The sequence below is a fragment of the Miniopterus schreibersii genome, assembly GCF_964146895.1.
Source record: "Miniopterus schreibersii genome assembly, chromosome: 17".
NCBI lineage: Eukaryota > Metazoa > Chordata > Mammalia > Chiroptera > Miniopteridae > Miniopterus > Miniopterus schreibersii.
Window position 1 is genome coordinate 3880017 of NC_138117.1, and position 286992 is coordinate 4167008.

Here is a 286992-nt window from a genome sequence, read left to right on the forward strand (position 1 = left end):
TTAAACCCTAGGCTCCGAGCCTGCGGGGCTGCAGCCAGGGTCCCGGCGGCCCCGCCCCGCCCCGCCCCGCCCCGCCGGCCGCAGGCTCGCACCGGCCCGGACGCGTCTCCCCTCCGCGAAAGGGGCGGGCCCGGGCCTCGCCCGGAAGGCGGGCCTGACGGGGCTCTTAGCGCCGAGGCCAAGCACAGAAGTCACCGCGAGCACGCTCCGCGCCCGCCGCGTTCAACGCCCACCATGGGCGCGCCTCCAGCCTCGACCCCAACCCCCCGGCGGGGGCGCGGCCCGGGCTCCTCGCCGCGCAGGCGCAGGCGCAGGCGCACCGGCCTAACGCGTCCGCCGCTCTCCGCGCCCGGCGCTCTGGTACCCGGGCGCCAGGGGGGAAGCGATTGGCGGAGACACCGGAGGGGGCGGGCCCGGAAGTGGGGGCGCGGCGGCGTGGAGCGGGCCTCGGGCGGCGGAGGGGCTCGGCGACGCGCGGAGGCCGGGAGAGGCCCAGCCGCGCGGGAGCCGCAGCGGGGGGCGCCCCGGGCCTCCGCGGGAACCATGGCGGAGGACGAAGGTGACGGCCCGGGGGCCCAGGCTCCATCCGTCTCGCCAGGTCGCGGGGAAGAGGGGCAGGGGCGCGAGGGGTGCGGAGGCCTGGGCTGCGGGCGGCGCGCGGGGCGGCGGCGGGAGGCTTGTGTGTGGAGAAGTTTGACGGGGAGCGGAGGGAACGGCCCGAAGCGGGACGCGAAGGTGGCCCTTAAAGCTGGAGACGGAGGCGGTGCAGCCAGAGCCGTGGGGGGCGTGCGCGGGAGGCCGGGCCGTGAGCGGGGGACGCGGGCCCGCGGGCCGAGTTGGCGCTGCGCGGTGTAGGTCGGGCACCGGGCGCCTTTCGCAGGCGGCGCTTCTCGAGCCGGAGGCGCTGTGCCGAGGGCGGCGGGGACGGACCCAGTGCCCGGGACGGACGGGGCCGGGGACGGACGGGGCCGCGGGGTTGGGGGGCCCGCAGCGCTGCGGCGGCGGGAGCGTCCCGTGGCCCCGCAGGGTTGGCGCCACAGCATTTCGCCCCAGAAAACGGGCCGTGATGGGCGTGAGAGACGGGGGAGGACCTCCGCTAGCCATGGCTGTTGTAGGAGACATTCAGGGCCCAGTAACTTCGCGACGCCGAACTAGTTTCAGGAACAGGCATGTAGGATGGTGTCGCCTGGCTGAGCCGTCTTCGTTTTTGGTGGAAAACGTGACTTTTTTACCCTATCGACTGGAGTCTTTATGACGATGATGATGGCGATGGAGGTTTCAGCCCTGGTGAACCGAGCATGCAAGGAGGAAGTTTCCAGAGTTCAGCGGAAAGCTAGTTTTTTTAGACAATTCATTATAAGAAGTGTCCGCTGTCCTGGGACTCGCCGTGCGGTCCCTGCGCTCCCACGGGCTTCGTATTTGCCCCCCTGAAGCTTCAGTTTTCAAAGTGTTAACGCTGATCTAAATTCAAGACGCTGTACCTAAAAGCAGCTTCAAAAACAGAGCTGTCCGCGGTCGGAAAGGAAGAATCTGATTTCATTTGTTGCCTTGGTTTTCTCTTCGGTTGCAGTAGACTTAGAACATTTCTTGCTATTTTTTTCCCCCTTTCCTGACTCATCGCAGATCTCTGGGGGGTAGGTTGATAAGCCAGCTTGTAAGTTTCCTTGAGCACTTGGGTGCTTAAGTTAGAGCAGTGGTTTTCACCCTGAAGCAAGCGGTACCTGACTCAGTCAGGGGCAGTGACCTCCCTGAGATTGTCAAGTAAAAGAAACGACAACAGCCAGCGCAACGAGGGCTGTCCGGTGTGAGTGAATCATAAAATCACCTATTTTTTTGTCAAATCGGCAAAAAATATATTTTTTGGTGTGCTGCAGAATTTTAGTAATTAGTTTATGTGTGCCCCGAGATGAGAAAGGTCAAAAAGAGTTGAGTTAAAGCATAAAAAAGTAGTACTGGGTACTCAGAATCTGTGATATTAAGGAGATGATAAGGAGCCAATTAAAAAGACCGTACATTTTGTGAAATTTACTTATGTGATAGAAAGTGAAAAATGATTTTTGTTTATAGAATTACAGCAATTAAGTATCTTATATGAAACATAATGAATTGCAGTTTATTTAAAATACAGTTTCATTCAACACATTTTAAAGTTCCATAAATATTTGGACCCCTAGTGTGGTAGGTGCTGGGATATAGTGGTCAACAGTGAGTAATTACATTTCATTTATTATAGTAACGCTAGCAGTGGTACTTATAGCAAGCATGTCTGTGCGCCACGCATTCTGAGTGTTTTACATTTATTTAGTACTCAGTACTTTTTTTTCCCCCCCCAAAACACACATTATCTTACATGCACTGTATTAAAGTTAGACTCATTTTACTTGGATCCACATGTTCTCCGTGTCTTTTCTTTGCTTATTCACACTCACTCAGGTCTTTTTCATTGTCCGACTTTTTCTCTATATAAATACTATTTAGGATTCTCATCTTCCAGAAAATGTCTTCCTTGATGCTAGGGTCAGGGTGTTTATGCTTCCTGAACAAATGTCAGAGCAAAGGAAGAATTGACAACCTCGAGTAGAGCAGTATTAACACTTCCTTGGAAATTGCTGTGTATATTCTGGATGGACGTTTGCTGGCTTCTTTGCAAGCCCCTCCTATCCCGTGACCAGAAATAGGTTATTTTTGTGGCTATGTTATCATTTTCACTTAGTTTGATATTTTTCTTTGCAGTGCTAAATATGGAAACAGTGAAAGGAAACTTGAATTCTATCCTAGAGCTTTGCTATCAGAATTAATAATCTGGTTTGTCCACTGCGTTGGCCTTTGTTACTTATCTAGAGATTCTTGGCGTTGTTTATCAATTAAGTTAGGAAATCAATATAAAGAAAACAGGGCGAGCACAGCAGGCTGTGGCTCAGCAGTTGAGCATGGACCTAGGATCTAGGATATAGAGGTTCGATTCCGGGTCAGGGCACTTGCCCAGGTTGCAGGCTCGATCCCCAGTCGGAGGCGTGCAAGAGGCAGCCAATCAATGACAACTGTCTCATCATTGATGTTTCTGTCTCTCTCCCCCTTTTTCTTTCTGAAATCAATAAAGATTTATTTTTTTTTTTAAAAAGGTGAAATTTGTATCTGGTCAGATTTGTTACTTGGTGGTAGTCAAAAACTTAGTTTTAGGGACAAGGTTGAAGACATTGGGTAAAATAAATACTGTATTTCTCAGGTTGTACTTTTTGCTCCCTCAATTGAATGCCACTGAAATTGTCATGTCCTAAAATCAGTGCATGCATTTAATATGGTAATGTTTTTTTCCCCTTGAAAAACTTATTAAGTAATATCTTTAAATGTATTGCATTTTAGAATTAAGAAAATAAAGTATTATAGATCCTTTATAGTGTATTTATTTGTATGGTCTTTATCATTACTAATAAATTCTTGAAAGATGACTGTTAAGATTTGTATGCTTCATAAATTTTTTTGGAAACTGCAAAATTTTTGTACAAATTGTACTTTTATAAATAAAACTCCATTTTTGTGCACAGAGAATACTTTATTAAAGTCCCTGTAAAGTGATTTATTTTACAAAGAATTTTTTTTAAAAAGGAATATAATAGCTTTTTGTAAAGAACTCTCTTTTATGTGAACACCCCCTTCCCAATTTATCTTTATCTTAAATGTGTGCTTTTAGACACTGTCTAATAAAAACACCTACCTAACCCTTGGTCACATACATTTGTTAACTACCTCAATATATTTGTTAACTTGATTTCTGAAATTATCCAATTAAAATTTTTTTTTAATCCAATACTATTAATGTGTTTAACATGCATGTGTAACTACTAAGTAAACTTCTTGTGTTTTTTTTTCTTGTATGCTTTTAAAATAAAATTTAAAATAATAACTTGCATCTGAAGACTTTATTTGGCTTTACATAAATCTTTATTCTTGTTGGCCACTTCTAACTTTTGCTTTAACCCGTAGAAGGGGAAAATTAAAGGGCATCATGAAGAAAGAATATAATATTTATTTGTTGACCCAGATTTGTATGCACAAAAAACTCAAAATTCACAGTATGGCTTTTCTAATAATGTCATTTTCTAATGTAGTCAATGGCTTCACGACTTAATGTGACGATACGTTAATGATAGTATAGAAATGGTTAAAAATTAGGCTAGTCAAACTGAATCCACAAAATATACAGGGGGGCTTTCTCACTGTGCCAGTGTTTAAAGATATTTTAGCAAACATGAATTTAACACTATTTTAAAGTACATTTATTTTATTCATTTTCTACAGTAAAAGTAGAGAACAATCCATCTAATCAGCAACAGTAGCTGATTCATTTCTCCTTTTTTGACTCTTCTCTTTAGGTGTCACTAAAAAAAGAAAAAGCACCTCTGCTCTATAAGGAGGAGATGAATTCTTACACCACCTGATAAACTTGACACACTAACTACACAAGGGCAAAGCTTACCCCTTAAGATGGTTCTAAGGAGGAAAAGTAATTACATTGAATATAGTAAATTCCTGTTTAATTTGGAATTTAGTTTACTGGTTTGAAGGAATTTTCTGTATTTTTTTTTTATTGGATATATAAAGGGTAGGTAATATTGGGAAATTTTCTGAGATTTCCCAAATATAGGGATATTTATAAGTTCAGCCTATTTTCTGATACGTAAATCTATAATACTGTTGAATGATAATGATACCACAGAAGTGTGAAATTCTGCAGAACTTTCAGGATTATTTAAAAAATGAAGTATAACCTTGGCCGAGTGGCTCAACTGATGAAAAATAAGTAAAAAATGAAGTATAGTTTTATGATTAATGTATTTTAGAGTCATTGATCAGCTGCCTCCTGCACGCCCCCTATTGGGGCTCCCTGACCAGGAATTACACCGTGACCTCCAGGTTCATGGGTGGATGCTCAATGGCTGAGCTACACCAGCCAGGCTATATTATCTTATTGTTTGTAGTAAGGACAGTTTTGTGGCGAGTGCTAAGATAATTATGAAAAAAGTAATCCTTGGTACTAACAGGTCTATGTGACTTTTACCTTAATATGATAAAAGTTAATTGGGATACAGACAGAATAATTTGATACACGTTGCAATAACTTTTCAAATATTTTAAGGACCAGCTACAGAACTGCGCCAAAGAAAAAAGCCAAAGTCTTCAGAAAATAAAGAATCTGCCAAAGAAGAGAAAATCGAAGACACTCCAGTTCCTGAAAGAGCTCCAAAACGTAAGTTAGATAGGTTTGGAGTTTTTGTGCCACTGCAAAAATACAGTTATACTAGGTAGTATATTTTACATTAATATTTTAAATGTAGAAACATATTTTGTGACTAAGATGTGTTGATACCAGTCAGCATTCATTAGGTTTTACTATAGAACAACCTCTAAAGCTCACTCATTTACAACACACATTTATTTCTGATCAATAGTACATGCTACGGCTGCAGGTTGACTGACGTGGCTTTACGTTTCATGAAGGAACAGCTCCTACATGGGATGTGTGTTTCTTGTGGCTAGGGAAGAGAGCAGGAGAGCAGGCAGAGTCGTGTAGTGCCTCTTAAAGTTTCTGCTGAGTTGGCACACCGGCACTTGTCTTCATGTCCCATTGGCCCAAGGCAGTCGTATGATGAGTCCAGGAAATGGAATGAAGCATAGCTGCCTGCAGGGAAGCATCTCAGATCACCTGGCAGAGGGCAGGATGAGTGATCTTTTTACAGGAGAAGGCAGAATGATTTGGAATATCAGTCTACCGTATTCCGTCTTACTGATCATAAGTATTTTCTTGTTCAGACAAAATATATTTGCCACCTACCCCAAGAAAGCCACTCAGTCTTTTCCAGTCATAGCTTCAGTCTTGAAGCCTGAGGTCGTCTTATTTATCTACCTCAGGATCTGCTGTGACTCATTCTCATCCAAAGACCCATAAACTAAAAAGACAGGTCATCTCCTTTGTGTCAGGGTCCCCAAGACCCACCCCCATGTTCTGAGATTAGCTGGAAGGACTCACAGGGGTCAGAATAGACATCGATAGCTATGATTTATTACAGTAAACAATACAAAACAAAATCGGCAAAGAGAAAAGGCTTATGGGCTGAAGTCTGCAAGGAACTAAGCTCAAGCTTCCAAGATTCTTCTCCATATTTCACTCAGATTTCTCTGGTTTTTACCCAATGCCCCCTTTCTGTTCCAGGATCCCATCCAGGATACATTGCATTTAGTTGTCATGTCTCCTGAGACTCCTCTTGGCTGTGACAGCTTCTCAGGCTCCCCTTGTTTTTGAGGACATTGACAGCTTTGAGGAGTACTGGCCCAGGTGTATTGTAGGGTGCTCCTCTGTTGGAATTTATTTGCTATTTTCTCAGGATGAGACTGGGGCAATGGGTTTTGGGGAGGAAGACCACAGAGTTAGAAGGCCATTTTCATCTCGTCATATCAAGGGTACATACTAACTTTTGATTACTTTTTCTTAATAGAAGTTCATAAATACAAATATCATCTACATCTGATTACCTTTAATATGCTTTTTCAGATGTATTATTTCAGCGCTTTGCAAAGATTTTCATTGGCTGTCTTGCAGCGGTCACTAGTGGTATGATGTATGCTCTCTATTTGTCAGCATTCCATGAACGGAAATTCTGGTTTTCCAACAGGCAGGTAAGAAGAGAGTTGAGCATATGAGAGTTGTTTTAAAATTTAAGATTAAGTAATATGCTTTTCCAGGGAGCCAAAGTAGTGTGGTAAGTATGACAAGTGTTTTCTTATTTACAGCCATTAAATACAAAATGGTGTAAAAGCTGTTTTTAGAACACTCATAGTATCAACCTTGAAAATTGTAATGTGATGTATTTTAAGGCCATAGAATAACAACTATGAGGATGCTTTCCTTCGTGCAGTTCGTTTGCCAGGTACTTATGGTGACAGTGAAATGGAAAGGAGTTTAGTCAGTATTTTAGTTTTCAGAAACAATCTCTAAATTTCAGCATCAAAATACATTTTTAGATTACACCATTAAAATGTTTTTTGGGGGGGAAATGATTAGCAAGCATAACAGTATTTACTAAGATGTTGCCCCATATTAGTATGTTTCATGTTTGGTTTTAAATCATGTATATTTCCACAGACTGTAGTCACTGTGATTCATAATTCACTTGGCCTTTCATAAGTTTGATTTCAACTTACCTTCATAATCAGATATATCTGTAGTATGTGTTGACAAAGTTCATGGCGTTACCACCTGACTCTAAAGGGTTTTGCTTTTTTGTTTTAGCCCAAACTGTTTTGTTATTTTTTAAAGATTTTTAATTGATTTTCAGAGAGAGGAAGGGAGAGGGAGAGAGAGATAGAAACATCTACATGAGAGGGAAACATTGATCAGCTGCCTCCTGCGCGCCCCCTAACAGGGATCTAGCCCACAACCTGGGCATGTGCCCTGACCCGGAATCAAACTGGCAGCCTTCTCAGTGCAGGGGGTGATGCCCAACCAACTGAGCCTCACAGGCCAGAGCTGTTCTTATTTTTGAGCAAGTAGCCAAGCTAACTAAATGTTTTTAAGCTATTGATTTACCTAGTATCACCAAAACATTTAACTGAAAAATTACCTATATTGGTTTGACAAAAGCTATTACTATAGCATATACTATTGCCTTAAAAGTGTTTTACAGATTAATGATCAGTAGTTCTCAGTACTGGATGTACAATACAGTCATCTGGGAGCTTTCAAAAAAATTAATCCCGTCACAGATTTGTAGGTGGAGGTATTGTCTGAGATCAGTATTGAACAAAGTATTTCCAAGGGATTCCTTGTGTAGGCCGCATTGAGAACAACCAGAGGTGTGAAAATACAGAGGGAGACCCAACTCACTCCTGAGTTAGCCCACCTCTACTCGGACACGTAGTTTTCGATTCTTTCACCCCCTCATTGGAGCCCTGGCCTCTCTCTTTTTTTCTTGCTTTATTTTCCAAGCCCTCTCTTTCTCCTGCTCCCCCAAAACCAAAAGTCAATAAAAACATGTGTAAAAAAAAAGGTTTACTTCTATTTCTGGAAGGTTATTTGAAAAGCACTGATTAAGTATCTGCTTCTCTTGAAAAGTACTAATTAATGGCTTGCTGTTCTGGATACATAGGGAAGTGGCATAACAATGGAAAATACTACTTTCTTCTTAAACTTATCTTTTATTATGGACTTCTCACACCCTATCCATTATTTTTTGTTATTTCCTTTATTAGTTTTGCTGTCCTTAGGGCATTTCTTTGGGTTTTAAGTCTAGACTTTTCTTATATATAATATAAATAACTTAATGAGTTACAATCCATTTTAAACCTTAGATGTTTTATTTAAATGATTGCCAGATTATTAAAAAGTTTAACCTTATTACTATGGCCATTGGTAAATAAAAGGAAAATTCAAACATCTTTGAATAAAAGGATAAATAAAAAGCATTAGTTTAGAAGATGAGAGAAGGTAGAGATAGTTGAAATTTAGGACACCTGTATTTAAATAATTGTTATATTTTCTTTTAGGAGCTTGAACGGGAAATCACATTCCAGGGTGACAGTGCTATTTATTACTCTTATTATAAAGATATGGTAAAAGCACCTTCTTTTGAAAGAGGTATGATAACTACATTTGTATTTTTAATAATAATATTTTTCTAAAATAAAACATCGTTGCCAAGCCAGAGTGGCTTAGTTGGTTGAGCCCCGTCTTGTGCACCGAAGGGTTGCCCGTTCCATTCCCTGTCAGGGCACATACCTGGGTTTCGGGTTTGATCCCCAGTCAGGGAGCGTGTGGAAGGCAACCGCTTGGTGGTCTCTCTCACATCAGTGTCTCTCTCCCTCTCCCCCTTCCTCTCTCTAAGCATGTCCTCGAGTGAGAATTTAAATAAATAATAAATAAAATAAAATAAAATAAAACAAAACATTGCTCTTCTATGTGGGAGCCTCTGAATGTGGAGATTTGTCTTAGGATATAGGTATTGCTCTTTCTTGTACTTAATAAAATAATTGAAAAAATGAGGTACAGAGTATTATTTTGAGATTTTTCTTGACAATAAGTTAAGATATTTAATGACTTCTGAATGCCATGTTTAGTTATTGTAAAAGCAGAATAAATAACATAGAGAAAAATTTTCTTGTCTTTAGGTGTTTACGAACTGACACATAATAACAAAACTGTATCTCTGAAGACTATAAATGCAGTGCAACAAATGTCTTTATATCCAGAACTTATAGCCAGTGTTTTATATCAAGCAACTGGTAGCAATGTATGTATTTTTCTTTTTATTACAATATTTATTATCTCATGTACTTATGAATCCTTAAAATTACTTGATGTAATTCTATTATCTCTTCTCTCTATTTTTTTCATCTAGGAGATTATTGAGCCAGTATATTTCTATATTGGTATTGTTTTTGGACTGCAAGGAATATATGTTACTGCTTTATTTGTTACAAGTTGGCTTATGAGTGGAACCTGGCTAGCAGGAATGCTTACTGTTGCATGGTTCGTTATTAACAGGTAAGAAAGATGTTTTAATTTTTACAGCTTTTTGTGTCTGGGGTAGTCCTAAAAATGCTCTCCCCTGACCCCCATATTCTATATGGTACTGTTGACCTTAAGGTAGGAAGATTACCCAGTGGGCCTGATCAAATGGTATGAGCCCCTAAAAGTAGAGAGCTTTTTCCGACTGGTGCAGAAGGGAAAGCCGCCAGAGATAGTTTAAAGCATGAGAAGGGTTTGCTGTTCTCTTGCTGGGTTGAAGTGAGGAGGAAATGATTTCTCCCAATAACAGTTGAGCTCATAAGGAGACTACAAATACAGATGAGAACTGCAGCCCTAGCTGGTGCTTTGATTTTAGCTTAGGGAGCCTCTGAGCAGAGAACTCAGACAAACTGCTGGATTTGTGACCTAGTAAATATGTGCTAGGTTTTTTGTGTGTGTGTTTTTTTAAGATTTTGATTTTTAGAGATAAAGGAAGGGAGAGGGAGAGAGAGAAACATTGATGTGAGAGTAGAACATCCATTGACTGCCTCCTGCATGCCCCCTACTGGGGATCAAGCCCCACAACCCAGGCACATGTTCTGACTGGGAATTGAACAAGCAGCCTTTTGGTGCACAAGATGACGCTCATCTGACCCACACCGGCCAGGGCAGCATAATTATTTTAAGATTCATGTATCTTGGGTGCATTAATAGTTCATTCCTTTTTATTGCTAAGGAGTATCCTATTGCAGTGATTTTCAGCTGGTGTGCTGCGAGAATTTTTAAAACATATGATACCTGACTGCTTAGTCAGGGGCACTGTGACCTCTTTTTCCTTAGATTGACAAATGAAAGAGTGACAACAGCCAACCACAATAGCCGTCCAGTTGGAATGAATCAAAATTACACCTATTTTTTGTCAGATTGGCAAAAATAATATATTTTTTGGTGTGCTGCAGAATTTTAGTAATTAGCTTATGTACCATAAGATGAAGAAAGTTGAACATGGTGTCCTATTGTATGGCTGTACCAAATTTGATTGAACTAAGTTACATGTGAGCATATCCATCTTAGTTACTTATCAGAGTTATGCAGCAATTTACATAAAGTTTTTAAAGCAATAGCGCCTTTTTTGTGTGTGTGGAAAATAACCATCAAGAGTACAAAATCCAAATTTAATGATTGTTGGAAAGGTAGTTTCATGTGGTGTGTGGATATGCAGAGGAGAAAACAGGCTCTCAATGAAAACTAGAAAAGATTGAAAAGATTATTAAACTAGATACCAGAAGATATGCATTGTAAGTCTGCTTGTGCCATGTGCTAGCCTCATGACTGGATTAAGTCCCTTTACCTCTCTGCACTTCATATTCCTTAGGTAAGGGGTAAGAGCTTTGGGTCTGCCAGGCCTGCTAGTTATGGGTAGTGTACAGTGTGCTCTGGAGAAGGCTAGCCCTGGTGCTAAGGGGGGGAGCTGAAACCCAGGGTACTCTGCAGCGCTCTGTGTGCTGCAGGGGGAGGCTGTATCTGTCAGAGCAGGGGTGGCTTTTTCAGACTCGCAGAGGCCCACCTATTCATCAAGCAGCGCACAGCAGCACCAAGTCTTCCTGGGGCTTCAGGTGAGACTGGATTAGTTTGCTACAAGGTGCTTCACAGGCAGTGGTTGGCTCTGCCTGTGCCTACGTCACAGGATTGTTACATTGAAAAGTATAGTGTCACACAAATACAGTGTCTTGCTATTTTGCTCTTTATCTGTGGTTTATTTTAGGGTAGATACAACAAGAATTGAGTACTCTATTCCTTTAAGAGAAAACTGGGCACTACCATATTTTGCATGCCAAGTTGCTGCACTTACTGGCTATTTAAAAAGCAACTTAAATACTTATGGAGAGGTAAGACACAATTTTTTTTTTTCCAGTCACAAATTGTGATTTATTTTCATTAATTATACGAATAATTTTGGGGGCTAAAATACAAATTTATTTCTCACAATTCTGACGTATTACAAATCTGGTCCATAATTTTAAAGCTAATACTGAGTTAAATTCAATGAAGCCTGTTACTTACATAATAAAGGACATAGGTAGTCTTGTTGTAAATAACACTGTTATTCTGCATTCTGATTGACAATAAGTTATTCTTAGGAAAATAGAGATGTTGTATTGTTTTAGTGCAGCTACTTGACAAATACATGAATAATATCTTATTTTGAAAGTTAATATCTCTCATTGTTCTTTTACCATTTATCTCACTTCTGGAACACTGATGACCTTTAGTCATCACGAGTTAAAGAAATATTAATGAAATATAAAGAGTGACTTCAGATAACAGCAATCTTAACTTTTATGATAGCACTGCACATTTTTCTGTTTACCTTTGTGTTTTCTGTGACTGCGGTGTAGGTAGGTGAGTGAGTTTCATGAGACTGTCCCAGATAGTTTAGATTTTTTGTTTTTTTGTTGTTGCCGTAAACCCTTTTGGCAGTCAGGTGAAGCTTACAGACTCTTTCCCAGAATAAGGACTTTAAATACACAAACTGAAATGTTGTAATCTTTTGACAGTCTGCCTGTCTTGGGTTAAGAATTCCTACCTAGGAAGAGATCATAGGGACCAAGGAAAGGCTTCCATTGAACCTGACTGGCTAGGAAATAAGATGCACTCATGGTTCCTTTTTGAAATCTCAGAAAAACGTAGTACTGTGTTCTCTCCTACTCTCGGTGATGACCGATGTTCTGAGCATAGGAAACCTTTAGTTTCATTTTTTATAACTATAGCATTTCCCTGGTTATGTAAAATAACACTAACACATTTCAGATTTGTGAGTTTCCTTTTGTTGTGTTTGTAGAAATAGCTTTCTGAGCAAGAGTATTTCCTTCAGTAGGCACAGAGTCTGCCAGCCAGTGCTCACCCGTCGGATTGTGCAGCCTTCTGTGGAAGAGCAGGTCTTCAGTTTTTGAATAAAAGTTTATTATAGCAACATGAGCTGCCAAAGCTTCTTTTTTATATACCAGTATTTTGAAATAAAACAAAACTTTCGTTGCCTGAAACAGGTTTAATTATCTTTTGAACAAAATCATTTATTTTAAAAGAAGGAGTTTTGGAAAAGGTAGTGGAATGTATAGTTATTTTCCTCCTTCCATACCATATTTGATATTTTGCTATCTTTTTTCATTGCTGTGTTATGTATTTATTCTTTATAATATTTTTTCATTCTAACCTAATTGTTTTTTTTAAATTTATTGATTTTAGAGAGAGAGGAAGGGGAACAGGTGGTGGGGGTAAACATCAATTTGTTCCACTTATTTATGCATTCATTGGTTGATTCTTATATGTGCCCTGACTGGAAATCGAACCTGCAACCTTGGCATTTCTGGATGACGCTCCAACCAACTGAGCTACACTGTCCAGGGCAGTTACATGAATTTTTATCATGTGTATATTTGAGTAACCATCATCATAATCAAAATACAGAACTGTTTCATCACTACAAAGAAACCCCCTATGTCCTCAGTAGTCACATATTTCCCTCGGTCCTAACCTCTGGCAACGACTGACCTGATCTCTGTCACTATAATTTTGTCATTTAGGAGGTTATATAAATGGAATTATATAGTATGGTATCCTTCAAGATTGGCTTTTTCTCAACCTATTACCCTTACTATCCATCCAAGATGTTGCATGTTTCAGTAGCTTGCTCCTTTTCATTGCTGAGTAGTATTCCAGCAACATGTATCATATATTTCGCACTCTTGAGGCTAGATCTCATGGTCTCAGTTGCATCAGGATATCCATGCTCAGATTGTTTGATCCAGAGACGTCTGGTTGATTACTGAAACCCATTTAATGTGTCACTTAAGTTATATATGAAAAGGTTCCTAATAAAGGCATAGTTGAAAGGGAAGTGAGCAAGGTAAGGGGCAGTAGATAGGAGTGCACAGAATTTTGAAAATGTTCAGAAAAAGGAACAACTTAGCCAATTGTCCAGATTGTGTTTGCTCTGTATTTGTCTTATTTCCACTGCGTGTTCTTACGTAGCTTGAGAATAAACCCTTGTAATCAGCAAGGCCTTCGCTACAGTGCAGCTCTTCTCCAATGTCTCCAAAGTATTCTCCAAATGGCCAGCAGGTGGGCTGGGGCTGGATTGGAGCCTTTACTGGTTTCTGTAACTGGATTCTCTGGGGATGATGGTCAGGCCTGGTTTTACAGCTCTTGTTCCACATTAAAAAGTTTCTAGAGCACTCTCTTCCGTAGCTGCTGTGGCAGGACACACAGAGCCTGTGTGTTCTCAGTGCTGAGTCCTGGGCCCTGCAGCTGGTGTTCTTTGACCAACTGGTGGAAAGTTTTCATCTCTTACATTTTGTCCTTGGACTTCAACTTAATCAAGATGCTGGAAAATTCTTGTATCTGCTGATGGCCCGAGGTATTTCTGGCTGCGGAATTTACCATTGAGTATAGTCAGCTGAGTCCGAATGATTTCATTTTAGAGAACACGATGCTTATCTTAGGTTTCTTGACCTAACCTCCTTCACTGCTCTTATGGGAGTGCAGTCATTTGACACCATTGCTGATGGAAGAATTGGGAATAAAAAAGTAGATCCTTGGAAGTAGAGACTGCTGTTAGAAATACGCTAAGGGACAGTCACTTTCTCACAGACTTGGTTTCTCACTAAGAGATCACTTGGCAGATGACATTTGGAAGGATGGATTGACTAGCCAGGCATATTTCAGGTGAGGTCAGTGAAATCCTTGTGTTTAGTTCTACAGCAAAGGAAAACAGCTAATAGTTGTATAGGGTTGACAGTATATGTGTTGGGGAATGGTCAGGCTATACTTCTGCTGAGAAGAAATTCAAAAAGCAGTGGACTTTTCCCATGAGCTGTGCAATAGGTCAAGTGAGACATACACATACTAATTAAATGGACACTCTTAGGAAAATATGAAGTACCATGGGAGGCAAAATATTTTCTAGAGTGAGAGGAGTTACTGTCACATAACAAAAGCCCACCAGAGCCATGTCTAGTAAAGGCCACAGTTTTCTTATATTTTTTACTTTACCTCTTTGGGGATGAAAGAAAATTGTACTGGATTTTATTTTTTCCATTGTCTTCCTGAAATTCTCAATGTGATGAACTTTGAAGTATGTCCTTGATTTCTCCCTAGAGTGCTTTAAGATCTTACTGTTCATGTAAGGATTTACTAATAATTATGTTATTTAAAAACAAAGTTTCAAGAATGAGCTTAAAGTTGAACCAGTAACAGAGCTTCCACTTGGAGGTAACAGCCTCGTAGATTTTTTACAGTTATAATGCTACTGATACTTAGTTTCTTTTGTTTTCCCTAGAGGTTTTGCTACTTATTGATGAGCGCTTCAACTTACATGTTCATGATGATGTGGGAGTACAGCCACTACCTCTTGTTTCTTCAAGCAATATCTCTGTTCTTGCTAGATAGCTTTTCACTGGAGCAAAGTGACAAGGTATCACTGCATTTTGAAATTGTGATTCTAAATCTAGAGAATAAATGTTTTCATAGTGTTGTCTCTTAAAACCATTTAGCTATTAAGCATTATTTAAAAAATTTTTTTAAAAATATATTTTATTGATTTCAGAGAGAGGAAGGGAGAGGGAGAGAGAGACAGAAACGTAATGATGAGTGAGAGTCATTCATTGGCTGGCTCCTGCATGCCCCCTGCTGGGGTCGAGCCCAAAACCCCAGCATGTGCCCCAACGGGAATCGGCCATGACTTCCTGGATATAGGTCAATGCTCAATCACTGAGCCACGCTGGCCGGGCTTAAAACAAAACTAGTGAAAATATGTACAATAAAGTTCATTTTATTTGTACTCACTTTATTTTTGTCCCAACAGGTTCATGAAGTTTATAAAATCTACATGTTTTCTCTCTCTCTGGGATATTTCCTGCAGTTTGAGAATTCAGCTTTATTGGTATCTCCTTTATTAAGTTTAGTAGCAGCCTTAATGCTTGTTAAGTGCCTTCAGGTAATTAGAACTGCCTTTTTATCATTCTTACAGTGATTTTTAAATTATTAATTTTTTATATCTCACTTCTTTGTTCATTTGCTTCCCCTTCCCCCCACAGCTAAATGTGAAGAAAGGAACTTTTGTAGCTAAAATAATGAAAGTTATTAATTTTTATTTGGTGTGTACCCTGACGGTGACATTGAATATTATAATGAAGGTAAGTAGCTATCTGAGATTCATGCAGCAGAACAAATTAAGTAATGAAATGAGGTGGACTGAACTTTAATGAGATGTGATAAGATAGCAAGATAGTAGCAAAGCTGTGAGTTGAGTAATGATGGTTCCGAGCATATTAAGTGAGAAAATAGGACCATGATTCTTTTCTAGATATACTTTAAAAGTACATCTACTTTATTTTCCATTTAATTTAAAGTGTCATTATTATGCAGTTAACATTAAGTAATGCCTGGAATAAACTGAGACGAGTGAGATGTTTGAAGAGTGGGTGAGCTGCCCAGGCCGGGTGGGGTGAGGTTAAACCACCCGTATAGTTCTGTGCCCGAGTAGAAGGTAATGTGACGGGCTGATGCTGATGGGTCTCCTTGCCCCACAGTCACTCCATGTGTTACTTCATTCGTGTTCTTGTTGTGCAGCTTGGCTGTGTGTAGTAGTGGACACTAGCCTGTTACTGTAAGTATAGCTTGTCGTTCTTTGTTGTAACTAGTGTTTTCCCCTCCAGACGTTTGTCCCACACAAAGAAAATGGGCACATGCTGAAATTCCTTGAAGTGAAATTTGGACTAAACATGACTAAGTAAGTTTTAGATCATTTAAGTTTATCTAACTCTGTACCACTTAGAAGATAAAGAACAAAAACGACCAAGGAGGAAGTGTACACCTAATTAAACACCACTTAGAAAGAAACACTTGGGGATACTATATCTAGAAGACATTGTTTTCTTTCATTAAAAAAAATTTCTCACTTAGGTCCTTTTGAAATTAGATATTCTTAAACCTCAGTAGCACCAAAGGGTTTTGAGGGTTACTTTCTCCCATGATCAGGAGCAGTGACACCATCTAAGGTCAGAATAAACAAAAGATTTAAAATGAGTAAAGAACCACGGTACTTTTAACCATATTATGTCGGCAAAATGCTTACATAATAAGGCTCTGGTACAAAAGGGGTTAGGCAGCAGGTACTTCCTTCATCGTGAAGACTCATCCTGGGCTATAGTTGTGGATTGGAGGAGAAGCGGACTTTTTACAGGACCTCCGCGCTGCCTGCTGCTCTGAGAAGACAGCTAGGAAGCCAACCTTTTCAAAATTCAAGACTAGTTTTTGCCTTTTTTGTTTGTTTAAATGCATTTTTAAAACCTAAAATGAAATATATGATTTTTATGTACTGACAGTCTATTTGCATAATAGGAAATATATTTTTACCTGCGCATTTCTCTAGTTCATATAATATACCTTACAACCTTATTATCATTTGCTGTGATTACATGGGATCTTAGACACTGTGCATGTAATTTCATGTTGTGATATATCACAGTTAACAAAGTGTTTGACATGGTTTAAACACTGGAGAAATCTTCTGACGTGTATTTAAGATCAAATGATCCTTCAGAAGGCCACGTGCTCTATAAGCATAGGGGCCATGTCTTCCAGGGGTATATGTTGGCCTGACACATAGCACGCAGTTAGTAAAAATTGGTTGTAGACCTTCATAATTTTCTGCCCTTTTCACTGACTTTCCCTTTAACTTTGGAAGACTGTAGACTGAGCCTAGGATGAAGGGCTGCTTTTGTTTTTGTTTCGTAGTTGATGTTACGTAGTGCACCTTTTTTCAGCTCATCAGGTTCTAGATTTATTTCACAAGGTAATGTACTGTGTGTTTTAAGAATAAGACATGGTCCCTGTCCTTAGTATTGCCATCTCATTAGCTCGTTTTTGTACAAGTAATGACATGGATGTTATAAACAGTAACTGCCTTATGCTCAGGCGTGCCAGCTGGATATTAGGATTTGGAGTGCACCAGAATTTCAGGAAACATTTCTGTTGAGACACACTTGCAGGAACCACTAAGGAAATGTTAATAGATATTTGTTGGATGTTCAGGATACTAGGCCAGGTACTCTGGGGGTTACAAAAATGGCTACAACCTAACATATGGCTGATTGCATTAAGGACTATGACTGAGGGATGAGTGAAGTGCTGTGGGAATATTGAGAAGGAAATATTGAGAAGGAAAGTTAACATAGTGGATAGTGCAGGTGTAGAGGTTGGACAGCTAAATTTTTTATTGCCTTCCAGATTAAAATATAAAGTGAAACTCCCTTAAAACTATTGGGCTCTAGAGATGGTAGCATTACAGAAAGCAGCAGTTTTACATTTATTAGAGCAGTTTGTTGAGAGCTTACAAATGCTGTTATCTTCATTTGTAAAGCATAGGATCTGGCTGTTATAAGTGAATGGATTTAAGAAATGTGTTTTGTTTTATCTAAGTTTCTATTGAGATTTAAAAAAAACTATACTTTTATGGTCAGTAGTTTAAAACACCTGTTATTTTAATATGCTTTTGTCTTCTATAGGAATTTTACGATGAATTGGCTCCTCTGTCAAGAATCCCTACAGGCACCATCTCAAGAATTTTTTTTGCGATTGACCCAGTCTTCTTTATTACCTTTCTATATTTTAGTGTTAACTATTTGTTTTCTTTCTATGATGCAAGTTATTTTTAGGAGAATTAAGTAAGTGCTTATGAGAATTAATCACATTACTAATATACTATGGAAATACAGTATGTAAAATGCTTACTTTGAATATTCTTCCAATATTTGTGTATTTGTTTTAGAGCTGCTAATTTCATTCTCTCACCATCAGTGTGCAAAAGATAATTATAAGTTAACCAGATTAAATTTAAATTTAAGTTTAAATATTTAAACATGTAATATCCAGATTTAGTGTAGGAATAATATTTAAATCAGTTAAACTTTCACAAACTTGCTAATTTACTCAGATTTTTACTTACCATGAGAATAATTTTTTCTGTTTAACCTCAGTGAAGCTAGTAGTATAAGTGACTTTAAATTATAAAGTTTGACTATTTAAAAATGTTTATCATGTTTGAAAGGAGGTTGTTGTAGCATCATGATTTTGAGAACCTAGTTGTTTAAATTACAATTTAACTATATTGATTTAGCAATCACAATTGAGTGATAATTGATCGTGGAAAGGATCCTAAAACATTTTTAAAATTATATTTCTGAACTTTCATTTTTACTCTTCACTGAGTCAGTTATATTCAGATTTTAAAAGCCATTTTCAAAGTCTTGGAGATAGAAAAGTTAGTATTTGACTAGCAGAATATACTTTCAAATTCTCAAAACTACCTATGTTTCTTTTTATGAGGAAACTTAAGATCTTTGATTTTTCAAATATTTATATTAGTAAACCACACATTTCCTTTCTGTAGTGGTGAGCCCCTGAAAGAAACTGTTACTCTTGAAGATGGACGAATTGGAGAAAGGCCGGAAATAACTTACCACGTGATTCACACTATTTTACTGGGTTCTCTTGCAATGATTATAGAAGGGTAAGTGTACTTTATTTGACCTATTTTTAAAAAAAATATTTTTATTGATTTTTTTAGAGAGGTAGAGGAAGAGAGAGAAGAAACATCAGTCGATGTTAGAGCGAGACATCCATCGGCTGCCTTCTGCACGCCCCCTACTGGGGATGGAGCTGGAAACCCGGGCATGTGCCCTGACTGAGAATCCAGCCCTGACCTCCTGGTTCCTGGCCAACGCTCAACCACTGAGCCACGTACGGGCTGGACCCGCATGTCTTCTTGATTATTTAAGAAATGAAAACTTATCTGCTGCTGAAAGTTGGCGGCTGAGCTTTTCCACCCTTCCTTAACATTGTCCTACTCTCATGGGTAGTAGGAAGGAGCTCAGACAAGAGAAGTCAGGCACTGACGGTCATAGGGTAGCTCATACGTGACTCCGTTTGTCGTTTCCAGCTTGAAATACCTCTGGACTCCTTATATGTGCATGTTAGCCGCATTCGGTGTGTGTTCTCCTGAACTCTGGACGACACTTTTCAAGTGGCTTCGATTACGAACTGTACACCCAGTACTGTTGGTGAGTCAAGGTTAAGTACTTGTTTCTCTTCTAGTTATGCAAATGGAAACCACATTGAATAGCACTAAGTAGTGTAAGTCACATTGTAACCCACAGGTAGAAAAAGAGATCCCGTGGAAAACATTTTTAAATAATTTCTGATTATAAAAGAAATGCACTTTACTGCGGCATAAAAGGTAAAGACAGTGAATTAATAATGTGAGAGGCTATGAAGAATTAATTTTTATGTCTCTCTTGGTTTGATTTAGAACTCTGGTATGTTTTCTGTGCGAGTGGAACATTTGCACTGTGCTTGTTGGGTGCAGTGTGCTTGGAATACAAAGATAGATAAAGCACAATTAATTTCCTCATGTAGCTAGCAGTCTCCTGGTCATATAAACATAATAAAAAGTGTTGACAGTGCTGTCGGAACACAGAGAAGGGATCCTTGATTCAGTTCTTAGGACTTTCCATTGTGACATTTGAAAGATGGGTCAGTTGTTAGTCAAATGAAAGGGAAAGAAAGGGTTGAAGGAATAAACACAGGTAGCGGAGAATGAGGTAACCCAAGGGTGTAAAAGCAGGCGAAGAGAAAGCACAGCGCATTCGGTTTTGTTGGCACATAAATTGTGAGGTAGGGTTGGTCAGGAAATGACCCTGGAGAAGTTGAGGATAAGGTGGGGGAGGCGTTAAGTGTCACACTGGTGCTCAGTCTTATCCTGTAGGCGTAGGAGGGCGTCGAGATGCTCAGGCAGGGGTGAGAGAGTCAGACCTGCAGTTTCTCTCGGTCACCCTTACAGTTCTGTGAATGGTAGACTTCAGGGTGACAGACTGGAGCCAAGAAGGGTGCTGTCACTCAGGCACAGGTGATGGTGGATGAAAGTCACAAAAGCTTTAATTCATTGAGTGCTTACTCTGTGTCAGGTACTTTTCAAAGCATTTCACATGCTGTTCAACCCTTTCAAACACCCTACTGGCCCAGTTTTATCATCAGTATTTTATAGACAAAGAAACCAAAGCTTAAACTCCTTAAATAATTTCCCTGAGATCACAAAGCTTGTAAGTCTGGAAATCATGATTCATGCCCAGGTTTTTATGACTGCAAAGCCCGAAACTGATACTGTGCTGTAGTGGAGTGAAAAAAATAGAGGATTAATAAGACTTGGTGCTTGATTAAGTGTGGGAGGGGAGGCGGAGGGAGGGATCATAATGTTTCCTGTGTTTCTGGTTTACGTGACTGTGGGTCATGGCGTCACCAGTGGACATGGGACAGTAAGGAGAAAGGTTTTGAAGGAAGATGATGAATCTGTTATATTCGTTGTGCTGTATTTTGCCAATCTTTTTCCTGCGGAGTTTATATATTCTTATTTTAGCACACAAGTATATTGATATATATTAGCTATTTTTGTGTGTTATTTCAGTCTTTTTGTTGTTAGTGTTTTAGGTAGCAGTTAATAAACTTTGTGTTCTCTTCATAACTTAAGTTCCTATCAAAATTGTCAAATATTGATTTGTTATTTGAAAGACTGCGTGTGTTACCATTTTTTATGTTCTGCCTTAAATTTATATAGTAAATATATATGTTTCACTTTACCCCCAGTTTAATATGTCTTAAACTTACCATTAGTCTTCTACCATCTTACTTCATGAACTAGGTTTCGTGCCGACTTAAGTATGTCTGCTTGAAATTCGTATGACTGTGTTGATAGGCGCTTGGTCATAGGATCGGTGTCCAGTACTTTAAAGCACATGCTGAACTGTGTTTATTCATGACCCTTTTGCTTTCCTACTTTAGGCTCTTATTCTGAGCATGGCTGTGCCAACTATAATCGGTGTCAGCTTATGGAAAGAGGTAAGAAAATCAGATTTTTGTATTAAAATGTACTTTATTTATAACGTAGATATATATGCGTGGGATACTTATATTGAAATGCTGTTCTAACAGTAAAATTTGGTATTCTTAGTAATGCTTCCTTTTTTTATCATTAGGAACATGATAGTAAAGCTAAAACATTTTTAGAATGCCATCTGGTGCAATTTTCTGTTGTTTGATACTGTCATTAATTCAATTTATAATTGGCAAAGGAAATTGGTAAATAAACCACTTGTAATATTAAAAAGTATTTTTGCAATTCCAAAATATAAATATCTATGAACTAATATAAGTTCTTTGGCTTATAATATGTCATGAAACTAATTGCCAATAAACGTGAATTATTTCACCCAAAATTAATTAATTAAATTATTTATTATATGTGTGCCCAAAAAATACAACTGATGATTGTTTGGTAATTATAAAATTATTTATTGAGGTAGGCAGTAAATTAACCATAAAATAGTTGCTCTGGGTTGAGAAGACTGAGTAGATCACTGAAAGAAAGTAGAGAGGGCAATGGCGTGTTTTCAGTAAGAACAGTGTTGTAAAATTGTTTGTAAAAAAGTCTCTTAGTCTTTTCAAAGACTCTGGAACAGTTTTAAACTTTCTAGATACTTATACTTTGGATGGGTTTTGTTTTTGCATTTTAGTTTTTTCCAAGATTAATGACAGAATTAACTGAACTGCAAGAATTCTATGACCCAGATACAGTGGAACTTATGACCTGGATAAAGTAAGACCTGCCCTGCCCTGCCCGATACTGTTGTGGACCTGTTAGTTAATCACTGCATGCTATCTAACGGATTCATGGGAAATAGTTAATTAATGTTTTTTCAAAAAAATTTATATGTCTTCAGCACTCAGAATCATTCCTGGTAGACAGTAGGTGCTAAGTTCTTTTTTTAATGAATCCATAAATAAAATGAAGAGAACGCTGACATTGAAACTTAAGTATATAATACATTGTAAGTTGCCTGGTATTTCAGAGTTGATATAAATGAGTGATCTAAGTAGTCTATTTACCTTTCCAGTGTCTAAATTTCTGTGGTTCTTTGCAGAAGGCAAGCTCCAGTTGCAGCTGTGTTTGCAGGGAGTCCGCAGTTAATGGGTGCAATTAAATTATGCACTGGATGGATGGTGACAAGCTTGCCTCTTTACGATGATGACCTTCTCAAGAGAAATGAAAATGTAAGGCACTTTAGATTCTACATTTGGATCTTTTCTAACATCACTCTTTATTTTAGTCTAGTTTTGATGCTTATGTTCCTGATTAGCTGGGAAAATCCAAACAATTTTAAAAGGATTGGTTAGCTTCAGTTTTTAAAAAGTTGCATAATACACTTAACCAAGAAGAGAGCCAAAAAAATAAGAATATTAAAGGTTTTATGAATAGTATAGGTATGTTTGTTAGAGAAACATTTAATTTTCCAAGAAGTTTCAAGGGAACTGATGTATAATATTTTGCAAAGAGAAACATAATTTTGAAAATATCATTGTTCTCAAACAAATTAATGTCAATTAATGTCTTGATATACTTTGTATTTCCAAGCTAAAAGTATAGTACACTATGATTTATTTTTCAGTATGGGCTATTATACTTAGTATAACATTAGAATGGTATCTAGTTACTTCATGTTCTGAGACTATATTATTTTGAATGCTTGGATTTAAATGATAACTTTGTATCTGGAGTCAATGACTAACTAACCCTGAAATCCAAATATTCTGGTTTTTGATTTGAGATAACTTTATATAATTGGATTTTTTAAAGTGTACTCTAAGCTAAGGAGGAAATATAGCAGCATAGAAGTTAGACTATCATATGAGGTTAGACTCTAAGAATACAGACTCTAGAATTAGGGTATCTGAAGAATGCATCTCTAGAATATCTCTAGAATTAGAGTATCTGAATGCATCTCTAGGGTATCTCTAGAATTAGAGTATCTGGACTGCCACATACTGGCGTTGTTACCTGGAGCAAGTTTTTTTCTTTAGGGCGGGGGGGGTTTCCACAATGCCTTTTTTCCCTTAATTGAGGCATAATTGGCATATGGCATTATGTTAGTTTCAGGTGTATAACATAATGATTTGATATTTGTATATATTGCAAAATGATCACTACAATAAGTCTAGTTAACACCTGTCACCATACAGAACTACAAATTTTTTTTTATTGTGATGAGCATTTATAAGATCTACTCTCTTAACAGCTTTCAAATATGTAAAACAGTGTTATTAACTGTAGTCACCATTCTGTACGTTATATCCTCATGCCTTATTTATTTTATAACTGGAATTTTACCTTTATTTTTTAAATATATCTTGATTGATTTCAGAGAGAGGAAAGGAGAGAGAGAGAGAGAAACATCAATGATGAGAGTCATTGATCGAGTCCACAAGCTGGGCATGTGCCCTGACCGGGAATCGAACCCCGATCACCTGGATCCCAGGTCAATGCTCAACTGCTGAGCCACGCTCAGCCGGGCTGGAATTTTACCTTTAGACTTCCTTCACCCAGTTGCCCACCAGCCGCCCTCTGTTCTCTATGTTTGTGTGTGCTGCTGTTTGTTTGATTCCACATGTAAGTGAAATCATATGGCATATGTCTTTCCCTGTCTGACTTATTTCACAGAGCATAATGCCTCAAGGTCCATCCATGTTGTTGTAAATGGCAAGGTTTCATTTTTTTTTGTGGCTGAATAACACTCCATTGTATGTATGTACCACCTCTTCTTTACCTGTTTATCTTTTGATTGACATTTAGGTTGTTTCCATGTCTTGGATATTGTAAATAACGTTGTAGTGAACACGGGGTCCATGTGTCTTTTTTAATTAGCGTTTTCATTTTCTTCAGATAAATACTCAGAAGTGCAGTTGCTAGATCATATGGTAGTTCTATTTTTAATTTTTTTAAGGAATCTTTATGCTGTTTTCCATAGTGGCTGCGCCAATTTATAATCCCAACAACAGTGCATGAGGGTCCCTGTTTCTGTACATCTTCACCAACACATTATTTCTTCCGTTTTTGATGATAGCCATTCTGACAGGTGTGGGTGGTTTTGATATGTGTTTCCCTGATGATTAGTGATGTTGGACATCTTTTCATGTCTCTGTTGGCATCTGTATGTCTTTGGAAAAGTATCTATTCAGATCCCCTGCCTATTTTTTAGTCAATTTGTTTTTCGTTGATGTTGAGTTGTATGAGTTCTTTATATATTTTGAATATTAACCCCTTATCTGTTGTATGATTTGCAAATATCTTCTGTCATTCAGTAGTGTCCTTTTGTTTTGTTGATGGTTTTCTTTACTCTGCAGAAGCTTTTTAGTTTGATGCAATCCCATTCGTTTATTTTTGCTTTTGTTTCCCTTGCCTTCAGAGTCAGATCCAAAAAAAACATTGCCAAGAATGAAGTCAAGGAGCTTAGTGAATATCTTTATTTTCCACAAATAGTACGCAGTACTAAGAACATAGTAGAGAAAAGAGCATACTAGGTGCTTAATGTATAGTTTTGCTTAACAAAAGTTTAAATGTCTTTTAAAATAACTTTTAATTATATTCTTTCAGATCTATCAAATCTATTCAAAGCGATCTGCTGAGGATATTTATAAAATACTGACATCATATAAAGCTAACTACCTAATTGTTGAGGATGCTATCTGCAATGAAGTGGGAACCATGAGAGGCTGTAGGGTTAAAGATTTGTTAGACATTGCAAATGGCCATGTAAGTAACCATTTGGAAAATGAAATCTTTTTTGAGAAAAACGACTTTGTTTAAACTTATAATCTTCAAACCCTACTTTTGGAACTTAACAAGTTATATAACAATGGGCAGAACTTACTAAAAGCAGTTTGAATTATTTTGTCATTATACAAATATTGAATATTAAAAAGTTGTATATTCTGGGGAAAATTTTTTTTACCTCTGTGGATTTCTTATGTATTGCCTATACTGATGATGTTCAACATGTATAAGCAAAAGATGGCCAGGGGTGTAAAGTACAGCATAGGGAATATAGCCAGAAATATTGCGATAACTATGTACAGTGCCAGGTAGGTACTGGTGGAAATATCAGGGGGAGCACTTTGTAAAGTATATGATTGTCTAACCACTATGCTGTACACCTGAAACCAATACATAAGAATACTAAAAAAAATGAGCATTAAAAAATAAAAAGATCGCCTGGCCAGGCATGGCTCAGCGGTTGAGCATCGACCTGGGATCCAGGAGATCGGGGTTTGATTCCCAGTCAGGGCACATGCCTGGGTTGCAGGCTAGGCAGCCAATCAGTGACTCTCTCATCATTGATGTTTCTCTCTCTCTCTCTCTCCCCCTCCTTTCCTCTCTCTGAAATCAATAAAGATATGTTTAAAAAAATAAATAAAATAGGTAAATTTGATTTAAATGATGATTTTATTTTAACTCATAATAATCTATATGAACAACTGTAAACCTACTTTTGCCCCACCCTGTATATTTATTTCTCAGCCATGATTAAGTTCTTCAGAGGAATGATCATGGAATATGGAGACATAGGCTTCTAAGTTTTAGTATTAAATCTTCTAAAAATTGGAAACACTTTATACTGGTTTCTCACTCTCAATGGGAAGCTCAAATGTTTAGTGTACATGGTGCCTCTCTTACGAGGAGACTTCTCTTAGCTAAACAACGTGTGATGTTTGCTGAACAATGTAAGATAGTCTTTGTTTAGCATAATATGTTTCCACATAAATGTAGTCATTTGTACATTGATTTTATTTCTCCTATAAGCTTAATAAGCCTTTTAATAACTATGTTTCATGTCTCTTGATAGGTGGTTTGCGAAGAGGGTGACAAGTTAACCTACTCAAAATATGGGCGATTTTGTCACGAGGTCAAAATTAACTATTCTCCGTATGTGAATTATTTCACTAGAGTATATTGGAACAGATCCTACTTTGTATATAAAATCAATACTGTGATATCCTTTCAGTCTTGAAAATAGCAGAGCCTTCATTTCAAAGACTTAAAGCATCGGAAGTAAATTGTTGATTTTCTTCTACCAATGAGGCGTCGTTTTGGAAATCAGAGCACGGACATTTGACGTGTTGCTGCTGCTTCCCTACCCGCCAGCATTAACTGGACCAGAATTCTGTGGGGTGGAGACAATGAAACATTACTGGCCTTGGTAAATGTTAGATCTCACCACTCTGCAATGCTCCGGCCAGGTCTTCTTACTGTTACAAGGCCTCTAAAATGTCACTCTCTAAACTATTATAAAAATTTCCTCATAAATCTTCACTTTATCATAATATGGATTTTGAATTTGAGTATGTTCAAGGTCTGCATATATTTCTCAAACATAACATTTAATATATACTTAATATATAATTATAGAACAGAAGAACTGTTCTTACCCTCAAGGCAGTTTCTAAAGGTGTTTTACGGTTTATAATAGAATTGAAATATTAGAGTGAAAAGCTAATTGAAATGGTAGCTGAAAATATGTGGCATTTAAATTAAAATGGAAATGATATAAAGGAAAGTGATTTTTAAGGATATATATAAAGATATATCCAGATTTTCCAGGATACTGTTCTCACCATCTGCTGCTTATATAAGAGAGCACTTTCTTAGTAATATACACAGTGCATGGCATTGCATTTTATTATTTTATGACTTAAAATTAGGTGGTTAGCTGTTGTCACTTATGCTCATAAATTTGATATGAATTTAATCTTGATAAAACAGTAACTCTTGTTACCTATATATTTTTTAAAACAGGCATTTATAAGAATGTTGTTCAGGTTTTTAAAAAATATGGATATGGGGTATATAATCTATTTACATGTTTTCTAAAAAACTAGTAAAAAATCTTTATCAGAATAGAAATATGTGCACTAAAATGAGCACCAATTTCTGGAGATATGTGCAGATGCTGTTACACTTACCTCTGCATACAGATATATTTATTATAAAACAAAAGTGCTATTATTTATGAAACTGTGATGCAGTCTTCAACATTAAGAACAGCCCTGGCTGGTGTGGTTCAGTGGTTAGAGTGTCAGCCTGAGGACTGAAGGGTCCCAGGTTTGATTCCAGCCAAGGGCATGTACCTCGGTCCCAGGCTCCATCCCCGGCCCTGGTCAGGGTGCGTGTGGGAGGCAGCCAGTTGACGTGTCTCTCACATCCATGTTTCTCTCTCTCTCCCCTTCCCTCTCCCTCTTCCACTCTCTCCAAAAAGCAATGGAAAAACATATCCTCAGGTGAGGATTAAAAAATAAAGAACAAAATGACAATTACAAAATTTACAGCAGTTTCACAGTCTAAATATCCGTTCCTTTACATTAAATATTTTCATATTTTTAATCATTTATTTAAAAAATCTAAAATGATTTATTTGGCTAAGATGGCATGTATGTTTAGTTTTATCTTATGTATCTGCTTAGTGAACAGGTTTTTAAAGTGCTGTAAAAATTGCATTTTGATTATGTTAGAAGGGAGCATCTTTCCACTATATTTTTGTAATATATGTTAAAAGTACAAAAGCACATTCATTCTTAGACTAGCTCTAGGATGCTTTGCTGTTTTGGAGCTTAAGAATTGTTTGATGGCTGTGTCATGTATCTGGTGCATTAGTTTTATTGGTTCTCATTTCATGCTTTTATGTAATTTTTAACAATTATATTAAGATCGCTGTAGGCAAGGTATTTCAGGTTTTATGTACATCTTAGTAGTGAATCACTAATATTTAGCTTCAAGCCTTATGAAAATATTACTCTAGTTAATCTAAGTACATAGAGCATATAAAACATCGTGATTTAAAAGTCAGCTTGCATATTTAGAAAGGGAAATAGAACAGCCTATTTTCTATGTAGCATGAAATATTTAATTGAATTTTTATTGATTTACATTATGATCAACTAAGCTGAATTAGTTTGTTGTATGTTTTTTGTTTTTGTTTTTGACATGGTAAATTGCTTTTGCATCAGTCAACTTATTTCTTAAATAAAATAGATCTGGAGAAACTTTTAATTGAATTTTCTAAATAATGAATTTTTCATTCAGCATCAGTTGTAAAGGAAAATGTGAGCTTTAATATAGAATAAATAATACTGGATATGAGAGATAAGCTCATTTGTTTCTATTTTAACTGTAATTAAAACAGTAGTACTGGAAAACTTTGAGGAGCATTGAATTAATTTTCTTACTTATCTGTAGAGTAACAGATGATTAAGAATTCTGCAAGTTAACTCTGTTTGGGTAACTTACAGTTGTTAGGTTGGACGATAAAGATCTGTGTAAGGAGCAAAGTTTGTGGTTTTTGTGTGGAAAGAATTTCTTCAAGAAATACAAAACATACTTTGCCCTTATCATAAAACCATTTTGAAATAAGTGCCTTAACTTTATTTCAAAGTTTACTTTTTATTTTCCAAAAAATATTATCCGTTTCCTTTTCCGTAAGAAAAATTTGGTAACTTTTTCCTCATTGTTAAGCACAACCTCACTATTCTATTTTCAGTAATAAATAAGCAAATCTTTGTTAAGGGCAGAGATGGGATTTCTAGCTTGCTAAATTAATTTAGGTCCCAAATGCCAAACAATCTAACAAAACTTACTTGATAAGCTATGTGATATTGACTCTCTGCTGTTTTATATTTTTCCTACCTTTTGCATCTGTATCTTGGTGCATTTTGTGAGACTGGTAGGTTTTACAACCTAGGGAGAATGCATTGTACTTCAGAAATGTTTTATTACTTGTGTATGTAGACAGCATGTTTTCTCAGGATAGTGACCCAAATGGCCAGTGGCCTCTGTGTTGTGGCACGCTTCCACCCAGTCCAGACTCTCAAGGAAAAGCAGAATGGAGGTCAAAGTGTGTTGTAAGTTAGGGCTCAAAATATCCTCTAAAAAAATTATGAATTTCTTGCAGGGCACAGTGAATAGCTGACGGTTTGTTTTTGAAAAATTGTTCTTTGGCCCTTTCTATTTCGATCCATTAAAACATTTTGATGCCTTTTGTGGGTAAAACTAGTGCCTCTTTATGAAATTGGTGGGGTTTCTAAAAATTGTATGTCAGTTGATTTTTTGTTTTGGTAAGTTTAATTTATATGCATGAATATTTAAAGGGACATATATTATGAATTCTGTATATTTAAACCTGTAAAGCAAATAACTACTTCCTGATTTACATTTCAGTATATTCTCTATTTGTCCAGTTTTTTAAATAAATGGTTTTTGCTATTTGCCAATAATTTTAGATTCCAGTATGTGTTAAAATTACAGCTCTGAAAAAGTTACAAGTTAAACTCAATTTCTTATTGAAACAATAGAGCTCATTATTAAGTTTTTGAATGTGTAGAGTTAACAGTTTAAATAAAATTAGATGTGCAAATTGCAAAGGAATATATTTGCAATGTTTTGTCCATTAAGGTTTCTAAACAAACTTGTTTTTCATAATAAGAAACATTTTAGAACAAGATTTGCTGGAATTAGCATAAAGACGTCTTTGAATCATTTCTGTTTATAAGTTTCTTAGAATTCACTCATTTAAGGTGTCCAGTTCAACAGTTTTTAGTATAGTCAAAGTCGTGCAGTTATCACTGCGATCAATTTTAGAACATGTTTATCACCCTAAGCAGCAGCTACATGCCTTCTGGCCTCCACGCTCAGCTACTCCATACCGGAGCAGCTTGTATTTTAATCTCGGCATGTATAATCCTATGTGCAGTTCTATGAGAGAGACACTGAACATTGACTGTTGTATTTAGTGGAATAATATCAGAAACATGCATTCCAGACTTATAGTTTGAAATACTTCCTAAATAATCCTTTCATATTTTATGTTAATAGCTTTGTACAGCTGTTTAACAAAGATGAATACGACTAATTTTATGTATGTTGATTTCTGAATTATACCTGTGACAATGACTATTTAGATTAAATGTGTTCCTCTTGTAACTAAGGTTATGTCTTTGCAAAAGAATAAAAGTTGATTTCAGTAAATATAAATCTTTTGAAGGAGTTGGGGTACCTAGTTTACTTCACGTTTATACTGTCTGCCTATTATCAAGAATGAAATCATTTCATGCTTAAACTCCTTGTGTTTCCATAATAAGATTCTTCAAAACTTCTTAGTTATTTTTATATAAACCTTTTTTGGTACATCTTCATTACATCTTTATTGAGATATGACTTGCATATCATACAATTCACTCGTTGAAGGTGTCCGGTTCAGCAGTTCTCGGTGTATTCAAAGTCGCGCAGTTACCACTGCGATCCGTTTCAGAGCACGTTCCTCCCCCGCAGCGGCAGCCACGCGCCTTCCGGCGTCGCCCTCGGCCGCTCCCTCCCGGCCGCGCGCGGACCGCTGCGACTCCAGCTGCGGGTTCTGGAGGGCACCGGGCTGCTGGCGCGCGAGGCCGAGATGACCTCGGTGGGGGGGACCTCGGACACTGAAAGCACCTGCGACAAACTGCCTGGTCCACAATTTTTTATTTAGTAAAGTTTTACTTTTCAAGATGCCCAGCTGGCGGGACCCGTTGTCCACGCACCTTCAGCAACCGGGGCGTCCCCGCCTCGGGCGTTTCCGGTGCTTTGACACTAGTTTCAGGTCCTGACCGAGGCGCGGCCCGAGCCCGAGCCGGGCGCTTCCTTACCGAGCGGTCAGACAAGTCTAGCTCTGGAGTCCGCCCGGGTCCGGCCTCCGGACCCCTTCTTGGCTTTGCCCCAGGGTTGTCCACTGGGCCTTGGTCTTTCTCGAAAGGCCGACTGCGCAGCATCTTTCTCGCAGCCCTTGGGCAGCTTAGCGAAGCACGAGGAGCAGCTGCTGCCACTGCAGCCTCGGTCGCAGGCCTCGGCTCGCGTCGGGACCGTCCTGTGCGGAGTTTCACGAAGACGCTGGGGCTCCTGGCAGCCCGGGGCTGGTTTCTTCCACCAGCGAGAAGCTCGGGGAGAAACGCGAAAGCCCGCAGGGACCCAGCCTGCCCGGTCGTCTCCCATGGCAACGGAGGGGCGTGGCCTGCGGACGGGTCCCGCCTCCTTCCTTCCACCTCGAGCCACGACTGGCTGGGGGCGCGGCGGCGCAGGGAGGCGGGTCCCAGAGCTGCGACGCCGCCGGGGCCGCCGCCATCTTAGATTGTGTGGGTTTCCGGGAGGTTTCGGGCGCAGCCTCGTCGGCGGCGGCTCCGCGGGTCACAGTCCGGGGCCCGCGTCCGAGTGTCAGGTTGGAGCCGGGAAGCGTCCCCGGGGGCGGCGGCGGCGGCGGCAGGATGAGCGCCGAGGCGGCGGACCGGGAGGCGGCCACCTCCAGCCGGCCCTGCACCCCGCCGCAGACCTGCTGGTTCGAGTTCTTGCTGGAGGAGTCGCTGCTGGAGAAGCATCTGCGCAAGCCCTGCCCCGGTGAGCGCGGCGCCCGCGGCCCGCGGCGAGCGGGCCCGGCCCCCGGCGCCGCCCCCGGGCTGCCGGGGCCCCGCGCGCGCGCGAAGCCGCGGCCCCGAGCCGAGCGCAGGCCGCGCCCCTCACTGAGCGTTGGCGTCCCGGGCCCGGCACCCCCGTGCGGGCCGAAGGACAGCGCGAGATAGGCCTTCACCCCCACGTTTCGGTCCTCTCCCGTGTGGGGTCGGGCGGCTGGAGCTCGCCTCGCCCGGGCAAGCCCGGCTGTGGTCGTTCGGGGGCGAATCCCGACGCCGGGGACTTAGGTTCTCGTCGACCTGCTCTGCCCCCCGACGGGGGGCGGTTCCTGAGTCTTAACTGTACGTTTATTACGCGTGACAACGAGAACACCTTTGGAGACGGGAAATGCGGCACCACGGCGGGGTGGTTGCTGTAGGAGGACGATCGTGGTTAGTTAGCGTCGCATTAATGCGAGCGGTACGGAAGGAAGATTTCCTGGCGTTTCTGGGAAGACACTGGCCTGAAAGGCTAAGTTCCTTGCGTAGGATTTTGCTGGTCAAGGTCGAGGCCAGGTGCGGCTTGTCGGGCCTGATAGCCGGGCCTCAGCTGATGGAGACGCCTGTACTTTACCTGGGTGGCTTCACCACCTGGATTCTGTCCTTTTAAATCTCTGCCTTCCACAAACCTCTGTTAGGCGCTTGGTGGGTGCCAGGCACTGTGCTTAATGCTTCACATGTTATCTCATTTAATTCAGACTTCCTAACAGCCTTTTGAGGCAGGTGGTGTTACCTCTCTGTGCAGGTGTAAGAGAGGCAAGTTGATGCAAGCCACGCCGCATCAATTTAAAACAATTTTATTATTTTAAAATTAAGTTTTAAAGCAATAATTCTCATCGTTTCATCGCTTTCCTCTAATGGACATTGGCTGTTTGCTGGAGTAGAAATCCGTGGCCGTCGTGTTCTTACCTCTCGAGTGCTTTCGCCTGCTGGTGAATACGCTTTACGCCTCCCCTTTCCCCCAGGTTCAATTCCCATAAATCATACTCCGTAGTCATTATAACCACACAGTTGTTTGGGTTCCTTTTGTTGCCATAAACAAATACAGTGAATAAGTCCTTTTGCATCTTCATAATTGTAACTTAAATTTAAGAGCCTGTTTTCTTTTAAATCCTAGATCCTGCCCCAGTTCAACTTATAGTTCAGTTTTTGGAACAGGCTTCCAAACCTTCCGTTAATGAACAAAACCAAGTTCAGCCTCCACCTGATAACAAGAGGAATCGTATTTTAAAACTACTTGCTCTTAAAGTTGCCGCACATTTGAAGTGGGACTTGGACATATTAGAGAAAAGGTATACAGGATTTAAATGACACTTGGGGCTTTGGTGGCTCTGAGGCTGGGGAGATTCCAGCCAGGCTGAGCACGTCGGATCTGATTGTCCTCCCAGCCTTTGACCCTCACCCGAAGGCCCTCAATGAAGTGGTGGAATTTAAAAACTAAAAAAAATAAGTAAAAAGGAAGAAATTCATTTTGAAGTACCGTTTAGATATCTTGGCCGGTATGGCTCAGTGGCTTGGGCCATCAGCCAGGTTGTGGGTTTGATTTTTGGTCAGGGCATGTACCTAGGTTGAGGGTTCGATCCCCCATCCTGCAGGGCCAGTGCTCCAACCACTGAGCCACATCGGCCAGGTCTAGTACAAACGTTTTTAAGGCATGTTACATATTGCCAGATTGCATTCCAAGAGAGTTTTATGTATGAGTTTATAACTCTCAGTAGTATTTAAACACTTTTTTCATCACCCATTCTCCAGCATTAAACATTAAAATTAAAAGAAAATTCTATTCTTTAATCTGAAACCTATCTATTAATAGACTCAAGAAGTATAGCAACAGGTAGCAATGTGTACAAAACATATGATGTTTATGGTGCAGTTGGAAAACTGAACATTGGGTTTTTGATGATAAGCAATTGAAAAATTTTTAGAAGTGACATTAATACTGTGAATATGTTGAGTTAATTTTTGGGAGCACTATTCTGAAATACTTGGGGAAGAAATAGTTTAACATTGGAAATTTGCTTTACAATAGTATGGGAAGGAGGGAATAGGGTAAGGGTAGAGATGAAACAAGATTGGTCATCAGTTGTAATTGTTGAAGCTGGATAATGGGCACATGGGGATTCATTATATTATTCTGTCTACTTTTGTATGTTTACATTATTTTCATTAAAAAAATTTCGAGTCTTAAAAACTTGATATTTTCATATAAGTTGAGACAAATCAATAAAATGGCCCTGTAGATTTAGTCCTTTAACAGTGTAATATTTTCAGTGAAGATATTAAATTGTGTATTTTGTGCTTTTTATGCAGCAAACATGCAAACATGTACTTTCTGCTTCTCCCTTTTAAGTTTGTCTGTTCCAGTGTTGAACATGCTACTGAATGAACTGCTGTGCGTCAGTCAAGTTCCTCCTGGGACAAAGCATGTAGACATGGATCTGGCCTCTTTACCTCCGACCACTGCCATGGCTATCCTTCTCTATAATAGATGGTAAGTGAAAAAAAATTTTTTTTGAGAGTACACTTATTAAAGCTGGGGACAGTGAAACAAGAAAGGGCTTAGGATAGAAGAAGCAACAGGAGAGCCTATGCAGGGTTGCTTTGTTTCTCTAAAAAAGTTATAGGAAAGAAACGCGCCTAGGTGGGGCTGCTTTGGCTCACTGAGATGTCAGAGAAAAGGGGGCCTTGGAGACAGGATCAGGGGGTAAGCCCGGCTGAGCTGGTGCTGCCAATTGCTCTCTGGTTGCACGTCTCGTGGGGACCCTTAAACTTCAGGAGATGCATACCTGTAGAGGGGAAGAAAAGGAGAAAGGAAAGGTGCAGGTGTGCTCCCTGGACAGAGCACAATGGTAGATTTTTTTACAAACCTAAAATGTGTTGGGCAGCCTCCATTTAATTGCACTCTGGCTTTTCAGGGCTGTGCTTAAGGGTTCCTTATACTCCAGAGCTCTCTCAGATGATCTTGGGAAATGTGTCTAATGGGAAAAACTTGTGACTGCATAGATGGAAAGCATTCTGATTAAAATAAAATTATGGATGATTTGAAAGTTTTTATTATATGTTAATTCAAACTCCAGGTAACTTATAATGTGAATCTTCTAAGGAATACTTGAAAAAATAATTGAAGTGACCTTTATAATGTATTAAATTTTCTTTTTCTTGTGTTTTCTTCAGGGCAATTAGGACAATTGTTCAAAGTAGTTTTCCTGTCAAACAGGCAAAACCTGGACCTCCTCAGTTAAGTGTGTAAGTTGACAGATAATGACCCTTACCTGGCACTTTTTTCATATGACCCTTACTTGAAACTTTTTTCATCAGATTTTTTAAGAATTTTGCAAATTTTTAATAACCTTGGGTATATAGGAGTAGAGCAAAAATTGGAGGGCAGAAGGCCTTCCTCAGAAGCTGGGTTTGGAGGAGTTAGAGGCTGAGACAATCAGGGTGTTCTGGATATTTAGAGTAGAGACCTCTAAAAAAGAAGGGGAGTGCTTGTGAATTGTGCCATTCATCTTAATTATTAACTGACCTTCAAAGTACTAAGATTTTTTTTCATTTAATTAAATTTACTTGAGGATATATTCTGTATGGAGAAAATTATTTTAATATATGTAAATATTATTTTAGACTACAAAATTTATTACAAAAGTTTGATCATATCTGGAGTTTTAAACCTAATTCTTAAATTCCAGGTAGCAGCTTATTAATATTTGGAGCTAGAGAGCATAGTTTCTAACTTAAAATAATTAAGCTTTTGCTGCCAGTAAGTTTTTTGTTGTTTTTTTAAAATATATCTTTATTGATTTCAGAAAGGAAAGGAGAGAGAGAGAAATATCAGTGATGAGAGTCATTCATTGTCTGCCTCCTGCATGCCCCCTACTGGGGATTGAGCCTGCAACCTGGGCATGTGCCCTAATGGAAATCGAACCTTGATCTCCTGGATCATAGGTTGATGCTCAACTGCTGAGCCATGCTGGCCCGGCAGTAAGTTTTATTCCTAAATTGAGGGGTTTTGTTGTTGTTGTGTATAATGCAAAGTAAATGAGAGAATAATGGTAAATGAATATAATTTTGAGTTTTTGTTTTTTTAAGCATGAAAATAAATAGCATTAAAAACATTTTTATTTAAATATAACCTTGTTTTCAAGAATGATGCTCTTCAGTTTTGAATTTTCTGTCCTTTGAGTAACATTTGATACTCTGCAATCTTTTCTCTTAGTATGAGTCAGATGCAGCAGGAGAAAGAGCTAACAGAAAATATTTTGAAAGTGGTGAGTATCTGCATCAGTTATACTTTAACATTTCTGAGGCACACACTGAGCCGGCTTAGATACTTCTCCTAACTAGGTATATGAGAGTTGGCCTGGTCTGGAAACAGTGACATCGGTTTTCACTGTTAGAGTGTAGCTTGCTAATATTCTAACTTGTACAGATTTTCAGTGTTAACGATACAGTGCTTTACTACCAATTCTGTTGAATATTTTATGATACTTTAGCAGCTATGAGACATCACTCTTGCAAGTGATATCTTTGCATTCTTTTATATTTCCCAAAAACTTTACAATAAACATTACTGAGATATTTTAAAATTACTTTTGTAGTCAGAAAAGTACAAGTTATTTTTAAAATTGATTTAGTAATGTAAAAGTAGAAATGTGGGAGTTGCCATAATTTTCAAATGATCTCTGTAATTCTGTATTTAACACCTACAATGTGCCAGAGATCCCATGTGATGTGCAGGGGCTGGGAGAAGAGAGGGAAGAAACAATCTGCATCTAGTGCCCATTAAAATGGCTGGTACATTGAAGCATAACAAACATTTCTTGAATAAATCAGTGGAACAGTAAATCTTGAAAATATTTTCTTTATTAACTTTTCTATAGAGAAAAGATAGTTTTTTAATTTGTATTTTTTAATTTCACAGGAACTTACTGTATTTTTTAATTTAAAATAACTAGTTCAACAAATTTAATTGCACTCCTGTGTTAAAAATATTTTTTTAATAGCTTAGTACAGTAAGCTACAGAGTATTCTGTAAATATATTTTGGTTAATGTAGTCCATTGTTGCCATTTTTGTATTTTAATAATTTGTTTATTGAATTTTTATAGCTAAAAGAACAAGCTTCTGATTCTATTTTGGTACTAGAGGCAGCCCTTAAATTGAACAAGGATCTTTATGTCCACACAATGAGGACACTAGATTTATTGGCCATGGAGCCAGGCATGGTAAATGGAGAAACTGAGAGTTCTACTGCTGGATTGAAAATCAAAACTGAGGAGATGCAGTGCCAGGTATTCATTTCCATATTTAATCAATGCATAGCAAATTTTTGGAAATCTTATCCTGGTATTTTTAATTAGAATTTATTTCTCCTTTTGTCTCTCTTTTTCTTTCAGTCCTCACCCAAGGACATTTTTTTCAGTGCTTTTCTGAGAGTGTGGCAGGAAGAGAGAGAGAGAAAGAGAGAGAGAGAGATACATACATTGACATGAGAGAGACACATTGATTGGTTGCCTCCTGCATGGATTGAGCCTGCAACCAAGGTACATGCCCTTGGCTGTAATTGAACCCGGGATCCTTCAGTCAGGGGGCCAGTGCTCTAACCCCTGAGCCAGATTGGCCAGGACTTTTTTTTGTTTGTTTCTTTTTAAAGATTTTTTTTTTTTAATTGATAATGAAACACTGGGGATCGAGCCTGCAACCTGAGCATGTGCCCTGGCTGGGAATCGAACCTCGATCTCCTGGATCTTAGGTGGGTGCTCCACTGCTGCGCCAAGCTGGCTGGGCCCCCTCTTCTGTTTTAGAAGAACTCTTTACCATCTGAGACTTGGCAGGAGGCAGAGCTTGCTTCCTGTAATAGAGCTGAAAACTTGAGAAATACTAGCTTTCTCTAGCCTTATCCTGCTTGAGGGCAAGAATGTCACGTAGGTGTGACAGACATATATTTAGTTTAGACTGCATCAGGAGCTCCTAAGTCAGTGAAGTGGGGATGATAGAGAATTGTTGTGATGGTGAGCAGCAGCAACAGTGACAGGAAAATCTAGTTTCCAGGGGCCGTAGTAGTAAGGGTGTATGTAGCTGCTGCTTTCCGTGTCCAGTGATGGTGGCTAAGGGTGCTAGGAGCTGTGGAGTCTAGTGTTGAGACGCTGCTGTAGCCGTGTCTCATTAGACCAGTTGTGTCTCTTGTCCTGACTGCTTGCCTCCCTTGCCCCCTTTTGATTTTCAGCCTGATTCTTTGACCTTACCAATAACTCTGTAGGCCACCTGAAATCTTATCAGTAAATCTATTTTCTGCTTCATCCGAGTTGGTTTCTGTTGCTTGTGACTAAGATCATTGATTGTTTCACTTCTCATTGAAATATGTTTTATTCTTATACATATACCTATGTTTTGCTGAGATGAAAGATAATTTTGGGTTTTGTCAACTTTTATGTACATGAAAAATTACTAACGAGATTGACGTTCATTACCACTTTAGGTGTGTTATGATTTGGGTGCAGCATACTTCCAGCAAGGCTCTACCAATTCAGCTGTCTATGAAAATGCCAGAGAAAAATTTTTTAGAACCAAAGAACTAATTGCAGAGGTAAATACGGTCATAACAGGCACATAATATTCAATCCTTTACAACATCTGTATATTTTTCGCTTTAATTTTTTTGGTAAACGGTGTTTATTGTAGTAACTGCAAAGTTCAAAAAAATACTGGAAACAGTTGTTAAAAATCTATACTACCACTACCTGGAAATAACCCCGTATTTCCTTCTGGTTTTTATTCTTTCTGTATATGTTTTTATACAGTTAAGCTCATTCTGTATATCCTCCCTTAAATTTTTGAATAGACATTTAAAATGTATTCTATTGTGTGATTTGCTTCATTTCCCGCATGTTAGGGCAATTGGGTTGCTTACTGGTTTTATTTTATTATAAAACTTCAGTTCTATATCTGCAAGCATAAATTTTTTTTCGATTTTAGATACTTTCAAGTTAAATTATTGCATGTAGAATTGCCATTTCCATTGGTTATTAATCCCCCCCCCCACCCGAGGACATGCTTAAAGAGGAAGAGGGAGGGGGTGGGACGGAGGGAAACAGACAAACATTGATCTGTTGCCTTTCGTATATGCCTTGACTGGGAATCGAACGAACCTTTCAGTGCACAGGATGACGCTCAACCAGCTGAGCCTCTCTGGTCGGGCTATTAATTTTTTGAAGGCTGTAAACCAAATTGCTCTGCCAGGTACCTTTCTTTGAGGGTACTCTAATCAGCAGTGAGTTGTGTTTGTTTGTTTTTTAATTGCTAATTTGTATCTTTAAAAATTTTGCATTTTCATAATTCTTAATAAGGATAAACTTTTTTCAAGTGTTTATCATTTCCATTTTTCTCTTTATGCTTCAGACAACTGAAGTTTAAAGTGTATAAGTAGGTTTTTGTATGCCTGGTGCCTAGAAAAAGTCCCACTTCAGTCTCCTTACCTTACCAGAAAAAACAAATTTAAATTCACTAGAGATTTACTTTAATTCTAATCTGGACCCATTGGGAATCCCCATTTTATTTTGCCTGAGTAACTCATCAAATTTCTACTTTTATGGCATTCAAGTAGAGTGATTTAAAACTCTAATTTTTAAAATGTGTGTTTTTAAAGTAATTTTTCTGTTTTGGTAGAAGCATTCCTTATTCTCTCCAGTTGATTGAAGATTGAGCTTTCTTGTCCCCCCTCCCCCCCATAAATTTCTCCCAAGTATTATGTATTTTTAAATATTTTAAACTTGTTTTTAACAGTGTTCACTCTGTTAAGTTAAATTCTTAATTGTCATACCTACTTAGAATGATGATAATGTCTACTTTTTGTATGTTAGCCTGAAAACTGAACCAGGAGTCAGTTTTCTGTACCCCAACTTTTTTTTTCAATGTTTCAGTCTTTTTTTCTAAATTTAAAATATTAAAGATGGCCCTTTCCTCCCCACTGACCCCTTCCACCACCCCCCCCCCCCAACATTTTTGTGAAGGGCTAGATAATAGGTAGTTTAGCTTTGTGGCCCTTACACAGTTTTTGTTGCATATTCTCAGTTGTTGTTTTCCCTTTGAGACCCTGAGAATCATTCTTAGCTCAAGGGTTGTACAAAAACAGGCCGCAGGCTAGATTTGGCCCATGAGCATTAATAGTTTGCTGACCCCTAAACCTTTAACCTTTATATTATTTTTTGTTTCCTCCAGCTCTGAATTTTTTTCAGCACTGTCTTGTACTGTTGAGATGCACTAAGGGGGTGTTTAGAGTACTGCTTCTGTTACATGGATGGATAATGATTATACCTCTTACTTTACAGATAGGTTCATTATCTCTCCATTGTACCATAGATGAGAAGCGGTTGGCTGGCTATTGTCAAGCATGTGATGTTCTCGTACCTTCTTCTGATATTACATCTCAACAGTTAACTCCATATAGTCAAGTCCATATTTGTTTGAGATCTGGCAATTATCAGGTAAGACTTATGGTGGGGTTGCAGTAGTGTAGTTGAAAAGTTTTGGAAGCCAGACAGAACTGAATTTGAATACGGGCACTGTCATTTACCAGTTGTTTGATTTGTGGCGAGTCAAACTGTGAGATATTGGCCCATAAAATAGTGGTAATAATTACCCATTTCATAATCTTCTTGTGAGAATTAAGTGAGAGAAGTTACAGCTTATAAACTGTAAGGCAAAGCACTATATAGATGTTGACTCTTTAGTATTGATATTATCCTTTCTTGAAGGTGTACAGTTTGCCAATTTTAAGTAAATTCTGTAAGAAACTTTATAAGCGGAACTTTTAACTTTTAAAATTACAGGTAGAGAATTTTTAGTTTTATTGAACCTAAAGTTGTTTTTTTAATTTTTCAATTACAGTTGACATTGAATATTCATTTCAGCTGTACAGCACAGTGATTATACATTCGTATAAGTTACAAAGTGATTCCCCCAATAAATCTTGCACCACCTGACACCATGTGTAGTTATCACAATGTTATTGAGTGTATTTCGTAAGCTGTACGTTACATCCCCATAACTATTTTGTAACTGTCAGTTTGTACTTAATCCCTTCGTCTTGTCACCTGGTCCCCAGCCCCCTCCCACCTGGCAGCCATTAGTTTGTTTTGTCTGTGAGTTTTCTTCTCTCTTGCTTGTTTGTTCGTTTTTTTAGATTCCACATATAGGTGAAATCATACGGTATTTGTCTTTCTCCGTCTGACTTATTTTCACTTAGCAAATGCCCTCTATATGGAGACTAAAGTTTTGTGTCTGATTTCAAAGTATAACCTTGTAGCCCAGTCTTATTATAGCCACTGCAAATATTAGGACTGAAGAAGAAAGTGAGCAGAGCAGCTTGGGTAGGTTTGGATGGTGTGTTACAGAGCCCACTTGGCCAACAAGCCTGGTCATTATTTTAATTTCACTCATGAAAAGAGCTTAGTCTGTTGAGATTTTCATTGCCCCCTGTGGGTAATATCTTTAGTGTTGTAATGAAAATCACTGGGAATTAGAATTTGTACTTTTAAAATTTCTATTGGAAAGCCTTCATTCTAGAATGTGAACAGTGCCTTCATGTTGTTTAGTTCAGAACAGGAGTCGTGCAATGAAGGAGTCATGCAGTGAAATAGCTGTGGCATACCTTTCGTGTTGTGTCTTCACTTAGCCCGACTTTTTAGTTCATGCTTCCCTACTACAGTTAACTTCCCATGGAGACTAGAACAGAGGGGCTAGTACTTTCTTCTCTCCCTCTGGCTCTTTCTAAAAAAGTTCTGCTTTTCCCTAGGGAAGAAAAGGAAACTTACTTGAGAATGGGTTACAGATCCAGATGCATTTATTAGACTGGAGGTCTTTCCATTGCATATCCCCAGTAAGGCTTATGGAGGGTGGGGATCAATTACTGTTAAGATAGAGAATCTGTAAGAAGCTCCCTAAAGTAGGACCTGTGCAAATAACACCTCACAAATATTACTCATAGGTAGGCACGTGTTACTGTGAATATAACAGAGTGCCAAAATGTGTAAATCAAAAAGCAGCGTAATTGGGAAGCTAGGCAGGAAAACTCTGAACTTGATCACTTTAGCTGTGTATGCAGGAGTATCTTAGAAAAACCCTGCTTAGCCCTTTACTGTGTGAGTAGGGTTCTCTGTATGAACCCCTAGCGTTTGCTTTGTGTGAATCAAGCAGTTGTTGAAGAGCTGTGACAAATGTGTCTTCTCCCATTTGGCAAAGGCTGTTTCACCCTGTGTGACCCTCCCTTGCTCACATTTGACTATGGAGGTGGAACAGCGAGCGGTTGCCCTATAGTTTTGAAACCACTTGTGTCAGTGCTTTTGTGGTAACAGTTGATCAGCTTTAACTGTTTCTAAAATTTTCCCCATTTCCCCACACTGTCGCCCCTTCTTTCTCTCCTCTTCCATTGCTTGATAAAAAGCTGAGAAAGTCAAATTGTTGTAATATTTTTAAAAGTTTGTTGTTGCCCGTCTGGAGTGGCTCAGTCGTTGAGCATCGACCTATGATCCAGGAGATTGAAGTTCAGTTCCCAGTCAGGGCACATGTCCAGGTTGTGGGCTCCACCCCCAGTGGGGGGCATGCAGGAGGCATCTGATCAGTGATGACTCATCATTGATGTTTCTATCTCCCTCCTTCTCTGAAATCAGTAAAGACATATTTTTTAAAAAAGTTTGTTGTATGAATTTGTGTTTAAAGTGAATGAGAAGAAATTTTTAAAACTTTTAATAATGCAGCTGCACTGCCTCTTACTAATGGATTCTTCTCTCACCTCCCATTTTTGGTCCATGATCTTTAATTTTAAAAATGGCAGGTAGGGAGCATCTGAGATCTTGCTCCCAGCATGTGTTGTCCGTTGGTTCAATAACTCTTATACAAATTCTCATTCATAAATAAATAAATAATACTATTTTTGTGATTTTTCTTCAATGTGTATTTTTATTATAGAAAGACTTAAAAATTTATTTTTAAATTTAATTTTTCGGGTGTGGGGGTGAAGACTTTTAAAGTAAAGAAACTTTGCCCTGATTTTTGAAATGGATACAATTTTTTATATGGATGCAATTTTATGTCTGTGTTCTAGGAGGTAATAAAGATTTTCATTGAGGATAACTTAACCTTCAATTTACCCGTCCAGTTCCGACAGTCAGTACTAAGAGAACTCTTTCAGAAAGCTCAACAAGGGTAAGTCAATCAGAGAATTACTTTTTGATTTTTGAATAAGAGAACAAGTGTGCATTTCAGGTTTTATCCAAAATACACCTCCAAATTACCTGTACGCCTGTGACAGTATGTTCAGTCTTGTTAGTATATGGAAATTAACATAGAGGGGCCACTTCAATGTTCTATTAAAAAGCGTTTGGGAGAAAAATCATACATAGCAGAATTTGATTCTGTAACCTGATCTGGAATGAAATTGTCCCTTGATCAATTCAAAACCTTTCTGTTCTGCTTTCGCCCCACTGACTTGGTTATTTACTATTGTGCCTGAGTATCCTAAAATCAACCTCTCCAGAATAAATGGCTCATTCTTGTGAATTTAGTTTTGTAATATATACCTTTTTTTATTTAAAAGATATTAGTGGATCTACTTTTGTATTCTACAGAAATGAAGCTCTAGATGAAATCTGTTTTAAAGTCTGTGCCTGTAACACAGTCCGTGATATATTGGAAGGTAGAACAATTAGTGTTCAATTTAACCAGCTATTTCTTAGACCTAATAAAGAGAAAATAGACTTTCTTCTTGAGGTAAGACATCATTTCCCCTTTGACTTATAATTTTGCTTTAAGTTACCAGTGACCTCTTAGTTGCCAAATCCAGTGCCCTCTTCTCTGCCTTCATCTGACCTGCCTCTGGCTGATGATTGCTATTACTGACAGGAGACACTCTTACCGTGTCTCTTTCCTAGTCCTCCTGCGTTATTGGATTTCCTCCTTCATTGACTTGTTTCACTCTCCTTTTAGTGTTTTTGTTTTACGAAAGTTTTGTCCTTGGCGCCCTCATCTTCTCGGGTCCTTTTTATTCTCATCCAAAGTGTCAGTCACCTTTTCTGTCACCTGCTTACTGAAGACCCTCAGATCACACCTTGAGCCTCTCATGTCAGTTCTAGAGTCTGTGTTTCTACTGGATCTTTCACCTTCTTTCTTTAATAGCTTTAATGTAATGGGCACTGAGAGAAGTACATAAAGCATAATTCGTAACACTTAGTTCCAAAGTGCAGCGTTGCCAACTCTAAAAGTCCTTATGCTCTTTTCCAAATCCTGTCTGCCGCCCTTTGAGGAAACCCCTGTCCTGCCTTTAATGATAATAATTTCCTTGTTTTTCTTTACAGTTGTATCACCTTTGTATGCACCCTTAAAGAATATGCTTTAATTTTCCTGTTTTGAACTTTATATAAATGAAATCATACTAGATGTATTCATTTTCTTTTACTAAACGTATTTGAGACCTTTTTTCAAGTTGTTTAATGCAGATACAGGATTTTTTTCACAGTGTTGTAAGGTGTTTTTTTAAAAGGTGGAATTAGTTTTAATCCTATATCTTATCTATCCAAAATATTATCATTTCAACATAAAATTAGTATAAAAAGTTGAAAGATTTCACAATTTTTTTCATACTAAGTTTTCAAAGTCTGTGTGTTTTCCTTTAGAGCAGATCTCAATCTGGACTGGTATACCAGTATGCATTGGTATAGAGGTAGAGTTGAACCTTGTATAATGATCTTGTTTCTAACTACTTTGCGAAACTCTTAAAAATTCTGTTAACAGTGTTCATATTTCAAAACAATCAATAGCTGTGTGACTACTGTATTGGACAGTGCAGGTCGATAGTGGGCAGATAGCAGGTGTGTTAATAGTGAAAGGTGTTCCACTGCTGCAAGGTGTTTTAACATCATATGATAGCTTATCCATTCTTATGATGATAGATGTTTGTGTTTATAGTATTTTGCTATTGTGCTGCTTGGAACATCCTTACATGTATATCCTGGTGCATACATGTACTGTTTGTCTATACACTTAGAGGAAGTGTGTCTGAAATATTACTTGCATGAGAATTCTTGTTGGTCAGCATCTTTACCAGTACTTGGTATTTTCAGATTTGCCTGTCAGATCGTTGTATAATGGTACCTCTTTGAGTTTGACTTCTCTTTTAACTTTCTTTTTATTGTTTTAAAAGCTCTTAAATTTAATATAAAGTTTTATAAAGGATTCATGATTTCTGTATCTTATTTAAGAAAGCTTTTGCTATGCTGCGGTCATGAGGATTGTCTTAGTTTCTTTCCTAAAAGCTTTATAGCTTAGCTTCCTTTCTCATTTGGGTCTTTAATCCACCAACAATTGATTTTTTGTGTGTCATCTGAAGTAGGGGGTCTGGTGCCATTTTTTTTTTTTTTACCCTCATATGACTGTTTGTTCCCATACCATACTGAATGGTCCATCTTTTTTCTACCAATCCCCAGTGCTACCTTTATAGAATGCCAAGTGTGTATGGCCTATTTCTGGGCTCTGTTCTTTACCACTTCTCTATTTGTCTACCCGTCAGTATTCCTGTGTCCTTGTTTTTCAGAGTTGTATTGGTTTGCTTGTCCTTTGCGTTTTGTTGTAAACAATAGATTCAGATTGTCAGGCTCCACAAATAAGCCTGATGGATTTTTGTTTGGAGTTACATTACATTGAAAAAACAATTTAGAAGAATTAATATCTTTACAATATTGAGTATTCTAATCCATGAACTGGTGCAGCCCTTGATTTATAGAGGCTTTTTTTTAAATGTCCTTCAGAGCTTTGTAATTTTTCTATAGAAGTCTTTTTTGTTTTTTCAAATGTACACTTAAAAATAGTTTATGCATTGGTATAGAGGTAGAGTTGAACTTTGTATAATGATCTTGTTTCTAACTACTTTGCGAAACTCTTAAAAATTCTGTTAACAGTGTTCACCTGTAAAAATGCATTTTGGGTTTTTCCTTTTCTGATCTTTTATTTCAGTTTCTTTTTAATTGTTCATACTTTGCTGACTGTGACCTCTAGTACAGTGTTCAGTATAAGGGGCTCTGGTGCACTTCCTGGTCTCAGTCTCAGTTCAGAGGAAAGCTTGTACTGTTTCACCACTTAGAATGATGTTTATTGTGTTTTTCTTGTAGCTGTTCCTTATCTGATTAAGGATAGATGAAAACTTCCTTATTCACTGAGGGCTCTCTTTTTTTTTTTTTTTAAAGTGCCCATACTCAAATAAAAATACTCAAATTTCTAGGTATGTTCAAGATCAATAACTTTAGAAAAACCTTCAGATTCTTTGAAAGGAAACATGGCTTCTTTTCTAAAGTAAGTACCTTTCTTTTTTTCTTTTCCTTAACTTTGAACTTAGTCCTATGAGGAAAGTACCTTTTATTACTTTTTGTGTTTGAACTGCATGTCTTATAAACAGCCAGTAACTGATATTTGAGAACCAGTTATGGTTGAGATTAGTGCAGCCTCACAAAACTTATGATTGTACCAGTTACTCTTATATTGTCATTGATATCACAATTTTAAATAAGGAACCAAAGTGAAATGGTGATTTATTAAATGGTTTGTTAATAAAAATTGGTTAATACTGTTTTCCCCAAACTAAATTACATATTTTTTGTTTTACAATATTTCTTACTGATCTAGGAATGTATGTCTGGGGTTGGAAGATCTGCAGTATGTTTTCATGATTTCTTCACATGAGCTTTTCATTACGTTGTTGAAAGATGAAGAACGAAAGCTACTTGTTGATCAGATGAGGAAGAGATCCCCTGGAGTGAATCTGTGCATTAAACCTGTGACTTCCTTTTATGACATCCCAGGTCAGCTCTCCAGTCTGCTAGCTGATGTTGACACATTTTGTCCCGCTATTATATTTGCCCCTCAGTATATTTGATGATGCCCTATTAATTGTTTTAATTTACACTTATGTTGGTAATTAATAGAAATCTACCTATTTTCCATAATTATATTTCTATCTAGGCAGTTAAGTGCTGGGACTTGCTAAATCTATGGTTAATGGGGAATTAGGCCCAGATACATAAAAGATTTTTGCTAGGGAAATAGACCAAGGTAACTCTGATGCTAATATGATCTTGGGAAGTAACAAAAGAGGTGGGAGGGGACTGGTTGAATGTGCTAAGACCATAAGAAAGTACAGGCTTTCATGCATTTCAGCCAGTATTGCTGTGATATTGACTAAACATTTAGAAACATTTAGCTTTGGCAATACTACTGCCACTTTTGCCTTATTTATTTGATTTTCTTCCATTTTTGCCCTTATTTCATAAATATAAGTAGAAAATGTAGTGCTCTTAATTAATAAAAAACAAGTTTCCATACTTAATGTAGGTGAGACAGAGAATTCAGTTGGTTAAAGAAAAAGGCAACATTTTAGCTGCTTGGAAGTTCACTGGATTTAAACTGGGTGACTGTTCAGTTCAATTGGGGGCTATCTGAAAGCTGAGTTGTAATTAGGGGTTTTAATGATCATTTCATGCTCCTTTGGAAAGGCAATACCTCTTCCTCTCCCTTCAAAAAACATACATTTTAAGTATTTATTATTCAAAATTAACATTTTATTTATACAAGCTTCTGTTAACACTTTATGTTCACAAAGTAGGAGGTTGCCTGTATAAGCTCATTTTTTCCATATGTACCACATAGTTCTTTTCAGGAACCAGTTACTGATTTTCACCTTGTTTATAGTTCCATCATCTTTCTCTGTTAAATGCAAGCATAATGTAAATCATGTTAGGTTTTCTCTGAGGTTAAAGTTAGTATGTAAATTACATTTTGTTGATGAGTCAGTTCTCAAGATGAGAGCTGTTTTTAACATAGATGTAATACTAAGAATTAAAAACCCATAGATTTAATACAGACATACACAACTTCTCTCAATAAGTTATCACTCATACTTATAGGATTATGTCTACCCGTGAATTAAATCATTATTAAAATAGGAATCTCTTTCTTTCTTAGCCTCAGCAAGTGTCAACATTGGCCAGTTGGAGCATCAGCTGATATTGTCAGTGGATCCCTGGAGAATTCGACAAATTTTAATTGAATTACATGGTATGACATCAGAGCGCCAATTCTGGACGGTGTCAAATAAGGTAAGAAACCCTCTGTCAAGAACAGATAATAAAATTACCCTTGTTTTCTAATGTAATTTAATAGAAGAGTTGTAGCCTGACCTTTTTGAGAATAAGGACACCTTTTGTCAACAATTTAGGACCTTCACACGACAATAATTGTACTTTGAACATTAATTGAGAAGAGAAATAAAAAATGTCAAAAAAGATACTGTTAAATCAGTAACCTCTTACCAGTAAGTTTATATTCCACTTACTGTTATAGCATCTACATACACTTCAGTATATCTGTAAATATATGTATAAGGTATATTATTTATGTAGTTTATAGCTAATACTTGCTATGTGCTTAAGAGAGTATTTTTGTTTGTGCTTAATAGAATATTTTTGTTTGTTAATACCTTCTTGAGGTCTAAAACTTATAGCTTGGAACCAATTCGTTAAAACTTCTTTATAGACATTTTTGGCTCTAGATACTCATTAAAACACTCAGCCAAGCACAGTGAGCCCCTCTGCGGTGCTCGACCCCAGAATTCCCCTGGCTTGCCTACAGAGATGCTGACAAGGAAGTAGCCTTTGATGATGCAGTAGAAGAAAGTGGGATCAACAAAAAGTACAAATACAGGAAAAGAATATGCCTTTTCTTTATGATTTGGTGATGACCCATGCTCTGGAGTGGCCCAGCCTAACTGCACCATGGCTTCCAGATGTAACCAGACCAGAAGGGAAAGATTTCAGCTTTCATTGACTTGTCCTAGGGACACACATGTCAGATAAATAGCACCATCTGTTATAGCCAATGTGCAGCTCTCTAATGCTGACGCTCAGTTTGATGTTTCATGTTACGGCAGTGAGAAAGGAGGATTTGGAAGTTTTGGTTCTGTTAGTAGAAAAGTTGATATAGAAATCAAGATCAGCAACGAAAGAAAAGTGAACAGGTCACGTTATATGCCAGAGAACCCTTGCATGTGATGTTCTTGTTTTTGACTATACAAAATGTCCTTCTAAAGAGTGTGGCACAGACATGTGTCTTCGTGGACATCAAAAGGAATGCTATGGGCTTGCTTGGAGCCCAAATCTCAGTGGGCACTTACTTAGTGCTTCAAATGACCACACCATCTGCCTGTGGGACATCAGTGCTTTTCCAAAGTATGGAAAAGTTGTGGATGTGATGACCATCTTTATAAGACATACAGCAGTAGGAGGAGATGCTTCCTGGCATCTGTTTCATGAGTCTCTGTTTGGGTCATTTGCTGATAATCAAATTACTTGACATCTGTGTGCCTCAGTTTTCTCATCTGTAGAAGGGAGATAACTACCTACATTATGGCATTGTTGCGAGGACTACATAAGTTAATACAGATACTTTTGTTCTTTTTTTTTTTTATTTCCTTCAGAATGTTCCAGTCAGTTTAATTGTTTATTACTGACTCATTATAGTGAATATGTTCATTTTGATTAGTGTTTTATTATGGCTATTATTTTTCATTTTAAAAGATGACCTTTGATTTTTTAAATTTGATTGAAGATTTTCATCTAGATTTGGCTTTCTGTGTATATTTATATATTTTTATATAAGTGTGTATATTTATATATTTTTATTTCTTCCAGTGGGAAGTACCTTCTGTCTATAGTGGTGTTATCCTGGGAATTAAAGACAATTTAACAAGAGATTTGGTATACATTCTCATGGCCAAAGGTTTACACTGCAGTACTGTTATGGTGAGTAAAGGTGTACATTAACTACTGGTTAAGAATATGGTTTAGCATGAAAGCCAGAATCAGAATCTGTTTTTCCCCCCTGATCTTAAAATAATAGTCATAGGCCTAAAAGGATATTTGAAAAAGTGTTTTGGTTCTTTTTTCTTTGCCCTCATAACTACCAAAGTGGTTTGGTCGTATGAATACTGCTCTTCCTTTTTATATATCTAGAGAACATGAAAAGTTATTATTTGTAACCTTTAGGATTCATTTAGTAAAGATTGTGTTCCAAGCTATAAAAATAAAACAAAATCCCTTAAAATTACTTTTGTAGCTTATTTTACATAAGGAGTTTGCAATCCATTTGGAAAGTTGAGACATAAGTGAGATGTTAAATGATATAAGATAGTATAATTTTAAAAGTAATAATACGGTAAGTTCTATAGGAGGTTTGAAGATAGCATTTGGAAGGCAGAAATCCTGTGCTTAACCTGAGGCTTGGCTTAGCTAGATGAAGAGGTGGATGGGATGCCATGAGGAAAAGCTCACATTTAAGAAATAAGACGGTGTATGTGTAGACTGGAAGCAGTATGCAAATACTCATTTGTTCTCTGAGGGTGGGGCAGATGACGAGGCTGGATGGAGGTAAGACCCAGCCTGTAAAGACCCCTGAGGTGGTTGGTTTTTCTAGCTAGAAGTCTAAGATGTGGACACCGTAGTTTTAAGGGAAACAGTTCCCAGCTTTTCAACTTCTCTTTGTACTCTTTCTTAAAACTGATCTGGCTGAAAATACTTCCAGTTCACACGTCATGTTGTTTTTTCATTATCATTCCATTCCCTTTTCACAATTGTCCTTTTCCAGCTTACTTTAAAAAAAGATGGTGGAGGTTAGGGGTGGGAGGGTGGGGTGAAAAGGCATACTCTAGCTTTATAGTAAGTTTTGAAACCAGGGTAGGTCCTCTGGTTTTGTTGTACAGAAAGACCTCAATGTGTCAGTAGGTTCTCAGAAACTGATTTTAAGTGAAATGACCTATAACAAAACCAGTTTTACCGTAGGCTAAGTGATATAAACAAGAGTTAAGTTCCTACATCATATTTCTGCTCACAAAAAATCACCAAATTTCTAAATAGAGACCCAAAACTCTTTTAATATTAAACACTGAAATAAATGTGAACTATATATACATTTAATTAAGATCAATAAAAACAAGTAAGAATTATTTTCAAACCTGCTTATTCCAGTTCAGCTTGACAGCTCAGGGCATAAGGCGGGAACCAAATCTGGACAGGATGCCCTTTCTTCACAGGATGTACTGACACCCACCTACCTACACACTCAGACTGGGACAGTTTAGACCTGCCAATGAACCTAACATTTACATCTTTGGAATATGGGAGGAAACCAAGTACTGGAGAAAGCCCACACAGACACGAAGGGGAGCATGTAAACTCCACACAAGGTGGCCCTGGCCAGGAATCAGTTTTTTTTCTTACCAACATTATAACAAAAAGAAAAAAGACTTTAGTTGAGGACCTGCTATATTTGAAAATCATTTTGGCTATTCTAGGTCCTTTGCTTTTTCATGTAAGTTTTAGAATTATCTTTTCAATGTCTATTAAAAAAAAAAGCCTACTGCAATTTTCATTCAGAGTGCAATGACTCTATAAGTCAATTTGGGAACAATTGATACCTTAACAATATTGAGTCTTTTAATCCATGAACATAGTATATCTCTTTTTTTACTCACGTATTTATCTCATCAGTGTTAATCATTTAAATTAATCTTTCTCTTTGCTCTGTACTCATAAAGTTACATATTTTTGGTTCAAGAGGAAAGGTGATTCAGGCTATTCTGTTATTTCTTTTTATAGGACTTTTCCCATGCTAAGCAGTTATTTGCTGCTTGTTTGGAGTTGGTAACAGAGTTCTCACCAAAACTTCGTCAGGTCATGCTGAATGAGATGCTGCTTTTGGATATTTATACCCATGAGGCTGGAACAGGGCAGTCAGGAGAGAGACCTCCTTCTGATCTTATTAGTCGGGTGCGGGGATATCTGGAAATGAGGCTGCCCGGTAAGACTGTTTCCCAAAGCTACACTTCAGAAACTCATTACTCAAGTAATTATGGGGAAAGTCTAGAACGTTTATTTGACTTTTTGCTATCTCTGAAAAAATTATTTCTCTCCGAAAATAGTTTAGATGTGGACTTCACTTGAGAACATTGGGGAAAATGTAGTAGGAAACTAGTCATTTCCTGAGATTGCTATAACAGAGTACCACAAACTAGATGATTGAAAGCTACAGGAATTTATTCTTAGTTTGGAGACTAGGTGTCTGAAATCAAGGTGTCTGCCTACAGGGCCATGCTTCTTCTGGAGGTTCTAGAGAAGAATCCTTCCTTGTCTCTTAGCTTGTAGCTGTATCACTCCAGTCTTTGCCTCTTTTTTTACTTCCCTCCATTTTCCCTCCTCCTTTACCGGGCATTCTCATGTGCCCATGTGCGCCTGTGCCCCCTCTCTTCTTATAAGGGACCAGTCATTGGCTTTAGGGATTGCCCTAACTCAGTATGACCTCATCTTGGCTAAATACTTCTATTTCTATGTCAGGTCACATCCTGAGGTTTCAGATGGACATGAGTTTGAAGGGACACTACAGCACCTGGGTTGCAATTTGAAGGTGCTCTGTTAAAGTGATCAGTGTCCTTAAAGGTACATCCCGCGGGTTATTTCCCCATCACCACCATAGGAAGCCCTCAGAGTGACCACAGTGAGTCAGGGGCTCGCTGTGGTTGCTTTAGGAGCAGCCCTGGTTTGTTTAGTTCTAAATGTAAATGTACCACAAAAAGGAGCTTATCATACCAGTGTTAACCTATGTTGTATATAGATCTTGCTTAGTTAAAGCAGTTTCTTAATTTTACGTGTTTTAGTACTAGAGTCTTTAGAGCAGTTAAATCATCCTGTGCACATTTAATGTTGCAAACAGTAAAATTAAGTGTAAAGGAAGGTGCTAATTATGTGCACAAACAGAAAGGACCCTGCTGGCCTCAGGGTCTTTTGAATGAATTTAATTGTTACTACATTCTGATTTCTACAGAAATTACAACTTTCTAGCACCCTAGATAGTATACCTTTGAGCTTTAATGTATCAGTGCCCTTCAGTGTCACAAAAATGAATCTAGTTGCTGGCACCAACTGCTGGCTGACATATGCTTCTCTGTGTGTGAGGGTTTTTTAAGGTAGAAGGTTGATTTTTCTGCATGATTTCTCTAAAAGTAAAAGCAAAAAGATTGAAAAACCCTCACATTTATTGAGGGCGAAATATATGTTAGGTAGTGTTCTAAGAGCTTTCAGTGCATAACTAACTCTTAGTCCTCATGGCAGCACTGTGAAGTCGCTACTTAATCATCCCCACTTTGTAGGTCAGGAAGCGGAGGTGTGGAAAGGATATGGAGTTGAGCCCGATTCCTGCAGCAGGAGACAGGCTGCGACTGACTCCATCAGTCCAACTTAAGCCTGTGCTCTTACTCTTTGAAATGGCTGGAAGTGCCTTTAAATAATGATAGTTTATTTGGCACTTAATTGTACCTTAAGGCACGTAAGTAGTTTGGAGTTCGTATCACTTTTTCCACTTTCTGCTTTTTGTCTCAGAGTCATCACTCTGCACATAATTTGTGTAAGTTCCTAGCCACCTGTTCAGCTATGCGCCCATAGCTTGTGCTATAAACAGTTTAAAACGAGGAGGAAAAGATGTACTGTATTGTTAGGAGGAAAAAGAAAACAATTTTTTCCCCACAGGCACAGTTCCTTGTCTTTGACTTTGTCTTTGAGCCTCAATTGCAGACTGAGTCACCTGGTTTATAGACTCCTGGCTCTGATGCTTGATGCTCTTGCACCTCTGCTCCAGTACCCCTGGGAGTGGTGCATTTGGTAGGGTGGTCTTTCCATGGGTTAGAATTGGGTGTAAAATGGTATCTTTTGCCACCTTTCCCTCCTTCCATTTTTTTGCACTTTTTTGTTTGAAGATTTATCTTTTCCTGCCATGTTTTACTTTGATTCTGCTTTTGCAGGAGTAGGTTTAGCCAACAACCTTGCCCATCTCCTCTTGGGCTCCTCCTTCACAGCTCCCTCAGAGGAGCTGGCCTTCCTCTTGGGCATCTTGGCAATGGGGCTGTCATGTGCCAGGTGCCTACTGGCCACAGCACTTACTGAGCACCTTTGCAAAGTTGGGGCTGCCTGGCCACTCCTGCTTCTCCAGAACTCCTCGTCCCTCCCTTTTTAAGGAAAACTGTCCTCTGGTGATATTGGGCCAATTTTGAATGAGTTAGATGCATGCCCTCTGTGGAACATGGACAGAGAAGTTTTCTTTTACATGGGTTGACCTGGCTTTTCTATCAGGAAAGAAGTGATCTTAATTGACAGCAGATCCAACTTTTCAGTTATAATAGAAGTAAGAGCTACGGATTAATTATTCTAGTATCTCTTTGGGAGAGATCCTCCAGCTTATAATACCTTTGTATTAAATGGTAGCTTTCTGTTGAAACGTGTGTCCTTGTTATGTTCCTTGGGCTTCAACAAAATTGAATGTCAGGCTTACTCTAGCTCCCTGTTACAGCATATGACTATACTTTTTTTTTCTTTTAATCTTTATTGATTTCAGAGAGAAGAAGGGAGAGGGGGAGAGAGAGAGAAACATCAATGATGAGACAGTCATTGATCGGCTGCCTCCTGCACGCCCCCGACTGGGGATCGAGCCTGCAGCTGGGGATGTGCCCTGACCAGGAATCAAACTGCGATCTCCTGGAACCTAGGTCGATGCTCAGCCTCTGAGCCACACCCGGCTGGGCTGACTCTGTACTTTTCGATAATGAATAATTGTATTGCAGGTGCTTAAAGGGAAGTTTAATCTCCAGATTACTGCCTCTTAGGTTGTATCGGGACCCCACTCTTGGTTCTGATTCATCTTTAAGGCCATTACCATGTTCCTGATGGGGAGTGCCTGCTAAATAAATGAAATACTGGAGCCAGTTGCTGTGTAGCCTTCCTTGGGCAAACTGTGCAGCACTCAGTGACATGCATGCACTTGGGACATTAATTTCACTTCTGTCTTCATTCCTTTTTTTAGAAGATAATGCAGATAATGTTTTGTTGTTTTTTTTTTGCTGCGTTCCCGTGCTTCCTTCTGTTGTCTCAGATCCTTTTTGGGAGTAAGATGAGACAAACAAATTAAATAGCCACAGACACAATCTTTTTAGAAAGACTGAAAAATATGATTACATAAGTTTAATAGCTCTTTCCATTTAAAGTCTTAACATTGTTTTTTAGCATTCATCGGGGTGTCTTTTTTCTGCAGCACATTGAAACCTGATTATTACATACTTTGAGCTATAAAAATTTACAGCATATTTAATATTAAGGTATATTTAATAATTTTTAAAGGAAATGTTCAAAAAAATTATCTCTGCTACAGTAATTTTTGAAAGAGTGAATGACTTGTCTCAGGAATATTTATTATATTTTAATCAGAAAAAAATATTAAAAATGATACATTAACTCAGATTTGTTACAGTTTCAGTTTCATTACTGGTTTAACTAGTTCCATTCTCTAAAAGTTTGTGCCCTACCGTTTTGTACTTGTTTCATTTGTGTATTTATTCTCTGTTGCTCATTTGAAATGTAAATTCCCACAGTTAGTATGTTGGGCAGCTGAGGTGTCCTTAAGTGCATACTTTTTTTGATTAATAGTGGGGACCATGGCAGTCTGTTGTTGAGAAATCTTAAGCTTTCTAGAGAAAAGTATAAAATGTTAGTATTTTTCTGTTTTTCATCGGTAACTTGTTTTTAATATGTTTAACTGAAATCTGAGCGAATGTTGCTTTGGTCTCATTTTCATGTTATGGTGGTAATTCCAGCTGTATTCTTTGCATTTTAGACATTCCTCTTCGTCAGGTTATTGCTGAGGAGTGTGTGGCTTTTATGTTAAACTGGAAGGAAAATGAATACCTTACACTTCAGGTTCCTGCCTTTCTGCTTCAGAATAATCCATACGTGAAGGTAAGTCATGCTTCATCTAAGTAGAGTCATTAGGATGGAATGACTTGTACCTGTGTGTTTAGATCTTGCTGGTTTATAGTTAAAAGTATCGTTTTTGATAATTCAGGCACTTGAGTTTGCCTTCTCTAGTATTTTCTTCTAATTCCGTGTAGTTCAGTGAGAATGCAAGCCAAAATTATGTAGTTAACAGATAAAATTTTGGTATAATCCCTGACTAATGAGAGGTGAGTCGGCTTTTATTGCTTTGAATGATAAAGTCAAACTGTAGTTTTAAGCTCTGGAATGCACAGGTATGCGTGGGTATAAACTAGTGGAGCCGTAAGGGGTGAGCTTCCACCCATTTTTCATTTGAGCACCTTACCCTTTCTGTTTTTTTAAATCCTTACCTGAGTATATGTTTTTATTGATTTTAGAGAGAGAAAGGGAATGGAGGGGGGGGAGAGAGAAACTTTGATGTGAGAGGAACAACGTTTAGTTGCTTCCTATGCACTCCCCGACAGGATCAAACCTGCAGCCTAGGTGTGCCCTACCCAGGAATGGAACCTGCAGCCTTTGGGTGCGCGGGATAACACCCAGCTGAGCCCCAGCCAGGGTGGGCCTTACCTTCCTTTAGAGTCTGTTTACTTCTCTAGGTTTGATGTGCCTGGTGGTCATTAGCGTACATGTTTGTTGTCAGTGGTCAGACCCATGTGAGAGAGTTCACGCAGTTGACAACAAGTTGGTGGTTCTTTTTTCCTAATTTAATCTCTATTGTATTTTATTTTTACTTTTTCCATTTGTACGCTCCATGCCGTCTTCCACATCCCCCCCAGTATTCTCCTTTCCTAATTCTGTCCCCTGTGCAACTGAAAAGGCTTCCTTCCGGGCAAGGAAACATCAGAAGTAGGGGTCTCGGTGCTTCCCCAGGACTCTCTCCCTCGTGCTCGCCCTGCGTAGGCAGCGGGCTTCTCCCGTCCTGATCTTGGAGTTAACAACCCTTAGCGATGTAGCGCTCCCTGGGGTTCCTGCCTCTGTGTTGTCTGTTACCTGTTGTCCTTACTCATGACCCTCACTTCCCTCATCTCCGAGACAGAGTCTCTTACTGGGTGGGTGTCTGGGGACTCATTCAAGACTGCTCCACTTTTTAAATTTTGTCTTTGGTTGTTTCTTCTTATTTCATGTCCTTTAAAAAACCGACCTCATTTCATTTCAACCCTTTGAACATTTATGGATTTCTTACGTTTTTCCTCCTTTTTGTCTTCTTTACAGTCGTTCATGCTAAAATCATCCTTCTCTTTGGAATTTTAGATATTGTATTATATCTATTTTTCTAGTGAACTTTCTGAGATATTAGTTCCTAATATCCAGGGTTATTCCCAACTTTCTCTTCTTAGTCTTTAGTAAACTCTCCGATGAGAGAGCCATTTTGTTCCAAGAGCATCATCTCGGGTTAGAATTGTGGCCTGTTGCTCAGTGCGAAGGCAGTCCGTGTAGTGTTTCTCTCCGCGCCTCTCTCTGGTGCACTCTGGAGCCGTGTGCCAGGAGCGACGGGCGTGTGCTTGGGGCCTGCAGTGTGCAAGGGCACAGGCTGTTGTGTTGTAGGTTGCCTAACCACTGCTTCCTGGAGTCCCCCCTGATCTGGCCCACAGTTAACATCGTGGTGTATACATTCCTGTACACACCGTTTTTAAGAAAAGCAGGATCGTACCATGTATATCTGGTAACTTATTTTCCTACTTAATCACATTCCTCTTTGTGTCATCTCACTTTGTTCTCATTACACTTGTTTAGAAACAGTTAGGTTTATGATGTGGTAAAATCAGAGGATTCTCTTCCCTGAGCAGACTCAGATCTGTCAGTAGACTGAGCTCTAAATTTGTCAGTTGTTGGATAGAAGGCACAGCATAAAATAACTGTGCTGGGTGTACTTGAGCACTTACCCAGTTTTCTTTAAGTGTGCCTTAATAATAGACCTACCATGCATGATGTTACAGATGATCTCCTGTGTACTTTCTGTTTGTTTTTCATGTTACAGCTTGGACAGCTTTTAGCGGCTACAGTCAAAGAACTCCCGGGCCCTAAAGAAAGTAGACGGACTGCCAAAGACCTTTGGGAAGTCGTCGTTCAGATCTGTAGTGTGTCCAGTCAACACAAACGAGGAAATGATGGCAGAGTCAGTTTAATAAAGCAGAGGGAATCTACACTAGGTATAATGTATCGGTATGTTTCGATCAGTTTATTTTTTGAGTTATTATTTATGCTATTTTGAGTTATTTATTATTTATGTTATTTCAAGAACATCTGCCATTGTCCTTATATGTCATAAAGATGGACAATGTAAGAATTCTCTGGCGCTGATAATCTGAGGGACTTGGTTGACATGACCGTCTTTGGAAATAACTTGTTTATTTCAAGAGACTGTCAATCATTTAATATAATCAGTGAAGTCTTAACAGTTGGATAGTACTAAAGATATTTTATTACATTAGTATGGCAGTAGAATATTATACTTTTTTATACATGCAGAACTGGAGAGTTTGGAATAAATCTTCATTTATAATTTACTTGAGTTTATTTTTAATTTCTGATATTCAATGTATATACAAAAATTTTTTGGTTTTATTTTTTTGTAGGAGTGAACTGCTTTCTTTTATCAGAAAATTACGGGTATGTTTTCTTAAAAGTTAATCTAATTAATTACTATTGCTGATTTTTTTTAGACTAAAAAATAATGAGTGCTTAAATGATTTAGGTGGTCTATTAATGTGCTTCAGTGTTGAGGACGGGATAGTCTGAATGGAAAAGTTCATTTTACATTTACCTAACTGTGTTCTAGTGACTACAAACAGGTATTTTTTAAATTGTAAAGAAGTCTTCATATTAGGGCTAGATGTGTGAAGCCTGGCTTTAATTTTTGTTTGATAGGATTAATGGCATGCTTATTTACTGGACACAACCTAGATTCCATCCTTAATTATTTTAAGGAATAAAAGTTCATTTGTTTAAGGTAGCTGAAAGTATTAGTGGCATGATAGCTATTTCCTTGGTTTCAGAAGTCATGTGAGGATTTGAGCATTATAAACCAGACACCTAAATATGGTTAATTTTTATGTAAATTGTGTGTGCCATGATTTCTTTCATGACATTAAAGCTAAAGCTGATCTTTAGTGTGTTTTAAACTAAAGTAGATGGTAAATTCCAAAGAGTAAAAATCTTTTGGAAGAAAATACTTGGTACCCTTGAGGTTAATGTGAGAAATATTAAAATATATATAATATTTAAGGATTTTGTGTTTTCTTTCTCATAGGAACCATTGGTTTTGACTATTATTTTATCACTCTTTGTGAAACTTCACAATGTTCGGGTCAGTATTTAATAATTTCATCTAAAAAAAAATATTTGAAATAGATTTTCTTTTAAATCATGCTTTTTCTTTTTTTTTACACAGGAAGACATTGTGAATGATATTACAGCTGAACACATTTCTATTTGGCCATCCTCCATCCCCAAGTAAGAAGGATTATAGTTTATAACTTATTAAATCATTTATATATTTAGAGCCATCCTGACTGGTATAGATAACTCTGAGTACTTTGATTAAAGGGTACAGCATTAGGATTCTATAGCCAACTTTGTGTTTCTCTATAACAGGAATTGTCTTTCTAAAAATGATGGGTCAGGCATAACTGAGGTACTCCAGCCCTAGGTAGCCCAGAAGATCTCTGAGTCATACTGATACTTGTCAGTGGGCAGAATTATTAGAAAATCAAGGCTTAAAAGAATGACTTTCTGTCAGATTTCCAGCATTTTATCTCTTACAAGTATCTGTTTGAAAAAAAATCTTTAAGTAATTCTTTGTACGTCTCGTCTAGCACTGTGATTATCAGAGGCTTCAACCCCTTTTAGTTGCCCTGCAAAGCTCTTTAATTACTTGCAGAAATCTTCCCCCGTACTGTCTTCCGCCGAGAATCACAGGGAGATAATGGGCTGTTTTGGGGGAGAAAAGTATTGTTTTTCTGGAAGAGGAACCATTTACATCTTTCTCTTCCCCCACACAGTGGCTTCTCTTCAGGAGAGCCCGTGTTTGCCTCCTTACACAGCTCCTTTCCTTCTCTCCTTCCCTCCAGTCCTCTTACTTGTGCCTGAAGGGTAGGTCCTAGGCCTTATTTCATTGCTCTTAGTGGCATCTGTGAAGAAGAGATTTCAGTAGGTAGGGAAGCAGCCAGTAGGATGAGGAATTCGCTTCCATTTCAGTCTGAGGTTGGAAGTAGTATTATATCTCATATGGAGATGGGAGGGTCAGAAATGGGTTAGTGTGCCCTCCCTCCACTTACTGAGGCTTGTTTCCCAAGGAGCACCATGCTTTCTGAAGTAGATGTGCACACTCCACAGCTTTCCTCACCGCACATTTTTATATATCATCAGTTTATTAGATAGCAACTCAAGAAGCAAGTAGAGATCGTTTTGCCTTTTTAATTGATGGCTGTCACACCTCTTTGGTGTTACTTCGGCCTAATTTTAGAGTGTAAACTAATGAGTGATTTTCAGTGTGTGTTTATTATAAATGAACAAAAAGAGTGGTTTACCATAGAGGCTCTGAGCCAGACTCTTAGGACTGGAGTCCTAGCCACTCCGCTTACCTGGTATATGACCTTGGGTAAGTGCTTCCAGTGTCAGTTTCCGCATCTATAAATGTATATGTGAATAGTACCTTCCTCAGAATTGTGAGGATTAATTTGTTACTGGTAAATAGTGCCTAAAAAGTGGAGCTAGGTATTTATACTACTTCTTTTAAATGCTTTATATTGTAAAATATTTAAAGGTACTTTTTTAGAGTGGTCTAGTCAACCTTTTTTGGCATTTTGGAGAAAAGGAAACAAAAATCAGATTGTTTTCAACTGCTTATAGAAAGTTAGCCTGCCCAGCAGTAAAGCATTGACCTAGGATCCAGGAGATCCTGGTTTGATTCTCGGTCCGGGCACATGCCCAGGTTTCGGGCTCGATCCCCAGCAGGGGGCATGTAGGAGGCAGCTGATCAATGACTCTCATCATTGATGTTTCTATCCCTCCCTCTCCCTTCCTCTCAAATCAGTAATGACATATTTTATTATTTTTTTAAAGTTAGCTTATCACACTTTCTCAGACTTAGATGTTTTGATAGTTTTTATATGTTTACTCCTAGTAATATTTAGCATATTTATGGTCACCTAAATTTTGGCTAAGTCTTTTTGTTTTTAATAATGTGAGTATGGGATTTGAAGTTTCTTAAAATGGAGCTTAATGTTCATTGTCTTTCCTTTAGCCTCCAGTCAGTGGACTTTGAAGCGGTGTCAATCACAGTGAAAGAGCTAGTTCGCTATGCCCGCAGTATAAACCCCAACAACCACTCCTGGTTAATTATTCAGGCAGACATTTATTTTGGTAAGTGAGATGTTATGGTTGCTTTGTGTTTCGTTTTTGTAGTACTTTTAGAAGTGAAAATAAATATGTTTTATTACAGTACTCTATTAAACTTGTCTTGTTTTTGACAGGTATCTCTTCTTCCTAGATAAAGTTAAGAGAGTAAAACTATAATTGTCATATGTATAGTCTCTGGGTTGCAGGCTTGATCCCCAGCCAATCAGTGATTCTCTCATCATTGATGTTTCTCTCTCCTTCTCCCTTCCCTTCTCTGAAGTCAATAAAAACATATTTAAAAAAATAAAGTAGTTTAAAAAAATAAAGGCAATTTTTTTCAGTATTGTCCTGGATAAGTGTTATCTCTAGATCTATGGTTTGAATCTGCTTTTGTCAACTCATGAAGTGATACCTGACTCTTCTGAAAGAGGCCCTGCTTTTCAGCCCACGAGTCTATCAGTAGGTAATTCTTATCTCTGTTTTCTCCTCCAGCAACAAATCAGTATTCGGCAGCTCTCCATTATTACCTCCAGGCCGGAGCCGTGTGTTCTGATTTCTTTAATAAGGCCGTACCCCCTGATGTTTATACGGACCAGGTAAATTGTTTGCATTGACTTTTTCCTTCTTGTTTGCCTTGAAGTGTTCTTTTTGTGCCCCTTTTGAGTGAGTTTTCATTTCCGAGATTGTGGTGATAACTCCCAAATTGATTGCTTTCGATCAGATTGCTCTCATATTTCCAGGGCCCATAGTCCATTGATGCTTTGATTTCCCCAAAAACCTGAAACTCAACCTGTCCAAAAATGATTTCAGCCTTTTACTTTACCGGGGTCTCCTCCTAGTGACTCACCCATCCAAAAAACCCACCAAAATTCACACTTTTGTTTAATTGAGTGGACTAAGTCCAAAACCTGATTATCATGTTTTTTGTATTTTTGTTTTGTTAATCCTCACCTGAGGGTATTTTCTCCATTGACTTTTAGAGAGAGTGGGAGGGTGGGGTGAAGAGGAGGAGGGAGGGAGAGAAGTGGGGAGAGAAGAGAGAAGAGAAACATCAATTTGAGAGAGACACATGGATTAGTTGCCTCCCACTCGCACCCTGACTGGGCCCGGGGATCAAACCTGCAACCCAGGTATGTGTCCTTGACAGGAAATGGAACCCGCAACCCTTCAGTGCACAGGCCGATGCTCTGAGCACTCAGCACACTGGCCAGGGCTCATGGTCTTTCTTTTTCCCCCCCTATTGTTTAAATGACTTTATTTCTTTCAAATCAAAGTAAAAAAGCAGGATAACAAGTTGATATTTTTGGCTGCTGGGCAACAATGTTTGGCACTTCTCAAAAAAATCACAAATTACCAATAAGTATATGAAAACTTCATTAGAAATAACAAATGCAAATTGGAACAATGAGATACTATTTTTCTATTAAAGTGGCAAAATATTTTTTTTGAGAGAGAAACGTGGATTTGTTGTTCCACATACTGGTGCATTCATTGGCTGATTTTTATATGTGCCCACTGGAGGCTGAACCCGCATCCTTCAAGTTCTTTTCTTAACTGACCCTCCCACAAACGTCCAGTCAGTCTTCAAGGCATATTGATTCTATCTGCTAAATCTTGAATTTTGTTGATTTTCTGTTGATATGCATTGCTCTTTTCTCTGGTTTAGTCCACTAGTATCATAATATAATGATGCTTATACTTCTCAATACTTACAATATATGGCTTTTGAAATAAGATTTAAAAATTTTTTAGTAACTATTTTTTAAATTAATAAATTCTATTTTTTAGAGCTGTTTCAGGTTCACAGCAAAATTGAGCAAAAATGAAGAGTTCTCATATACCTGCTTTGTATCAGCTATTGTATATCTTAGTAGATGTTCCACCTGCACTTTAAAAAGCAAATGTGTGTTCTGCTGTGGTTGGGAGGAATTTTGTAAAAATGTACAGCCCCCCACTCATGTACAGCTTCCTCTGCTATTGACATCCCACATCAGAATGGTACATTTGTTACAATTGATGTTAGTTTCTTTAAATAATCCAAATTGTTCTTATAGGTAATAAAAAGAATGATAAAGTGCTGTTCTTTGCTGAATTGCCACACACAGGTTAGTTTATAATATTTTGATGTTGGTTTATTTTCCTGTATATTAGAGTTTATAGTAAAAATAAAACACTGGGAAATAGCTTTTATTTTTCTTATAATTGCTTAAGTTTATGGTATTTAAGAATTTGGCTAATTTTTTATGTTTATAAAAGTAAAATACTTTATAGAATTATAATTAAAGTGGAAGTATGAATTAGAAAACATTGGTCTTTAAACCTAAATGGAAAAGAAGCATTCTCAAGTATGTTTTCTTACATGTAAGAGTCAATATGTACATTAGTTATTAGGGAAATAAGATCAGCACCACAGTGAGGTCCCACTTTGTACTCACCGATATGGCTGTAACTTTCAAAGACAGACAGAAACAATTGTTGGTAAAGATGTGGAGAAATTATGATGCTGAAAGAATATAAAATGGGGCAACCTTTTGGGAAAACAGTTTGGTATTTCCTCAAAAAGTTAAAGATAGAATTACCATATTACCCAGCAGTTCCATTCCTATGTATATAACCAAGAAAATAGAAAACGTTTGTCCAGAAGAATTGTAGATGCCTGTTCACGGCAGCATTATGCACAAATAGCCAGAAACTGGAAACAACCCGGTGCTCATCAGCTGATGAAGGGATAAACAAAATTTGATGTATCTGTACAGTAGACGACTGTTCAGCCATGAAAAGGAATGAGTACTGATACATGCTTAAAACAGGGATGAATCTTACAAGTATTATGTTGAGTGAAAGCCAGCTGTAAAGTGCTCGTGTGATTCCATGAATTTGAAATGTCTGGCACAGGCAGATCTGTAGTCAGAATGGCGAGTCGTGCTTGCCGGAGACTGCGGGGGAGGAGTGGGGGGACGAGGAGAGATGTCAGTGGGTGCGGAGGTTTTGCAGGGGTAGGCGATGGGAAGGGAAGATTTTGGAATTAGTTGTGATGGTTGCACAACTTTGTGAATATACTTAAAACCACTGAACTGTGCCCTCTCAAAGGGCGAATTTTATGGTATGTTTTTAGTAATTAAAAATAACTTTAAAAGAAATAAGCATTATGACCTTCACACCTGATTGACATGGGTCTGCTTTCTTTGTTAAGCAGACTGGCAGCCTAAATTTTGTCAAAATGAGCTGCTGTATTTGCCGGCTGTGAAAGGGTTGAGCATGCTCTGTGTGTCCTTGAGTGCCATGACACTTGCCATGACACTTGGGTTCGGCAGTTTTCCATTCCCTTCATTTTCTGAACTGGCTTTTTGCCACCTCATTCAAATAAACGAAACTTTAAAAACTTTAGATTACTAATGAGGAAAATATTGGGCAGACAGTCATTTGTGTAAAGGTGTTTGCAATAAAAATCTGATGGGATCTATCAAGACGAGCTGATATGCTCAGGGTGATCTGTAAGGCCTCTTAAGTGATATTTTCTTGATATAAGAATTATTAAAAGTTTCTCCTCCACAACCAGCAGAGTCATTGTTCACACTAGGTGCATGAAACTATTTTCAAATCCTTGTTTGTTCACGTAGGTGGCAATTTTATGTCAGTTCCTCAGAGAAATTGACTACAAAACGGCGTTTAAATCACTGCAGGAACAAAACAGGTACGAAGGATTTTTAAAATAAAATAGCGATTTTTCTGCTTGAGAAGAACTAACTGAATTCTGTTTTTCAGTCATGATGCCATGGACTCTTACTATGACTACATATGGGATGTTACCATTTTGGAATACTTGACTTGTATCCTTTCATCTAATACACATGTGATAGAACAGTTCATTTCTGTAAATTAAAGAAGTATTTAATATTGTGTTTTCTAAACCAAACCCAGAGAACAGTTGAGATTCTATTATGACATTTAATAGTATTAAATTTATTCTTCTTCTTAACGGATTCATTTAGATCTGCATCATAAAAGAGGAGAAACAGATAAAAGGCAAATTGCGGTAAGTTATTTTGTGTCTTGCTACAGTAATATGCTTAATTCCCTTAACATTCAAACCATTAAGAATTGTACCTATTTACTTCTGAAATTTGGTATTAGTGTTTTTTATAAAGTCCTTCTGGAAAAAAAATTTTAAAAAATATTTTATTGGTTTCAGAGAGAGAAACATCCATAATGAGTCATTGATCAGTTGCCTCCCACATGCTCCCCAATGGGGATCAAGCCCGCAGCCTGGGCCTGGGCCTGGGCCCTGACCGGGAATCGAACCGCGACCTCCCAGCTCGGGTCGATGCTCAGCAGCTGAGCCACGCCAGCCGGGCTGGAAATTCTTTCTTCCTTCTCTGACATCACTTTTATTATTTTTCCAGGTGTCTTGTCTTTGCTGGTATCTTCCTCTGTCTCCCCCTTACACCTGGTTATTTCCCAGTTGCCCTACAGGCAGTCTAAGCCATCACGGTTTTGCCTCCTTACCCACAAAGCATGTGTCCTTTCTCTTAATTGGCTCCTCTTCCCACTTGTTTCGTATGTCACACTTTGATAGCCAGTCTTCAGGATACTTTGCTTGAAGTAACTAGTTATACCCCACTACCAGGTTCTCCCACGGGTTCCTTCATATTGAACGACGCCATCCAGTTCTTCCTACTCCCTAACCTAACTGAAGATCACTTCTGAATAGTCTTTTCTCCTTTCAAGCTACCTGTCAGAATAGTCTTTGTTATTTAAAGAAGTTATAACTTTTTTAAAATCTAAAGGTAATTCCAAGGTCCTAAAAAATGGTGTCACAAAACACTCCATGGGTTTTTAGTAGGCTGAGTATTTCTAATCATGGAAAAAATGAGTCACTGTATGATACAGCGCCAGGCATCGAGCTATTTTTGCACATTAAAAAGTGAAGTCCTGAAACATGAATTTTGATTTTTTTTCAAACTGTCTTATAGAAGGCTTAATTTAACTGTAAAAATGTCATTGTCAAATTACATGTAAGTTACTGGTATTTTAGTCAAATAAACTTAATGTTACTGAAGATTAATTCCGTAAACTATGGTTCAGCAATTAATCTTTTCTTTAAGAGTGGCTGCAGTCAGTCTTTGTGTTCATTTCTTCCGTCTCTTAGCATGTAAATAGTTTTATAATGCGTATAGATTAGCAAGACTGTATTTTTTACCAGACCTCTAGTAACATCACTTTTCTGTTTTGGAAGATCAAAGCCATCGGCCAGACAGAATTGAACGCGAGCAACCCAGAAGAAGTGTTACAGCTGGCAGCACAGAGAAGGAAGAAAAAGTTTCTACAAGCAATGGCAAAACTTTACTTCTAAGCAGTTAAATTTTTTTAACTTTTATTTTTTAAACAATAGGCAAAATATAAACAGTATTAAAAGATGAAGTTTATATATAATACATATGTACACATTTAGTGGTGTTTTCTTTTCAGACAAAATACTGAAAGTTTAAAAACAAAAACTGTACAGAAGAGTTCATGCCATAATAGCTTAAATTTATAATTTCTTCGAAGACAAGATTCACACATCTAGTAACAGAATAAACTAACAATGTAGTATAATTTGTTTTCTGAGGCAAAAGTTTCATTGAAAACCATTTTGTAGAATTAGTCTATATATACCAAGTTCTTGTGAAGTTTACCTTGTTTTTGTTTTTTAAATAAATAGATTGCTGGGAGCTAGTATACATTTAATACTTTTTTGCCCTAATAGAAGTCTAGGTCAGGTGCTAAGCTTCCACTTGACACTGTCCTTAACTCATGTAGGAATTTAAAAAGGACCTTGACAGTTTTCTAACATAAATAAAGCCTTAGTCACACTAATTAAAAAGTCCTTAGGGATACCTTAGAGTAATAAAGTGACTTTCTCATATAAATAGTTTTAAAGGGTACTTAAGTTTTTTCAAATATAAAGCAACCTGTATGGCAAAGCCCCAAGTAGGAGCCACAGCTTTATGTTGTTTAGAATTTTCTTTGGTATTCCCACTGTTTAGAGCACAGTTTTAAACACCATCTTTTTCTAAGCCTTACTGGTTAAAAGTGTTATGTATGGAAACGCAAACAAACTAGTTAAAAAACATTTTAAAGTTCACCATTTGTAAATATTCAAGTTTTATAACAGCTTGCTACAGCAGCTGTAGATAAATTAGTCACCTTATTACAAAATGAAACCTTTGTAAACAAGTTTAAATTTCATTTTCAAGAACCAAATTGCACTAAGCAATAGTATATGAATTTTTAGAATCTAAGAACTAGATTCCCAGGACTGTATCCCTTACTGTACCCTTTAAGGTAGCACTTATCTAGTCTTGAGACTAATGATAAAATTTCATCAAGATCAACATGGTAACACTGGGTCCAAACATGGATAAATCGTGGCTGCCTTCTATCCAGTCATCTGGGGAATGAATTCATCCTTGTAAACAAGTCCTGCTGTTTCTTCAAACAGCTGACATAGGAATGAAATAAATTTCTTAGTGCCAATTTTAAGTGTTTTTTTAAAATCAAAGAATGGCATTGAAACTTCTGAATTGGCTAGGACAGTCATAGCAATTATTTTCCTGTAAAACTTTAGTAGTTCATTTCAATGAAATTCTACCCAAAACTCAGCACTTGTCTGCTTAGTTAACGTCTTTAGTGTTTTCCTGGTGGTTTTTCAGTGCTCTTTGGTGGTGTCATGATGCCTCCGTTGCACACTGGTGACAGCTGTCCCCCCTTCCTGAAGGCGTTTACGTAATTGACTTCATCCTACACGTGAAGAAATCATGCAGAGATTAACAGCTAAGAGTTAACGCGTTGACAGTAAATAAACCAGACTTTTGGATACTAACTTGAGGCTACTTAGGCCTAGTATAATGGCTGTCACATTCTAGAGGTATTTTTTAAAACTCAACCTAGACTATTGGCATTAACCTTAAAAAACTTCACAAATCTTGCTTTGACTTCAGAGTTATTAACTTTTCTACATTCTGAAATCATTATGCCCATTAGAACTTTCTATCCCCTTACTCTGTAGCATCCTACTATCCATTTCAGTGACTTACTAGACCCAAAAACTCCACAAGGAACATACCAACATAGTCAGGTAATTTGTATGTGTCTGGATATTGTGTCTGTCTTCCATAGGAATCTTCTTAAACATCTTCAGCTTCACTGGACTAGAACTTTTTACTACACTGACAAAAGGCACCATCCAATCTACACATTCAGAAATGCTGTCCCATTCCAAACCTAGGCAGAGAAAAGTTAGCAACATGTAAAGGTTACATCAGAAAATACCTAACATATGCCTGATGAATTTGTTCCTTCCAAATTTAAGAATAGCTATTTTAAAACTCATTTTAAAAAGAACCAAAAAACAAGTTTTAGCAAGTCAAAACAGATTATGACTCGCAAACTATATAATGTGACTGAGGGGGAAAAAAGACTTAGAGCTTCTTAACCAGTACCTTCTACAAGTGAAATTAAAGTTGTCAAACCCAAAGAACTCTTAAAGCAGAACTATAATCATGTTGATTAACTTCAAATGGATTTAATTCCATTTGACCTTATTTTTTGTTGATGGATACACATTGCAGATTAGAGAACTAGCAGAAAGGAAGGTAAGGTAATCACTACACTGCTAAATGTTTTCCATAAAAATTCTAAATTCCTGTTTAGCAGCATGCTCAAGTTCATAAATTAATAGTCTCTTTAAAAGTTGTGAACAGATCAGAAGGTAAAATAGTGCCTTACCTGAGGCTTTCTTAACAACTTCAACAGAGGTAAAATGGCACAAGGCAGCGGCCGCCAGGACTCTGTACTGGAACTCTAACGAGTCAGTGGCTAGAATACACAGATCTAAGAGCTTGACAAGCAAAATGACAAGTATTTAGGAGAAGGAAAGGTACTACATGTCGCTAGTAAATACCAGTCAGCTAACGTTCTGGAGTGTTTGTGATATGGACCACATGCCAAGAACTGCTCAAACTAGAGGGTTCCAAAGGTAGATAAGCCACCACCCTGATGGAAGTGGAGCCTTGGGACTGTAGGTCAGAAGGTGAACAAACAGGACTGTTGCAGTGTGACGGGTATGAGTCGGAAGGACACCTCAACCGGAGTGGGGAAGAGGGAGGACTTCCAAGGTAGCCGGGAAGGTTGGGAGGTAGTGTTTAGGTGTAGAAAACAGCGTTTGCAAAGATAAAGTAGTACTTTCCCTTGGAACTCAACATTTTTTACGATAGGTGGTCTGAATTAAGTAAGGAGTAACTTTATTCCTTTTTTAAGAAAAGGGGTGGGGGTAGCTGCAGAGGCATAACCCAGATTAGATGATAAAGGGTCTTTAAGAGGCCAGAACTTTCAGAGTTCTGATCATTGAAACTACTAGAAGATTTTAAATCGAGGAAGTTACATTTAAGCCTGGCCGGGCGTGGCTCAGTGATTGAGGGTCGACCTAGGATCCAGGCAATTGGGGTTCGATTCCCGGTCAGGGCACATGCCCGGTTTGCGGGCTTGATCAATGACTCTCATCATTTACGTTTCTCTCTCTCTCTCTCTCTCTCCCTCTCCTTTACTCTCTGAAATCAATAAAGATATATTAAAGAAAAAAAAAATTTAAGAACCATCTGTTAGACTGTGGTGAAGCAGATACACAAGAAAACATGTTTCTAAATAGTGAGATTCTTTAAGGGGCAGTATAATCCAATCAATAAAAGATGTAAGGGCTACATTTCAGAGGCCTGAGGTGACACCGGTCCAGGGGAATAAAATTTAGATTATGCTTGCTCCACTGACCCAGCAGGTAGAAAAAATGAGAAAAACTGGAAGTTAATTATATGCCTCTACAAATGGTTTCTATATTGTTTATCAGCTTATCAAAACTGCCCTCTATCAAAAGGGCGTATATGCCGCTTACGATAACCTGGGATGCTGGGAATTCTGTCAAAATATTAAGCCTTACAAAATGAACCAATTCCAATATATTTACTGGTTATCCAGTTTTAGTGTTCACAGTGCATTTGCTAGATTTTCATATCCTACATAGAATAAGAATGTAGATTTTTCTTCACGTATATAGGCAGAGCAGCCTTAAGATACTATGAGAAGCAGACAGGAAAGAACTATACCCACTTTTACTTTCTTAGACCATCTCTTATATGCTGGCCTAGGAACCTTTAGTTTGAACTTAAATTTTTTAAAAATATAAATAACTAAGGTGATTTTCATTCTAAAATGTAAAATAGGTACCCGGTGTATTCAAATATAAGAGTAAGATAATCATATAGAATAATTTCATACCATTATAAAGCCTGGAGAGAACTGGCTTAAAAATCTTTCCCCATTTTATATCAAAAAGAAGTATTTATTTTAAGGCCCTGGTTTTTAAAGAGTGGCTCGGTTGGTGTGTCGTCCCAATGTTCCAGGGTTGTGGGTTCGATCCTGGTTGGGGCACGTGCAGGAGGCAACCAGGGAAAGCATGGATGGGTGGAACAACATATCAATGTTTCTCTCAAATCAATCAATTTAAAAAAGCCAATACTAAACAGAACCTGTAGTTAACAATAATGATGCCAATACCTGAGCTATCTGGATGAACTTTTCCTGAGAATACTGAGGTAGAAGAACTTTAGGAGCATCTTTAAGAGCATCAACTTGGAGGAAGAGATTTAGCCAAGAGATGATTGTTACAGGACAAAGTTCCCATTTTAAAGCCTGTTAAATGAAATTAAGATGCCTCTTAATACATGTAGGTACACAGACACCACACTATATAGCTACTTTCTTAACTAGTCATTTAAGAAACTTTCTGCTTTTAGTCTTGTTTCTTCCTAGGAGTTTTTTTATTCTGACCCCTTTTCTTTTTATTCAATATATTTATAGGTACCTCACAATCTAAAGTTGCTTGTTTTTTACGCTATTATTGACATAGATCCCTTATTCTCTAGTTGTCTTTATTTACAAAGTTCATTCAGCCTGTTACTCATTACTACTTTTTTTGTTTCCTGCAGCCCATGGTCTTCCAAATCTGTTCTCTTCATTAAAACTACTCTTTTAATTGTATTCAGTGACTCCACAACTAATTCCATTCAGATCGTGTAAGAACTGATCCTACACTTTTTCTTTATTTCTGTAATCTCCAATGACATCTTTCCCTCCATGAAGCCCTGGGACTTTACCATTTATAAGAAGTCCAAAATAATTAGTAGAGAACAGAGGGTCTTAACACCCGTAGAACTGCCCAGAGAATGCCATCTCCTTGGACACCCTCCTGTACTACAGGGCTGAACCTGGATAATTTTATTAGAATAATATCAACATGCCAACAAGATACCATTCTAACAGAGCTATCTGCATGTTTACAGTCTGTAAATATAACTCTATACATTTATAATGTATATTATAATGTAGTCTATAATTTATAAATGAAAGTCATATTGATTGGGTTTTCTTGTATGTTCTATTAATAAACCATGAAGTCCAAATTTAATAACATACTTTCTAGTAGCTTACATTCACTCTTTAATCTCTCATTGAAGGCCCGATTAAAGACTTTTATGTCTCTCCTCCACTTTTCTATTAATAGCCCTTTCTCTGCATATAGAAAAAAGCCAGTGAAATCATTCTCATTCTCTGTCTGCTGGAAGATAGGGAAAATGACTAAGATCTGAGAATCATTGGAATTCATTTATATGTTCATTATATGCTAACTACTACCTACCTATATGTTTTGAAAGTGGTGTCCTTAACCACTTTTAAATTAAAGTAGTATATTCGCAATATAGAAACTTGAAAGATACAAATAAGAGTTTATAGGTTAAGTAAATTCCTCTTCTATCCATAACACTGTCAACATTTTGCATTAGTCTCTTAGAACAATCCTAATACTAAAAACCTCAGTTTTGATTTCTTACATTGTAGTCTTTGAGATTCAGTAATAATTACTGCTATTAAATTGCAACTAGAATAGTAAAGATACAATTATTATTTATTACCTTTAATATAATGAGTTCCATCTTTAAGATGTCCTCTTCACTGCAAGCACCATCCGTGACATAGGCAAACTCTTGGATCTTAGGAGCGTAGATTTCCTTTAAAATGGATATTTAAATCAGTATTATACACAATTGAGACTGAGATGAACAAAAGAATTATATACAAACCACCTACAGACTTCATTTTTAAGGACAGCTTCACAAAGTGAAATAAATCTTAGTAAAATAATTCTACAATAGCCAAAGCAAACTTACATTTAAAGGTATTTTTCATATCTCGGTCTAAATTGGCCTATTATATTGACTGAGACTTACTTCCATAGAATTGATCTTGAGTTGTAGCTATAATCAACATCAGTATTTTAACCAGTCATTTCAGTTAAAAGCCAGTCTTGTTTTAAGATTGCCTAACATGTTGGTCAGAACAAAACAAAACACTCAACCAGTAAGTTCTAGAAACTGAAAAATTTTCCTTTATGTTAATACAAAAGTACAGTTTATCACAAAATACTTCTGTGCAGTTTGGCTGATGATGGGTCTGCTTTAACAGTCCCAAGAAGAACTAGGGTGATCAAAGGAGCAGAAGAGATGCCTGCCACAGATGAGAACAGGCTAAGGACCAAGATTTCGGTCAAGAGAGAGCGAGAGCATGGTTTTAGGTAAGAATAGACTGCATACAAACTTATTCACCAAATTTGGCAGAATTTGGGGATCTTAAAGCTCAAAAGGTAAATTTGGAAGAAAAATAATAATATATTTAAGGAAGTCAATGCATGATTCAGTCCTCCTACCCTCCACATGCAGGCTTTAGAAATTTCAGAGGAAGGTACTAATGATATTCATAATGCATTAAGTATATTGAGATTGTGTGAAGGAAAATCTCAAGCAGGAAAGGAGTTGCCTTCTATCCTGGCACAACTGTCAGATACAAAAATATTAGGCTGGCCCAGCCAGTGTTGCTCAGTGGTTGAGCGCTGACCCATGAACCAAGAGGTCACAGGTTCATTTCTCCGTCAGGGCACACGCCCATGTTGCTGCTTGATTCCCCAGCAGGGGGAAGGCGGAGGCAGCGGATCAATGTTTCTATCCCTTTCCCTTCCTCTCTAAAATATTTTTTAAAAGGTATTAGGCTGGATATAGATCATTATTCTAACTCAAAAAAGCATTTATTTCATTTGATTGGTTAATCAGTTTTCAAGGACCACTCTATTGACTCCAAGCACCATAATTATGTATACAGGGACAGCATCAGTATATTCTGTTGGACAGAATGAGCCATGGAACATTTGACCTAGATACTAATTCCAGAATTTAAACCAGAGACTTATAATATAGACTTAGATTCTAAAAGGGAACTATAATATTTATTCTTGTATCCAAATCATAATGTTCAGAGAGTGTAATGGAAAAAACCACTCATCTTTCCTAAGGAGTTAGTATCAAAATAGTAGAATTTCTGGAATTAATGTGTTGATTTTAAAAACTGGGTGGATAAATATGTCTCTGGATAAACTTTGAGCACTTACCTCAAGTTTGGAAGCAATGAAGAGTGAGGTAATTCCAATGAGTTGAAGCATATTTTTATTTATATCCTTTTGTGTCAACATAAATCTATCAAAAAAGTCTTGCGCAAGGTAAAATGTTTCCCTATGGAGTGTGTATACTTCACATACCTAGACAAGAACCCCAAGATTTAAATATTCCATGAATTTCTCCAAATTAAATCTTAGCATAGTAGACTTTACAATACTTTTATAAACCCAACTTTGCTTTTTAGGATACCAAAGTTAAGACTGGGGGAAAACATAATAGGATGCACTAACAGGATAAGCTAGTAGGATGAATCTAATACTTCCTCACTCTTATTTTATGGTTTTTTTCACATGGACTTAATGTTTTGCATATATAATCATATATTTAAGGGAAAATAGGAATAAATTTGACAGCCACTAGATAAAAATTAACATAAATAGGAAAATAAAGTAAAATAAACATAATTGTGCTTAAATTGCTTCCATGATCACTGGACACTTAGAAAAAATCAAAACCCCACTACCTTCTTATAACCACATGATTGAAATACCATCTTCCTTTCTAATCAGAATAAGGAATTAAGATGACCTGACTCAAAAGAACACTTTATAGTCTCGAAGACTTTTCTGAATAGCTCCTGGCAGATCTACTCTCCTGTGTTACTCCACCAAAAAGGCTCTATAGTTTCTCTCCCTTAGAATCTACCATTTTTATCTACCTTAGAGACAGGGAAACTACAGAGCAAAAATCAGTTTGTCTGTCTGCAATGTAAGTAATCACTTCCTCAATAACAGGGAACGGGCTTAAGCAAGAAAGTCTGGAACACATCTGTAGGGACTTCAGGATCACTCCTTCAGACTAATGGTACAGCGTGTTTCTGAAAGGAACAGAGGTATGTAATAAAGGGAAGCTACATGGAGCCTAGAGGGCCAGGGCCTCTGGATATTCAAAGCCCCCTTATTGTTTAGGACATAGAAATCAGGATTACAAACAATAATTTGGTTTTGGTGATACAGAAAAGGACTTTTGAAGGCAATGAAGCCTAGTCCTGGTTCTTTCACTTTGCACATAATTCAAAACCTTGTCAACTATATATTCTACTCATTTTGAGTAGTCGCAGCACTAGAACCATGTCTGGTACACAGCAATACCCCAGCACCAAGAATTCTGAATTGGGGTTGGGATGTGTGAGATGTAGTGTCTGTGTCCTCATGGTTTTTCTCTTATAGACAGTCATTTTCCATTTTGGTACCATCAACTACAGTAAGTAAACCCCCCCTCCGAAAAGATGGCTGCTGGCAATGGATGATATATACCATGAGGGCACATGAAAAGCACATTTATGTCTAAGCATCTTCCACCACACAGAGACGGGAAATCTGCACTGTTGGGACATACCTCTAAAAGCCAGTCTAGAAGTATCGAACGCATCTGTGGTTCCAAGTCAGAATGCAAAACTTCAAAATGTTTGTCATGAACATATCGGGACTCTTTCTTTAACATGTTTAGCCAAACATCGTTTGAACATCCCCAGCTATGGAAAGAGGGTAACAAGAAATAATTTTGTGGTCTACGTAATGTACAAGCTCTCTGTTTTACATAGGAAAAAACTCAACTTTAAGACACTGAAATCCAACTTTCAATCAGAACTTGGGAGAAGCTCTTAAAGTAAGTTAGGACAAAACTACTACCTTAACTTCTAGAGACTGCTTCTTTAGCATGAAAAAGCAGAAGCCTGAAATTATACAGTAAAAACTTGGATTATGATAATCTCATTTGAAAGATTTCAAGTGCTTTTTGTCCCCATTTATTTATAATGTATAAGATTCCTGTTTAAGATAACCATGTTTTCTCAACAGCAACACTAAAGTAAATATTTAAAGCACATGATCCCAGTAGAGACAAGTCTCAATCACCTCCAAATAGGTTACCAATAGTAGAGTCACCTACAGTGGAGATAACGTCGGACAGAGTAGGGGGGAAGAGGAGGATTGGTAAGTTTAAATGTCTGAGTCCATTAATTTGCTTATTAAAGCCAAATATAAGTTACTACACTAGATGTTTTGTATAAGCTTTACTTCCTAGTCCTATTCATTAACTAGAAAAAAGTATAGACCTTACTAAGCTTGGAAAGAAGTAAATGGGATGGGTATGCCAAATGATAATGCTGTACCTGTTAAAATGCTTCCATCTTAACCATTTAGATAACTTATTTAAATGCCATTGAAAAGGTGATTCAGTTCTTCTGATAAGGCTACAGTGCTCAGCAAGCAAATGAAAATAACTTCATAGAATCAATGTTTTAAAGTCCCCTATCATTTGCAAATAACACTAGTCAGATTATATATGCTTAAATATCAGTAAAAAAAAAAAGCATTTTTACAAGTTTATCTTATAATGAAGGCAAAAAATAAAGTAGTGCCATCTATGAAATCAGTACAATTTCGATCTGATATTAAGTTACTGAAATTTTTCTTACCTTAAATCAGGCAGAGGTGAAGGATTAATAAAAAGGTTTTTAAATCTGTAATTTGTAAATCTGGAGAAGTCGCTTGTTCCTATCTCTTTGTGGGGTGTTTCAATGATGATGCAAGGGCTGATCCCCCCAGATAATACAGGTGGCCAGCAATTCTGTCATTTAAGAGAAAATAAAAATATCTATTTGTGCAACAGGAGACCAGCTTTTATCTGGGAATCTTTCATAAATGGAAGCTAATATTTCTAAACAGTCTATAGTTTTCCCCAAACACCATCATTAGCTAACATGCTGACAATGTAGTTTAACAAGAGGGCATTTGTATTTGTATTTTATAAAGTCATATAGCTCATATCAATCTTCATAAAGAGTAACTGGTAGGATGTTTTAGACAAAATGCAATTGTGGAAAGTAGGTATTGGGGGCGGGGAGGAATAACAATGCATCTGTAGTCGATACCAGTAACTTTCAGAATTAGAAAACTGAAGCTCCCCTCCCTGTTTATCAGTCGTGGAAAGGGCACCTTGTTTTATAAAAAGCCTCCCCCTCCCCCAGTTAATCCCGCCCTGATAAAAACGGAAGCAAGTGGAATCAGTTACTTAAACACTAAAGGACACGTCTCCCCAGTCAATGCTGGCTTCAAAGGGAGCCACGGTGTCTAGAGGGTGTTCTTCACAGCACAGGAGGAACTAGGTGGCCACGGGCTGGGTGCCGTCCCCGCGACCTCCCACCCGTTTATGCCCCGGAGCGGCCGGGACCCCGCACCGCAGTGGGGAACAAAGAGCCCGCCCGGCCACCGGGCGCGCAGAGGGAACCAGCCGCCTCGGGAAACGTGCCCCGCAGCCGTCCCGGCGCAGCACCCACGAGCCGCCCTCAGGAGGGGCGCCTCGCTGCTGGCCCCTGGCGGCGGCTGGGGGGTGTCAGGACCTCCCGCAAGGCGCGCCCCCGCCTCCCGCGCGGCGCCGCATTACCCGGATCTCGTACTGCTGCTTCCTCGTGGCCGCCTCCTTCCTTCTCTTGACGTCCTGACGGACAGAAGGGGCCACGGTTACACCCAGCCCCCGGGAGCGGCGTCCCCTGCCCTGCCCCCGCGCCCCCGCTCACCGGGGCGGTCCTCCTCCTCTTGGCCAGGGCGGCCGGCGCGTCCCGCGGGGCGTCGGCCGGGCCGGGCCGGGGCTGCTGCTTCGCTCGCAAACGGCTGCTGCGGCGGGTGTGGGGGAGAACGTTTGGTTAGAAAGGCTGCGCCCGGGCAGCAGCGGCCCCGGGGCACCTCGAGGGGAGTGTTACCTGCGTCGGGACATCCTCGGGCGCGGAGGCGTCTGCAGGGGAGAGACAGCGGGTCAGGCACCGCGCGCGGCTGCTCGGGGCCCCGGGCGCTGCCCGAGCCGCCCGCGCCCCGAGTTCCCGCGCGGAGTCGACGCCGGCACCGCCCGCGCTTCCTCAACTTGCGTACAGCCGGGGCGCGTCTCCAGAAGCTCACAAAGCGCACCCCGGCACCCCGAAAGCGCAAGAGGCTCCCCAATCGGGCCCCGTCTGCACCCTGCACCCCTCCCCTGCTCCGCGAGCCGGGCTCCGACGGCCCCTCACTGCCGCCGCCCGGGCGCGCCGCGGGGAGAGGGGCTGCGGGCGAGGCGGCGGCGGAGCCGGTTCCGCGCCAATTTGGAGGCGGCGGGAAGCCGAGGCCTGTCACGCCCGCCAGCCGCGCTCCCCCAGCGCCGCCGGGCCTGCTCCTCGCCGCGGCACCGGGACCGGCCCCCGGCGGGGCGGCAGCGGGAGGAAGGGGGTTCAGTTCCAGGCGGGGAAACCGCTGCCGCGGAGCTTTCCCCCGCGAAGAGGCCCCGGACACCCGGCCTCTCCGGGGACAGCGCCCGCCCGCGGGAGGCACGGAGAGGCCCGCGGGAGGGGGGTTCCCTGGGCTGGCACCTGGGGCAGCCCTCGCCCCGGGGCTCCCCGACCCCGCCTCAGGTCCTGACAGGAACGGAGCGCGGGGACCCATCGCCGCCGCCGCCCGCCTCGCAGCCCTCCCGCTCCCCCTCCCTCGGGCTCCCGCCCGCGGCGCAGCGCGGCCCGGCCCGGCCCGGGGGCGCTTCCTTCCCCCCGCATCCCGCCCGCATCCGGCTCCTCAGGGCGCGCACACGCGCCTCCTCACCGCCGGACCCGCCACCGCTCGGCTCAGCTGGCGCCGGCGCCAACCCCATATATAGGCCGGGCGGGCCCGCCCGCGCGCATGCGCCGCGGCTGACACCTCCGCCCGCGCCCCGCCTCCCGCCCCGCGCGCCCGCGCCGCTCCCCGCAGGCCCGCGCGCCCGCCTCGCCGCGCCCGCCGCCCCGGGGGGCGCGGGACGTCTCCGGGCCTGGGGCTGCGGCACCTGCGCGGCCTTCACCTGCCCGGGGGCCGCCGGCGGGAGCGAGGGTCAGAGGCCCCTCCTCCGCGAGCCCGCGCCCCGCCGCTCGGCTTCCGCACCGCCCTCCGGTGGGCGCCGGCTCCCTCTCGCCCTCCGCCCGGGCGCGGCGGGCGTCAGGCTCGGCGCGACGTGGACCGAGTGGCAGCGGCTCCGGCGGGCCCAGGGCGGCGGGGGGGAGGCCGTCCCGCCGAGGCCGGAGGAGCCCGGGTCGTCCCCGCGCGGGGAGCGGGCGGCCCGCCCCTGCGGGAGGAGCGCGGCGCGGGCCCGCCAGCCGGCCAATGGGAGGCGAGGACGGCGGCGCAACGTGGAGCGGCTGCGGAATGTAAACACAGCCGGCGCGGCCCGCCGCGTGCGTCTGGGTCCCCGCGCCGCGCGCCCGCCCGGAGCCCGCCAGCGGCCGCCGATGCCACCCGGGGACGCCGCGCCCGGGGATGCCCGCCTCGCTCGCCCTCTGCTCCAGCCGGCGGACCGAGGTACGGACCAGCCCTCTTCCCCCCGCTGCCCGCTCAGCCGACCGGCTGCCCCCGCCCCCCGTGGGTCTCTGCACCCGCCGCCGGCGCCGGCTCGGCCGCTTCCCACGCTGTCGTCCCCGCGCAGGAAGCGTTCGCGCCCGCCCGCCCTCTCCTTCCAGCCTCCAGTCCCCGGGCCCCCAGGGTCAGACACCCTCCCGAGCGGGGCCGCGGTGGCATTGTCCTACCCCACGAGCGCCGTGCCCCTCCCGGGCCGGACGGGGCGGGCGGGGAGAGCCGGCCCACCACGTGCAGGCCCCGGGCCCGCCCGCCGCGCCCGCCCCGCCCCGTCCCGCCAGCGCGCCCTGCGGAGCCCGCGCGAGCCGCCAGCGCGGGAGGCAGCGGCCCGCCTCTGAGCCCTAATGGGAGGAGGCGGGTTCGGCGCATTTCCTTCTCTTTGCCCCCAAATCTAAACTTCGGGTCCCCTCGGGGCCTCTGTTACCGCCCCCGCCCCAGCGCGCCCCTAGACGGGACGTCTCCAAGGAGGTCGTGCGGAGGATAGTTCGAGAGCAGGTTCTGCGGCGGCGTGGGTGGGGCAGGGGCTGCCCACGGGAACAAAGCCCCCTGGGGTGCAGAGCTGAGCGAGGGCCCCGAGAGCCCCGGCAGCTGCGGCCGGGAGCGGGCCCGCGGGGTCGTCTCCGCCCTGGCGGCGAGTGAGCGCGGGAGACGCCGGGGAGGCCGCCGCGGGGCCGGGGCCGGGGCCGGGGCCGGGGCCGGGGCCGGGGCCGGGGCCGGGGCCGGGGCCGGGCCCAGGCGGAGCCCTTCCCGAGATGCACCAGGAGGCGGCGGCCGACCCACCCGGGTCCCCTCCCCGCTCCTTTTGTGCCGCGGGGTCCGTGCGGGCCTCCGAGCCTACAAGCAATGGGTGCCCTTGGGCTTTCGGGCCAGCAGAGCCCTTTCCCCACTTTTACGTTCGTGCCTTGCTAGAGCGTCGTGACGCCTGAAAGGGATTGTATTTGCCCCAAATGTACACATGAGGAAATAGGAAGAGTCTTGCCCAAGGTGACAGAATCAAGAGGGACCCAGAAACTTCGTACCATTTGCCACGCCTGCGGTGGCGCTCTCGTTAGGGGAGGAGCTGCCTCCCTCTTCCAGTCACCTCAATACGCTGTTGGGGGGTGAGGCCTAGAGATCTAACAGCCTGATGTAAGCAGAGGGGGTCTTCACCCGAGCCTGAGCAGAACTGGTGACCGGAATGAGTGAGCTGGATCATCAGAATATGCCTGACCACCACGGTTGTCACTGACATTTGTAGGATTAACCTTGGAGTCCTGTGTGCTCAGCACTGGGCCAACTGGGCAATTACTTGAAAACGGGACACGGAGTAGAAGTGTACTTTGGTCAGTGCCCTTGACTGAGGTGGAGAGGGTGCAACTATAGTAAAGGAGAAATTAGAAGCACCCCAACAGGCTGCCTTCCGCCCTAGTACACGTACCTGGTCCGTGGTCAAGGGAGACTAAACAGAGCGTGGGCTTCACCTGTCACTGCACTTACAGCCCTGCCCTGCTGCAAGTGACCGGATTTCTCCGAGCTTGGGTTTCCTCTGGAAAAGTTGAAACAATACACTCATTTCAAGGGTTCTTTTAAAGTTTACACTTGATCGTGTATATAGATCGTGTATATAGAGACACTCTTGTGCAAGATGCTCGGTGCTACCTCTTGGCGCTCTTGTCCTGCCTGTTCCTAATTTACACCCATAGAAATGAAGTAGTAATTTGAAGGGTCCTGAGTAGAACAGAAAGCTGAGCTATAAAACTGCTGTTTCTCAGAATTTTATTCATGTAGTGATCCTTTGGGGTATCTATTTTAGGCATCATCTTTCAATGTTATCTTTGTTTCATATTTTTGTATGTTCATTTTTAGCTCCTTTTCCCACTCATCCCAGTTTTAAAAATTCACTTTGAAATTCCTGTATACTTGTAATAATTTTAGAAATTTTGGGATTTTTCTAAACTATATTTTCCCCCACTGCACATGCAAAGTCAAAACACCATGGTGAATAAACTATTGGCCTTTACAGTGCTTTCATTTTCAGAATAAAAGGGGGGAAAACTCCAGATCATTCTTAGGGGCACCACTTTTTTAAAAATTAGGACCAAGCCACTTATTTCTTGCTTCTGTGCATTTTTTACCTCCTTGATGAAGCCTTCCCAGACCCCTTCCTCTGCACTTATGCTCACCTCACAGGACAAGAATTACCCATTAAAATGTCTTTTATTTCTAAGTAGGCCTTGAATCTCATTGTGTTCATCTTTTTGTAGCCAGGACCCAGCAGCTCAGAGGTACACGTAGTAGGATGTGAGTTGAATGATGCATTGTCTATCCCACTATGAAACTTCATTCTCTCTGGTTAGAAGGATGGATGGTAGAATTGTTTCCAATTAATATCAGTTTTTTTTAATTAATAAACTATTTTTTAGAAAAGTTTTAGATTTACAGAAAAATTGAGCATGTAGAACAGAGCTTCCATATACTCCTCCACCCGCCCTGCCACTTCCATTTCCCCGGTTGTTGACATCTTACATTGATGTGCTACATTTATTATCATGTGAGCCACTGTCGATGCGTTATTAAACAAAGTCCATACTTTATTCAGATTTCCTTAGTTTTACCCTGTGTCTTTTTAAAAAATACATGTTTTTATTGGTTTCAGGGAGAGGAAAGGAGAGGAGAAACATCAGTCTTGAGAGTCACTGATTGGCTGCCTCCTGCATGCCCCCTACTGGGGATCCACCGGGCAACCTGGGCATGTTACCTGACTGGGAATGGAACCGTGACCACAGGTCAACCACTGACCCATTCTGGCCAGGCTACCCTCATGTCTTTTTACTGCTACATGATCCAGACATCACCCTTAGAAGTTATGTTTCCTTCAGGTTCCTCTTGGCTGTGGCAGTTCTCAGACTTCCCTGGTTGCTTATGTCCCTGACAGTTTTGAGGAGTGCTGGTCAAGTATTTTGTAGGATGCCGTTCTACTGGAATGTGTCTAATGTTTTTCTCATGGTTGTACTGTGAGGCTGTGGGTTTGGAGGAAGACGATTGCAGAGGTAAAGTGCCATTTTCATCACTTCATATCAAGGTTACATACTGTCAACATGGTTTATGGCTGCTGATGTTGACCTTGAGCACCTGGTGGTGTTTGCCAGGTTTCCGTTGGAAAAGTTGTTCCCTCCTCTTTCCATACTGTGCTCTCTGGAAAGAAGTCACTGTGCAGCCCACACCCCAGGAGGGGGGGTTATGCTTCTCCTCCAGGGTGAAATAGCTACATGATTTATTTGGAATTCTGCATGGGAGATTTTTATCCAGCCTAGCCGAAATATATCATAGAAGAAATTCTTCCCTTTTTTTTTTTTTTAAATATATCTTTATTGATTTCAGAGAGAGGAAGGGAGAGAGAGTTGAAACATCAATGATGAGAGAGTCGTCGTTGATCGGCTGCCTCCTCCTACTGGGGATCAAGCCTGAAACCCGGGCATGTGCCCTGACAGGGAATCAAACCCTGATATCCTGGATCCTAGGTCGACGCTCAGCTGCTGAGCCACGCCAGGCCAGGCCCAATTTTAATACTGGATTGATCACCCATTAGATTATTCCTTTTATTGCCTCATCAGAAACATTTTCCGGTAAACTGGCTTTTTTTGGTAATGGTGAGTGGTGGTACACTGACTAGTATAATTTGGAGCCACCACCTTGATTTAAGCTAGGGCACTGATGGTTTTAACCACCATTGTATCTGCCTTATCACAGCCACATTAGCACAGTGAGAAAAACAAATGTCTAAATTTTATTGTGAGAATAGTTTTGACCTTGTGGTCCCCCTGAAAGAGTCTTTGGGACCCCCAGAGGTCCACACTTTGAGAACTTCAGATCTGGTTTCCAAACTGGAGTATAAGTCCTCACCCGAGGATATATATTCCATTGATTTTTAGAGAGAGTGGAAGGGAGGGGGAGAGACAGAGAGAAACATCAAAGTGAGACACCCATTGATTGGTTGCCCCTCCCACACTACCTGAGCAGTGATTGAACCCGCACCTCCGGTCTGGTCCGTGGGCCAACGCTCTAACCACTGAGCCAAACTGGCCAGGGCCTTTCTTTTTTCTGAGCTCCATAATTACAGTTAGCACTTCCTGAGTAAGATGATGTGCTAAGCTCTACTTTAAGCTTTTCTGCTGTATGAACTCCTATAACCCTCCACCAACACTGTGAAACAGATGCTATTACTGTCATCCCCACTTTACAGATGAGGAAGCTGAGGCACAAATATAAATTGCCCAAGACCCATAGTGGACTCTGGCTCTGGCACCCCCATGCTGCGCTGCCTCCCTTTACCATATTATTTCCAGGTGAATCCCCTTTTCCCTCTGCCTTAGTTCAGGACTCCAATCTTTCTTCAGTTACTGCAGTAATTTCCTGACTGGTTTTCCTGACACGTGTTGCCAAAGCTCTAGAATTTCTAAAGCACAGAGCTGCCAAGGGCCACTGCCCTGCTGTGGATCACCTTGGGTTAAAGGCCAAACCCCCTAACACACAAAGCCTCTTGCACCCAGGAAGACCAACCGCATGCAGTTTCCCGCACACCCGCCCTTCTCTCTTGAACCTTTGCACCTGCACCTCTCATTCACCCCCCAGCTAACTCCCATATATCCATTAACACTCAGATAAACACCACCTCCCCTAGAAGGCTGTCCTGCCTGCCCTGCCCTGCGATAGGGCTCCTTTATATCCTTCTTCCTCCTCTGCTCCCCTCCGTCCACCATTCGGGCCTCTACCACTGCCCTTTCCAGGTTTCAGGGAGCTTCGGGGAGGGGGGGTCTCATTTATCACTGGGACCCTGATGCCTGGCTGGGGCCTGGCTGACCACAGTCTCCTTTGTGGGTTGAACGGAGGTTTTGCACAGGTGTGTTCATTGGGGGAACACTTCCTTGAAAGAGCTTTGCAGCTGGCACCTTGGAGGGCTCAGCAGGGTTACAGCTGAGCGCTTCCCTCTAGAGTGAGAGCAGTTCCTGGCCTCTGGGACTCTAGTGCCTGGCTCTGCCAGAGCAGCTCTTGGCCACCATCACAAGAGGTGGGGGCTTCGGAAGGCAGGCATCTTAGGGTGTGAGAGCTAGAGCACACCCCAGACACGGTCGGTCCAGCTCCCCCAGGGTTCGTGATACTGCGCGGTGTGGAGGAAGAACAGACAAATGGCAGTTCTGGGAATCCCTAAGCTCTGGGTAGAGGGTGAACCAGGCAGGAGGGTACGTGGCAGATCAGCCCGCTCTGGGCCAGGCACTGTGCTTATTAACTGGGGGATAACTATCATTGGGCACTATGGAAAAGATAAAATACAGTAGCCCCGCTGCCATGGCTCAGTGGTTGAGCATCGACCCATGAACCAGGCAGACATGGTTCGATTCCCAGTCAGGGCACATGCCCCGGTTGCAGGCTCGATTCCCCAGTAGGGGGCGTGCAGGAGGCAGCCGATCAATGCCTCTCATTATTGGTTTCTCTCTCTCTCCCTCTCCCTTCCTTTCTCTGAAATCAATAAAAACATTTTTTTAAAAAGATAAAATCAGGTAATATGATGGAGGGGACTACTTTAGCTGTAGTGGGTAGGGAGGGGCCTGGGAAGGACTCGGGAGGTGACATTTTTGCACCTAGTAATGTAGCACACATCAGAGCACAGTAGTGAAGCAAACAAAAATTCCTGCCCCCTCAGAGCTTAATTCTAGTGGGAGGAGCATGGAAAACAAATACACGTATGTCAGATAGTAATAAGAAGAAAGAGGAAAAATAAAAGCAGCCTGGGGATGGGATGGGAAGCTCTGTATGAGGTAGGTGTTCAGGGAGGACCTCTCTGGTGTGACTTCTGAGCAGAGAACTGTGCAGTGAGAGAAAGAGCCATGCAGGTAAAGAGGAACGTTCCAGGCAAGGGAACAGTGAGTCCAGAGCACTTGGCATATTTAATGATCCACAAAGAGGTCAGGATGGCTGGGATGTAGGGAACGGGAGAGAGTGGGAGAGGCAGTGGGAGGAAGCGTTTTAGGTGATCGTGTGGGCTGTGGGGAGAGCAGATGGCAGCAGCGAGAGCAGTTAGGAGAGCAGCCGATCCAGCCAGAAGGTGGTGCTAGCCAGGAACAGGATGGGAGTGAGGGCTGATGAGGAGTGGCTGCATTCGGGATGTGTGTTGAGGGGAGAGCCGAAAGCATGTGCTGATGGATTAGGTGTGTGAGACAGAGACAACCCAAAGGTGAGCAACTAGAGGAACGGTGGTCACTTACTGGGATAGGGAAGATGAATGGAGGAGTGGCTTTTAGACAGGTCAAATGTTAGAATTTCCCCCCTACATTTTACTATGAAAACTTAAAATGTTCAGTGAAATAGACAGGACTTATAATGAACATGCATATAGCCACCACCTAAATTCCAGCGACATTTTGTTCTGATTATTTTATCACAGATCTCTCCATAAACCCACCCCTCTTCCACCCATCATTCCATCTTATTTTTTGATGCATTTCCAAAAATATTGAAATATTAGTACACTTCCCCCTAAATACTTTAGCATGCATAGCCTTAAGAGACTTCAATATTTACTTTCAATGAAAAATGCATCTTAAATATACATTATTAATGGTTATACTGTGTGACACAAACTCCTGTCAAATTGTAGAGCATTACTGTCACTCCCAGAAAGTTCTCTTTCCCTAGTAACCCCCACCTCCACCTTCCTGGAGGCAGCCACTGTGTTGATTTTTTCCGCCCACTATAGATTGGTTTCACTAGTTCTATACTAGAGAATAGATAAAATAGATAGGTGATAGATCCTGTACATACATATGGGTATATGGAATCGTACATTCATATATATACACACACATACACAGGCTCTTGTGTCTGGCTTCTTTCACTTAATGCAATGGTTTTGACTTTCATCCATGCTGTTGCATGTAGCAGTATTTTGTTCTTTTTTATTTCTGAGTATTCCATTGTATGGATATGACATGGTTTGTTATTTTTTTGTTTTTAACTTTTATGAATAAAGGTGCTGTGAATATTTTTGTATGTCCACAAAAAAGTCTTTTTGTGGACAAAACATATTTCTTTTGGGTATATGCCTAAGAGTGGAATTGCTGGACCATAGAGTATGTACAGGATCACCAACAAAAGAATAGGTAGATACATTGTGGCATAGTCATGCTGCAGGATACTGTGCCATAGGTGAAATGAGGTGGAGCCGTGTATGTCAACATGGATAAATTTCAAAGACAATATTTAGAGGAAGAGAAACAAATTTTATACCAAACCATTCAGTATGATACCATTTATATAAAGTTTGAAAGCATGTGAAGCAAATATTACATAGTTATGGATACTTATGTAGTCACAGCATGAAAGCATGCTTTGCAAATAATCGTCTTAGGGTGGGGGTGGGGGTGGGGGAGATGGATGGGATTTGAGGGATTCATAACAGGCTTCAACTATATCAGTAAAGTTGTATTTCCTTAAAAGCATCTGAAACAAATATGGTAAAATGTTAAGAATCTATAAAGTTGGTTGATGGATACATGCTCATTATATTAATCTCTGAAGTTTTTGGTTCTCTGATTGCAAACTTGTCTAAGGAGCTTCTAATGTATTTCACTTATTCACTTTGCCCCTGCCCCCCACTTTTGTAGGTAATTGAGACTGGGCTGAAACCTCACTTCTGAGTCTCCCTCTCTTGACTACCACAGTTCAGAAACTCTACTTAGACACCCCAGGGAGGAGGTTCAGGCAGATAGCACCTCTGACCTGCTCTCGGTTATTACAGCTCAGCCTTCCTTCCCCACCTATTCCCTAAACTTAGGTCTGTGATCTAGGCCAAGTTCTTCCTTCAGGATAGGTTTTGGTGGTTCTTTGAATGTTTGGTAAAATTCACCTGTGAAGTTGTCCGGCCCAGGACTTTTATTTATTGGTAGTTTTTTGATAACTGCTTCAATTTCACTAGTTGTAATCCATCTATTCAGAATCTCTGATTCTTTCTGATTCAGTTTTGGAAGATTGTACGTTTCTAGGAATTTATCCGTTTCTTCCAGATTGTCCAATTTGTTTGCATATAGTTATTCATTATATTTTCTTAGAATCCTTTGTATTTCTTTGGTGTCAGTTGTTACTTCTCCTCTCTCATTTCTGATTTTACTTATTTGGGTCCTCTCTTTTTTTCTTGATGAGTCTAGTTAAAGGTTTGTCAATCTTGTTTATATTTTCAAAGAGCCAGCTCTTGATTTTATAGATCTTTTGTATTGTTTTTTTAGACTCTCTTTTGTTTATTTCTGCTCTGATCTTTATTATTTCTGTTCTTCTACTCACTTTGGGCTTTGTTTATTGTTCTTTTTCCAGTTCCCTTAAGTGTAATGTCAGATTGTTTGAGTTTTCTCTCGTTTCCTGAGGAAGGCTTGTAATGCTATGAATTTCCCTCTTAGGACTGTTTTCACTGTATCCCATACATTTGGGGTTATTGTGTTCTCATTTACATTTGTTTCAAAGTAATTTTTTTAAAAATTGATCTTAGAGAGAGGGAGGGAGAGAGAGAGAGAGACATCAGTGTGAGAGAAAACAATGATTGGTTGCTTCCCACATGCACCCTGACTGGGGATTGACCCCACGACCTGGGTATGTGCCCTGACTGGGAACCGAACCTGCCACCTTTTGGTCTATGGGACAATGCCCCAACCAAGTGAGCAACACCAGCCAGGGCTCAAGGTAACTTTTGATTTCTTCCTTGATGTCATTGTTGGCCTATCATTGTCTAGTAATATGTTATTTAGCCTTTATGACTTAGTGTGTTTTTTCAGTTTCCTTGTGGTTGATTTATAATTTCATACCATTATGGTCACTGAAGATGCTTGATATGGATTTCAGTCTTCTTAAATCTATGGTCTATCCTATAAAACGTTCCATGTGCACTTGAAAAGAATGTATATTCTGCTGCTCTGGGGTGAAATACTCTGAAGATATCAATAAAATCCATCTGATCTAGTGTGTCATCTAACGCCACTGTTTCCTTGTTTTTCTGTCTGGAAGATCTATCCATTGATGTCAATAAGGTGTTAAAATCCCCTCCTATGACTGTATTACTGTCAGTCTCTCCCTTCATGTCCATAAAGATTTGCTTTATGTATTTAGGTGCTCCTGTGTTGGGTGTATAAATTTTTACCAGAGCTATATCCTCTTGTTGGATTGCTCCTTTTATCATTATGCTGCGTCCTTCTTTGTCTCGTACTATAGCCTTTGTTTTAAAGTCTATTTTGTCAGATATAAGGATTGTTACCCCAGCTTTTTAAAAATTTCCATTTGTATGAAATATCCTTTTCCATCCCTTTACTTTTAGTTTGTGTGTATCTTTTGTTCTGAGGTGGGTCTCTTGTAGACAGCATATATATGAGTCTTGCTTTCTTATCCATTCAGCTATCCTGTCTTTTGGTTGGAGCATTTAAGCCACTTACATTAAAAGTAATTATTGGTAGGTACGTATTTATTCTTTTACCTCTGTTCCTTCTCCTCTTCCCCTCCCTGCCCTTTCTTTTTCTGAAAACAGGCCCTTTAACATTTCTTGTAATATTGGTTTGGTGGTAACAAACTCCTTTAGCTTTTTCCTGTCTGAGAAGCTCTTTAGTTCTTCAATTTGAAATGATAGCCTTGCTGGGTAATCTTGGTTGTAGGTCCTTGCTTTTCATCACTTTGAATATTTTATGCCCATCCCTTCTAGCCTGAAATCTTTCTGTTGAGAAATCTGCTGACAGTCTTATGGGAGCTCCCTTGTAGGTAACTAACTGCTTTTCTCTTACTGCTTTTAAGATTTTCTTTATCTTTAACCTTTGTCATTTTAATTATGATGTGTCTTGGTGTGGGCCTCTTTGGGTCCATCTTGCTTGGGACTGTCTGCACTTACTGGACTTGTGTGTTTTTTCCTTTACCAGGTTAGGGAATTTTTCAGTTATTATTTGTTCACATAGGTTCTCAACCCCTTGCTCTCTCTCTTCTCCTTCTGCTACCAGTATGATGCAGATGTTGTTACATCTCATGTTGTCCCAAAGTTCCCTTAAACTATCCTCATTTTAATTCTTTTTTCTTTTGGCTGCTCTGATTGGGTGTGGGTTTTTTTCTACCTTGTCTTCCAAATTGTTGATTGATCCTCTGCTTCATCCATCTTACTTTTTATCCCTTCCAGTGTATTCTTGATGTCAGATATGGTATTGTTCATTTCTGACTGGTTCTTTTCATGGTTTCTATGTTCTTTTTCATGCTGTAGTAGTTCTCACTATGTTTCTTGAGCATCCCTATAACCATTACTTTGAACTCTTGTATCTGATAAGTTGCTTGCCTCCATTTCATTTAGCCCTTTTTCTGGAGATTCCTCCTGGTCTTTAATTTGGGGCCTGTTTCTTTGTCTCCCCATTTTGGCTGTCTCTTTGTGTTTGTTTCTATGTATCAGAACTGCCACCTCACTCCCAGTCTTCGTGGGGAGGCCTTAGTAGTAGGTGTCCTATGGGACCCAGTAATGCAATCGCCTTGGTCTCCTGAGCTGGATGCTCTAGGAATGTCTCTTGTGTGAGTTATGTGGGCCCTCCTGTTGTCATTGGGTCTTGATCACTGTTGGCTATTCGTGGGTGGGATTGACCCTCAGGCTGGCTGACTGAGGTTCAACCCTGACCAGGGTGTGCAAGTTACTGTACAAGTGCTGTCAATTATAATTTGCTTTGATTATACATCGGATTTTCTGAAAACACCATCCCAGGTTTCTGCTGGCAATTTCTCTGGGCTTCTGAGTTCATCAGAATCTTAATACACAAAATAAATACTCAGTCTGGTACCAATTCAGATGAGAAATGAGTCTGATTAATTTGTCAGCATCCTCTACCTTGTACAGGGGCAATCTGCTTTAGCTGTCTAGAGAGGAACCAGCCATGCAGATACCAACTCAACTTTTATGACCTTATTTTCATCTTTGGGGTGACCCCTCCTCACCTCTGTCCCATATAGTGTTGTCATCTCAACTGAGAGTCTGAGATAAAAATCTCTCCTGAAATAGGTTATAGTTCTAGAATGCTGATCTTCTCCAAGGATTAACACAAGACTTATTCTTTGAGCTTCCTATTCAAGCATTCTGAATGTTTACTGGCCTATTTAAACTAGAGCTGCACACAGGGGGCATTAATGGACATGGTGTTTGTCCATACTGCCCTAAAATGTTTTTAAAGAGGTGTCTGCATTTATGTGGGGAAACAGCCATTGAGAATTAACTAAGCTAGCTTAGAAAAGTCTAAGAACCAATGCATTAAGTTATATATATAAAATACAAATATTTTAACACAGACTCACTGCAGGGAAAAAGTACTGGCTAAGTGCTTAAAGTGTATATTAAACACATCTTTTGGGTAGTAAAACTAAACAGCAAACATTTTAAGATACACCTAGTTTTAAGACTAATGACCATAAAGAAAAAATAAGAGAATCTGACAAATGTGAAGTTAAAGGACATTTTATTTACTGACAGATTAATAACCATAACTCCAGGTGGTGCAAAATGCACCACTGAAGCCGATTACAAAGAACTGGTGTTAATACACAATTTTTAAGCAATGCTACACTTATTTTTGGCAAAGTGCTGTATTGTTTAGTCTGTGTATAAAACTGACCAGCTATGAACTAATCAGTATAAAAAATTTCTATAAAAACAGAAAAAATTTAGACAGTGGCTCAAGAAAACAAGCTGCCATTTATGCATAGATTGATGTACAGTATATAACCTAACCAAATGTCCCTTTTTTAGTTTTCAAGTTGTTGAAAAAATTTTGTGTCCAGAAACACATCAAGAAGGCACATAGTACAACCTACAATACTCTTCAGTCTCTATAAATGACGCCCTGCCCTTGTAAAGCAAATGTATTCACAATTTTACTTGAGAGAAAAAAACAACAAAGCCCCTTTTTTTCTTTAAATAACACACAGAATTATTAAAGTTCCACGCTTCTGGAGGAAAATACAACCAAAAAGCAAGCAAAACCACTCAAACACACCAAGCCTGGAAACATACACATCTAACCTCCCCAAGTACTGGTTTTCAGAAATCCATCTAGAAAACGAATACTAAAACTTAAGGCAAATACAGAGCAAAACTGGGCATTTAACAATTATACAATTTTTAAAAAGTGTTTTAAGGAAAATTCTCAATGATATACAAAACATTATCCACTTAAGCTGCCTTCCTTTGAATAGTAACTTCTCCCATATAAAAGATACTGTTGCAAATAGAAAAATATATCCTATCCATATGCTGTCCAGGACCACCTCCTCCACTCCAAACCACTGTAATTGGTGTCAATTTCAAGTGAACTGGTACATGGCAAGGCTGACACCAAACATCGTGTTGGTTTTCTAAATAAAGCATTTTAAATAAAATTTTAAGCATTAAAGTAGACAAGGATGCCATTTATAATGCATCAACATGGCTGATGGCAGTGAAACATCCATGATAGTAGCCCCACTTTTAAAAGAATTTAATCTATGTATGGGCCTTATAAAATAATTTTAAGGTAACATTACAAACATATGCTAGTATCTCCAGTACAAGGAGCAGTCTCTAAACTGATGCTAAAAACAAAAATTAATACTTGAAACTCTTAAACTTTCTCCATTAATCTATTTAAGTTTAAATATATATCTTCTAGTTGGAGTCCTTCATTTTTTTCCCCAACTCAAAGAAAGTGAGGATAAGAAAGACAGATATTCTTCTTTGCTCTTTTCTCTTTAAAAAAGGCAATATATTTCCTTGAGGAGGAAGAGAAATAGCAAAGACAGATTCAACGAAGAATTAAGGACTACCAACCAGTGCTACACAGATCTGAGAAGTAAAAACAACAGGCAATGCTGAATGGCCCTCTCAAGTTTTAAGTAAACTGCCTTCTCACTAGAATCAAAGTACTGACACAACAGAGAAGGTATGTGAAAAGGAGCTATTTGCATGGAAACTGGAAAAGTGAACAGAAAATTAATGTAAAGGAAGCTCCCTGGAATAGGAAGTAAAAAATCCAAACACTCTGCACCTTCTGTAAAAATTCCCCCCTCAGCCACCTATTTAAATGCATTGCTACAGAAGATAAATAATGGATGGTGAATCTTCAACTTACATTGCAGTACATAATTCAATTAGTTGAGGAGGAAGTAATAAACATAGGATATACATTATAAAATGTTTTATTAACAAAAACAAAAACTCTGAGAAACGTGATGCGTTATAAAAACTAAGAAACTCATTCATAAGCACTGCTTGTGGGTACCACATATTCCAGACTTTTTCCAAGTAACATTCTATATTATCAGTTTAGAAACAGAGCACTAAATTGAAAGGTGTCTTATTTCTCACTGCATTAATTTTTAAGAAATATGAACTTAAGCATACTGTAAACCACTAATATTTACAACAGCAAAAATAATAATTTATAATAAATTGTATTTTGGCCGTGTTTCAAAGAATACTTAACTTGTTAACATCTTACTCGTCTTGTGTCTTGCACATAGTAGATGCCTACCAAACATCTAATGACTGAGAACCTCAACTGAATTATGCAACTACTTTCTTCAGTTCTTATATGTGCCACTTTTAGACAGAAACCACAATATGATATCACAGATGGTGTGATAGCCTTTACCCTGAAAAAACATCCCAAAGACTGAAATCATTTGTCTTCCAGGAACAAAGCATAAAAAACTAGGCCCCGATAAGGAAAACAAAAAGGCAGTAACTGATAGAGATGTGTTTAAGGTATCAGGAAATCTGAAAAAGAAACAGTAAAAAAGGACCACTGCAGGTTTACATAGAAATTTGTTTATGCTGCCAAACAAATTCTCATGCTGAACTTCTACAGCTCGTGAGGTACTGACAGTTTGCATGTAATATGTGAAAAGAGACGCCCATGTATTCAGAGGCTACATCAAGAAAACATTTAGCTGGTCTATCTTCAAGTTACCAGTATATGGCCCTATAACAGGCATGATGTAACATACACACCCTCATGAAAACTCGACCTTATCTCCCAACTCAGGTAAACACAATAGTAACAAAATAACTTCTAGCTCAGTTTGAGGAAACTTGACAGACTTGGCCCCTAATTAGAAAACAAATAAATAAAGGGGTAGATGAAATGGAAAGGGAATGAGGAGAGAAGGGGATATAGACTCTTGTTCTAGAGACATTCCTGGCACTTCATCAACACCAGGGGAAGAACCACCGAACGCCACCACCTAACTACACTATTGACCGATTCAGACTCCAGACATCCCAGTCTAGTCAGGAAAGAGCAAAGCTCTCCAATGGAAAAAAGTCTCCCATGGTTCCCCGCATTGAGCACTATAGGGTTACTAAGAAATAGAATAATACTTCACATAACTATATGCTGCCTTTTCCCTTGAAATATTGTAGAGATGTGTACTTATTTAATTAGGTTTGCAGAAGAGACAGGAAAATATGCTCTGTCAGCAGAATGTGCTTTGGATTGTAAATGTACTTAACTTAATTTCAGAAGAAATCGGTGAGAGTGTGGATGGCTCAGCAAAACCCATACAACTGCTGAAAACTAAAGTGACTGGCTAGAGGTAAGAAACAGATCTCCATGTCAAGTTAACTGGCTTCCCTGGGCATCGAACCCTGCACTCTAGCCTCGTTAGCACCAACACTCTGAAGAACAGCTGTGGCAGAAAAACTGCCACAGGCCCCACCCCCATCACCAGATTTGATAGAGAGGCCCTTGGAATTTCCCACCAGGTACGGTTCTGCACAGCCCCACTTCAAATCAGGATACAGTCCTCACAACAGCAGTGAGGGAGGTAACTATTACTGCTCCCCTGTTGGTGGAGGAAACAGGCCATAGTGGTTCAAGATTCTGCCTGAAGCCAGACTTAAAAACTGAAAACTCAAGGAAGCTGACCTGTCACCCTTCGTATAGACGCCATGAAAAGACACCCCCAGGAATTCCTTCACCCCTGCTTGCCACTGGGCAGGACAGGTTCCCTGGCAAAGGATTTATTGCTGTATCGGAAATACAGAGCCTATCACTTTCCCTTGGGAAGATATAAATATGAAGTCATTCAAGTGCCTGGACAAGTACTTCTGAATTTACAGCTGAAGTGAGGTGGTGAGTGGGCAGAGCTGGCAGGAAAGAATCCAAACAGTGGAAAATGGGTTAGTTATGGACATACATTTTTCTAAATGCAATTTCACAGGTCTAATTTAATCCCTCTGCACGTGAGACAAGTGCTTTCATCCCACGATACCAGTAATGTCTGTACCATGTCACACAGTCCTATCAGATTACTGATGCACTGCTCACTAACACTTAATGTACCTGAATTCCAAAATGAACTGCATGACTAATCTGGAAAAAAAACCCATACACACAGAAATATATCAAGTTTTCTTTCAAAAGAAAATTCAACCATAATTCCATTATAACCATGGCAACTATAACCTGTTAATGCTCATGTTAGTGTATAAAAATGTATTCATTATATACAGAAGAGATTATCAAGTACTGGTCAATAAAGTGTATGGCTGACCCTGAGAATAAATTTTTGCTTACTCAAAAGACTGATTAAGTAATACAAAATAAGATGAAACTGAAAGATGCCTACTCTCAGACTTGAGAAGAAATCTCTTTAAAATGCTAACTCATGTACACTTTAACAGATTTAAAGACATCTGCAAACACCAAACACTGTAATTGTATTGATATGTTTCCAAAAATATTCTGAAAAAATTTACAAAAAAGTAAATGTTAAGAGCAAGGCATTATGTGATACACAGCATGTGAATCTGGTTTTCAAGATAGTGTCTAAACACACTGATAAAACTACTATGTGATTGGTCATCAAGTGGCTGTAAAGAGACTTCACATCCAAACACAGACATCCACATATACATGTACAAACCAAGGGAAACCAACCAACCAAACTTGAAATTCTTAGTAATTGTACTGACGTGGGCAGGGCTGATGGACAGCCCAACCATTGTGCTTGACTTGCCGAGAGTGGCAATCCCTGGTAAGATTTTGGCGACGAAGGCTATTTCTGTTCAGAGACTGTCTTTCACTGTGTTCTTTTATCCACTGGGAAGGGCGAAAGCTCTTGGGTTGCTCCAGAAAAGCTGTATGAGCAGCAACAGCTGCAACATAGCAGTGAATGTGTGGCGCCACTTCACCCTGAGCTTCCTCTCTGAAACAGAAAAGACGGGGTGTGTTATGTAACAGAGTGGGCTATTCATACAATTGAAAAGTTACTTAGAAACTCAAGTTGCCACACTAATTTATGGATGAATGAGAGCTTAGTGTCTTATGGCTGACAGACAAGTTTATATTTTGTGATCATTGTGACTGATACTGGTAGAAAGAAGCAGCCAATTTTAATAGAATTATGCCATGTAAGTGATACAGGTGGTTAATTAAGTAGACCTTTTTTTTTAAATAAAGATGCTTTACACTTTGAGTAAATTTTAGTTACAAAGCAAACACATTTACAAAGTTCTTCTGGGAGAGAAACTAACATTTACTGAATATCTGCATTTGCCAACTATTTTGCAAATATTATTAATTTTAATTCTTGCCATGATCTTAAGAGGACAATATTTTAATTTCCAAGTTTTACTGAACAGAAATCCAAGGCTCAGAGATGTGTTAAGGTCATGATTATTAACTGACTCAACCAGGATTCTAACACAGATCTTACTCCAAAGGACCATGGTTATGAAGCAGGGTGAACACTGATGCATGTGGCAAAGCACATTCACAGACACTTTCTACTTTCTGCCTGTAAGTAAAATGTTCTAGGAAACAAGGTTTACATCTGTATTTAATAGAAATATGCATAAGGAAAATCTCATTTAACACCTTTCTAGTAAGAAGCTACCTGCTTATTTATATCACAACAGGGCACATTTCAGAATGGTATTTGCATAACAATGTTATAAAGACCCTTGGCTACAAACCACATGATTATTATGTTTTCTATGTTGAAAGCTAATGAAATAGGATAACTATAAACTATATTATTAAACTATATTAACACATAACGTTAAGAGTTTTAAGATTTTTAAGGGTTATTTTACACAGGAAGGGCAGTTACACTGTGTAATCACTAGAGGAAAACACTATTCTTTTTTAATATATTGTTCTTTTTAAAAAATAGTAGAATTGAAGCAGGTCCCATTACGAACTAATGAGGAGAAGTTAAAATAAAGACTGGTTTTTAAAAGGTGGCACCCTGAGTCCTCAACCTCCCTGCTCAGACTGATAACACATATCACACAGTCTCAAAGCGAATATACTTACTTTGTGCCAGTGAGTCTTATAAGCAGCTTTTCCTGGCCCTACAAATGTTAAATGGTGAACTATTAAATCACTAGTAAGATTAAAAATGCTATTTAATTTTACTGTTAGGACGCAGTCAACTTTAACTGGTTTACTATGGGTCATTAAAGGCACATATACTACTTAATTCAAGATTACAGTATTTATAAAGGTTAAAACACAAAACACACACTTCTGAAACTCATCTGTAATTATAAAGCACCTTACTTCTATGTGCTTTGTGGTAATATCTCCAAGGACAGATAAGATGGAGATGATCTAACTTTTGAAAGACATGATTTATTTCCTTCTCAGAAAATACAGATAATTACTGCATAGCCATTCTCCTAATTTTGGTAACACCTAATTTCTATCTTGATTTAGTGGGCCTTACTTATAAGCATTTCAAATCTAAAACTAAGGATATTAAAAAAAGATTTTAGTTATTATAATTTACAGTACTTTCTTATGCCCAAAAAGAATTCACATAAAGATAAATGTGTTGTTTTGAACTGTTATATATGGAAAAGTACGTATTTAACTTTCCTATGTCATGTCAAAACATAATAAGAGACAAAAATAAGATATAAGAAATGACATTCTCACTGCATCAAAACTATAAACACATAACCACAGATGCAGTGCAAGGTCCTGGTCTGGATGCTGTTTTGTACACGGTAGAAGAGATATTCTGGGCCCCAGTGAGGAAATCTGAGCATGGTTTGTGTAGCAGATGAAGTGAAATTTTACTTTAAAAAAAAGTGGGGATCACTACCTAAAGAGGCAGATTATAAAACAGCATATGGAGCTTGATCCCATTTAGGTTAAAAATGGTTTGTGTGCACAGGAACATACAGGAAAAACAATGTGGGAGGATATGCCCTAGGATCTCAACAGTATTCATCTTTGGGAAGTAAGAATGTCATTTTAAATTTTTGTGTACTTGCATTTTCTAATTTTGTGTGATGCATATTCACTACTTCTGTAATAATGTTATTTGCAAAGCTGCTGAATATACATACATACACACATAACACACACACACACACATACAGACACACATCCTTTAAATACTAAAAAGTATATGTACAAATGCCAGTAAGTTTAAAGTGACTATTAATCATGCTAAATTCTCGAATGGAATTCCTTCATAGGTGAGATCAGAATCAGGAAGAATTTTTAAGAACTGAAGAAATTAATTTGAATCAAGTATAAAGCAATTAAATCAGTACCACCTCCAAAAAATTATATTGTAAATTTTTGTTGGAATGCCTGAAACACTGACCTCTTGATAAATTTAGAGTGCTGAGTAAAGTGCCAGCTAAAGTAACATTTCCCATCAAACATCTTACCTAGAAGAAAGCCTGGGTAACTATATAAGCAAATTGTTTTTCAGTTTGGTACAAGCATGTGTTTATCTTCATTCAAGATAATCTACAATATTGAGACTTGAGAGTACAGTAAAGCTAACAAATTAACGAGCTGCCTCAGCTTTGTTTATATTTGGCAAACAGGAAATAGGAGATATATACAGTGGTCTAGTTTGCAGAGTCAGAGGCTGGACAATCCAAAAAGAGTCCCTTTGGATGACAGCACTAACTACAGGAATATTCTGAACTGCTCCAAAGAATCAAACTCACCCTACCCTTGACAGTATTAGGGAATTAAGACATACTATTCTTGTCAAATTTGATATCCTCAGATAATCCAGTCTGTACAGTGCCAGAGTTATATTCTAAGATAACTTAGCAGAAAGGCCAGTCTTTTCTTTCCATTCATTAGCTGAGTACTATAAATGGATGGCTCTCCATTATATAACGAGCATGCTACAATTTGTTTCTTTTCCCACAGTATCTTATATTTGAATGTCATTTGTTTCCTACAAAATCATCCTATTCCCTTAAGTGTTTACCACTGAAAATTACTCAGCACATCAACTACCTGCTTTCTGCAAAACAATAACAGATGCGTGTGTATATATACATGTATACATGTAGAGAATAAATGCAATGAATGTTAACAAGTGCTTTGAAGACAAAAACAGCTCAAGAGGATAGAGAACTTTCCTAAAATCTAGACTGAACAAGTTTTTTATACCATCAACTGCTTTGTGCACTATGCACGTACTTTCATAAATCTCTAACAAAATTACTCTCGCATATTCTAGAAACTTAGCTTTGAATTGTAGTAAAAATAAATAAAATGCATACTGAACAGAATGCCTGTGGAGAGAGGCAAATATGACGTACCTGGGACCACTTGGGTTATGAAATTCGTCAGCCCCACAGCTGGTCTCGTTGAGACCAGGGCAGGTGTTATGCACGGCGTAGACAGACATGCTGGGATGCTCGATCAGAAGGTTTTCCATAGGACTGGTTTCCACCTTGATAGTGGTTAATCCTCCTGCAGTGAAACACGGTGGAGGGGTGATAAACCAGCTCTCTTCCATCGGACAGGATTCAAACTGGAGGAAGCAGGAATCACTTGTATCAGCCAAGCACTCAAGAGATGCAGGTAAACAGGAGAAGACGGAAGGGTGTTCGGCATGTGACTCTTCACTGATGTCTTCTTCCTCATCTTCAGCTGCTGACAAACCAGTGCAAGTGTCTAGATCGGGGTCCATGGGTGTTGGAAGTCCCACAGGAGGATGTGTCACAGTGACATCACATCAGAGCACAGAAAAGGGAGAGAAGCTGCTATTAGCTGATGCTCACATTCCTTCACTTTATTTTTTATTTTATAGAGAGGAAGGGGAAAGAGAGAAATGTCGATTTGTGGTTCCACTTATTTATGCATCATTGGCTGATTCTTGCATGTGCCCTGAAGCAGGGATCGAACCCACAATCTTGGCGTATTGGGACGACACTCTAACCAACTGAGCTACCCAGCCAGGGCACATTCCTTTCTTTATTTAGGTCCAAAACAAAATCATTTATATTCACTCAATGAGTATAAAATAAATTCTGAGCAGTGTGTGTGTGTGTGGTGTATCACTGTAGGGAAGGATTGTGTTGGCTTTGCGGGAAGGCTTTCAGACTGTTTCTGGTTGTCTAGTCTGAGGGCTTTCTAAAAGTGCCCCTGATGTGATCCGGGTGTAAGAGTTGCAAAACGGAAGTCTGGACAGGATGTTTCTGCAATTTTTTAATACAAATTTTTATTTACTTTTAAGTCTTAAAAAACCTTCAAAGTTATTGATTTGCTTATGCAAAAACTGAGATGCAAGTGTTTCCACTTTTGCTGCAATGATTAACAGCAGAGGACACCTTACCTATGAAGTCAACCAGAATCCATTCATCATCTTCTTTCTCACTGAATTCTGGTGCTTGGTTGGAAGAAGCATTGCCTTCACCCACAAACATTTTATTCAGTCTCTGGAACATTGTTAAGGCAAGATTGAGACTTTGGCTGGAGTCTTTATAGCTGAGATTTCAAAGCCCTGTCTTCAGTCGGCCTGATGGCGCTGACAGAAGATTAAAGTGCACGAGGTGCTTATTCAACTTAGGCGAGAAGAAGAGTCATTATCCCTAAAACAAAACAGAAAAGAGGTTGTTTCAGTCAGCAAGTCTTTACACAATGTGTGCATGTGACTTTGGAAGTGCACACGGCCCTGGCCGGGTGGCTCCGTTGGTGGGAGCACTGTCCCATGCACCAAAGGGTTACAGGTTCAGTTCCTGGTCAGGGCACATACCCAGGTTGTGGGTTCGATGCCCAGTCAGGGAGGGTACGGGAGGCAACTGGTCAATGTCTCTCTAAAAATCAATTAAAAAAACCAACATATCCCTGGGTGAGGATTAAAAAAATAAAAGCACACACGCACAGCCTTAGGAGAAAGCACACGCCTCAGCCTTCAGCTACAGCTGTTCCTTTCCTGCAGGAGCTAAACATAAGAACTACAACATCTGTTATTTACAAAACATAAATGAATATCAGACACAACCTGTAAATATCTTAAAATGTGAAATAAAAAGGAAGGAGCTGGCATAGGTACAGAGAACAGACTAAAGGTTGCTAGAGGGGAAGGAGGGTTGGAGGACTGGGTGAAAAAGTTGAAGGGATTTAGAAGTACAACTTGGTAGTTACAAAATAGTCATGGGGATGTGAAGTACAGCATAGGGAATATAGTCAGTAATAGTAATAACTATGTATGTGTCAGGTGGGTACTTGAAATATCTGGGGGAACACTTTGTAAAGTACATGACTAACCAGTATGCTGTACACCTGAAACTAATCAACTGAAAAATAAAATTGAGGCTGGTTGGCGTGGCTCAGCGGTTGAGCATTGGCCTATGATCCAGGAGATCGGGGTTTGATTCCTGGTCAGGGCACAGGCCCGGGTTGTGGGCTCGATCCCCAGCAGGGGGCGTGCAGGAGGCAGCCAATCAGTGACTGCCATCATTGATGTTTCTATCTCTCCCTCTCTCCCTTCCTCTCTGAAAACCAATGAAGATATATATATTTTTTAAAAAGAATAATAAAATTGAATGTGGATTCAGTGATTGTAGAATTTACTTTCACAGCTCAATTTAGGCTGTAGCTCTGGGCTGGAAAGTTTCAATGTTGCCTCTCACTCCAGACCCATCCTGACACAGAAGAGCCCTTTATCACACATCAGAACCACCTGCATCTCTGACTAGAGTGACTACTTCTTGAGGGCAGGGATGGTGCCACTCATTGTAGCTGCCTCAGCACTTAGTGCAGCATCAAATCCAAAACAGACATCAGCTGTTTAGCATATGAATTAGGAACAATTTCTTTTGTAATTCATTCTAGAATTCATCTTTTTAAAAAGATAAAGCATTATGAATTAAAACATTGTGGAGAATTGCAAAAAAGGGGGGGGTCTTTTTCACATCTTTGCTTTTACAATAAGGGATAAGTTGGAATTTATCTCAAATTTATAAAATTAGTTAATTTCAAACTGCAGTACTGCTTTTCTGTAAGTAGAGGAACAAAAACTAGATATTAACAATCTTGCAATATGTTAGCCAATTGCCCAGAAGCTGCCAAATGAACCCAGCAATAGTGCCCGGTGACCACCCTATGCATGCATCCCCCCCCCCAATCTTTCCCTGGCTCATTTTTTCTTGTGCTCTGTACTTCTTGTATGTGACCATGAGATACTTAATTTAAAACCTGCAAGTACAGCATACTTTGACCTTCAAAACAATTCCTACAGCTGACATGGAAAAATTTACACTGCAGAAAACTAAGGTGGAAACAGCCGTTCCCTGTGCAGTGGCAAGTAGCAGCTGGTGTGCCTGGGCCAGTGCTGCTCTGCTGAGTTAGGACGTTAGTTTCAGCTGGCAGCAGCTCCACCTCAGGGAGTTCTGTGGAGTTCTAAATGCGGACCTCCAGCCTTGTCTAATCTTACTCCAGAGTTCCAGATTTATTTCTTCACGCCTCCCTGATTACCTGAAGGGCATATCAAACCTAACATACCCAAGAGAACTTTCCATTTTTTCCCCACAAACATGCACTGTCCTTCATCCCATTCTCAGTACAGAAAGCAGCAGCATCCAGCAGTTTATTCAGGCACAAGACCTAGCAGTTACCCTTGCTTCTTTTAAGCCCAGCCATCCTCCTCCCTGCTCCCCACCCCACCCCTCCCCAACTAGCAGCAAGTCCTCTTGACTTGAGCTGCGTGGGTGGCTCAGTCGCCCACTTCCCTCCACCACTCCCATCCCAGTTGAAGCCAACCTTCCTGGTGTCTCCAGACTCTGCCAATCACACCTCCTAGATGGTCTCCCTGATCCTACTCCCCCTGTAAAATAAGGTAATGCAGGCAACCTACTTGGCAAGGTATTTGGCACAAAGTTCTTGGTCAATGACTACTTTTCTACAAATAGTGAGCACTATTACGCATCAGGGGTAGTGGTAAATGCAGGGGAGACAGCAGTAAATAAAGCCCTCTGGTGGTGAGTTTAACAGCTGGCGTGATATATGCCAGGGAAGACGTCAGGGAAAGAGCTCCTTCAATCGATGACTTTAATCGTGAGTGGTTGAGAAGAATAAGCATTGGGGGGGGGGGGCGGGGGGAAAGAGAAGGAACCTGGAAACCTGCCACTGAGTGAGAAAGGCACCTTTGGTGCAGCTCAAGGGTCAGATGGACAGTGGTGAGAGACAGCAGGCTGGGGTAGGCGAGTCCGAAGTTAAAGGGAGGAAAACGTTGAGAATGGCCGGGGCTCACAGCCTGGCTACTGGGATGGTGTGACCATTTAATGGAGCAGGACTACTGCAGAAGGTGCAGGCTGGGCACTCTGGACAGCCTGAATTTGGGAAATCTGCAAGCCATGCACCTGGAGATGAGTAGTAGGCAGCTGAATATAGGACTTTGGAGTTCAAGAGCATGGCCTCCTCTGAGGGCACAGACTTAGAGCTGCCAACAGAGTGGGTGACAGAAACTGTAAGAGCAGATGAGACCATCCCAAATGATGAGGGGCCGCACTAAATGACTTTTTTCTCACCAGTATGAGCCTTGAATCTGTAACTTCAGACTTTTGACATTTCACTTTTTTATTTTTTCTAACCCTCACCCGAGGATACATTTTTCATTGATTTGAGAGAAAAACACTGATTGGTTGCTTCACACACAGGCCCGGACCCGGGTTCTACCCACTGACCCTCACTGGCCAGGGCTGACATTTCCCTTTCAAAGCAATCATCTTCAGCTGTGAATGTAGTTCGAATCTGTCTCTGACGAGATTCCTGGTTCAATTTTTTACGTCCAAATTGGACTGTTAGTTGTTTAGCCTGCCAATGACGACACTGTAGTGCTATGAATGTGTCTTCAAATCAATGATATTTGAATACTTTTGGGGTCACAATCCATCACCCTCAGCCATTAAATATTAAAAGCAGGTAAACAGGAAGTGTCACTTGCATAACAGTGTTCCTGAAACCCTTCTGGAAGGCAACATGGCCAAACCACGGGAACTGGAGCTCTAGCATGAGAATTCAAATTCAGCTTTATGTTCCATGTACAAAAAGTTAGAAGACAAGTGGACTATGTAGTTTGTTTCATCTATTGTGGTGTGATACATAACCCAAAAGATGAACTATTACAAGGTTTGATGTAAATAAAGCTTTTGAATGTATAAACTGGAAGGGGGAAAAGTTTTCAAAATCTTTTCCCCATTTCTCTTCAATTATGCAGGCAGATACTGGCGACAAGTATATTTCTGTCTGCTGAACCAGTTGAGACTAAGCCCAGTTCCCCAGAGCACTGGGATGGATGCAGGCCCTGCACCAGACAGGAAGCTGGAGGTGCAGGGGTGGTGGGGGGAGGGGGAAGGACACACCCACAGGGGAACCCTTGCTCATCCTGAATGAACACCTTGTCCCCCAACTGTGATGCCATGTGGGACCCAGGGCAGATATGTGGCAGCTGAGCAGGCTCACCCCAGTGGAGAAAAGAAACAAAATATCTGTTTGGGCCCCAGCATTTCAAGAAGGCAGCTTTGTCCCTGTAACCCTGGCTCAAAATACCTCCCTTTAAAAAAATGTCCTTTTCATTATAAAATGAATGAAATCACATTATAGAAAGTTTAGAAAAATAGTGATTATTCCATGTCTTGCTGCAATCACTATTAGTACTGTACATTTTTCTCTAGCTTTTTCTTCACGTTTCTTTTTATCATTAGTTGTAGACAAGTGAATGCACAATTTTGTATCCTGCTTTGTTACTTAACGTTTCATCATCAGTGTGTTGCATATTATTACCTGAGTAGAAATGCTAGAAATGCTCTGTGAGCAGAGAGAGGTGGCTGAGTTGATACTTACGGGGAAGAGCATTACAGTTTGAGAACTCAGAAAAGGAGGTGCTAGTCTGGAAGAGCTTGTTAGCAACAACCTAGAGGCAGTGTGGAGTCAGCCTGCTGTGTTTGATATCTTGGCTCTGCTACTTGCATCTTGTGTGAACTTAGGATATTTAGTAACTTCTTTGTGCCTCAGTTTTCTCACCCCTAAAATGGGGATTAATGAGGATTAAGTGTGTATTACTTAAAAGAGCACCTGGCACATAGCAGGTACCCCATAAATATTAAGTTCATTCCAAGCTAGCTGTTGACTGTGAGCAAGTAATTTAGCATCTTTGGATCTGAGTGTCTTTATATTATATAAACATTATGTTTATATAATAATTAGAGCTACAATTTACTGAATGCTTATTGTATGTGACAGGGACCTGAGGCTCAGAAATTAAGTAACTTGCTCAAAAGTGACAGAGTGGCTGAGGGGTGGAGCCTAAGTCTGTCTGGTTCCCAGTACAATGCTTTTCACTGCACATGATCTCTCAGGCTCCTTCCAGCGTCAACTCTGGCTCTATGAACTTCAGAGAACAGCACTTTTCAGTTGGTTTTGGCTGCCAGTAGGCGGCTCCAAAAACAACATTAAAAAATAAAAATCCCACAACTTTGATGATCTAACTTCTCTATGTACAGATGTGGCTTCTTGACAGTTTCTAAATACCAGGTGGCTAAACTAACACATCTCCATTGAAAATGGGCCTCAAAATTACCTTTCTCTTTATCTCCTGCCCTCCTCTCTAGTTTAGAAAAATAAACATGCTGACTTAAGTAATCTAAAACCCATTTTAAACCTCAGGAAAGTCAAGCAAGAACGCTGTCGCTGCTTGTTCCCCTCTGACCCTTACTCAACTAGCTGCAAGTGGGCTATTCTCCCAGGGACGCACCAGTGTGGCCCCAAGGCGGAGTAACTGTGGACAAAGACAGTAATAGGGGGTAATTCACGGCCTGTTAACCTTGAGTTTTGAAACCAGGGCCATTCCCAAGAGAAATATGAGGGAGCACTCACAGAAAAAAAACAAAAGCAGAATGAAAAAACAAGAGACCTTGGTCACAGAAATTAGTAAGACCCTGGCTCCAGGCAGGGGCCTTTGAAAATGATGCTGTCAGCTCCGAATGACCCCCCCCACAGGCCACCACCCCTCCTTTTCCCAAAACTACTCTGTAGTCAGAAAAGGCTTCCTTTTAGCAACATGCACCCAAGTCCTTGGAAGTTACAGATAAAAAGGGGCTCCTCCTTAATCTGCTTTAAACTGCAATTAACATAGAAAATGAGCAGACATAATTGGGAAACACAATAAAAACGAGGAACCCCTCCCCCCCCTTGAAGTTCATCTCCGCCTTTGAAAGAGAAAACACCTTGTCCTTTTAACTGGCTGTGCGGCCTCGTGTGAGTTACCCAATCTCTCTGGGCCTCGGGTTTCCCGACCCTACCAGGGAGGCAGAGCCCTGGGCGTGCTGAACCGCACACCGTCGGCCCCGCACCCGCGGGGATTAAAGTGATGAGGGTTTTGATTACGACGGGCAAGCGGAGGGCGCTCTGCACAGGTGCAACCCGCAGGGTCGGGGACGCGCCACGGATAGGCGGGCACTTGGGACACTTCGGCGACGGTCGCCGGTTCCAGGAGCCGCACGGCCCACGGTGCTGCCGAGAGCGACCCAGGGCCAGCGGTGCGGGCGGAGGGGGCGCGGGCGCGGCCTGGGAGGGGCCGGCCCAGGGCGGCGGCCGCGAGCCCCCCGCGGGCGGTCCCGGCCCAACGGCCGAGCCGGAGGAGGGTGGAGGCCGGAGGGGGGGGAGGAGGAGGTCCCGCGGCGGCCAGGAAAACAGGGCGCCCGGGGGAGGAGGCAGAAACCAAACACCCAACCGCCACCCAGCGCCCGGGCTCGGCCGGCCCAGGTCGGCGAGGCCGCCTCCGCCCGCACCGGGTCGCGGGGCCAGGAGGGAGCGGGCGGCCCGGGGGTGTCGGGGGCGAGCGCCGGAGGCCGGAGTCGGGGAGCGCGCGGGTCGGGGCCGCGCCACCCGGGCGGCCGGACGAGCGGCCGCGGCCCCAGCCCCACCCGCACTTACGTGGGCCCGACCTGCGGCGCGGGCGGCGGCGGGGCAGCGACGCGCGGCGCGCGGGGCCCGGCGGGGCTGCTGAGGTAGCTGCGACTCGGTGGGGCCGGCGGGCGGGCGGGGCCGGGCGGCCTCCTGCTGCTGCGCCGCTGGCCGCCGCCGGCCGTCTCGCTCCTTTTGTTGTTGTGCGGCGCTGGGAACAGCTGATCGGCGGCTCCGCCCGCCGCCGGCCCCGCCCCCGCCGCCCCGGGCGCCGCTCCTCCAATCGGCGGCGCGCGGGCCCCGGGGCCGCCCTGCGAGAGGTTGTCACTAACGCACGTGACCTGGCGCGGAGCCGGGCGACACTCGAGTTAGAAACAAGCCCGGGCAACAAAAGCCCGGCGCCGGGAGGCGGCTGGAGGGGCGAGCGGAAGAGGGGGCGCGGCGGGGGCGGGGGGGCAGGCGCCGCGCGACTCGGGGCGCAGGGGCGGGCTCCGGTACGGAGCCGGGGCCCGCAGGAGCGTGGGGGCGAGGCGACCCCAGCCGCTCCCTGGGCCAGGGGCTGTGGCACGAAGGGATTCGAAACGTTCGTTTCTGCTCTGAGAGGGAAATGAAGGGCGTCGAGAGCGGTGGCGCCGGGAGGCCCCAAAGGCCCGTTCAGGCCAGTGCGGGGCGACCGCAGGCGCGGCGCCGTGGGCAGGCCCGCTTCTCGGCCCCTCGGGAGGAAAGTCGGGGCTCCGGGTATAGAGGGCGCGGGCCACCCACCCTGCTTTTGAAGGCGGGGCCAGGCCCCAGCCCGCTGAGGTCGCCGAGACCAGGCGCTGAGGGGCCTGGCGCCCAGGCCCCCGATTCGGCCTCGGGGAGGGCGAGGCAGCAGCGGCCCGACCAGGCCGCCGCCGGGAACCCGGGAGACCCGGCGGACGAGTTGGGAGGCCGGCGCCTTCCCCGGGGAGGGTCTGACCGCTGTCCCGCTGTCGCACTGTCGCAGCGGCAGCCTGGGCGCTCACCCCCGGCCGCGGCCCGCGCAGGCCGGAGCCCGCCCGAGCGTCCCTGCGGCTCGGATCCTGCTGGGGCTGCGGCGCGGACCCCGGCCCGCGGCCGACCCGCAGCCTCCTCCCGCGGGCGTAGCCTCGGTTCCAGCTGCCCGGAGACTCTCCTCCTCGCGCTCGCAAGACTCGCGTGGCCAGTCCACGCCCGGCAGCAGTGCAGGGGGTCACCCGACGCCCAGAGATAAGAACCGGACTACGGCGGTCACCTGAGTTCTCCCCGGAGGCCAGCCGAGCGCGTGCCTTCGCGCCTGCAGCCCTGGCGTCGCCCGGTTCTTCGGAGTCCGTGCCGAGACCATCTTGCCGGTGTAGAGCCCAGGCCTGCTGATAACGATAAGGGTCTCATTTTTAAAAGGCGAATCTAGACTGGCCCTCCAGCGTGGTGAGCTTTGTCAGCATTCAGGCGAGACGGGAAGCACGCAGGACCGCGTCGCGGCCGAGACGACAGCCTGAGGCAGGCGTGCTTCCCAGAGGCGGCGCAGGAATATCGCCGCGCGGGGTTCCGGCTGTTTCTCCTCCGCTTGGACCTGCGCCGGCCCTGTGGCGGGTTTGCCCAGCGGACTGCGGCAGGGAAAGCGTGGGACTTGCGGGGCCAGGAACTCAGGAAGCCCAGCCACTGCGGCGCTGCGGGAAAAGCAAGGGGCCGCCATGCTGTGAGGAAGCCCAGCCACTGCGGCGCTGCGGGAAAAGCAAGGGGCCGCCATGCTGTGAGGAAGCCCAGCCACTGCGGCGCTGCGGGAAAAGCAAGGGGCCGCCATGCTGTGAGGAAGCCCAGCCACTGCGGCGCTGCGGGAAAAGCAAGAGGCCGCCATGCTGTGAGGAAGCCCAGCCACTGCAGCGCTGCAGGAAAAGCAAGGGGCCGCCATGCTGTGAGGAAGCCCAGCCACTGCAGCGCTGCAGGAAAAGCAAGAGGCCGCCATGCTGTGAGGAAGCCCAGCCACTGCGGCGCTGCGGGAAAAGCAAGGGGCCGCCATGCTGTGAGGAAGCCCAGCCACTGCGGCGCTGCGGGAAAAGCAAGGGGCCGCCATGCTGTGAGGAAGCCCAGCCACTGCGGCGCTGCGGGAAAAGCAAGGGGCCGCCATGCTGTGAGGAAGCCCAGCCACTGCGGCGCTGCGGGAAAAGCAAGGGGCCGCCATGCTGTGAGGAAGCCCAGCCACTGCGGCGCTGCGGGAAAAGCAAGGGGCCGCCATGCTGTGAGGAAGCCCAGCCACTGCAGCGCTGCGGGAAAAGCAAGAGGCCGCCATGCTGTGAGGAAGCCCAGCCACTGCAGCGCTGCAGGAAAAGCAAGGGGCCGCCATGCTGTGAGGAAGCCCAGCCACTGCAGCGCTGCAGGAAAAGCAAGAGGCCGCCATGCTGTGAGGAAGCCCAGCCACTGCGGCGCTGCGGGAAAAGCAAGGGGCCGCCATGCTGTGAGGAAGCCCAGCCACTGCGGCGCTGCGGGAAAAGCAAGGGGCCGCCATGCTGTGAGGAAGCCCAGCCACTGCGGCGCTGCGGGAAAAGCAAGGGGCCGCCGTGCTGTGAGGAAGCCCAGCCACTGCGGCGCTGCGGGAAAAGCAAGGGGCCGCCGTGCTGTGAGGAAGCCCAGCCACTGCGGCGCTGCGGGAAAAGCAAGGGGCCGCCGTGCTGTGAGGAAGCCCAGCCACTGCGGCGCTGTGGGAAAAGCAAGGGGCCGCCATTCTGTGAGGAAGCCCAGCCACTGCGGCGCTGTGGGAAAAGCAAGGGGCCGCCATTCTGTGAGGAAGCCCAGCCACTGCAGCGCTGTGGGAAAAGCAAGAGGCCGCCATGCTGTGAGGAAGCCCAAGCTCTGCGGAAAGGCCAGGGGAAGGCGCGCCTATGCCCGGCCAGCCCCCTAAATTTTTAGCCCACCCCAGCCGAGGCTCCAGGCCTGTGAGGGGAAAAGCCCACCAGCAGGTGCCCAGCCTGGCGTGGAAAAGAGGTAAGGCATCCTCGTTAAGGCCTGCTGCCGTGGCAGGAGTGTCAGCATATAAATGATTGTTGCTGCGAGGCACTAAATGTGGGGGTGCTTTTAAAAGTAGCAACAGGTAACCAAAACACAGGGCTAAGACAGAAAGGCTCATAGCGCCAAGTGGGATTTTGGGGGATAAAAACATTTTTTATCTTATCTTAGGTGTCATTTGCTTTCTGTTGACTCTCTTGCTGATTTATAATTTTCCCACCTGGTGCTTGTTTAGCCCAGCGGTGTATGAAGATAGTGGTGGGAGTGTGTGGGGGAGAAGTCTGCCCCTGTGAGGGATGAGTATTTTATCACTGACGATTTTTTGGAACTGTTTGAGCATGAAAATAATAAAAAACTGACTTTTAGTCCATTTTAAAGTTCTCTGTAGACACAGAAATTCACTGCTTGCTGCCAGTACCTGGTTGACACACACATATGCAGCGAGACTCACGAGCGATGCCATCTCCACAGCAGAGAGCTGTCTGAACACAACCCAACTGTCAAATCACACAGCTGCAAACCAGCCTCTCATCTGTTGGTTGACAAAGACCCAGCCAGGTTCCCTGCCCGGGCAGACCCAGTGAATCCAACCACCCTTTAATTCGAAGGCTAATTCTCGGTGGGTTGCTATAGTACCCACTTCCAGGCCGACCCCCTGCGGTGGGGGTGACCCTTCTCCCATCTGTCAGTCCTCTTGTCTATTTTCCATGGAGCTCAATACACTCCCTTATCTAACCCAACAAAAGGGATTCAACCTCAAGTTTTTTGTTCTGAAGGACCACATGAGACTACCACATTTATGCCAATGTCCAGAAACAATACAGGCAGTGCCCCTGCCTCCTGCTAATAAAGACCGGCTGTGGCCATTGCCCTGCCAGTGGCAAGAAGGCGGCTAAAGAATGTTGTTTCCTACCAAACTGCAGATGGGGTCCCCATGGGGTGGCTGCTCAGGACAACCTTGGGACAACAAACAAGTCATTCAGTCTGTATTGAGAAGAACCCACAAGTGAAGTCTGCCCAGGTTATTTTGAATCTATCCATCAATAAATGTGGTCTTCTGAGCTTCTACCATCTATCCAGCATGATGTCAAGAGTCTGGAAAAGATAGAATAGTTTTTTATTAAAAATGCATTTTAGAACAATCACTTGGAATTCCAGTGAAACTTATTGTCCTAAGGAAGGGAAGAGAGGGCCTATCTTTGTCCCCAGAAAGCCTGGAGTGGAAGGAAGCAAGAGGATTGGCGACCTCCACTTTCTGAAATAAAACAGGAATCTAACTGGGCTGCCAGTTACCATCTCTGGAAGAAGTTCGAAATAATACCAGGGCCATAAGTATAATTGCTTTCGAAGATCCTGGAACCTTTGTAGGCCAGCATATTAGTTTTTTTAGCCCTATGTCCACATGGTGACTAGAAATAAAATCCTGAAAGTGAAAAGGGTCTATGTGCTGGCTGGGGCACCAGAAAGGAGAAGGGACCACCTCATGCTGCAGCCAGTGTGTGGGAACGGGCCCTCAAGAGCTGTGGTAGCAGATGCTCGCTTATGAGTGACCCACGAGTTCTTCAGACCTACAGTACTTTCTCCAGTTTCTGTAAAGTCCTGACTGTAAAGGCTGTTTAGTTTCCACATGAATGCGCAAGATGTAGCCAATTATTTAAAATTATGTTAAAACCTATCCTTACAGTAGAGCGGAGAGCAAGTCCCCCCTAAGTGGATGTGGCCCAGATACCTGACGTAAGATGTGCCTCCATAAGCAGGCCCAGCCCCAGGGAGCCATGAAGCATGAAGGGACCCGCTGTGTGGGGCGGGCCACCTGGTTCTAGGGCAGTTGCAGCATTATCTCAAGTGTGTGAGCAAAGGTCTTTTTCTTTTTTAAAAATATATCTTTATTGATTTTAGAGGGAGGAAGGGAGAGAGACAGAGAAACATCAATGATGAGAGTCATTGGGGATCGAGCCCACAACCTGGGCATGTGCCCTGACTGGGAATCAAACTGCAATCTCCTGGATCTTAGGTCTATGCTCAACCACTGAGCCACTCCCGGCTGGGCTGAGCAAAGGTCTTTAATAGCTCCTGCTGCCAGAGCTACCTCTTCACTACACAGCCACTTCTGGTTCACTGCTCAGCAGTCTCCAGGTGCCGGAAGCAGCCCCAGCTGGGGTCTGTGCCCCTGAATTGCTCTGTTATGGGGACAGCTTGAGCAGAACGTGTTTTTCTGCCATTCTCAAAAGGATGTCACTGACAGTATGTGGTTGCTACTTACATGAGCTACACAGTACTGAAATAGTCCTCTCGTTTAATGAAAGCTTGTTTATTGGGTTATTCTTTTCTCTGGAATTAACCACCTTAAATGTCCATTACATTTTGCAGGATTAATTTGTGTTCTTAAATGTCCAGGTTTTTTCATGGCTTTGGCAGAGCCAGACCGAACCATGTTGATGATCTGAAGTAGGAGGGCTTTGGTTTCTATTCTTTCATGGCCTTTTCTCCTGCTCTACACTCCTTTTTGGTAGTAGTTAGTCATTTCTTTACCTCTGTAGATCAGACGGAGGGAGGATTCGCATCATAGCCCCATAGAGGCTGAACATCATCCCCTCATTCATTTGGGCCTACTGTGTTCACAGCATCCATCCATCCATTCATTCAGTAATTATTTAGTGAGCACTTACTCTAATCCAGGCACTGGAGATACAGCAGGGAGCAAAACAGACAAAGTCTCAGCCCTCAGGAAGCTACTATCTAGTGGAGGAGATATAAGCAAATAAATATATGATGCAAGAAGTGCTGTGAAGAAAAACAAAGCTGGGTAATGGGTCAGAGAAGGCTGGTGGGGAGGAAGGATGGTCAGGAGGACTTCTCTGAGGAGGTGGCCCTTGCGCAAGAATGGAAGGGCATGAGGGAAGAGGCAGCCCAGGCAGCCAGAGAGCCAGTGCAAAAGCCAGAGGCAGAAGAGTCCTTGTGCTCAAGGATTAGCACTGTGCTCGTGCTAAACAGTGTTGCCGAGTGATTGCTGTGATTTGGTATCTGTTGGTTACCTGAGCAGACCCATAGGTCTACAGGCTGAAGAAGACTGGCCACAGAACTTTGAAGTCCTTTGCATTCTTTTGGGTTTTGAAGCATTTCCAGAAAGGCATATAGGTCCCTGAGAAGTAACTTTTCATGTTTATCGTTATATCATGGAACTAAATTTTGGAGCCCTGAGAATAGGTATCATGACTGATGAACAAAAACACCCCCAGGTAATCAATTGTGTTGCATGATGGGAAGGCAAAACCACTCTGGAGTATATGCTGCCTGGTCAGGAAGAAACAGGACATTACAGAGTTCCTGCTCTGTAACAGAGGCAGTCATTTATCTCCTGAGTGCCTCAGTTTCCTTGACTGTAAAAGTGGGAGACTAATACCAAGTCAGACGATACAAGCAGAAGAGTGCCTGGGACATGTAGATGTTCAATAAATGCCTGTTCTTACCAGCACATAGAACTTTTTTTAAGGATTTTATTTCTAATCACCTTGTGGACATAGGATATTTTTCAAGGAAAAACAACACACTAAAGCTTAAAAGCTTTAATAACTTATGAGAACTTGAACCCCCCCAAAACACAAAATTAAGATATCCCATCTTTAATAAGTCTATAAGCAAGACCCACAGAGGTAGTCTAGACCCATGTTTAAATTTGTCCTTAGCTCATTTACATTTTTTGTTATTCTTGTTAATCCTCAGTCGAGGATATTTCTTCCATTGCCTTTTCAGAGAGAGAGGGAGGAAAGAAGGGGGGCAGAGAGAGAGAGAGAAACATCAATGTGAGAGAGAGACATCAACTGGTTGCCTGCCCAAGTACATGCCCTTGACCGGGAATCAAACCCAAGACCCTTTGGTGTGAGGGCCTTCCCTCTAGCCACTGAACCACACTGGCCAGGGCTCATTTGCATTTTGTATTATCTAAATGTTTAAAGCCAGAGTTTGGAAAATGAGCCCTTCCCTAGCACACACTGATACACCTGAGTTACTTTACCTGCTCAAACACAAGTGCAGTTGAAACTAATCAATCCTGAAAAGCAGACTCCTGGAAGCTGTATCGTTCACACTTGAGAACAGCATTCAAAGTGAGAAGGAGCTGAACCTAATGGTTAAGAGTACTAGTTCTGGAATCAGAACTATCTTCAAAGACAGTCACATTCTGAGGTTCTAGGGATTAGGGCTTCAATATATGAATTTGGGGGGGACACAATTCAGCCCAAAACACTAAGCAATTCTGTGTTAGGAGTTTTGCTGTGAAGGCAAGCAAAGGATTGGGATGGAACTCTAGGTGAATGGGGGAGACAGGGAGGTTTTGTCTTGATTTTGAATATTTACTGGGCAAGAAATTTCAGCTGCTGATATTACTGGTGAGAATGGCAGGGTAGAGAAGCTAGAACTGTGGCTGCAGGAAGAGAGGGGTCATCACAGTAGCAAAGTCCTCAAATACACAGGAGAGGATGACATCAAGAGGTGTTAAGTGACTTACAGGGGTCACTGACTTGTGAGTGGTGGGGCTTGCCCTTGATCCCCAAAATTCTCACTGTGAGACTCTGTCCCGCCAACTACATTTCAGTACCCATCCTTGGGAGCAGTAATAACCGTAACAATTCCCCAGGGAAGAAGCAGAGGGAACCCATTCACATAGGGGGTTATAGCTGCCCTCCTGCCTGCCACCACCGCACTCGGGGTTCGGGAGGGAGGTCTGGGTCCTTGGAAGGGGACAAGAGAGAAATAGATGAGGCTCTATGTGACTGACTGATGAACAAAAACACCCCCAGGAAGTCCAGCTCCAGAAGTGGTTAATATTTTGACTCTGTAACCCAGCCTTGGCCTATTTATCTGAACTGTGCTTGGCTCTAGGTCACCGCCAGTTTTCAGGCTTTCCCATGTGGGTTGCTACCCTTTTTCACCAGCCCCAAGGACCACGTGTCTTCATGGCTTCATGATTTGGCTTCTACAAACTCTCTTATCATAGCACTTGCGTGTCAGAGCCCAGATGTTAAACAAACCAATCAATAAATAAACCTTGGCTTCACATTTTGTACAGACGAATTTAACGGACGTGCACACAATCCCTTAGCTGCTGCACGGCCTGAGTCATGGGGTCTCTGCCTGAAACCCTCCCCCCTTCTTCTCCTTCCTTTTTGTGTTGGTGGCAGCTTTATTGAGATATAATTCACATGTCACACAATCCACCCATTTAAAGTGGACAGTTCACTGGTTTTCAGTGTATTTGTAGAGTTGGGAACACTTCCTCAACACTGTGCTTTTCACCCGAGTAGACAGGTCCGCCTCCCGGTGTCAGTCAGGGCAACTTCCAGACCTGAGAAGGCTGTCTGAAGGCTCATGCAGACCTGACCGTGAGTTCCCCGGTGCCAGTGAGCGGCTGATGAGCTGACAAGTTCACTGGTGAAGCCTCTCTGTGCTTGTTATGGAGTAAATAAACACAGAATTGAGAGAGCAGCTTTTACTACAGCGAGGGATGGACACTCTGCTTGGTGCTCAGACAGTGGCGTCTCAGTATCTTTAACCCGAGTGGCAGGACACCAGAGCCCTTCCATTTGCTGTTTCATGTCTTCTTACCAACGCTTCCCCTAAATGCTCCACTTCCTTATCCTCTGAAGGGTTTGTTTTGAAACCACGCATGTCCTTCCTCTCATGGAAGCCACCTGTAGCAGCAACCACTGGGGCTGCTACAAACATTTGTTTTTGATAACTGTATTTTGAAAGTCTGTGGTTTCAATTTCTATTTTTGTGCCTTACTGCCGTAACTTTTTAATCTCTTTATACCTTTTACGGGTAGTTTTGCTTTTCCCAGGCGTTTTACTCTCTGCCGAATGCTTCAGCTATTTAACTGTAACAAGACTATTGCAAGATTCCTTTATTATTATTACCCCCAGAAAATGTCTTATGAAAGATGTCAAGATCCTAAGAGGCCAACACGTGGACATTTTTAGTCTTGTGTTGATTATATACAATCATCCCCAAACGCTAGAAACTATGCCAAGAGAATATCTTTTCTGAAATGTTGACCTACAATATAGAGGAGCACAATAAAATAAAGCACTCAGTCCCAATTAGAAAATTTCCTCTCTGTATTAGTCAGGGTTCTCCATCCACACATGAAATTAATCATCACACTGTCTTAGGTTTTATTTTGTCTCTGAACTCCAGGAGTCACCTCATACAGAATTTCTCCATCCTTGGCACCAGCCAACTTTTCATTTATTCAACTTTATTATCCTTACTATATGTTATAAACTGGACCTTTTCTCCTAAAAATTATGTTGAAATCCTAATCCCCAATGTGATGGTATTTGAAGGTGGGGCCTTTGGGGGTGATTAGGTTATGATGATGGAGCCCTCATGAGTGGGATCGTTGTCCTTATAATAAAAGAGACCCCAGAGACCTCCCTTGCCCTCTTCTGCCATCTGAGGACACAGTGAGAAGGTGGCCATCTATGAACCTGGACCAGACACCAAACCTGCCAGTGCCTTGATCTTAGACGTACCAGCCTCCAGAACTATGAGAAATAAGTTCCAGTTTATAAGCCATGCAGTCTATGGTATTTTGTTATAGCACCCTGAACAGATCTTCACTGTCCTGTGATTAGTGCATCCAGGTTGTCCTCCTAGTGTCTCCAGGTTAGAACCTGTGGATTGTTTCATTTGCATATAGATCAGTTTCCATAACATTATCGATTGGCTGTTTACAGAAGACTTGCTACCAGGATAAAAGTTGCTCTGTGTTACAGTAGAGCTATCTGGAGAGAACATAAAAGTGACTGGGGCATACCATGAGAGAAACCACCTATAAGATTCAAATGACAACATAAAGCATATCAAGGAGCCTAGGTTGTTTTTGGTTTAGGCCTTATGGGATGGAGAAAACAGAAATGTCAATAGAGCTCATTAAGCATGCTCTTGCCAGCTGCTGAAAAATGGAAGTTGGCGACTCTTAGAATGCACTCTTTTCACTCAGGAGCTTAATCTCCCTCAGCTCTAACAGGCCCATTCTGATAACCTATGGCTTGTACACAGAAAACAACAGAGAAGAGAGGGATAGAATCAGAGAAAGGGTGAGAGTTATGTTCTACAAAGAATCATTTTTTATTGACTTGTTTCACCCTCAAAATTATTTTTGCCCTAAAACATGGGGAAAACCCATAAATAATAGCAAATAATGAGGAGACAGTTTTAGAAGTTATGTTGCATTTCTTAGCTTCATTCCCTATCACAGAATTTCTTAGGTATGTGTTTTGAAAGTGGAAATGAACATGTACTTTTAAGTTATGGGACCTAATGGATTTAATGGAATGAGCACTTGAGCCCTGGCTATGAATGGTCTCGACGCAGCCATTTATTTGCCTTAGTTTCTTCATATACAAATTGAAATATACCATCGACTAATACATGGGTAATTAAGACCTGAAATATCCACATAATAGAATATTATTCAGCCATAAAAAGGAATGAAGTACTGACACATGCTACAACATGGATAAACCATAAAAACATTGTGCTAAGTGAAAGAAGCCCGACACAAAAGATCATGCATTATATTATTTCATTTATGTGAAATGTACAGATTAGCTAAATCTACAAGGACAGAAAGTAAATTACTATATTAGCTAATGGGTGTGGATGGGGTTTCTTTATGGGGTGAAGAACATGTTCTAAAATTATGGTGTGATTACATTCACAACCTATGAATATACTAAAAATCACTGACTTGTACACTTTAAATGATAAGTTGTATGGTGAGTGAATTATATCTCAATAAAGCTGTTTTTAAAAAAATTAAAAATAAACTAACATCTTCCCAGCTCAGATATGTTGGGACTTTCAAATAAGAGAAGTATTTCAAACCATACAGTGATGATTAGTTTTAGATTTCATTACTTCCTTACATTGGAAGCTGATACACTAAGAGTTCTTCAGTGGTAACTGGCATTTGTATAGACCAGAGAAGCAAAGCTGCTTACAGCTGTAGGCAAGAAGGTCAGATAAGAGGGAGCGTTTAAAAGTTCATGAGAATGACGAGGGGAGGGAAAATAGCTGGACTGTCATCAGCTCCTTGAGGTCAGGGATTGTTTCTGTCTTGCTCTCTTTTGTAACTCCAGTGCTTAGTACGACATCTGCCTCAGTATGTGTGAATAAATAATGAATGGATAAGTGGTGAAACTAATGAACTGAGGGTCAACCAATGAAAATGGTGAGACACCTTCTCCCAGCCAATAAGCCATTTTACCAGCCAGCAGAGTCAGGTATTGCTTGGATGCTGACAGTGGCTGGGGGATTTGGGTGTTATACTTATTTATTCCACTATTGAGGGGGTACTAATTCTTTTTTAAGTGTTGCAGATTCCAATGTTTCTTATTTCTCCTTAAAAGTGCAAAGAGGAAAAGGTTTCCTCTACATTGACTTTTCCAGTGTCATGGCGAAGATTTGTTTCATTTTCTGTAAATTGTGATAAGCTGAGGAGAGGGTTGGTCTCGTAAGGTCTGGTCTGCTCATGCCGGGAGCACGGAGGGCCCGTGGGACAAACTGGGAGGTCAGCTTCGCTGCAAGACAAAGGCAAAGCATTCACAAGGTGGTTTGAAATTAGGGCGACAATTTTGTGTCCATTGTAAGTTACTGTGATGGGGAAAGGCATCACCAGCCTCAGGAAGAAGCAACTACTCTCTATTTTTCTTTCTTTTCTTTTTATTACTTTTTAAAATCTTTAATGTTTTTATTGATTTCAGAGAGAGGGATAGAAACATCGATTGAGAGAGTAACATCATTGATTGGCTGCCTCCTGCACGCTCCCTACTGGGGATCGAGCCCGGGTATATGCCCTGACCTGGAATCGATCCTGTGACCTTTTGGTTTCTGGGTGGACGTTCAACCACTGAACCACGCCGGCCGGGCTGCTCTATTTTTCCATTTGGAAAAAGGCCTGGGAAAGGACTTGTGAATTTGACCCAAGTTGACATCATGGCAAACCAGGGCCACTGCAGCTGGAATGAAAGGGGAGAGTCATCCAAGGAGAAGACTCTTTACTTTCTACTCTGGGTTCCTGAGACTCCCCTCTCTTTCACTAAACTTAAAAAAAAAAAAAAAAAAAAATCCTTGCCATCCACAGAGCTCTAATGAGAACCCCTCTGAAGGACACATGAGTAACAGCCATGAATATGTAGCCGATGGATTTTAGGATCTGGACTGCTCAGAGCAAGAGCTACTTGTTCATTCAAGGCCTGGATATTTCCATTAGAAAAATAAATCTGGCTTAAAAGAGATTTCCTCGTGACAGGGGAAAACACGATTAGTTAAGAAAAGATCTAGAACACACAGTGTCATTTAACCGGCTGCCAAAGCCGTCTCTCGGTGGATGAGCTCCAGATTTTTCTGCTTGTGCTCAGACAGTAAGTCCTTCCCATCCCGGAGCCTTGGCAGCAGTGAGAGCAGAAGCCTCGTCCAGGAAGGGACTTTGCCTCACCTTTCATTTCCCTTCCTCTACCTCTAGTCACTTTCTTGGACGACATGTCTTGGAGCTAAACAGCACACACTCTACACTTCAAAAGCCTCAATAAAATAATTACTTGCCTAAGGGAACGGTATGTACCTCATAAAGTAGATCAGCCTTCCATCCCCTCCTCCACTTATTTCTTCCAAAGCAGACGTCTGAAAAGCCAGGAGGTCAACAAAGGAGCAAATAAACAAACCACCCGTAAAACCAGCCCAAGTAACAAAAGATACCCCCCAGTCTCTAGCCCCTTGTATTTGTAGAAACGCCTTAAAATATATTTGGCTACGACTTTTGATTATTCTGCCTTTGATGTTATTTATTTTAGATGATAAATCTGAAGACCAGGGGCCCATATTTATTCCGGGGACAGTTTGAATGATGTTACAGTGTAGGCTTTGGAGTTAGGCAGAGCTAGGCTGGGATGTGGCTCCATATTTACCAGCCATGTAAGTTGGTGAACTGGGCAAGTAAGTGACTTAATCTTTCTAATATTCATCTGTAAAATGGGGAAAAGAATACTTGCCTCAGAATTGCTATAGGATCTAATGACACTGTGCATATAAATTTTAAAAATCTGGACAAATCCCACTGTATCTACACCCCCCTCTCCAGATAACCAGTTCTATTGGTTTCTTATCCCTCCAGTTTCCTTAAGCAAATATAAACAAATTAAAAATATATATGCATTATACATACATGTGTAAATATATTCTTTTGCCTCCTTGTTTACGTAAACGGAGCATACAACCGCTCTATACCTTGTTTGTTTCACTTAATCTACCTTGGAAATCGTTCCATATCAGTACGAGGAGAGCTCCCTCATTCTTTTATTTTTAAAAACAGCAGAACAAGATTCCATTGTGTGGCTGTAGCCGTTTCTTTAACCACCCCTGATTATGAGACACTTGGATTATTTCCAGGTTTTTTCCATAACAAACAAAGCTGCAGCAAATATCCTTGTATATGGTGTCCTTGTGCGTGTGTGTGAGTACATCGAAAGGGTTTATGCTTTGGTAATACTTTTTTAAACTTTATTGAGATTTAATTTACTGCATTTGTAGTTTTGATGGTTGTTGTGGGTTTTTTTTGCCAAATTGCCCTCTAATGGGGTTGCGCCATTTTGCATGTGTGAGGATGTACACTGAACTCCTAGAAGTGGGTGTTTCCAAAAGGTAGGAGTGGAGAACCCAGACAGGATTTAGACTTTATTGCTTTAAAAATTACTATATGTTAACAAAATTTTTTTTTAAATTTTTTTTTATGTATTGATTTGAGAGAGAGAGTGGGAGAAACATCAATCTGGTGTTCCACTTATTGATGCAGTCATTGGTTGATCTTTGTATGTGCCCTGACCGGGGATCGACCCGGTAACCTTGGCATATCAGGATGACGCTCTAACGACTGAGCTACCCAGCCAGGGCATGCTAACAAAATTTTTATATGTGGATATATTCTTACAGTAAAATATTTCAAGCAGTGGAAGGGTATGGTAAGAATGTAAAGATCTCCTTGATCACCATGACATAAGCATTCGTCAGGCTCTCTCACCTTTCTCTGATCCTTCACCATCTTCTCGGCATCTCTTGCCTTGAAAAACAGGTCTAATAATGGGCAGTATTTATTTACTTTTTATTTTATTTATTAAAAAACTACCTTAAAGAAAAGAATTTTTAAAATCCTCACCCAAGGATATGTTTTAATTGATTTTTAGAGAGAGGAAAGGAGAGGGAGAGAAACATTGATTGGTTGTCTCCCACATGCGCCCGACCGGGGATCAAACCCACCACCTCAGTATGTGCCCTGACCTGGAATTGAAACCGCAACCTTTCTGTGTTTGGGAAGACGTGCCAACCCACTGAGCTGCCCAGCCAGGGCGGACAGCATTTACTGGATGCTGATGATAGACAAAGACGACAAAATCCCAAACCACCAGGAGCTTCAGGTCTTAGGGACGTGGCAGGTTGTTTAAAAAAGTAGCTGCAGCAGTTTCTCCCATCTCTCTAAGTGTATTAGTCCGCTTGGGCAGCCATCACAAAATACCACAGACTGAGTGGCATAAACAACAGGAATCTTTTTCTCACGATTCTGGAGGCTGTGAAGTCCAAGAGCAAAGTGTTGGAAAGACTGGTGTCTTCTCAGGCCCTTCCCCTCTCCTCAGCTTGCAGACAGGGGCTTTCATGGTCACATGGTGCACTTGTCCCTGCGCGTCTGAATCCTAACCCCACCTCCTCTTATAAAGACACCATCATACTGGGCGGTGCTCCCCTTGGTGGGAATGACAACAAAGTCCTATTGTAAAGGAGCCTAGTGACTGTCGTGAGCTGAGTTGGGCTCCACCCTCCTGATTCAGTGCTGAAGTCCTAACCCCTAGCACCTCAGAAGGCAACTCTACGTGGAGACTGGGTCTTTGGAGAGGCAGTTTAGTTAAATGAAGTCGTTAGAGTGGGTCCTAACCTAACAAGATTTGGGTCTTCATAAGAAGAGATTAGGACACTGAGGGACACAGAGGTAAGATAAAGTGAAGACACAGGGGGGAGAAGGTGATGTGGGGGCTCAGAATGAGTCACCCCAAGAGGCGTGGATTGTTTTGAGTTTAAAGTCACTTTAGAAAATCCAGTGGGAAAAAGGTAACTTTAGCAGCCGGCTCAGGAGAAACTTCTGCCCTCCCTTAAATGCCTAGAACTTGAATTAGGGGCCTTGTCCATAATAAGAGATGTTCAAAAATAACCTTTTTGACCTGTCTATAGGGCAGAGCAAACTATTAATTATGAACCTGTGCTCTCCTTGCAGTACCTTCTGAAGCCCATGGTACATGACCTCAGTTCCTAGCTCAGAATGTTTCTATACCCATGTCCCCTTCCTGCCTCCCAACCTCTCATGCGTGGGGGGGTCTTTGACTCTCATGTATGCAGGGTTTCCATACATATGTACGTAATTTAACTTGGTTATTTTCTCTTACTCATCTGTTTCATGTCTATCTGATGATCAGGCCAGCAGGAAAAAAACTTGAGGGTAGAGGAAAGTTTCCCCCTCCCCCACAGTGGCCATTAACAAGCCAAGAGAGAGGCTTTGGGAGAAACCAACCCTGCCAGCAACCTGACCTTGGATTTTAGCCTTCAGAATTTTGAGAAAATAAATGTCTGTTGTCTAAGCCACCAGCTTGTGGTTCTTTGTCACGGCAGCCCTAGCAAACTAATGTTGTAGGTGGTAGGAACCACACTGGGTGTTAGACCCATGGCGTCAGACTGGACCTGCGTTCAGCACCCTCGGTACTTGAGTTCTGGCTAAGAAAGAATTCAGAGCCAAGACTCCAGCTATAAGAGAACATTTATTTATAAAATCACAGAGATGTAGGAAGTAAGTCGTGGAAGAAATGGGTGTAGGAAACAAGCTATAGAAGTAAAGGAAGGGCCCTTGGAGCTTGGGAGTGAGGAAGATAATGGTATCGAACCTGGGGGTAGCGGGGGGAGGAAGAGAAAGGCGTGGGCGTGATCCCTGGGCCCTCTGTCCTAAGGGTTTTAAGAGTGGAGATTTTAGAGGCGGTCCCAGGGGAAGATCTCAATAGAATATTCAGTAGTTTTCCAGGTGTGTCCTTTCAGGGTCTAAGTCTCCACTGATTGATTGGTCAGCACCAGGGCAGGGGGTCATTATCCAATGCAGCTGGTCCTGAGGTCAGCTGTAGCTGGTTTTGTTGCTTTTCTGGGCCTGGAACTGAAACACATCTGAGGCCTAAATGTTATTTCTAGGGAGGAAAGGTTGGGGGGTTCCAAACCACATGTCCAGAGAAACGCCAGGGGAGGAAAGGCCACCCTGAGGGCAAGGTCCCAGCTCACAATTGTCCTTTGCTAGGCACTAGAGCTTTCTGTCCTGGTGACCTTCTGTACCTGGCCCACCATCCTTGCTCTCTCATGTCTGTCTAACTGCCTACCACACTAATCCAAAGGATTGTGCCATTTGCTTTACAATAAGTCAAGAACTTATTTCAGAAAAGAACTGTTTGAAAACATGAATCAGAGACCAGCTAGCATGGCTCAGCAGTTGCATATCGACTTATGATCCAGGAAATCGGGGTTTGATTCCTGGTCAAGGCACATGCCCAGGTTGTGGGCTGGATCCCCAGTAGGGGTCGTGCAGGAGGCAGCTGATCAATGACTGTCTCTCATTATTGACATATGTATCTTTCTCCCTCTCCCTTCCTCTCTGTGAAATAAAGACATATATATTTTTTAAGTTATTAAAACAAACAAACAAAAGCATGAATCAGAAAGGGCCCATCTTAGGGCCCCCTGTTTAGAGTTCACCCTCTGTTTTGAGGAGAGTGCTGGGGGAGGTAGGCTGCAAGGGGGGCTTCGGGGGCGAGATCCCCAGGGTAAACGGGCGCAGAGCCGACATCGGGAGAAACGATTCCACCTTTATTTCATACAGTGCTGGTTCTAGACTATAGCAAGCAGTGCGCTAATGTCACATGTGCAGTTGCACCATGGCCAGAATAGCCACTCTCGTCTCATACCAGAAATTTTCCCTCTACAGGTGCAAGGCCACTGCAGTCCGTGTTGGGGGAATTCCCCGACAGGACACATCTGTGTACTAAGACTCCCGGGGGGGTGTCTTTGTCCCCTCCAGGTACAGGCTCACTCTCTCCGGTTCCATCAAGGGAAACGGAGGGGCCTTGTTGCCCAGGACAAATTGGATAGGCCCCAGAGCCTTCCGTAGCTCCTGGGCAAGGGGGCTAGCCACAAAGCTCGCCCTCTGCTCTAAACAGGTTGGGGTTTGGGCTACCCCTGTCCTGGGTGGCCCGTCCAGGTCCATAGTCAGCCCTCTGTCGGGAAAGCGGTCTGGACCTGGCCGCCTGTTGGCCTGCGATGGCCTCGGCTGCAGGCAGGGCCACGGGTCCTCGGCCACCTGCACCCCGAGGCAGGGCCACGGGTTCTCGCCACCTGCACCCCGAGGCAGGGCCACGGGTCCTCGGCCACCTGCACCCCGAGGCAGGGCCACGTGTCCTCGGCCGCCCGCACCCCGAGGCAGGGCCGCGTGTCCTCGGCCGCCCGCACCCCGAGGCAGGGCCACGTGTCCTCGCCACCTGCACCCCGAGGCAGGGCCACGTGTCCTCGGCCGCCTGCACCCCGAGGCAGGGCCACGTGTCCTCGCCACCTGCACCCCGAGGCAGGGCCGCGTGTCCTCGCCACCTGCACCCCGAGGCAGGGCCGCGTGTCCTCGGCCGCCCGCACCCCGAGGCAGGGCCGCGTGTCCTCGGCCGCCCGCACCCCGAGGCAGGGCCGCGTGTCCTCGGCCGCCCGCACCCCGAGGCAGGGCCGCGTGTCCTCGGCCGCCCGCACCCCGAGGCAGGGCCGCGTGTCCTCGGCCGCCCGCACCCCGAGGCAGGGCCGCGTGTCCTCCCCCGGGGGCCTTCTCAGTAGGAGCCGAGGGGATAGTCACCTCCTCCTGCAGACTGCGCCGAGCGCCGGCGGAGGGAGGCGGCAAGGGGCGCTTTGAGGCGAGATCCGCGGCGTGCGGGCGCGGAGCCCACGCCGGGAGCACCGATGCGCCTTCGCCGCGCGCAGCGCCGGCTCGCGGGCCACAGCGGGCAGCGCTGGAGCGTCGCTGCGCTGGGCTGAGCCGCGGGCGCCGTCCACGGCCGCGCTCCCCAGGGTCGCCGTCGTGCGCGTGCGGGATGGTCGGCCGTGGCCCCGACGCCCAGACCTAAAGCCGGCGCCCGCACCCTGGCGGAGAGGAGCGCGGCGGCTGTGGCGGAAGGGAGCGGCCCCTGTGCTCTCGGAGGCGCCCAGGCAGGTCCCGGCCTGCGGCCCCGTCACCGCTGCCAAGAGAGGCTTCGATACAATGTAGAAGAGGAAACCATCTTTCCTTCTACTAACAGATGTGATGACATCCTGAGGCTGTTCCTAAAGGAGCCATGAATACATATATTTTTTGACCCAGAATTGTTTCAGCAACTTTAACAGGAGACATTTTGCTGGGTTTTTAAAAGTTCGCAGATTTCCTCAGCCATTCTTGTTATAACACGTAGAGTAGCTGACTCTCACTGGGTTGTTTTATTAAAGGAGTCACAGGGCTACCTATTATTAGTGTGTATTATTTTTCTCAATGCTTCAGACACTTTGGCATTTATTTTACTGCTGCCATAGAAACCCAGCTCTGTAATAAGCAGCTCTTTTAATTCCGACAATTAGGCTTATATAAAAGAATATTTTAACGCAGTGAAGTATTTGGAGAGCCCAGCCAGAGGACTGGCCTGAGGAGAGGCTTGTTCTACAAACGGTTACAAAATTAGCTCATCTTTGTTACAGTTGCCTTCTTCGACAACTGCCAAGTGTCCGTTAGTCAGGCCTTCCTAACGATCTGTGGTTTTCCATAAAGACTGGAGGTTTGCTTGTTTCTTAGAAACTGCAATTCCACACCCCCCCAAGCCCCCACCCCATCTCCTCACACCCCGGCTGCTCTCCTGGCTAGAGGGAGATGCCACTTCTCCTTTTTGCTGTAAATCAGAAAAAGTCTATGTTTCCCTTTTAAGTTTCACGGACAACAATAAAGGCTCTTTCTAAAAAAATCAGTCAATAGGCCCCAGCCAGGTAGTTCAGTTGGTTAGAGTGTCATCCTGATAGGCTTAGGTTGTGGGTTAGATCCCAGGTCAGGGCACATACAAGAATCAACCAATGAATGCACAAGTAACTGGAACAACAAATCCATCTCTTTCTCTCCCTCGCTCCCTCCCTGCTTTCCTCTCTAATTTTTAAAAAATTAAAAAATCAATTAATAGAAAAAAACCTATGTCTTTCTTCTACATTTAGAAGCCATAAATCTTGTCTTTCTTATGTTCATTGCCTATGAAAATATTTTGGAGAAATATTTTCTAATTGATCTCAGTGATAGGTGACCCACGCACATAGCACAGAAATCAAGGGGCAGATAGTGAAATATTAGTCCCCCTTCTATGCGTGTCCCTGGGTGGCAACCACTGTGAACAGTGTCCTTTGTGGTCTTCCAAAGCGATTCCCCGGGCTGGAATGCGGTGTGCGCATCACGCGGGGTCTGGCAGCCCCGAGGGGAGGACCGGAGTCCCTGCTCTCAGGAGCCACGCTAGTAGAAGGGGCAGCCCCTGTCCAGAGCACAGCACCGTGACGAGTCAGGGGAAGGGGAGGTGGAAGCACACGGGAGGGGGTCTGGTTTTGCTCAGGAGGGTCGCAGAGGGTTCATGGGCCGGGTGCTTGAGCAGCGTCTTGGAGTAAGCTAGCCCCTGCCCTCCCGGCCCACGAGGAGGGCAAGCACATGTCAGGGGAAGGGGACAGCAAGTGCCAAGTCCCCTGCCGGAGAAAACGGCCGGTGCCCTACGGAACTGAAAGTGGTTTGTTATCTGGCTGGAGAGCCGAGGGTGTGTGTGTGTGTGTGTGTGTGTGTGTGTGTGTGTGAGACAAGATTGGTGGCTCTCAAACTTTTTTTTTTTTTTTTAACCACAACCCAGAGTTAAGAAACACATCTTACATCACCACACAGTGTATGCAAAACAGAAACAAAATTTCATGAAACAATACCCTTATTAAATGTACTCTGGCTTTTTCCTACTGAATTCTATTTTTGTTCTTGTTAACCCTCACCCAAGGATATTTTTTCCATTGATTTTCAGAGAGAGTGGAAGGGCAGAAAGGGGGGGGAGGGAGGGAGAGAGAGGGGTGAGAGAGACACATCGATGGGTTGCCTCCTGCACACACCCCAACAGAGGCCAGGGATCGAGCCTGAAACCCTCTGATGTGGAGGCCAACGTTCTAACAGCAACACCAACCAGGGCTGAATTCTGTTTTTTAAAAGGCCGGTCATGACTCACTACCTTGATTTCACAAACCACTAATAGGCACTATTTGCAAGTTGGGAAATAATGCACGATACACTAAAGACTGATCATCTATGAACTGGCCGGCCTTTCCCTGATTAACATGAAGGTGACCACTTTTTCGATCAGAATAGATTGACAAGTGAAGCTGATCTTGATATTTATTCAGCACCTACAACAGCTTAGAGGTTGAGCTCCACGCTAGAGGCAAAACAAAACATGGTCTCTACCTTCATAGAACCAAAAATTGGTCTCACAGATGAATTATTCGATGCAATAATTAAAAATGCATGTTTTAATATAAAAATAAATTATACCTACTGTAAAAAACCTCAAACTAAGGGTATAGCTAACTAATCCCCTCTTCTTATAAGCACGCACAAGAAAAATCTCCTTACCTTTTTGTGCATAAAGTTTCTGTATTTATTTCACTACGCTGGAAGGACTGAATTTCAAGTTGGTTGAGTCTCTGACCCCTGGGGAAGTGTTTTTAAGGGGAGTGCAACTCAGTTTCCCAGAGTCCGATCACCCCTACTGTAATGGTTACTGCGATCGTTAATTTTATGTATCAATGTGATTGGGGTAAGGGATGCCCAGATGCCTGGTTTAAAAGAACACATTGTTTCTGGGTGTGCCTGTGAGGGAGTCTTGGGAAGAGATCAGCAGTGGCATTAGTAGACGCGTAAAGAAGATGCCTCATCTATGTGGTGGGCATCATTTAATCAGTTGAGAGCCTGACTGGAATAAAAGAGGCGGAGGAAGAGTGAATTTGCTGTCTCAACTTTAAACATGTCTTTATTGACTTGGGGGGGGGGATAGAAACATCAATGATGAGAGAAAATCACCGACCAGCTGCCCCCTGCACACCCCGACTGGGGATCGAGCCCGCAACCCGGGCAGGTGCCCTGGCTGGGAGTGGAACAGTGACCCCCTGGTTCGTGGGTTGACGCTCAACCGCTGAGCCACGCTGGCTGGACTCTCCCGCCACACTTAGCATAGAGCGCAAATAGCTTCACTGCACGTTCTCTGGAGAAACAGGGCATTTTATAGCCGCTGCGTTTATCCGGGTTACACACATGCAGGCGATCAAGTTAACCTACCCTTATTTAGTTGGAAAGAAATTTGGAGACAACAAAAAAGGGATTTAGTGACTCCCATGTTGCTAAACTATGTTCAGGCAAATGTGTCTGACATTACTTAGGAGGGGTTTTGTATTTCCAGTATATTGGCTCCTGATCTATTTATAAAGCATTTCTGAGCTCGTTCCGCATTCTTCTGAAACTTCCTGATAAAAATATCTTCTGCTCTCAGTCTAGAGCTTTTTTTCCCTGACAGGGATGTATGTTATTTCTTCCCCCTTTATTTCTATCCAGGCCAAGGCAGTTTACAACATTATTTGTTGAGCACGTGCAGAAAACACCTCAAGAGTAAAAACTCAGCGTCGCCTATCTTTTCCCCCTTTCTACTCTTACATTTGGGAGCTTCTCTTTACAAAAATCAACTCCTGCCCCGCTGGCGTGGCTCGGCGGCTGAGCACTGACCTGGGAACTAGGAGGTCAGAGTTCGGCTCCCCTGCAGGGCACATGCCCGGGTTTCGGGCTCCATGCCCAGCAGGGGGCGTGCAGGAGGCAGCTCACCAATGACTCTCTCAGCATTGATGTTTCTCTCTCTCTCCCCCCTCCCTTCCTCTCTCTGAAATCAATAAAAACACATTTAAAAATAATAATAATAATAAAATTAAAATAAAATAAATAAAAAAGCTCCCCTGACAAGTGTGTGACGCACAGCAATGCTCTTTACCTCCGAGCTCCTGACCTACCGGCCACTCCTCCCACACTTTCAGATCCCTGGGCCCCCTTGAACTTCCCTGTGGCCTCTGCCTCGTCAGCTTTAAACTCTGCTGTGCCTCCAATTTTGTGCTGTCTGGGAAAACTCAAACCCAGGGAGAGGCCCTCTTTCTGTGCTTTCTCCAAATCTGACTCGAGTAGCTGAGCCGTGCTGAGAAAGTCACACTCCAGGGCCAAGCGGTGCAAGAGAAACTCAAGATGGGCAACCTTCAGCACGTCCTCAGCAGGCTCGGCAATCCACCTGGGCGCCCCCGCTCACTTTTCCACGTGATTATTTCAAATCTTTTCACTCTTTAAACCTCCTTCCTCCCCTCTCGCTCCCCTGCAACATCCAGCTGGGGGCCCTCACCTTCCACCTCACAGAGAACCGAATCCCCTCAGCTTCCCGGCATCCTCACCTCTCCTCTTCCCCTTTCTTTAGGGGTGAGTCCCAAGTCCCCCACACCTTCACCAACACTTAGTATTGTCTGTTCTTTAAATTATAGCCATTGTGTTCGTTTGCTGGGGCAGCCATGACAGAATAACACAGGCCGGGTGGCTTAAACAACGGAAATTCATTCTCTCCCAGTTCTAGAGGCTGGAAGTCCGAGACGGAGATGCCAGCAGGGCTGGTTTGTGATCAGGTCTCTTCCTGGCTTGCAGACAGCACCTTCTTGCCATGTCCTCACATGGCCTTTTCTCTGTGCGTGGAAGTAGAGAGCGATCTCTGGCATCTCTTCCTTTTCTTATAAGAACATTAGTATTATTGGATTAGAGCCCACCCCTGTTACTTTATCTAACTTTGATCACCCCCTTAAAGGCCCTATCTCCAAATACAGTCACACTAGGGGTTAGGGGTTCAACATATGAATTTGGGGAGGTGGGTACATAAGTCAGGGCCTAACAGCCATCCTAGTAGGTGTGAGATGGTATCTCACTGTGGTTTTCTCTAGCCGTTTTCGCTCTCTCCTTGGATGGTTCAGCTTCCTCTGCCTCGCCATTAAATATTGGAGGTGTCAACACCAGGCCAGAAGCCCTCTTCTCATCTCCCTCTTTCTAGGCCATGGTTTCTTCCCTACAGTATTAGTTGCATGCCAGTGACTCCCAATTCTTTAAAAATATTTTTATTGACTTTTAAAGAGAGAAGAAGGGAGAGGGAGAGAGAGAAACATCGATGAGAGAGTAACATCATCGATTGGTTGCCTCCTGCATGCCCCTCACTGAGGATTGAGCCCTCAACCCTGGGCATGTGCCCTGACTGGGAATCGAACTGGCCACCTCTCAGTACACTGGACGACACTCAACCAACTGAGCCACACCGGCGAGGGCTGTGACTCCCAATTTTAAAATACAGAACTCTTTTCTGAATTCCAGACTCTCATATCCAACTCTGTTCAATACTTGGGTACCTTATGTATTTATCTATGTTTAAATAAACTCTTCTATAGTGCTTACTGTGTGCCAGGCACTGTTTTAAAATCTTTACAGTCAGCTCATTTGCTCCTCAAGAAAGGTAATATTATTCTTAGTTACAGATGAGGAGTCCGAGGCTAAAAGATTTATGTTAACTTGCGTGTGCTCCCCAGCTGGTAAGGAGCCGAGCCTGGGTTCACACTCAGGTAGATGGCCCCATAGTTTATGCTCTTAAGCACTTTGCTATGCTGCTTCTCAAATAGACCCTTAAACTCAGTTTGTACAGGGCCTGTTGTCTGATTTTCATCCCTGAATTTGTTTACTAGGGCTGGTGTAACAAAGTGCTACAAACTGGGTGGCTTAGACAACAGAAATGTATTGTCTCAGTTTTGTTTAGAAGAACAAAATCAAGGCGTGGGCAGTGTTGGTTCCTTCTTGGGGTGATGAGGAACTATCTGTTCCATGCCTCTCTTAGCTTCTGGTAGCCTCAGGCTTTGCTTGACTTGTACATTGTGTTCTCTCGGTGTCTTTACATGGTCCTCCCTCTCCTCTTGCCTCTGGGGCTAGACTTCCCCCTTTTCAAAGGGTATCAGTCATTTTGGATTAGGGCTCCCCCTAATGACCTCATTTTAACTTGGTTACCTCTGTAAAGACTCTATTTCCAAATACAGTCACATTTGGAGGTAGTGGGGGTTAGGACTTTAACATATGTTTTTCTAGGGGACACTAAATGTACCCCATAACAATCCCAAACCTGGCCTACCATGTTTTCCTAGCTCAGTGAATACCTTAATCATTTGTTCAAGCCAGAAACCTAGGAGCCATCCTGACACTTCACCCCCATGTTCAATGCCAAATCCCATTGTGGCTCCTAAATCACTCCTAATGTCTTTACTGCTCTCCAGCTCCATCAGTGACCATCAGAGGGTAACTCCCATTTAAACCATTTATTTTCAGATTTAAATAGGAAAACAATTTTTCTATTTATGTCGTGGGATACACTATTTACACACATATATTTATAGATGTAGAAATGTCCTGAACTCCATGCTTGTGCACACAGACACTATGTTAGTCAACACATACCTCATACATGCTCACACATATAGAAGTCAATGTCATTCACTTAAATGGTTGCCTTTGATTTGGAAACCCCTGTCTTGATTTTAGTAGCACAAAAGATGCTCAGCCATCTGCTGGTAATTTGTAGCTGAAACCACCCTTTTGTGTAGACAAGTTGGCTGTCCCATGGTGTTGATGAAACCAGATATAGTTGGACTTAGATCATCGGTCATCTTGCTTTGGGAACTGCCGGGTCAGTGGGTCATGGGAGAGAGAGGGTGGATGGTGCAGCAGAGATCCTCAAAGCAGCAACAGAAAATGGTGTAGGGACAGGGTCTTCATAGAAGGCTGAGGAATCTCACTATAACCTCACCTGCCCCAGGCCAGCCTGGGCAGAAAGTGGACCAGTGAAGGAAGGCTGGGCGGCCTGGGTCCGAAGTTGAGCTTCTGCTCTTTATAAAGGAGAAAGAGCCAAGTGGAGATGTAATTTCAGCAGAGATCAAAAAAGAGGGCAGAGAAAGGAGTGTTTCGAGAAGAAGGGCAATTGGCCACTTTATTTCCTATTAAACACAGAGGAACAATTGTGAAGGTCAACCTCCACTTATATATATGTAAAAGCTTATTAAACAGGTAATAATTATTTATTAACATTTCTTTTAAAAGTTAGACATTTTAAAGTCGTTTTCTTCTTCTTAACAAAACACAGAATGCCCCTCCCCTCCAAAAATGCTGCACTGAATTAATATGCTGTAAATTCCCAGCACACGGACCTACAGGCCCTGTGTTGCTTTCCTGAACAAGTGAACGGAATTGTCCTTTAAAAAATACAGTTGGTAAGTCGAAAACAATGAAAACAAAAATATATCCAATGCGGGGGGAGAGATCCTAAAGACTGAACTTTATCTTCTACCTAATAACTTCCCTGCCAGTTCATTGGGGTGGGCATTACCACCTGGTGCTGCAGTCATTCTGAACAGCACAAGCAGTCATCAGGACTCAGAACATTAACTGTCTTTACGAAGACAGTTGCAGAGTGTTTGTCATTTGTTTGCTTTTATAGCTGGAGATCTAGATTACAGTTTTCAAGGGCTCTAATGCAAAATGAGGGTCTCAAATGAAAATTAACTCCAAGATCCTTTCTTATCCTAAAATTAAGACTATTGCTCATAAAAATTATTGCTATTGTTTTATAGCAATATTTTCTGGTCCTCCCTGCCCCAAATTTATTTCATTTTTCTTTAAAGACAAAAAAAGGAGTGTGTTCCTGAGGGGATTTGTGGTTGTTCACTCAGACAGAGCCAGTCATCAGCATAAAGTTAAACTGGACTATGTGGCAGAGAGCTAACTGGCAATTATTTGGCTTTTACTCCCAAACTTGAAATTGAAATGAGAAATAGTTCCTTTTGGAATCTTTTTAGCCCTGGCCAGTTTCGCTCAATGATTAGAGAACAGCGGCCCTCGGACTGAAGGGTCCCGGGTTCAATTCCAGCCAAGGGCACGTACCTCAGTCGCAGGCTCGATCCCTGGCCCCGGGGCACGTGTGGGAGGCAGCCAGTCAATGTGTCTCTCCCACATCCATGTTTCTCTCTCGCTCCCCTCCACTCTCTCTGAAAAGGAATAGAAAAAATATCCTCGAGCGAGGATTTAATAAGTAAATAAATAAAAATACTTTTTAACAGGTAATGAAAACAACATAACTCCACTGAAGGCCGCTGGCATACTTTTATCATAAAGTCAGACAACGAGATCACTACTTGTAGATTTTGCCAGAGCTTGACCACTCTTAACCTCACTCAACTTTTACCACTTCTCACATGTCCCCTTCTCAACCTACAACTCCCAAATTCCATTCTTCTTCAGAGAGTTTCTACCCACCCTTCTATTTGCAAAGGAATGGAGGAATGGTGTTTGGCAGTGTTATAGAAATTCTGGATAGGTCTCCAGTGAGTCTTGAGACTCTGAATATACACACTGAAGACACGTGAGAAATCTTAGTTCCTTCAAGTAGCTGATTATGCAAAAAGAAGTTTCAGACTTTAGTCTGAAGTAGCAGAGCCTAGTTTCCTGTTTAGCATTCAGCTCATTTAACACGTATTTGAACATTGTGTCCACATGTTCATGGAACTTACATCCTAATTGGGAGAGACATTAAGTTGGTAGAAACATAAGTTGATATGTCAGATGATGATACACACTACAAAGAAAAACAAGGCAGCATAAGAGGAGTGTTATGGGTTAAACTGTGTACCTCAAAAGATGTTGGAAGTCTCAGTACCCGTGACTGTCACCTTATTTGAGAAAATAGGATCTTTGAAGATGACCAAGTCAAGATGAGGTCATTAGGGTGGGTCCTAATCCAATATGACTGGCGTCTTTATGAAAAGAAAAAAAAAGATGAAATTTGGACACAGAGACAAACACACACACACGGGGACAAGGCCATAGGAAAATAAAGGCAGAGGTCTGGGTGATGCTTCTACAAGCCAAGGAACACCAAAGATGACCAGGAAACTAACCAGAAGCTGGTGAGAGGCGTGGAACAGACTCTCCCTCACAGCCTTGAGAACAAGCCAACTCTGCCAGCACCTTGACCTCAGACTTCTAGCCTCTAGAACTGTGAGACAATACATTTCTGTTGTGTAAGCCACCCAGAAGTCTTTCATCTATTTTGAATTTATTCTTGTATATGGTATTAAAAAGTGATCCAGTTTCTTTCTTTCTCTCTCTTTTTTGTTTTGCACGTCTCTCTAGTTTCCCAACACCATTTATTGGAGATTGTCTTTATCCCATAGTAAATTCTTGCCTCTCCTGTCATAGATTGATTGACCATGTAGACGTGGGTTCTCTATTCTGTTCCATTATCTATGTGTCTGTTGTTGTGCCACTACTATGCCTTTTTGATTACTGTGGCCTTGTAGTCTAGTTTGATATCAGGTAGCGTGATACCTCCAGCTCTGTTCTTCTTTTTCAAGATTGCTGTGGCTATTTGAGGTCTTTTGTGGTTCCATATAAATTTTAGGATTATTTGTTCTAGTTCTGTGAAAATACCATTGGTATTTTGATAGGGATTGCATTGAATCTGGAGATTGCTTTGGGTAGTATGGACATTTTAATAATGTTAATTCTTCCTATCCATGAGCACGGTATATCTTTCCATTTACTTGTATATTCTTCAGTTTCTTTCTCTCTCTTTCTTTTTAATCCTCACCTGAGGATATGTTTATTGATTTTCGAGGGTGAGGAAGAGAGAGAGAGAGAGAGAGACATAGATATGTGAGAGACACACTGATCGGTTGCCTCTCATACACACCCTGACCAAGGATTGAACTTGATCTGCACCCTAGGTATGTACCCTGACTGGGAATTGAACCTGCAACCTTTTGGTGTAAGGGACAATACTCCAACCAACTGAGCCACCCAGCCAGGGCCAGTTTCTTTCCTCAATGTCTTACAGTTTTCTGAGTATAGGTCTTTTACCTCCTTCAGTGAATTCTTAATGCCCAGAGATGAGGAAAGAAGATGGTTATTGGACCCGGGAGACAGCGAGAGACAGAGAGGTAGAGAGTCAAACAGAGTCATGTCGAGGTGCATGATTGTGTGCAAGTCTATGGAACACTTAGTAGTGACATCCCAGAATGGTTCATGGTCTGTTTTTAGTAGGTGGGTGGGAACCTATGAAGAAAAAAATACACTAAAGAAATGATAGCTTCAGCCTTGAAAAATTGGCAATATAAGACCACAGTGGAAGCCAAAGAGACACAGATAAAACTGAAATTGCACTAACGTAGAGACCGCTTTGCCTCTTCTTGTTTCTCATAGAATTGTACGGTCAGCACCCTCTTAACAAATGAAGCCCTGCCGCTTCATAGCTATTTGACCCTGGCCAAGTTCATTACGGTTTCCAGTGCCTAGTCCATATAAGCACACAGTATTCAATGCTCCAAGAAATCAACAGATAACTTTTCGGTCTAAAAATGTCTAATTGTGTGTATTTTTAAAAAATTAGTAGCCCTGGCCAGTGTGGCTCAGTTGGCTGGAGCGTCAGCCACACCAGAAGGTTGTAGGTTCAATTCCCGGTCAGGGCATATACCCAGGTTGCGGGTTTGATCCCCAGGAGGGGTGCGTGCAGGAGGCGCAACCGATCGACATTTCTCTCTCGCATCAATGTTTCTCTCCCTCTCTCTCTAAAATCTCCAAAAAAAAAAAAAAAAGTTAAAAAAACAGTAATTGAGGATAAGTACACTTGAAAAGCATGATGCATTCAAGGTCCTCTTACTCGTAATTGACAACAAGTTCTCTAAAATCAGGTAACTCTAAGGCCTGACTACGAGAAGAGTGGTGGAAGCCTCTTACAAGGGTAACTACTCCTTTCAAGCTTAAGTTTCTTCCCATTCTGCTGGGCCTGGTTTGCTCTTCCAATCAGGAAGATTGAAAACCTACGTCGAGTCTTGCTGCCAATTAGGAGGTGCCCCTTCTGGGCTCCTGCAACCTTGCGAGCTCCTGCCTCTCCGCGCAGAGAAAGGCTCTCCCTCCTCAGACACAGCTCCAAACCTGCCACACCAGCCTCACTTGTTCCCCTGGCAGGGCACATCTGCGCAGCGCTTACCCTACACAACCAGGTGTCCTGTTTGTGGTGCCAAAAAACATAGCTTTCAGAACAATACACCGAACACTTTCCAACATGGGGCACTCGGCCAGGCACTGAAAAGAGGAGTCATGCACAGTCTACCTTTGGAGTCTGGAAAGAGGGCCATGCAAACAGATTATCACAGTAAGACCTAGCAAAGGGATCAAAGAGAAACACACAAATTGCTCTAAGATCACAAGTGAAGGAGCTATTCATTCCTCTTGGATGGGGCAGTGGTCAAGGAAAATTCAGAAGGGAGGAGGCATCTGAATTGGGGTTCACAGAGCTAAAAAGTAATGAGGTGGGAAAAGGGCATTAGGACTTTTGTTGACAGGGACAAGCTCAGGAGTCTCTCCCCATCCCCCCGATCCTAGGAAAGCCTTGGATCGAAGCTTCACCATTGGGTCCGTCCCACCATTTTGACTGGAGTTGTCTTTTTATGTCCCTTTTTGCTTTTGAAGTCACCCAGACAAGCTCGGCAGTGGGGTTTGTGTAAACAGTGTAATCAACAGTGTTCACTTGCCAGGACTGGCCCCCTGCGTAGCTCTCCTGGGAGTCTGTGGAGGCAGTAGGTGGCCGGGCAAAGGCCAGGGATTTGGGAGTGCGTCCAAATGGTTTCCTTGAAGATACAGCACACAGGACATTCCAGGACGTGAGAGCAGCTTAATCCTACAGTATTTTGTTTGCCTGGTGAAAATACCCTTAGTGACAAACATGTTTAATTTGTTGTAGGTGTGACTTTGGATTATGCAATAGAATTGTGACTCAGAATGTAATTTTTGAAAGACCTCGACTGCTCATTTCCCTGGAAGGATCAGTTAGCTTTGCCCAGAAAAGCTGTTCCAAGACCACAGAGTACATTCCTAACTCAAGTGAACCTTTTCCCTCATTGGCATGTGCTACTGGCTGCCAAGAGCAGAAGGGAGCATGTGTATAGCATAGCTCCACGCAAGCCACCGTAACTCTCAGAAAAACAACTCAGTGTGTGTCCTGTTGGCAGGGAATCAGAGAGGGAGGACTGTCAATACTCAGGCTTCAGACTTGGGGGGGGGTGGAGGGTGGCGAGGTGATGACTTTTATTTCTTCCCCTCTGGCAGGGACTGTGCCCTTGCTGTGACATTCTGGAATGACAGTGTCCTCCGAAGCTGTTTATGGCGTTTGAGGACTAGAAGCTTCACTGAGCACTGTTCTGCACACTACCAACAACAACAAACCTGCTGACTATTTTTACTGATTAGTTCCAAACTAGCTTCTCTAGGCCACAGACTCCTAAACCAGGTTCTCCTCTGATGACCCCTATGTTGAAATCAAAGGTAGTGGCGAGTTATGCAGCACCAGCCCTCAGAAACTGCCTGAGGGCCTTCATTGCAACAATCTGATAACCACAGAAAGCACTGAGGAGCTACCTCCCTGCCCTTGTTTGTGATCTACCAGTGCCTGGAACACCCCTTCTAAGCTCCCAGGGACTGGGGAATGGAAAACCCTGGCCCACGTCAGTACCCAGGAAGAAGTCAACAGAGAGAGCGTGAGGCAAACCCAGGAACACTTTGTAAACATGAAAAGAACATTCCTACAAAGTAGGCAGGCACATTAAGACATGTCAGGTCAAAGAATAAAGACCAAGGGCAGCCAAAGGGAGTCGAGGGATGTGTAAGCCTGTATTTAAGGATGCTGCCAAAGGGGGATTACATGTCAATCCTCGGGAAAGTATCATACACCGAAATATCCTCATTCCACCATAAAGGCTTCATATTCCTAGCATCTGGTTTTTGTTTTTTTAAAAAATATGTTTTTATTGATTTCAGAGAGAAGAAGGGAGATGGAGAGAGAGAGATAGAAACATCAATGAAGAGAGAGTCATTGATCAGCTGCCTCCTGCATGCCCCCTACTGAGGATCGAGCCCAAAACCTGGGCATGTGCCCTGAGTGGGAATCGAACCGTGACCTCCTGGTTCATAGGGCGATGCTCAACCACTGAGCCACGCCAGCTGGGCCATCTGGTTCTTGTTTTTTGTCAGTGATTTCCCAAAATGCATTCTCCTTATTTTTGATAATAATAGGACCCCTGATCTAAGTGGGCACATGGCTGCCTGGAATAAAGACTATTTCCCAACTTCCCTTATAGAAGAGTAAGTTTTTACCAATGGGATATGAGCCAACACATTATATATAAATTCTGGATTGTACACTTAAAGCAGCAGGCTCTTAAGCCAAGGAAGCTGTGGATAGAATTAAGGGGGTGTGCCCTAGCCAGCTTGGGTCAGTGGTTAGAGCATTGGCCTACAGACTGAAGGGTCCCAGGTTCAATTCTGGCTAACTGCTAACTAAAATTCAGCATTCACTTCAACTATGAATGTAGTCAACAAAGCATAAAGTATTAGCAGTAACTGTGATCTCGTCACTAAATGAAATCACAGGCATTTTCATATCACCTAATAGTTTTACAGGTATCTAATATATTGTTTATGGCCATCATCACTATGAAATATGAAGTTAGACTTACTGCTAGATCTTATTATTTAATGTATTGCTATATGCCATGGCTCAAAAATGGTTAAGGACTCCTTCCTGTCTTAAAGAGAAGGGCATCTTGCCCCTTACCCTTTTTTCACTCTTGCTGCTGCCTGGCATATGGAACTAGTAGTAGGTCATCTTGAACAGGCAGGTGAGGAAGAGGCAGTGATGACTCCAAAGTGTTTCCCCTGGTTGTGAGAAGGGGGACTCTGCCCAGATAAATAAAGTTATTAAGAAGAAGAGTTTTAGTTTGATTTGGTTTCTAGATATGTGGACTTTGAAGTAATGGCAAGATGTCCAGATGGAAAAGTCCAGCTGGGCAGGAGATCAGAATTGGAGATGAAGATGAGTGATTTTTTTTTTTTAAAGGAACAGGTTTAAACGGGTATGAAAACACTAGTGTGTGTCTGCCAGAGCTAAAGAACAGAAGCCCAGAGGGAAAAGAGAACACCGTGCAGGAAGGATTGAGGGCCTGCAGAGGCTGGAGAGAGGCAGTCTCAGGGAGCAAAACCAAAGCAGGATGAATTGGCTGGAGTTCTCAGGCCCAGACAACAGAGTACTCTCCTTTGGGTTTCAGGAGAAACATTAAGCTGGAGTCACAACTGCAAATGGCCAGAGTTGAGGCTGAAAGGTAAATCGAGGTCATATCATGGAGGGGCTTCATCCATTGCACAGTAAAGATCATCAGACAGGGAAAGGTCATGATCAGATGTACATTTTAGAAAGAACCAGTCTGGCTGCAGCATGAACAGTTTAGGCAAATCTGGAGGCAAGAGGTGTCAATGGGATCCAGGAGGCTTTAAGGCAGCTGCTGGCCAGCACCGGGTCAGGTCCAGCAACAAGACCCAACTCTAATATTTGAGGGGCCTGAGGATAAGAGTACCAAAGGAGGCTCACATGCTGTGTAAATAAGTATTTAAGGTATGCCCTAGCCTGTAGCTCAGTGGTTAGAGCATGGGCCTGCAGACTGAAGGCTCTGGGTTCGATTCTGCCCAAGGTCCCCTTAAGTGTGGGAGGCAACCACATGCGCCTCATCGATGTTTCTCTCTCTCTCTCTCTCCCCCTTCCACTCTCTCTGAAAAGCAATGGGAAAGATACCTCGCGTGGGTATTAAAAAATAAATAAATAAAATTAAATAAATAAAAATAAAAGTTATAAATAAAGCTATTAAACTGTAAAAATATCCTCTCTTCGCCCATCTGAATAAAGTATAAATACCTGAAAGGGAGGAGGGAGGGTGGCGGGACCGGATGCATTTACGCGGAGCTCTCCCGCAACCGAACATGCAGACACCCACAGCGACCCCTGGCGGTTCCCCGAGCCACGTCCCAGGGCCGCCTTCCCGCCGCGGAGAAGCGCGCGGGGGGCCCGGCGGGGGAGTGGGCGTGGCCTAGCCTGGCCAGGGGCGTGGCCCGGCCTGGCGGCGGGCGGACGGCGCGGGGTCGAAGGTCACGTGACGTCGCTGTCATGGCGGCCTGCACGCTGGGCTCCGCCTGGGGCCCGCTGCGGCTCGGCGCCCCGGGCCTGTGGGCGCGCGCGCGGCGGCCCCCGGGGCCCGCGGGGTCCGGGCGGAGCGTGGCCGCAGCCAGCGGCCCGGGCGCCTCGGGCACTGACCGCTACTGTCTGGAGCTGCTGCGGTGAGCGCGCCCCGGCGGAAGGTCGGGGGGCGGCCGAGGGGCGCGGGGGGCGGCGAGCGGACGCGCTCCTGGCCTGTGGCCCCGGGGCTCCGCGGGAGGGCGCGTGGGGTGAGGCAGCGGGGCTTTTACACGGGTCGCGAAACTAGAAAGTATTATGCTAAGTGAAATAAGCCAGTCAGAGAAAGAGAAATACCACGTGATCTCACTTATATGTGGACTCTAATAAACAAAATAAACTGATGAACAAAATGGATCCAGAGACATTGAAGCAGGAACAGACTGAGGGATCTCAGAGGGAAGGCGGGGAGGGAGAGATTAATCAAAGAACTTGTATGTTTGTAAGCATAACCCATGGACACAGACATTGCTATGGGGAAAGCCTAGGGGTGGGATGGATGAGGGGATAAAAAGGGGACATCTGTAATGTTTTCAACAATAAAGAAACTTAAATAATTAATTTTTTTAAAAGTAACTCTTTTTTTTGCCTATTTGTTATAGGAAACGAGATTATGAAGGCTATTTATGCTCCCTGCTGCTTCCTACAGAATCCAGAAGCTCTGCTTTCGCACTGAGAGCGTTCAATGTGGAACTGGCTCAGGCTGGTATTAAAATTCCTTAAAAATTATTTGCAGAAACAGTGATATACTGTGTTTAATGCTGAACAATAAAGAAATAACAATTGTAATTTACATGTCAGATGTGTTTAAGGACTCTGTTGGTGATTTTTTTTTTCTATTCAAGCTTAATTCAATTTCAAAAATAAAACTAGCTAATGAACTTACTGTTTCTGGAAATACCATTTGGAATTTTTTTCTTTTTCTAAGGATATTATAAAACTATGCAGTTAACATCACACATTTGTCTGTTAATTGGATAGGTTAATCTGAGTATTACTGTTAAACTTCTCCAACATTTGCATATAGCAGTTTTTTAAAAATAATTTTTAATTTTTTAAATTATAGTTGGCATACAATATTATATTAATTTCAGGTGTACAACATAGTGATGAGACATTTATATAACTTACAAAATGATCACCTCGATAAATCTAGTACCCATCTGACACCATACAGAGTTATTGCAATATTACTGACTGTATTCCCTAAGCAGTGGGAGGAGTTGACCCTCAGGCTGATTGGTTGTGAAGACAGATCTTGACTACTGGGGAGGAACTGTGGTGCAGGGGCTGACCCTAAGGAGTACAGTTTGCTTTAGCAGGGCTCTGGTGCCTGCCAAGTCTGCTCTTTGAATGTGTCATTTGTGGAGGTTGTTGGGTGGTGCTCTGATGTGGCCTAAAGTTGGCCACTGCAATGTGCTCATTCTGGGGCCTCTTGGGAGGTTCAGGCTAAGGTCAGCCACTGCCTGTGCCCTGGCTGGGGCCACTTGTGATCTGCAGATAGTTGCCACTTGTGTTGGGCATTGAGGTGCCTGGGGGAGGCTAAGCTGCAAACTGAGGCCGGCTGCCACTATTGCTGGGCTAGGGGCTGCTCAACAAGAGGTATGGGGTGTGCTGAGGCCAGATGCTGCTTGTTTGGGGTTTGTGAACCCTTGAGAGATTTTAAGACGGTCTGCAGCACAAGCCAAAACGGCCATTTGAATGGAAAAGCCACTGGAAGCTGCCTGAGTGGGCTGAAAAGTTCGCCAGGTCTCAGGGAATCACCAGGACAGGGCAAATAGTGTTAGATTGATGGAGACTCAGATATTGTGCCTGCAGTCGTTGGGCTCAGCAAAGAAACAATCACTTCTGCCAGCACTTCAGTGTGGGAGAAAGCTGCCCTTCTAGCCCTCATCCTAAAGCCAGACAGTTCAGTTCCTCCCCATATGCCTCTGGTGCTTTTCCAACTTTGTCCCAGAGCTGGAGCTCAGCGATAGTATGTGGGTTAAAAGGAGTGCTTAGAACTCCAGCCACCCTTCATCTCACTCAGCTACAATCCCTGCTGGGTTTTACAGCCAGAAGTTATGGGGACTTTTCCAGTATTGTAAAACACCCAATAATGTCCTTTATGGCATTTTTCAATAGTCAAGACATGGAAACAATCTAAGTATCCATTGGTGGAAAAATGGATAAAGAAAAAAAATTCTATGTGATACACATGCACACACACACACACATACACATACTCTGGAATATTATTCAGCCATAAAAAAAGGAAATCCTGCCATTTACAACAACATGGATCACCCTTGAGGGCATTATGCTAAGTCAAATAAGTTAGACAGAGAAAGTCAAATACTGTACGATCTCACTTATATATGGAATCTAAGACAAAACAGAACAAAGTCTCCAAACTCATAGATACAGAGACCAGGTTGGTGGTTCTAAGCGGCCAGGATGGGACATGGGTGAAATGTGCTCAAATGGTACAAACTTTGTTATGAATGAGTAAGTCCTGGGGATGTACAGCATGGTGACTATAGTTAATAATACTGTACTGTATACTTGAAAGTTATTAAGAGAGTAGATCTTAAAAGTTCTCATCACAAGAAAAGAAAGTTTGTAACTATATGTGATATGGATGTTAACTACACTTATTGTGGTGATTATTTCACAATATATACATATATCAAATCATGAATACCTGAAGCTAAGGTACTGTTAAATATTCACCCCCTAGATTTAGCATGCATTGGTGCTTCTGCCTGAAGCTGACAAGGCGATTCTTAATTAGTAGTGAGTGAAGGAGACTGTCTAATAATCTTTTTAAATACTTAGTGAATGAATGAGTTTATTTAAAATGGACATACAGTACTACTTACTTTTTGTGGTGTACAGTTCTATAGGTTTTGAAAAATGCATAGAGTCATGTACTCACCACCATAGTCATGAGACAGAACAATTCCAGCAACCAAAAAATTCTCATGTGCCCCTTTGTAGTCAACCTCACCCCTCACCCATACTTTTTTGCATATCCTTCCGATTCCAGGTTATTTTTATGTACATCTCATTTTTAAGTACACTTTGCCATCTGTAAACATTTCAGCATGTATTTCTAAAAGATAACTCACTTAAAATAACCATAAAGCCATTATCATACATTAAAAATTTAGTAGTAATTTCTTAATGTCATTATACATCCGGTGTTCGGATTTTCCAGTTGTCCCTTTTCAAATCAGGATTAAAATAAGGTTCACATGTAAAGACTGGTTTATTGGCACTTAAATTACTTTAAACCAAACATTCCCATCCTTCTTGTCTTTTCTTAATTTGTTTTCTAGAGTCTCTCCTATATTCGAAAATATTTTTGAATAAGCACCAAGTAATTTGCAGCTTTGACTTAGGAAACTCATAATGACAACAGTTTAACTTCAACGAAAAATTTAAACAAATGTTTAGAATTAAACTTAGTTTTTGGCTGAATTATGTGATTATGCAGTCACAAATAATTGATTTTTGAGACTGTAAACAGTGTGTTTATTAAAGCTTTTAAATCCTATTTGTAGATTAAGGATTCAGTTTCTGAGAAAACAATTGGACTCATGCGAATGCAGTTTTGGAAAAAGACCGTAGATGACATATACAGTGACAATCCACCACATCAGCCTGTGGCCATCGAACTATGGAAGGTAAAAAAAATGGCTACTTTAATTTGTAAGAATTTTATTTGAGCACACTTTTTGATGCATACAATTTGGATAATATTCTTGGGCTCATGTAATGTTCAGATATATGTTCGTTTGGACCAAGGAATTTAAAGTTATCCACTAATAATTGGCACAGATCTTCAATGTATTTATTAAAGGAAAGAGGAGGGACCTACACTCTTTTTATTATAAATTATTTCCCACATGATTGGTTGCAGAATTTAAAGCAGCAGGTAATTTTCCTGTTCTACCTGTGACAGGAGATGCGCACTCAGTATTGTCCAAACACAAATCTAAAACCGCCTTTCTAGTTTCATAGACTTGCCTATTCGTTGGTGAATTTTAGGCATTAGAGAATAGAAACCTACGAGCAAGAGTATTATTTGTACAGCTACATGTATGTAGTAGTTAGTTTTACATTAAAGCAGCTACATGGAACCCTCATTCATAAACAGCTATGCACAGTTTAGAAATATGCTGAATATGCTGCTAAGTTATGAACAGAGGAAGGGAATTAGTTGCCTTTTGTCACTGATCTGTGTCCCCGCCGTAATATGATGAGCTCCAAAAGACAGTTTCTGTAACAGAAGCCACTCAGACCTGACAGTGGTACACCTCTTCTCAGGGCTGTGCACCAGCAGAGGCAGACCCCGTTTCTGGCCCCAGATTGACTTCACAGAGCCCCAGTAAGGATGGAAAGCCAGGCCCCTCCACCGGGGACTGAGAAGAAAAAGTGGATGGGAAGCTGTGAGTATTAGATTAGTTATTTACCTCTGTTCATCCCACTTCAATAACTTCAACCTAGGTGACTCAGTTTAGAGAAAATCTCTCTAAAACCCAGAAACACTCTCTGTTTATTATCTTACACACCAGCCTGACTGCAGTAGAGGTTTATGCTAAGACTTGCACTGCAAGTTCTGGCCTTTGTCAGGAAATAGCATCAAGATCCAAGAGTCTTTTAACACAAGTTCATCTTGCTTTGGACTTTCTTAAAAAAAACAGAAGAAATATTTGAGTTACAGAATGTTTATATGTGTGCCAGTTTGTTCAGTTTTATAATAGCTGCTTAAATTCTGATGATTAGTGTTGGCCAGCTTTTTGACATGACCGGTGCTGAAGGTTAATACGAATATTTGAAAGAAGCAGGTAGAGTTCAGAGTATTTGCCCTTGTTGGATGTTTTTTACCCCTCCTCATTCTCAGGCGCATGTGCTTATTTTACCACTGCCCAGTAAAACTTTCCATGGGTTCTGTGAAGAGTGTCAGGTTCTTTAGAAGATCAGTAGGGAAACAGTGACTGTGGTGTCCAGAGAGCATGTTCCTGCTGCATTCTTTCATGGGTGCTTTAGTGTACAAAATAGTGGAGTATCTATAATTCCTCAGACATTTCATATAGGTTTCCCCATTTCTCTGTTTATTAATTTTACAGTTTAAATTTATGTTTCTAGCCAAGATTTTTATTTTTTGATTTCTGTTTTCAAAGTTTTAATGCATTTATTCAGCTGGTTTTCAGCTTCTTACAAATCCTCATTTTTTACCTTGATCTCTGATTTCCGTCAGAATGAGACAGCTGTATTTTGTGGTCCTGGAATTGCAGCCGTTACAACTTCATCCTTGAGTTAATAGAAGCATGACTTCTCCATGGTTAAATGTTTGTTGAGTACTTATAAAAGTATTCAACAAGCATAAGCTCCAGGAACAGTGTTTAATGATATGGTTACAAAGACCAAACGTACCTTGCCCCACTCAGACATGTACAAAGTAAGACAAGAGCAGGACTCTGTAAGGACTGAGGAATCCCCGGCTGCTTCCTGGGGCTGGGGAGAGGCTTGTAGGGAGTTCTGCTGTGTAACAGGAGTGGTGCTGAGGGAACTTGGGAGCCAACTTTGTGTAGCCCTTTTACCTTCCTTGAGGTTTCTGCCAGGCAGGGTGGGCTCTGGTCTCCACCCTGTCACCCCTCCTCACATAAATGTGTGCTGATGAGCATGCTAGCTGGCCTTTACATTTATCGTCAATGGCATCTTAGAGTTTTAGTTGAAGTAGAGGATATTCCTAAGACTTTATGTTTTACTACTATTACTATTGTGAAAATACATCATACTTAGTGTTGATCTGGCAAGAAAACAATGTTTTTAAAACTTATAAAACTTTCAGAAAGATTTCAAAATTAAAAATAGTATAATAAAAACACCTCTAGGGTGGGGGTGGGGAGAGATTAACCAAAGAATTTCTGTGCATATATGCATAACTCATGGACACAGACAAGAGTGTGGTGAAGGCCTGGGGGCGGCCAGAGGGGTGGAGGGGATCAATGGGGGGGCAAAAGGGAGACATTATACTTTCAACAATAAAGATAAATTTAAAAAAACAAAACACCTCTATACCCTTTACCCAGACTAACCTATTGTTAACATATTATTCCATTTGTTAATCATTTGTACTGCTTACTCCTGTGGGTGCCTAGGCTTGTTCTCTCTCTTTCTCTCTCTCTCTCTCTCTCTCTCTCTCTCTCTCTCTCTCTGTATTTTCATACTCTTAATTTTTTTCTGAATCATTTTTGAGTGTAAGTTATATACATCATAGCCCTTTATCCCTAAATCCTGTAGTGAGTATTTCCTAAGAATAGGGATATTCTGTTATATAACCAGAACAGTTATTGACTTTAGCAAATTTAACTTTGATATAACACTTTTTATCTAATTTTCTATTTATATTCCAGTTTTGTCAGTTGACCCAGTAATGTCCACTGTAGTGTTTTTTACCCCCTCCAGTATAGGATCCAGTCGAGGGCCAGGTAGTATTTGTCATATCTCCTAGCCTACTTTAATCTGTAGCATTTCCATGGCCTTTCTTTGTCTTCTGTGGCATTGACATTTCTGAGGAGTATAGCCCTTCCAGTTTTGGGGTTTTTTTATAGAACATTTCCTACTTTGGGTTCATCTGATGTTTTCTCATGATCACATTCAGGTTGTGCATTCCTGGCCGTAATACTGCATAGACAGTGTCTTCTTCTTAGGTACCGTCCTGGAGGCACGTTCTGTGCATCTGCTCTCCATTGGCATTGTTAACTTTCACCATCCAGTTAGTGTGCTGCCTGGTTTTCCCACTGTATAATCATAACTCCCCTGGCAACTGTAAGACAGTGCAGATACCCTACTCCTCATTAATGTCCCCTGAAACTTAGCATTCACTAATGGTTCTTGCCTGATTCTGTGTTTACTGTTACGATTGCAAAATGCTCACTTTCCAGTTCTGATACTCTCCACATTTACCACTTGGCAGCAGACACGACCTCCCACTCTCCTAGATTTATTTATTTGTCCATTAATTATTGTTATGCACTCATGAATTCCTATTTTTCCCCAGTAGTGTATAGTTGATTACTATACTTAATTATTTTGGTGTTCATATAGTCCAAGATTTGGACAATGGGAGCCCTTTCAAACTGACTCCTGTGTCCTTATGACATGTCTCCCATAATTTTTTGAGTGCTTTTTATTTTCTGGCACAATAAAATATTATAGGGCCATATTAAATCTCCCTTGCTCCAACTCTAGAGATCACTCATTTCTCTAGAGCCCTGTTTCTTTGGGAGAAATGCTTTTAGACACTAAGATCTGGGCACCAGGTGTGCTCTTTCCTACTAGAGTGTCTTTACTTGCTAAAATAATACTGTGCCTTGCAGATTATTTTCTTTGGAGTTTTAGTTACTCTTTTCTTTTTGGATAGTGATTGTTTTCATTAATTAGAATCTTTATCCTATGGAAAGAAGTTTGTGTGTAATTAAGCATAGAAGTCAGGGTGCATCATATAACAGAAGCTTGGTATTTCATTCTTGTTTTGAATGTCGAGTCATTAAATTACTAATAATATAAGAAAAAAGACAGAGTAGTGGAAAAATGTGAGATATACTATCTTTACTTGGAAATGTTTTATAGGTACATTTCCTTTTCCCTGGCGTTTCTTTAACAGCTGTCCATCTGGTGATGAGTTATTACAAACGTTTCCTTACCTAGTTTATATTTGGTTTGTTTATTTTTATTTAGGTCTGCAGAAGTAATTTTTTGTACTTTATAAAAATGTATAATACTCTTGCTTTTTTTTAGGCTGTCAAAAGACATCATCTGACTAAAAGGTGGCTTATGAAAATCATTGATGAAAGAGTAAGTTGAAATTGCTCAAGTCTTAAGTTTTCCTTCGTTGTTAATCTTTAAACTAATTTTTCATCAAATTGAGTTGTCGTACACATACCTTTATGTACACCCAGTACTTGGGTCTCTGTCCAGATAGTAGTGGGAATGAGGAAAGCCTGGTGGTTCTAGTGAGTGGAATCCTGTACTGAGTTCTTAGAACTGAGTTCTGTTCCAGTTCTAGCCAAGCATGCAGGCTGCTCAGTGACTGGGGCTAACCCGTGTCATCTTCCTGACATTGCTGGCTCAGTGTCCTCCTTGGCCGGATATTTATAATGCACTGTTGTCATGAAAATGTAAGTTTACTTAACTCTATGTGGATAAAATCTATTAATAACTATAAGCTGTAGTAATAATAATATAAGCAAAATGAGACTATGGCTTCAATCTTAAGAAAAATTGCTTAGTTAACATATAAAGTTATTTAGCACTAAGAAAATCTATTTTTGAGATGTCTCCTGGTTTTATGACGTAAAGAAAATTGGAGAACTTCAGACAGATAACTTTTCTGTTTAATGGAAAATAACACTTGGCATTTGTAGGGAGGGCTATTTAAAAGTAAAGGACTGGGATCAATCTCCCCTCATTGATCTATAGATTCAATGCAATGCCTGTAAAAATTCCAACTGCCTTTTTTCAGAAATTGACAAGCTGCTCCTAAAATTCTAATGGAAATGCAAGGGACCCAGAATCACCAAAACAATCTTAGAACAAAGTTGGAGGGCTCATATTTCTTGAGCCCTCATAAAACTTAACTACAAAGTTACAGGAATCAAACTGTGTGGTATTGACATAGCATAGACATATAGATCAATAGAACAGAATTGAGAGTCCAACAATAAACCCATATATTTATAGTCAATTGATTTTTGACAAGGGTGTGAAGATAATTCAATGGGGAAAGAATAGCCCTTTCAATAAATGTTGCTGGGACAACTGGATAGCCACATGTAAAAGAATGAATTTGGACTCCTACCTCACACCATATACAAAAACTTCAAAAACCTAAACGTAAGACTTAAAATTGTAAAACACTTAGGAGAATGCATAGGCATGAATTTTTGTGACTTTAGGATGAGCAATGATTTCTCAGATATGATGACAAAAGCACAAATAATAAGAAATATATAATTGGACTTCATCAAAATTTAAAAATTTAAGAAAGTTAAAAGACAACCCATAGAATGGGAAAAAGTATTTGCCAGTTATATATTTGATAAGGGACTAGTACCTAGAATATGTAAAGAACTCTAAAGAATTCTATCTCCACCATTTATTAGCTGTGTGACCTTAGGAATATTACTTAATGTGTCTGTGACTCAGTTTTTTCATCTGCAAAATTTTAATCTTACTGTGTACTAAACAATATATACTTAATATTTTTATTCAGTTCTTTTGGGCAAAAAATTGTGTCTTTTCTTTATAAATTTTTATAATTCAGCCAACTTTATTTACCTTTTGTTTGACTATAGGAAAAAAATTTGGATGACAAAGCGTATCGTAATATCCAGGAACTGGAAAATTATGCCGAAAACACACAGAGTTCTCTTCTTTATTTAACACTAGAAATATTGGGTAAGGTTTTTTTTTCCCCCCTATTTCATACTTCTCTATTTTTGATAAAACGCCTTTTAAAAATGTTTTATTTTTATTTTTTTGAGCAAGAAGGGAAATATATGTCTTCTTTGGAGTGCGGACTAATTACAATACTTAGGCTCTAATATAAGTACTTTAGCTGCTTCATGGGAATGTTTTAGTTAATAATCTGGTAATTGCTGATGATTTTATTTTTTAAGTGTCTCCTACAAATTGGAAGGCTTGTAGCTTTACTCTTCCTTCCCTGTCAGTAGTACTTCCCACGTTAAAAAAATAGAAGAAATAAATCTGCATTTCTAAGTTTTTATGAAAATTTAAAAAAACCACAAAAAACACAAAGAACTAGTTTAGATAGTACTTTTCCTCCTCCCACTTTATTCTGAGTTGGGGAAGTCTTACTGCACTGAGGGAATTACTCCGGAAGAGGACAGTACCGTCCGCCTGAAGGAGGTAATATGTCTTTATGTCGCCCTGAAAGAGTAACACATCCCTATTGAATTTCCCAGGCCTGTTCTACCTGCTCATTCAGTGACATGTTTTCAACCCAGTGAAGGAGGGGAGCAAAGAGCAGAGTGTTTGCTAAGCATATACTTAAAATGAGGTTGGATGGAAATTGTACTGAGGAGGAGAAATGAAAGGCTTGTAATGTTTTTTCAGGATAGCTGGTTAAAATTCCAAATGTGTTCTTAGTGTGCTCTAGTCTGAGGGAAACACTTTTATTTGAAAGTTGAAATTCGGAAACCTGCTAGTGGTCAGCTTGTTTTGTGCTCAGTTTTACTCATAGATCCTGTTTTGGAGATATGAATGCATTAGGGTAAACTATGCATTAGGGTAGTTTTACATGTTTAGGTGATTTCTCTTTGCTACTTCTATTGACTTATGCATTTATAGAGAAAAGAGCAGCCCTACTGTTTAATTTCTAAAACCATAGGTATAAAGGATCTTCATGCAGATCATGCTGCAAGTCACATTGGAAAGGCACAAGGCATCGTCACTTGCTTGAGAGCAACGCCATATCATGGTAGCAGAAGGAGGGTGTTCCTCCCCCTGGATATTTGTATGCTGGTAAGGCCGTTGTTTATATGCTTTGTTAATTGACCTCAGGAATATGGGAAGGATGTTATCTCTTGGTTCTCTGCTTAGTCTATTCAAGTAACTGCTTTGAAATGAATGCATATTTCTTTTTGGCTCCATGGTTATCAAGTGAGAATTTTCACCAGTCAGGCATTTTAGGTCTCTGGTGGAGCTATGACTAAAGAAGTCTGGAGCATCTCACGTGGTGTAGCTTCAGGTTGACACCTTACTCCCTTCCAAGCAGTTACATAATTATTCCTAATGTTCAGCTTAGCCTGCTCTTTTTTATTTTATTTTTTTATTGATTTGAGAGAGAGAGAGAGAGAGAAAGGAAGGAAGGGAAAGGGAAAGGGAAAGGGAAGGAAAAATGATTATTTGTTCTGCTTATTTATGCACTTGGTTGATTCTTATACATGCCCTCACTAGGGGTCAAACCCGCAACCGTATCATGACGGGGCTCCAACCAACTGAGCTACTCGGCCAGGACCAGCCTGTTTGTTATTTTAAAGGAGAAAGTAATCCTTAAGAAAAGAATATTGTTTATGAGAACTTTTATTTTCTGTATGAGATTCGTTATTGTCTGTACTTTTAAACTTCTTACATGTTTGTTTTCTTGCTCGTGTATTTTTGTCCTACCTGCAATTGTTGTTAATAATTGTCTTGTTGCATGTTCTTCAGAGAGAGAGAGAGAGAATGTATGTGTGTCTTTATATACACATAGACACAAAGACACATTTTAAAAAACAAAATAAGCATTATATTGTGCACACTGTTCTCTCACCTGTTTTCTTGAGCTAAGTTAGTTTTAAATATGCTTTTTGATTGCTAATATAATGTGTTTTTCAACACAGCATGGTGTTTCACAAGAGGATTTTCTTCGGAGGAACCAAGATAAAAATGTAAGAGATGTGATATATGACATTGCCAGCCAGGCACACTTGCACCTAAAGCATGTAAGTAGCTTTTCCCCCCAAAAATCATTTAGGAAACTATCATTTCTAGGTGTGGCTATTCCTCGAGCATGGTTATATTCTTCCCTACCTGGCTTCTCTCTGATCATCCACTCTCCATTTCTCTGTCTCAGGAGCAGTGTGTCTTTCTGCTTTGCAAGGCCGATGCCTCTCCTGCCTTCCTAGGACCTTGCATCCTCAGCAGTCCCAGCTGGGGTTTTCAGTTGGCTTCTCTGATAACTTGTCTCTTATCTTCTGCTTTGTTCCTGCTGCTTTGCTTTATTTTCTTATTTTTCCCTCACAGTTAACCTTTTCTGAATAAGTGGTCTGCATTCATTGTTTCCTCAAGGCCCTCACCACCCTGACACTGGTCATCATGCTGTAATCTGGCCTCCATCCTGCCTACTCTAATAGTAATCACTAGTAAATTATCTCCTTTTGCCACATATAAAGAGTGTCTGATTTAAAGAGAGTAGATGTTTGTGTATGTACACACACACACACACACACACAGAGTGTCTGATTTAGAGAGGGTAGATGTTTGTGTATGTATAAACACACACACACTCAGAGGTAGAATCAACTAGACCTGATAACTGATTGGATTGTGGCAGGATCAGGAAGAAGAGAAGTTGAAGGCTGTACAGAGTTCAAGTAGAGATGGTGATGGTGCCACTCAGAGACTATAATTAAAAAGCAGTGGTACAGAAGGAGCTGATCTGTAGGCTTGAGACTAGCGGCTGGACGTCATTGAATATAAGGGGATTAGAAGACGTAGGGAGATGGGCTATTGAAGAGTGCAGAATTGTGACTTTGAAAGATCAGAACTGGAGAGAGATTTGGGAGTCATCCACATGGAAGGCTATGGTTCAAGCTGTAGGTTTGGATGGTGTTGTCCAAGGAGAATGTCCATTTGGATAAGGACCTAGGGTGGAACCTTGAGGCCCACCTCCATTCCTCAGATAGAAGGAGAAAGGGCCGTTTATTAGGAAGATGACAAAGGAAAGTGATGACACAAGTAGGAAAACAGAGTCAGTGTTAGAAACCTGGAGGGGAGCAAATTCCAAGTAGGGGCAGAAGTGAAACTGGGCATGCTGCAGGGAGATGAAGAGAAAGGGGAGGGTGAGTAATTCGTGGATGAGTTTGAAGAGAGCAATTTTAGGAGACTGGTAGAGCGGAGGGTAGGGGGTTAAGAGGTGAGTCAGGAAGTGGAGGCGGGATCTGACAATAGAAATGAAGATTGGAAACAGGAGTGGGTTTGGTGAGTTCAGGATGATGGGCATCGGCCTGAGTACATCAGGGCTTCACAGTCCAGAGCAGTAGGGAGGTGAATTAGGTGAGGTCAGTTGCGATGTGGAGGCCTCTGAATTCCAAGATGAATAGTTGAGACTTGATCCATTGGGAACATAAGTTAAAGAAAGCAAAAATAAAACAATGACTTAACAATTTGGCTGGCTGTGTGGAATGAATTAAAGGCTGTGTGGAATGAATTAAAGGCTGAAAGATCAGCTTGGAGGGTCTTATATTCATCTGAACAGGAGATGATGACCATCTAGGCTGGGAGGTGCTGGGACTTGTTAACTCAAGTGTTCCTCCATTTACCCTAACCATGGGACTAGAGGGTCAAAGTTACACGATGTTATAAGGCAGCCGGAAAATGCCAAAGCCAATTTGTGAGAAAGGATAGAAATCTTAATATAGTACTTTTTCCTGGGTCCTTTAGGCTTAAGAAATTAACCATAATCTGCAGGAGATGAGAGCTATTTTTTTTTGCGTTTGAGAGAGGCCCTACGTTTGTTGTTGCTTTGTGTTCACTTTCTGAGGGAGTGTTTATTTCCAGAAATATTTATATTTCAAGCTCGTTTCCCTTTGTCTTCCTTTTTAGGCTCGGTCCTTCCGCAAAAGTGTTCCCGTGAAAGCGTTTCCTGCTTTTCTTCAGACGGTAAGTAGATTAACAGAGAGGCCGTTTAATTGATGAAGCAGATGCGTAAGTCTCTATTGTGTGAGGCTCCCAATGCGGTTCTTTAGTTTGGAGGCGTTATGTTTGTTTCTCTCTCGCGCAGTGTGTTTTGTTGGTTGCATTCCGCTTTTGGTGGTAGCCATACCTGTTTTCCAGAGGCAGGTGAGTGCAGTTGGCAGTAGCACTGACTGCATCGTTTTGAATCGGCTTTGCCGGTTACCAGCTGTGGGAGTTTGAGGTCCTTAATCGCCATGGTTCTCAGTATATTCAGAGGTAAAATGGGAATCATGTGAGGCACTATCTTGTAGGGTTTTCAGGCTGCTTACAGCTATAAGAGTGTTACTTATTCTCATAACATTTTCACACAGGTTGTGCTGAAGAACTCTGGGGTTCTGTGCACATGGACTGAGAGCCATGTCTTTAAAATTGTGCAGTGCAAAACTAAGTGGCTTCTCTACTTAATAAGAAAGTTACTGAAATAAAATAATTTATAAATTAGTAAAAGTAAGTGAGAACTATAAAATAAAGAACACTGCCATTGTCAGTGTTTTCTAACCTTGCTCCCCCATCGCAGTGAAAGCTTTGTCAAGTTTCGTGTGATGGGGAACCATGGGTTACAGTTGTAGGGACCTGTGAGTGTTCTCCTTGAGTGCAAATCATTTTCTAGCAGAGCATGGAGACCTATTAAACTTTTTGACGATATAATTTTGAAACAAACAGCTTGAGCTCCTCCTTGTGACACAGTGCATTTTGTGGTGGTGGTCATTCCCCTTGACCGAAGCACCCCTTTTGTATTCTACAGTCTAGTAATGAAACCTGGCAAGCAATAATTTCTCTGATCTTTTACATTTTGACCAGAACGGTATAAATTATGATCAGAATTTACTTGATATTTCTAGTACTAACTCTATGATCCTGTTTTACTGGCCTAATAGAAACTTCTTAGAAGATGTCTTTATTTTCTCTCTCCCTTTTAAAATTCTCATTTAAATTCTTAATATGTAGAAGGCCATCTCAGGGAAACTAAAATAGCCTTGATACTTGTAATTTCTCTTTAGTTTCTGTTGAGGACTTAATTGTTCTGTGATCCAGTGCCCATTTTTCCATTTTCCAGGTTGCTCTGGAGGACTATCTAAAGAAAATTCAGCGAGTGAATTTCGATGTATTCCACCCATCTTTACAGCAGAAGAATACATTACTTCCATTATCTTTGTACATTCAGTCATGGAGAAGAAGATATTAAAAATAACTTCATGGCACTGATATTATTTTACTTTTATTACTTTTACAAAGTGTACTAGTTAGGGTCCCTGTTGACAAACAGCAGATACTGTTTACTTAAGGAAAAAATGAACTTGTTGGATGGGTGTGAGTAGCTTACAGAATTGATGAGAAATTACTGTAGGGCTAGGGTGCCAAAACACTGCTGAGATTCTGCCACAGGCACTGTCATTGTCACCACCAGCCCAGACAGTGTCTGCTCTACCATCCCTGTGAAGTCATAGCCTGGGGAGGGAGCATAGCCTTAGCGCTTAGGCTGCAAGCCATGCTTCACCGCCAGAGGGCAGAGAAGAAAGGTCTCCTCCCTTCCTCACCCTTGGAGAAGGGGGCAGGACTCAAGTAGTACTGGCTTTGCAGTTGGAGAGAGCCAGAGCTCAGGGTCCAGTACAGCTGTGAAATGAGTTTATTTAGGGGTTCCAAAGAGTGAAGTTAATACTTGAGGGGTGTCAGTCACTGTGTTGATGGTTTTTTTGGTGTTTTTTAAAAATATTTTTTAATTGATTTCAGAGAGAGAGAAACATGAAAGATGATAGAGTCATTGATCGGCTGCTTCCTGCACACCCCCTGCTGGGGATTGAGCCCACAACCCAGGCATGTGCCCTGACCAGGAATCAACCAAGATCTCCTGGATTCTAGGTTGATTCTCAACTGCTGAGCCATGCTGGCTGGGCTGTTGAGGGTATTTTATTCCTAACATTTCACCTTTACAACCCTGTGAAAATTTATCCGTGATGATAAAAAATAACTTCTTTAAGGTAAGACAGTTGGCTCTCAAGAGCCAGACCCCTAATTTGACTTTAGGTCTGGCTGATTTGAAAGCTTTTACTTTTTTGCTAACCCCACTGCTTCACTCTGTCATTCCACATTATCGTGATCATGAACTAAGTTGTATTCACAAAATGTATTAATGTAAACTATATGGACAGAATTATATTGAACATTCATTAAGGGATACTGCATTTTTTAAAACTTGTATACTAGTTGATCTTCCCTCTGATAAACTCTGGGCTATATACTTTCATCAATGTTCTCATTTGATCTTTAAAACTATATTAAAATATAAAGTGCGTACTAATTGCAAAAACAAAATTGTTTGCATTGCTGGTGATGGCAGATCTGGACTCTGAATGATCCTCTGACTCCCAAGACCAGGATTATGCCAGTTTCCTTTTCCTGTCTTTTCAGTGATCTGTCTCCTGCCCACTCACACCTCTGCTGTACTGTTCCACTCTCCCATCTTGCAAGCCACACAACCCCATTTTCCCTGTATGTCTCTGGCGTCCCGAGCCCAGGGGAGTGCCTGCTAACACGAGTGTGGAGTAGACCCTTTAGAGGGTGCCTTTGTTGAAGCCACCCACTGAGTTCTAAACCTTAGTTACTATTTCCATTGGTTTCTTTATATCTTCTATTTCTGTGGTGCTAAGACTTTCTAATTCTTTGCTGAGAGTTTCATGTTTTTCATGTTTCCCACATATTTGTGATTGCTTGTTGAAACATCTTTAAGATGGTTTCTTTAGGATCTTTGACTGTTCTAACATTTCAGTCATGTTAGTGTTGGTGTTGATGATCTTTTCTCTTTCAAGTTGAGATTTTCCTGATTCTTGGTGTGATGAGTGGTTTTTAGTTGGAACTGGGACATTTTGGATATTATGTTATGAGGCTCCGGATCTCACTTAAACCTTCTGCTCTAACTGACTCTTCTGATAGCAGTCTGGCAAGGGAAGGGAGGAGTGCTGCAGGGGGGGTGGACGTCCAGTTGGCCTCTGTTGACTGGAGAGGGAAGAGGCTCCTAGTTACTTCTGGACAGGGGTGGAAATTCTGATCCCACTGGGCATCCACTAACACCCCCAGCTGGGAAGGGCAGGAATGCTTTGTGACTGTTGCCCATGTGGCCTCCACTGACTCCACAGGGAGGGGGCCTTACTGCCTCCGGGTAGTGGGCGAAAGTTCAGACTCCCGTGTGCTCTCCGCCAACACCAAGGGGGCGGGAGCCTTGTTACTGACAGGTTCAGATGACAGTCCAGCTCTGTGGCCTTCTCTGATGCCACCTCAGTGTGTGTGTGCGTGCGCACGCGGTGTGGGCTGCAGTTGGGCCCTTTGATACAGCCTAGTGAGACAGGAAGTCCAGGCTCCCACTTCTCTTTTGCTGGCTGGGTGGGAGTAGGACTTTTTCCTGTGGTTTCCAGCTGAAGTAAGTGGTTACTGTATAAAAGTTTTCAGTCATGTTAGGCTGCTCCCTTGGATAGAGAGGATAGGCTTTTGTTAGGAATTTTTCCCTCTGCTTCTCTTGGCATTTCCAGGTTGTCGGCTTCTTCAGTTCCAAGTCTGGGATAGATGAGACTCAAAGAAAACCCAGGGACTCATCGACAGGTTGTGCCTTGGATCCCAAAGTCCCTAGCTTGTCTGCCTTCTCATGTCTTATGTGTATTGTCCAGAGTTTTTAGTTGCACTTAGTGGGAGCTTAGTAGAAGAGCACATCTTGTTGGCTTCGTGCTTTTGGAATTGCAGAGATCTGTTCACCACCGGTATGCCAAGTCACCCCTAGAACAGTGTCTGGCACATGGTAGGCACTGAAGAATATTTGGTGACCAACTGAATCCTCACTTACCAATGATAAAATTTAGGAAGTTAAGTAATTTCTCCCCGAGTCACACAGCTAGTAACGGGAAGAACTGGGACTTGAACTGGGATCTGATTCCCAAGCTTGAGCTCTCGGAAGCATCACTGGAGCACAGGTGAAATTCAAGGCTGCTTTTGTTTTCTTAGAGCAAAGGAGAGAGGGAGCCCTCACTTGAGACATTGACAAAGTGACAACATGACACTTAACTGGATTAACAATGACCTTGCATTCTGCAATGTTGTCATCTCTCTTTCCTTCCATTTACTGCAAAACCTCCTGCCTGGTGTCCTAATTACTCCTTGATTCCTGTGCAAATGGGACTCTACTCTAGCTTCTGTTCTACAGCAACCTTTTTCAGCCCCGAAGACCAAATGCAGCAGCGTCTTTACAGTTCTCATCCTTCTAAAGTTTTCGGCATAGCTTCCCAATGTTGCTCACCGCTTCCTAAACTCCTCCCAGCTCTTGACCTTCATGATCCCCCAGTTTCTGGGTTTGCCCTTCATCCCACGATGGCTTTCTGTTTCCTCCTCCTATTCGTGCCCTCTGAATGACACAATTCCTCAAGATTCTTCTTTTCTCTCTGTTGTCCACAGTCTCGTTCTTGCCTAAGCTCACAGCTCAACAAGGCTGGTAAATCCATCCATCCATCCATCCATCCATCCATCCATCCATCCATCCATCCATCCATCCATTTATTCTTTCACTCACTGTTCATTTGTTGAGTACCTGCTGTGTAACGGGCCCTGTTCTATAGCAAGGAGCAAGGTAAACAGGTGGCTCTTCTCATGGAGCTTATATTCTGGTGGAAGGGACAGAGCAAACCAACAAGCAACAAATCAGTTCATTATGGAGCCACAGAGCATCTCAACAAGATCAATCAAACTTATAAACTTTCATGTGCGTAATCTCAAGTACCTATTAGATTCTAAAATCTAATCCCCCTGCAGGCCCAGAAGCCCTGGAGACAGCCCTTGGTGGTGTGTGAGTCTGCAAGGCCGGCTGACTGGTGGGGGCTGTGCTGGTTAAGTCTGCCTTCAACTGCCACACGATACTAATGCTACCACCTTATATTTATTTGTATGATGGTTTACTTTAAAAATACACTTTCGGCCCTACCTGGTTTAGCTCAGTGGTTAGAGAGTCGGCCTGAGGACTGAAGGGTCCCGAGTTCGATTCCAGCCAAGGGCACGTAGCTCGGTTGCAGGCTTGATCCCTCGCCCCGGTGGGGGTGTGTGTGGGAGGCAACCAGTCGATGTCTCTCTCTCACATGTATGTTTCTCTCTCTCTGTCCCTTCCCCTCTCTCTGAAAAGCAATGGAAAAAATATCCTCAGATGAAGATTAGTAAATAATAGAAATAAAAACGCACTTTCGCATAGTTGGACATCTTCTTCTAAGAACTTTATTTACAAATACCCCAAAGCAGTTTAATATGTTCTTGATGTTACACAATAACTTTGAAACCTGTCCAGCCACATACCAGCTGCAGCGTGGGGCAAGTTACTTTACTTCTATCCCTTCGTTAGCCTTGTCTCCATGGGCTCCTTGAGTCATCAGCCACCTACCACAGTGGGGACTCAACCAGGGCCAGCACCTTGAGGGACCTCTGTCGTAAGGGAAGGGCCTCTGGATCCAGGCAGCTTGGATCTACGTGCTGGCTCTGGTGCTTTCTAGTGTTTGACCCTTAGCAAGTTATTTAACCTCTCTGTGCCTCAATTTTTCACCCATCAAATGGGCTGCTCCCTAAAATTGTCATGAAGATAAAGCAAGTTAATACCTGTAAAGCGCTTGGAAGAGCACCTGGCATTTAATAAATGCTACATGTGGGAAAAAAAATGCTACATGTGTTTGCTGTTGTAATCTATTTATATACATACTCTGTCACTTCCAGAGAAAATTTTTAAAATTCTCCATTATATAAAGTTAGCAAAAAATAAAAGAAAGGGAAAGGAAAGAAAAAAATGAATACATTCCAGCTGATTCGTCTTCACATTGTCAAGGCTGCGTGCAAGTAAATGAAGACAGCCAACCGGGCGAGCCAGACTCCAAAGGCTGAATCCCGGGGCAGTCCCTACTCTTCTTGGCTCCTAATCGGTTCCTGCCTTCCCTCACTCTGTGTAAGGATTAAAGAAGCAATCACAAAACATCCCTGGGATGAGGATTTCCCTAAGAATTAGGTTTAAAAAAAGAGTTCCCCTTCAGGATGCAGTCTGCATACAAAATAGAACTATAGCAAATAGAAGGACAAGGCAAGTGATTAAACATGAAAGCAAGTTTTGCTCCACAGAAGCTGTGATGGAGCTGTGGTGGGTATTTCCCTCTTACAGAAAAGGAAGAAATTATTGGTAGTGAGAAGGAAATGATGTGATTTGCTGAAATGTTTGGGCCAGAGGACTACTCCATGTACTGTCAGGTGTAAAGTTGCCTCTGACTTCCTGAGTATATTATGCCTTTGAATTTCTATAGGTTTTTGTTTCACTTGCTATGTTTTTTTTGGTATATGTTAATCCAACTGATCCTGTAAGAACTAACTAGTTTTTAATTGGATACCTTTAAAAGTTATATTAATTCTGCCTGGCCGGCATGGCTTAGTGGTTGAGCACCCACCTAGGATCCAGGAGATTGCAGTTTGATTCCCGGTCAGGGCACATGCCCGGGTTGCGGGCTCGATCCCCAGGCTGTGGCGTGCAGGAGGCAGCCCATCAATGATGACTCTCTCATCGATGTTTCTATCTCTCCCTCTCCCTTCCTCTCTCTGAAATCAATAAAGGTATTTTTTTAATATAAGTTATATTAATTCAGAGGTTGTTGGGGAAGATGCAGCTTTCAGTATAATTTATGCCCCAAAACTTTTGCATTGAAAGATTCTGACTAAAAATACCTATTATATTCATGACGAATACATTGTTTTCTATTTCTGTAGGCATTTCCTGTTTAACTTTCACAAACTCTGTGATGTAGGCGTGACTATTGTTTTCTTGATTCTCCTACTGGATAAGCCAAAGCTCAGCAAAATCAAGTTCTTTTTCTACTTCCCCTCCACCCCACCCCGTCCCCTTGTCCCAAGGTCACTATAAAAAGCAGGAACAGAATCAATGTTGGCTGCCTTCCAGATTAATGCTCCATACCTTGGGTGAAGTCCGTATCTCAGCACTTTTGACTTACCTACTCATTTGAGCAATCTAATTCTGAGTCAGGTAAATATGCTTGAACCAAATTAAAATTCAGTGTTTAATATGCTTATTTTCAGAATGATTTTTATTGACAGGAATTGCTTTCCTGTTTTTCATGCTGTGCATTGTGTTCTTAGCAGGGCAGAGACGTCTGTTTGAACACCCCTATCTGGTGACTTAGTCCATTTTCTTTGCATCTAATGATAACATCTGGCAGCACCCAAAGGTTCAATCCCGAGTGATTCACATGACGCACAATGTAGCCCTTGTCTGGTTTTCTCTTAACTGGGACTGTCTTGTGGGATTGGGGTTAAGGAATTTCCACAAACCTAATAGTAGAATTTTAGATGTGGGAGGAACTTAATAGGTCATTATTTTTAATATGTTTTTATTGATATCAGGAAGAGGAAAGGTGAGGGGGAGAGAAAGAGAAACATCAATGATAAGTGAGTCATTGATCGGCTGCCTCCTGCACACCCCCTACTGGGGATCGAGCTCAAAACCCGGGCATGTGCTCTGACTGGGAATCGAACATCGATCGTGCTGGGCTTAATAGGTCATTTAGTTGCATTTCCTACCTAATGCAATAATTTCTTCCATAGCATACCTGAGTGTGACTGTCACCTCTTGTTTTCCAACACTACCAGGGACAGGGTCCTCACTGGACAGGGCAGTTTGTTCCACTGAATTGCTGGAAAGTTCTTCCTCACGTTCCCATGATGAAGAGATTTTTATCTCTCACCCGTCGGTTCTGTTTGGTATCAGATGACATTATATTAATGTCCTGCAATTCCAATTGACCATGACATTCAAATTCTTCTTTCACACAATGAAAATGTAAATAGTTCTCATACTGCCTTCTAAGAAGATGACGTTTTTATGGGCAAACATTTATTGTTCCTTCTCTTTTTGTGGTTTATGTAACTGAGATTCTGCCAGAGGCAGACGTCGAACTCAAAATGGCTTAAGTATAGAAAAAAAATAGTATCAACTTAACTGAAAAGCCCAGAGGAAGAGGTGGCTTCTGGCCCAGTCAATGCCATCAGGGCCTGGTCTCACTTGCCATCTGTGTCCTTCAGGGTCCCATCAGGAAGGGAGAAGCCACATTATCGTTAAACATTCCACCAAAGTTTAACCTAAAGAATTATTAACTAATGGGATTGGAATTAAAAGGGCTTGGCTAGCAAGAAGTGAAAAGAGTTCTAAAGAATGCAGGAACAGCAGATATAAGGAGCCAGGCAGCCCGCCTTGCATGGCTCAGTAGTTGAGCATCAACCTAGGATCCAGGAGATCGCAGTTTGGTTCCGGGTCAGGGCACATGCCCGGGTTGCGGGCTCGATCCCCAGTAGGGGGCGTGCAGGAGGCAACCGATCGATGACTCTCATAATTGATGTTTCTATCTTCCTCTCCCTTCCTCCCTCTGAAATCAATAAAGACATATTTTTTAAAATTTTTTTAAATAAAAAATAAAGAGCCAAGCATTCCCATACCCCCACCCCGAGCTGAGATGCGGACCTGTTGGAGAGGGCATAGCTGGGGCTTACTGATTGACAAACCAGTCACTGTCACAGCATTGCAGTGAAATTTGCTGAAGACCTGCCCCCTGGAACGTGTTGGGAATCCATCCTCTAGGACGCTTACCTGAGGGAGGTGCCAGGATGAGCTGCTGGCTGCTAGGTGCTGCTGGCACTGAAGGAGCCAGACACTGGAAGAGTGGCGGGCATTCCCATTGAACAGGCTAGAACCAGGGAGTGAGACCCTTTTCTTGGGCCACGTGTCTCCAGTGCTCTCTACTGACAAAGTATAACATCATGGCGTCTAATAAAGAAAAAAGTACTTAAGGGCCTACTGCATTTTTACAGAGTAGACAATAGAGGGCAATCAATTGAAAGTTTTGAGCTGAGAGGCAATCAATTGAAAATGGACACAAACCTTTACATTCCCTTTCCCGCTTTAGGCTCCATGCACCTTCCTTATGGTGGGAAGGTGGCTGTCAGCAGTCCCAGGCTTTTATCCCTTCCTTTTGGTGACTTCACTGGGAAGAGAGTACTTCTCTCCCTTAATATTGTACCAGATTAAGTTTAACTGACTCTAGTTTGTCCAGCTTGTTCCGCATGTTTATTTCTGGACTAATCACAGTATCCAGGTGGCTCTGTTGCTCTGATCAACTAGCCCTGAGTTATCCTACCCCTGGAGGTAGGGGCGAGTCAACTACATGCCTCCCTGTCAAACGTGCCCAAGGTCACACAGGTCAAGCAAGTGCCAGAGAGAGGTGAGCTCCATGCTCATGATACAATCCAGTACTGAGAACTCAGAGTATGCAGAGGCCCGGGGTCTTCCAGGAGTCAGGGGTTTTAGCTGAAAGGGGACCTGGCCCTGAGTAGGTCTGCCTAGGGCCAGCTGGTAGTGTGTGGGTTCTCGACTTAATGCAGGAAAAATTTCACAGCACGAGTCCAGGTGAATTTTAGAGGATGTTTATTAAAGCTGGAGACGTGAAACAAGAAAGGCCTGGGGAAATGAGCCTGGGATGGGCTGCTCTGGCTCACAAAGAAGTCAGAGAAAAGGGGGCCTTGGGGACAAGCTCAGGCGGTTTGCCTGGGACTAACTGCCGCGGCCCGTTGCTGCCCTGGTTGTAAGCATCGTGGAGTCCCTCAGAGTTTAGGAGGTGCATGCCTGGGGGCGCGGGAAGAAAGGTAGGGAAGGCTTAGGCATGCTCCTGGGAGGGAGAGTGCATGCTGGACCTTCGTTTTGAGTAGTTTTAAAGGCTGGGTGTTTAGGGGAGGTCTTAGGGCTGGATCAATAGAATATCATCAACTTTAAGCTGGTGCCAAAATGAGGCTTATCCTCTTAACTTCATCTGTCTTTGGGTGTGGTTGGCAAATGGCACTAGTTGGATTTCTGCTGTTTCCCTGAGTAGGGTGATTTAAGCCATTTACCCTCTGGTTGGGGAGAAGTGCAAACCACTTACTCTTAAGTGTCCCTGGTTTAGGGAAAGTAGGATTTACCAGGTGGCTGCAAACTGCCTGGCATCTAGATTTCCTGGATGGCGGCAAACTGCTGTTTAACTGTCTCAGTTTCCCTATTCCACTGGCCCTGGCTTACTAGCCTGTCTCATAGCCAGGACCCAGAAAGGTCCTTCTTGAGCCCTGAGGCTTCCCCACACTTGCTGATCTTTCCCTGCCCGCTTACCTGAACTGACCGGCAGTGAAGTCTTGGCATGGAGAGGACGTGTGCTGTGTGAGGCAGGAGCAGAGACCAGGTAAAACAAGCGAACCTGTATCTCTAGCCTGGGAAGGGAGAAGCCAGGTGGTATTGGCTTGAAAGAGGGAAGAGCCCTCAGCAGCCTGAGGCCAGAAGAAGAAAGGGGAATCAGAGACCTACCTCAGCCAGAGGCCCGGCCCCTGGGGCTTAAGCACTGAATACCTGTGCTCCCCAGACAGGCAGGGGGAAGATAAAGTTAGGGGGCTGGTGCCATGGAGCTTACCAGTAGCTGACCTCCTTGCCTGTCCCCTGTATGCTGACAGCCATGCTTGCTGAAAGGAAGTGGCATTTCTGGGACCACAAATGTCGGTGTGCTTTACTGGAACTTTTAAATAAATCTAGTCCCAAGTGATTCATTGTTCTACCCCATTGGTCGTTGGCAGATCTCTCACACACATGCAAAGCTGAGCTATTTCAGCGCCTGTACTTATGAGTCATTTGCTGACTTTATATTCTCTACCACTGTTCTACAAGTGCCTTCTTTCACGCAGTGTACACAGGTGATAGTTATGTTTTTACCTACTTTTTTTTCTTCCTGTGAGATCAAACAAAAAAGGCATACATGGTTTTCTTTAATATCGTGGAGATTTATAAAACTTAACTTTGACACTAGTGCTTCAACTTACACCTGAAATTACAAATAAGCTAATACAAATGTTCTTCTGAGATTTGCAATAAGTAAAAGTGTATAACAAGAAAGGCTTGCATGCCCTTAGCTGGTTTGGCTCAGTGGTTAGAGTGTTGGCCTGTGGACTGAAGGGTCCCAGGTTTGACTCCAGCCAAGGGCACATACGTTGGTTGCAGGCTCGATCAATCGATGTGTTTCATATTGATGTTTCTCTCTCTGTCTTTCTCCCACTCTCTCTGAAAAGCAATGGAAAAATATCCTCAGGTGGGGATTAAAAAAAAGAGATAGCCTTGCATTTGAGGGGCTTATCAAATTGTGTGCCCATTTTGCCAAATGGCCAAGTCTTCAGCTTGTTTGTTTTTTATGTCTGATAGATCTACTTCATCCATCCTTGCTACTGAAGTCTAAAAAATTCGTCTTGAACACCTACCTCAGTTTTTCTCAATGCCAAGAGGGATGAAGGAGAAAAGAAAAATATATATATGAAAGAAAAGATGAATTGGTATGACTGAGACGACCAATTTTCATTCACTACACTGTTTCTGGAAGGTCTCCCTTGGCTACTTTTAAATGTTATGTCACTTTTCTTGGAGGCTTCTCTAGTGGTTTAGATATGGTGAGAGAATTATAAGACGAAGGGAAGGGAGAGCCTGGCTCCCCTGATTGAAAATGTTTGTCCATTTCCCCCTTTTATGTTCGCTTGCAACCCTTTCCAGTTGACTTAGCCACACTGTTTGGAGCTGTGTTGCATGTGCTCAGAGGGGAACACACTTCCCCATTCTTATGACCACATCAGGAAGTTAGAAGCATAACTTTGACTCAACAGGAGTTTCTCTATCCACATGCTTTCCATACAGGAGTTGTTAGGCTTCAGTTGAGGGTCTTGACACTGTGCCAAGGTTTCTTCTCAGTGGCACCCAACCTGATTGTTCAGCAGATAGTTTTGAGATGAGAGCTTGGACCTCAGAGAGCTGATCCATTTATCCAGGCAGATGCCCTAAAATGACCGATATCTACAAGTTAACACATAAGGAACGGCACTCCTCAACAGCTGCTGTGTTCTCAGTTTTTAAAAGCTTTCCTGGATGCTGCAGTTGGTAATTTTGCTCTTCAGCCATGACAACAAAGGCCTGGATCATGCCTTTTTTATGGGGACTTTGCTCAATACATTTTGGGATGAGTTTCAGCTTATTTTGAAATAAAAATAAATGTATTTTAGAGAAACAAAAGTGACTCAAGGTGGCTGGATCCGAGTGTTAGTATTATGAATTAGGAGTCTCTGTTGAAATCAACAGAAAACCCAACTTACACTGACTTAAGCAATAAAGGGAGTTCATCATTTCACCTAAAAAGACCAGAGATGGTTCAGGCTATAGATAAGGCTGGATGATGTCAAGGTCTCGTTTCTCTTCCTCTCTCTGTTCTGGATTCCACTATGTAAGCTGCATCTGAGGGCAGACTTCCTTCATGGTCCTGACATGGCTGCCAGCAGTCCCGGGGTTCTATGATTCCAATATTTCACAACTGAAAAGTGAAACTAACATAAGGCCATGGTAGACTTTGTCAGTTTTCACCAGGACATCATTTTCTCCTTTCCAGATGCACAAAAGACTACGCTTCCTAGCTTGCCTGGTGCTGACCAGTGGGCTGTGGGCAAAAATGAGTGTCTCTCTGCTGGACTGAGGCACTGAAAAGTCCTGTGCAGACGGGACAGGGGACAGGAGGAGTGTTTTGTAGGTTGACCCTACAATATTTTGGAGGCAAAGGGGTTGAATGAGGAGATGGGACAGAGGATGAGATGGTGACAACTCATCAGGTTTGTGGATGGCAGTGCCATCTCACGGGGATGGGCATGAATCAAAAGTTAACCACACTCTTGTCTTTTCCAGAACCAGCATCCCTGATAAACTTACCCATTAGAATCAAGGACAGTAACAAGATCTTTGCCTTTCAGACTTTTCAAATTCAGTTAATTTAAACTGAAATTGTACTAACATTTGCAAGTTCCTCTATTTTTTAGGCACTGTGCCAGAGACTTGCACATGTTTTCTCATTTCCTTCCCTCAGCCATCCAGGAGGTATTTCCTATGTTATCTTCATTTTACAGAGGAGATGTGAGGTCCAGAGAGAGATCTTATTTCTTGATTTGAACACCGCACCTGGGGAGCTCCGAGTCCCTTGTTTCGTTGTTTCTTTCAGCGATGTCAGTGCTGTACAACAGAACTTCCTGCCGTGATGCAAGGGTTTTATATCTGCACTGTCCACTAATCACGTGGCTATTGAGTACTTGAAATGTGGTCAGTGTGACTGAGGATCTGAGTTTTTAATTTAAAAAACTACAGTGGCTATCGTATGTGCAGCACGGCTCTACATCAGTGGTCCCCAAATAGGCGTCCAGACAGCCCAGTGGCCGGCGGCTCTGATTTAAGTGCAGTCGAACAAAGGTAAGAGATCCCTGAAAGAGATGGATGGGGAAGATGAATTTACCCAAATCTAATTTCCACCTACACACTTCGTTTGGAGTATGACGTCCTCCCACCCCCAACTCCCCGTCTTGTCTCTCCACGCACCCACCAGCGCACCCAGCAAACCGCTGCTGTTGTGCAAACGCACAAGGGCTGGTTTCGCCTTACGCGTCACCCTCGCCGTTCCCAGGTTCGCGCGGCAGCGGCTCCGGTTTTGCGTCGTCAGAAGTTTTGGAAGGACCGGGGATGCAAGGCAGGGAATCAAGCCATGCACTTCAAAACAGAAAAACACAAGAAGGCGAGGCGGGCTGTGCACGGCACCCGGGTAGCGATTCTCTCGGTTTCAACCCGAGAGTTCTAGGGGAAGTTTGGGGGAAGACGCGGGGACCGCCCCGCTAAGTGGGGAGCAGCACGCCGGTGTCCACGCAGCCGCGCTGGGGCACCGGGATCCAAAGCCTTTCCTTCCGGCTGCAGAGCCCCCGAGTTCCTGGGGGGCCCGCTCGGTGGCGGGGAGAGGCGGCCCGGGCGGCCCCCCGGGGACGCGACCCGCCGAGCGGAGGGGCCCGCGCGGGGCGGGCCAGGCGGGGCGCCGCACGTGCAGCCAACCGCCCCGCAGCGCGGCCCGCACCGGGCGGGGGAGCCAATCCCAGGCCAGGCGGCGGGGGCGTGGCCTCCGAGCTGGCCCCGCCCCTCGAGCGCGGCGCCGCGCAGAGCCCCGCGGGCGGGGCGGGGGAGCCGGCAGGAAAGGGCGGGGAGCGCGCGGGGGGGGCTCGCGCCCGCGCGCGCGCGCCCGGCGTGTGGAGGTGGCGCGCCGGTGCGCGCGCAGCGGGGAGGCCAGCGGGCGGCCGCGCGGGGTTCGCGCCGAGGGCGGGGGAGTCACCTGAGAGCGGCTACGCCCGTCGCCCGCCCGTCGCCCGCCCTTCGCGTCCGGATCGCGCCGGCTGCGCGGGCCGCCGGCCGCACACGCCCTGGAGGCCGGGCCGGGGAGCGGCAGAGTCCGCGCCCGGCGCTCGGGACGAGGAGGAGTCGGACCTCGGCTGCCGCCGCCGCCCGCGCCCGGCCGGGTAGGTGAAGCCCGGGGGGTCGGCCGCCGGCGCCTGGCGGGCCGGGGGAGGAGAAGCGAAACTTTCCGGCGCCTCGCCCCGGGCCCCGGGCCGCCCGCCGCGCGGGGAGCTGTCGTCGTCGCGGGCGGCGGCGGCCGACGCCATGTTGGGGTCTGTGAGAAACGGGGCGCTCCCGGGCCGCTCGCGGCCGCTCCCCTCGCCCGGGGCCGCCCCGCGGCGCCCACGCCGGTCGCGCAGCCCGCGGGACGCCGCCGCCCGGCTCGGGAGCTGCCCCGCGGAGGGTCCGCGGCCGGGCTGTGGGTCCGCGGGGCGGGCGGGCGGGCGCGCTCGGGGCGCCCCGAGGTCGGGCCAGAAGTTGTGGGGCTTGAGGACGAGGGTCCCCGGCGTGGCCAGGGCGTCCCGCGGCCCCCACATCTTTCTGTCCGAAAGTTTGCAGAGTCTGGGCATCGGGGCCGTGACAACTTGAACAGCGCATTTTAAGTGACTTGGGGCGAAAAATGGCCCCGCGGGGTGAGCGCTGGTAGAAGCGAAGGCGCTTTCCCGGCACTTACGTGGACTCTCGGAGTCCCGTGGTCTTGGCCGACTTTATCGCCCCTGAAAACCTGCGGGGCCGCCCGCGCCGCCCGAAGCCCTGTCCCCGGGCACCTGACAGCGGCGCGGCGAGGGCGTCGGGACGGGCGGCGCCGGGCTGCAGGTGACAGCGCGTCCCTAGCCCGTGGGCGCCCGCCGTGCGTGGGCCGGTGCCTGCCGCCCGCGGAGCCTGGGCCCGGGGCTGCCGAGGCTCGTCGGGGAAGGGCACAGGCGCGTGTGGGTCCCCGGGCAGGGGCGACGCTGGCCTGGCCGGGGGTTTCCTCTCTGGGTCCGCACAGGTGCCCGCCCTGTCTGAGCATTCACCTTTCCCCGCCCCCGGGAGCTTAGGGGGGCCTCGGGTTGATTCAGTATCGACGAAGGCTTCTATTTTTAATCCCTTCGGGTCCTGACAGCGCTGGAGGTGAAAGGGATTAGGTTACTTATTTGGAAAGCACGTATAATCGCCTCCAAAAAGAAAACTGGTGTCCTGACCGAGGCATCAAGAGAGTCAGCTTGAATTACCCTAGTAGATGAATATAAAGCGCTGTTTCTAAATAAAAGCATCTTGGCTTTAGAATTCTGTTAAATTAACTGACAGGACAAGTAACCCCATACAGGATAAACCTTAAAACGTGTCTTGAAGAAACTCTCTTCTTACTCTATAGGTAAAACTAGAGCTTATGCTCAGATTTGATGGCTAGTTTCCTTATTTCTTAAAAAGAATTCCTTTTTGTTTTGCTTCACTGTTAAGTAAATGCCATTGTACATACTTGTTTTTCTGGATGAAGAATTATCTAGCAATGAGGTGACTTCACTAACTTTACAAATCTAGCAGCCAAACTGGTATTGCACTCAGGTCTTGGGGCCCTGAAACGCCTCGTATTCCCTGTAGCATAATTCTGTAGAATGCCAAACTCATTCCTGCGGGGCAGTCTCTGTCCACCCTGTTTCCTGGGTCTCGCTGCTCTTCATGAGTTTAATTTAGTTTCTCAGTGTAAATACTTGTTTTCTAGAGAGCCAATTTACCGAAAAATTTCCTCTTAAAAATATTCACTTGGCACCTGTATGTTTTTTGAAGCCTTTTCTGCCCGCTTCTCGTTTACCCCAACCCCTTTCTCTCCCCAACAGTAATTCACTTATCCCAGGGCATCCCAGTGGGTACTGCATTGCCCTGTCATGGCATCGCGTTGCCCACCTGCTTCTCTCCAACCCCAGTGTGCAGAGAACATAGCAGATGCTCAGGAAAGGTTTGGGTGGATGAGTACACGTATGTTCCTTGTAAATATAGTTCATGAATTTCTTATTAAAGTTCACTTGCCATGGGCACAGTAGTTAAACATTCTCTAATTCCTTTTTTTTTTGAGAATTTACCTTGGTAACTCAAATTTTGGCCTAGGGATACAGGACTTGAATGTTTATGAAATTTCCAAGTAGATGATGGACTGAAATGTAATAAGCAAAGAAGCCGTGGGTCAACAAAAGCATAATAATCAGAATTTTAAAGTACAGTTGAATTTATTTGCACTGGATGGAAATAGAGTTAATGCCTAAACATTTTGAGTTGTGTTTATACATTTAAGTTCTTTGACAGAGCAGATCTCATTTTTCGACCAGTTATTGTTTTGTCAGAGTTGTCTGAGGATCTTGCCTTGCTTAATGAAAAGCATATAAAAATTGCTTTTCTGTTGATAAATTTATCTTTGACAACCAGCTTTTACACCAGCTGTGTGCTTAATAGCAGTGTGCATGTGGGCTTAACTGAATAAAACGTGCTTCAGTGCTTCAGAGATACGTTTTCGGAGCGCTGTTTTGTAAGTTGCCAGACCCCTGTAGGTGAAGGTATTCTGTAATTCTGTAATGAAATTACTGTAGAATTCGAGGTTAATTCTGTGCCCCACCCATGGTGACTTTCTCTTCTGTGAATCCATAAGCCACAAACTGGTGGCCTCAAGCTGGTGGGTCCTGGGAATGAACAAGTCCCTTCCCTTATCTAAGCTTTACTGCACACATTTGTGAAATGGACACAAATATTTGCCTCACAGTGTTGTGAGGATTTACTAAGATGTTTGTGGAAGTGCCTGGTGTATGATATTCAGTAAGTTATATTAACAGAGTGACAGTGAATTATTTAGAAGCATAGAATTTGAAAATTTTGAAAGGGAGGTAACCTTTAGAGATGCTTAGTTCAGTTCTCCAGCTTGGCTGCACATTAGAATTCCCTGAGTAGCTTCTTAACAATACTGATGCCTGAACTCCACCCCAGAGCAAATAAATCAGCATTCCTGGGTTTGGGTAATAGGTAGTTTTACCCTTTTTTTTTCCCCACCCATGATTTTAATGTGCAGTTGGGGTTGAGGACCATTGATTTAATTCAGTCTCATCTCCTTATTCTCTTCATTTTGTGGTAGAATGAAGTGCAGAGAGAGGTTACGTGCCAGCCAAATGCCTATCGTTCAGGCTAGAAAAGACGTATTTGTAGTGGAGGGAAGTGCGGTGCACACGTGCTAAAGCAACAGTGACAGTCACGTCAGGCCTCCACTCTGCACTGTCCTGTGGGATGACCCTGTCATTTAGCCTTGTCTCACTCAGAACTACCTCTCGTCCTCAGCTCTGTGGCTCGAGGGTGATTCAGGGCGGTTTCTGTGTATTTCTGTTTTCCATCACACTGGATGAACAAGCTTTTTGTCTTCATCGTCACCTCCGTCCCTCCCAGGTTGTTCGTTTCCTTCCTTCTTTGGGATCCTGAACTCTGGTTTTCGTTCTGTGAACTCACTCGCACTGTGCAGCCCTCCTCTCCTTGACCTTTGCTGTTTATAGCCAGTCAATTCTCAACTCATAAGTGTCACCATTTACTTTGTCCCTGCCTAGCACCCCTGAAAAAGGTCACAGCTGCGGTGACTGTTCGGGACTTGTTTTTCTAGCTACCTGTGTGTTGGTTGCTTTCTACACCTTTTTCATCCCAAAGTTGACTCATGCCCTCTGTTGCTTTTGCACCGTAATTCAGGTTGCTGACTCCAGTCTTCCAGCTCTTGACTCTTAGTAGATGACCTTACTTGCTTCTGAAATGATTAAGATTTTATGATGTGAGTTTTCTCTTTTTTGCATCAACTTTTTCTTTTTTTCCTATCCATTTTTATAAGTGGATCTAACCTTAAGTCTTTATACTTATTTCTTTTAAGCATTAAATAGTTGGGGAAAAATAGGAATAATTTTTGACATTTTTATTCATGTTTTTATTAATTGTGCCTGTAACTTTGTATTTGCTTATTACACTTATATTTTTCTATGCATTCTTCTTTGCATTTTGTGACGTAATTTAAAAGCTTTTTTCTTTGTTTATGAGAGAATATGTGTTCATTATAAAATAATTAGGTAGTATCAAAATATTTCACCCTAGTACATAGAAATAACCAGTACTAAATTTTTGGTGTGTATCTTTCTAGAGTTAAAAAAAAAAAAAAAAAAGCTTTCTATTATATGTGCTGTTTAAAAACCTTTATTTAATATATTTCCTTATTTAACATTTTTTCACATTAAATATTAACCTGTGTTCTCTCAAAAGCTGTCTAAAAACCCATTCTATGAATATGACATGATTTACTTAACCTGTCTTCTGTTGTTGAATGGTTAGGTTGTTTCTGGCTTTTTAGCATTATAGACAAAGCTACAGTGAACTTTTTATGTGAACAACTTTGTACAGTGGTTTAATTATTTTTTGCATGTATTCTTGGAAATAGAATTGTTGTGTGAACTTTGCAGAGTGCTTATATTACCAAAAATGGTATTTAGAAAAGTTGTTCCAGCGTATACTCTTAAGACTGAGTGTCCCCTTTCCCCACATTTTAGGTGAATAATACATCATTTTAATTTTTATTTCTTTGATTAGCATGGGGAGCCAGCATTGTCCTACTTTACTAGTCATTTTCACTTGTTCTTTTGAAATTGCCATTTGTATCTTACCCATTTGGGGGGGGGGGGATATTTTCCTTTTTTCTTATTGATTTATAGGAACCCTTTATGTATTTAAAGTGTTGACCTTCTGTCATATGTTGCAAATGTTTTTCTTTAATGCTTCTTCCCTCTCAGTGTTGAAGTTTTAAAGTTTTATGTGGTAAACTGTTTTCTGTTACGATATGTTGCGTTTTTGTGTTATATCACCCATTCCTCTCTGGCTAGAAATTTAGGTTCTGGTTTTCACTCTTGGAGTCAGTGCCCCCCACCCCCACCCCACCCCCGGTTTATTAGGACAAATCTCTGTGGTTAAAAATTGAAAGGTCAAAGGGCAGTGCTTTCTGAAATATTTTATCATGTATTACCATTACTTTTAGATTTTCCCAGGTGTTTCACCGCTTATTGTGACCTTTTGGCACAATAAGGTTGTTTAGGCTCTGAGACGTGTGAAGCATGTGGAAGCATGAGAATGTACTGTGTGCGCTGCTCTGCTGTCCCCCCTTCTCTCCTACTTTCTAAACTAGGTGCTCCCCAAGTTGGCTCTCTTCTCTCTTCCCTAGCGTCAACCAGCTGCGTGGATGACACTGAATCTCTTTCTGTCCTGGAGCTCCCTGCTCATCCTGTGTCACAGATGTTTGTCTTGTGGATACCCTAAAGGTACATCAAGATAAATATGTCTCAAACTGATTTCTTCTCCCTCCTAAAACAAAACTAGCTTCTGTCCAGTGGCTTATGCTTCAACCTTTGAAGGCATCTTACACTCACTTGTCAGCCACATATTCGGTTGGTTCCTAAATCCTAAATGCTGTACCTCAGTAATCTCTTACTCTTACTTATGCCGTCCCCTTTTATTTCTGCTGTCAGTTAGTGTGGCTCAGGCTTGCATTACCTTCCACTTAGAGACTGCTGTAATACCGTTTTTTTTCCTTCTGTTTTGCTGCTTCCATAGTCTGTGCAGTCTGTCCCGTGTACTGATTAATATTTTCCCATTTAAAAACCTTTGTGTTTCTGTTGTCTGTATAATAAAGTCTAAACTCCTCAGCCTGGTGCTTGCTTTCCTTTGCAGTTTGGCTTTTCCCCATCTTACCATATTTCTGTTCTACCGCTATACTTTCTCCTGGCCCTGCCTCCTCCAGCCTGGGCTCAACTGTTTCCTCTCTGGGAATGTATTTATATGTGATCATCCCCTACCAGCTACTTTTGCTTTAAGGCCCAGCTTGAGTTCCTAGTCACTTAGGAGGTCTTCCTAGATTCTCCCCCTGATCAAAATAACCTCCCAACTAAACCTTTTGGCCCTAGGCTTCATCGCTTTTTATTTCTTTAAATTTAAAAAAAGTTAAGTTTTTGGTTTGTTTCTCCTCTCCTTCAGACTTTGAGGTCATGCATTTGAGTTAATTACATTCCTCCATCCACAGCACACTACAGGGATGCCCCACCAGAACCCCTTTCTCGTTTCATTTTTTTCCTTCCTTGTCAATCAGTTACTTCCAGATCCTTTCCTACAGAAACACACGCTAATGTATAAATAGGTGAATTATGTATACCTGTGTATATAAACTTGGGAATATGGCTGTCTTTCTCCTTCGCAAAAATTAAGTTTTGAATGCTTCTGTCTTTTAATACTACTTTGTTGAGAGTAAGTGGCTAGTAAATGTGTTCTACTTGAAAGTCATTGAACATTATTACTGTTTTTACTAACTTCCGTATTGCTGAGACTGAAAACCTGGGGATTTAATTTCAGCTTTATTCTATATTTAGTCAGGGCAATTCTGAATTTAACCTAGTCTTCTGTTGTAAACCTCAGACTCTCATCAACTTTCCCTTTACTTTTGCAATAATTTTTCAACTGGGTTCTGCTTTCAGACTCTCCCTTTCATTAAAAAAATCCAGATCAAATCAGGCCACTCCTTCCAAAAGCTTCAGGAAGAACTCTCAGGAACAAGCCAGATCTCTTGTCTTATTTTTTTCTTTCAGGTTTTTCTACTAAATAATTTCCTCCAGCCTCTACTGCAGCTGTACATGTGACTTTTTTTTTTTAATAGCACATTTTTACCTGCAGAGCTTTGTGCCTTTACTTGCATTTTTTTGCCTTTTAAAGTCCCAGTTATTGTTCACAAGCTTTTTCAAGTGTTCAGATACTATGTTCTCCAAGCCATGCCTTGACTCTTTCCTTTTTAGCTTGCTTACCACTTTATTAATGCTTTTATTGTCATATTTACCTCGTTGTGCTTTGTATTAAAACCTTGTGGTATATGTCTTAATTCCCAGGGCCTGGTTCATTCTCTTTTCTTTCTAACACAAAGCATAAAGCCTTAAAAATGTAGTGAGCAGATTGTGTAACTGCCTTGAGAAAATACTAAAGAAAGTTTGTTAGGGATTTGATGGGATAACTGGTTCCACAGTAGTATTTTAGTTGAGCTTTGCCAGCTTTATTTTTCAAATATTATACAGTGGTTTCTAACAGCTGTCACCACTGACAGCTGCCCCTATACAATTCTTTTTGAAATGATGCATTTTTTTATCTGAATTTTGTTGATGAAAATATGCGCACATTTTTTATTTGCCGGCTAAACAGCTGTGCTTTTTGGCAAGCGAAAAACTCATTTTTATATATTACCAAGAGATTGAGATTTTCTTAAAAGCAAGATCTGTTGTGCTCAATACTTAGAATTCATAATTAGATACTATAGTTAAATGGGCCAGAACCTTGCTTGTAAATTTAAAATCTCTAGGTCTGGTGAAGCAATTGAAGTTTGGGGTGTGGTTCCTGTTTCCTGTGAAAATTAGTATAGATCTCAAAAATAAAGTATATGTTTTTTGTGAAACTCCAGTTGGAGAAGTTGCGGCTGTATACAGCTCAGTGCACCTTGCTGGCGTGTACATGCAGATATTTTTGTAGGTGCTGTTGGGAATACAAAGTTGTTGGAAATAATCTTGTTTTCAGGAAACTTCAGATCTGTTGGGAATAAGCAGGTACACGTGTCTTTGTAAAACGTAATAGAATGTAAATGCCATAAAGTGGTGCGGATAAAATGGTTTGAGGGTTTAAAGACGAAACTATCTGGCCGTAAGGCTACTGAACTGCCTGCATGTTGAAGGACAGGTAAGATTTCAGAATAGCAGAAGAGGGGGGACATACTCACCCAGAGGTAGGGGAGGAGGAAGGCTAGAGCATATTCTGGGGAATCACTAGTAGTCTGGTCTGACTGTAACAAAGAGAACATAGAGAAAGAGGTAAAACTGGAACGAGAGACCGGGGCAGGCTGGGGCTTGGCTGTGAAGGGCGTTGAATACCAGGTTAAGGATTTTGGATTTGGTTGGATTAGCCAGGGAACCTTTGGATTTTGAATAGAGAGTTACCTGGTCATAGTTGTAGTTGAAGAATATTTATTTTGCCTCGTGTGGTATGATTTCAATGCTAAGACTAGAGAGAGGACTTGTTAAAACTTGAGGGCCATATTCTTAACCTCTCTTCTACCTTTCTAAAGATAGACCATTTGTAACTCCCAATGGGCTGTTCTGGTTTTCCAAATTAATTTTCTAAAATCCTCAGCTGTGATTTGTTGTTCTTATACCATAGTGAGTTTCTCTATCAAGTCTAACCTGTTTGAAACTGCCTGTACTGACACCCTAAATTAATCAGTTTTACTTCTCACTTCTTTTAGCATTTGAAGAATTATTTTGGGCATATTTTATACTTATTACCATATGCTTTTAAATTTTTTCTCTTATTTATCAGTGGCTCTCCCCATATACATAATAAAGTCCACATGAGTGAAGTATTCCTAGAATATTTATTTCTGAAGGTAGCAAAATATAATGGAAAGAACATGCATTCTTACAAAAACTAGCTATGAAACCATGGGAAAATAGCTTACTTTTTCCTTTTATGGCTAAGACTGTAGAACAACGCATTTGAGTCTACTTTTCAGTAATAAGCATATTTGATGCCTAGGAGAGATTTAAAAATTACTCTCGCTTCTCACTAAATGTGATTCAAAGTTTTGATGTTTCAGTTCTCCTCAGTCCACCTTTACATGAGTTTAAAATTAAAATGTAAAAGCTTGGGGGTTTCCCCTCCAAGAAATGAACCTGTTTCCTTTATCACTGTTAATTTATACAATATATATTATGTAGTTGGTTTGCCACAGTGGCAGAAATCCTAGTGGAAAGAGCAGGAAAAATCTTTGTCTTATTGATGGAATAAGTAAAATTTGCTAACATTCTAAATTTAATTTGCTAAACTTTCAAGTATTTTTTCTGTATCAGCATAATATTTTATTGAAAGTCTTACCTAGAATTTCTCAATTATCGTACTTACTGAACTATAGAATTTTAAAGATTAAGAACTGTCTTGTTCTTTGCATATGGTAGGCACTCGGAATAATTGTTCATTTTGACTTAGCTGCATTGGGAGGGCATGTAGTTTGCTCTAATGCTTACTCCTGTGCTCAGGGAGGGTGTACCTCTTGGATAGTTTTTGTTGTTACCTCTTCTTTCCCTACTTTCCTGTGTGTTTCTCCCTTTACTTTTACATTTTCTGTAAAGTCTCAGTTTAGCAGGAACACAGATTTTAAAATCCTGATTCTTATTAAGACAGTCAAAAGTTTGATTAAAAATTAATTTGTAGGCAAGTAAGGCTTGCTGCTGTTGCTGCACTGCAGCCAAAGCCGCTGCCTCCTTCCTATCCCCGCCCCCTTCCTTCATCTGTCATTTGTGTGAAACCTTTACTCAGTGCCTGAGCTAAGATTAGAATCCAGGTCTTTTGGTTCATAGATCGTTGGTTTTTTCGTTATAATACACAGTTGAATACTGAAGCTCACTGATATCAGATGTCATGGGTACATGTAAGAAAATAAGTAGATGATTTTTTAGTTTTAACTCACCTTCAGGGATGAGATAAGTAAGTAGTGCAGTATTGATTTTCAGTAAGAAGAACTGGGCCATAGTATTTTGTGACAGTTGGGCTCTCTTCTCAGTTGTAAATAGTATTCTTTTTCTTTTTTAAAAGTTTTTAGCTCTTCTAGTATTACATTTTTATCAAGTGGTAGACACTCCACTGAAGAATACACTACTTTAGAAACAAGATGTTACCAAAAGACTAGGGTGGAAGTTGGACAATTCAAATGCAATTCTTGTCTACATTTGTAAAGGAGATAGCTTGAAACTTTAATTTTTTAAAATTGGTATATAAAGCTGGCTTTATGAAAGTTAAGAGATTTGGGGGGTTGACATGCTTTTGCTATGGTTCTTATGTTTTTAACTACGAATAAAGACTTTTGCTGGAAAAGAAGAGAAAGGAAGTTAATTGGAAAACTTGGAATTTATAGTTCTCTGAAGTGGCTAGATGTGAGGACCCCCACCCCAAAATGTCCAGTTTTCTTATTGATAGTAGTAGTGAATTAAAAAACATAACGTAGAAACGAGATTAGATTCAAAATAGCAACAAAAACCATAAAATACCCAGGAACCTACTTAAGAAATGTAACAATCTTGTGAGAAGAAACCTACAAAAACTACTGGGCAACAAAAAAGAAATTTTTACCTAATCGAGAGTAAAATAAAACTGCCTCGTGTGAAACACCTTAAACAAAATTTTAGATTAATATATGAGGAAAAGCCAAGAAATAAATGGCTTAATAGCCTTTATGTGTAAAATGATCATACAGATTAATAACCCCTGTGGTTGTCAGCATATTAGAAAGTGGTAGCTATGAAATAAAACACTCAGATAAGTTAAAAGTACTGTTTTTTCCTGTCTTAGGACCATAATATTCATTCCTTTGCATGGCTGGCTCCTATCCTGTAAGGCCCAGTGTATAGAACCACCTCATGAGGCCTTTTTCAACTGCAGCCGGTGCTTGAATAATCTTTCATGATAAGGTTGATGAGATGCCATAGGAACTAAACTTGTTGATATCAGTTAGGCTATGGTAAAATTGGTTAGATACATGTCGTTTTGCTTACAGTCACAGAACCTAATGGCATTAGGTGAGGACTTAACTGTACTCAATAAATGACTTATTCCCTGTGTCTTGGCACCCTGGTGATTTCCTCCTTTGCACTTAACCTTTCAGAATTACGTATTTGTTTACTTTCTTTACTGTCTTTCTCCTTTACTGGACTCTGAGCTCTCAGGGGAAAAAGAATAGTATTTGGCATCTGGAAAGTGTTCAATAAATAATTGTTGAATGAATAGACAGAATGAATAAAAGAGAAGTGAGTGACATGAATAAAATGAGATACCATTTTTGAAATCCTGATTGCTGAAATTTTTGAAGAAATACTCTCAAAAACAATCCCATATACCATTGCAACCAAAAAAATAAGATACCTGGGAATAAACTTAAACAAGGAGGTAAAAGACCTGTACTTGGAAAACTATAGGACACTGAAAAAGGAAATAGAGGAAGACACAAAAAAGTGGAAGCATATACTGTGTTCATGGATTGGAAGAATTAACATCATTAAAATGCCCATTCTACCCAGAGCAATCAGCACAATCCCTATTAAAATACCAATGGCTTATTTCACAGATCTACATCAAACATCCCCCAAATTTATGTAGAACCATAAAAGACCCTGAGTAGACACAGCAATCTTGAGAAAGAAGAACAAAGTTGGAGAGATCACAAAACTGGATATCAAACTATACTACAAAGCCATTGTAATCAAAACAGCCTGGTACTGACATGAGAACAGGCATATAGACCTAAAGAACAGAGCAGAAACCCCAAAAATTGACCCATGCCAATCATTATGGCCAGTATTTGGCAAAGGTGATAAGAGCATGAAATAGAGTAAAGACAGTCTCTTCGATAAATGGTGCTGGGAAAATTGGACAGGTACATGCAAAAAAAATGAACCTAGATCACCAACTTACACCATACACAAGAATAAAAAAATGGATAAAAGACTTAAATGTAAGTTGCAAAACCATAAAAATCCTAGAAGAAAACATAGGCAGTAAAATCTCAGACATCTCATGTAGCATTATCTTCATCATTACATGGCCTATGGCAAGGGAAACGAAGGAAAAAATTTATGAATGGGACTACACCAAACTAAAAAGGTTCTGCACAGCAGAGGACCTTGCCTTGGGTCATGGAGTAGTAAACCAGCTGAAAGTGGTCGGATGTCCTTTTGATAACCTTCACCGATTCAGCCCCTCCCTGCCTCGCTGTCCTCCTCACCCCCACTGTGCAGCCTTGCTTGCAGTAGGAGGTGTATTTATTTATTTATTACTTTCTTATCCTCACCCTAGGATATGCTTTTATTTCTTTTTAGAGAGGAAGAGAGAGGGAGAGAGACCAACATCGATGTGAGAGAGAAACATGGGTTGGTTGCCTCTCATATGTGCCCCGACCCAGGATCAAACCTGCAACCTGGATATGTGCCCTGACTGGGAAGCGAACCTGTACCCTTCAGTGCACAGGACAACGCTCCAACCGAGTCACACCACCTAGGGCTCCTTTTCTTTTTTTAAAATTGATTTTAGAGAGCAGAAGAGAGGGAAAGAAACATTAATTTGTTGTTCCACTAATTCATATATTCATATGTTCCCTGCCTGGGGATCAAACCCACAACCTGGGCATATGGGAGGACATTAACCAGCTGAGCTCCCTGGTCAGGGCAAGGTGTATTTATGTGGGTCACTATCAAACTTTGAAAGCTATTTGTTCCAGCCAAATACCAGTTAATAGTGCCTCAGACTTCTCTTACGTTGCATCATTCTTAAATGGGGGAAAGATTTATGAACAGAGATTTAGGTTTAATATATTGCAAAATTTGAACCATGAGACATCAGGAGAGTGGCTAAATAAATCACGATGTCCTATTCTTTCAGGTTATTTTTCCAAGATAGTATCCTCTTATCTTTTTTCAGTATAATTAGGGTTTGCAGTGAAGGTCCAGAGGTTAGCAGTAGCTTCCTTAGTTCTTTGTAGAGTCAGTGGAGCCTTAAGGAATAATTAGTGTACCATAATATGCTGGTAACAGCACAGAGGAGTCAGATTCAAGCTCCAGTTCTATGACAGCCTTGGGCAGGGTACTTACTCCTTTGTCTCTGTTTGCTCATCTATAAAATGGAGCTAATAGAGCATAATTATAGTAAGGTTACCCTGAGTAGAAAATACGATAATGAATGCAAAGTACTCAACTGCTTGCTTGGCTCCCAGTAAGTAAATTCAAGGCTGTTTTGTCTTTTACATTGTTGATTCTCTCTGTGTCTTAGTTCTTCCTCCAGCTCACATTTCAGTTAATGTCAGATACGTCTTCAGGAGATAACAAAAACTTCTAGTTCAAGAGTTTGAGACAGTTAAGTGAGAAAACAGTAATTGTGCAAAGTACTGCACACATTCGTGGTGGTATTAATTCCAGTAGTGGCGATAATAGGAAACCTGTTTGCATTGCACATGATCTGATTAATAACTGTGTCCAAATGAGATTCAGCAGTTGATTGTGATGGGAATAAATGGATACTTTCAGTTCTCTAAAAGTGCCAACCAACCTCTTTTCTGCCTTTGGACCTTTGCAGTTATTCCTTTTACCTGGAATGTTCTCCCTGTCCCCACCCCACATGCCTACCTACCTAGTTTTTTCCTTATCAGCTAAAATAATGCCACTTTAGAAAGGCCTTCCCTGACCATCTGGTCTAAGTAGCTTCTAGTTGATTGTTTAAAAATCACTTTTAAAAATCACATTAATTTCTACGTGCATCTTGATTTTGTTTTCTGTTTTCCCCCTCTCCAACTAGGATGTAAGCCTTGAAGAGCAGGGACCTTGCCTGTGTCGTTTATTATTATTTTTTCTGAATGTTTGAATATAATGTAAAGTATGAAAACTTATCCATAATTGTACTTCCCAGAGATAAATAACTATTGTTGATATTCTGTTATATGGTTTTCTAATTTTATTTTGTCTATACGTGATTACATATTTAAAGATGTCTGTGATTATGCATTTATACTACATTGAGTCTAAAGATGAACATTGTTTTACTATATTTTATGTCTGAAATTGGGATGTCATATAACCCAGGGCATGCCATCATTGAATTGGCAGGATCTTTCTTTCTCGGTGGCACATAAAATGAGGGTGTGTCTTAAAAATCTATAGCATCTTTCCCGGCCGGGCGTGGCTCAGCGGTTGAGCGTCGACCTAGGATCCAGGCGATCAGGGTTTGATTCCCGGTCAGGGCACATGCCCGGTTTGTGGGCTGCAGCCGATCAATGACTCTCTCATCATTGATGTTTCTATCTCTCTCTCCCCCTCTCCCTTCCTCTCTCTGAAATTAATAAAGATATATTAAAATATATATATATATATATAGCATCTTAGATTTGGTATATATTTGAAACAAAAATGAGATTATGGCGTTCAGTTCTTTCCCCACCTAAATACCTTAAGCATTTCCCCATATCACTATATTTAGATCCCATTCTTAACCCTAGCATGTTAACTAAGGGTGTATCATAAATTGTTCACCAGTTCCTCTTGGACATTAGGAGCTTTTCCAATTTCTTTGTTGTTGTTAAAATAGTACTGTGTTGAATATCTTTGTCTATATATCTTTATGCACTTTAGTGAAATTTCTTGTGATTAAATTTCTAGGTCAGTGGGTACGCATACATGTTTTCTAGTGTACGAGGGTGCATTTTGCTTTTTGGGTAAAAGTAATGATTCATTAGACTAAATTTAGGTTATATAATTTTTTTTTTTTTAATATATCTTTATTGATTTCAGAGAGAGGGAAGGAGAGAGAGAGGTAGGAACATCAATGATGAGACAGTCGTTGATCGGCTGCCTCCTGCACGCCCCTGACTGGAGATCGAGCCCGCAACCCAGGCATGTACCCTGACCAGGAATTGAACCCCGATCGCCCGGATCCTAGGTCGACACTCAACTGCTGAGCCACGCCCAGCAGGCTAGGTTATATAATTTTTTAACTTGCATGAATTTATAACGTCTATGTGCTAATTTCTTTTTCTTTCTTTTTTTTTAAGGCTGTTAGCAAAAGATGGTGGATCGCTTGGCAAACAGTGAAGCAAACACTAGACGTATAAATATAGTAGAAAACTGTTTTGGAGCAGCTGGTCAGCCCTTAACTATACCCGGGCGGGTTCTCATTGGAGAAGGAGTATTGACTAAGTTGTGCAGAAAAAAGCCCAAAGCGAGGCAGTTTTTCCTGTTTAATGATATTCTTGTGTATGGCAATATTGTCATCCAGAAGAAAAAATATAACAAACAACATATTATTCCCCTGGAAAATGTCACCATTGATTCCATCAAAGATGAGGGAGACTTGAGGAATGGATGGCTTATCAAGACACCAACTAAATCATTTGCAGTTTATGCTGCCACTGCCACTGAGAAATCAGAATGGATGAATCACATAAATAAATGTGTTACTGATTTACTCTCCAAAAGTGGGAAGACACCCAGTAATGAACATGCTGCTGTCTGGGTTCCTGACTCTGAGGCTACTGTATGTATGCGTTGTCAGAAAGCAAAATTCACACCAGTTAATCGTCGTCACCATTGCCGTAAATGTGGTTTTGTTGTCTGTGGGCCCTGCTCTGAAAAGAGATTTCTTCTTCCCAGCCAGTCCTCTAAGCCTGTGCGGATTTGTGACTTCTGCTATGACCTGCTTTCTACTGGGGACATGGCCACATGCCAGCCTACTAGATCGGACTCGTACAGTCAGTCATTGAAGTCTCCTTTAAATGATGTATCTGATGATGATGACGATGATGATAGCAGTGACTAAGGACATATTTTGAAGTATTTAATTGGGTGTGACTATCTGAGAAGTCAGCTTTGGGGAGAATGTAAAATTCTGGGCTCTCTCTCAATTTTGCTCTAGCCATGAATTTGCCTGAGAAACTTCTAACCTATGTGCCTCAATATATCCTATAGAAAATAGGTCCTGTTGTCAACCCTACCACCGCCATCCCAAGTACCCACTCTCCTGTAGAGATAGCCTGTTGCACACATAGGAGATAAAGTTTTGGTTTCTTATTGTTTAATTTTAGCTTGTTTTCTTAGAAGGTTGGGAAAAGTGTTTCTTTAACAGATCATATACTGCATTGTTGTTTATTATATGTTCTGTTATATAGAAAAACTTAAGCAAAGAATGATGGGAAAAGGAGTATAACGTGGTTAGTTAATAATATAAGCTCTTTTTTCTAACCATTCTATCTAATGGTTAAGACACCAGTAACAAAAATACATGATTTGGAAATACTTTGGCTTTTTCATATACCAAGTGGTGCCTTATCATAATAGCACTGTTACATGAAATAAGCCCCTGCCCCTCTCACTTTTTAGTTTGTTTTAAAAATACACTGGTGCTCTTTGAGGTGATAAAATGCATGTTTATGAATGGGTATAATTAGAAAATACTTGTCATCTGACAGCCACAAATAACTAAATTTAGAAGTTCTTCATTCTCTATGATTATATTTTTATGTTTTATAGGTACCAAATTATAATTGTCAAATATAAATTTTAAATTAATAGGAAGTCATTCTTAGGAATTTGGTTTGAAATTTATCCAATATAGAATTGTCATATTGTATTAGGTTCTATTTTTAGTAAGACATTTGTAGGTATAAATTCATTTGATTTAACATTATTTCTAGAATGAAAAATCTTATAAATCCTTGTCATAGATTAAAATCTTGTGATAGAGCACAGATCTACTTAGGCTAAGATTTGGAAGAAATAATATGTAAGAATGGTCAAGACAGACCAGTTAGGTTTGACTAGACTTCTGTGGAAGTATTGTCTATTTCAGTGTGAAACTATCTTGAATTTACAAATATAGTGTTATATTTTATAAAGTTTTGTAAAGTCCCAAACAATATTTCTATTTTTGTAAAACAATTGTATGTTTAATCTGTTTCTGAAATCATTTTGCAATGTATGGAACTAGACAGCAGCTGATCTTTCTAAATTGTGAACTCGACCGGGTCAGCCAAGATTGCTTTTGAGTGGGGTCATTTCTCACTCTGCTTCGAGGCAGCCATTAGGTTGAGAGTATATTTGTCATATAAAACTTGATGCATTTTGCACTACTCTCTCCATTTGTATGCTGCAATTAACTACTCTTTCAAATATGAAAAATCAGCCTAAAGATTGTTTTAAACCCTAAATTTTTAAACCTTTCAATCTGAATATATTGCATATGTTGAGAGGTTTGGTTCAGTAACTTGTGTTGGAGGAGTCTTTGGCTTGGTTAAGGCGCTAACTTTACTGTTAATTGTGAAAGCCTCTGAGATATGTAGACCTCCCTGTAGGAAATGTGAAAGAAAGGCACAATAAGTTTGTTTTAGTATCAGATGGACTTTTGTTTCCAAGCAGTATATCGTATAATCAGCATATCTGAAAAGGACTATGAAACCTGAGAAGTACTAATGGAGACTTACTGTACATAGGAGCTGAGCAGTCAGGAACCAAGGGGGAATGTTCTGCGGTAGTTTGCATTTTCATTCTCTTGACTTTTTGTACAATAAAAAATCCTTTACAACTTAACCTTCTGTTCTGTGCATGTTGTGACTTGGAAGACTTTTCCCCTCTTACTAAGGTGAGGGAAATGCGCATTTTTTTGCCTCACTTAACAGCTGTGAGGCCTTCGTGTGCCAGGCATTGTTCTAGGGCCTCCGAGTAGAGCAGAGAACAAAAATTCCCTCCTTTGCCTGGAGTTTACATGCAAATAGAACTCATGTGTTTTCTCCCAGGTTTTTCCCCCTGTAGTTTTTAAAGCTTTTGTAAATCTTAGTTGTATATAAACCTGAAATGATTTTGATGCCACTTTTTCATGCCGTTTCTCCTGAATGAAATTTACTTGGACTGTACTGGACCCCCAGTGCTTTATCCAAATTGGTAACCAATGGTGTAAAGGAAGCAAGATTCTGCCGGTGCCATGGAAAAGTGTTAAGTTGAGGACATCTTGAGTACAGGAATTTATGCATAAAATGGCCATAGTTAACATAAAGTCATTTGTTTATATACCTTTATCATCTTTATGCTGAAATTCTAGAAATAGGTAGTATTAAGTTGTATACCTTATGATTCTTGAAGGGTTGTCGCACTTGAGTTGCAGTCCCCTTTCTCTTAGGGTAATTTTCTCCTCAACTACCAGACAGGGGACCTGGCCCTGAGCGGGTCTGCCTAGGCTGCCTCGGGCCGGCTGGTAGTGTGTGGGTTCTTGACTTCTTGCAGGAGAGATTTCACAGCAGGAGTCCAGGTGACTATGAGGACATGTTTATTAAAGCTGGGGACAGTGAACCAAGGAAGGGCTTAGCAGAGAAGCAGCAGGAGAGCCTGGGCTGGGCTGCTTGGGCTCACTGGGAAGTCAGAGAAAAGGAGGCCTTGGAGACAGGCTCAGGGGGTTAGCCTGGGATGACTTGCCACTGCCCATTGCTCCCCTGGTTGCAAGTCTCCTGGGTTCCCTTAGAGTTTAGGAGATGTGTGCCTCTGGGGGAAGGAGAGGGAGAAGGGAATGGCATGGGCATGCTCCCTGGAAAGAGAGCATGCTTCTGAGACCTTTGTGTTGAGGGTTTTAACTCTGCACCCATAGAAATTCCTTCCTTCTGTTCCCCTTTCTCAAAAGTACCCCTTCATCTTCTGCCTGACTCGGTGCTTCCTGAATTGGTTTGGACCTCAAATGCTTGTTGAGCATTTTAGCCTTTCGTTTTTAGGTGGGTCCATCGGCCGAAATCCAGCAGTCTTTACTTCTGTCACCTTCCAAGACAGGGCAGCCTCACAGACCTATTTCACCTGGGGATTCTGGGAGTGTTAGCATAGGCACTAGGTAGGTAGTAACAAGTGAGAAGGGAGAAAACTGGCAGAGCCTGATTAAGTTAGGAAACTACATTTCGCAGACTCCAGGGAATAGCAAGAATCACTCTGCCTTATGGATTAACGTCCGAGTGGGCAGGAAAGACCAGCTTTGCAATCTCCCCAGAGAACAGCCGGCCAGTTCCCCCGGCTTAATGTTGGGGGGGGGGGGAGGGAGAAACGGTTAAGGGGGAAGTCCTTTTCCTGAGTGCATGCCCAAAAGTAAGAATGGAGACCTTAAAGGGGAGGAGGGCCCGGCTGGTGTTGCTCAGTGGTTGTGCGTTGACCCATGAACCAGGAGATCACAGTTCGATTCCCAGTCAGGGCACATGCCCCAGTTTCAGGCTCGATCCCCGAGGCAGCCAATCGATGATTCTCATCATTGATGTTTCTATCTCTCCCTCTCCTTCTCTCTGAAATCAATAAAAACATATTTAAAAAAGTAAAGGGGAGGAAACAAAGAGAAGAGACAAACCCAGGAAAATCTGGGGGGAAAAATCAGAATAAAGCTGCCTGCCCAGGAAAAGCCAGGAAAGAGACTGGATACTTTGAAAGAGAGCCTGCTCTCTCCCAAGCCCAAGGAAATACAGAAATATAGGGAAGCTTAACAGGGGCCCCAGTCTCTTTTTGGCAGCTGTGTGGGCCTGAGCTCAGCTGGGAGCAGAGGCTGAGCAGGACTCCTGGAGCCTCGGCTGGGTAATGGCACGGCAGCTCCGGGCCCTGGCCTTCCTTCTGGGCTTGGTGGGGATGAGTGCAGGCCCGGGGCCCCGGGAGCCGGACTTGTCCAGCAACACAGAGCTGAACCACCTGGTCGTGGGTGAGGCATCGGGCGTGGTGTACCTGGGGGCAGACGGGCAAGGTCAACCAGCTTCTGCTGCCGGGGCCACTGGGGAAGTGCTGCGTGGAGTGCGGCAGCCTTTTCAAGGGCACCGAGTGATGCGAATATAAAATACCCTCCAGAGTCCAAGGTCTACCTGAAAGAGGCTGTTGATTCTCTGCAGGCACCATGCCTGAGACGTGACCAGCTGCCGCTTGCAGCCCAGCAAAATTCCTGTTTGGCGTTGAGAGAAGAGTGATGCGAGTTTGGGGTGGTGGCTGTGGCTGCAGGCTCCTGCACAAACGCCAAGCACCAGGTTCTGTCTGATGTTTGACCTCTGCTAGGCTCCTCTCCCCACTGTTGGAAACCATGCTCTCACCCCCAAATCCAGCCCGCCCCACCCGAGCCCTCTGCCCAGGTATCATCCTGGGCGGGTGGAGGTGAGAAGTGAGGGTGGGGTTGGGGGGACTCAGGTCCGCTCCAGTGTGTCCTCAGCAAGAATTCCTGGTTGTTCATTGACTCAACCCCTTGTTAAGCTCCTTTAACCAGCCTCTGGACTTCGTTCTGCGTCTGCTCTCTGGGCCTCGTTAAGGTTCTGCCCAGGATGTCAGGAATGCTGATCCTTCCTCAGCGTGGCCCCTGCGTTTCCCTCGGGGAGGGACAAGGCCCTCTTCAGCCTCCAATCCCTGTAGCTGCCCCTTTGGAATTACAGTCCCTGGTTCCTGTCCCTCAGTCTATCTAGTTTGGGGCTGGTTTCCCTTGGAGTCCTGGCAGGCTGCTTCTCGCGAAATTGTTGCCTTAAAGATCCACAACCTAGATTTGCAACCCTGCAAATCTAAGGGCCTGCTCTTTAAAATAGAGATGTGCGGTCGAGTCCTCGGAAGTTGATATGGAAATTAGGTTAGAAACATGCCGTTAAAAGCAAGTGGGAAACCCCGAGCCTGAGAGTACGATGTCCCACCCTCGGGCCCTCTCGGTGGTAGGCTGCCCCCCTTCCTGGGGGTGCTGGGGTGGCGCTGCCTGGCCCCCCAACCTCCCGCTGGCTTCCTCGCCTCAGGAGGCAGCTGCAGGAAAGAACCGGAGTCTCCCCAAATTTGACAAGCTCAGCAGGAAATTGGCTAAAGTCCACTGAAAAATGTGAGCTGGCTAGATCCTTGGCTCTCATTGTTGACCTGTCTCAAGATGGACCGCTCTGTGCTGGCCATATAGTGCTCTGGGCTCACGGCTCCCGACTCATCTCACTGCTGAGCGCCTTGCCCAGCCCTTCAGTTTTGCCTTTTAGAGACTGTTCGTTGACAACGCCTTCTTCCTGGCCACCTGCTCCTTGCAGAGCCCCCTCTGCCTTCTCACTTGTGCTAAGGACCACACTGCCTAGAGCCCTTGTGAGTGGAGGCTGTTTGTTCTCACACCCCCAATTTACCTGACCTGGACCCAGAGTTGACATTCTTGTAGCTGCTGCTGCTGCTTTTTTAAAAAATATATGTTTTTATTGATTTCAGAGAGAGGAAGGGAGAGGGAGAGAGAGACAGAAACATCAATGATGAGAGAGTCACCGATCAGCTGCCTCCTGCACACCCCTGCTGGGGATCCAGCCGGCAACCCAGGCTGGTGCCCTGACAGCAAATTGAACCCGTGACCTCCTGGATCCTAGGTTGACACTCAACCACAGAGCCACACTAGCCAGGCTCTTAGAGCTTCTTCTTGCTGTTTCTAGACAGTAGGTGTCCACCCTCTGAGCTCTGTGCCGTCCTCCTACACCATCTGCAATGTCTAGATTAGTTCCTCTGCTGACAGAGAACCTAAAATAGCAATTTCACACAAGATTTTAGTTAAGTTAAAGATGTCTCAGAATTAGACAGTCAAAAGCAAGTAAGTTGCTTTCACCAAGTCCTCAGGGACCTGGGCCGCTTCCCACTCACTGCTCGGCCATTCTCAGGATGGGACCCTCCTGGTGATCCAAGACGCAGCTCAAGCTTCAGTCGTAACGTGGCCTTGCAGGTCGCTGAGCTGTGAGAACAGCAGGGAGGAGTAGCTTCAACTCACAGTTTGAACTGAGAGGCCAACAATCTTGGGGTTTAATTACCAGATGCTTCTCATAAATGGTGGAAGGCACAGCAAAGAAAAAGAGAGGCCCTTTTCCTGTCCTTACAATTCGGTTTGGACCCCCTAACCTTTCCCCCACCCAGGTCTCAGTTGTATTTCATCTCCAAGCCCAGAAAAGCAGCAAAACCAGACAAGCGACCCAAAGGACCAGCTGCATCGGATAATGACCTCCTGCCCTGGTGCTGACCAATCAATCAGTGGAGACCACAACCCTGAAAGGACACACCTGGAAAGCTGCTGAATCTTATAAAGAGATCTTTCCCTGGGACCTCCCCTAAGATCTCCACCCTTAAAACCCTTAAGCTGAGGACCCAGCGCTCCCAGGTGAGTTCCAGTTTGGGTTCCCACTACGCAGGATTTTGCTTGGGGCTTTGTTTTAGGCACAGCCCAAAGCAGAGAATCCCTGCCTCGCTGGCAGGCTTAGAGGTCAAGCGGACCCCAGGTGAACTCCTAGCTCTTGAGGTTTGTGACTTTGGGCAAGCAGTCTACCCTCCGTAAGCTAGTCCTTCACCTTTGCAAAGGAAGCACAGTACCCGCCTCTCAGGGCTGTGACCAGAATCAGGTAAGAAAAGGTGTGTTTTCGTACTTTGCACAGTGAAGGCCTTCAGACCTGGCCTGGGCGGTTACAGGCACCACCGGGAGATTCTATGCTGCTCAAACTCTCACAACCTTGGGGGGCTGTAAAATGCAGATTCTGATCCTGCAGGCCTGGGGTGCGAGCTGTGAGCCTTCCAACAGGCTCCCCGCTGGTGCCCGCTGCCCTGCCGGGACCACACCGGAGCAGCAGGCTGTAGGCACCCCCTCTGCCCTGCTCCATGGCACAGGCTCCTCACCGTTGCCCTGCTCTCCTAGCTGGTCTGGCCGCCGTCCCCAACTCCCTGCACGCTGCTCGCGGTCGCCGGAGGGATCTTCTGAAGTGGGAGACGGTTGCTGGTGAACAGCCTAGAGCCACAGCAGGAGCCGCTGCTTTTGCTGGGAGAGGGCGGGAGGGCAGCGCTGTCCAGGAGTGGATGTGGATGGCCTTTTATCTAGCAAAATACTCGGAGGAGGCTTGGCTTGTGGGACGTGAGCTACCCAGGGCTGTGGGTTTTTTTATTTTTTAAATCCTCGCCCAAGGTTGTTTTTTATAGTTGTTTTGTTTTTTGTTAATTTTCACCCGAGGATATTTTTTCCGTTGATTTTTAGAAGGGGTGCAGGGGAGGGGGAGAGAGAAAAACCGATGTGAGAGAGACACTGACTGGTTGCCTCCCGCATGCGCCCTGACTGGGCCAAGGATAGAACCTGTAACCCAGGAATGTGCCCTTGCCCTTTGGGGCGTGGGCTGAGGAGGATATGTTTTTATTGGCTTTAGAGAGAGGGAGGGAGAGGGGAGAGAGGAAAACACTGATCAGTTGCCTCCTGTACACACCCCCAACCAGGAATTGAACCTGCAACCTGGGTATGTGCCCTGACCAGGGATCGAACCCACGACCTCTTGGTGTGCAGGATGATGCTCCAACCAACCGAGCCACCCTGGCCAGGGCTAGGGTCGGGCTTGATTTTAAAGGGACCTCAAGTGGTGTGAGGCCTAGCAAGAAAGATGGCTGTTTCAGACCTGACCTCCCGCTGCGTGGGGGCCGGTTCTGTTAGGCCCCCTGCTGGGCTCAGTCTCTGCTGGGAAAGGGCTTCGCAGGTGCCGGGAAGCCGGGCGATGCGCAGGGAGTGAGAGGCAGCTGCTCTGGGGCCGAGGCCAGGTGAAGGCCCTCGGCCCGCTCTCTGCCGCCCTGCTCAGCTCCTGGGGGGCGGGGGGGAAGGGGTGTTCAGCTCCTTGGCCTTGTGGAAATGATGGTCGCACCCACGTTCAGACAGATTAAGCCCCACTTTAAAGAGCTCGAAGCCATCTCTGTAATGTGCCTGGAGATATTCTGGAGAAACGAGGAAAGTGGGCAGCTGGTTGCTGAGGAATAGGGTTGATGTCCTGGCTGAGTGGCCCCGGGCATTGCCAGGATCTGGATCCTGGACGGCCTTCCTGGGTGGGAGGGCTTCCCACCGCTTTCTGGTAGCCGTGGCTCCGGCCAGCAAGGAGCTCTGCGCTGGTTTCCCATAGTTCTAATGTCCAGAAACATAAAACTGAGATTCAATGAATTGTGCAAGGCTGAACGAAGAGGGGTGCGCTTGGAGAGTCTGGGACTGTAGCTGGAGATTCCGCCCCCAGGGGGTCCAGGGGTGATTTCTAAGTCAGGTGCTAAGAGTAGACCTGGAGGAGTGTAATTTCCTAGCTGACAAATGAGAAAATGCAGATGGCAAGTCCTGCACATAAACCACATTCAGGAGAACACTGGAGCCCCTGTGAGGCATTTTGCACTTTTTGTCTTTTTGCATAAAAGAGATGATTGGCATGAGCCTCGCTGCTCTGTTAGTGAAACACAGATGTGCACTTGCAGCTGTAGTCACACTTGGCTGGCAGGAGGAAATTGTATATTGTCCATTAATGAGCAACTAATTAAAGAGGAAGCTGACTGTCCACGGGTGGTGGCTGTTTCCACTCTGGCAGCCCAGGGTGATAAGGAAATGTCACAACACGGGGGGGACCTGGAGTGGATCTCTAGCAAATTATTTTACACCTACAGCAGCTCTGTGGAATTGCAAAAAGCAACCCCATTTTCATAATATTCTTCTTTCATTTGTCTATTTCCAGATAGTAATGGAGACAACTTATAATTAAAAACACATATGTAGCCCAGGTGGCATGGCTCAGTGGTTGAGTGTCAAACCCATGAACCAGGAGGTCACGGTTCAGTTCCCGGTCAGGGCACATGACCGGGTTTGGGGCTCCATCCCCAGTAGGGGGCGTGCAGGAGGCAGCTGATCAATGCCTCTCTCTCATCATTGATGTTTATGTCTCTCCCTCTCCCTTCCTCTCTCTGAAATATTAAAAACACAACACACACACACACACACAGCCCCACCCACCCCCAACTACCATTCTGTTACATCTCTCAATTTTATGGGTCATGAATTCAGACAGGGCTTGCCTGGAACAATCCTCCCTCAGTTGGACAGCTGATGGGCTGACCTGGAGGGTCCGAGACGGCCTCGCTGAGTTGGAAGGGCTGGGTTCTAAAGGCACCGTCGCCTAGAGTGCCTCCGTGTGGCCTCTTCTGCCTGTGGCTCAGACTCAGATGAGACGGGATTGACTATTTACATGCCCTGGTGGCTCAAAGTACGGTCCATAGACCAGCTATATAGGCATCACCTGGAAGCTTCTTAGAAATGCCTAATCTGGCCAGCAATCCCATTTTTAATAATACTGGCTGTAGGAATATATACACGAAGATATTCCCTAGGCATTGTTTATAACAGAAAAATATGAAACAGAAATTTCCATAAAAATAATAGTTAAATCATGGAACATCTGGCCTGGAAAGGTGTCTATGATATACAATTTAGTAAAAAAAAAAAAGCAAATGGTAGGATAATAGATGTACCCAGGACTCCACTTTTGTTTTAAAAAAGCAGTAAATATCTCTAACATCCATCCATCCACCCACCCACCCTTCCATCCAGTCCAGAAGGATGGGCATCAAATGAACACTGGGATAGTGAAGGGATTTTTGCGGCTTTATATGTTGTATTTCAACACACAGAATGTGACAATATAAAATCATTGATTTTCTTGTTTTTCTGTACATTTAAATAAAAGAAAAACACTGTAAAAATAACACCAAATCACTGTATTCTGGGAGTATTCGTGAACAGTCACGCACGAAGGTCATGAAGATACGGTTTTCCGGTCTCTGAGAGGCTGTCAGCAGACTCACCCTTGCGATTTCCTCCGTCACCTCTGCCCAGCCTGTCGCCTGCCCTCATTTCCCATCTTCGTGGTGGGTGAGGAACGATTTCGTTGCTCCTTTCACTTTAGAGCCGTGAAGGGCTGAAGGAGTCGATTTTTGAAGTGAATCGGTTGAAGTGTTTCTGTTTCCTTCCAGAAGCTCGAGGTGACAAGTGCTTCTGCGTGAACTTCCTGGGTCGGCCGCTTCCGGGCTGGGCCTGCCCTTGAGGCCGGTGGCTCAGACCTGGGAAGGCTTCTGTTTCCAGTCAGGTGAAAACACCGATTCCCCCGCCGCAGGATACAGTTAGCAGCGGGCAGATCTGGATGAGAAACAGAACAGAGGATGTTTTAGAAAAGTGTTCCGGGTGCTTCTCCAAGAGCCCAGAGCCCAGGAAGGAAATGAGATGGGGTCCCCAGTACACGCCTGCCCCCTAGGGGCCGGGTTCTCAATTTGTCAGTCTCACCAAACCTGTGGGGCTCAGAATGCCGGGTCTTTTTAGGCCCTCAAGTCCCTGGAGCCAAGTCTGCCCCTTTCTCCTTCACTGCACCTAGCTTAGCCTGCAGGGGCTCCTCCGGGAAGCCCTTCCTTCGGGGTCCCCCAGGCCTCAGTGATGGCCGACGCTGGGCTCAGAATGGGAGTTGGGACGACTCAACTGCTCACCAGAATCTGCAGTAAGAATTTTAGGCTATAAAAGGGGAAGCTTAGGCTTTCCCCTCTCCCCTCTGGGAGCCATTACGTTTCTGGCACACGTATCAGCACCCAGGCAGCGGTTCCGTTGGGTCACGTTATAATCAGTGCTGAGCGAATGGGGGATGGCCAGTGTCCATTTCACTAGGCTGTGACTTAGCCAAATGTGGCGGCCCTGCCTGTGGACGTCTGTGTTTCGATGTTTGGTTTTGACCAGAATCAAAGACACTTAAAAGACCGATAGTTACAGCTCCTTAGGAAACAGTGAATTCTCCTGTCTGGTGACCAGCGCCTTCGGGCCCTGTTGCCACAAACCAGCACAGGGCAGCAGGCACTTTAAGTGAAACGCACCTGTGCTTCGAAGCTCCCTTTAAATGGACCGTAAGATGAAGCCTGGAGGTACGAAGAGATGTTTAAATCCAGCTAGAAAGCCCAGCCCCCGGGGCTCAGGGGTTGAGCTTCGACCCATGAACCTGGAGGTCACGGTTCGGTTCCCGGGCAGGGCACAGCCCGGGTTGCGGGCTCCATCCCCGGTAGGGGGCGTGCAGGAGGCGGCCGATCAATGATTCTGTCTCATCATTGATGTTCCTCTCCCTCTCCCTTCCTCTCTCTGAAATCAATTAAAAAAATAGAAGAAGAAAGCTGAAGGGGAAGCCTATTTGAATCATGGCAGAAAGTTGTCCTTAAGGTGCGCTTTTTAATAGACAGAAACCTTAGCAAAGAAGTCACACTCACAGCACTTACCACGCCCAGGCGCCCGCTGAACGCTCTGCAGAAGTCACTTTAGGGGCCTCCTCCCACGAGCCGCGCGGTAAGCACTGTCATCTCTGCTCCACAGGTCGGGAGAAGAGGCTGGGGGAGATGCGACACGTAGAGCACCATGTCCCCGGTAAGCCGTCCGGCCAGCCTTTCAGCCCAGGCAGCCGGACCCCTAACTCGCCCGCCACGGCGGCCTCCGGGCAGGGCTGCTGCTGGACGGGCAGGGCCAGGGCCGGAGCCGGTGCTGAGCTGCTCGGGCACGGCCCGTCCCGTGCCCCTCAGGTGGGCTGCACGGAGCCTCTGCGCCCGGGGCTCATCACCGGACTCGGGGAGCAAATTCAACACCCGAAGGTCTCCCAGAGAAGCTGGGTGGGAAGGAGCCAGTGGTCTTCAGGCCAGTCAGCCGGGGGGGCCTGGGGCGGCATTTTCCAGGGTGTGCCCCAACCCACGGGGAAAATCCTGTTCAATCCCCACCCTTCAAGAAAAATGTAAAAAGAAAGCCTTATATCGAGAGTGAATCTTCCATAATTTTCCTCACACACCTTCTAGACATGAGTTTTTAAGAATCTTGACTGTAAGAACCTGTGTTACATACTTGCTGGAGGCCAGCTTCCTGCTGGTATTAGTAAGTGCTGCTCTTTGCGGCGGCCGATGGTGCCACCGGCTCATTTTCCGAAGGCCACACGCTCTGAAGCGCTTCTCCCACCGGGAGCCATCCGCGGCCCCCAGATGCGGAGGGTGGTGCTCTCCCCGTGAGGTGACGGGTCACGACGAGACTCGCGTCGGACCTTGGCACTGATACCACGCTGTTTCCAGGGGCTGAGGGAAACGCTCACGACAATACAATCTCAGCCCAAAAGGAGGAAATTATTTTAGAATAATTACATCATGATGAGATTCATGAAAGTTTAATCCTAAAAGGGACGTTAAAAATAACTCAGTATTAAACCTCACATTTTTATATGGTAGCGGGAGCTCTTAGCAAGTTTTTTGTTTTTGTTTTTTAAAGGTGAGGATACTAAAGAGCAATGGGACATGCTCAAGTCATGGAGCTACTGGTGGATCTCAACCCCGGCTTTGCACTGGAATACCTGGAAGAGTTGTTGTTGTTGCTGAGAGTATTACAAATGCCCCCATTTCCCCCGGTGTGCTCCACCCCACCCCAGGCCTGCAGGGCGCTGTGGCCTGTCCATGGGCTGTGCACATATGCGTGCAACTTGATCTCTTCGGTTAATCTCTTCCCACCCACCCCCTCCTCCGCTCTGAGTTCTGTCAGTTTGTTCCCTGTGTCCAAGTCTCTGGACCTATTTTGTTCATCAGTTTAGTCTGTTCATTAGACTCCACATATAAGTGAGGTCATGTGGTATTTGCCTTTCTCTGACTGGCTTATTTCGCTCAGCATAATACTCTCCAGCCCGGCCGGCGTGGCTCAGTGGCTAAGCATCGCCCTAGGATCCAGGCGATCGCGGTTGATTCCCGGGCAGGGCACAGGCCCGGGCTGCGAGCTCGATCCCCAGTCTGGGGCGTGCAGGAGGCAGCAGATGTATGACTCTCTTATCGTTGATGTTTCTCTCTCTCCCTCTCCCTTCCTCTCTCTGAAATCAATATATATTTAAAAAAAACCGAAACTCTGCAGGTCCCTCCATTTTGTCGCAAAGGGTACGAGATCCTTCTTCACAGCCGCATAGTACTCCACGCTGTAAACGTCCCCCAGCTTTTGAACCCACTCCTCTGCCGCTGGGCCCTGGGCTGTTCCGGATCTTGGCTCTGTAACTGCGCGGCTGTGAACACGGGCGCAGATGCCCACTGGCGTTTCTGGTCTCTCAGGACATACCCCCGGAAGCGGAACTGCTGGGTCAGTGGCAGCTCCTTTTTTAATTTTCTGAGGAAACTTCAGTTTCCCACGGTGGCCGCGCCAGCCTGCACTCCCGCCAGCAGGCACGAGGTGCCCTTTTTCCTGCACCCTCGCCAGCACTCCTTGTTGTTGACTTATTGACGGTGCCATTCTGGCAGGTGTGAGGTGAAGCTTCACTGTGGTTTTAATTTGCATCTCTCTGCCCTGACCGGTTTGGCTCAGTGGTTGGCCCATGGCCCAAAGGGTCCTGGGATCGATTCCCGGTCAAGGGTACCCACCTTGGTTGCAGGCTTGATCCCTGGTGCTGATCAGGGGACGTGTCTCTGCCACATCGATGTTTCTCTCTCTCTACCCCCCTCCACTCTCTCTAAAAAATCAATGGAAAAATATCCTCAGGTGAGGATTGAAAGAAATAAAAATAATTTGCATCTCTCTGATTGGTGACGCTGAGCATTTTTTCATGTCTCTTGGCACCTGTGTGTCCTCTTTGAAGTGTCTGTTCGTGTCTTTAGCTCATTTTTAAACTGGGTTGTCTTCCTGGTGTTGAGTTGTATAAGCTCTTTACATATTGCGGAAATTAACCCCTTATCAGATGCATCCTTGGCAAATTCGTTCTCCCGGACAGCAGGCTCCCTTTTCACTTTGAGGATGGGTTCTTTTGCTGTGCAGAAGCTTTTTATTTTGACGTAGTCCCATTAGCTTATTTTTTTTTCTTTGTTTCTCTTGCTTTAGGAGATGTATCGGTGAAAATACTGCTATGTGAGATGCCTGAGATTTTACTGCCAGTTTTCTTCTAGGATTTTTATGGTTTCATGACTTACGTTTAAGTATTTTATTTGAGTTTATTCTAATGTATGGTGTAAGTTGGTGAAAAAGGAAATTGTCTTCACGTTATGAGAACAGGTTTGACCATGAGGCCCCCTGAAAGGCTCCTGGGGACTCTCGAGAGTGGACGACACTCTGAGAACCACCGGTGCTCAAGATACAGGCTTTGGAAAGTGAGTGGAGCTTTGGTAGGATGAGATCCGAGGAAGAGCAGGAACAGCAGGAACAGCAGGAACAGCAAAGCGAGGGGGCTGCCGCGGGGCCCCGGGAGGACACGGGCCCGGCTGAAGGGGGGACGCGGGGCTGACATAGCTGAGAAGGATCTGGAAGGAACGTGCCTTCATGCTGGGCAGCGAGGCTTAAAGCAGGCGGGGGGGGGGGGGGCGCTTGTTTTGTTTCGTGTTTGAAAGGTCGTTTCAACTTACATAAAGATAAGCTGGCCATATTTACACTGACTAGTTATAAAATAAAAACAACAGCACAGCTGCTTTGTTATAAGGAGTGTTCAGGGAATGAAAACTAAACGGGCCTGGTGCTTTGCTGTAGGAGCAGGCCCGCTCTCTTCAGCTTAGGCGGCATCGCCTCCAGGAGGGAAGGGCGCACGTGAGCAGGCAGTCGGACCGAGCGCCTTTCTAGTCACACTTCCTATTATATAGCTTAATACTTAGCTTACAAGAGAGATGTCACCATTCATGTCCAGGTCACCATTTTATTTGGGCAAGTGAAACCCAGAAAGTTAAGTAACTTCCCAAGGGATGTGACTTTCAGCTCTGATTTTGTAACACTTCATGTTGCCGCCCATTGTCAAGGCTTCGGGGAAAGTCTGGAAGTGAATTGATCAACCGCGTGTGCAGCTCTCTCTACCCCACGCAGTCGGAAAGGGCGCAGAATGGTGTCCCATACACAGATGCACGTGAGATGTTAACTCTAAAGAGACTGTATCTTTTGAATTTTTTCTTCCCTTCAAGAACTATTTTTTTGTAATCCTCAACTGATGATATTTTTTCCCATTGATTTTTCAGAAAGAGTGGAAGGGAGGGAGTGCAGGAAGAGAGAGGAGGGACACAGGGACACATTGCGGGGATCGACCTGCAACCCTGTGGCGAGAGGGCCGGCTCTCTAACCGCTGAGCCACACCGGCCAGGGCTCAAGAACGATTTTAAACAACAGGTAAAGTGATTACTAGGGGTAGTATGTTGGCCGATAATTTTGTTAAAACATAACAACTGAGGAAAATCAGCATTTGGAAGTGACTGCTAAGCTTCATCAGAGTACTTACTGGATACAAAGCCCTTTTTAGTTCTTACTTTTAAATATCAGATCAGTGAACAGAGGAAGGGCAATTAAAAACCACAGTCTGACAACACCCCCTTCCACCCGAGAGGGGCGGCGACACCACAGCAACATGGCTTCTCCCAGCACTTGGACCTGGCGCCTTTAACACCCCCAGTTTGTTACACACGCACGTACACACACATGCGCACACACACACGGTACACTGCTGCTCTCCAATGTAAATAAATAAATTCTCTGTTCAACTGGATGGCTGGGCACTTTTTTGTCGACATTTTAAAAGAAATTATAAAAATTATTTCAAATTAATCCCAATATGAATGTTTTACTATACAATAAAAATGTTACTAAATACAGAATAAAACTGTTTATTCAGTTCTTGGTAGGACAGAGGTCAGAGAGTATAATACAGTTCAAATAAATAAAGTAGCTACTTGAATCGACAAAAAATCAATACCTGCTAAAGGGAGAAAATTACTAATAAACATTGAAAAGAAATGGGCAAAACATCTTGTAAATTTTATAGATTTTGCATTTTAAAATTATAGTTCATCAGAAACTATGCTTTTTGTTTACATTGACACTGAAGTAATTCCATTTTGGCTTAAACTATGGTAATTTATCCCTATGTATATAAATATAATATTCTTTCTATATTTTAGAATAAAAGTTGTACAATATTAAAAAACTTATAAAGTAAATTGCAAATAAAAATGTGAAGTTATATGCACATTTCTGACAATTGTAATAATTTCTGAATTATTACAATTACTATGTTATAAAATGCCAAACAGCCCGGCCAGAGTGGCTCAGCTCGTTGAGTGTTGTCCTTGCACCAAAAGGTTGCGGGTTCGACCCTGGGTTGAGGTGCACATGGAAGGGCCAATCGATGTTTCTCTCCCTCTAAGCATGTCCTCAGGTGAGGATTACATAAATAAATAAACAAGGAGAAGGCCAAACATGGGCAATGTGTCCAAGTTATGGGATAGTTACGGTGAAACAATAAAAGTGTATCTTTAATAATTTAGTAAACTTGTTCACTTGAAGACAAAGCAAACCTCACCGTTCCGACTAACGTGCCAAATTCCACGGGGCTCTGCATGTGTGACTCTTGTTGCTGTGCTGTTTTTTGGAAATAGGTGATATCTACACAAACTGAAGGAGGGAGAAGCTAAAGCCTGGCACACGCCCTGTCATCGCTGTGCACACCGCGCTAGGCCCAGGCGCGGCGCCCACTCGCCACAGGCCAGTGCTCCGGGACGGCTTCGGCCGCATCCAAGCTCCGACCCTTCCCCGCAGCAGCTCTGTCTGGGCGAGGCGGTGTCTACACCCCTCGGTGACCTCTCTGTACTGGCCGGTTTTATCCCATTTAAATGCTGTGAAGGAGGAATATTTACGCTAAGTGTACTAGCAGTTGCTAATAAATGGCTATAGATTAGTAAAAAAACTCTTTAATTACACTTCCGTTAAATAGGAGAGAGGCTGGCAAAGAAGAATCTGGATAACTTGTTACCTTACTTACAAAGTGAAATGTCCATATATCAAAAAAGAGTAATTCCAAAATGTTAAATGTTATTTTCTTAAGTCCATTTGGTCTTCGAAAATCTGTGTAGTCATTAAATGAAATTTCTTGTCTTTTCCCAAAGGGCATGGCGCTGCTATGTGCCTTTCCTTAACTATTGTGACGACCAGTGGAGACTGCTCACGGATGTATCTGTCTGACTGAAAGCTCCACGTTCTTTCTTATTTAATCCCCACCTGAGGATACTGTTTTTAAAACTGATTTTTAGGGGGGGAAAGACAAAGAAAGAGAGATCAATGTGAGAGAAACCGATCCGCTGCCTCCTGTACATGCCCCCCGGGGATCGAACCCGCAGCCCTGCGGTGCTCGGGACGCTCCCAGCCAGCGGGCCGGCGGCGCTCAGTGTTTCCCGCACACCCAGCGCAGCCGGGGCTCGGCGCCCAGCTCGGCCAGGCCCTCGGCGGTCCTCCAGCTGCACTGGCAGGCGTAGGCCCGCGCTCCTTTCTTCTCCACCAGCTTTGTTTTTAACTTGTGGGACTCGGGCATGTTGTTCCTGTTAGAAAAGCGTGAATGTTTCAGAACAGGGGCTGTGCCAGTGCCGAAGACGTGAAGGTCTAGTGGCTTTCTTTTCCCATCTTGACAGCATCTGAACACAACAAACCTCAGTTCCCTTCACACAAGTACCAGGAGATGTGCTCCAGTGTTCTTTCTGGTGGCATCTCCTCGGGAACTAATACTTTTTCATGGCAATTCTCTAGGCCCGTCTATTAAGGCTGTTTAGAACACAAGGACCTAAAAAGCTGAACTATTGGCCTTATCAGAGATGAGATGAGAATGGGGCGACTCGCTTCCTGGACTGTTGGCTAAGGTCAAGTGAGAGCAGAGTGAAAGGCCCGCGGCTCCCCTCCTGCCTCACGCACTCCCCGGACCACGCCCCAAAAGCCCACTACGGGGACCAGGCACAGACGCTCGGAGGGAACAGGCTTCCGACGGGTTAAGTACAGAAGTGATTCATTACTAGAGAGAAAGTGTGGGTTATTTCTGTGTGTTGAACTGACATTCTTTCATTTTTTAATGGTATGTTATTTACTTATAGTATTAGCAACAAAATAACTGCCTAACCTACATTACATGACAATGTTAAAATAACTAAATCAATTGGCAGGACCATCATGAAAATGATAACTGCCTGATTTGATGCAGTTATGAAAAGACTAGATAATTTAACTAATTGAAAGTCAATTATGATTTTCATGATAACCCATGTACTGAATTTATGTAACTATTCTGTGGCAGAAGAAAAATAGAAAAATTCAAAAGAAAATGATAAAAAATACAAATTAAAATGATGAAATATAAATATTAAAAAAGATATAGTCCCATCTTTGCTTTTTGTGTCCCTGCAGTAGAAGGCAGGCTACAAAGTGCCCTCTGGTGGCCGATGGATGCCACACTCAGGACTGTATGGTACAAAATCCAGGCACAATTTTGAAGGTTAGAACCTCACAAAACCTGAGAGATTTTCCAGGTAAACTGTCTGATTCAGGAAACTGAGACTCTGATCAGCTAAGTGACTTAACTAAGGGGATAGTGAGCCAGGGGAAGAGATGAATCATCCAAATTTTATCAGAAAGAAAAAAAATCCACAAAACTAAATGTGTTTAATGAAAACTAAATAGTTAAATGAAGAAAAAATGTTCATTATTCAACCTGCAATATATTTTGACAAATTTAACACCTGATTGACTTCTTTTTTAAAATATGATTTTTAAATTGATTTTAGAGATAGAGGAAAAGAGAGGGAGGAGGAAGGGAGAGAGAAACATCAATGCGAGAAGAGACACATCAATCGGTTGCCTCTCACACGCAACCTCACCAGGGATTAAGCCTGCAACCTGGGTATGTGCCCTGACCAAGAATGGAACCGGCAGCCTTTCGGTGCACAAGCTGATGCTCCAATCAACTGAGCCACACAGGCCAGGGTGTGGCTGAATCTTTAATTAGAGATTTTAGGAGCAGGAGCCATGAATAGCCGGGGAACTAATTAATACATTTCAAATGCTTTTTAAGAAACACATAGCTCAAAAGTTCAGAAAGAAAATTTCATTATTTCCCATAGAGAAAATGATTTAATAGAAAAACAAAGCATTTTGTTCAGCCACCATGGCATGATAATCAAGTACAATTTATACTTCTTTCAGAAAGTTCTAGAACTTGTCAAAGCTGGAATATTTATTCCCCTCATTTATAAAATAAGGACAATAAAATAAACAGCATGACGTCCTGAGCATAACAGTGTTCAGACAAACACCACTAGAAACAAATGGCTCCCCACGTTCTGCTGCGCATCCAGTGGCATCTGCAAACCTTTTACCTCGCTTCAGTCACCACCTCTTCTGAATTCCCTCAGCAATTCCTCCCTCCCCCCAAGTGTCGCATCCTCTCCCTGAAGCCTCCGCCTCCGCCTCCTCGCCTTCCCCGTGATGCATGAGTGTCTCACCTCCTCCCACCCACAGAGGTGAGCTCCTTTTCCTACCCAAGGCTCCCTTTCCATCAGCGCTCCAGACCCAAGGTCTCCAGGACCTTGTTACTCACATGCCCTTACCTCCCACATCTCCCCCACCCCAGACAGAGGTGGATGGCAGGTGGGGCTGGATCGTGGAGGGTCTCGGGTGCCATACTAAGGAGTTTGGACATGATTCTGTAAACAGAGGGTTTTGGGCTGGGGAATGGCATACTCTTAGTTCTGCTTTACTTCTCAGCCAGGAAAAGGTGGTCTGAAAAAAGAGACTGGGGGCAGAAAAGTCAGCGAGGAGGCTCTATCTATAGTCTTGCCCAGGAGTAACATGTTCTTCCTGGGCTGACAGCAGGCAGATGTTAAAAAGGAGATGGAGGAGAGAAACACTGAAGAGGCAGAGGCCACACAATCTGGCCATGTCCACCAGGAGACATTACAGCAAAATAAGGAATATAAAGTTATACTTGGTAAATTTTTCACAGTGGAATTCTTTGGAAACATACCTGAAAAAGAGATAATCGCATGACTTGTCCCACATGCAGTCATCGTAGCTTACTACCCTGAAATCGCACGCTGTACAGCGCAGATGGTCACACGCTCTGTTCGGAGAGAAAGGACAACACATTAAAGATTATTAAAAATATGGTGATTTATTCATAGGCTATACCACATATTACAAATTACTAAGTAAACAAAAAAAGGAAAGATTAAACTGATTATACATTTTTATACTAAAGGACTAATTATATATTTAAACTTTCAGGTTAAATTTCTACGCATACCCATTTTACTAAGATCTCATACTCTGGACACCTGTGCACACATGTATATTGTACACATATAAAAGAAACAGAGGATGTGTAGATCTTTTAGTTCAGTGGTTTTCAAACTGTGTCTGAGGGAGGTCTTCACTTCTGTAAGTTGCTAACTTTCCTATTGATGTTTTCAAGGGTGACTTTATACAACTTTCAAGTTTGTTTTTATTTTTTCAATAAGGACATAATCCTTCTGCAATTAACAAAAAATAAAACCCACCATCAGATATTTTTCACTTATTTCTCTTAAAATTCAAATATGGTAACTTCCAAATTGCAAATTCCTTTTGGCCTAACGGTTCCTTTGAGAATAATGCTGTTTCTAAAATTATGCTTAATCATAACAGTAACTAAACATTCAAAATCTATACAAGTTTCATAAGCAATCCCAAATTTTCTTTTAAACTGTTAGCAACTTATGAAGTTGTACTTGTACATATGGAAATCAGACACAATTATGTTCGTACACATTTGAACTTGGTTTTGAATGTACAGTCAGGAAATGCAAAATGATGGTCCCAGTGCTGCTATACCTTGCTGTCTGATGCATACGCAGTTTATTACATGACGGCACAGAGTGTTAACTTTAATGCCTTAATACATATGTGCAATTTGGCTGAATTACTGCTGTTGTGGGAACTATAATTTTGAATTTCCTGACATTTTGTATGTGTAAAATCTCAACCATAATGTTACATACAGCTTTTTAATTTAATTTAAAATTTAGTGGTTTATTCAAATCTATTCACACTACCACAGTTTCCTACAAACACTGTCCTTTGAGAAAAATAAAACTAACTTGCAGCTAAGAAATCATTCGGCTGCTACGACTCACTTTGTTAGATCATAATTAGTACCAGTCTATGGAACGACCCAGTCTTGCAAGTAGTTTAAAACATAATTAGAGGAGTAAAATTCCATTTGGCTTGAAAACAACGCTTTCGTTTTATCTATATCTTATTAATGCCACTGTGGTTCCTGCTACTATTCTTTCTCCTTTCCACCCAAAAGGGTAAAAACTCAAATCTTTATGCTCTGCAATCACTGAGTATTAGTCCTAAACCAGAAGTCTACCCAGAATCCAAACAAACAAAACACATGGAAAATAGGCAGCACAGACTCAGTTTCATTTATGCCCTGGGCGTGTAAACCAGTGCTTATATTCAGGGCTTAAAACTATTTCTCTTCCATAGCTGGGTACAACTAGAGCACACCTAAAATAAAGTAATGATTCCGATGAAAGACAGACTGTCAGGTTTCTTTCTCTAAAATGTGGAGGCAAAGGAATACAAATGTGTCATCAACAGTTTTGTCCCTTTGTCCAACCAACCAATAGAAAGCTTATTATTTTAAAGACGTTTATGGTGGGAATGCCCCAAATACAGCCCAAAATGGTCTTTTGCCCGTGGTTCTTTGTTAAATCCTGTCAGATCTACACAGTGGACTACGGAGTCGTGGTGTTTGGACAGTTGGAAAGGAACAGCAGCTGCAGTAGCAAAAACATCAAAGATTCTCCCCTTACACACATCACATGGCCTTCTACAAACTGGTTTACTAGAAAGCACAGTGGAGCTTTCAGGAATCAAGTCACACGTTCGAGTCCTTGCTTTGTAATACTTCATGTGACCTTGGGCAAGGCATGTTACCTGGGAGCCATTCTTAACAGTGTTCTCTCTTAGCCATTAAATTCACCGAATCTTGCCAACTCTAGATTCTAAGCAGCTTGAATGTGACATCTTTTCCCTACAGTACTGCCACCACTCAGATCACAGCCACCACTATCATCTCTTCCCTGGACGACTGTCACCACTGCCCGCCGACTGGTCTCCCCCGGTCCTCTCCCGTCTTGTCCCTCTACCTCCCAACCCATTTTCTATTCAGCAGCCAAAATAACTCTCTTTAGAAACACAAATATGATAAATATGATTAGGTGACCCCATCTGCTAAAAACCAACCAGCCAGCCAGCCAACCACCAATGGCTTTCACTGCATATATGCCAAACTTTTCTAAAATCTAGAGGACTATAGGAGCGCGAGCAAACCAGATGTCCCTCAGCTACCTGCCCAGCCCCCCGGAGCCGTTCCTTCCCCCACTCCCTGCGCCAGCTCTCCCGGCTCCCAGGCATCAACAGGCCCCTCTCTGGCCCCCGGTCCCCTCTGCTCAGCTTCTCACTTCCTATCAGCCTGCCTCAGCGATGCTTGCTCAGGGAAGGATTTTCTACCCTTCCTGTAGCCGGGGGCCAATCATCTATGTTGTAGTACTCTCTGCTTCCCTTCACAGCATGCGCTATGTGAAAACTAAAGACTTCTTTTTGGGGTTAGTTATTAGAGCCTCTCCTCGAGACCGAAAGCTCAGAGCGCAGCTCCTCGGGCTGTGTGGCCGTCGGGGAAGCCCTCGGAGCCGCACAGCCGCCTGCTCTGCTTCCCACCCACTGGCTCCCGCTGCCCCGAAGGAAACCGGCCAAAGCAGCTCCTCTCCTGGGTCCCGTGGAAACCAGGCCGCGGCCGGAGTGGCCCAGGCACGTCAAGTGGGGCTCAGAAAAAGGCGTCAACACAACGAACGGCATAAGCCCAACGCCACAGCTCTCAACAGCTCTCCCAAGACGAACTAGGATTCCAGTCAAGAGCTCTTGGATTGGCTAATCAAATATGCTTCTCACCATGAAACGATTGATGCCAAGATAGCAACTATGTTTTAACAACAGGGTATCAATTTGGAAAACCTAGTAAGAGAGTCTGTTTTTGACGTCCCACCTCTGTGAAGTAGTCGTTCCGATGCCACATGGAGCAGAGCTTCCCCCCAGGTACACAGGGCTGCAACTAGACATGTTCAACAAACGGGAAAAAAGAAAGTTACCAGAAAGAAATACGAGAAGTTAGTTTCATTCTGTTGACTCTATAGTCTTATAATCAAACTGTATATTTTCCTGAGCAAGCCAACTACTTTAAAGAGGTATTTACTCTGGGATCACTGCTCTACGGGATATAACTTGTATGTTCAGGAACACGCAGAGTTAAAATGAGTCACAGAAAAATGTGTTTGCCAAATAGTGTAAGGGACAAAGTAAATACTGAAAACTATAACAGAACATTAATTCTGAGAAACTATTCACACTTTTTTTTTTCACATGGCAGAAAATTATTTACAATAGCAATAATCCCCGATTCAAGTTCCTTTACACCACAGGGTCGCAGACAGTAGGAACACTACAGGTATTGCTATTGGTCTTTCTCCGAAAGCCAACCAGTGCTTTGTTGCTCAATGTCACTGTTGTGCGACTGGTAATAAGATACACGAGACTGTGCTCACAGTGTTTGCTCACCAGTGTGTATAATCTACCAAAGCGATCTCAGCTTACCTTTTACCAAGGCCTTGAATGGATGCTCTGACAGATGTGGTATCTGAAGATTTAGACTTTAATTTCTGTTAAAAAAACAAAACAATAAAAGGCCAAGAGTAACTTAGATAATTGTAACATGAAAACTAATATTCTTTATTTTATAACAAGAATATTTTTTAAATGGCTTAAATAAAAAAGAATTGTATCATTTTAAAGTTTCGGAAATAAAAACAATGATCATCAAAACCTTTTCCTTCAAGGCAAAAGGGAAGTAGACCTCCCCGAGGAATCGGCAAATTACTCTGCTAACTTTTCGTCTAGGAAGTTGATATACTGCCATTATTAGCATGCTAAGATTTAGAGTCACTTTATAACTCTTCAGTTAATACTAGAGTTCAGTGATTTAATATGAAGGACCTTCTATTTAAAACCTCATCCTGGAAAAATTCAATTGATGAGGGAAAAAACCTCAGGCTCATTTTTAAAGGCTGTGAATGGTACTCACCTGAACTAAAAATAAACTAACCAAACTCCTGGGTAGCTTCAGGAATATTAATTTTGATCAAATGCAAAGGTATCAACCAATAGGCATTTGAGGAGAATGTAGAACTACCTGGCCGCAGCCACACAGTAGTTCCTATATGGTTACATAGCAGCAGCAGCAGCAGGCATTTATTAAGTGTTAACTGGCACGTGGTACCAAACAGCATAAACCAACCTGCATACTCGGACCACCGCCAAGCAGAGGAAGTGAGACGGAGAAAAGGCGATTCAAACTATGCAGAGACATGCCTTCATTTTACCTGGTAGGTGAGGAAACTTAATGGAGGCAAAAATATTTCATTTTACTATTTCTCTTAACTTTTTATTTGATGTTAAACAGAGCTGGAAAAATCCGGGGTGCATGTCTCAAAAATAACATGCATGAGTCTCCTGTTTTCCGGAATGTTTCGTGTACCATCCGGGCTCGGCTGACTTGAGGCTGGCCTGCTGTTGGTTCTGGGCTTTTCTGTGTGGGGCTGAGAGCAGTTCAGAAACACAACAGGATGGGCGCGCCTGGGGGAAGGAGCAGCACTCTCGGAGCACAGTCTGGCCTGGGGGGGGGGGGGACAGACACGGAGGGCCCGGGCTGGCCCCTTAGGCGCTTCTGTCTCCAGCCCGTGTTCCATAGACCTGCGCTCCTTTGGTTTATTTGGGTTGCTTCCTCCCTTGCAGGCTGGAAAACTGCATATAACTAAAAGGAGGAGCCTATAGAAGTACACAGAAGTTTTTTTCTTCACGATTGTAAGTTGCTTTGATTTAAAATTTGTATGTTTTTCCGTTAATCCGCACCTCCTCGCCCGAGGGTATTTTTTCCATTGGTTTTGAGAGAGTGGGAGGGAGGGAGGGAGAGAAGCGCTGATGTGAGACACATTGATTGGCTGCCTCCCACTGGGCCAGGATCGAACCCGCAACCCTTCAGTGCTCGGGCCGGTGCTCTAACCACCGGGCCACACCGGCCAGGGCTCAAATTTGTGAATCTTCAAGCCAGGCCAGAGCAGTATTCCCTTCTGCTTCGGAAATGCCCCGAACTGAAGAAGTGCCTCACATATGGATACACAGCCTGGAGGCGCTTAATAGACAACTGCTCGGGAGATCCTGTCACAAGAACATCATGGCGCTCAACACCCCTGCTGCTGGGCTGACATGTTAATCACCTAGGCCAGCAGCGTATTAACTTACCTCGGGTTAACTGAAAATGTTAAATTTAGAGAACTAAAGATCTGACAATCTACTCTAGTCATTTTACTCTTCGTATGGTTGACAAAAATGGAAGTGGCCCATGTCCATATCCTTACCAGCACCTCTGCCTAGTGATTTTCAGCCCAGTTTTGCTTTAATCTTCCCTACGTTTTAAAAAAACCTCGTTGGTATCATATGTATTTTTTAGATGTTTTTTACTTTGTAGTCCTTGTAACTTAAGACTTTCATTTGGTCCCTTTCTTTAAAATCTAACAAATATATTTTGCAACCACCAAAATGGTAATTCTCATACACAACTGGCAAGAATATAAATGATATAGCAGTTTGGAAACACGTTGGCAGCGAGTAAAAAAACTGAAAACGAGCGCCCCTTATAACCCAGCAGTTCCTCTTCAAGGTCCACACATCCTAGAGAAGCTCCTGTGCACAGTAAAAGGACGCAGGATGGCTGAGGCGCTGTTCGCAGGAGCAACAACCAGGCCTAATTTAAACGCCTGTCACAGGGATGTGGGTAAGCTGGAGGAACTACGTAACAAGCTACCACATGTCAGCAAAAACTTCATGGCTATACACCCATGTGATACAAGGACAAAAGTACGCAGAGAGGATAATGGTTACCTCTGGAGGAAGGCAGTAAGTAGGATCTGGACAGTTCTTAAACTAGTTCTATCATTTTTATTTTTAAAAAATCAAGAAAAGCAAGTATGGCAAAACATTAACATATGTTCAGGATGAGCAGTATCTTACGAGCTTTATTTTCAGTCTTTTAGAAAAGTGTTCTTACAGAGTCTACAAATAAATTTTCCAACTTCAGGTAACCAACTTCAACTAGGAGTTGACTTTTGTTCTACCAATTTTTCTAATTTCATATTCTTGCTGAGAAATCAGTATCAAAACACATACTGAGAGTTTCTAATATTTTATCTCTTTTACAACTCTACATGGTGCCAGCTCTTTGGGGCAGGCCCGGGGGTGGAGTCAGGCCCTGGCAAGGGCTGCCAGAAACCTTGTGGACACACGGACACAGAGTTGGGAACTGAGAATCTTGGCCTAACAGGGAGAAGAGCTGGATGATAGTATTTCTCAGAATGCAAAGAACTACAGATGCTTGTGCACTCTGTAAGTTTTCAGACTATTCTAAACATGTCTTAAATAATGAAAAAAAAAATTACTGCATATTTATAACACTTGACTTACAAAGGATTTTTTATCAAAGTTGGGATCTTCAAATATTTCATTAATAAGACTGTCAAGATCATCTTCTCTTTTAAATCTTTCTGTTGATCTGAAAAACAACAAAACACCTGAAGCTTAAGAGCATATAGTCAGGCAGAACAGGAGAGTCAGCTTACATAAGATTCTGACCTATAATTAGGTCACAGTTTCATGATGCCTCATCTGTGTATGCTTTGCTACAGAAATGAAAAAAAAATTGCGATCATTTCATTGAGAACTCATACAAATTTTAAAGGACAGTGTAACATATTTTATTTTTTTTGGTCTTTTGCTACTATAATATTAACTGAAGGTTAATAAACATTTATTGCTTTTCCCCTAACTTTGCTTCTTATAGTCTAGTCATTTTTAAAAAAAATATCTTTATTGATTTCAGAGAGAGGAAGGGAGAGGGAGAGAGAGAAACATCGATGATGAGAGAGTCGTGATTAATCAACTGCCTCTTGCACGCCCCCTGCTGGGGATGGAGCCCGCAACCCAGGCATGTGCCCTGACCAGGAATTGAACCTGGATCGCCTGGATCCAGAATTTTAATGCTTGACCCTTATATACCGGGTAGGGATTGTATTTGGCGTTAGGGTTAGGGCCTCTGCTTCTTTTGCATAATTAACCTTCACCACTACATTGTCAAATGAAAAGTTTTAACACACGAAAACCGTCCTGGTTTGCTGCGGCTTTTATAAACGTGCTATTGAGAAACCTGGCGTAGCAGGGCGAGATGCAGCTCTGGAAGCTCTGCGGATGGATTTTAGCAGGACAGTGAGAGGCTACGGGGACAGGCATAAGGGGCCCTGGTCGGGAGAGCACCCCTGGGCGCCCTTTCCACTCTCAGCAGCCTGATGCGGGCCGTCCTACCCCTCTGCGCCTACTTCCAAGACAACCAGGCTCTGGGAGGCTGTCTGATCATCAAATTCCATGCATTCCCCAAAGGCACGGAAAAAAAGAATAAAGGGACTAGCAAGGTAGCGCCATCGCCGTGGGGCAGGGATGCTGGGCGTGCGGGGAGGAGCGCAGAGGACCCCAGCACCGAGGTCACGCACGAATTAGAGTGGCTCCTGCGGCCACAGCTAACGGAAGGGCCGCCAGCCGCTCAAAGCAGTCGTTTCAGCTGGCTGCACAATTGCTTTTCAGACCACCGACCGGCACGCAAACTAAGTTTTACAACTGGCTTCGGAACGTCAGCATCTTTTCAACGTGCGTCTCTTCCGAGCGTGAGCTTTTGTCAATAAATAAACGTCGTTAGAGGGAAGCCTGGTGGGTTCGGCCACAGCCCGGCTGAGCAGCACCCGCGGGAAATCGGCGCCGCCGCGGGCGGGAGACAGCGCCCCCTGGTGGGCCGCCCCGGAGCCGCGTCCTCCCGCCGGCGCTCCCCGCGGGGCCCACGAGCTACAGCGGCGGGCGCCCGGGGCGGGTCCGGGTGGGACCCGGGGCTGCGCTTCTTGTCGTGGGGGCTGCGGGGGGCGATGAGACGAAGAGGAAGTCCTCCTATTTTATGGTTCCACAGAAGGAAACGACGGGCAAGTGCGAACGGTAGTTTTCCGGATCAAACCCCAAAAGACTTAAAAAAAAAATTTCCCCGAATTCTCCGAGCCAAAGAAAAACAAAAATCAGCAAAAGAACGGGATGATTTTCCCCCCACACCTGGTCTGGGGACTTCTGCGCTTGGGGAAGGGGCAGCGAGCAGGGGCTGAGGTCGTCGAGCGGGGCCGCGGCCGCCCCGCCCCCGCCGCCGGGAAGGCCCCGGGGTTCCGCCCGCCGGAGGCCGGGGCGCGCGGGGCGGGGCCCGCTGGCGGGGGCGGGGCGGGGCGGAGTCGGGGCCCGGTCGGAGACGCCCGAGCGCTCGTGGAGGCGGCGCTGGGGTGTGCGCGGGCCCAGGGGCGGGAGCTGAGGCCCGAGGCCCGGCAGGGCGGCTCGGGGCCCCGGAGCAGGCGCTACCCGCGGAGCCCGCCCGTCCCGCCCGGTAACCTGAGCTTTTCTTTCGCCTCCGCTCGGCTCCGGTCGTTGCTGAGGACGCCGCGGCCGCCCGGGGGCCGCTCCGCCGCGCCCAGGGCCAGGGGGTCTGACCCGCAGAACTTGGACTCCACCTCGTCCAAGAGCTCGTCCAGGTCCTGCGCCATCTTGAAGGGCTGCGTCTCCCCCGCTCTCGGCGCGGCGGCGCCGGGTGGTCTCCAGGGCAACGCGAGACCCCGCCGCGCCGCCTCCACGCATGCGCGCGCCCCCCCCCCCCGCGGCCCCTGCGCCGGCGCGGACGCTGACGCTCGCGCGGGGGGAGGCGCTGGCCGCGAGGTCGGGCCGCGCGGGGCTCCGGCGGGCGGGAGGTCGGAGCGCACCCTCCCGGCGCGACCTCGCTGCGCGGCGCCCTGGCTCGGGCCGGGCTGGCTGCCGCGTGTCGGGCCCATCGCCCCCTCCTGGGTCCGGTTGTCACTACGTGCACACGACTGCCCCGCTCCTCCGCCCACTCCGCCGGGGTGGCAGGGGGTCCCCGTTGCGCTCCATCTGTCCTTAAAGCCGGAGCACTATCCGCGGAGGAAAAAAAATGGAGAGTTCTCCGATAGGAGAACGGGCGTTGGATGCAAAAATAGCCTGGCTTCCCGTAGTCGGCAGGATTCGAACCTGCGCGGGGAGACCCCAATGGATTTCTAGTCCATCGCCTTAACCACTCGGCCACGACTACCTCTGCTCTTAGCTTCCGCAGTGAGGTCTATATGGAAACTTTGCACAATGTCTGCTGCAGTAACGTAGTTGGATCAAGAGGAAAAACATTGTAAGGGAACGTCTGAGTGTTAGGCGCTAGTGGTTTCAGCTCTTTGGAGAGGGGAGGAGATCCTAGTACTGCTGTGCACCTGCTTGCACGGGGATGGAGCCGTTTCCAGGAGGGAGCCTGGGCCCTGGACCCTGGACCTGGGCCCTGGACCCTGGACCCTGGACCCTGGACGCCGGGCCCCGGACCCCGGGCCCTGCGGGGGCTGACCAGCCTTTGGGCGTCCTGGCGTCGCTCCAGCTCCATGCCCCAGCCTCGCTCTCAGGCGAGCAGCCCCCTTTTCATTCACTAGGCACTGAAATGCTGTTTCCCGCGATCTGAATTCATTACGTCCCGCCGTCCCCTAAAAGCCCTCCTTTGAAAAGAGCAACGGGCGGTGACAAATGTCAGGTGTTGCCACTTAATGGTATTCCTGCAACTACTACACACCTGTAACCCGAACTGGGAGTGTTTCTGAAGCGGGGCAGCGAAGGGATGCGCGCCCTTGGACACTGGAGATCGTTTGATCCAGCTGATTTAGTCGCGTCCTTGATTTGGTTTGTTTTTTTTGTTCAAAATAACTTTCATGTCCCTGAAAAGCAAGCTGCAGTGGTGTGCTGGGGGCAAGGTACCTGCGCATTCCATTTTTGCCAAATTTGGGTGCCAGTTGTTAAATGCAAACATTATTAAAAATTAAATTACATAAACTTAGAGTAAAATTAACCACGAAAACAAAAATAATGCTCAAAAGTCACCATGGTCTGGTGACTTCCTTACATCTACTGTGACTTTCGCTGTTGGGGTGATTTGCATCTGTGTGTCTGACATGCTATGCAATGGCTTGCTATTGTGACTCTCTTCTTAACTTTCCATTCAGTGATGTACTTGGGGAACTTGAAATCAGCCTTCATGGGTGTATTTTGTAGCATTTACATCTTGCGAATGCTACAAAATATGGCATTTCCCCCCCTAAAAGCTGGTTATGAAACATTTACCAGCTCACCACCAATATTGCCATCAGACGGCCCCAAATGTTCCCAGCAAGGCAAAGCTCTGCTCACCCGCAGAGCTGCGCTGGTTATTTTCCCAGCAGCTTTGTTTTAGCCGCTAGAATCCTGGCACATTGTATGATCTCCCACTCAGTTTTTCAAAGGGTTCCCTCCCCCTTTTTTTTTCTCTCAAGTTGCCTTGCAGGGTGATTGCATTTGGAGTTGTCCTCCAGCAGAAAGACAGGAATAAGCCACTTGATATTGAAGTTGCCCTTGCCACGTGGTTCCAGGGGGAGTAATGCATAGTTGCCATTCAGTTTAATGGGCTTAAGTTAATGATTTGACTTTTCTCTAGGAAAGATGCATTCGAGGTGGTAGATGTCAGTATAGGTGACTGTTGAACAACATGGGGGTTAGGGGTGCAGACCTCTATGCGGGGGAAAACCCTCTATATTTTTTAAAATTCTCATCTGAGGATATTTTTTCCATTGCTTTTCAGAGAGAGTGGAAGGGAGAGAGAGAGAGAGAAACGTCATCGATGCGAGAGAGGCACATCGATTGGTTTGATGGAATCAAACCCGAGACCCTTCAGTCCGCAGGCCGGTGCTCTAACCACTGAGCCAAACCAGCTAGGGCTCCTCCTTTGTAATTTTTGGTGGCTTCTGGTCAAGATGGCAGAGAAGGTAAATGTGGTACTTGCACCTTCCCAGGACAACATAAAAATTACAGCTGAACTACAGAACAACCACCACTGAGAACCACCTGAAGTCCAGCTGAACAGAAGTCCTGACCTAAGGATATACGTAGTAAGAAGCCACATTGACACTGGTAGAAAGGCAGAGACGTGGAATGAGCAGGTGCCAACGGCTGTGGAGGTGGCCCCTGAGTGAGCCGTGCCAGCCCAGGGGTCAGTGCCAGGAAGAGCAGCCCCCATGACTTCTGGCGTGAAAGCCAGAGTAGACTGTCGCTGAGCGGACGGCTGCTGGATTCCCAGGTGTTCTTAGAGGGCCTGTGCACAGACTGACTGGCTGACAAACTGGGGCAGCAGCTCAAGGAGCGCGGGGACAGACGGGGAGGAACTGAGTTGTCTGGCTGCAGGGAGAGGGCTGGGGGCAGCTTTCTCCCGGGCAGAAGTGCTGGCAGAAGCCATTGTTCCTTTGCTAAGCCTCCCCCTATAGGCTAACACCGTTTGCCCCACCTTGGCCGGTGTTGCTCGGTGGTTAGAGCGCCGACCCACGAACCAAGGGTTGTGGGTTCGATTTTCAGTCAAGGGCATGTACCTGAGTTACAGGTTTGATCCCCAGCCCTGGTCCGGGCAGGTGCGGAAGGTAATCAACCGATGTGTCTCTCTCACATCGATGTTTCTCTCTCTCTCTCTCTCTCCCTCTCTCTCTCTCTCTCTCTCTCTCTCTCTCTCTCTCTCTCTCTCCCCCTCCCTTCTACTCTCCCTAAAAATAAATGTGAAAAAATATCCTTGGGTGAGGATTGCCAAAAAAAAATAAAAGGGCAGGCTCCGTGGGCACCAGAGCCTTGCTGAAGTGAGTTCTGCTCCATCGGGTCAGCCCTGTTGGTTTTTCCAAGCAACTGAAGAATGCTCTGAGCTGCCTTCCTGCTAGCACCCCAACGAGTTGGAGGAGGTGACACAGCTGGTTCTATTGTCCCACACAGCTTCAGGCCAACCCCTTCAGTTAGAAGGTGTTTTATAATCCTCCTGGCTCTTCACATAATAAATTGCAAGGCCTCTTTGAATTCCCATGTACTCAGGTTTAATTGTCCCAGCCCTGCTTTTCTCCCCACACATCGCAGACCTTCTAGATAAACACCCACTACTGAGCAGCAACAGCGGAGTGAGGGGAGGCCCCCCCCCCCCAAGAACAGCTGCCAGCCTCCCGGCAGCTGATGCTGGGGAAGAAACGGAGTAGCACTGAGGCAGCTCCGGCTCTTTTAAGTGGTCCCAGAGTTAGGCCTCGATGTCATGTAGGTGAATTCAGGCCAGAACACGCAGAATCTTTATTGGAATTTGTACGCTCATCTTTCACAGCTGTGGAGAGTTTAGACTAATCACAACTCTCCCTGGGATACTATCGTCTTCATAATTTGAAAAAGGCTCAGGAGCCTGCAGGCTTGGAACATCTTGAGAAAACCCTGGCCCTGAAATACATCATCACACGTGGGGGACACCACTTGCGGCAGCAGCGCAGAGCTGAAGGATGCTGAAGTCGAGCATTTCTCTGGCGTGATTTCAAGCGGCCTGAGAAATCTGAGAAAGGTTTTTTGTGTGTTTTTTTAAAACTGCAAAACAGATTCTTTCCTCTTCCATCAACCCCGTTGCTGTCAATGTGTCCAGTGTTAGGTGCCAGAAATGAGCATAGCCTCTTAATGATAACATGGCCACCAGGGGCTCTCCCAAGAATTTGTGAGGGTGTATTTTGATCCACAGACACGTTCCAAAGGCATGCAACTCCTTAGTCTCTCTATCCTCAGTACATTTCTCTTCGGCAGCCCGCATAAAACCTGTCACTTTCTGCCAGAACCTCCTCATGCTTTGGGGCCCCTCGGACAGGATTTTTCATTGACCCCATGTGTCCGTAGGGTAGGGCTAGGTTCAGAGTTGGTGTCTGGGAGGCAGCCTCTGACAGCAGAGGCCTAGTGAGCTACAGCCATTAGTTCAAAAGGCCAGTATTTACAGATGTGCTATCAGAGTATGATACGATTTTGACCCCACCCAAAAGGATATTTTATGACCATCCACCCAGCAACAGCAACTGCTCATGTACGTTGCTCCAGCCAGTCGACTCTCTGAGGAGTTAGTAATCCAGCCTTTGTTTTGAGGCTTTAACATTAAAATGTTCCTTTCAACTCTACAGTTTGTATGATACAGCTCCCTTTTTCCTGCCTTTTGTTTCATATTATTTTTTGTGTTATGATTTTCAACCTTCAGAAGGTTAAACCTGATTCAAGAAGAAAAAAAAAATCAGTTGGGAGGTTATGGGGGGTGTGTGTAGGAATTTCTAGGTGTTGTAATGATTGCAAAGCAAGGACCAAATCGCAGAGGCAACTAGAAATGTCCCCCAGCTCTGGGGGCAGGCTATTGCATACGAGTCTTCCATTTCCCCCGATTGGCCATATTGCCTCTTAGGGAGGAATCTAGGTTTTAAGCAGATGAGTTTGCTCTATTTCCTCAGTCACTTTTCCACAAGTCATCCGATCTTCATGGCCTGTAGGTTACTGAAATCTAAAAGCTCTCCACTGCCTGGCCAGTGTGGTTCAGTAGTTAAGCGTTGACCCATGAACCAGGAGGTCAATGGTTTGATTCCTGGTCAGGGTGCATGCCCGGTTGTGGGCTCCATCCCCAGTAGGGGGTGTGTGGGAGGCAGCCGATCGATGATGTTTGTCATGGATGTTTCTATGCCTCTCCCCTTCCTCTCTCTCTAAAAATCAATAAAAACATATTAAAAAAATCCTTACATTAATCACATCTTCAAGGGCCCTTTACCTAAATAATGTAACATTCCAGAGATTTGACATGGATATCCTTTTGGGGGGTCATTTTTTAGCTCATTACAAGGGCCCTGACAAACTCCTGGCCCATACTGACCCCTCTTCCTGGGAGATTGCCCCCTTGTCTCTCTTGGTTCTGGCTAAGGATATGTTTGAACATGAACGAGTCTGTCTGGAATCATTCTGACGTCCACTTGACTGTGAGTATATCCATAGCTCACACCATCTTACTGCCTTCTCAAGCCTCCAGTTCCAGCCTCTTGGGTATAAGTGTCAGGCTGGATCAAATCCAAGCTTGCCTTTAAATACTGTTATTTTGCTTGATGGACTCCTTTCCCACATATAAAGCCAAGGTCAGGTCAGTTCTCTTAGGCTAAGCCGTACTGGACTGGTTTCCACCCTCTTGTCAGCCTGGCATTGAGGTCTCAGCATGCCTCATGGCAATGATTGTGCCGGTGGGTGTAGTGTTCTCATGTCTATAATATAATTTATTGGACACTTACCATATTCTGAGCTCTTCATGTAACTGATTTTATTTAATGTCACAACCGAAGAAACAGGGACAGAGGTAAAGTTACTTGCGTAAGGTCATACAATGTGGGTTTTGAAACTGGGTCTAAGTGTGAAACCCATGTTCATTTTACTGTGCCATACTACGTTTTACACGTCTGTGTTATTTATCTTAAAGTTGTCTTCTCTCCTTCTCTTCACTGAAAAACCAAAAACCAAAAAACTGAGGTGAGGGTAAGAATCTGCTTTAATTTGATTTTCTAATTACTTAGAAGGACGTGGCAGACAAATTTACTCAACCAGACAACTTAATTCTTGTCTGTGGGGGATCTTTCCAGATCAGTGTGCATGAGTTTATACTACTCTTGCCAGTTCGCATTACTCTACAGTCATTGCAATTCCCCACCGTGTGTAGAATCTGTCTGGACTCTCTTAACATTCTCCAGCCATCATCCTGTGTTCACAGAGATGATGAGATGCGAGTGTGAAGGAAAACTCCAGGCTCGTTCAGCCAGGACGAGCGGAAAAGTCCATGTTCCAAGGAAAAAGTCGTGTGATGAATTTACACGCTGGCCTCTCACTGTGACCCAGACCAGTATCCACACTCCTAAGTGCAGTTAGACTGAAACGCTTGGAACCAACAGATACGTGTCACTTGACCTTGCCAGCCCGGGTTTTAGTTCCAGCTCAATTACTGTGTTATGTCTTGGATGAGACATTGATCAGTCTTGTTTTTCTCCTTATTTGTAAACTGTGGTTTGTAAATACTTGTGCTTTCCATATTTTCCATGGAAAGTATGTTCAACAAACTACAGTAGTATGTTCAATGATTAAGTATATAAAATTGCCACTTGCTGTAGGAAGCTGGGAGGAGTCCGGCTCCAAGTTTTCCAGTTAAAATAGAATGTCTGATACTGTGTATCTGAGACGATCTTGCCTAGCATGTATTTTTAATTTCACCAGAAATAAAATAAAAATCCTCGGTTGATCTGAGCCTTTCAGATTTACACAAACTGCCCATGTAAGTAACCAGCTTGTAACTGGTTTTATATCAATATCAATGCTGTTAGCGATTGTCATTCCCAGAAGTATCTTGTGAGTTTGTGCACGTGCGCATGGGTGTGTGTGTGTGTGTGTGCACGCACGTGAGCAGGTACTTTAATTCTTGTTTCAACGCATGGCAGGGGAAAACGAGTTAGCAAAATAATTGAATGCTATTGTTCTAGAATGAATCCAGGCTTAAGAGCGGTGGCTATGGGCACAGGCTGTGGACCCAAACCTCTTGAAGTTAAATATATTTAAATAGAATTTATTTATTTACTGGTTGCGCTATTAAATCTCTCTGTGCCTCTGTTTCCTCATATGTAAAAATAAGGGCTAACGATGGTACCTACATTATTAGGACTATTATGAAGATTACATGGATTAATACATGTGTATCGCTTCAGTAGTATGTGGTGAGCACCTACCAGTGGACCGTTCCGCATACCCTATGTCCTGGCAGTTCCACTTCTAAGTATATACCCAATAGATATGAGCACACGTATTTACCAAAAGACATGGACCGGAATGTTTATGGTGGTAGCATTTGTAATAAACGAGAAGCTACCCAAATGCCCATCAACGGTAGAATGGGTGCAGATCGATTAAGAGCAGCCTCATTTGAAGCGGGGTTGGAGGGCCTGTAGGGGGCGCTCTCACCCACCGTCGCTCACCACCAACTACCCCAAGCAGGAGGAAGTGTACTTTCCACCCCCAAGGGGAAGATGTCATTCTGCCCCAGCAAGGCAGCGGGGAGGAGGCGGGTCTTTTCCTTGCCTGGCAACCACTTAGCCAATGAAAGACTGTTACAACTCAGCCAATGAAAAGCCACTATGCTTTGACCTCCCAGGTTCCTCCAATGAACTCTTTGATTTCGAGGGGAATCAGCTGGCAGCCGCGTTGCCCGTTGACATCACTGAGTCTGGCCCTGCCAAGGCCTCACCAAAGAGAAGTTGTTCCAGCCCTCACATTCAGGGTGAGTTAATTAAATGTTTGACCAAATAGAGGAGGCTAATTTTTTAAGCTGATAGTTTTGCCTGAGAATGGTGTTATAAATATCCGAATGGCCCTTGGCAGAAAAAAGGTTCCTCACGCCTCTGAACTTGGCCTTTCCTTTATCAAAAGACATTCTCTCTTTCCTTCTCTGGACTTGCAGGTGGTTTGTCATTAGACAGCATAGCCCTAGCTGCAATTCTTTGTTGTTCCAGAATAAACCCATTTTTGCTGGAGAAATAAATATCTGGTTATTTGTTTAAGGTCAACGAGTGGGTAAATTGCAGTATATTTTCATAATGGGATATTATACAGCAATAAAAATGAATAAACTCTGTACATGCAACAACATGGGTGAATCTCACAGACATAATGTAGAGTGAAAGAAGCCAGATACAAAGAGTAAATACTGTATAATTCCATGATCCACAGTTCAAAAACCTGCAGAACCGGAGAATACAATAGTACCTTTCTGGCTGAGGAGAATGGCTTGGAAGTAGCAAGTAGCATAAGTGTGTCTGAGGGGCGGGAGATGGTGTGTTCTGTGGGTGTACTCAGGTTGTGAAAATTCACCAAGCTGTGTACTTGTGATTTGTGAACTTTTCTTTATGTAAATTATTTTAAAAAGCTTGTTTTAAGTACATGGTGAATGAAAAGTGTTTAATAAAAATTAGACATTATATTATCATTAGCCTGAAAGACCAGATTTTGAATCCTGGCTCTGTGGTCACTGAGACTAAGGAGTCTCTTAAACTCTGCATTTCTAGAATGATAAACAGATAATAATATTTGCATTGAAGAGATGTGAGGTGTTATTAAGAACTGGTGAGATGAGATTTTTTTAATATTCTTTTTTATTTTATTTATTTATTTATTTATTTATTTATTTATTTATTTATTTATTATTTTTGTTTAAAGTATTACAGATGTCCCTTTTTCTCCCCAATGACCCGTTCCACCCCGTCCCATCCTCCTCCCCAGTCCCTCTCCCCACCATTGTCCGTGTCCTTGGGTTGTGCATATATGCATATAAATTCTTTGGTTACTTTCTCTCCCTCCACCCCCCGCCCTCCTCCATCCCTCTGACATTCGTCAGTCTCATCTATGCTTCCATGTCAGAGATGAGATTTTTAAAAAGGTGTCAGCCTATTTAATATCCAGCAGACAGGTCTGGAGCAGATTTTCATTATAATAGGAAAACTCACTTGAGTGCACCTGTTAGTTGTAAAAATGTAAGGCCAGTAGATACCTCTTACCCTTGAAGTAATATTATTAAGATATTTTGTTTATGATCTGACAATGGTATTCCCCTCACCATAGTTCTTGGTATGTAGAACTGGTCCTGAATAGGAATTGGTAATTTTGCCAAGGGGCCAAGGAGCCTCCTGAGGGGAAAGGATGAAAGTCCTTGGCCCTTCGCTTTTGAGGGTTAATATTATTAGACACTGATGTACTGAGATGCACTAGACTGAAATTTATTGGAAAGAAAGAACACCAAGGGTCCTAGGATGGGATTCCCCATGGTCATGTCTGGTCTGGTGATCCAGGTCAAGGTCTCATGGTGAAGGGTAGTTTCTTCATAGCCGATGGCTGAGGCAGGACCTTTCTACACTCAGCTAGCCTGTCCCAGTTTCATGCTTAGGGATGGTGACTGAGCAGATGCATTTGACATGAAAATCTGAGTGGAGGCTCACCTGTGGACCATGAGAAACAAGGCCTTCTCCATGGCCGGAATAAATTAGTCATTGGATTGGGTGAGACCAGTGTTTGGTGTGTCCATAGGTAGCCACCAAAGCAGTGGTGCTGGTCAGCTAATAGAACTTTCTACTTATTTTCATCATCTCACATTTGAAAGTGTGACTGACATTTAGAAATGAGAAAGGACGTAGATGTTGGACCGTATTGGAATGAAAGAGTAGGAAATGCCTCATGGAAGGAATTTCAGACTTCCTGCTGGTGTTTGGGCTTCAAGCAATTCACTAGAAGAGTAAAACAAAGGAAACACTGTTTGTATTCTAAGCTAGTGAAGTATACATCTAGTTAACAGCTCGAGTAATAGCGATCCTTTCTTGGGCACTTACTGTGTGCCTGGCATGGAGACTGATCCTTGTTCACCAAAATTTATTCTCCTCTTCTTCCTAGACATGTGATGAGACTAGCTTTCCCAACATCCTTTTAGTTAGCTGTGGCTCTGTGACTAAATTTAAAGCAGAAACATCATGTAGCTCTTCTAGTTTTAGGCCTTAGGACAATAGGAGGTTCTCCTTTAACACTCCCTGCTGCTGATTGAACCCATAGCAATTCAGCTTCGGCCAGGTACATGTTAGCAATATCCTAGTCGTGACCCAGCAACATAAAGGAAGGCACCCACAAATGACTGTGGAGTAGGGCTTCCCTGCTACCCTGGATTTCCCCCAGGTAACGTTTATGTGAGGAAAACTAAGCTTCTTTGTTCTTTGACCTTGCATTTCTCAAACTTTAATGGGCACACAAATCACCTGAAGAGCCTGTTAAAATGCAAATCCTGATTGAGTAGGTCTTGAGTGGGTATCTTGAGTGGTGCTTGAGATTCTGCATTTCTAACCAGTTTCTAAGTGATGTTAATGGTGTTGGTCTACACATTCAGTCCCTCCCATCCCCCAGGAATTCAAATTTAATTGGGACAAGGTACTGAAAAAAACAAATAAACTAAAACAAAACCTCCCCAGGTGATTACAATCTAAAGCCTGGGTTGGGACCCATTGGATGGGAGGAACACTTTCTGAGGATGCAGAATTCCAGTTCCCTTCCTGGTGCCCTTCAGAGGAGGAGACAAGTCCTTCTAGCTCTTCTAAACAGTCTTGTCATTCTATCTTCTAACTGACCACTTATGGATAATGTTTCTGGTTGCTTGTTTGCAACTGCTGGGAGTACTTGTCTTCCTAAACTTCACGTCAGCCAGAAACTTCATTGTTGACCTTCTTTTGTTTGACATCTTGTTTTGAATGCTGAGCTTTGAACAAAATAATTCAAGATGGTGACGTAGAGAGAAGCTGATGGTTGGCGCTTCCCAAAATCTGCCTTTAAGGACCACAGCTTGATCATTTAACTTATAAACACTGCAACAGCAGCCTGATTTGAGTTTTCAGCCCTAAGACGGTCAGATGCTCTCCATTTTTGAGGTGGGCGATGTAATAATTAAACTACTATTTTGTGCAGTCAGTTTTACCTGAAGGTTCGAAAGCCTTAAGAACAGTTGGTGGCACCCAGCCTGGCGTGGCTCAGCGGTCGAGCATTGACCTAGGACCAGGTGATCAGGGTTCAGTTCCCGGTCAGGGCACATGCCTGGGTTGCGGGCTGCAGCTGATCAATGACTCTCATCATTGATGTTTCTATCTCTCTCTCTCCCCCTCTCTGAAATCAATAAAGATATATTTAAAAAAAACACCAAAACATCTGGTGGCAATTTGTAGTTAACACAATATTATTTTGCATTTATTAAGTGTTGATAATGTACTAGGTGTTGTAGAGACTACAATCCCCGTTCAGAGGTCAAGGGAGGGGACAAATATGTCCCCAAAAAGAGAAGGTGAGGCTTAAAATAGTTAAGAATTTTTCCTAAAAATCCCTTTTATTTTCGTTGAAACTTTAGGCTTTTGTAGAAACTCATTTTTACAAAACTTCTGCAGTTTACACAATGTTTTTACATAGATCACCTAATTTCATCTTCACCAGCCTTGCTGCATTGCGACTTAGTCAGCAGCAAGCAGCAGAAAACCCTGCTCAAACTGCATTCAACAATGAGGCAAGTTATAATGGTCTTAACTCTAAATCCTGAAGTACAGTGGTCTTATCCAGCAGTTGGTGGGGACTCGGGTAGTTCTCTCTCCATCCATCGTCTAGGGCATCAGCTCCAGCCACGGCTACTTTCCCTCGGGGGCAGTGAGGATTCTGTCGGTAGCAACTGGCGCCACTCATCTTCTTATTCATGTCTAGCTCAAAAGAAGAACAATTTCTCACCCAACCGTGGAAGAAAAGTCCTTCTCTTCTCCTGATTAGTCATTTTAGGTAATGTGTCCATGTCACAGGGTGGGGTGGGGTGGTGACCTACAGTAACTGACTTGGGTTCTTGAAACAATTACTGGCAAGGAAGGCTGGGAGGACTGTGGCTGGCATAGAGGTAGACCAGTCAAGACCCATGCCTGGAGCTGGGCATGGAGCTGGATCCTCCTGGCCACATGGAGGGGGTGGATGAAAGAACAGTCTGTTCTGTTAGGAAATAAAAAGAGGGGAATGGATGCTGGTGGCCCTCAACAGGGCTTACTCCAAGCATTTGGTGCTCATTTACAGATGAAAAACCAGGGCTTATGGAAATTGAATGACTGCCCAAAATCTCAGTTAGGTGGGTGGCCAGATGGAGACTTCTAACTGCAAGTCTGCTGTCCACTTTAGCAGAAGAACCAACCCAAGGTAACACTCAAAGCAAAGGTTTGTCTGCAGAGCCTCTTCCCCTGTTACTACTCCTCCCTCTTCCACTCTCCCTTATAATTTACAAGAAAAAAAAAAAAGCACTCATGGGTGTTGTGTGTCCTCCCAGAGTATCGATAGTGATGCTCTTGACTAGGAATGTCTAAAGTGCTTTTCAGGCCCCATCAGTATCACTCATAGGGAGCCCCACAGACATTTACCAAGCTGGGCCAATTGTGGCTGAATGGGTTCTTGTTATGATCACAGGATGCACTTCAGCAAAATCATCAGGGAACTTTACGGATCAAGTCCTATTACTCATGAGTCCTAGAGGGTACATGGCACACTCAAAGGCCACACAACGAGGTTAAGGGGGAAGCAAGAGAGTGAGGGACAGAGAAAGAGAGAGAGAAAGAGAGAGAGAGGAGACATGGGGCTCTACCTTTGTTAGGATTCAAGGGTGGCATGTATGTCTAGGGTTTTGCAGGTTCACTCTTTATTGGCTAATTTAAAGCATTCGAGTGGGAATTAGGGTGTGGAAAGGGAGAAGTGGGGTCACGCAAGAGGTCAGTTATTAGGTTATCCAGAGCTTTCTGAAAGAGGGAACTTCATGGGTGGGCGCAACCTAATTTTTTATCTGATTGTTTTGCTAGGAGCTGTGTTTAGCAATATGTTTATTCAAGGTGGATGCCTCGACTATCAGAAAGCTTAATGTTAGGCGCTTACGCTACAGGCATGAAGATACCAGTCTCTGAATCCTAGAACCTTTGCTCATTATTATTATTATCATTTGGTTTTCATTCTTCAAGGAGGGCTTTAGAACTGTTGCATTTGCTAACTCTAATTTTCATGAATTTTACAAGTATTTCTTCTTTTCCCTCTTGCCCTTAAACCTCTGCTTATCAATGGTTTCAGACTTTTTTGGTAAATACACATTGTAAGATGTATATTTTATATAATGACCCAGTGCACACATGTGCACACACATCCCTGAATTAAAAGTTTCATTGAACAATATTTATCCTTAGTACAGAATGTAATGCACTCTTCTAGGATAGTCTACTGTAGTCTCTTTTATATCTCATCCTATCTCAATTTACCCTATCCCATCTTATTTTATTTTTAAAAATTCTGGAAGAGAACGGACTATATTGATTTCCTGATCCTTCCATGGATCTCAACCCTTAGTAGAGCTTTCAGGGTCAACCTCAACTGACATTTTGGGCCTTAGACTCTGCATCCTCCCAACCTCCCCATCCATACCTGATGCCTGGTAAAATTTCTCAGCCTTACATCTCATCTCCTTGGGATCCTGGCTTCTGCTTTCCCTTGTGACAATTCATCAGTCAGATACCCTGCCGTATGGCTCCCCAGTGTGCTAATGTCTTTATTCAGCCCAACCCTCTCTGGCTCAAGCTGTTATGAAACCCACCGGTTAGACCTGATCGGGTCCTCGCAGGGTCTTTAGTTACAGTTGGGTCTCTTGTCACTTCTAATACCCATAAGCCATCAATAGAGAAACTATGATTTTCTAGAATAGAGATAAAAGACTAGACTAGGGCATTAAAACGAGAGAGGCATTTCTCCCCTCGGATTTCTGTACAATCTGATGTTTTTGTTCCCTTCCCGCCGCCCCCCTTGCCCTCTCATCCATCTTTCCCTCTCCTCAGGGTGAGGTGCACACGCCTGAGACGCAGCAATGGGTTGTCCTCTTAAATACTAACCCTCATCACCACGAGCGCTGGACGTGAGCGCTGCCCGACGGCTGTAGCTCTGCCCAGAGTCCCGCAGAGATGCGGGATCGTGCAGGTTCACCACCGGCGCTCGCCCCCAGACATGCGGCCCGGGCCAGCCGTTCCTAAGCACATCAATCATTCTAGGGGAGGTGAAAGTTCATCTGGCCCAAACGTCTCCTCTGTTTTTGGTTTATCTTAATTAGGTTTTGCTATTTTTTCACCACACCCTCAATCTTCTCTGTCTCCAAAAGAAGCATAACTGCCCCTCCTCGACTTTTATAAACTCTGTTAGAGCCACTTTCTCCAATAACTTGTTCCATATGTTGCGTACGTGAGCTCACCAGGATCCTCGCCGCCCCCACCCCTGCTTTCCCATTTCTGCGGGGCATCCACCCCCCCCCCCCCAGGGTTGAATCATTACAAGGAAAAGGGGAAAACACCCCCCCAACCCCACACCAGCGGGGCCTTCACTTTGGCGTGTTCCCCGAGCTCCATCCTTGCAAAGGTTTTGTGGAAGCTTTTCTCACCCAGTGAGAAGCAGCAGGCCTGCCTTCCGTGTCCCGCTCCTGTCCCCGAAAGCCCCAGGTGACTTGGGGGGTGCTGCCCTGCCCTGCTCAGGACACTGCCCTTCCTGGGACAAAGGACAGAAAAGGCCCTGTCTTCCTTAGAGGGGTCCCATAAGAACTCAGCAGAAAGATGGAACCTCTCTGGTTTTCTAGTCAATTCCTTCTGCAAAAATATGCTCAGATTTCAGTTGTTTTTAAAAACAGCTGGTGATTTTAAAAAAATAGATGTTTTTCTTTTCTAAGCAACTCCTCTTATCTCCATTCTTGTTCTTTTCTGACCTGTGGCCAGATTGGACTGTTCCATGAGAGAGATACTTCGTTGTTTGGTTCTCTGCTCCCAGACTAATGACTCCATTTCTCACTAATAATAATAACTTTAATTTTCAGGTAGACATAGTTTTTTCTTGTGATGAGATCTTTTCTGTTCTGTGCACCAACAGGTTTTATCGCTCTTTACCTTCTTCCACATGTCTCTGAAACAGGAGAGGGGGCCTCGTTCGCTTTGCCCTGGGCCAGGGCTCCACAGGTGCTCGCCTGGCAGGGCTGTGTGAATTTGAGGAATTAAAAGCCAATCAATTCATTCAATGGAAATTGATTGATTTACTGAGAGAAAGAAAGACCAAATCATGATCAGTTGTTGTTAGATGAGCACAATCCAGAACAAAGACTTTAAAAATAATTCATTAGATTGGATGGGTAGGGAACCAGGGAGCATCATTGGTCCCTCTGAGCTCCAGCCTTCTTTTTCAGAGACACATTAGTTTTTGGAGCTCAGAGATGATGCCTAAGTCTTTTCCCACAAAGTCTTAAGTCAGTGCCAAGAGTCTGGGGCACCATAACCAGCTCCACTCTGAGAAGCAAGCAGAGAGGGAGCCAAGGCGAGGAGCCAAGAAACCGAGAACCGTGTGCGATGTGTGAGAGGGCTCCAAGCAGGCTACGGGGAGGCATTGTGGGAGAGTTTCCTGAGCCAGAGTCCAGTGTTGGCCATGGCTTTTTATGTGTGCCTCTGGTGTGGGCATCCTGGGAAGAGTTAAAGGAGTTGCCAAGGAGGAGATTTGATTTCTAGGACTCGGAGGAAGCTGCATGGATCACCTGTCCTTCTTCTAGGGATGTGCTTAGAATTCTGACAGTGGTCTCAGAATCAGATCATCTCTCTCTTGGGTGGATCAAAGTCACCGTAACACTCCTTCCTCTCAAATTCTTTTAAAAAATACCTTTTATTTTAAAACAATTACGACATAAGTAAATGCAGGACTCGCATCCTCCCACAACCACAATCAAAATTACAGTGAAACTACAGAACAACCATCATTCAGAACTGCGTGAAATCTAGCGGAACCTTCCAATCCCTGTGGACTTGGAGTTGGGGCTCATAGTTGGAGGGCAGAGCCAGGGTTCAGACCCTGAAGCTGAGGGGAAAAAAACCAAGGTCTGTCAGGATGAAGGTGGAGGTTGGGAAGGTGTGTGGGGAAGACTAGGAAATGAGCTAGTTTGGAATTTACCCTTTGGGGCCAACAGGAGGGAAATGCCTAGGTCCAGGTTTAAGGACCCCTGATGTGGCAGACAAACCCACCAGCCCAAACTCTGGCCCTTCTGAGGATTATTTGGTGCCAGAGCTGCTCCAAGGTCCCAGGCAAACCCAGGACTGGAAGTCGTGTCTGTTTTCCTGGGGTCAGTGGTGGGAGGTCAGGGGTGGAGGCAAGATCAGTGAACCCTGCCTCTCCACTTGCTGCCTCCACTCCACCCTCACTCCCTGGCATTTTAAAAGTTCCAAACAGATTTCTGGGCTCCCATCTTGGGCCAAAAAGTACCTTGGCCATAGCACATTGAATCTTTAGTTCCCTGTAAAGAACTCAAGAGGTTGGTATAACTAAGAACGCTGTGTCTGCGGTGGTTGCCATCATATAGGAATAGATAGGGTTAAGGTCTCTGGCTGCCAAGGGGCTGCCAAGAAATTAAGATTAGTCTCTCTTGGAACATGAGAGGTGCAAGGAAAAAAGCTACTATTCTAATCTCAAGGGATTGGTACCACAGGAGAATGGATGTGAGTTAAACATCCTTTCTATCTTTTATTTTTTTTAATTTTTCTATCTTCTCCCTATATTTGGAAGTGCCTCTCCCTCCTATTGACACTGGTTGTCACCAGTGTGACTCAGGATACTCCGTAAACTTGTGACCAGCTGGCATATGTACCGAAATGATACCTGATTTGAAGGGTATGTGGAAAAACCCCTCAACCCTGCCCGGTGATTAGTTCTCAGCACCATTTAGAAAGTCACTGCCATTCCTTCCATTCTCAACCTCTTCTTAAAGTGACCAGTAGGGGGCACTGCAGGGTGGGATTCCCCACACGACTCCACCTCCATGCCCACAAAAAGTTATTGGAACATGAAGTATGGAACATAATACACCTATTCCAGGGACAATAGTACACTTTTACCTACAATAATACATGCCGAGAGACTGATTGTCTATCCATTTAAGATCTCAGTTGCCCTTGGGCTATGATTAGCTAAAGAAGGGAGTTTAGGCTTGAAGGTTATGGGATTGGTTCTGACCCAGTATTAGGACCCGAAGTGCACTGGGCCCTCGGGTTGTGCCTGGGAGAAGAGTTCACACACCACTGTGGGGTCAGGGAGCCTTTGGCTGGGGCACTGAAAGAAGGACCTGGCAGCCTGGGACTGGAGGATGGGAGGGAGCCAGAGACGTGGGAGCTGCGTTTTAAAACCTTAGGAAGCAGCCATCCTCTGTGTCTGACTTTATTGATACTGTAAACTCGGGCAATTGAACCTAAAGCCAGCAACAAGTTTATCATAAAATCAAAGGAAGGGACACGTAGTTCTTTTTGTCAAGAAAGGGAAATTGAAGTACCCATGGAAAGTAAAGAGAAAACAAATCGTAGGTTTTCAAAGAGTCACAGATACTAAAACTAAAATCCAAGGCAGATTTTGAAATTGAGACTTTTAAAATTTAAAACGAAATTATTTATTTCTCAAGTGGGAATATGTTTAGGTTATTTGAACTAAAGAGGTACAAAGAAGTTGAAGATAGGAAGCCTCCCACTCCTTTCTACCAGACGCCAGTGTCCCTTCCCCATGGATTTCTGGAGATACTTTGGGCATGTGTACGAATTATGTGTCATCCTGCTTCAATATGACTCAAACTGGGGGACAATTCTTTTTCAGTCTTAAAGTGCCTCCCTTTTCTTTTTGCTGCTGTGAAATACTCCATTGTCCACAGACAGCCACCGGGGTTGTTTTCAGCCATTCCCTACTACAGGGGAGGGTTTGTCGGGACACCCTTAGCCAGGAGGCTGAGCTCTGAGGCCTCCAGCAGCCAATTTAGTATCAGGCTGCCTTGAGGGGGCTGCCGCGAAGAGGGCGCATTCCCAGGGGACACGAGGACCCCAGAAGATCTTTGCATGTCCACCAACCCATGGCTGTAAAAGTCTATGAATGTAGGACCTCAGCTCTAATCCGAGACCACTGAGAATCTTCTAAAAGTTTCACTTCTGTGGCCTTGCTGTACAGGCCCCAGTGAAATCTGTGACTTTCATCTTATCCCTTTTTCTTCTCTAGGACTCAGTTTATTTGCCTGTAAAATCAGAAAACTGGGCTATACATGTTTTCAAACTTTTTCTTAAGCCACAGTACTTTCATTTTATTTTTTGCTTGATGACTTCCAGGGGCCTAGGGAGCACATTCGCTGAACTAGAGGAAGGGCAAGACCGTGGGTGGAAATTGGCGGGCGCAGTTTTGCGCCTGTCACAGAGAGGCATTGGGGAACATGCTATCTTGCTGGATGGTGGCCGAGGTATGGATCCGGAATCTGGGAAAGGAACCTCCATTAGAGGTAACGATGAGAGACTGCGGTTTGGTACCTGTAGCCGCAGGTGCGGTTGAAAATGCCCAGGTAGAGTATGTGGAAGAATGAGAGGAGCCCAGGACAAAGCTCAGGCCCGTTAGGGTTAAGCAGGGGTGGCCCAGAGGAGCCGGAGAGGAGCCTGCGAGGCACGGAGAGAACCCGGGAGGAGCGTCTTGGGGACATCGGGAGGAAGAGACTTGAAGAAAGGCACACTGGTCGGCAGCGCAAAGGCCACAGAAGAAGCAACTATGCTGAGTCCTGAACTGAGCTCCAGGAGTTGGATTCGGCCTCTAGACAGGCCTAGGAGACTCCATTGATCTTGTGTCATCAAATCTGTGGAGGGCCTTAGAAGCACAGGCTGAAAATGGACCCTTTTCAGGAGACTGTCGCTGCCCGGCCTGCGTGGCTCGGCTGTGGAACATCGGCCTACGATCCAGGATACCGCAGGCTGCGTGGCTTAAACGACAGAAAGGCGTTTCCTCGCAGGCTTGGAGGCTGGCAAGTTCCAAGGTTCTGGAAGGGGACGGTTCCGGCGTGGACTTCCTTCCTGTCCTGAGGACAGTTGCTTTGGCCTCACACTGTCCTTCTTCCGCCCATGGGTGCAGAGAGGGAGTGGGCTTGATCTCGGGTGTCTCTTACGGGGACACTAATCCTGTTGGATCAGAGCCCCACCCTTACGACCTCATTTAACCTTAGTTGCTTTCTTCAAATACAGCTACACTAGGGTTAGCACTTTGACATAGGAATTTTAGAGGGGAACAAACGCTCAGTCCACAACACCGGGGAAAGCCAGTTTGTTTTGTTTGCAAATTAGAAACTTTAGCTGATACACATGAGCCAGTCTTATTTTCCCTTTTGAACTCCAAATCGAAAAGGCTTTTTTTTTTGTGTGCATTTTGTTCTGTAAGACTGGCTTCATTCAGGTGGCTGAAATAGTGAGAGCCTTTGAACGCCAGTTCCTTCTCCTTACTCTTTTCTTGCCTCTCTGTCTTCCCTGCCATTTCGTGAGCAAATTTGCTAGTTAAGCAGGTGATTGGAGACTCTCTGATGTCATCTCCACCCTGATGTCAGGTGCCAACCTCGGTGTTGGCTGGATGGAAAAATGACCAGGTTGGCTCTCACAGTTACGGCTCCATGTTGCAAGGAGTTGGCAGCCCTCTTCCTGCCTTTTTCTTTTTATTGCTTGTTCCACAGTCTGGGTAACACACACAGCTGCCTGGCACTTGTGCTCTTGAGCTGTGGCACTCACCATCAAAGACTCTCACTCTGCCTGCTGCTTCAGACGGAAGGACAAAGACAAATAATATTAAGCTGGTCCTTCCCACAAGGGTCTCTGAGCTGGAAGTCTGTATGGAGCTTGTCAGAGGGAAATCTGCCTAAAACAGTCCCCGGGACAAGGCTCTTCTCAAACACGCAGTACGTAGTGCTGTGTGCTGCCTTTATTTGTAAAGAGTCACCAACCAGAAAGTTGTATATAAATATACAAACTAAAAAACTCTTGTTTCATGCTCATCTCATTTTTTTGTCCTGCTCCAGGATTCCCCTTCACACCTGGAAACTGCTCAGTATGAAGTAAACTATAGCACTTTCCAGAACTGTTTTTGTGGGTTTTAAAATTTTTTATTTTTCAACTGCAGATGTCTGGGAAACAGTAAACTCTTGTTTTGAAGTTTTTAAAAATTGAGCTCTCGATTCCAGGCAAATGAAAATTGTTTCTGTTTGAACTTCTTATTGGTGATAGTTTAACTAGCTGGATTTTGTTTTTTCTGGATTATGGATTTTTTTTTTTTTTTTATGGTTTCCCTTTAGGAGTTTAACATTCCCTGGAGCTCACTGGTAGCAGAGGAAAAAAGTAACCAGAGGAATTGAATTTCTTTCATGTCCACTGAAAAAGTAGCCAGTTTCCATTATAGCTAAACCTAGGGCTTTCTACCCAGGAGTGCATGGTGAAGTGTGATACCTTGCGAGTGGGATAGTGAAGGCACCTTTTTATCTCATGGGAAAGAGTTTGAAGCTCCTGTAGATCCTTGAGCGGGGGAGGAAGGTAAAGGGAACTGGAGTAGGGTCGTACTGGCTGGGGACCGCGTGCCTTCTGCACGGTAACCGGTAACCGAGAACAGTTAGTGCAAAGCCTCAGTACCCTTGCCTTGCAAACTTCTCAGCTCGCTTGCAGCTCTCTCCAGCCTAATTCTCCTGCACTCAGCAGTGAGAACTGGCTTTCCCAGGCCTAGCTGGGGCCCATTCATTTCGTCTTAGAATAATACTGAGGACCCCAGTGGCGCGCCTTTCTAATTGCAAGGCCCCTGCCTCTTATTACCTAACTGCCTATTGTTTGCATCTTACCTTGTAATTTCCTTTCCAGCCTAGCACCCATCCACTCTCCTGATGGCAAAACTCTTGCATTCTGCCAACCTGCTTTCTCTCTTCCGTTCAAGGAATTTGACCTTGCCTATCAAGTCTTTCTAGATGGAATCGATTTGGCTTTAAGGTTCATTCTAACAGGCCTCTTAGTTTTTGTGATTAAAAATGTAGATAAACGGATTATCTTTTATGTTCTTTCATCAGCTGCATTTATATAGTCTGATTTGTAAACTTCATGCGCCTACTTTCAGGTTGCAGACTCAAGGAGGGTTGTGAAGGAGCTGTATTGTTTTGAGACTTATTGTGTCCCCAGGATGTCTGGTTAAATATTTTGCCTTTGATAGTCACTAAATTGTTGCCCAGATGAGTACAGCATACTTCTCACCGGACTTTCCCCTTTAGGTGAACATTTTTACCTCATTTTCTTTAGGCTTGGGTTATTTTTGGTTCCTGGACCGTCTTAACTCTTCTTTGCTTGTCTGCTTAATCCTACAAGAAGGTTGAGAGAAGCCTGCTTGAAATCAGATGAATGTTTCCGCCTTAGGGTGGAACAGGAAAGAATAAGAAAAGTCAAACCTCATATTTCCCTTTCCACATGCACCCCCCTTTGTGACTGCAGCTCTTCTGGAGGGGCTTCTCACTGCCCTGCCCTCTGGAAGCGCCGTGGGAACGTGCAGAGCTCAGTGTGTGCCTTTGATGGGACCCAGCCCAGTACCTGGACAGCTGCCTGGTGGGGCCAGAGAGGAACCGTTTGCTTGTCTGCTAGCACCTGCCTTGCTGCCACGCTGTATGTGAGAGTCTAGTGAGGACACGCTTCCCTGTGAAAGCCAGTTGCTCCTTGTTGACCTCAGCCCCACATAGTGTTTCTCACTTGACATTAGTGTGACCATCTCCAGTCGACACAAGAACTGGGTTCCTTATGCACACCTGGATTTGTGTTTTTTAAGCACAGTGTAGGAGACTAATTTCTTGATTAGTTTATGCCATTTACTATTTTTTGGTTAAGAAAACATTTAATCCTACTTGGCTGAACCATACTACAAATGCCTTATTTACTGATATCTGTGTTTCTGAGACCTTATAACAGCTTCCTGTTTCTCTCTGATGGAAACGAATGGAAAACAGCTCTTTGGATGTCTTTCTAATGGTCTCTTCTCATTTTTGTCTAATAGACCTGGTTGACAGGATTTCAGTAAAAAACCCAAAACAGGACAGCCCAAGGATCAAGTTGTATGTCTTGCATATACCCAGGTCTGTGCCTGAGGTTCTCTGAGGTTAGTGCCCTCGGATGTTGGCGGTTCTACATTGTAAGGTCTTAGGAGGTTCAGGATTGTATTGGTTTCGGCTTATGCAGCGACAAATACCACACATAGATAAACCGTAGTCATAGGTGCCACTAAAGAAAGTCTGGAACTCATTAGGAGTTTCCAGAGTTGGGTCAAAATGGCTTGGGGCCAGTTTACAAGAGCCAAAAAATGTTTCTCAAAGTGTGGCCACCTTTTTTTTTTTTTAAAAAAAACAAACACACAAAAAACAAGTAGGAGATATGCATGTTAAAAATGCAGAGTTTCAGATTCCACCCCAGTTAGACTCATCAAATCAGAAAACCGGGAGCCTGGAAATCAGCATTTTGCTGCCTCTGCCCCCAGGACTGGTTCAGAACTTGTAGATTTTCAAGCCTTCCGTATTCACTGAGTCTGGGTTTCCAAGGAGGGATCCAAGACTGGGACCAATGAATAGTGTAGTTCAGCGGTGTGTGAAAATTAAGCCATCGGGAATGTTTCTGCCAGTCTAAATAGTACCTATTCTTGTAGACATAGCTCACGTTTACCTTTCAGGTGGAGGCCTCCGAGTCCCACCCGGGCCACAGAGTGCCCTCACCATCATTTGTATTCCCAGAGTTTATTTGTACAATATTCGTGGCAATTTATCTTACTCTGCCTTCTGATATACCGTAGCTAAATCCTACAAGTTACTGGACTTCATTTTTTAAACTGCAGTATAACTTACATATAGTAATACATATGCATATATCACTTAAATTTCACATCAGTTAAATCATTTAATTTTCACATGTGTATATGAAACGATGTAATAACCACCTGGATCGTTTCCAACACTCCAGAAAAATTCCCTTGTGCTTGCTGGTAATATCTCTCTAAAGATAGCTACTATTTAGACTTTCATTATGACAGATTCATTTAAGCTGCTTTTAAACTTCATATATGTGGAATCATACAGTATGTAGTATTTTATGTATAGCTTCTTCCACTCAACGTTATATCTGCGATACTCTTCCGTGTTGAGAGTACTTGTAGTTTTTTGTTTTTCATTTGTGTCGTGTCCTATTGTATACAATACCCTAATTTATAGACTCATTCTAGTGTTGATGAATATTTTGGTTGTTTCCAGTACTGGGCTACTATAATAAAGCTCCTAGCAACATTCTTATATGTCAGTAAATGTTCAAAACCACCCATTTTTGTTGGAGATGTTCTCAGGAGTGGGGCTGCTGGGTCATACGCGTACATGTGCTTGGCTTTAGTAGATTCTGCTAAGCAAACATTTCCAAGGGGGTTGTACCCACTTCCATTCCCACCAGCTGTGGAGTAGGTTCCAGTCTGTTTAACTTTCATATCTTTTCTCCCTGACCTGAATTTGGAAAGGAAATCATGCAAGCAGGCTCATGTATTTTGTATTAGCCGTAAGGCCTACACAGGTAAGGGTGTGGTAAACTCCAAAGGACTTCATCAGAAGCCCACCGAGAATTAGATTCTCCACACTGCAAAAAGACTACAAGAAATTGCTGGAAAGTCAAGAGGATCCAAATCCCGAGAAAGGGAACATTATGACTCAAACTTTCCATGCGCTGTTTGAAAATCTTGCTCCATTCCTTACCATTTAACATCAGGATATTACTCAAAGGTGAACCAAATGACTGTAGACCACCGAGCCAAAAAGCCTGTTTAAATAATAGAGTCTTGTGCAAACAGTGATCTTTTTATTTGAGAATAATAAAGTGATTTTGTCATCTTAGATGATCTAACAGATTTTTAAAGAAATAACTGTAGCCCTTTGTTCTAAACTCTCCCACAGGTTCAGGGGAGGGCCTGAAAGCAACTTCTAGCTGTTTGTTGACCGTAGATGTGACACTCCCCCTTTCTTGAAAGACAGCAGCAAGATGTGGTTAAAAGCACATGATTTGGGTTTAAATCTCACCTTTGATAGACCCTTGCTATGTGACCCTGATAAGTGTTCATCTCTCTGGGCTTGTTGGCTCACCGTGGTGATGACAGTGCCTACCTATCTGAGAGGTGGGAGGATGACTGTGAAAAACCATATTCAGAGGTGGCATATGGATGGGATATAAAAAAAGGCAGCCTTTCTAACTTTTGATTTCTTTTAAAATTAATTCCCCCCCAGCTTCGAGATATAATTGACATGTAACATTATCATAAGTTTAAGGTGCACAACGTGCTGATTAGAAACACTGACATATTGCAAGTGACTATGAGTAGCATTAGCTAACCACCTGCATCATGTCATGTAATACTATTTCTTTTTTTTTTGTGTATGGCAAGAACATTTAAGATCTACTCTTTTAGCAACTTTCAAGTATATAACACAGTATTATTAACTATAATCACTGTGCTGTACATTAGATACCCAGAACTTATTCATTTTTATAGCTGGAAGTTTGTAATCGTTGGCCGACACCTCCCCCTTCCCCCCACCACCTGTTCTCTCCGAGCCGGGTAACCACCACTCTGGCCCGTTTCTATGAGTTCAGCTCTTTCAGGTCTCACACATTAGCGAGCTAACACAGTATTTGTCTTTCTGTGCCTGGCTTATTTCACTTAGCATAATGCCCTCAGGACCCATCCACGTTGCTGCAAATATCAGGATTTCCTTCTTTCCCTTGGCTGTATAGACTGCCACCCATTTCTGTTGGCGATGTGGGGCTGCTGGGCCATACGCATACATGTGCAAATATAACTCATATTCGTTACCCATTCATCCGGTGATGGACCCACTTAGGTTGTTTCCGTACCCTGGCTGTTATGAATGATGCTGTAATGAACTAAGGGGTACAGATAGCTCTTTGAGATCCTGTTTTCATTTCCCAGAAGTGGGATAGTATAGTTCTAGTTTTAAGTTTTTGAAGAACCTCCATACTGTTTTCCACAGTGGCTTCCTTTCGATTTCTTGGTGGCAGCGTGATGTTTGCTATTGGCAGTGGATTTGGAGTCTGACCTAGATGGGAACCTGAACCCAGCTCGGTCATAAACTAGCTGATTGACTTAGACAAATTAGCCTTATTAAGGCTCAGGCTCTTCATTTGTAAATGACAATGATTGTATTGCCCACCTCATAGGGTTGTAGTAGGATTAACCCATTTAATTATATGTAAAGCAACCTACTTATAGACTGGTGTACAATTAGTAGCTCAATAACTTTGTTTTTTTCCCCCCATCCTAAGATTTCTCCCACATGACAATTCTGACTTTTAAGATCTAAACTTCCCAGAATCTTAGCATTATAAAGATCCAAGTTGCCAGGTTTCTAATGATGCAAAAGATTTGCAGTTACTTATTTGAAGCAGGATATGAAAATCTTGAAATTTTGGGATCAGAAACTCTCTTTTATGACCTAATAAAAAAAATGGTACTATTTACCCAGGTGTTTCAATTTTAGGAATGATCATGCAGTGTCTAATGTATAATCACCAGCGTTTCAGTTTTTATTTGTTGTGTAGTCTTAGTTGTACCCTTTCTCCAAAAGAGAATTCAAAAATCTTGCTTGTAAATCTAGCTTCCACGAAGGTCAAAGTGGATATTCCCTGAATTCAAGAGGATAGTCTGTTCCTGGGTGAAGAGTTTGAGATCAGTGGTTCTCATTAGGTGCGTTTTTGAAATCTGTGGGGGCATCACTGTGAAGCACCACCAGCGTGTAGTGGGCAGAGGGCAAGGATCCAGTATATCATATATTCCTGTAATGCATAGAATTGCCCATTTGTAATCACTTTAAAAAGCATATTTTTTTTATTGATTTTAGAGAGACGGGTAGAGAGATAGAAACATCGATGATGAGAAAGAAACATTGATCGGCTGCCTCCTGCACGCCCCCTATTGGGATCGAACAGGCGGCCTCCTGGTGCATGGACGACGCTCCACCACTGAGCCACACGGGCTGGGCTCCTGCGCACCTTTCGAGTGCCTCGATCTTCAAGGTAAGGCCCGTTTTCCTTACTATTGCCGGGAGATGTGACGCTGCTGGAGGTAAGCGTGCGTTGCGGTAAATTCAGTGTGCAGCCGCACCTCCCCCTCTTCATGTCCCCTGCTTCCCATTCAGGGCGGCCTCGGTTCTTTTCTCGGATGCACACATGCAGAGCGAACGCACGCATCACTCTGACTGCTTTGTACTACGTTAGTCTTGCACAAGCACTTACACATTTAAACACAAGTAATTTTATTATTAACTACTTTTTTATTGTGATGAAATTGGTATCCATTGTATATACGTCAGGTGTGCAGCATTATAATTTCATATTTGTATACACAGCACAGATCACCATCGTAAGTCTAGTTACCAGCGTCACCATACAACTGACCCCCTTTCACCTCTTTTGTCCTACCCCCAACTCCCTTGCCTTCTGGTAGCCTTTAATTCTTATTTATGGTTTTGTTTTCGCTTTGTTTGCTTGTTTTTTTCAATTTCACATATGTGATATCATGTTATTTGTCTTTCTCCGTCCGACTTATTTCACTTAGCACAATGCCCTCAAGGTCTACTCATGCCGTCGCAAATGATGGATGGGGGTGCACGTATCTTTCCGAATTAGTGTGTTGGGTTTCTTTGGATAAATACCCAGAAGTGGGATAGCTGGATCATATGGTAGTTCTATTCTCAATTTTTGTGAGGAATCTCCCTCATACTGTTTTCCATAGTGGCGGCATCAGCGTATATCCCCACCAACAGTGTACAAGGGTTCCCTTTTCGCGACATGCTCTCCAACATTTGCTATCTATCTTTTTGATAATCGCCATTCTGACAGGTGTAAGGTGATGTCTCATTGTGGTTTTAATGTGCATTCCCCTGGTAATTAGTGATGTTGGACATCTTTTCAGGTTCTCGTTGTCCATCTGTATGTCTTCTTTGGTAAAATTGCTGTTCAGATCCTCTGCCCATTTAAAAAAATGTTTTTATTGATTCCAAAGAGAGGAAGGGAGAGGGAGAGAGAGAGAGAAACGTTGACGAGAGAGAAACACCGATAGGCTCCCTCCTGCACGCCCCCTGCTGGGGAGTGAGTGTGCTGCCCGGGCATGTGCCCTGACTGAGAATTGAACCGGCGACCTCCTGGTGCACTGGCCGATGCTCAGCCAACTGAGCCACACTGGCTGGGCTCCTCTGCCCACTTTTAAATCAGGTTGTTTGTTTTTATATTGTTGAAATGTGTGAGTTCTTTTTGATATATTTTGGATATTAGCCTCTTATCAGATGTACGGTTTGCAAATATCGTCTTCCATTGCCTTTTTGTTTTGCTGATGGTTTCCTTCACTGTGTAGAAGCTTTTTAGTTTAATATATTCCCATTTGTTTATTTTTGCTTTTGTTTCCCTTGTCTTTAGAGTCAGATACAGAAAACCATGGTTAAGGTTGATGTCAAGGAGCTTACCATTTTAGTTTTCTTCCAGGAATTTTATGGGTTCGGGTCTTATTGGCAGTTATAGAACAGTCATGGGGATGTAAAGTACAGCATAGGGAATGTAGCCAATATATTGTAATAACTGTGTATGGTGTCAGATGGGTACTAGATTTACTAGGGTAATCACTTTGTAAGTTCTCTAAATGTCTAATCCCGAGGTTGTGCACCTGAAACTAATATAATACTGTATGTCAACTCTAATTTAAAAATAAAAAAAAATTAAAAAGAAGAAAAAAATTCATTCATATTGCCTTCTTCAATTCCAATCAAACACTGTAAGGTTTATTCCAACTTTCCAAATTTGTACCTCCCTTCTCAAGTAGTAAGACATCAGATTCCCATTATCTTTAATGCATTTATTTACTTAATCAATCTCTCTGAATGTAGTTAATCTTCTGGCCGCTGCAGAGCCACCAGCCTCCTTGGATATCCTCATGTAGGCCCCAGTCGCCACCCTGCTCAGACTCCTCCCCAAAGCAGGAAGGCTTGAGGGCAATCTTAAAACTTAGTTATAATCTGGGTTTTCTCAGTAGCTATTTTTGGCTTGGTCATTTATACATTTTTCCAAATCCTTTGGGGCTTAATTGACATTTTCCATTTCTCCCACTTTCTTGGTGTAATGAGTTCCACAAGTCCAGTCTTTATGAAATGGTACTTCCTCTTATTTCCTATATTTAAGTTTCTCAAATTTTAAAAAGTGGTCTTGAGTGCTTACATTTCAGTATTTAGTGAACACATTTCCAGTAGTTCAAGTTCAGCCCTACATTCAACAGCCAAAGGACTCAGCAGTACTTTTTCACCTCTTATCCATATGGTTCATGGTTTTTAAAAAAATAATATTTTGGTCATGGCCTCTTTCAGTTTGTCAGCAGTCAGATCTTCATGGACAGTATTATTTTTTTACCCATTTATTTATGGCTTTTCAAAAAATTTCCTGGTTCCATTACATGATCTTTGGTATCTGATTTTGAGAATTTTATACGTTGTTCCAGCTGTTTTACATGGTTTTCATTAGGGCAGAACCAATGTTTCTGTTTTGTTTGACTAGTCTTGTTTCTCCTTGGGTCACTGCGCATTGTTTCTTGTTGAGGGGAACCTAGAATACAGGGAGCTAGAACTTAATCAGAAGAGGTAATTGTCCCAAGTGACTAGTAAGAGGTAAACCAGAGGGTAGCCATTGTCTTAGGAACAAGGGAGGCCAAATATGATGTAGGGTGAGGGGGAGAGGCCTGGAAGAAACTGGCCACAACTGGGGCTGTGGGATGTGATTTATTTAATCCTCACACAAGGATGTTTTTATTGATTTGAGAGAGAGAGAGGGAAACATCGATGAGAGACAAATATTGATTGGCCACCTCCTGAACACCCCTTACTGGGGATCGAGCCAGCAACCCTGGGCACATTCCCTGACCAGGAATTAAACTGGGGACCTCTCGGTGCATGGGATGACGCTGAACCAACTGAGCTGCAGGGTATCTATACCATGACTGATAGAATTAAAAAAATGAATTTTTTTCATCTTCAAGAGTATCTGAATAGTTTCCATTCTGTTTGAATTATTGTAACAATATCATTTAAGCCACAGTAGTAACTAGTTTAAACAGTGCTACATTAATTTTCCTATAACCAATGAGTAAATATATATATTATAACAAATAAGTAAATACTATAGTATCAAATAACAAATACTATAATATCAGTGTTAAAGATTGTATAAAACCATTATAATTAACTAGAATTTATAGGAGAATTTCTTATAACTACTTCATTTTATAATTACAAGATATGAAACAAATATAAATTTGAAATGAGAAGACCTTCAACCCATTATATTATATCTGGGAGACTGAATATTCAAATGGGAAATGGCCAGACTATATGTAAAAACAGAGATTTGACCCACAACCTGCAGCAACCTGCCCAGGAAACTAACCCGTTTTTTATAACAACCAGCCCAGGAAGCCAGCCTGTGATTAGTCATAGTTGGAGGAAGTCAGACCGCTATCTTTAGTAACAATCCAGGAAGCCAACCAATCACCCCTGTACCAGTCGGGCCCAGATGGCCAGGACTTGATTAACAACTGACAGCTTCCCTAATTTTTGCCCCTACTTCTAACGTAGACTAATGGCAGAAATCAAAATATGCACCCCTAACCAAACATATGGGAGGCCCCACTTCTGATTAATCCACCTAGAGCTGCCCCAGGCCACAGACCTGCGAGCAGCGGCCCTGGAGCCTCCGACCCTCCCCACCGCCCCGCCCGCCTTTGAGTTTCTGCCTGACGCAGGTTGTGGCCACTGACTCCGGCTCTGCAGCCAGCTCTGAATAAGCAGCCTTCGCTTCTTCTCACTTGGCAGGTCTCGCTTTATTTCTGCAAATCCATAGTGGAGTCCTGCCTGGTAAAGATGCCCATCTTTCCCCTGCTCCCGTAAGGGCGCTGATATTCTCCAAGTCCCAAGTCAGTAATTTAAAGTTTCTCAATCTTTCCACCTTCCTGCTGTGAAACACCGGTGTCCTCGGATATGAACTTTTACGTAAGGCTGAGTTTGAAAACTTGGTTTCTAATTTAAAATTCAACATTCTTTATCCATAATAAAATAGTTTTCTTCAATTGTAGGTTACATTATAACGAAGATTTAACAACCTTTGGTGCAAAATTGATGGAACCCATTTTGAATGTTAACTGTAGTACATCTATGAATTTACTTTTATGTTTATTATGTTTCTCCTCTGAGAAATGCAAATAATTAAACAGATATTCAGAAACCGCAGGGCATGGTTTTTCCTTGAGTGTTTCATAATCTTCCTTTGTTTGATTCTGCAGCATCTTCTCTTCGTTATTAGTTGTCATTTTATTACGATCGTTATTACATTTTATTATCGCTCCTTCCCTATTACCATAAGTCATTGGTTTTCAGCATCTGGCCCTCAGGCCACCTGTATTACCCAAGAAGCTTGTCAAAATGCAGATTCTTGGGCCTTGTCCCAGATCTCCTGAGCTGACTTTTGGAGTGTGTCCAAGAATTTGCATTTCAAATATGTCCCTCAGATGATTTCTTTATATACATCATTTTTATTCTATGTATCAGTGAACCTGTGTATTTTCATCATGCTATTCATCTACTTGTCTGACTGTCTAAAGACTAAAATTTAGGACCTACTGGCATACTATATCTCAGGCACCTGACAGACATCATCTCTTTAATCCTTAAAATGGTCATAAATTATAATTTCTATCTTATAGTTAAGGGAACTGTGTTTCAAGACAGTAGTGACTAGCCCAGGGTCATACAGCTAGTAAACTATAGAGCTGGGAGTAGAAGCCAGATTGTCAATACAAAAATAAGCCTATATGTTCACAACAACAACAAAACTTCAGTTTCTCAGTGGGACTGATCTTAATGCTTTACTGGATCAACCGTCCAATTCAACTGAAGGAGCATCTCTGGTAGCTGAGTGTAGACACAGGCTGAATTGTGAAATAATGTATTTGGCAATAAGACTTAACCATTCTCCCATATATGAGATAAGAACATCTCAGTGGGGGCCCCGAGCGAAGGTATAAGTGATAAGCTACACCCTGGGCAGCTGTGCGTGATCAGCTGCGAGCAGCAGGCCGTCTAGTTTCAGCTGAGTCCTGTGATTGTTGAGACTGGGAATGAACTTGAACTGGGGGGGATCTAAGTTCATTTTCTGTTGGCAAAACATCTCTAAGGGAAGGTCTTAAAAAGGCTTATAAAAACTTAAAAGGCCCTTGGACATCAAATGACTCTTACAAATTAATCAGAAACATACGGATTAGATTTCTCAAAAAATACATTTAGGTTTAAAATTATGGGAAAAAGCAACAGGGAAAGATCTCTTTTAGGTTTGTCCAAACCAAACGCTAAATGCTTGGGAACCTTGGGAACAGCTTGACATCAGCAGGATGACACTGAGCGCAGATGTGGCATCTTCAGGTGACACAGGGAAACAGAGTCGCACTCTCCTGCAGTGGGGTGGGGCTGTGCGCACACGGAAATGTGGAAGGGGCTCCGCTGGCAGGCTTCCTGGGTGCTGGGTGGGATGAGGAAGGTGGCGGGGAGAGGGGGAGGGAGGAGGGGTTTTGGGGGGTGAAGGGATGGCCTCATGCTCTTCTCAGGGAAGGTCGGCTAACGGCATTCTTTTCATTCCCAAGTGCTGGTCCACTCCCACCCTCCGGGAGTTTTCTAGCAGCAGCCTCGGTGTAAAGCAGGGATGTCTGGCTGGGTGGCAGAAGACCTGCATTTTAATCCTAGCTTCCCAGCTGACTGATATTCAAGGCACTGCAATCCTAAAATAAAGAAATGCCCTCCGTGATCCATAAGGCTTCCTAAGCCTCAGTTTCCCACCCGTTAAATGGGAGATGGCATGGGCCTTGGAGTGGTGTTGGGAAGACTTAGGTGAGGTGATGACCTAATCTACTCGAGCAAAATGCCTGTCGCCTTCTCAGTGCTCTAAATGACTATGATTGTGATACTTTGGCATAATCCTAATGTACTTGATGTAAAGTTTCTAAGGAAAATGAAGTCAGTTGCCACCCACGATGCATGAGGGGAGAGACATGGAGGAGGGGGCGTGGGAAGGAAGGGTTTTCCTTGCATCAAGGGAGGAGATATGTTTTAGAATTGAATTTAAAACTAAGCTTGGGAGTAAATGCTCCCTTGCATGGAGGGATGCAGCTGGTTTTCGACTTCCTCCTTTGGATGCAGACCACTTTTTGGCTCTTCCTATAAAAAATAAGTACCAGTCGTGGACACACAAATGGCTGTTTAGTCTTCGAAATTTGTTTTGTTTGGAAATGATCTGGTTTTTGAATAATATTATTAAAAAAGTCTTTCCATGGACTCAGTGCCTTTTCAATACCAAAAGAGAACGTTATTGGAAATGTACAACTGAGTGTCATGAAAACCACCAATTTGTTTCAGTTTCTTTCCTCCCCTCTGATCTGTGTGTCCACCCTTGCTCCCCACCTGCCTGGAGGGCTCGGCCCTCCATGGGGCCAACGCAAAGCGATGTAAAGTTGGCCAGAGCTTCAGAAGCGACGATCTTCCTGTTATACTTTTCCCAGGGCTTCCCCTTTAACGCAACCTCAGGGCTGACTCAAAGCTCAGAGACATTGAATGCTTGGCTAAATCTGTCCATTTGGGGAGGGGCTTGACCACAAAAACGTTTTCTTGCCCTTGAAATATTTTGGTTGCTGTTTTCTAGTTAGTTCAAAACAGAACTTGAGTCAAAATGCATGGGTATAGCCGTCATATAGTTGAGTATATACGTGGGACATTCTATAATAAGCGTTCAATTAGACACTTGAAAAATATATAAGCATCTGAGTATATGTTCTGTCTAATAATTTGTGTCCTTAGACTCTTTACATTCCTTTTGTGTTCATGTTTATTTATGTGACCTTGTAGCACTATGTATATCAAACAAAACACACCTGTCGTGTCTGGGAAACTACATGCGAATCTCTTCTGTTACTGGTTGCATGACCATTTGTTCATTTGTGTGACCCCATACGTATTTTATTTAATTACAGATTTCAAATGAAAGAGAGAGAGCTAAAATGTAATAATTTAATGTTACCGCGAGAATTCAATTCATTTTATGATACTTAAATTTATGGTTAACTGTAGTTTTGCTCATACATTACCCTGGTTACACATTTTAGGGCATATCTACAATGGAAAAAAGCCACCGACTGCTGAGAGCCTCTTGTAAAATCTGGAGTGCATAAGCTCCGAGCAGTGTGTTACATAACAGGACAATTTACAATCGTCATGATAACAGAGGCTGTTTTCTGGAAAGAAAAGATAGCAATATCTGCAAAACTGCACCTGCATGGAAGCTATAACTCCTGTGTGGCTGTGACAGACAATGTGAATCATGGATTATTACCGTTCTTTAAGGGCTCCGTGTATCCCCCGTTATTTATTACAGCTCCTATAGGACTTACCCAGTAGACTCACATGGACCGAGATAGATATATATTCAGACCCACAGATGTGTATGTAGTTATATATTTATACACATATATTATACACACATTATGCTTGTAATTTATGGCAAAGAAAATAAATAAGCCCAATGGCTAGGACCTTGCAAAACGCCCAAACCCAGACCAAAGGAACCTTTACATCTGCCTTTGAAACTTAGAACTAAGTCCCTGGAAGGATTCTCAAAGCTGCTGCCCAGATTTTCAAGGAGAAACCTCAGTCTCGCTAATGAACTCCAGCCAAAGGCCAGCGCTCCCTCCGGTGTACATGCACCCAGAGGCCTCATTTGTCATTTTGCTCCGGGCTCCGCTGAGCTGCATCCAGCCCCAAGTGCCATGGATGTGACTAATTCCAGCAAAACCAAATGGAGCTCTTTCTTTGCACTTTCCTGTTGTCATCACAAGCTGTTTAGAAGCCCCGTTCTCTTGATGCCAAATGATTCCCTGCTGCAAATGAATCACTTCTGTGAAATATTTATAGTTTGATCTATTAGATATTTAATAATTGTACATGGCAACAGTCAGGGCAAAAATTAAAAGCGTGTCAAGTTTGACTTCTGTCTCCTTTTTCTCTTCTGTGATAACCTTGACTGTTTCCAGACACCTCCAGTTCCAACACACTTTCTGTAACGGTTACCTAGTGCCAAAACAGTGCTGAGTAACAAGCAACTGTACCACCTCAGCGCCATAATTCGTGTTTATTGCTTACTCTGGTCTGGAGTGAGCTGGGAATTAGCTAGAATTCTGCTGATCTTGGTTGGGCTTGCTCACCCGTCTGGGCGGGGGCAGGGCAGCTAGCTGTTCGGTGATCTCAGGTGGCCTCAGCTGGGCCTGTGGGCTGTGCCAGTGTGTCTCATCTCCTGGCAGGTGAGTCTAGACATGTTGTTATGGTGCTGGCAGAGGTGTAAGAGGGAGGGCAAGCTCGATTGTGAAGTACAAAGGTTCCCTTTTCTCCACATCTTTACCAACATTTGTTATCTCTTATCTTTTTAATTTTTATTTTATTTAAAAAAATTTTAACTGATCTTTATTGAAAGTATTACAGATGCCCCCCCCCCCATTGACGCCCTCCACCCTGCTCCTGCCCCTCCCCAGGCCTTCCCTGCACCGTTGTCTGTCCATGGGCTATGCACGGATGCATGTAAGTTCATTGGTTAATCTCTTATCATTTTGATAGTAGCCTCCTAACAGGTGTGAGGCGATAGCTTTCTGTGACTCTTCCAAACCACCGAAGGACCAGGGACTACAGGCTGACTGCCAGCCTGGTGTGTGGAGCTGGCTCTGGGCTCAGGCTTAAGAGGCATGTAACCACCCAACGGTCTCTTTAGCTTCTCTGGGTCTCAGTTTCTTCATCTGTGAAGTGGGGGGAGATTAGAGACAACAGTCCTTAGAGGCCCCTTCTAGCTCTATAATCCTCAGATTGCACAGAGCACCTGGAGACACTGACCTTGACTTTTGGAAACTTCTTTGAGGGTTCCTTCCATGACGCAGGCAGTGTGGGGCGCCATAAGAAACATGCCCCTTAGGAGAGTGAGCACGTCTATCAGGCTTGAGATCCTCACCCCTAGCTTTTCTTGCTTCCTTTCCATGTTTAATTTGAAAGTGAGATCCATGGTCTTACAGTACTTCTTGGATTCACAGCCAGTATTCGCTGAAGCAAACCAAAGAGAGAGTTTAGGCTAGCGTACAGTAAAGGGACAAATGACAAAACTAGTCCTTTCACTTCAACCAATGCATTAAAACCCAATTACTATTTTTATGGTGGAGAGGAGTCTCCCAAAATACCTCCTGGGTGTGGAGGGCTGAGACCTTCATTCCTTCCCCCCCCAAACAGCTCTCCATTTTCCGAGCTGGCTCCTAGGATAGTTCTGTGACGAGGACATCCTGGCTTAGCCCCATTCCCTCAGACGGTGCTGGTGGGCCTCGGCTCCAGGTACAAGCAGAGGGGAGCACAGCAGATGGCCGGATGGAGGTCACATTGGCACTTGTTTCTGTGGCAAAGCTGTGGGGTGATGAATGGTGCACTAAAACGATGGGCATTACATTAGAAACTTGGAAAAGGTATATTCACTTACTGATGGCAAAGCAGCAATGACTCGGACACACCCAACCACTTTTCAAGTGCTATGGGGTCAGCAAAAAAAGCATAAAAGCTAGTTTTGCCAAGAATTTTCCCCTCATAATTTTTAAACTCATGTGCATTTGAATGGAAATTTAATCGTATGTCTCAGATTTATTTACAGTTAACTCATCAAAACGTTGTTTTGCAAGAAGGATTCAAGATCCAAGAAGCCTTTTGAGTTTTTTTATAAGCTTTTTAAGGACTTTTCTTTTTTCTTATAAACAGGAAACCATGTATCACTGAGAGAAAACACACTTGAACCCCAAAAGATTCAAGTTTGATTGGAAACTCAGAAGCCTTGAACACCAGGGATACTCTGAAGTAAAATGGATTTCCCCGTGGTTTTCTCTTAAAAATTTATAGGCAAACAGCTGAGGATTCCAGCAGAATACTATCTGTTTTTCTGAAATTAGTGAATATCCTGGAACGTAGCACACAAATTAGAAATGTTAATGCTCTTTCTTTTTTACATCATCACTTGCTTTTGACACGTGTTTTTCAATGCTTTCTTTTTTAAAAATATGTTTTTATTGATTTCAGAGAGAGGAAGGGAGCGGGAGAGAGAAACATCAATGCTCAGAGAGTCATTGATCGGCTGCCTCCTGTACCCCCCTGCTGGGGATCGAGCCTGCAATCCGGGCCTGTGCCCTGACTGGGGATCGAACCCCGACCTCCTGGATCCCAAGTTGATGTGCAACCATTGAGCCACGCCGGCCGGGCTCAATGCTTAATTTCTGCATAAATGTTGGCTGAAGTGCAAAACCACATCACAAGTGGAAATTTCATTACATGCCAAATTTCTTAGCAACATTAATGTTATACCAAGTAAATAAATAAACATTGTCCAAAGAAGAGCGATCATTTACAAGGAAAACTGTCTGTGGTCTAACCTTTTCCAGTTATTTTGTCCAGTAGTCTGTCTGTACAGGTAACGTGAAGGGGACAGGGACCAGTTCATTTGTAGACGTCTGTAATAGTTTGTTTTTCTCTCTCAAGGGGTTGAAGCAGTTCTCAGAAAACATCTAACTATTGAAGAAATCATTGTTTTGATAGTCTGAATTAGTATTTCTATGCTCTTATTTAATCACATACTTTAGGCTTATATGCTTTACTTATATCCTCTATTTACTTGATGCTTATTACTTATATAAGTGTATGTGCTTACATATTTCTAAGCTCTAACTATTTTACTTATATATTCTTTACTTCATTTACTTTATACTTATTACTTTACTTTATATTCATAGACTTGACTTTAATATTCTGATGGAGTCTGGGTTAGTACTTATATTAGAATTCATTTTTACTTTGTGTAGTCTGCACCTGTGTGTGTGTGTGTGTGTGTGTGTGTGCATAATCCCCTCACCCAAGAATATTTTTTCCATTGCTTTTCAGAGAGAGAAAGGGAGAGAGAGAGAGAGAGAGAAACATCGATTGGTTGCCTCCCGCAAGTGCCCCAACCGGGGCTGGGGCTGGAGCCTGCAACTGAGGTCCATGCCCTTGACTGGAATCAAACCCAGGACCCTTCAGTGGGCCGGCCAACACCCAAACGACTGGGCCAAACAGGCTGGGGCTATACCTACCTATTTTGTCATCATTTTGACATCAATTTATTTGCCCTTAGAAATATAGATCAATTGATTGATTGCAAAAAAGTCTATCCAACTGTAGCGCTAGAAGAGTTGAAATGAGCCACATGGATGGGCCTTCAGTCAGGAACTGCTCGCTCAGTCCTTGGTCTTTGCAGTGGTTGGAGGGGCAGGGACTGACCGAGGGCATCCGTGAGTGCCCGCGGGAGAGGTACATCTGTAGACCAAGGCTGTGCCCAGAGGGCCAACTGCAGAATGAGTTTTCCCATGCCCAGCCTTCTGAAATACGGGAATATGTGATATAAATGGTGTTTTCGTGAACCCATCATTCCCTCTCTCGAAATTAGTGTGTGTGTGTTTGGTGGGAAGAAGAGATCTAATTTCCACCACCTGCCTAAGCTTTATGCTTCTCCTAGTACGAATCTAGCGCTGTAATTTCAATATGGGTCGAGGTTAGGTTAGTTTTACAACTAATCTTAATACGGAGGCAACTCGTCATTTGAATTTTTCTCACTACCTACGTGTAAAAAGTTGAAAGGGCCTGAAAAGCGTCTTCAACAATATCTTACACATTAAGGATTCTTGTTGATTACTAATATTTTATTGCAGGTAAAAAAATAACGTATTACCGGCAGAAACACATTTTGAAGCAATGAGTAAATTAAAAAAAAATGAACCACAAGATAAAACTCATCAGTGCCATAAGCACAGCAAATGAGGTAACCGACTAGAAACGTCCCCAGGTTCACATCCTCTGCAGCTGTTCGGAGGACCTCGATCAGATCCGCCCGGGAGAGCAACACAGAAACTCGGTGGCAGAACACAACAAAAATAATTGCTCATCCTGTGTGAAATGCCTTCCATCCGCTTCGGCAAAACCTCCTTGTGGCAGGAAGGGGCCCGGCCGCATGGAGTACAAGGGTCAGTAGTTTCTGCCAAGCAGGTCCCCAAGAGCCAGCTGGCTACCCCGGACTCAAGGGGGGGGGACCCAGATTTGAGTGGCAAGAGCCAGAGGAAAACAAGGATTGCACCAGCTTCAGAAATGAGCGCTTAACGGCCTCCTGGAGGAGGCCGTGGGGGCATTCAGCACATAAATAAAGATAAACAAACTTAAAAACCAGGCTTTGTGGGCCCGGCGTAGTGCGTTAGCTGTTGTGGGGCTCCCGCTGGCCCCCGAGGATGTGTCGTTGCGGGTGGCTGTGCTCGTGGAAAAGCCCAGGGCCCAGCTGGCCGTGGCTGGGGTGGCAGGTCAGCTGCTGGACCCTTACGGGAGGTCGCGCTCTTCTCAAACTGCGATGATCCCTTCGCAAGCTGGGCCACATTGTGCCTCCCGACGCCGGTCAAGGCCACCGTCACCTTCATTCTGAAATTGACTTAGTTAATCTGCAACATCCGGTGTTGCCACTTAATAATGATATAGCATCTCTTCTGTGGGATAATTCAGAGAACAGAGGGCACTTAATTACCAGCTCTGCATCCAAGTGGCTCTTCAAAAGGTGTGAGCCACTCATCTACGCACAGATAAGTGAAATTCACCTTTAAACGTTCATGTTATCTTATTTCTCTCTTCTTTTTTTCAACATTTAAAATTAAAATATTTTGAATAAAAAAATGGTATGGATTTCACGGGAGCAGAAGGCCTCTAGATAGGTTTGCAGGAAGTGAGTCTTCCTGGCCAATTTTTGTTTGGAGTTTTTGTGTCATACAAATCTTTATTTAGATTTAGTGTAGGTTCATGATTACAGTAAAAAAAAAAAAAGGAATTATTCTGTTTTTTCCTTTGTTTTTGAATTAGACAAATAGAAGTCCACAAACTGCTTTTTCCCTCTGCCCACAATCTAAACAAAATTCGAATACCTATCATGATTTTGTTTCATATTTAAAGGGCCTTTACTCAAAGGAGCCGGAGAACGTGGACTCCTCTGTTCCTTCCCCTGGAAAACATTTGCCTTTGTTCCCTGCAGCGCAGGCAACCGCTGCTAAAGAGACTTCAGCGTAATGTGTAATTAATAGTGTGGCATTTCCCAAGGGCTTTCCTAGGGACCTTTCTATATCTGTTTTATATTACAGAGCTCCCTTGCTAAATATTTCCAGATCATATAGATTTAGATAAGACAAGTTCCAGAACTTAGAGTATTTTTTATTTTGACATGTACAGAATTTATTAGTGTAATGAAAATAATACTTTGACAAGTCCCCAAGTAATAAATGGCAATATTCTCAACCCCTGAGTAGTTTAGGGTAACTTTCAATGGCTAGTGACCACCTGATGTCCAACTGTCCTCCTTCCAGAGGTGTTAGCAAATTTGAAATGCCCTGGGATCAGTCCTTTTCAACTGTGTTCCCTTGATAGTAATTGTTCCCCCCACCCCACCCCCCAAGTCCCCCTGGGTGGTCGGTGGGCCTGACGTATCTCGTTCCTTTATCTGTAAGAATTAAAGAGCTAGGGAAGGATGGATACAGCTCTGGGAAAATCACATTCTTTGCGCCTGGGCTGAGCAGGGGGGCATGGTGGGGATCATGGTGCATCCCGGGAGCAGCCATCACCCCTAAACCAAGTGTGTTAACCAGAGGGCAGAAGGGGTCACCCTGAGTATCAGGAGTCATGACTCAACGGAAACATAACTTCAGCTCAATCTGGGAGCCAACTGTGGCCACAGGGCTGTTTTCCAGAGCAGACTTCGGGGGCAACTAGGGGGCTTTGCCCGTTCACTCTTTCTCCCTTTTCAAAATGTCTTGGCTTTTCCTATAGAATTTACCTCCTTTTGCCTCGGAACATAGTAAGACGTTACGCTCTGCTAGGAATAGATGTCTCTCTGCCCTACCGGGTTTGAGCCTGGGGAGGGGCTGTATTTTCCTCATTGTTTAATCTCCCGGCTCTTAGCATTGTGTTTCCCATAAATATTTCCCAAGTTAAACTAAAGGCCTAAATCTCACAGGACTCTGTGCTTCTTGTGGTAGCCAAGATAATGCCACCTGCTTGTATCAAGTAAACCACCAAATTTCAGTGGCTTTGTACCCAAGAGAAGTGTACATCTCGTTCACGTAATAGGCCAGCATGAGCGTGCGGTCAGGGGCAGCTTCCTCCAGGTGGTGACTCAAGGACTCAGGCTCCTCTGCCATGTGGCTGGATCTGCTCCCTCTAGGTCAACCGAGTCCAGCCGGAGATAGGGGGAGAGAGTGTGGAAAAGGGACACCTGCGTCTTAATTGCCTTGCCTGGAAGCGACATGCATCACTTTCACTCATCTTCTGGGGAGAGCTAGGCACATGGTCTCACCTAGATGCAAGGGCTTTTGGGGGGCTGCCCTTCCCAGTGAAGGGGGGTATAGGAGGAGCACACATTTTTGGAGGCCAGATGTCTCTCCCATCTTTGTCAGAGGGTAAGCCCCTTAAAGAATGACAGAATCATACAAAATTAGATCTGAAGGGACTTTAGCACAGTTATAACCCCTCCTTCCATTTTGCAGTTGAGGAGACATGGACTTAAAGAGGTAAAGAGGACTCTGCAATCCATACAGCTAGTTAACGGCAGCGCCGGGACTGGGCTCCGGGTCTTGTGGCTGCCAGTTATTCCTGCAGCACCTCATCCGATCAGCGTGCGTGGGATTTCGGTGCTGCTCAGGAAGAGCCACATGTCAGGTGCCTGCGAGCAGTGGGTGGGGAGTGTGCTCACGGAAGGTTGGAGTTGTGTCAGCTTTCCTTTAAGTATATTTAACTCAGCTCCCACTTTTTAAAGAAAATGTTTTTATTGATTTCAGAGAGAGGAAGGGAGAGGGAGAGATAGAAACATCAATGATGAGAATCATTGATTGGCTGCCTCCTGCACGCCCCCCACTGGGGATCAAGCCCGAAACCCGGGCATGTGCCCTGACTAGAAATAGAACCATGACCTCCTGGTTCATAGGTCAATGCTCAACCACTGAGCCACACCAGCCAGGCGAGCTCCCACATTTTCCTTCTATTTCACCTTTGACTTAGAGAAGTCCCCTCTCCTTATTACCAACAAATTGGCCAGGTTTGGAGGTGAGTGAGAAACGGGAGCATGGTCTAGGTCAGAAGTATGGCCAAAGTGACTGCTGTCGCTGGTAGAGTGATCCCAGTACTGTAAGTTCGAGAGGCCTGGTGGGATTTGAAAAAAAGCATATGTCTAGCATCTCTTAGTGGTCAATGTGGGTCTCCTCTTAGAATGTTCTTTAAATGGTTACTAGAAGGCTCTTGTTAAAACATACTTATAGAAATTATTTGGGTAATATACAAGCATCATACTGACTGGTTTGTTAGCATGATCTAGGTAATGTGAAGGGTCTCGAGGGAACACGAGAGGGCACAGAGAACCTCTGAGAGGGGAGAAGAGACTGAAAACGTTTGGAGGATGGGATACTTTTGGAGTGCAGAGCAGAGTGAGTGCTATATTCATGGTAAAGGGAGAATACTTGTCAGTGAAAGATTTGCATGAGGGTGGTGGGTAACTGGGAGATAATGGGGGAGAAGGGCATGAGCTGGGAAGATGGGGGAGCATCCAAGACAAATTTATTCTCTTTCCCTCTTTACACTGTCATTGGACTGACCATCATCACGATGTAGCAGAGTATTGGGTTCTAGACTTGGCTCTCTACTCAGTCCTTGAGTTTGGGGGGTCACTTCACCTTTCTGGGCTTCAGTTTCTCCACTTATAAGATGGGAGGGAGGGCGTACTAGACCATTTGTTTTCTAACCATGTTATTAGGGCACTTGGGAGTCTTGTGGTTGTGCTTCAAGGGTGTCGATACAGGGATGGTTGCGAGTAGCACGTAAGTGGTTTCTGCTGGGCCCTGCCACCCCCACTCCAACCAAATTAGTTCTGCTGTCTCTGTTTTGCATTGAATTCCTGCAGAAACTTTTTGTTTGAAGGACAGGTTCTGTGTCTGAAGGAAAATGTTGGAAATTACTCAGCCTAGACAATTCCTCAGGTTTCTTTTAGTTCTGCCATTTTGGGGATCTGTGATCACTATGCAAAGCCTTCAGGTCCTGGGGGCTGTATACAGACCAGATCATAAGCTCCCATGATGCCTGCCTTCGGGAGACTGTAACTGAAGACCACCAGGCACCTAGTAGGGATTTGGACACCTGCATAGGACACGCCATCAAATGCACAAGAAAGACTCATTTATTGAGGTCTACTGAGTACCTGGCTCTGTTCTAGGTGTTATACATAGTCGAATATTTCAGTACCCCAACAATTTAAGTAGATAGATACTGTTATTACAATTACCACTTTAAAAATGAAGAGACAAGGCTCAGGGAGATAAAGCAACCAGCTCGAAAGAACAGGGTTAGGATTCAAAATCAGCTCTGACTCCAGAGTCCACACTGTTCTTGGTTCCTGTTCTCTGATCCGGGCGACTCTTTCGCAAATTTCCTCTGCCCTGTTGGTTCCCAAGAGCCTCTTCCACAGTGGGGAGAAGTCCTCTCCTAAGTAGGTATAAGAGTGCTGTGGCTGTCAAGGTGACTTAAGTTCTCACCTGGGCTGCAAATCCTTCACTAGGAACAGTGCTGGGCCCACGGCAGCCTGCCTGGCGAATGACCTACAAGCTCATCAAGGTTGCAGCGTTCCTGAGGGACAGAGGACACAGTTCATGTGGCATGAGGCAAGGAGATGGGCTGTCCTAAGAACACCACCCTGGTCGTTCCATGGCAAAGTGTGGTAAGATTCTGTGTGTAGGCAAGGAGAAGCCACTTAAAAAACCCCAAACAAAATAAAACCTTTAAGTCTCAACAGCCATATGTTGAGAGGTAGCTGGATTTTTCTCAAAGACTTTCAACCTCCCCCAGCCTTTTCTTCTAATTCCATGTGTTTTTAACAGCTTTGTCAACATCTGTCCTATTAGTAAGTGCCACTCAACCTGCAAACTAATTGTCCAGGAGCAAAGCGAAGTCAAAGATGGGTTGGTAATCAATCCTGCCTCAGCCCACTTCTGTGTCTGTGTAAGTTTTAAGGCTTAGCCTATCTCCCTTGGCTCCTTGACTAGCATAACCTGGTGATGAATTCCAGATGTTGGACTGCAGAGTGCTTCAGAGGCTTATAGGCTGCAGTTCTGAGTGAATAAATATATATTTTTTCTTTGTGATTAAAAGGCTAAGTGGCAGGTCGTGCGTACCTAGGCATGCGAAAAGGTATTTATATTTTTGATCAGGTGAAATGCACCTGGGGACTGTAAATATCACAGGTTGGTGTAATGTGATTGGCTCTAAAAGTCTGAGTGTGCTCAAAAGACCAACCCGAGGCTCGCTCTTTTTTCTCTTTTCCCACTCACTTCTCAATTGTCTGCCCCCTTCCTGTCCCTCTCTGCCTCCCCCACTCTCCCTCTCTCCTGTTTCTCCCTCACTTTCTTCTTAAATATTCCTTTGAAAGCAAAAGCCTTAGTGGATTTTTCTTTATTTTTAAGTTTTTATTTATTTATTAATTTGAGAGAGAGAGAGAGAGAAAGAAACATCAATTTGTTGTTCCACTTATTTATTCATTCATTGGCTGATTCTTGTATGTGCCCTGACGGGGAATTGAACCGGCAAACATGGCGTATCTGGACGATACTCTAACCAACTGAGCTATCCAGCCAGGGCATCAGTGGGTCATTCTTTCTGTTATCAGCTACGAACCTAAATCACCAGGGTGATGTGAGGATTGCTTTCCCATCTCAGAAGAGAACCTGAACTATTAGAGTTTATTGAAAGGTCTTGTGGGGAAAGTTTCAGTAGGGATCACAATCTAAATTCCTTTGGAGGTCTGGAGCCCACAACTTGGAGCATGGGCTTTCCTTACTAATGCTTTTCTGACCACTGTTTTTGGAATGTGATTGTGATGGGAGGACTTGTCCCATGGCTTCTTATTTCTGAGAGAATGAGGCTCCACTAGATGGATACTCCTGGCTTCCTGCACCACAGGTTGAAGAGCTTTGGAAAAGAGACAGGGCAGAGTGGCCCAGCCAAGTGGCCTTCTCTCTGGAAGGTGTTGGATATGTCTATTACCTTCCATGGGATGATGGTATCATGGGTGTTTGGATATGTCCAAACTTATCAAATTGCCCATTAAGTATGTGCAGTTCTTTGTGGGGAAAAGAAGCTGGAATAAAGGAGAAATTTATTGGGAGAAAAATCCTACGGGAAGGGCACGTTCATCTTGCCTATCTTCGTTTACAATTTTCAACCTCATGCCTCATTTCTTTGATTTTGGTTTTCTCAGCTCCCAGAAGACAGATTTTTTATTATTCCACTTTATTCATTTAATCAGAAACCTTCAGTACTGTCTGTCTGAATGAACTGGGGACACAAATGACACCTGGGTGGCCCTTACCTCACTCACGTCTAGTGGAGAAGGGAGACGTGTAAGGTAAGGATTGCCACGGAGAGTGTTAAGCATCCTCGTAGGGGAATGTTGTGTGCGCGGAGAAGGGAGAGACGGGCCTGAGAACAGGAGGGCTGTGGAATAGAATGTGGCTTAGCCAGATGAAGGGGTGTGGCAGGAGGAAAGGCCAAGCGTTGGCAACAGCGTGGGCAAAAGCCTGATGAGAAGAAACGGCACTCACAGCAGGTGGAGTGAAGGAGCCACGGCTAGTTGGGCAGGGCTGGAGTCGAATGGTGTAGGGTGTTAGCAGGGGAGACGAGCACTACTACACTTACCCCCACTGAAGCGCTATCACACCCATCACAACCTGCTATTAACTTGTCTAGACAGCTAGTCCCCGCCAGACAGCTAGTCCTCTGTCTCTGCTAGCACAGGATGAACCCAGCATTGGGCACAGTGCCTGGCACGTCGGGGGAGGCTCGATAGCTACTTATCGAATGCCTGGATGAAGGACGGGGTGAGAATAGCTCGTAGCAGGCATCGTTATTGGATGGTTTCCGCAACAGGGAGTCGTACCTTAGCCGCCTGACGCAATCTGGGAAGCCAGGCACCTCTGGGACTCAGACCCAGCCTGCTTTGCTGGTGGCTGCTGCCCCTCTCTAAGGTCAGCTTGCTCAGTTGAGCTGGTTCCTGCCAGAACCACTCCGGCCCTCGAGAGGAGGCCTCTGTCTGACCAAGGCTTCCTTCCTTATATAATCACCCTCCCTGGAGTCCACCTGAGTTATGACAATGCTAACTGTCTCTCTTTTTTTTTTAACTTAAAGCAATAAACATTATTAATGTTTACGTTAATAATGGCATCATGCTCAATGGTTTTATTGCTCTCATTCTATTTCAGAGAGTTTACCAAATTCATTCTCAAATGATGTCACCAGAAGTTTTACATCTGCTAGAACATGAGCTTCATGAGGGCAGGGAGAGCTGACTTTTTCCCTCCTGGGTTTCTAGTGCCTAGCACGGTGCCTGATGGGTTCAAACAGGTTCACACTGGGTGTCAAGACTCCCAGAGAGTTTATTATCTGTTGCACATACTGTGGGAGTTACTTACACAGTGTGCTCTTTTTGTCTGTCTCTATGGATGGATTTTTAGCTTTTTGAGGGTACAGCTTTCTTTGTGCTCAGGAACAGGGGATAAGACTGGATTCTCTTCGACTTGGTATTGAGGGACTTTGAATTTTATTTCTACGGCCTGTGTGATATGTCTGAGTCTCTCTCCAAGCAGTCCCCATGTTCTCTCAACACTAGATTGCTGTGCTGTGATCCTGCATCCCCCAAGGCTGACAGCCCTCTAGGCTACACCCTCTTTTTCGGAGGGGGCTGATGTCAGTCCCAGCATGAGGCAATCTCTTAGTTCCAGCTGCTGACCACTGAGGTTTTCCTTTGGCTCTAAGTGCCAGCTCTCCTGGTCGAGTGCCCTCTAATATATAATTAATGACGACTCTCAGCAGCTCACATTTTTAGAAGTCTTCCTAGGCATGATCTCACTACCAAGCTGTGATGCCTCACTGCCGAGGGGCTCCACGTGGCCCCAGGGGAGGTTTCTCAGTCCAGCCCGCCTGCAGATCTGGTGTGCAGTAATGTTTCATGCTTGGGGGGAGGGGGGCTGCCTACTGGAATCCAGCCACTGATTCCCACCCTGCCCCCCACCCCAAGGTTTTGACCCTCAGTAGCCAGGCAAGTCTGGAGAGGAAGGGTGGGTGTGTGGAGCAGTCTAAGGAAGGTTTAGCAAGGCAGCCAGGGAGCTTTGGAGCCAATGCTGGCCACCGGAGGGTACGTATGTCTCCCCAGATCGGGCCTGCCTCAGTCTCCCTGACACACTCAGCCACTGGCTGGGAGCCAGTGGAATCATGGTGGGAATCATGGCCTCAGCATGAATGCACAGGTGGGTTTCAGAGCTAAGGTCCTAGGTCACTTTCTGTGATTGGTGGTCTGCAAGGTAGGTGCATTCTCACGGCCACCCCGTGGCTCTGCTTAGGAAAGGGGCTATTAATGGTCTTCATCTGGCCGGGGCCATTACTCTTGCGTATTCATCAGCCAGATGAAGCTCCAAGGTTTGGAATGACAACCATGACAAGCCAATCAACTGTCCTCCAGGTGGTCAGGTGGTCAGAAGGATCCTGACTACGTCAGACTGTGGTTCACCTCCCACCGCAAGCAGAAGAGAAGTACCCAGAGAAGCCAAGAGCCACCATGTGGCAGAAGTGCTCTCACGTTTTGGTCAGTAATAATTCTCTGCAGACCTGGCTCTCTGAAGGCACTCCCAGCGTTACCCAGCTCTTTCTCATTTCTTCTCTTAAAGATATTTCCCCGATAAAATCCTTGCACATATAATTGCACCTCGGTGTCCGTATAAGTTACGGATGACCATGTAATGTCGTATACTTCAAACTGAGATACTTTTGGAATGAAAGAAAAAATTATGCTGAAAATAACTGTAGCTATCCAGGGCTGGCCTAGAGGAACCTAACCAAATGTTTTTGAAGACATCTTTATTATTTTGATTGAGATTCTTAAAGATAGGAGAGAAGCTGATGGCTGGGGCTTTGCTTGGTGAACATAAAAAGTGAGAACTCAGCCCATTTAATTACATAAAATACCAATTTAGCTCAGCTGACACCAGTAGAGTGGTCCTTGTATGCCAAGAAAGCAGCCGGGCCTAGCAAAATGAACGAAATAGTCTCTGCCCTCAGGTCGCTTGCCATCTAGAAGGGGAGACCAACATGATTTGATAGTTGTACTGAAATGTGATTCTTGCAAAGAGTTGGCAATGGGACTAACTCAGCTGTAAGAAGGCAGGAACCAGCTCCACTTGATAATTCCCAGCACCCTCCGAGGAGGCAGTGCTGGTGCCCACGAGAGGCCTGGGCAAGCTTGGGAGGCCTGGTTGTGCAGGTGGGGGTGTGAGAGGGAGAGCCAGTGGTAAAAACAAGGCGAGTGCGACTTCCTTCCAGCTCCAGGTAAAGTGCTATGTATCCCCAGCACTTTTGTTTTCTTTTCAATTAGCAAGAAAGCAGGTGCCCCCCCCCACCATACATGGGTGGAAAAAACAGCTTTGCAATGCGCACAGTGATTAGACTCAGGATGTGTTTTCTGAGGAATTCCGGTCATATGTCCATGTGCGTCAACTCAAACTGACTGAGTGATCGCGCACCCTCCCAGGCAGCTTGCAGTTAGCAAGCACCGGCGAGTGGAACCTGCTCGGACAGCGGGCAGGCAGGCGGCCCCTCCGGGCTGTGTTCAAAGCCCCCTCCTCCTCCCAAGCAGCTGGTGCTACCAGGTTGTCTGGCCAAGCTGCCTTTTGTACAAGTGGGGCTGGGAACACACAGTGCAACGCAAAAAGAAACTTGAACGAAAACACTTGGGTAAACAGGTTCCTGGTTTACCCTCTAGCCTTTTCCTTGGCCTCACGATGCCTGACAGAAATCGAGTCAAAAGTGACAGCCGGGCTAAGACGAGGCCAGCAGTGTGCCACCCGATGAAACGGAGACCTCAGGGCATGGAAAAGGCATTTAGCTCTAAGCTCAGCTGCGGTACTGCAGCAAGACAAGTGCCCTTGGAGCTCCGGCAGCTTCTCCTCCTTCCCTCCTGACTCAGTTTCATGCATTTGCAGTCCTGAGACAAAAGAACGCTTCGGGTGCCAGGCCCCCGCCCTGGAGTAGCCTTTCCCGACCAAGGAAGGGAAGCCCACCGCCTCGTGGGTGCCTGTGGCCACAGGCAGCCAGGGGGGATGTTTGAGGGATGGAACTGGACTCTTGGTTTTCGACTTTTAACCCCAATGGGTAGGAAACCTCTTGAGCTTAAAAAAAAAGTTTTGTGCTTTTAGAAAGAAATGTAAACAAACAAACAAAACAGCTAAAACTTCTTGAAGCCCAGGGTTAAGTTGGTTTCTTAAAAACACCTCTCTGTTGCGGAGAACTTTAGACTTTTCAGAACATTTTTAGTCTATTATCTAGATTATCTTAATGACACCTGTATGGGAAGAGCAGTAAAATTTAGGGCCAGAGGCCCGGGGATGTTAAGTGCTTTTTAGAAGATCTTATTGTAGCTGGTTGACAACCAAAAAAGCAGGCCTAGTGAGGTGGCTGCTGGGGATGTGTGAGCCCTGGAGCCTCTGAGACCCTGGAGGTTCCTATCCACTCAGAGACAAAGAACAAGTGTTTCCTTTTGTCCCTGTTAGGGCACCGGGGGAGCGATGGAAACTGCAGGTGGAGGAGATTTGTTTACCTGCAGTGGAAGAAACGGTGACAGTGTGGCTGGGCTGGGCATGTCAGATGCCTGGAATTACAGAAGCATTTGTTTTTCATCCTGAACAGCAGCAACAAACATTTATGAAGTGCTTACTGTGCGCAAGGCTCGGGGCAGGAGGCAGCAATTAATAAATCGGGGGGTAAGACAGTTATTTGAAAAAACACCAGCGTCATCCCGAGATGGTATCTGCTAAATGCTGAATGAGTGGTAGAGAAACAGGAGCGCAAAAGGTTTGAAAGCGGGAGAGACACAGTTCTCCTGAGAGGGTCAGGGGGGATGTCCAGAGAAAGGATCTCAGAGGGTGCAGAAAAGCAGAGGGAACACTTAAGGTTGAGACAACTAGTGTAGGGAAACGGTCAAGAGGGTCTAAGGCTGCTTGGTTGGGGGGTAGGAGTAGGTCATTTGGGAGGAGTTGATTTAGGGAAAGGGATGGGAAATGATCCTGGAAAGAAAAAAAGAATAGGGCTGGACTGTCAGGCTAAGAGGGCCTTGGGACTTCAGACCAGGGACTGCTTTTGAGTGGCATGTAAAGCAGAGTACAGGGAACAGCCACCCTCTGCGAAGGTGGTCACACTAGTCCTGGCTTTCCAGAGGCAGACAGTGGGCCTTTCGTATATTCAGCTGCAACTTTGTGCCAGGCCCTGTGTTAGCTCCTGGAGACGCAGAGGTGAGTAAAAACGGCTCCTGTTTCCAAGGGGTTTTGGGTCAGGTATTTAGGTCAGAGTCAACGCTCCTCCGTAAGGAAGAGTCGCTGCCCACTGCTGCCAGTCGGACTTTCTGTTTTCTCCTTATGGCTTATTTCTACCAGCCTCCTATTTATGGTCTTCCTTTAGTTCTGTCAGTATCTCCCATTAGGATCCAGTGAAATCTCCTGGAGCCTTGGAGCTGTTGTCTCTTCAAGTTGACTTTGTTTTTTTTTGGTCTCAAGTTCGGCGTTATGTGGTGATCTTACTGGATGACCCTCTGGGCCGGCCTTATTTCTTTTCTCTCTGAATTATGAAGGAACACTCCATTGTGGCGCCCCAGCACTGCTTTCGTACAGGCTAAACCATAAGCTTGGGAGTCTAGAAGTTCTGAAGTACATATTTTATTCTGTTTGTGAAAATAGGTTCAGAAGTCGCTCATTTCCAATCTTCAGATACCGTCCATTTTCCACACGTCATGTTGGTAACTGACAGTGGCAGCTTCTCTTTGTATTGGGTGTAGGTTGGATTCAAACTTGGAGACTTGAAACTCATTTAAAGCTGTGAAATGTTCTGTTCCTAGCTCCTCAACGACTAGGGCTTCACCCCTTTCTCCAGCATCAGCATCACCACTGCCGCCTTCATTTTTGAACGGTCTACTGTTTGCTAGGAAGGGTACTAAAAATATATTAGTTCTGATGTAAAAATATATCTGTGCACCTTCTGATAACCCTGGAAGGTAGCTGTGAATATCCCCATTGTGCAGATAAGGAAACTGGAATCAGATTATGTGATTTGCTCCTAAGTGGAAAGCACGGATCTGAAAGCAGGCCTCCAGCCACAGAGGCGGAGCTTCCACCCCCTTTCACTCCCTCTTACTCTCCCTGCGCCGCTCATGGGTAGCACATGCTGTGGTTTCCTTCAGCACCTTCCCCTCTAGGATTCATCTCTGGAGAAGAGGAATTACTGGAATATGGGCTGGGTGATGAGAGTCAAGCTTGGGAGTCAGACAGACAAGAGCTCGAATCCTGCATCTCCTACTTACTAGCTACCTTGGTGATATTATTTAATCTTATTGAGCCTTTGTTTCCATAACTGTAGAATAGACAGTAACTGCTGCAGAGGCTGTCACGGAGGTTTCCGAGGGACCTGTATAGCCCCTAGGACGGGGCCTGGAATAATAAGTGCTTAATAAATGGGGCTGTTGCTCACAAGGTCTGGATTCGCAGTCTGGAGGAGCCCCAGTTGCTCGGCACTGCTCCAGGGGTGCCATCCCCCTCACCCCTTCTCCCCTCTCTGTCAAGGTCTTCCCCTTACCACCTCCTCGCCTCTGGTCCTGGAATCCTGATGTGTCTTATAACAGTTAACAGAGAAATATTCAGTCCAAGGTTTAGATTTAAACCTTACTCATTTCTCTCATGCATAATACTCTTGAGCACCATGTTTGAAGCTTGGATAACATTTGATACTATAGAAAGTCTTGCCCGCGTACTAGGGATGGTAGAGCATCCACAGAGGATATGTCCTCAAACAGGGCCTCGAGTTAGGAAGGCACGTGCATGGATATTTCCAGAACTATCCTGTTATTTTAGACTGAACAGACCCTACCAACTAAATTTTTGCTTCTTATAAATATAGCAAAGTAATACACGTTACATTAAAAAAAAAGTACGTTCGTGGTATCGTATTATTTTGCTTCTTAACAGACATAGAGCTTAGGCTGAGTTTATGAGACGTGCAGCAGAATGTTACAGCGTTTCTGAGCCACCGCTATTTTACAAATTTGGCATCCGCAGGCCTCAAAAGGCTGAAATGTTTTAAATTTATTTACACCCTGCAGTTTCCTTAGGGAACTGTTTTCCATAAGCTAATGAGGCGCTGGTGCGAGGCCTCTCTGTTATTCCTGGCAGGGACACTGAGACACATCGGCCTGCTGCCCTGCTTTTTTCCTCAGTAGTCCAGGGCAAATAATAAATATGGGAAAATACATCATCCCTTTGAATGTGGGAGCCAAGCTGCAGGACTGCCAAGGTTAAAACAAAGCAATTGCGAGCTTGGAGCCTGTTCGTGTCTTGGACCACATGCGCCTGTGTCTTAGGGACACTGAGCGTGGCCTCTATCATGTTGGTTACTTATTCTGGGCACACATGAGATGTGCAACCTTTTGAAACCTACTCTATGAAACAGGCCTTTCTGAAGAAGTTTCCTTTTTGTGGATTAAACTCTGCCGAGGTCAGGGAACTTGTCTTCTGGATGATGGGTCCAATAGAGTGTCTTGAGCACCTCAAGGTGCCTGACCCTGCGTTGACACTGGCAGCGGTGGAAAGAGAAGAAGCAGATATGACATGACCTCTTGCCTTCACTCCTGCTCAGGGTCAGCTGGAGGGAGTGTTTCCGACTCCAAGGGTTGCTCTTATCATGGGCAGTATCCTCAGGTGTCCCCCCAACTTACTAAGGATTTCAACACGATGGAGGCCCAGACGCAGCCTTGGCACACAGTAGGTGCCCACTGAATGAATACATGAACTGAGGTTGCTGCTTTGTTTCTGGTCTCTCCTGAGAGCAGTCCAGCTGGTATTTAACATGGGAGTTAAACTAGCAAGAAGTGATTTAAACAGCCCCAGGGCTTTCTGAGCCCCCAGACTTAGCCCCTAATGCATGCAGATATTCCCACCTCCAGCTGTCCTCTGATATCACCCTCGTCTAGCTTAGCTCCATCTGGGCAATTAAATCTTACTGATTTAATTGGACACGTTTCCCACCTTCTCTTTTCTGCTTTTTTCCTCTCTGCTTGTCACTCAGAGCTGGTTGAGGTCAATCCGCGTGTATTTCCTGAGTTTGGGGAGGTAGTGAAGGGAATGCTAATGAAATCTACTTGGTGGCTCATACGAAATAGAGACCCCGTTGATAACCAGGCACACCTTCGTCTTTGCTGTAGCTCTTCGGTTGTCCTGGGTCTGGGGGCAAAGGATGAGCCTGATGGTCTTGAAAGCCCTTTTCCAGCCCTGGGACTTGACCAGAATGGCACTGTCCTTCGTGCCCGAGGGACCCTGGCACACCAGCCAGAGCTGATCCACAGCAGGCTGTAGAGTGGGTGAGAGTTTTCCCTCTTAGCTGCTTCATTGCTTCCCCCTGCTGTGTGTGATATGTCCTTGGACTTTGTCCTTGGTGGGCTATCCCCCAAGGTGTTCTTGGAGAACCAGAATGTTAGCTAATAAGGGCTTAGGAATTGCTAAAGTAAAAAAAGAGCATCGACGCCCAGCCGGTGTGGCTCAGTGGTTGAGTGTTGACCTATGAACCAGGAGGTCACAGTTTGATTCCCAGTCGGGGCACATGCCCGGGTTGCGGGCTCGATCCCCAGTCGGGGGCGTGCAGGAGGCAGCCGAACAGTGACTCTCATCATTGATGTTTCTCTCTCTCCTTCTCCCATTCTCACTCTGAAGTCAATAAAAACATTTACAAAAAATAGATAAAAGAAAAAAGGAGCAGTGAAATGGTGGCTATGGGAGCCAGCGCCCAGGTTCAGGGTAACTGCAAGTTAGTCAACGTGCCCGTGGCCTTTGCATACACTCTTTGGGACGCACATGGGCCTCTGTGGTCAGGTAAGACACCCCGTGGCTACTTCTGTGAGACCACAGACCGGAATTCCGGGAGTTGCTTCATTCTGCTCTGCCTGGGAACAGTCATTTCAACTTAGAGTCCCCACATAGAGACACGGGGCTGGAGATAATAGCAGAGCCCAGGCAGTGCTCTGAGCCGAGTTCTCTGAGTGACAGGTGCTTCACATACACCACCTCTATAATTGCCTAGACAACTTTATGAGATGCATGTATATATATATTTAATATGTTTTTACTGACTTCAGAGAGAGGAAGGGAGAGGGAGAGAGAGAGAAACATCAGTGATGAGAGAGTCATTGATTGGCTGCCTCCTGCACGCCCCCGACTGGGGATCGAGCCCGAAACCCCGGGGAATGTGCCCTGACGAGGAATTGAACTGTGACCTCTTAGGTCATGGGTCGATGCTCAACCACTGAGCCACGCTGGCTGGGTGAGGTGCATATTTTTATCACCATTTTACAGATGAGGAAACTGAAGTTCTGAGAGTTTAATTGCCTCAAATCATGTAGCTATTAGTGGCTGAACCAACATGCACATCGTTTTTGCCCCGTATTATACCTCATTCAATCCATCAGCTCTGTGAGGTGTCAGCAATTGATTTAATTTTCACTGACCTTTGCAGGTAGACCATCTATCTAGCTGAGTCCCTACAGCCTTTCTTCCGAATGTAGTAAAACCAGCAGCATGGTTTGGGTAAGGGCTGGGTGGCCTTGACACAGACAGAACTCCTGGCCCTGCCCTCCCACAGCTTCAGGCCTCTGCACACCCTCCCCTTGGCCTAAAACCCCTTCCCTGCCCTCAGCACTGGGAGAATATTAGTCTTCTGTAAATCTGCTCCCTTAGGGCCCTGTGTGTGACCCGTAAGGAGAGCACCTCTCATGCTTACTGTTCTTATTTGTATACATGTTTATTTCTTTATCTAAAATATAAAGTCTTGAATTTTCCAGAGGCCTTCGTAGTCCTTCATAGCTGGCATAACAGATGTTCAGTGAAGATTTAATAAATGAATGATGCAGAGAGACAGAACCCTCCTCGCTCTTCTCTGTGTTTGGGATGACTCACAGTTAGTTCTTGCCTGAGCGTGGGAGGAAACGAGGCCTGTGATGTTACTGTCTGCGTTCAGGCAGAGGCCAAGGGTGCACTGGGAGTGTCAGGGTACATGGCTGATCGAGGTTCTTCTGAATTTTGACATACAGGAGTGATGACAGGCTCTCTGCTCAACATAGCTCCCCAGTTAGGAATTTCTTTAGGTTGATAGTCTTTCTTAAAATGGAAGCACCTCCTAGAGGGGTTATCTACTGATGCTTCAGTGCCATTTATTTTCTTTATATTAGTTATTGTTGTGTTAGTCATTTTAAAAAACCATTAGATTCCAGCTACTTTCAGCCTATCTGAGGAGGTGATCTCTTTTAGGAAACCAGAACAAGGAACGTGATGGGGGACTGGCTTGGGTGGGTGTGTGTGTAGCATAGAAATACTATATGTCAGGAAACCCTTCAGGGAGACCTCTTCTCTGCATGATTAATATCTTGACAAAGAGATTGTAGGCAGCCAGAAGCAGCATGAGGTCCTGGGGAACTGTGAGGGGTGAGAATGGAAAAGGGAGGGAGGAGAGAAGCCAGAGAATAGTGTCATAGCTTTGATGGCCAAGACAACCTTGCAAGGGATGATTTCCTCCCATGACGGATGACTGGGTTAGAACAAGGCTTGGCAGAGAAACGACAATGTCTGTTCGACACTGTGAGTGATTGCCCTTGAAAAGGAGGCCCTCTGCTGGATGGCTGGATGTAAATGGCACCCAGTACCTAGGAGACCTCAATGAGCATAACATTCACCTATGTTCAGACATCTCAATTACCTGGAACATAACTGACCAGAGATCCCAATTAACTGATATGTTTGGGGCAATCTACAAAGCAGCAAGAGAGAGCAAACTAGCATCTAGTATTTATAAGGGCTGTTTATAGGGCCCGAATTATAATGCTTTTATCTTACTAATGAGAACTGATTTTCAGAATGAGAACCATGGTGTCTTCAAGACTCTGATTTCTCAAAGTTATACCTTCTGGTGAAGATGCAGCTGGCAGGTGATGAGACTGCTCTTTGGACAAATGCATCAGAACTTGCACACAAGGGTGGGCTTGCCCCCTAAGGCAAAGTAGGTGATGTAGGAATCTGAACTGCAGCTTTATCCATGTAATTCCCATCATCTTGTCATTGCCCATCAGGGCCTGTGGTACTTTCTTCTGAATATCTCTAATTCAGGTCCTCTTCTGGTGACAGTGGATGGGATCTGTGAAAACATCCCAGTGTGTCTGGGTGTCATGTTTGGAGAAGAAGACAGTTGACCAGGCTGTATAACATCAATTTTGATACAAAAGGATTCATGGCTCTGAAAGACGAAGTCGTGAGGTTGTAATGGATCAGTCACTGAGACTATGAATGCAGCTCACTACAAAACCCAGGGCTCCCCTGTGGTTCAGGAAGGGAACATTCTGAACAGAGCCACCCCAGATCATGTCCCAGCTCTGCCCTAGCACCACCATTATGGTGTCTTAGCAGCTCAAACAGCAGCTGGCACCAGGACCTTTTCCACACATGTCTCAGAAGACTACCGAGGCCAAGGAGAGAGGTCCTGGACCAACACTGACACATGTTCATGGGCTCCTATAGGACCTGTGGGAAGGTGTTTTGCTTGCAGAATAGTTAAAGAACAATGAAACATGTAGTTTGAAGAGCTGGATTTGAATTCTGAGACAAGCTGGCCCTTATGAATCGTGAGACCCCTCATAGTCTCAGTTTCCCCATCTATCAGATGGAGATAATAACCTTAGGAGGTTACTAAGAGGCTAAAAGAGAAGACATAGAAAATGCCCAGCACATAGTAGGCTCTTCTTTTGACTAACTCCCACTTCTCATTAATAGTTTTGCTTAGACATGCTTTCCTTTAGGAAATCTTCTCTGCCCTCTAAATCTGTGTTAGGCACCCCTTCCAAAGACATTGTTTTATCCTACCATACTCCTCAATATGCTTCAAAACCTTTGTTTTCTAATCTCTGTACTCAAAGTAAACTCTGTCTTATCGCCCAACACCTATTATAATACCTGACACACTGTCAGTTTTTCATACTCAATATTTGTTGAATGAACAAAGTAAAAGAATAAATGGCAGATAGCATTTGTTCCAGACCTTTGTTGACTGAGGGAAGATGCTCTATGGTATGGCAGAACAAGTCTGGACATAAGATTTTTAAAAAAATACATGTTTTTATTGATTTTAGAGAAAGAGGAAGGGAAAGGGAGAGAGAGAAACATCGATGAGAGAGAAACATCGATTGGCTGCCTCCTGCTCTCCCCCTGCTGGGGATCAAGCCCGCAAGCAGGCATGCTCTCTGACTGGGAATGGGACCAGCGACCTCGTGGTGCAGAGGATGACACTCAACCAACTGAGCCACACTGGCTGGGCAGGACATAAGATTTTTATGGGTACAGTTTGGTGCTGCAAACAATGGGGTGGTGGGAATGCACACCCAAGTGAGGCAGCTCAGGGCTGTCAACCTGACCCCAGACCTTCTGCTTCTCTTAGTTCCTGCCACATGCTTGTCATGGGTAACTACCTTTACAACTTAGTCAAGAGGGGAAGTCACACTCTTTTTAAAAACTAGCAAGTATTAAAATACTTGATGCATGTCGTCAGTGGTTAATAGGGTTGATAGAAGAGAATCTAGGTATTTTCTTTTGAGCCATCTTTAGAAGTTAATAGGTGGAGTTGTTTATTTCAGGCTTGATTACACTCATTAGGTTGGAAGGGGTACAACTGTGGGACTAACGTGGCATATGAAGAATCTTGGTTTAGCCCTGGGCATGTATCAGGAATTTGGATGTTTTAATTGGTGCTTGTTATGTAGCAGTGTGTGTAGAGACGGACCTAGCGTCAGGTGATCAGAGCTTATGTGACATCTAATTCTTCTGCTAGCTGGTTACCTAATCTTTCTAACCACTCAACCTTTCTGAGTCTCAGTTTCAAAAATTTTTAAAGTGCACTGACTTCACAGGCCTGTTGTAAAGATGAAATCAGTGCTGTATCAAGGTAAGAAGTTACGTGAAACAGTCATTTCCAGTAGTTGCACAGGCTGAACCCAATGAGAACCGATGGGAGCAATTTCTGTCATGGCAGGTACCAGGAAACCTGGCCCTCTGTGGCTGCTCCTTTCTGTGATGAAATCGGCCATCAGGCTCTGGTTGGCTTATATGTAAATAGAAAAGTAATACGACCAAAGTAAACAAAAGTGGGAAATTGCATTTGTATAATTTAAAAATGGTTTATTTTTTAAAAAATTCAAGTCATTTGTTTTCATTCAAGCTATTTCCTCTTGGTTCGAGTGGATTATTGCTTTGTTGTTAATTGCACTTTGCTTAGTATTTTCCCCCTTCTATTTCAAGACCAGATGCTATTCCTTTGTTGATATAACTACTGACCTTATTAAAATTTTGTCCAGATAAACCGTGGTTTTTAAGATAAGAGGGACACTAACACAAACATGGAACAGTTGGTCCCCACATGGAGGCTTGGAAAAGTAAGTGTCCTACAATTGGTTAATAGGGGCGCATTTTAGTCTACGGTTCTGATTTGCCTTTTCAGTCTATTTGCAGACTCAGTGGGAAATGAGGAGGGGCCAAGAGATTACTTGCAGATTTGCACGGAGTGCTACATTTGAAAGAAATTTCCAATGCATTTTGATCCAGACAAACTTTTGCTCATTCTGAGCAAGTGCGTGTTTGTAAATGACCGAGAAAGTGGGGCAAAATTAATGTTGGGGTTGCAGATAACTTTTAGTGAGTACATACACTTACCAATATGGAATCTACAAATAATGACGACTTACTGTATACTAGTCTTTTCAAGTTTCATGGATATCTATAATTTGTATAATTTGGTAGAAGTTGATTTTAACCATCTAAGACACGGTCTTACGCTGAGATTCTTTCATTATCTTAGGGGGTAAAAAATGAATCGGTCCAAATGCCTACAGCTTTTAGATGTAAGTTGACTAGTGAGGATATATTTAGAAAGATGCTGAAGAGGCATCAGCAGGTGCACTCTCAGGCTTGTTCTCCTCTGGCTGTGGATGGTTAGGGTGGTTTTGGGGCCTCCCATTCATACATAACAGGAGCCTCTGTTAGTGAGGCTCCTTCCCAGAAGCTTTCAGAGATTTCCTCTTACGTCTCATTGTCTAGGAGTATGTCACATGTCTAGCCTTTCACCGACAAGGACAACGTGACCATGATAATTGATTCTAACCAACACTAGTTCATTCCCTGGGGCCAGGGATGCACCCACTTCTGAGGCACAGGCTTTGCAGAGAAGGTGAACAGAGCAGGGGCTCTGCCAGGGGAGGAAAGGGAAATGGGTTTGGGCTAATCAGGCAATAGTGTCTCCTCTGCCTCCTAATGGGGCAGCGTGCACTAAGGTGTGAGTAGAATTTTAATCTCGCATTGAGGTTGTACTTTACCCTTTGCCAGTCCAATGCCGCAGTGTCCACCTGGATATTTAATTAACTTCTCATAGATGGGATCTTCAGACACATGTAAAAGAAACTGTCATTAGAACCACAGGGAAAAAATTGGAGGCAGCAATTTATGAGACTTAATCTATGGTGCAATAAATAGCTATAACAATTCTGCATCCAAGTCCAATGTGTTTCTCACACCACCAAGCACTTCTCTAACCCCAGCTGGGCGTCCTACAACTCAACTCAGGTTAAGGCCTCAGTCTCACAAGACTGCCCTTCACTTCAGATGCCAATCACAAAGCCAGGCTTTTACTTGTATTTCTGACTAGCTATAGGTCGGAGGTTCCAAGGACACCTTCCTTGGGTTCAATTAACTTGCTAGAGTGTCTCACAGACCACAGGAAACTACAGTTGGCCCCTTAACAATTAAGGGTTAGAGGCTGACCTCACTGCATAGCCGAAGATCCATATATAACATTTGACTCCCCCAAAACTTAACTACTAATAGCCTAATGTTGACCAGAAGCTTACCAATAATATAAACAGTCAATTAGCAAATATTTTGTATGTTATGTGTATTAAATACTGTATTCTTAAGATAAAGTAAGCTAGAGGAAATATTAAGAAAATCGTAAGAAAATACACTTACAGTATTGTTCTATATATCTTTTACTGTTTTTATTAAACATTTTAATGTTGACATTATTGCAGACTTCCCTCCCCTCCCCCCCTTTGCCCCCCTCCCCCCCCCTCGCCTCCCCCTCCTTTGGCCTTCACCGCATGGCTGTCCGTGTCCATGGGATATGCATATATGTTCTGTATGTACTATATTTTTTGATACCACATGCTTATGTCATCTGTTTAAAAGGTGAATCGACTGTCAGCACCTATGTCAGCATTGTCTCATATGCTACAAAACACGGTGGATGTTGTGCATACCTAACCCTAGACATCCAAAATAAAAATAAAGAATAGAGACCACCCTTCTTTTTCTTTCCTTTCTGCCGTGGGACCGTAGGAGGGCTCCTCACCCCCACCGTCCCCACGCCAGGTGCGGGAGCGGAAGCCCCGGGAAACTGTTCAGCTCGCAACCCCTGGGGCCTTGATTTCGCCTTCCTTTCCCAGCAGAGGGCTCAGGTTCAAGGGGCACAGTCTGAGAACTGAAAACACAGCTCCGTGTGTTGTTTCATGGTGGCTCAGGGGCACCTCCTGACCAGCCAAACCCTGAGCAAGACTCAGAGCGAGCTGGGCAGGTGCCAGCGCCAGGGCAGCGCCAGGGCAGCGCGGTGCCAGCCCAGCTGTGGCCGCTTCCGCCCCCTTTCAAGTTGCCCTCGGGTGAGTGGGAGGCGGCCCGTTTTCATTTCTGCCGCTTCCTGCTGGTTTCCATCCTCCCCTCGGTGCCCTTTGCAGGCCGGCTCTCACCTCCACTGTCCTCAGGGCCAGCTTCTCCCGTTACAGGTGTTTTCTCGCGGGGGTGGCGGACTGATGCCACCACATTTTCCAGATACAAATAAACGGAGGGGAAGGTGCCCTGGAAAGCGTCGGAGCTCGGAGCTCAGCCCGGGCCCTCTGCGGAGCTGTCGGCCTCCCGGGGCCAGACTCTCCTTTGCCAGGGAGTCTGCCAGGGGACGGACCGGGGGTCTGTCAGGGGAGGGACAGGTGGCGACGGGGTAACCCTCGGCCTTAAGAAAGCGGCAGTCAAAAACCTTGAAATCTGCTAGAAAAAAAATCCTTTTAATGACTGGGAAAAATAACCTCGAGGGGGAAGGACGTACCGGAGTGTCCTCCAGGGGTGGGAGCCGAATTGTGAATTTTGTCTTCCACCCAAATAAACAGCGGTGGTGCCAAGAAACCCTGCGGCTTTCCCATCCCCACACCCCCTCCTCCACACTTTTCTTCCACAGGTTTATTCTAGGGGCTTCAGCTGGAGCAGTGCCCTGCCTGCAGCCCTTCCCCCTCACCTCTGTGTTTTCCTACAAATAGAAAATTCTGCGAAACCGACAGGCAGAGAAAGTGCTGGAAGGGTGAAGGAGCCGCAGAAGAGCAGCCTCGGCACCTGCGATGGGGAGAGGCATTCCTGTGGCCAGAGCGGAGGAGCTGGTGGAGAGAGTGGGGCTAGGCCTCAGGGCTGCTTCAGTCCCGCTGCACTGACGCCCCTAATTCCCCAGCTCCCCCACCCCACACACTGTCCCCCTAAGAGCCTGCAGGTGGCGCCAGTAGGAGAGCTCAAGGTGCAGAGTCAGGGCTCCAGAGCTGGGCCTGATTCTCGGTTTGAAAATAACAGTGAAGAGGGTGGCTGTGGTGGCTGTGGTGGCTGTGGTGGCTGAACAGAAAGAGGGGCATGAGAAGGCAGTGAAGGGGGAGGGAAGGAGGAAAGATTAAAGCTGATCTTCCCAGCCTGGCCCTACAATGGGAATTTTTTGGTAAACACGGAGACTCCTTTTATTCTCATATTGCTTCTTTTAGCAATTAAAATAGAAAATCAAAGTCCTGGCTGGGTATCTCAGTTGGTTAGAGCATCCTCCCCATATACCAAGATTGTGGGTTCGATCCCCAGTCAGGGCACATACAAGAATCGACCAATGATTGCATAAAGTGAAATAGCATCTCTCTCTCTCTCTCTCTCTCTCTCTCCTCTTCTTTTCTCTAAAATTAATAAATTTAAAAAAAGGAAAAAAAGAAAAAAGAAAACCAGGTAGGAAACACCAGCCAGTAACTGGCTGCCCTTTCCTATGCTATGAAGCTCTTAGCACAATTTCTGCCCTAGAGGAGATCCTCAAGAGGGGCCAGTTTCTTTGGGAATAGAAAAATAAACAGAGTTATCACATTTCTAACTAAGCTTATGACTCAAACTGTGGCCCAACCATTTAATGACTGCTAGGTCAATATAAAATAGTGGCTATGAAGGAGGAATCATAATTGCGAGCCACCATGGCCATTATTGATAGCAATTGGATATAGGTGAGTGTGTTAAGAGACCAGTCAAGAAAGAATTTAGGATGTAAAGTGAGAAGGTGAGGAAGTTGGAGAGTGTGGGTAAATATGGATTATTGAAAAGAAGGAAAAGAGATAACAGACAACACAATTTAGTTTGCCAACTCAAAAAAAAAAAAAAAAGTCATCAAATGAAATTTCTTGGAGGCCTTCCACCCAACTACTGCTTCAGATGTTCACTGGTGCAGTCTGGCCAGAGCTTGCCACCATGAAAGATTAGGAGTGACTAGTGGAACCAGTATACCTCCAGCCTTATTAGTCTGTGTCCTGCAAATAAATGTATTTTAAAAAATATCCCGATTAATTTTCTTGAGTACCCATTCGCCTAACTACAGGAAATTAGTTTCTCTCAAACATTTCCAAGCTAATTCTAAGGTAACTTCATTACTGCGTAATTAAAAAGGCTCAGTCAAGTTCTTGCTCTCAGAACAAAGGGACAGGCTGCTTCCAAGGCTAGGCCTGGGCTGCATCCCGGAGGCAGAAACTCTTTGTTACTTTGAGCAGGGAGTTACTTTTTCAGCCTTCAGGAAGCGAGGTTGGTCTTTGCAGGTCCCTCATTGCAGTGCAAACAATCTCATCATTTATTAAGTGCTTAATGTGTACCAGACACTTTGTTGGGTGCTATGTTAGATGCTGTACAACCAAGTTCCAAAGTAAAATTGGCTTAAAGAGCACAGAAGTCTATTTCTCTCAGTAAAAGTCCGGCTGGCTTGTCAGCTCCACTCTGCAAAGCCGCTCAAGGTCCCACGTTTCTTTGTTCTTACTGCTCTGCTCTCCCCAGGGTGTTTTTCTTGTCCATATGTGATAAGGTGACTCACCCATCACACTACATGCCAGCCATAGCAGAGGAGAAAGGAGAAGAGAGCAAGCCTAGAAATCACCCACATTTTCTTTTTTTGTGTGACATACTAGAACTTAGCAACCTACATCTAGTTGCAGGGGAAGTTGAAAATACAGGTTTTACCTTGAATGGCCATGTGCCCAGCTATAAATGCTGTTTCAGTAGAAGAGAGGAAGTGTCCAATGAGTGAAAAGCAGTAGTTATTGCCATAGGCATATATATATGCATATACACCTATACATACATATATTTACTTATTTATTTAATATTTACAGCAGCACTTCAAGATCATATATTATTCCTAGGAAGTGTAGGCTTAAGGAGGCAGCTTCTTTTGGTCAAAGTTGACCAGGAAGCCAGCAGGCGAGGAACCCTAAGGAATGCAGAGGGCAGAGGAGGGACAGTTTGGGAATGAATTTAAGAGCAAACAGGTCAATGACAGGCACATCGCTTGGAAGTCATCCTGGACTTGGCCTGTGAAGGATCCTTGCGTCCTCAACAAAATGAGAACACTTATTTGATGGATATGGGTCAGAAAGATATGTACCTATGTCAAAGGGCTGAGGGAAAAAGGGGTTAGGATAGTTGTGAGTTTGAGATTTATAGTGCTTGGTAGAAAGGAAAATAATTTAATTGTGCTTTCTAGAAACCCTTGTCCCTCTCAGGACAGAGATGGAGAAGATATGTTTGTGAATATTTGATACCAGATATCAGATTGGGAGTGTGTGTCAAATAACATGGATTCAAAATTTCCTGTTGTTCTCACACCAGCTTGAAATGTTGCCAGCACTAGCATGTCCCAGAAATGAAGCTGTGCCTGTGTGCCATCCAAACATTTGCTAGGACTGCTTTCAATTTACCAAGTGTTCCCTGGTACCTCTTACCTTCTGGCCTCTGGACATGCCGTTCCTTCTGAAATTTTACCCCCACCTCTCTCTTCCCTCCCAAGTCCTCAACACCTCACCTGTTTTCCTTTGTTCACTGAATCCCTTCTCCTCCGTTAGTCTCAGCTGCATGCTACTTCCTCAGGAGGCTGCTCCCAAAGACACACCGGGGAGTAGTGTACTGACATGACTAGGCCGAGGAAAGCCTTGAATGCTGGCTTTAGAAGTCATCCTGTAGGTCAAGGGTTAATATACTTTAGAAACTGCTGGGGCCAGCTGGAACCATCGTGGGCAAAGGGTCAGGAAAGGCCCAAAGGTGCTGGTGGGAACATGGTGGACAGTAGAGAGCAGATACCAGGGACAGGGCAGCTGCCACTCAACGTCCACTGATTATTGCCAGGTGGGAACATGGGCCCAAAGCTGCCAGACTTTCAGAGTTTCTAAGAGAAGCCAGAAATCTGGATGTGTGTGTGCGCGCACGCACGTGCACACACATGAAATCTCTATTTTAAAATGTGTCTAAATCAAGTTTTTAAAAAATGCAGTGTGAGCCTAACAAAAGCCACCTGGGGCTGGATTTAGCTCAGAGGCTTCCCGTTCTCAGCCTCTGTGGGAGACATTGACAGTTTCATAGTGGCATTGCAGGTAGACAACCGCACAGGTGCTACATGCTGTATCTGGATAGGGGACTCGTCGGGAGACAGAAAGGTGGGGTAGGAGACTGGCACACCCACTCATAGCTCACTCAGAACACACTGGGCACCAGCTGTGAGCCACGCTACGGGATCAGGGCTATTCCAGCAGACAGCACCAAGGTGGCACCTGCAGGAGTAAAACAAACATGCCCTTCTCTCCACCTCTAAGCCCTGCCCCCTCTAACGTGGGGACTCCCCAACAGTCTCTGCCATCTTGCACTGAGCAGATGGTTGATTTGCTAGTCATAGGACTGTCATTTTGTCCTGACCTCATCCCAAACTTGCATCCCTGGGTCTCTGTCTGATTCCCGAGTCTTACTGTCCACTTCAAGGCTTACGTCTTGCTTTTCTGTCTCAGAGACCTCACTTGCTGACTCATTCAGTACCTCATCCCATGTGAGTCCAGTTCCATGGCTTAGATATTTTTCTGGCTCTATTGAGATATTATTGGCATATGGCATTGTGAAGTTTAAGTTGTACACATGCTAGTTCGATAAGCTTACATATAGCAAATGGTCACCACCACAGCATCTACTTACACCTCCATCACCTCATATAATTACCATTTGTTTTTGTGGTGAGTTGCTAAGAGTTACTCTCTCAGCAATTTTCAAGTACATAATAGAGTATCATTAACTATAATCACCATTATATGTTCTGTGTGTGCTGTGTGTTAGATCTCTAGACCTTATTCATCTTATAACTGGAAGCTTGGGCCAACATCTCCCCATTCCCCCCACCCCCCAGCCCCTGTAGCCAACATTCTATTTTCTGTTTCTACAAATTTGGCTTTTTTTTTTAAGATTCCACATGTAAGTGAAATCGTACAGTATTTGTTTTTCTGATTTATTTTACTTAACATAATATTCTCAAGTTTCATCCATGTTGTCACAAAAGACAGGGTTTCCTTACTTCACATGGATGAACAATATTCTGTTGTATGCACATATATAGCTTGTTCTGCAAAGTTTCTGTTGAGAAATCAGCTGATAGTCTTATGGGAGCTCCCTGTAGGTAATGAACTGCTTTCCTCTTGCTACTTTTAAGGTTCTTTCTTTGTCTTTAAACTTTTGCATTTTTCTATAATGTAGTTGTGATTCCTATTTAGTCCTGGGAATAGGTGAATGTAACTTCCCCCTACTCTGCTGCCGTCTTGGATCCCCCCCAGTAACACTTTGGTGTTTTATCACCAACACAAGCTCCTGGGGGACAGGGACTTTATCTTATTTATTTTTGAATTCCAGTGTCTTGTATAGTAAGTGCTCATGAAATGTTTTAGTGGCTGTTTAATATATTAATTAGTTGCTAAGAAGCCAACCAACACATCTTGGAATAAGTAGTGTAAGTTAGTCTCCAAATCTAGATTTTTCTTCATTCAAGCATAAGTTTAGCAGGACTAAACCACAGATCTAGCTTAGATGCTAGAAACATTTAAATAAATGACTGTAATGGAGATGTTAAGACTATGCACAAGTTAACATTCTGATTTTTCATGCTGACATATCAGGGTTAGGAATTAAAATTCTATTCAGTAAGATTTCAAATGGTATTAGATCCACTTCTTGTCTAGTTGGAAAAATAGATCAAAAACCCTTCAAAGCTTTGAACAGACATATGTTTTTTTTAAACAGTCAGGTAGACTACAGAATCTTGACTTTAAAGTATGCTTTTAATATTAATACTTTTAATATTAAAAATATAGATTTCACATCTGGGAATAAAGAAAAAACAGATAATGAATTTTCTTTCCAGTGATCAACAATATCCCATCTGCACAGACAAATCAAGAATGATAGTTGGGTCAGCATAATTATAGCAGCACAGGGCCTGGAGACATTCTGATAGGAATATGTATAGCAGCGAGTGAGCCCAAATAATAATAATAAAAAACCTTTCCAAAATGGTGAGAGCCCAAATGGTTGCATCTCCATAGTAATGGAAAATACAATATTTACACCTTTATTTACCTTCTGTTCAACCAAGAAATGCATTGCACTTGTCATGGCAATTGCCTGCATCATATATGCATGTAGCTTCAGCTATGCAGCCTGCTGTTCTAAAAACAACAAACACATACCAAGACACGGGCGTCATGTGAAACCTCTACTCATTTTACAATGTTTTGATGAAAAAATATGTCCTGCTGGGCCTTGACATCTTTTTCTCAAGGACTGTTTTCCAATTTCAGTGGCAGAAAACCCAGGTGTCTCTCTGCTTCTTTCTCTGCCTCTGAAGTCACAGTGAGAGTGACGTAGATATGTCATTGCAAGTGGATGTGAAAAGTTCAAGGTATAGGGCAGGTTGGAGGGGATTACAGCTCTGACAGGAAAATGGAAGGTTCCTCTGTGGCCACAATGCCTACCCCTATGGAATAGACGAATGGAAAAGACAGTCATTTATGTCCCCAGAGTGAGTTGAAAGACCTTGAAATGCCTCTTTCCTCCAAGAGATTTCTTCCCTGAATTTTCATTGAGGGCTGTATTTCCCAAGGTTTCTTCTTCTTTCTCTACTAGCTTCTGTTTGTTTTCCCAACAGAGTTGGGTGCTGGTGGAGGTGGTGGTGCCATGTGTGCTGTCGGTCCTGCGTAGAGAGGGGAGGTCATGAAGAGAAGTAGCTGTTTTCAAGTATTCTGAGAGCATAACTCTGGAATGTTATAGTGTTGTGTCTTGGCCTCTTTTCCTTTCATTTCAAACATTCTCTTCTAGTACACTCTCAAAAGGACATGATTTTGCTCCCAGTCCTAGAAAGAGCATGTGAAGGCAAAGAAAATCCCATCCTGTCATACTTTCACAGAATTAAGTTGAACCCCATGAAATGTCATGCAGTAAATATCTTTTTGAAAACTTTTATTGTTCATTCTATGTCCTTAGACCCACAAACTAAATCTAAGGTGTATCCTGAAACTTCTAACTCACCCTACAAAATAGGATCGAATGGGCAAATTCTTGACCACATTTGAGGAATAAACTTTAGATGCAAAGAGGTAGAATCCAATTAGAAGCTCATCTTGAACATTTAGAGGGATTTCGACAGCAGTAGAATCACCTTGATCAATTTCAAGACTGAAGACTTCTAGTTAAATGGGATTCAGTTTCATTTCTCCAATCATTTCAGAGCCTAATCATTTGGTAAAATGAGGTTGTTTTACTTTATTTAAAAAATATTTTATCTCAGTGTTTGCAGTGGTCTCAAATAAAATCTGCTTGGTATCTCCAAAGGCTGGAAACTCTTCTTTTGTTTCTTGCCCAGCTCATGTTTTCTGCCTCTTAGAAGGGTCAGTTTCCTTGAGTTATAGTCTCCAGAATCAGTAAGTCTTATGTAAAGCTCCTTTCCCAATACTCAGATTGTATTCACTTTGGTTCTGAAGAAGAACCACCTTTTAAACAAGTGGGGCAATGATGACAGAAGCAAAGGGCCATCTGTTTAGCCTCACTTTCTAGTCTCCAGAGGAGAGAAGTTTGGTTCGAGTCTGTTGCTGCAAAGCATTTGGAAAGTTATCTCATCAGGGATGAAGTTCTGGGGGAGATGAAGCAGATAAACGTCCTTTCTGACCTATGTCACTAGTAATTGATCATCTGCTAGAACACACGAGAAGGAAGGGCACCTGAGAGCAGGAGAGACCTTTCTTTGACCAAGAATTCGTAAATCCAAAGGCTTCGGTGACCTCTAAGACCCTGTCCTAGTTTAGGTGACTCCTAAAAATAGACCATATTGTAAATGACACATAGATGTTTTATAGTCCCATTTATCTAGGTATGACAATATTAATTGAACTGTCAGATTGCTGGAGTCTGAGCTGCTTGGTTGAAATACTTGGAATTACATCGAAAGAAATTCCCAGGGGGTCAAGACAGCTGGACTCAATGTGGAATGCCAAACTCACAGGAGTAGTGCTGCCTGTCTGCCTTTATCTGGTCAGAGATTCCAGGGAGCTGCTGGACTCATTCATGCTTGAATGATTATATTAAGAAGCCTGGATCTTGCAGAGGTGTCTCAGGCAAACATGCTGTGTGCACAGCTGGTTCTGTTACCTTAAAATACCAGTTAGCTTTGAATTAAGGCTTTGATGAAAGATGTCAGTGTTGATCTTGGGAAACTCTCTACACATTAATTCAAGAGGTGTGTTAGCCAAAGAGTTTGGGGCATAGTTTTGGAGATGTACTAAGAGGGGAAAGGGAAACAGCATTATTTTCCATGTTATCTGCCTCTGGATGGGAAAAGGTGTCAGACTTTGACACCTTCTGAAATTTGGGACTGAAGTTGAAACACAGATTACCATTGATTTCAAAATATTGAGTTCATTCAATCATGCGTCCAGCATTCAGCCTTTTCTCCATGGGCACATGGCAGTGGCAACTCTATAAGAAACGAGGGGAATTAACATTTGGTTTTGTAAATAGCACCATGAAATTCTAACTGCCCAAGGTCCTCTGAAGAGTGAATTCATTGAATCGGCTCAGTGTTTGCAGCTGTCATGAAAAATTTGAAAACCTCGCCCAAGTTTGATATTTAGAAATGTGCTGTGCTGTGGAATCCATGCACCTTAGGGAAGTGCTCCTGGAAATTTGTCATCCAAGGCAGGTGAGTGAGTTCTAGCCTCTGCCTGGTTGGTCTAAGAGAAGTACCATTGTATGGATTTTAAGTAATGTCTGGCTGCCTGCTTCCATCCAGAAGGCTGTTGGGAGAGTGAATATATCACTTTCCCATTTTCCACTCATTGTGTTTACCAATCCATCCCCCAGTTGGGTCTCCGGTATACACAAAAATGTTTATCACAGCGTAATTTATAATGGAGAAAAAAAGAGAAAATATCTAAATGTAAATCAATCGAGGATTGGTTAAATAAATAATAGTGTCCTTTCACTATGAAACTGTTCATCTTTATTTGTTGATCAGCAAGTGTAACCGCCATAAGTCCTTTAAGTAAGAAAAAAAATAATGATGACTGTAAAGCAGTATGGATAGAGTCTTACCATATTAGTGAAAAATTTAAAATTACCTAGGTGTATCTATGTATATAAAATGTGTAAAGGATATATACTAAAATGCTATCTCTGGGCTGATTTTTATTTTCTTATTTTTAACTGTTTTTTATAAATGCTTAAAAAAAGAATCAAAATAAAAGCGTCTCTTCTTAGGAGTAGTGTTTAGGCTATTTATGTTTTCCCTCTGATCAATAGCTGGCAAGTGGCTAGAAGATGTGAGACAGAGGAACATGCAAAGGTCTGGGGACAGCCCTGGAAACCCAAGGCAATGGCCTTCTTTCTGGTATGCAGAGAGAAGAATTCGGTAAGGGAAAAGGAGTCTGAGTTTCTTTTAACTTTTGTTCTGCCTGGTATACAGTCCTGTTAAAAGAAAGCATCTGTGATACCACGCTGATGTTTTCTTGTCCTTAGGAGAGGATGATGTATTTTGGTGTCCTGTGGAGGTAGTAGAGCATGATTATTTGTCGCTGTAGAGCTATTGGTACTTTTAATTTTTTCTAACATCATCAAATGGAAACTGATAACATGATTGCCTTACGTTCATCATCTTAGAGGAAGTGTGAAGAGGCTGGATGGAGCAGACACCTGGGATAAAATGGCAGAGACTGACCCCAGGATGGTTAGTCTAGTGTGGTTTAGTTAGATATTATCAGTGGTTTTGTAAACAAGAGAAACAAGCACAGAGAAGGTGGCCTCACCTTGGTAGGCCCATAGTCAAGTTGGAGCTTGGATCCATCTCCTTTCTGTCTGCAGAGGAGCCAAACCTCACAGACTCGTCAACAGGTTGCTTGTAGGTGCAAAGGGTTGGCATATAGGAGGGTTATTGGAATTATTAGAAATCTCAGAGTTGAACTGTGCTTCATAGGCTGGTATCTTATTATTTTTATGACAGGAAGACTGTTAAGGCTTGAGTTGTTTATGCCCTTTACTGAACAGATAACTATGCCAATAGCTTTTGTGAATGTATTTCCAAAAAAAGTGCAAGAAAATTTATTTGCCTTCATCAGCAAGCAGGCTGAACATTCCTCCTGCGATTTCATTTAAGCGCTTAGATTTATTTCCCAAACCCTCACGAATACCAAAGGGTAAACTCAACGTCAGCACACAGTTAGTGAGTGTATGTACACAATTCTCATTTGATCATTAAAACACGTATGTGTAATAGTCTCTGAGCTCCGCAACCCAATTTCTCCCCCCACCCCCCTGACCCTGCCAGCCCCTATTTCATTCCAGCTTTGTGCAATGACCTCCACCCCTACCAGCCTTTTTGCCAGACCAGGCCCACGTATTCGTAACTGAAATATCATGAATTCCAGATGAGAGGGATCCAGATTTGTGAGGCTATTCTATATGCTTATTAATTCCACTGCCCCACACAGGTGGAAATGTGGTTTTGAGGGATGTTGGACACTGCGAATTTTCCCCATGCGTTGCAAGGATGGAAAAAACACGTGCTAAATAACTTGGAGCTGACCGACTGTAAAAACCCCGAGTGCTCAATAGCTCTTAAATTTTTATAATGGCCTGCCTACCTTTGGTGGTCTCGTTACTAGGCTTCAGCGATTGTACTTGGGGACTCCGACGGTGGGAGCATGAGGTAACATTGCCTTAAGATTTCTTAAATGAGTTAATACCTGGGAGGTGCCCTTGCCCTTTTTCACCCATTAAACAGCATTTCTTTGTCTCTTAGCTTACATTAAATGCATTTAAGGACAAAAGAGGTTCTAAAGGGAATAGAAAATGCACTGCGCTGAGATTTAAAAATGCTAGTAAACGCCAAATCCTGCATTCAGACTTATGGCAGGCCTCTAGGTGGTGGTCTGCATCATTTGTTTAAAAGAACACCAGCTGCCATCAAGGGGAGCCCTGCGAGTCCATGGAAAGTGGAGTGGAAAAACAGGGTCAGCAGGGTGCCAAATAGGAGGCTTCTTTGGAAACAGGTAATTGAAGCAAAGTGCTTTTAAAGTTTTATTTAATTAAAACTTCCAATTATTCATTTGTTTGAAAGTGTCTTTTCTTTCTAGGTTCATGGTTAAGAATATTGGTTCTGGCCAGGCTGGTGTGGCTCAGTGGTTGAGCGTTGACCCATGTACCGAGGCGTCGCCGGTTCGATTCCTGGTCAGGGCACATACCTGGGTTGTGGGTTCGATCCCCGGTAGGGGGTGTGCAGGAGGCAGCCGATCGATGTTGATGTTTCTCTCTCAGGGATGTTTCTAATGCTCTCTCTAAAATCAATAAAAATGTATATATATATATATATATTTAAAAAGGATGTTGGTTCTGGTGTCAGACTTTTTGTCTTCAACTTGGTTGGATATGGGGTGTGTTGTTCACGTTTGTAAGCCCTGGTTTCCTTATCTGGCAATAATATCTGTTTTCTAACATTGCTGTGTGGATTAAATGAAATAGTCCTTATAAAACATTTGAGTAGCATGATTCCTGGACTCAGTAAAAACTGTTAATTAATGGGTGCTTCCCTACCTACAGACGGTGTTATTACTGCTCTTGACTTGAAGGATGGGACACATTTTCAAAGCATTTCCACACAAAATATCTCCTTTGATTCCTCCCACTGTCCTTCGAGGCAGGCAGGGCAGGTATTACTATCACCCTGTCTTATTCAGGACAAGGCAAACTGCAGTAGCAAATAGGCCCTAAAACCTCCAGCAGCTTAACCCAGTCCATGTTCCTTTCTTGTTCATGAGACAGTCCAGGGAAGATATTTTGGTTGAAGGGCAGCTTCTTTCACAGGGTCATTCTGGGGTATATTTCCTGCCTCTGCCATCTTCACAACGTGGACATCAAGGTCTCTGTCACGAACCACGCGGTTGGCAGGAAGAGAAAAGGGGGCGCATTAGCTTCCTGGCTGAAGTGGCACCAACAGCCTCCACTCACAGTCTGTTTCGCTGGGAATGACAGTCACATGGCCACGGCTGACCACAAGGCAACTGGGGTCTGTGCTCAGCTGTGTCCCAGGAGGAAGGCGGGACAGGTGTGTGGTGAGCAACTGGCAGTCCCCGCCACGTACCCATTTCCCGGGAGGAACCTGAGGTCCAGGAAAGCGAAAGTGGTTTGCTCACCGCGGCAGAGATACTTGTAGCCATTGCCAGCGCGTTGGGATCGAGTGCGAATCCCAGCTAGATCCCTAACGGGGTGGCGACGAGTGTGCAGAAGGAAGGAGGAGAGAGCTGAAGCACCAGCCTAGACCATGGGCACGGGACGCCCCACCGAGAAAATGCCCCCGCGGCTCCACGTCCCCTTCGTTCACATCTCCTGCTTCTCCTTCCCCCTCGGGGGTGCCTGGTGGGCTGCTGTCCTGAGCGAGGGCGCCTCAGATCTCCCCCGAGATGAAACAACGGCCCCTCTCCAGCTGCGCCGGGTCAGGCATCCTGGCTGCGGGCTCAAGGAGAAAACCTTGAATCAATTTGTCTCACGAAGGCTAAGGGGTTGGCCGCCTGCCCTTCACAACTTGTTAAAATGAACACTTAGACTCCGGTGGGGGTGGCGGTGAAGCTGAATCGGGGGGGGGTTTCCCTACCCCGGGATCCTCTCTGCTGAGTTTTCTGGGTTCTGGGATGTCGCTGTCACAGCACCGGGCGAGGGGGGAGCACTGAGCTTCCCACCTCTTTTCTCTCCCACTTGAAATGCTTTTGAAAGCAACACTTTAAATTTGCTGGAATTTCTCCCAGATCCCTTTTCTCTCTCGGCCAGGCTCGAACACTCTCTCCCAAAGTTGATGGTTTGGTACAAGAGTCTCAACAGGCCGTGACTCCTCCCTTTCTCCGGGGCCGATTGGTACCCAGGTCACATACGCTTGAGACGCGCGCTGGAAGGGGCTCCCCCTCCACCCTGGCCAGTGGCCGATGGGACCAGCCAGCGCGTTTTGTTTTACTTGACATGAAAGCTGGTTGAAGTTAAGCAGGAGACATGTTTTTGTTTCTTTAATAAATAAAAGTAAGGACCCCGTACATGAATAAAAGTAAAAGTCACTCCCCTGAGGTTTTTAAGCTTCCAAAAATAGCCCCACGCTCAGCCAAGGCGCATGCGGCCAGAATTTCCATGGAAAGCTCAGCTGTGAGGCAGGGGCAGGGCCCGTGGCATGAGCAGCCCCCCCAGTCGCTGAGCGTTTAGCAAACGGGCTTTCGAAGTTGTGTCCATTTTCCAGCCTCTTTATTTCTCATGGGACCCAATGTGCGGGCCTCAGGAAGGTGGGGCAGTGGGCGGCAAGGTGGATTTAGGATGTGCGAGGGTGTGGGGGGTAACTGGTCCCTGTCAGCCAGCGAGGACATATTTCTTTAAAGAAAGAAAGATGGGGCAAGAAAAGGATGGCTGAAAAACCCGTTTAAAGTAGCTTTCCCTCCCCCGAAGTAATTGCTTATTCATGGCAAGGTGGCTGGTTAACAGCGGGAAGCTGTCTTCTGGTGGTTTCTGCTGGAGCCCCTGTGCTCAGGCTGTGCCCACAGCGGAGGGGCGGCTGCCACGGGGGCAGGTGTGCAGGTGGCTGTCCTTGCCCCCTTGCGGCCCTGGCCAGCTTGCTTCTTGGACAGAGTGCTCTGAGCTATTCACATTTGTCTGCTTAGCAAACTTGAATGCAGTGCAGGGTTTCAGAGAAACTACTAGAAATATAGAGAAAAATACACCCCCCCCCCCCCCCCCCCCCGGCCAGGGTGGGTGGCACCTCTTCCACCTGGGACACCTTAGAAGTTGCTGTGATGGGGGGGAATAAGTCTGGAAGGTTCAGGAACACAGATTTAAAAATTAAAAGCCTTTCTGTGGGAGATGAAGAGAGGTTGATGGTAATGTTTTCAGCTATTAAGACTTAGCTCTGCTTGGGAAAGAAGGCATAGTTGCTTTAAAACAGATTTTTATACAGAAATCAGTTCAGCAAATCAAGGTGATTTTCAAAAAGGGTTCAAAAGGCAAAATGAGAAAATCCTCCAACGGGGGCCTCAAGCTGAACAGGAGAGACAAACATTCTAAGCACAATACTTTGGTTTGTTTGCTGGTTTGTTTTTGTAGCTGAGAAAGAGTTCCTGCACTGCAAGGGCAAGTTTTACTCAGGGTGGAAGCATGTGTTTTCCTGTGGAATACTGAAACGCTGTGAGATGCGGTGAAAATGTCCATTTTTCACGTTTCTAGTGTTGGTCACCTTTCTTGTTCAGTTTTAGCTACATATATACTTAAAAAGGGAATCCTATCTTGTATTTTGATTCCCAACTCTTCAGATATTTGTTTTGTTAGAAGAATACAGCGTCACTCAAGAAATGTTTTACTCTCATGAAAGAAAATTTCAGTGTAAAATGTTAGAGCTCAATTCTACTCATGGATCTATGTCTGTGTAATGGGAAAACATTTGGTTAAAGGTTAAAAAAATCAGTTTATAAAAGAGATTGTGTTTTACAGTACATCAGATTTTCAAATGTTAGAATACCCTGCAGCACACCTGTTGCGTAAAGCAACGCTTCCTTTTATACAATAATGCTCCCGTTTCAAGCTTTCAGTCACAGAAACACAAGTTTTAGGAAAGAAGCCCATCTTACCCTTATTCTGAGCCTTTCTCAATTCCACAGTCTTCAGTTTTATTGATTTCAGAGAGAGGAAGGGAGAGGGAGTGAGACAGAACCATCAATGATGGGAGAGTCATTGATCGGCTGCCTCCAGCGCGGGCCCTGCTGGGGATCGGGCCCGAGACCTGGGCACATGCCTTGACGGGGAATCCAACCGTGATCTCCTGGTTCATGGGTTGATGCTCAACCACTGAGCAACACTGGCCGGGGGCACAGTCTTCAATTTTAACTCATCTTTCTGACTAGAGAGGCTCACCTGTTTTGACTTGTCCTCAAAAGGAAGTCACTTTCCCTCCCCAGTGACAGTTTCCCCTATCTTCAGGTCAGTGTGCCTGCATTTTCAGTCATTAGAATCAGGGACTGATGCATGCCATGGCCCTGGCCCTGGGGGCTGGAACTGCCTCAGCACCAGTGTCTATGGAAACTACACTTTGATATAGCTGCTTACAGGGTCAGAAGCGATTTTTTGGGGGGGAAGGGTCTGTGTTTCTTCATGTCATTTGCTCCCAGTTTAACAAATTTTGGCCCATGTATCTGCCTGGCCAAGCCTAAGTCCGATGCCTGCCCCTGACTGCACAGGAGGGGGAAAGAAGACATCAGAAACGTTTACTTTCTATGGCGGGACTCCCACAAATCTTCACAAAGTGGGAAGGTCCCCCAAAGTAAGGAAATTCAGATGCTGAGCAGTCAAAAAAGAGTGACAGCTGTCCACTGTGACGGCACTGACCGCCTTTATTTACCTACTCAATTCTTGCTTATGTTTTAATCTAAGGATAGGCGTCTGGGTCTCAGGAAGTCTTCCTTGCACCCAGGTTGGGGTTTGTCTCTCCCTTCGTCCTTTGGGCATATTGATACCTTGTCTCCTATGACACCTTAATGTGTTCCTGTTTAGGTATTTGTGTCGCCTCTGGTTTTTAAACTCCCCCAGGGAAGGTACTGTGCCTTTGGTGTCTTTGGATTCCCAGTGCCTACCGCAGTGTCTGGCTCACAGACACGCCTGGTGAATTCGTTCATTCATTTGTTCACTGTTTGTTGAACTGAATGGAACTGAATGGCCAAAGATTACACAGGTAGTTAGTGGCAGAGGTGAGAGGAAAACCCAAGTGTCTTGACTCCAGGGTTTCTAAAATAAGAGA

At 43.4% G+C, this 286992-nt stretch overlaps 7 protein-coding genes across 21 annotated transcripts; 4 read left to right on the forward strand and 3 right to left on the reverse strand.

Annotated features, from left to right (window-relative positions):
• The first annotated feature begins 458 nt into the window (after positions 1–458).
• On the forward strand, positions 459–29478 carry DPY19L4 (dpy-19 like 4). Of its 4 annotated transcripts, none has more exons than XM_081116950.1 (19): positions 459–598; positions 5138–5248; positions 6551–6675; positions 8542–8632; positions 9163–9284; positions 9393–9538; positions 11268–11391; positions 14841–14975; positions 15366–15497; positions 15598–15696; positions 16219–16292; positions 18070–18228; positions 18954–19073; positions 19503–19623; positions 21398–21454; positions 22129–22211; positions 22537–22666; positions 25044–25202; positions 26293–29478. In XM_081116950.1, exons 1-19 carry the CDS (start codon positions 544–546, stop codon positions 26455–26457), a joined length of 2208 nt encoding a protein of 735 aa, XP_080973076.1. In that variant the 5' UTR covers positions 459–543; the 3' UTR covers positions 26458–29478. The 4 variants fall into 4 exon arrangements, with proteins under 4 accessions (XP_080973076.1, XP_080973077.1, XP_080973078.1 ...); XM_081116951.1 differs by having other exon boundaries at positions 459–559; XM_081116952.1 differs by lacking the exon at positions 11268–11391 and having other exon boundaries at positions 14843–14975.
• Positions 29479–31584: 2106 nt separating this feature from the next.
• INTS8 (integrator complex subunit 8) lies at positions 31585–66597 on the forward strand. 2 transcript variants are annotated; one of them, XM_081116962.1, is made up of 27 exons: positions 31585–31859; positions 33027–33201; positions 34260–34400; positions 35084–35155; positions 36126–36177; positions 37017–37199; positions 38387–38494; positions 40236–40391; positions 43010–43110; positions 43533–43674; positions 46178–46248; positions 46579–46754; positions 47914–48047; positions 49638–49748; positions 51600–51801; positions 55657–55778; positions 57793–57977; positions 58391–58424; positions 59065–59121; positions 59206–59267; positions 61060–61178; positions 61647–61750; positions 63209–63259; positions 64775–64848; positions 64920–64984; positions 65147–65190; positions 66391–66597. In XM_081116962.1, exons 1-27 carry the CDS (start codon positions 31730–31732, stop codon positions 66505–66507), a joined length of 2988 nt encoding a protein of 995 aa, XP_080973088.1. In that variant the 5' UTR covers positions 31585–31729; the 3' UTR covers positions 66508–66597. The 2 variants fall into 2 exon arrangements, with proteins under 2 accessions (XP_080973088.1, XP_080973089.1); XM_081116963.1 differs by lacking the exons at positions 38387–38494; positions 40236–40391 and having other exon boundaries at positions 31607–31859.
• Positions 66506–78377, reverse strand: CCNE2 (cyclin E2). 4 transcript variants are annotated; one of them, XM_081116964.1, is made up of 12 exons: positions 78319–78377; positions 77457–77488; positions 77274–77370; positions 77141–77194; positions 76173–76324; positions 75092–75227; positions 73687–73833; positions 72161–72256; positions 70746–70880; positions 68925–69036; positions 68263–68420; positions 66506–67937 (listed from the first exon to the last, which is right to left on the reverse strand). In XM_081116964.1, the coding sequence occupies exons 2-12, from the start codon at positions 77468–77470 to the stop codon at positions 67824–67826; spliced, it is 1215 nt and encodes a 404-aa protein (XP_080973090.1). In that variant the 5' UTR covers positions 77471–77488; positions 78319–78377; the 3' UTR covers positions 66506–67823. The 4 variants fall into 4 exon arrangements, with proteins under 4 accessions (XP_080973090.1, XP_080973092.1, XP_080973091.1 ...); XM_081116966.1 differs by having other exon boundaries at positions 66538–67937; positions 77274–77367; XM_081116965.1 differs by having other exon boundaries at positions 66538–67937; positions 78311–78337.
• Positions 78378–78994: 617 nt separating this feature from the next.
• Positions 78995–155317, forward strand: NDUFAF6 (NADH:ubiquinone oxidoreductase complex assembly factor 6). 6 transcript variants are annotated; one of them, XM_081117143.1, is made up of 10 exons: positions 139667–139737; positions 140236–140335; positions 143179–143301; positions 143945–144066; positions 147425–147481; positions 148981–149083; positions 150036–150169; positions 151030–151131; positions 153014–153070; positions 154203–155317. In XM_081117143.1, the coding sequence occupies exons 5-10, from the start codon at positions 147461–147463 to the stop codon at positions 154329–154331; spliced, it is 546 nt and encodes a 181-aa protein (XP_080973269.1). In that variant the 5' UTR covers positions 139667–139737; positions 140236–140335; positions 143179–143301; positions 143945–144066; positions 147425–147460; the 3' UTR covers positions 154332–155317. The 6 variants fall into 6 exon arrangements, with proteins under 6 accessions (XP_080973271.1, XP_080973266.1, XP_080973267.1 ...); XM_081117144.1 differs by having other exon boundaries at positions 139678–139737; positions 140236–140339; XM_081117145.1 differs by lacking the exons at positions 139667–139737; positions 143945–144066 and adding an exon at positions 78995–79047.
• Positions 90571–106502, reverse strand: TP53INP1 (tumor protein p53 inducible nuclear protein 1). Of its 3 annotated transcripts, none has more exons than XM_081117382.1 (5): positions 106314–106493; positions 99712–99967; positions 98693–99050; positions 96426–96463; positions 90571–95313 (listed from the first exon to the last, which is right to left on the reverse strand). In XM_081117382.1, exons 2-4 carry the CDS (start codon positions 99821–99823, stop codon positions 96442–96444), a joined length of 492 nt encoding a protein of 163 aa, XP_080973508.1. In that variant the 5' UTR covers positions 99824–99967; positions 106314–106493; the 3' UTR covers positions 90571–95313; positions 96426–96441. The 3 variants fall into 3 exon arrangements, with proteins under 3 accessions (XP_080973508.1, XP_080973509.1, XP_080973507.1); XM_081117383.1 differs by having other exon boundaries at positions 106325–106459; XM_081117381.1 differs by lacking the exon at positions 96426–96463 and having other exon boundaries at positions 106314–106502.
• Positions 155318–182108: 26791 nt separating the features above from the next.
• On the forward strand, positions 182109–184633 carry PLEKHF2 (pleckstrin homology and FYVE domain containing 2). The gene has a single exon (XM_081116326.1). It carries the CDS (start codon positions 182118–182120, stop codon positions 182865–182867), a length of 750 nt encoding a protein of 249 aa, XP_080972452.1. The 5' UTR covers positions 182109–182117; the 3' UTR covers positions 182868–184633.
• A 13760-nt stretch (positions 184634–198393) lies between these two features.
• CFAP418 (cilia and flagella associated protein 418) lies at positions 198394–211488 on the reverse strand. Its single transcript, XM_081116517.1, has 6 exons — positions 211233–211488; positions 209229–209316; positions 206307–206371; positions 205702–205767; positions 202636–202731; positions 198394–200167 (listed from the first exon to the last, which is right to left on the reverse strand). The coding sequence occupies exons 1-6, from the start codon at positions 211382–211384 to the stop codon at positions 200014–200016; spliced, it is 621 nt and encodes a 206-aa protein (XP_080972643.1). The 5' UTR covers positions 211385–211488; the 3' UTR covers positions 198394–200013.
• Between the last annotated feature and the right edge of the window lie 75504 nt (positions 211489–286992).

Excerpts from the sequence above, each read along its gene's own strand:
- TP53INP1 (XM_081117381.1), bottom strand. The coding sequence starts at position 99,823 with ATGTTCCAGAGACTGAATAAAATGTTTGTGGGTGAAGGCAATGCTTCT. Across the intron at positions 99,051-99,711 it reads GATTCTGGTTGACTTCATAG|ACACTTGCACTGGTTTGTCA; the intron begins GTAAGGTGTCCT and ends ACCCCGATCTAG. Across the intron at positions 95,314-98,692 it reads CATAACCCAAGTGGTCCCAG|AGAGGAAGCTCAGGGTGAAG; the intron begins GTACGTCATATT and ends TTTCTGTTTCAG.
- PLEKHF2 (XM_081116326.1), top strand. The coding sequence starts at position 182,118 with ATGGTGGATCGCTTGGCAAACAGTGAAGCAAACACTAGACGTATAAAT.
- CCNE2 (XM_081116964.1), bottom strand. Across the intron at positions 75,228-76,172 it reads TCACCTCTGCCTGATTTAAG|CTGGGGATGTTCAAACGATG; the intron begins GTAAGAAAAATT and ends CTCTTTCCATAG. Across the intron at positions 69,037-70,745 it reads AGTTCATCCAGATAGCTCAG|CTCTTAGATCTGTGTATTCT; the intron begins GTATTGGCATCA and ends TTGCTTGTCAAG.
- NDUFAF6 (XM_081117140.1), top strand. The coding sequence starts at position 139,568 with ATGGCGGCCTGCACGCTGGGCTCCGCCTGGGGCCCGCTGCGGCTCGGC. Across the intron at positions 147,482-148,980 it reads TGAAAATCATTGATGAAAGA|GAAAAAAATTTGGATGACAA; the intron begins GTAAGTTGAAAT and ends GTTTGACTATAG. Across the intron at positions 149,084-150,035 it reads TTTAACACTAGAAATATTGG|GTATAAAGGATCTTCATGCA; the intron begins GTAAGGTTTTTT and ends CTAAAACCATAG.
- CFAP418 (XM_081116517.1), bottom strand. The coding sequence starts at position 211,384 with ATGGCGCAGGACCTGGACGAGCTCTTGGACGAGGTGGAGTCCAAGTTC. Across the intron at positions 209,317-211,232 it reads GAGGCGAAAGAAAAGCTCAG|ATCAACAGAAAGATTTAAAA; the intron begins GTTACCGGGCGG and ends GTTGTTTTTCAG. Across the intron at positions 205,768-206,306 it reads ATTCAAGGCCTTGGTAAAAG|TTGCAGCCCTGTGTACCTGG; the intron begins GTAAGCTGAGAT and ends GAACATGTCTAG.
- INTS8 (XM_081116962.1), top strand. The coding sequence starts at position 31,730 with ATGAGCGCCGAGGCGGCGGACCGGGAGGCGGCCACCTCCAGCCGGCCC. Across the intron at positions 43,675-46,177 it reads AAATAGACTTTCTTCTTGAG|GTATGTTCAAGATCAATAAC; the intron begins GTAAGACATCAT and ends TCAAATTTCTAG. Across the intron at positions 46,249-46,578 it reads AACATGGCTTCTTTTCTAAA|GAATGTATGTCTGGGGTTGG; the intron begins GTAAGTACCTTT and ends TTACTGATCTAG.
- DPY19L4 (XM_081116950.1), top strand. The coding sequence starts at position 544 with ATGGCGGAGGACGAAGGTGACGGCCCGGGGGCCCAGGCTCCATCCGTC. Across the intron at positions 6,676-8,541 it reads TCTGGTTTTCCAACAGGCAG|GAGCTTGAACGGGAAATCAC; the intron begins GTAAGAAGAGAG and ends ATTTTCTTTTAG. Across the intron at positions 19,074-19,502 it reads CTTGCAATGATTATAGAAGG|CTTGAAATACCTCTGGACTC; the intron begins GTAAGTGTACTT and ends TGTCGTTTCCAG.